Source organism: Mobula hypostoma, chromosome 6 (assembly GCF_963921235.1).
Source record: "Mobula hypostoma chromosome 6, sMobHyp1.1, whole genome shotgun sequence".
Taxonomy (NCBI): Eukaryota; Metazoa; Chordata; class Chondrichthyes; order Myliobatiformes; family Myliobatidae; genus Mobula; species Mobula hypostoma.
Window position 1 is genome coordinate 176,632,692 of NC_086102.1, and position 288,358 is coordinate 176,921,049.

The 288,358-nt window shown below is 42.4% G+C and overlaps 1 protein-coding gene across 4 annotated transcripts; it reads right to left on the reverse strand.

The window, feature by feature from the left end:
• Window positions 1-14,569: 14,569 nt before the first annotated feature.
• On the reverse strand, window positions 14,570-229,055 carry LOC134348631 (RNA-binding motif, single-stranded-interacting protein 1-like). 4 transcript variants are annotated; one of them, XM_063052318.1, is made up of 14 exons: window positions 228,828-229,055; window positions 147,117-147,289; window positions 110,189-110,247; window positions 96,366-96,457; window positions 54,570-54,727; window positions 49,560-49,639; window positions 37,522-37,628; window positions 35,874-35,917; window positions 35,623-35,716; window positions 34,753-34,803; window positions 30,008-30,118; window positions 28,956-29,036; window positions 28,406-28,493; window positions 14,570-17,027 (listed from the first exon to the last, which is right to left on the reverse strand). In XM_063052318.1, exons 1-13 carry the CDS (start codon window positions 228,891-228,893, stop codon window positions 28,413-28,415), a joined length of 1,197 nt encoding a protein of 398 aa, XP_062908388.1. In that variant the 5' UTR covers window positions 228,894-229,055; the 3' UTR covers window positions 14,570-17,027; window positions 28,406-28,412. The 4 variants fall into 4 exon arrangements, with proteins under 4 accessions (XP_062908388.1, XP_062908387.1, XP_062908390.1 ...); XM_063052317.1 differs by having other exon boundaries at window positions 37,513-37,628; XM_063052320.1 differs by having other exon boundaries at window positions 37,513-37,628; window positions 228,784-228,890.
• Between the last annotated feature and the right edge of the window lie 59,303 nt (window positions 229,056-288,358).

Genomic DNA, 288,358 nt, shown 5'->3' on the forward strand with positions numbered 1-288,358 from the left:
GTCTCCTTTGTCTACCCTGCTTGTAATTTCCTCAAAGAATTGCAGTAAGTTTGTCAGGCATGTTTTTCCTTTCAGGAAACCATGCTGGCTTTGGCCTATCTTGCCATGTGCCTCCAGGTACTCCATAAACTCATCCCTAATGATTGATTCCAACAACTTCCCAACCACTGATGTCAGGCTAACGGGTCTAATTACTTTCTGCTGCCTCCCACCCTTCTCAAATAGCCGAGTAACATTTGCAGTTTCCCAGTCATCCGTTACAATGCCAGAATCTATTGATTCTTGAAAGATCATCGTTAATGCCTCTGCAATCTCTCCAACTACTTCCTTCAGAACCCAAGGGTGCATTCCATCAGGTCCAGGAGATTTATCCACTCTCAGGCCACGAAGCTTCCTGAGCACCTTCTCAGTCATAATTTTCACTGCACAAACTTCACTCCCCTGACACACTTGAATGTCTGGTATACTGTAGACATCTTCCACTGTGAAGACTGATGCAAAATACACATTCAGTTCCTCTGCCATCTCTGCATCTCTCATTACAATATCTCCAGCATCATTTTGTATTGGTCCTATGTCTATCCTCGACTCTCTTTTACCCTTTATGTACTTAAGAAAGCTTATAGTATCTTCTTTGATATTAGTCACCAGCTTCCTCTCATAATTCATCTTTTCCTTCCAAATGACCTTCTTAGTTTCCTCCAGCAAGTTTTTAAAAGCTCCCCAATCCTCTATCTTCCCACTAGCTCTGGCTTCCTTGTATGCCCTCTCTTTTGCTTTTACTTTGGCTCTGACTTTACTTGTCAGCCACGGTAGTGCCCTTCTTCCCTTTGAAAATTTCTTCATATTTGGAATATACCTGTCTTGCACTTCCCTCCTTTTTCGCAGAAACTCCAGCCATTGCTGCTCTGCTGTCCTTCCTGCAAATGTCCCGTTCCAGTCAACCTTCACCAGTTGCCTTCTCATGCCATTGTAATTTCCTTTATTCCACTGAAATGACGACACATTCGATTTTAGTTTTTCTCTCTCAAATTTTAATGTGAACTCAATCATATTGTGATCACTGTTCCCTAAGGGTTCCTTAACCTTAAGCTCTCTTATCACCTCCACATCATTGCGCTACACCCAATCCAGCACAGCCGATCCCCTTGTGGGCTCAACAACAAGCTGTAAAAAGCCATCCCTTAGACATTTCTACAAATTCTCTCTCTTGAGGTCCAGTACTGACCTGGTTTTCCCAATCCACTTTCATGTTAAAATCCCCAACTAATAACATGACATTGCCTTTCTGACACACCTTTTCTATCTCCTGCTGTAATTTGTAATCCACATCCCGGCTGCTGTTTGGAGGCCTGTATACAACTGCTATTAGGGTCCTTTTATCCTTGCTATTTCTTAGCTCAGCCCATAGAGACTCTACACCTTCCAATCCTATGTCATCTCTTTCCAATGATTTAATATTATTTCTTATACACAGAGCCACACCACACCCTCTGCCTACTAACCTAACTTTCCAATACACCGTATATCCTTGGATGTTCAGCTCCTAATGGCAGCCATCCTTTAGCCAAGTTTCAGAGATGGCCACAACATCATATTCGCCCATCTGTAGCTGAATTTCAAGATTGTCCATTTTATTCCTTGTACTGCGTGCATTCAAATACAACACTTTCAGTCCAGTATTTGTTGCTTTCTGTTTTAACTGCACCACGCCTCTGTTGCCCTGTAACTCATCCCACTGCTGTGATTATGCCACATCTCCTGCCTGTTCTTTCTATAATCTCTGCTGCATGCTATTCTGTTCTCTTTCTGCTTTGTATTCAGTGTTTGTCATGTTTCTTATGGTAACTAGTAACATGAGTAGGGGGCGTGGTAAAAGCAAAGAGATTAAGTAACGTATTCTTGTTTATTTTGTGGCCGCTTGTAGTTTAGGACTGGTGGAGCTCATATCTTTTGCAGACCACTGAATAATACTTAGCTTACACTTGTGTACACTTAAATTCAGCACTTCAAGACTGCATGTTTTCTAATTGCTAATAAAGGATGAAGTAGAGGATTTATCACTTTGGAACAATCATTTTGTTGGAGCTGAGGGCATGTCAACCCCGTAGCAGTCACAGGCTTGGTTTTAGTTTGGTATCGCTGCTACATACGGGATTCATAAAGTAATCGTATATAATCCTTCTGATTGCAAACACTAATACAACAGTACCTCCTTGTGGATCTAAGCTATTTCTAATATTCAGTAATGATAAACTTGCAGTCATTTCATGAGTAAGACTCGCTGAATGATAACACTTTTCTGTTTGACAGCAAGTAGTAAAAAAATTATACATAGTACCTACTCTGTCATTCAAACATAAAATGCATAGAATAATAAAGTAGCAATCAGTTTATTCACACACAAATTAAGTTTTTTTCTGGGATTTTTTGACATCCTTATTCACAGGATTCATGAGCTAATCATATCTAATCCTTTTGATTCCAACAAACTAAGGTGAAATGTAATTAGAAAACAATTTAAGAGGTTATGGTCAGAAAATCAGGCAACACACACAAAATGCTGGAGGAACTCAGCAGGCCAGGGAGCACCTACAGAAAAAAGTAAACAGTCGACATTTCGGGCCGAGACCCTTCTTTGAGTGATAGGAGAAACCAGAAGAGGGAGAGGGAGTGAAGTAAAGAGCAGGGAAGTTGATTGGTGAAGAGATGAAAGGGAAATCTGACAGGAGAGGACAGAAGACTATGGAAGAAAGGGAAGGGGGAAGAACACCAAAGGGAGGTGATGGGCAGTTAAGGTGAGAAGGGAAACTAGAATAGGAAATGGTGAAGGAGAGTGGGTGGGGGGGTGGGCAATTACTGGAAGTTTAAGAAATCGATGTTCATGCCATCACACTGGAGGCTACCCCAGTTGGAATATAAGGTTTTGCTCCTCCAGCCTGAGTGTGGCCTCATCGTGGCAATAGAAGAGGCCGTGGACTGACATGTCGGAATGGGAATGGGAAAATTGGACATCTTCAATGACTTTGAGTAGTAATCCAATGCCATAAATATTCTAAAGATGTTGTCAATGAGAACAGCAATGGCTATACAGTTTTTTTTTAATATGATCTGAATTTGTGACCAGTTTATGCCTTCCAAAACATATATGTTCAATGTAGGAGTATGGGGGTAAATATGCTTGTACAGAGCGTAAATGAAGAGCCAGTTATCAATTCTTGATGCTGTTGGGTGAGGAATGAATGTTAGTTCATTTCTGGGTGGAAAATGATGCCATAGGTTCTTGTATGTTTACATAAAGACCAGAAGTGGCTTATCCTAACTATGTGGAACCACTCTTAAATCCTTTGAGATTTATTTCTTACTTTTCTGCCAGACTGGTATGATTTGCCCAGTGTTAGAATGGGCCCAGATGCACAGACCTCTGATGCAAATGTGAAGAGTGCTAAGTTGTTGTTAATCATAATACTTTAAGTTAAGTATCATAATGTGCTACAAGATATGCGGTTGGGTGGCTACCTTGCTGTTTCTTTAGCATATTTGTCTGTGTTTATATAAGGTCAAGTTGCTAGCTCGGTGCTCAACGCAGCACGGATGAAAAATGTGCAAGGAGCCGGCCGGATTCAAACCCAGGACCATTCGCCTCAACATTCGGTGCAGGTGCCACTACCCCACCGGCTGGTTTATGAGATTAATATAAACTCACTAATGTTGATGAAATATTACAAATGACAAAAATTACAGAAGAAATCACATCAACATTATTTTTAAATCAGCCTTTTAAATTGTTACAAATGCAGTATTATAGATTTAGATAGATGCTTTTTATAGCTGCTAAAATTAGAACATTATGTTTTTGGTTATCAGCTAAAGGCCTGAACAGATTAGATATGGCAAAGTTATTTCCCATGGTAGGGGAGTCTAGGACAAGAGGGCACAACTTCAGGATTGAAGGATGTCCATTTAGAACTGAGATGCGGAGAAATTACTTTAGTCAGAGGGTGGTAAATCTGTGGAATTTGTTGCCACGAGTGGCTGTGGAGGCCAGGTCATTGGGTGCATCTAAGGCAGAAATAGATAGGTTCTTGATTAGCCAGGGCATCAAAGGGTGTAGGAAGAAGGCAGGGGAGTGGGGATGACTGGAAGAGATGGATCAGCTCATGATTGAATGGCGGAACAGACTCAATGGGCCCAATGGCCCACTTCTGCTCCTATATCTTAAGGTCTTATGGTCTAAGGTGGGAAATGCTACTCAATCAAAGGAACTTTGAAACTATCTTGTGTGCAAACATGTTAAGATCATTTGAGCAGAAAGCAGTCTGGAATATTTGCAAACACGAGGAAATCTGCAGATGCTGGAAATTCAAGCAACACACACAAAATACTGGTGAACACAACAGGCCAGGCAGCATCTACAGGAAGAGGTACAGTGACATTTCGGGCCAAGACCCTTTGTCAGGACTAACTGAAAGAAGAAATAGTAAGAGATTTGAAAGAGGGAGGGGGAGGGGGAGATCCGAAATGATAGAAGACAGGAGAGGGAGGGATGGAGCTAAGAGCTGGGAAGTAGATTGGCTAAAGGGAAACAAACCTGGAGACACGGGAGAAAGAAAGGGGGAGGGTTCTATTTTAACTTCATCAGTCCACAGGACTTGTTTCCAAAATGCATCAGGCTTGTTTAGATGTTCCTTTGAACCTTTTGAATAGAACTTTTTGGCCGCAATGACCAAAGGTATGTTTGGAGGAAAAAGGGTGCAGAATTTCATGAAAAGAACTCCTCTTCAACTGTTAAGCATGGGGGTGGATCGATCATGCTTTGGGCTTGTGTTGCAGCCAGTGGTACAGGAAACATTTACTGGTAGAGGGAAGAATGAATTCAATTAAATACCAGCAAATTCTGGAAGCAAACATCACACCGTCTGTAAAAAAGCCGAAGATGAAAAGAGGATGACTTCTACAACAGGATAATGATCCTAAACACACCCCAAAATCCACAATGGGCTACCTCAAGAGGCGCAAGCTGAAGGTTTTGCCATGGCCCTCACAGTCCCCTGACCGAAACCTCATCGAGAATCTGTGGATAGACCTCAAAAGAGCAGTGCATGCAAGACAGCCCAAGTATCTCACAGAACTAGAAGCCTTTTGCAAGGAAGAATGGGCGAAAATCCCCCAAACAAGAATTGAAAGACTCTTAACTGGCTACAAAAAGCACTTACAAGCTGTGATACTTGCCAAAGAGGGTGTTACTAAGTACTGACCATGCAGGGTGCCCAAACTTTTGCTTCGGGCCCTTTTCCTTTTTGGTTATTTTGAAACCGTAAAAGATGGAAATATAAAAGTTTTCTTGCTTAAAATATTAAAGAAATGTGTCATCTTTAACTTTATGCCTTTTGGAATTCAGTTCATCTTTTACTCGCTTAGCTATTCACAGTAACAGAAATTTTGACCCGGGGTGCCCAAACTTTTGCATGTCACTGTATGTATACTGCCAAATGAGACAGCGTTTCTCCAGACCAGGATGTAAAGCACAGTAGTACACATCACTCACATATATCACATAATAGCTAAGAAAAGTAAGAGTTAAATCAACAAATGAATTACACATAGATAAGCAAAGCAAAGTGCATAAATTAACTATTGTAGGGTACAGCACAAACTATCCGGTGACAGTTTGGATGCAATGTGGCAGGGAATTCAGAAGCCTAAAGTCCTAAGGGAAGAAGTTGTATCCCATCCTGACTGTTCTTTTCTTTATGCATTGGAGAATGTGAAAGAGGATGCTGGATGGATGGGTGGGATCCTTAATAATACTTAGGGCCCCGTGAATGGTAGGGAGATCTTTCTGATCATTCTCTTTGTGGGAACTTACGGTCCAGTGCTCAGCTGCTCCCATACCAGGTGGAGATGCAGCTTGAATGGTGCTCCTGTTAAGATGGGGTGGCGGGGGGAAGGAGCTTCGCTTGATTCAATCTCCTCAGCAAGTGGAGGTGCTGCTGTGCCTTCTTATTCAGGGAGGACCAGGTGAGGTCATCCATGAGGTGAACCCACAGGAACTTGGTGCATCTTCTATGGAGGAGCCATGTATGAGCAGAGGGGTATTGTTCATCTGCACCTTCCTCATGTCTTCTATCAATTACTTGGTCTTCTCCACCTTCATACTTAGGATATTTGTCTCACACCAGTCCACCAGCCACTCCACTTTCCCTCTGTACTCCGACTCATCATCGTTGTTGATTAGACCAGCCTCTGTTGTGTCATCCACAAAGTCAATGAAAAGCTTTGAGCTGAATCTTGCGACACAATAATACGTCGCAGTGTGAACAGCAGCGGGCTGAGCACACAGCCCTGAGGAGCACTAGTGCTCAGCATAATCTCTGTTTCTCTTTCCACCAACGCTGAGTATTTCCAGAATTTTGTTTTATATTCAATCGGTGAGGTGTTCCTGAAATCTCACTTTATGGTTAGAATGCACTCATTGCAAGTTGGCCCAAGATACAAGGGTATGGCTGTTCGTAAACAAAAAATAACCTGCAGATGCTGGGGTCAAAGCAACACTCACAACACGCTGGAGGAACTCAGCAGGTCGGGCAGCTTCCATGGAAAAGACCAGTCGATGTTTCGGGCCGGAAACCTTCGTCAGAACTGTAGAGGGAAGGGGCAGAGGCCCTATAAAGAAGGTGAGGGGAGGGTGGGAAGGAGAAGGCTGGTAGGTTCCAGGTGAGATGTGGCTGTGGTAGCGGGTCTGGGTCAGGAACGGGAGTTTGGTAGACCCTCTCTCACCGCTCCCCGTCTGCGATCTCCGCCTCTCTCCAACTCTTCGACCAGATCCTGACCCAGACCGGCTACCACAGCCACATCTCACCTGAAACCTACCAGCCTTCTCCTTCCCATCCTCCCCCCACCTTCTTTATAGGGTCTCTGCCCCTTCCATCTACAGTCCTGACGAAGGGTTCCGGCCCAAAACATCGACCAATCTTTTCCACGGATGCTGCCCGACCTGCTGAGTTCCTCCAGCGTGTTGTGAGGGCATAGCTGTTACCAGTTTCAACCAAGGCAAACAAGCCAGTAGGGTTTGCATATAAATTTATGAGAAATTGACTTCAGATTTGGGTATCAAGTATCTTTTTGTAGCAAGTTTCTTTGACATTCTATCCACATTGCCTTGGCAGTTAATTGGCATGTGCACAGTAGTTAAATACTGGACTTAACCCAGAGGATTTAATTTAACAACACTTAATAATCTGAAATTAAACACAAGCAAACTGGCCATAAATAACAATGACCATAAAGCTACTAGATTGCCGTAAAATCCTGTCAGGTTCAGGGACGGACATCTGTCGGCATCTACCACATCTGACCCGTTAGTGACACCAGTACTACTGATGTAGTTGACTCTTAAAATGCTTTCTGAAATGGTCCAGCAAGCCACTCAGTGGACGAACAATTAGGTAATTGAGGTGAATCATAGAAGGGATGCCCAAATCCTAAAGAATGAATTATAAAAAACACCTTCACTTCTGGGAGTGAGCCCTGATACTCAATCTTGACCCTCCCTAATGCACTCATGCAACAATGTTTGGCATTCCTTCTGGTCATTACATTGTACTGGAGGAGCAACTGGAGTTGGAGAGTGAAACAATAATTAATAAAGAAACATCTCACCAATATCACTACTTCAAAGATAAAAAGTCACTGTATAAATTCATCCAGGATTTAAGGAGCAAAATGTTAACAGGTAAGTCTCCCAAGAAGCCATTGAGCCAATAATATGCGAACATGGAGACACGTTGCTACACCAGGTCGAGATCTGGTCAAACTACTCCTTTGTTCAAAGCTCCATTGGTGGACATCATCTGGATAGATCATGAAACCGTGTTTCTCATGTCCTCTACGTCTGCTTGTCATCTTGAATGTGATTCTGGAACTGTTGAAATCTGTGTTTTGCTGTTTGGCAATCATTTGGATGTTCCAGCGGTCCGCAGACGATTCTGGGAGGCAGAGTCAGCGTGAGAGAAACTCGTGGCTAGAAGGCTGTAGGATTGTACGGGAGCCAGTGTTTGACCCCCCCCCCCCTTTCGCTGATTATAGCTTTCATTGTTCATCAATTAAAGCAACGAGGGTGATTAAAACATCAAGGAGAGTGCAGAAGTTTGGAGATCATTTGGGTGCTCTAGCGCTCTGCAGTCACCGAGAGGATTCCGGGAGGGAAGGACAGCGTGTGCAAACCTTGAAGTGGGCAGGCTGCGGGATGGGGCACAAGCCGATGTTTGGCTCCATTTCCCCGATTAAAGCGACGAGGGAGATTGAAGCATCCAAGCAAATGGAGAGAGTGAGCACCGACAGCTTGCTTTTGTTCGGTTGCTCTGTACCGGAGAGAGGAGAGCCTGCCGCGGCGCTGGAGAGTGTTGTCCAGGTTTTTTCTGTGTTTTGGATGTGGACTTTGGATGATTGACTCTTTTTTTCAGTCTTATAGTTTTTATATTCTGTTTTTTTTCACCTGATCTTCTCTTTTTTTTTGAGCAGTGAGGGTTTTTTGGGAGACAATGTGCCTGATCCATTTTTGTTCTCTTTTTTTTTGCGTGGGAAAAGGGATTTGGGGGTCGATGTGCCTGATCTGTATTGTTAGTTTTTTTTGTTCAGGAGGAGGGATTTGGTTGTCGATGTGCCTGATTCATTTTGTTTGTTTTTTTTGTGTGGGTGGAAGGATTCGGGGGTTGATGTCCCCGTTCTGTTTTTGTTCGCTTTTTTTTTTGCGGGGAGGTGGGATTGGGGGGGGGGGCGTTGATGATCGTGCTGTCTTTTTCTTTCTTGGTTTCATGGCTACCTGGAGAACTGAAGAATTTCACAGTTGTATACTTTGATAATAAATGAATTTTTGAACACCGTAGTGAGCTTGCACACTTTGCATATGCAGAAACAGACCAAAATTACTTGACAGCAGGTCAGTAAGCTTGAAGTAATCAAACTTAGTACTGCAAACTAACATTTTGTTTTAACAGTGTTATGTCTTCTGGTTTGCAAAGTCTACCTAGTGCTCCATGGTTAATGCCCAAAACGCCTGAATAGCAGAAAACATCTCCTTCAGCGAGGCACACCAATGCACAAATGGTCAGTCTGAGATTCCTTAAGTACAAATCAAGCCTCTTTTCTGCTGAGATAGTTTTGGACACTCTGCAGAAATTACTTTTATTTGTTAATGCATTATAAAAGCGTATAGCATCATTCTGGCTGGAGGTCCGTGACCTGTGGTGTTCTGCAAAGATCGGTGCTGGGATCTCAGTTGTTTGTGATACCATATATATCAATGATTAGAATAGAATAGAACTTTCTCAGGTAAGGACATGTTCGGCACAGCTTTGTGGGCCAAAGGGCCTGTATTGTACTGTAGGTTTTCTACATTTCTATGTTTGTTGTCATTGCTCAAGTTGACGAGATTGCAGTGCTACTCAAGTCTGTGCAAAACAGATACTTACAATACCTCTGGTTTAGCTTTAAAAAAATCCCATATTTACATACTTGGATGAAAATATAGATGCATGGATTAGCAAGTCTGTGGATGACACCAAGATTTGTGGAGTTGTGGACAGTGTAAAGGACTATCAAAAGTACAGTGGGTTATAAATCAGTTCCAGATATGGGCAGTGAAGTGACAGATGGAGTTTAGTAAAGGCAAGTGTTAGAAGTTTCAAGGAACACACACAAAATGCTGGTGGAACGCAGCAGGCCAGGCAGCATCTATAGGAAGAGGAACAGTCGATGTTTCGGGCCGAGACCCTTCGTCAGGACTAACTGAAAGAAGAGATAGTAAGAGATTTGAAAGTGGGAGGGGGAGTGGGAGATCTGAAATGATAGCAGAAGACAGGAGGGGGAGGGATGGAGCTAAGAGCTGGAAAGTTGATTGGCAAAGGGGATACCAGGCTGGAGAAGGGAGACGATCGTGGGACGGGAGGCCTAGGGAGAAAGGAAGGGGGAGGGGAGCACCAGAGGAAGATATAGTGAAAGGGACAGAGGGAGAAAAAGGAGAGAGAAAGAAAGGGGGAAAAAAATAAAAATAATAATAAGGGATGGGTAAGAAGGGGAGGAGGGACATTAATGGAAGTTAGAGAAGTCAATGTTCATGCCATCAGGTTGGAGGCTACCCAGACAGAATACAAGGTGTTGTTCCTCCAACCTGAGTGTGGCTTCATCGTGACAGTAGAAGAGGCCATGGATGGACATATCAGAATGGGAATGGGACGTGGAATTAAAATGTGTGGCCACTGTGAGATCCTGCTTTCTCTGGCGGACAGAGCTTCCTGCACGCATGCTGAGCTCATTGACTTCATTAACTTTGCCTCCAACTTTCACCCTGCCCTCAGGTTTACCTGGTCCATTTCCAACACCTCCCTCCCCTTTCTTGATCTTTCTGTCTCTATCTCTGGACACAGCTTATCTACTGATGTCTACTATAAACCTATGGACTCTCACAGCTACCTGGACTATTCCTCTTCCCACCCTATCTCTTGAAAAAATGCCATCCCCTTCTTGCAATTCCTCCGTATCTGTCGCATCTGCTCTCAGGATGAGGCTTTTCATTCCAGGATGAAGGAGATGGCTTCCTTTTTTAAAGAAAGGGCCTTCCCTTCCTCCACTATCAACTCTGCTCTCAAACGCATCTCCCCCACTTCACGCACATCTGCTCTCACCCCATACTCCCGCCACCCCACTAGGAATAGGGTTCCCCTTGTCCTCACCTACCACCCCACCAGCCTCAGGGTCCAACATGTAACCGTCTGTAACTTCCGCCACCTCCAACGGGATCCCACCACCAAGCACATCTTTCCCTTCCCCCCCTTCTGTTTTTCGCAGGGATCGCTCCCTACGTGACTCCCTTGTCCATTCGTTTCCCCCCCCCCCACCATCCCTTCCCACCAATCTGCCTCCTGGTGTTTATCCTTGTAAGCGGAATAAATGCTGCACATGCCCTTACACTTCCTCCCTCACCACCATTCAGGGCCCAGACAGTCCTTCCAGGTGAGGCGACACTTCACCTGTGAGGCGGCTGGGGTGATATACTGCATCCGGTGCTCCTGGTGTGACCTTTTATATATTGGCGAGACCCGACGCAGACTGGGAGACCGTTTTGCTGAACACCTACGCTCTGTCCACCAGAGAAAGCAGTATCTCCCAGCGGCCACACATTTTAATTCCACATCCCATTCTCATTCTGATATGTCTATCCACGGCCTCCTCTACTGTCAAGATAAAGCCACACTCAGGCTGGAGGCACAACACCTTATATTCTGTCTGGGTAGCCTCCAAGCTGACGGCATGAACATTGATTTCTCTAACTTCCGTTAATGCCCCTCCTCCCCTTCTTACCCCATCCCTTATTTATTTATTATTTTTACCCTTTTTTTTCTCTCTCTGTCCCCCTCACAATTACACCTTTCCTGCTCTCCACCTTCCTCTGGTGCTCCCCTCCCCCTTTCTTTCTCCCTCGGCCTCCTGTCCCATGATCCTCTCCCTTCTCCAGCCTCGTATCCCTTTTGCCAATCAACTTAGCTCCATCCCTTCCCCCTCCTGTCTTCTCCTATCATTTCGGATCTCCCCCTCCTCCCCCTCCTACTTTCAAATCTTTTACTATCTCTTCTTTCAGTTAGCCCTGACGAAGGGTCCCGGCCCAAAACATCGACTGTACCTCTTCCTATAGACGCTGCCTGGCCTGCTGCGTTCCACCAGCATTTCGTGTGTGTTGCTTGAATTTCCAGCATCTGCAGATCTCCTCGTGTTTGTGTTGGAAGTTTCAGTTTGAGAGGTCAAATGAAAGAAGGGAGTATACAGTACAGTTAAAGGTAGATCTCTTAGGAGCAATTGAGATACTGAGGTATCCTGGGGTCCAGGTCCATAGTTCACTGTAAGTGGTTATGCAAGTGGATAAGATAGTAAAGAAGGTGTATGGCATGCTTCCCTTCATTTGTAAGGGAGCTATCTTTAAGGACCCTTAATCTTGTTATTTGATGTTCTCATCATTTATTGCTATTTACTTATATTTTCATTTGCATAGTTTGTCGTCTTCTGCACTCTAGTTGATCTTTCAGTGATCCTGTTATAGTTACTAATTTATAGATTTGCCGACCATGCCCACAGGAAAACAAATCTCAGGGTTGTATATGGTGACATATATGAACTTTGAGTAAAGAGGTCATCCTGAAGCTGCATAAAACTTCAGACTGTACTTGGAGATTGCATGCAACTCTAGTTGGCTTCTTATAGGAAGGATGTGGAGATGATGGAAAGTATGCAGAAGAGGTTTACCAAGATGCTGACTGGATGAGAGGTTATGAGCTATTTAGAATGATTGGGCAAACTTTAGTTGTTCTCCTCAGGGATTCAGAGGCTAAGGGGAGACCTATTAGAGGTTTTTAATATTACGAGAGGCATGGATAAGATAATCAGAATCTTATCACCAGGATACAAATGTCAAGCAGTAGAGGGCACGATTTTAATGTCAGAGAGGGAGATGAGTTTTTTTTAAACACGAAGTGTGGTAAAGTGCCTAGAATGGGCATCGAGGGTAATAGTGGAACAGAGAGTTTGGTGGAGTTTGAGGATTTCAAATAAACATATGAATGTGAAGGAATGGGGTACAAGGATGATACAGGAGAACATTCTGTATAAATTGGCATCGAGTTTGGCACATCAGATGTCCAACGGCCTATCCAGAGCTGTATTGGGCTTGTACCTGAATGTTCCTGAAGTGAGGAAATTCTGCCATTTTCAGTGGAGTAATGAAGTGCTCCCTTGAAGTCTGTGGGGAGATCGATGAGGATTATGACCTTGGACACTACAACTTTCATGATCCTTTCAAGTACTATAGGTACCACAATTCCAAAGTCAGAAATTGCTTTTATTTTTTGAAGGTGGCACATAGTCGTCCATTTGCCTCTGCCTGAAATCCTCATGCCCTGTGGATTCCTCGTCATATTCTCACTTACACCAATCTAAACTCTTCTTTGTGTTGCTATTTAGAAGTGGAATTGAAAGGGTATTGAAGTCCTCTGAGTCTATTATCCTCCTGCTCACTTTTGTCAAATTCAATAAACACAAAGATCTAGTATTGTCTTCCCCTTTGCTCCTTATTGTGGGGAATTTGCAGGATAGGATGGAATAAGTCAAATATTTGCCATCCAGAAATATTTAAATAGAGAGCTTCTATCACACTTCAACCCTGTGTGTTTGAGATGCTTTGGTGAGTCAGCAAATGTGTTGCAAAATTCATGCATTGGTAATCCTCCCTTGTTGAAGGCATTTATGTGGTGCAATATTTCTTCTTATTTACTAGCCTAAGCTTGATAATTTTCTTGTGTCAATGGAGCTGAGCGCAGCACTGAATATTGCAAACAGGTAGGTAGTATTGCAGCTATATAGGACCCTGGTCAGACCCCACTTGGAGTACTGTGCTCAATTCTGGTTGCCTCACTATAGGAAGGATGTGGAAACCATAGAAAGGCTGCAGAGGAGATTTACAAGGATGCTGCCTGGATTGGGGAGCATGGGGAGAATAGGTTGAGTGAACTTGGCCTTTTCTCCCTGGAGCGACAGAGGATGAGAGGTGACTTAGTAGAGGTGTACAAAATAATGAGAGGCATTGATCGTGTGGATAGTCAGAGGCTTTTCCCCAGGGCTGAACTGGCTAGCATGAGAGGGCGTAGTTTTAAGGTGCTTGGAAGTAGGTACAGAGGAGATGTCAGGGGTAGGTTTTTTGCGCAAAGAGTTGTGAGTGCTGGAATGGGCTACAGGCGGCTGCGGTGGAGGAGGAAATGATAAGAGACTCCTGGATGGCTACATGGAGCTTAGAAAAATAGAGGGCTATGGGTAAAGCCTAGGTAGTTCTAAGGTAGGGACATGTTCAGCACAGCTTTGTGGGCCGAAGGGCCTGTATTGTGCTGTAGGTTTTCTGTGTTTTCTATGATATGTGTTGACGGAGTTAAATCGGCTCAAGAAAATTTGAAAACCAAAGGTAAAATTGGGCTTCCTTTCCTCTCCATCCCACTTTTGTGGCTTCAACTTTACTCAGACTCCAAACATGAATTCTGACAAATTGTGCCAATGTTAAAGATGTGCTCAGTGACCTCACTAATTCAGGAAAAAAACTGTAATTAACTCTAAAACTGAGTAGTCTGAGGGAAACCAGAATGCATGCTTATGAGCATCCAGAACACTCCATGGTACTATTGTCAATCTCTCACATTATATTACTGTAATTGCAAATAAATTGTAGCGAAAACTGACCAGGTTAGACTTTTCTTTCATTTCTGACAATGACTCATCTGGGAGATTATTCATATTGTTTAATAAGTAACTACCTAAACACTGATATTATTATTGCTTAAACATCTTGTTGTCGATGTATGACAAATACTGTGGAGATGAAAGTGATTTTATGTTAAAGTATCACTAGTACTTTAGATTTGCATTGTCAGACTTTGCTAGGTAATGTCTTGTTGCATCCAAGCAAACACCCAGAGTTCAGCTAATAGTCAAAAATAATGACAAGTGAGAAGCAATCAGATTAATCCATCCATAAGATAATGTATTTTAAATTGGTCTTTTTTATTCAAAAGTTTTCCCAAAAGAAAATGCACAGAAATACTAAGGAACCATCTAATTTACAATTCAGTTATGTTTTCTTGGCTTAAACAACTTATTTTCGGAAACAAAACTACAGAACGAGTCATTTGGAACCGGACAAATAAGTTACCACTGGCAAGTTTGTGGCACGAGAAAAAAACTATAAAAAAAATTAATTCTCTTGATCATATAGACATCTCTATGAAAAATTTTCAAACAATCTGTACAAAAGGTCTTCATAAATTAAAATTCTTTATAATTTAATGGTTGTCTATAAGGTGAGGTTTTACGAACTGATTAATTCTTTATGTACAGAGGTGAATTTTTTTCCAAATCATATCCAGATAACAAGTATGGCACTTAACTCAGATACCAAAAGCAGCCAATTCCACACAGTTATAGACCTCTCAGATTTCTGTCTTAAACAATTCATAGCAACCTAGTAATTATCTGTAGCTCTGATTCTGGTAATCTCTCATCTAAGTCCATGGTAATGCTGCAAGTTGCCTAGATTTTGACACAGCAGATAAAATCTAAGGAGTACTGATCAAGTAATACCACAACTATTTTGCTTTTTAAAAGATTACATGTGTTGAAAATCTAAAAACTAGTTAAAAAATTTCCAAAGCAGCAAATATTTTGAAACTATGAAACGCACTGATGAGAACTTAATATATTGATATATTACAATAATTCTGAAAAACAATTAAAAATATGAAAATAAAACCTTAGCCCCTAACTCCTGAGCTAGAGTGATTTGGTCTATTGAGACAGGCAGGCCCAACACCTACACAAGCACACCAGAAAACTAAACCTTTTGAGGTAGATAACTGATCAAAAGCTGACCAGACAAATGCAAAGTCACTTGGAAGAGACCCATTTATTCTTAAATATATGTCATGAATAAGGAGAACCTTTCTTGACATATGTTATGCAATTGAGTCTAACCAGATGAACCTGCAAAAAGGTTCTCACAGATTTCATAGTTTCAAAATGATTCTTATTATATCTAGCACATGTAGTGAAGATGACTATGATGGAAATAAAAATTATATAAAGTGTGGCACTGCTTGGATCAAAACCTTCCTTCACTTTTTTTTGTGTCCCTATATTTAAAAAAAATGTAAATGCATGTAAAAAGGCACCTCAAATCGCAAAAACTGGTCCGGCACAAAATAACATAAAAAGTGTACTGAAGAAATTCTAAGCTGTGAGAACTTTTCTTCTCCATTTGTCTAGTTGCTAACTCAAAATTCTTTGGTAATGTTAAAAGTGCCAAGTATTCTTTTAAAAAATAAACTTAAGAGAGAGCTAGTACCCAAAGTTCTACTAATCTCTCAGTTAATTTTCTCATTCAGCTTTTTTTTTTGCTGTAATAATACATCATCAGCTACCTTACTCCTAACGTGTGAGAAATCATAAATCATTTAAGCTTTAGCATCTTTTAAAACTTGCTAAAGCAGAGTATAAAAGCAGTCATGACAAGCTCCCCAATGTATACCCTTCTGTCTACTCTAAGAACACTACATTGAAAGCCAAAGAATTATTTTTATTTTTTCTATATAGCAGAATTCTCAGTTCATTTTTATTATTCAATCAATTTATAACCCAACCACTTTAAAATTTAATCAAATACAAAAAAAACACACCCTTCTATCTAACATTTCTATTTAGCTAAGAAAAAAATATTAAAATCATCTACAATAAAAAGGTGTGATTCGCAATGAATCCAATTGAAAACATTAATGCTATAAAAATCTAATTACGCTGATTTACAAGTCATTGTTGAGCTACTCTCTATGACTAAGTAACTATATCTTTAAAAACACTTCAAACATCTAATGAAACAAGAGACTTAAGGCAGATTGCAGTTTGAAAATAAAAGAGGAAAATCCTAATGACATCATTCTACTTCCAATGAAGTAGACATTAACAACAAAAAAAGACTCAATAAAAAATGTCACTTCACAACACTCACACAGCAAGCGTAGGACATCAGTGGAAGATAACTGGTCATTCGTGATACTTCAGAAATTTCCTAGCTTATAATACAGAAATCATATCAGAAGTTGTTAGTCCATGAAGACCAATCTGACCTGCAACTTGAATAATAAATTTCACTCCGTCGATCAATGAATATATATGTTAAGGTCTGAGAGAAAAAAATCTTAAAAATAACCTTTCTTTTCTTACCAAAATAAACATATTTCCTTGAGGTTTATTTACCTCTTCATGAAGGCTAGCATTTATATCTGCTTGACAGAACTTATACCAAAATATTTGCTTCAGTTGATTTTATTACAAATATTTATTTCTTAGAATCTGTGCAAAAAAGTTCAGAATTGTTAAGGAACATTAGATTTGAAGCCATGATGGTTTCGGTCCTTGTATGTCCACTGCCCATCACTGCATATCTGAAACAGAAAAATATGAAGAAGCTTTTTACCATAAAGGACATTTTTCACATTCAATGTTCATCCATTTAAAGAAACTATGATTTTCTTTCTTAGTCATTTTTTCTTGGCTTTTCACTTCTCAGTGAGAGAAAATAAAAACTCACGTGCAGTGATAGGTGACTAATAACCATAAGATTTCTCTGAGCCTATGATATATTATTGTTATAAATGTGAATTTAATTGTGAGTGGCATATAGCAAGGTTTTGCAATTGTCCTTTAGTTAACTGACCAAAATAGCATAATTCCAGGAACAGTATCCACTCATACTGTGAGATCACATGTGAGGTGAGGCTTATAGCCATAGATTTATAACTCAGAGATGAAAATACAACTATTCAGTCATGACAGACCCTCTCTTTGAACATAGAACATAGAATAGTACAGCACATTACAGGCCCTTCGGCCCACAATGTTGTGCCGACCTTCAAACCCTGCCTCCCATATAACCCCCCACCTTATATTCCTCCATATCCTAGTAGCCTCCTAAATTTTACGAGTGTATCTTCCTCCACCACTGACTCAGGCAGTGCATTCCACGCACCAACCACTCTCTGAGTAAAAAACCTTCCTCTAATATCCCCCTTGAACTTCCCACCCCTTACCTTAAAGCCATGTCCTCTTGTACTGAGCAGTGGTGCCCTGGGGAAGAGGCGCTGGCTATCCACTCTATCGATACCTCTTATTATCTTGTACACCTCTATCATGTCTCCTCTCATCCTCCTTCTCTTCAAAGAGTAAAGCCCTAGCTCCCTTAATCTCTGATCATAATGCATACTCTCTAAACCAGGCAGCATCCTGGTAAATCTCCTCTGTACCCTTTCCAATGCTTCCACATCCTTCCTATAGTGAGGCGACCAGAACTGGACACAGTACTCCAAATGTGGCCTAACCAGAGTTTTATAGCTGCATGAATGCCCTCAGAGAGACTCCCAGATTAATGTGTGAACGTGCATCTCTGCTTGCATTGACTCTATTTAAATTCAGCACACATGATAGACTTATATCCAGCAAAAAAAGTTAGTCCTTTATTCACAAACAAGAGAGAATCTGCAGGTGCTGGAAATCCAAGCAACACACACAAAATGCTGGAGGAACTCAGCAGGCCGGGCAGCATCTGTGGGGAAAAAGTACAGTCGACATTTCGGGCTGAGACCCTCAGGCAGGACTGGAGAAAAAAAGATGAGGAAGGTTTACAAGGTGGGGTAAGGGAGAGGGAAACACAAATTGATAGGTGAAACTGGGAGGGGGGGGATTAAGGAAATAGTTGGGAAGTTGATTGGTGAAAGAGATACAGGGTTGGAGAAGGGGGAGTCTGATAGGTGGGGATAGAATGCCATAGAAGAAAGAAAAGGTGGGGGAGGGAGCACCAGAGGGTGGCAATGGGCAGGCAGGAGATGAGGTGAAAGAAGGAAAGGAGGATGGGGAATGGTGAAAGGGAAGGCAGAGGCCATTACCAGAAATTCGAGAAATCAATGTTCGTGCCATCAGGTTGAAGGCTACCCAGACAGAATACAAGGTCTTGTTCCTCTAACCTGAGTGTGGCCACCTCGTGACAGTGGAGGAGGCCATGGATTGACAAATCGGAATGGGAATGGTAAGTGGAATTAAAATGGATGGCCACTGGGAGAAGCGGAATCTAGACTGAAGGAAGGAGAGGAGATAACCAGTACAAAAAGTTGGAGGGAATGGAGTGGAGCAGGAGTTGGTAGGTGGACCCAGGGCAACCCTTTAGAACAGAGGTAAGGAGGAATTTTTTTAGCTAGAGAGTAGTATATCTGTGGAATGCTCTGCCAGAGACGGTGGTGGAAGCCAAGTCCGTGGGTATATTTAAGGCAGAAGTTGATTGTTTCTTGATTGGTCAGGGCATCAAAGGATATGGTGAGAAGGCAGGTGTTCGGGATTGAGAGGGACCCGGGATCAGCCATGATGGAATGGTGGAGCAGGCTTGATGGGCTGAATGGCCTAATTCTGCTCCTATCTCTTATGGCCTAACTCTTTGCTCTGTCTGTATTTGTACCCTGTCATTGGCTTGCCCAGTGTGTTATTGATAAGAACACGTGTACAGGTCAGTGTTATGACGGGGCGGCAGTGATGTCCGGGTACAATAACAGGGTACAAGAGAGGTTCAGGAAAGAGGTCCCGCAGGCATTATATATACACTGCCATGCTCACAGACTTAACCTTGTTTTAGTGGATGTTGTGAGCAATGTACAACAAGTGACTGAATTTTTTGAAACTGTGCAGCTGCTTTACAACTTCTTTTCATACTCTGTTGCCCACAATCTTTTCATGAAGAAACAGAGAGAACTGGAATCAACTGCACAGCCCATGGAGTTGAAGAAATTGTCAGATACATGCTGGGCATGGCAGTATACAGCTTTGTGGGCTATAATGAAATCACTCCCTGCCATTCTAGCTGCACTACAGGATATTATGGGTCAACCAAATGCACGAAGGAAAATGGAGCTGTAAATGGACTGATTGACGAGCAGTTTGCTTTACTTCTCACTCTGTTTGAGGATTTATTCCGAGTCACCAAGTTCATGTCAGACCAGCTACAATCTCCCAGTTTGGAGCTTTCACCTGCTGTGGACTTGGCTCAGTCCATTATCGATGCACTCTCAGCAAAATGGGGAGAGGAATCATGGAGTGAAATTCAGGCAAGAGCTAGGGACCTGTGCGACAAGGCCGGTATACAGAGCAGCCCACATGAAAGGAGACAGGCCCAGCCACACTGCCCCCTACATGATTTTGTTGTTGAGGCCCAAACAGAACGCACACCTGACACATCCTGTGATGACCTTTGCAAGCACTGTTTCTATCCGGTTATAGACAGACTTCTGACTGAAATGAAAAGACAGTTCTCAATTGAGACTGGGGGTATTCTGACTGGAAACTCAGCATTGAGTCCCAAACACAAGCTCTTCCTAGACAAGCATTGTCTTTGGCCAATGGCCCAATTCTATGGAGTGACTGAAGTGAACCTGACTGCGGAGCTACATCAGGTTCGGCGTCTGCTGGAAACAAAACAAAAGCAACGACAGACAGTGAATGATACAGTGGAATTTCTAGCTCTAATGAGACCCTACCGTGGTGCACTTATAGATTTATACAAACTAATCTGCATATCACTGACTCCGCCTGTGACATCTGCCTTATGCGAACAGAGTTTCTCAGACGCCTCAAAACCTACCTAAGGAATAGCAGTGGTGATGCTCGGAACAGCAACTTGGCCCTGTTGGCCATAAACAGTGGAGGACCAAGGCACTTGACATCCAGAAAATCATTTTTGATGCTTTTGCCACCAATCACAAGAACAGACGGATTGTGCTTCTCTGAAAACATCAACGGTGAGTGCGGTTGATTTTTAAAAATTTGGGCCTAGACAAATGCTGATTATAATTATTATTTTGTGGTGGATACCCCATAGTCCTTGTGTTTCCTGCAAATCCTAAAATATTACATTTACTGCTATTAAGCCTACTGGTTTTGCTTAGACTTCCAAGCGGTGATTCTGTTGATTTTTGTTTTAAATTCAGTAGCCGAATTAATTGAGGTATTGCACGGTTAGAGTACGATTTGTCCAACTCCTGGTAAAGCCTTGCCTCTGTTGTTTGCCTTATTTGACTTTAATAACGGTATATCTTTTGGCATTGTCTGTCTATGTAATGTGAGTAGCAGTGGACATTGTGAGTTAGTGTTGTGTTTTTCAGTTGAAAAGCACACATTTGGGAGAGGACTTCCGGGTCACCAAGAGTATGGCAGCGTAGGAAAAGGCCTCTCGACAAGAAAGAACGTAAACTGCCCCAAAGTTGAAATTAGACAAATATTTAGGATTGTATAACTATGTCAATAAAAGGGGCAAGGATGGAGTTTAAGTACAGGAATAAAAAGTCCGCTCAGAAGGCTGATAAATATAAAAAGATGCAGCAAGACGAGGGGCCTAGCTCCCCCACGGCTAGCCAGGACGGAGATAATGTGGAAGAATCGGTGAATCTGACTTTGATTCTCAGAGAGATTCGTGATTTCCAACAAGATATCAACAAACAGCTGGAAAATATTAAAGGAGAAATAGGAAAAACTAATCTGAGGTTAGATGAAGTCGAAACGAGGATCGTAGGGACTGAGGAGAGGCTGCAAAACGCAGAGGAAGTGATAGCAGAAATGCTAAAGCCACAAGAGCAGCTCCAGTGGAAGCTAATAGACCAAGAAGGCCGCTCAAGAAGGGAAAATGTGAGGATCTACGGAGTTCCCGAAGGAACTGAAGGTAAACCCAGACTGGTGATTCCCTTCGTGGAGAAGCTGCTTAGAGAGAACCTTGAAATACCAGACGCAAAAGACCTACAGATAGAAAGGGCCCACCACACGTTGGCACCACAACCCCCGGCAGGTGCCCAGCCCAGATTGATTTTAGTCAGATTTCTCAGTTACAGAACGAAGGAAGTGGTGCTTAAATGGGCATGGCAAAAGAAAGGCTTTATGTGGAACAACTGTAAAATCAGTTTAGACCACGATTTTGCACCGGGGATCCTTGCCAGACGGAAGCAATACGCAGAAACACAGAGGGTTCTGAAGGAAAACAACATCAGATTTCAGACCCTGTATCCAGCTCGGCTAAGAGTCTTTTACGATGAAGGGATAAAAATCTACGCTACAGTGGAAGAGGCAACGTTGGATCTAGCGGTATGGGTACTACCCATAAAAGTTATCACCTAACCGGAGTCATTACTGGAGAAGATTTGGCGGTAGACATGGCAACCAGTGCGGGGAGGACACTCCACTCGAACCAGAGTGTCAAGCTATAAGGAAAAGCTGCAAGTATTCCGACACAAACGTACAGAGAGTGTAGAATAATTGAGAAATGTCTGAAAAGAGTAAATCATACTTAAAGGTAAAATGAAAGCTGATAATTGAAAATAATCTAGACAGAATAACTTGAATGATAGCAGTGTGGTCGAGACATGAAAAGGAGAGAATTCTCTATAACTGTTCACACTGCGGAGGGCCCTCTAACACAGACTGGAGGTAGGGGTTATCCCTCTGAACTGAGGTGGGTCAGTGCTCAGGCCTCACTGTTGGAAGCCCGACAACATTTTCAAATGTTCTATGTTCAAAAATGCCAGGGGTTTGGTTTTATGTTCTGGTTTACTGTTGAGAAGGCATTGCTTATTGTTGGTTTAGAAAAGGAGCGTGTTTTTTTCTCTGTTAGAGAAAAATGCAAATTGAACTGGTAAAAATAATTTCCTATAATGTAACTGGGGTTTTGAATCCAATTAAGAGAAATAAGATTATGCTTAAATTGAAAAAAGAGCGGACACAGATAGCTTTCCTTCAGGAAACGCACGTGAGCCAATCCGGACATGCAAAATTAAAAAGAATGGGCTTTAAGCATGTATTTTATTCATCATATACATTGGGCCACAAAAGAGGAGTTGCTACTTTAATATCAAGTGCTCTTAATTATGAACATATTTCAGAGACTAAAGACAAGGATGAACGATTTGTAAAAGTTACAGGAAGAATAGAAGGTACTGAAATAACATTGCTGAATGTTTATGCTCCACCAGGTTGTGAATGGTCATTCTATGGACACATTTTTGATCTAAAGGTCAGCTCTCAAGGGGTAGTAATCTGCGGAGGGGATTTTAATATTAGGTTAAACCCTGCATTAGATTCTTCAAGAACAGTTATTCAGAATAAACCTCTGACTAGGAAAGAGAATTCATTGATGGACAAGCTGGGAATTATAGATGTGTGGAGGGAATTATACCCCACTAGTAAAGACTATACGCATTATCCTTTCCCTCATTCAGCTTATTCAAGGATAGACTATTTTTTATACTTAACATAGATAGATTCAGGATAAAAGAGTGTAATATTGCAACAATTGATCTGCCGGACCATAGTCCAGTCTCTATGTCTCTAATTCTGGAAAGGAAAATGTGGAAAACACTATGGAGGTTAAATTCACATATACTCAATAACCCGAAAGTAATGGAGAGATTAAGGGGAGAAATCAAAGAATACTTAGACCATAATGACACGGGAGAAACATCACCAGTAATCTTATGGGATACATTGAAAGCTGTACTGAGAGGAAAAATTATTTCCATTACTACTCACATGAAAAAATTCAATGCACAAAAATTAGCAGATCTTCAAGGAAAATTAAAACAACTTAAAGTTGTAGATAGCAACAAAATTAGTTCTAATTTAAAACAGGAAATTAAGGAAGTACAAAGTGAAATTGATAATATATATACATTGGAAACTCAAAGAAACTTTCTTTACCTGAGACAAGTAAGAGGTAAATCAGCTAGATTATTAGCATATAAATTATGAAAACAACAAGCAGACAATACAATTCATAAAATAAGGAATCCAAAAACAAAGCTTGTGGAGAATACAATAGGGAAAATTCAAGAGAGTTTTGAAACATATCATCGAGAGCTGTACTATCAACCCCGGGCCTCCAACGAGCCCTATAAAGACACTTTCCTGAATTCTTTAGATCTACCCAAGCTTACAGATTTACAAAATGAATGCCTATTAGAACCAGTAACTGCCAAAGAACTGAACGTGGCCACCTCTAGATTAAAGGCTGGAAAGTCTCCAGGCTCTGATGGGTTTACCTCAGAGTGGTACAAATCGCTTAAGTCACAGTTAGTTCCATTATTACTTAACACCTTTAATTGGATCTTACAGAGAGGAGAAATTCCACCTTCCTGGAGAGAGGCAATTATCTCAGTTATTCCTAAAGAGGGTAAAGATAAACTAGAATGTGGTAATTACCGGTCAATCAGTGTTATTAATTTTGACTACAAATTACTTACATCTATATTAGCTCGTAGACAGGAAAAGCTTCTACCTGGCCTCATCCACTTAGATCAGACTGGATTCATTCAGCAAAGACAAACTCAGGACAACATAAGGAGAACTTTACACATATTAGAACAGGTTATCAAGAATGGGACAGAGACAATGGTAGTAGGATTAGACACTGAGAAAGCTTTCGATTCAGTTAGTTGGGTATTCCTATACAGAGTGTTAGGAAGATTCGGCTTTCAAGAAAAACTTATTAAAGTAATCCAGACTTTATATGGCAGCCCCACAGCTTGAATTAAGATTAATGGGGACCTCTGTGACTCTTTTATTTTAGAGAGAGGAACTAGACAGGGATGCCCAATTTCTCCTCTCCTTTTTGCACTATACATTGAACCTCTTGCCCAACTAATAAGACAGAGCGAAATTTTAAAAGGTATCAAGGTGGGAGGGATTGAACAGAAGGTGGCACTATTCACAGATGGTGTTTTAGTCTATTTGAGTGAATCAGAAAAATAAATTATAGGATTGTTTACACTGTTGGATGAGTTCAGGAAAATATCAGGTTATGTCCTTAAATTATACAGCATCCAAAAAACTGCAGGATACATATGATTTAAGTGGGAAGCTAAATCATTAAAATATTTAGGAATAAACCTGCCGAAAGATCTTTCAACATTGTCATAGGTAAATTATGGGCCATTAATTTCAGAGATAAAAGCAGATATACATAGGTGGAATCTTATCCCCTTTTTAAGTTTAAATTCAAGGATAAATACCATAAAAATGAATATTCTCCCTCGGTTACTTTACCTTTTCCAGACATTACCTGTGGAGGTGGACGATAATCAATTCAGGGAATGGGACAAACGGATTCTCACTTTATCTGGCAAGGAAAGAAACCTAGAATCCGATTTAACACCTTACAGTTAGGAAAGGAAGGAGGAGGTATGGCACTTCCTTGTTTGAGAAATGATTTTTATGCTTCACAGATAACCCCTCTGTTATATTGGTGCAATAGGGAATATAAGGCTAGATGGAAGGAAATAGAATTTGGATTGATTGACAGTTTTCCTCTACTGGCCTCAATAGTGGACAAAGGATTGATGACCCAATTGGAAAAGATTAAAAATAGCTGGATAAATTTCACATGAAAAGTATGGCAGAAGGTGTCTAATTCATGTGGAATCAATAACATGTTAAAACTTTTCAGATGGTGTGTTTATGATACCGAATTTCTTCCCAGCAGAGGAGATAAAAGATTTGAACTGTGGATAAAGAAAGGTCTGACAGCCTACCTCTCATTCATACATAAAAGTGTATTACAAAGTTTTCAATTCCTGCAGGACCAACATGGCCTAGAACACAATTACTTTTTTAGGTACCTTCAAGTATGACATCATGTTAACCAGAGTTGTAGATATACCAACTTATCAACAGTAGAATTAGAATTTTTGAAAATTCTGAATTCGGCTTACAGTTCAATACCAAGTAAATCAATTTCTCGATTATATAATGCCCTCTCTCATGCCAAAAATGAAAACACATTGTACATTAAAGAGAAGTGGGAGAAAAAGCAGGGTTGGTACTTTCAGAGGAGGCTTGGGGGAAATTATGCAGCTTCCAGTGGTCTTCGACTAACTCTTCGATTTGGAGAGAACATAGTTGGAAAAATATTATAAGATACTTCAAGACCCCATACCAGGAAAAATATAAAGACACAAACTTGGCGTGTTGGAGAAGGTGTGGCTCCAAGGAGGCAAAGCATTTCCATATTTTTTGGAATTGCCCTAAATTAAGTTTATATTCGGAAGGTATTCACAGAACATTAGTTAAGGTATTTAAGACTCAGATACCTCTGAACTTTGAGACTCTCTACTTGGGGCATGTATTGTTTTTGAAACAGAAGGAAGAGATAAAGCTGCTGCGGGCCCTTTTAGCGGCAAGTAAGAAATCAATCACCAGAAAGTGGATAAATCCAACATCACCTACCTTAGAAGATTGGCATGAAATAATTTTGGAAATCTTTAAAATGGAAAAGATGACCTACTCTCTGAGAATTCAAAAGGAAAAATTTTATCAAATTTGGAATAAATGGATTGAATTTATAACCCCAGAGCGAGCAGACTTTAGATGACTCTCCTAATGGTTTATACTGTTTGTCTCACTAACATAGTAATAGTGTTAATGTAAGCACCCTCGGCTTGAATGTTTACTGTTCTTTTTTTCGGAAAATGTGGAATTAACACAAGTAAAGAAAAGATCTGGGGGAAATTTTGGACCAGAAAGAAATGGACCAGAAGAGATAGATGGAAATTAGTATTCATCCACTATTATTAATATTTTTTATAACAACTATCATCATTATTTAGTTTAATAGAGTGGAATTACAATTGCACATAAACATCTATTTGAGTGCCTAATTATTTTCTATATTATCTCAATGTGCACTTGTGAATGTACAAATTAATATAGATTTACTCACATAAAAAATGGAAAAGGTTATATATGTAAAAAAAAGTTTGTGTATTACTTGTGAATACCTTATCCAAATAAAATAAAATTAAAAAAAAAGAAAAGCACACATTTGATGCTGATTGCGGGATTGGTGCGTGATTCAATTTGTGCGCTGTGGGTCGGATGCTCTGTTGGTTTGTTTGTTTGTGCTCTGTGTAGCCTGGGTTGTCTCCAATGCTGTTGACACTGTCACAGTTCACTTCTATATTAGATCTATCAATTGCTGTTGCTTGTGAATCAACAGAGGCATTTATAGTAGGCACATAATGCTTGAAACTGACTTTGGAACGCCATGCGTCTGGCCTTGCTAATACATATTACCATACAGTACATCCCTCAGCATCATCACTGAATAATTCAGCCCCACTGTAGCGCCAGCAAGAAAAAATCTCTGGTGCCGCCAGTGGTTACATCCATCATCTACATGTAAACCTGCTGGCTCATCCTCAGTTCTATCATACTGGTTTCCATCACCCTGCCATATTAGTTTAAATCACTCCCAATAGCTCTAGTAAACCTGCCTGCAAGAATATTGGTCCCCTTCAGATTCAAGTGCAACCTGTTCCTTTTATACAGATCCTACCTGCCCCAGAAGAGGTCCCAATGATCCAGAATTCTGAATCCCTGCCCCAGCTCTAATTCTTCAGCCACACATTGAACTGCCACCTCATTTCATTTCTATCCTCACTGTCACGTGGCACAGGCAGCAATCCTGAGATTACTACCCTTGAGGTCCTGCTTCTCAGCTTCCTTCTTAACTCCCTGTATTCCTTTTTCAGGACCTCATCCCTTTTTCTACTTATGTCGTTGGTACCAATATGTACCACGACTTCTGGCTGCTCACCCTCTCACCTCAGAATATTCAGAAATGTGGACCCTGGCACCTGGGAGGCAAACTACCATCCACGTTTCTTCTTCACGTCCACAGAATCGCCTATCTGTCCCCCTGACTATAGTCACGAGACTATAATGTCACGTGATTTCTGACAATTTTGCTCCTGATGCACCTATTATTAGAATAGGATCTACTTATTGTGTTTGTGAATGAGTACATAAAGAAGACACAAGTTTTGAACTTTATCAATGACACTCAGGCCTCAAGGGGAAAAAAATAAGCAAAAGGGAAAAACCTTTATCCTGATTATTTAAATACAAATATCAGCCAGGGAAAAGATTATAAGAGCTTGAAGAGATTTGTACAACATTGGTTAGGCTGCAGTGGTAATACAGTGAGCAAGTCTGGAGTCCACATTATAGGATGGATGTGATTGCACTGGAGAGGGTGGAGAGGAGATTCACCAGGGTGCTGCTGGAAATGGGGCATTTCACTTATGAGAGACTGGATAAGATAAGTTTGATTTTTTTTGGTCTGGAGGAGATTGAAAGTAATTTTAATAGGCTAAATTATCAGGGGCATACACCGGGAAGATATTAGGAAACTTTTCCAGATAATATTGATGTTAAAAACTCGAGGACTTCGCTTAAGATGAGGGGGAAGGGGTATAGCGTGAACCTGAAGTAGAATTGTTTTGCACAAAGGGTGGCTGCAATCAGGACGACACTAAATAGGTGATGGAAGTGCGTTCAGTCGTTACGTTTAATAAACATCTAGAAGAGCACTTGAAATGGCATTCAAGGACAGGCCAAGTATTGGTGACGGCTGAGTAATGTTACTGGTTCAGCCTGCCAAATCTATTTGTCAATGATTTAGAGTACACAAATTCAGAGCGAGAGCTTTGTAAATGTGTGAAAACAAAATTCTGCTTTATTGGGCTGTTACCTTTACTAAATCATTCTAGAAAATAGAGATATTTTGAAGTGACTTTTATTTTGAAATGATAATTTTGAAATAAATTCTATTTATAATGATCTTGCCTTTAAATTGTGCTGTGGTTTAATAGAAAGCTGGTTGCTGCCATTCTTATCAATTTGACCCAAGAGAATCATTCATGTATGGGGAAAAAACATATTAACACATGCTATAATTGATGGCTACCTGAGGATTACTTGCTTTGCTGATAAGAATAGGGAGAGTGTTCAGATGATGAATCCACACTAACTTGCTGCTGCTGACAACTGGGTTCCTGTAGCAACAAAAGAAATTCAATGATTAATGCTGAAATCAAAAGCAGCAAACTATTGTGAACTCAAATGTTCTCATGGTCACCTGCAGCTTCTCACAAATAAATATCTATAGGGAGAAGTAATTGATTGCCAATAACTCATGAACTTCATTTCACAGGCATAATCATTTTATTGCATGAGCAGTTGTGGCAGAAAGAGAAGGCATTCTATAAGTCATACTTCTTAAATGTCCCTTTTCCATGCATATTGAATATTTCTGATATCGTCATCGGTTAAGCCACAACATACAGTAAGAATACTTTATTAAGCATATGCAATGTAAACATAATTAAAGTAATTATGTACATATTTCCACAGAAGAACTTTTATTATTTCCTTTGTAAAATTTCACTTTGTGCAGTTGAAAGTAAACAACATATCAGGTTATAGTTGATGGCTATACGATGTGTACATATACTCACCTCAATCGGAACAGTAGCTGTTGGCATGTGTGTGTACTGGGGAATATACGTTCCTTGAATAGCTGCAGCAGTAGGCATGTACTTAAACAAAAACAAAATATCTATACTGTATTAACAGTCTCTGGTGTCCATCATCTTACTGATTCTATTGCCTTGGCCATAGAATTGTACCAATAGTTGTACTTGTATGTCAGACACTAGCTTTCACTTTATTACGATACATAAAACAGACAGGGATGCTAAGATAATTTAACACATAAAAATCTCAATATTTGAAAACAGGAAACGTTATTTTGCTTGTAGAACAATCTAAGGTCACAGCTCCTAAAATATCTTCACATTTAAAAATAGATACTGTATACTGGCTTTGTACATTAAAATATTCAATACAACCATAACCCAGAGGCAGTAGATGGTCCATCAGGAAGATCTTGAAAAGCATAACTATACCAAGTATGAAAGTGAAAAAGGACTTAGATTTCAAGTTAAAGAAGGTAATGACTGTATTAGGATTAGAAATAAAATGAAGAGGACATTTATACCAAAAATGGAGTAACAATAAATGACTTACAGTACAGCATTTACAATGGAAACAATAGAATTAGATGAAGGAACTTATCTGTGAGAGGAGTTATCCTTGTAAATATTAGATGTTATAAATTCAGCTCAAACATCAGCAGAGCATTTTGTACATTGCCTAATTTTTCTCTGTACTGAAAAGAATATTTCGGGAATGAAAAAGGTGTCAACTTTCCACGCCTTGTGTTACCTATCTGCCAAGACAAACCTGCAGCCTTAGAATATGAGAGTGAAAGTGCAAGAGATATGAAATAATTGTCAGAACTTCTAAAGATGTGAAAGAGAGAAATGGAAAGGTAGGTGTTGGTACTTGTAAGGTCTTGCCGGGTTTACTCATGTTTTGCTTTTTCTCTGTTAATTTCTTAATCTTTTGGCAACCTTACAAATCTCTTCATTTCATCCAATACTGTCCTTAGTTTATAAGGTGAACTTCCATCAAGGATATTAATGACACTGTCTGGAACACCACATACCGTTCCTGTGTTATTTATTGAAAGATGACTCATTTGCTGTGTGAGTGGGCCCATCATTGATGTAGGCTGCATTGGCATAGGATGATCGATGGATGGAGACATCACTGCTCCCTAAATGAAAGGAGAAATCTATTAATTGAGGCATAAGGGTTTTCATAAATATAAAAGTATGATAGTAGTGACCAAACAAATACTCAATGTATTCTCAAATACTCATGCGCTGTATTCTTCTGTTCACTAGCAGAGTTAATGGCTCTGAAAGTTCAACTTGAGCACTGAGATGTCAGTGGAAAGTCTGTGCAAATAGTTCATTTTTGGGCCTTGTAATGAGGTATTAAATTTTTATTTGTTCTGTCATCGGTGACTGCTACCTGGAATTGAATACACATAACCAAAAAAACTTATGTGTCAACAAGGACACCATCTAGTGATGGCAGTAAATCTAAGACCATAAGATATAGGAGCAGACTAGGCCACTTAGCCCACTGAGCCTGATCCGCCATTTCATCATGGCTGATCCATTTTCCCTCTCAGCCCCAATCTCCTGCCTTCTCCCCGTATCCCTTCATGCCCTGAACAATCAAGAATCTATCAACCTCTGCCTTAAATATGCCGACGATTTGGCCTCCACAGCTGCTGTGGCAAAATATTCCACATTCACCACTTTCTGGCTAAAGAAATTCCTCCTCATCTCTGTTCAAAATGGACATCCCTCTATTCTGAGGCTGTGTCCTCTGGTCTTAGACTCCCCCACCATAGAAAACATTCTTTCCACTTCCATTCTATCAAGGCCTTTCGACATTCCATAGGTTTCAATGAGATTCACTCACTATTACTTAAACAAAGATCAGAAATGAAAGGTTTCGGCTGCAAATGAAACAAGTAGGTGGTGAACATTTCCTTTAACTTCTTTCAAGCACAGATATTTAATGCACAAACTGAATCAAAATTGGTGGATACGAAAGAGTCATAAAAGTATCATGCACTACGAGAGTAGTTAACATCCACTCCACTTGATAAAAAAAACTAAATCAACCTATTGAAGACGGTATTCTGCATTATTATTAACTCGTTCAAGGGACGTGGAGTTTGAAGGCTGAGGCAGAATTACTAGTTGCCCTTCAGAAGGTGGTGGTGAGCTGCCTTGTTGGAATCCTTGGGTGTGGGGTACCTAACATGTTGTTAGAGACAGTGTTCCAGGTTTGTGACCAAGCAACAGTGAAGGAATAGCTATACATTTCCAAGTCATGAAGTATCGCTTGGAGGGCAGCTTCCAGGTGGAATTATTCCTATGGGTTTGTTGTTTCTCTTCTTGTCCTTCAAGCTCAGGGGTTCCCAACCTTTTTTATGCTATGGACCAATACCATTAAGTAAGGGGTCCATAGATCACAGGCTGGGAATAACTGTGACCAGCTGCAAGAGGTTGTGGGTTTGAAAGGTGCTGTTGAAATAGTCTTTTGTATAAGTCTGATTCATTAAGAATTCCTATATTAAACAATATTGGAATTCTTTATTAATCAGTCCATCGAGCTATCAATGTTGAAAGCTCTTTTAATCAATTAATCAAGCTTTTGTATGTTGAAGGGCCCTGATAGAATGGAAGTGGAGAGGATGTTTCCTGTGGTGGGGAAGTCGCACAGCCTCAGAATACAGGAAAGTCACACAGCCTCAGAATACAGGAATGTCCATATTTAGAACGGAGATGAGGAGGAATTTCTTTAGCCAGAGAGTGGGGAATTTGTGGAATGCATTGCCACAGGTGGCTGTGGAGGCCAAATCACTGGGTATATTTAAGGCAGAGGTTGACTGATTCAGGGCATGAAGGGATACGGGGAGAAGGCAGGCAATGAGGGCTGAGATGGAAATGGATCCCTCTCATGATGAAATAGCAGAGCAGACTCGATGGGCCAAATGGCCTAATTCTGCTCCTATATCTTATGGTTTTATAGTCTCTTGGTCAATTAAGCTTCCTGCACCATAATTTGAATTAGAGTGTGCAGATTTAATAGACAGCATCTTCCATGATGAAGGTGGAAGGAGACGTTTATATCACAAGGTCAACTCAAGGGAGAACTACACTGTATAAACAACCTTTAAGTTCTCAGCTTTCAGTTACTAACAATAATGAGATCGCACTGATGACAAGCCAGTGGCTGTGAAGAGAAACAGCATGGAATAGGCCCTTCCAGACCTTCAAGCTGTGCCACCCAAACCCCCCCCCCCCGATTTAATATTGGCCTACTCATAGAACAATTTACAACAACAATTAACCTATAAGTCTTTGGACTGTGAGAGAAAACCAGAGCACCGGGAGGAAACGCATGCGGTCACGGACAGAACGTACAAACTCCTTACAGGCAGTGGCAAGAATTGAACTCAGGTCACTGGTACTGTGAAGTGTTGTGCTAACCACTATGCTACATTGGCACCCCTGTGCTACCACATTATAGTGTGGAGTACAAAATGAGCCGGAGCAGAAATACCAGTGAATATAATCTCCCTCTCCACCCCTCAGCAAAATGCTTGACACTGCTTTTAAGAGTTGCACGCAGTTGATGCTGCCATTGGTCGATACTAGCTCAGCCTCTTAATTTCAAGAGTCACAGACCATCATTAAAATGGTATGGGAAACCAAGTGTTCTTCCTCTATTTCAGTTAGTTAATGATTTAATCAGTTTAAAACATATTCAAATTACTTTATCTTAAACTTCTAAATGAATAATTTTGATGTATTTCCATTTTTTAAATGTAAATGACATAGGAGCAGAATGAGGCCATTCAGCCCATTGAGCCTGCTCCACCATTCCATCATGGCTGATCCCAGATCCCACTCAACACCAAACACCCACCTTCACACCATATCCTTTGATGCCCTGACCAATCAGGAAACTATCAATTTTTGCTTTAAATATACACAGACAGTACAGGCCTCCACAGATGTCTGTGGCAGACCATTCACAGATTCACTGCTCTCTGGCTAAAAACACCTCTCATTACCTCTGTTGTAAAGAGTTGCCCCTCAATTTTGAGGCTCTGCTCTCTAGTCCTGGACACCCCTACCATAGAAAACATCCTCCCCACATCCAATTTACCTAGTCCTTTCAATATTTGGTAGGTCCTGATGAGATCTCCTCACAATTTTCTAAATTCCAGTGAGTACAGGCCCAAAGCTGCCAAACACTCCTCACATGTTAACCCCTTCAGTCCTAGAATCATCCTCGTGAACCTCCTCTGGACTCATCAGAGACATTGGGAGACCACGCAGAAAAGGCCTCTTTAAAAGCCTGTGGCTGGGGCCTTAGTTTGCACACTGCTCAAAGTCTGTGATGTTTGTCTGTCACGCCCGATGACGACAGGAAACATGTGCGGGAGAGATTTTAAGGTGGATAAGCTCTTGTACTGAAGCAGATCCACTCCCTTGACCTCAGAAACCTGGAACCAGTGCTACGAACAAGCGTCACAAACTGGGGTCTTCTTGATTTCAGCGGATGACCATGACATCTTCTGTGCCTTGTCTTTCTTTTTAAATCTTTTTATTAATTTTCCAAAGTTATAAACAACATAACAATGTTGATACAGAGAGATTGGAATAATCTTATTGTTAGTAAGCATATACAGAAAAGATTTCAGATAATACAGGTATAATAGACTTCCAAACTCATGATGTAATATTTCATAGAGAAAAAAAAATAAAAAGAAGAAAAAATACAAAGAAAAACCCCAAAAAGAAACAAAAAAAAAGAACTAAATACTAAACCCAAAAAAGCAAACAAAACAAGGCTAGACCATTATCTTAAATCGAACACGTTCAATCATGTCGTCAACTCCGCTCCTCTATTCATATATTTTAAGTTAATAAGAAGGATTCGGAAAGGTCTAATTACATCTTCTGTGCCTTGTCACGCCCTTCGCTCTGCATGGAGCGTGGCAGAGCCACCTTCCTGGCCGTTGGATCTCACTGTAGATCTCATCTGCCCCGTTCACCAGAGCAGATCTCGCATGCTAGGACAGGCATATCCCTATCTCACCGGGGGGCGGGGGGGGGGATGAGTCCGCCAGCTACCCTCACCTGGTCTACCCTGCTTGTTGAAGCGGTGTACCGGGGTGTGGCTGCTGTTGCATGCAAAAAGCTACTTGGAGCCACAAGCAAGAGCAGGGCGTCTGGTGGGGATCAAAGGTGAGTGAGCTGCCCCTGAATGGGCATGACAAACTCCTTCACCAGAGGAGCTACCCCTTGATGGACATGCCATACCCATACAACGTCCAGTCACTATTCATAGGATGCCTCAATGTACAGTCATGTGGCTTGAGGGATGCCAATCAGTTGTATAAAGTCAAGTGGAATTGTAGTAATCTCATGGGAGGTAGATGGGAAGTACAGGTTGTTTTGCACCATTTGGCCCAATGTATATTTTATTTAAAAGAGCTTGTGATAGCAAACATGAATTGCACTCATCAGTTGTACAAAGTCACCACAATACGATCCCATCGATCAATGGGACGGTGGAGTTCTCCAACCATAAGCAAGGGCCAAGAATTCCACTTAGATATTGCCCACACGAAGAAGCCTCTCCCCTTCCCATCAGGGCAGACCGGCAAAGTAGAATGGTAACACTCCTGTAGGTGTTTAGAAATTGTTTCTACATGGAACTTGTTCATGCACAAGAACATTAGAAATGATATATCGGTCTAATTAGAATATTCTTCATTGTAAGATAAAAATGAAACTCTGAGACCAAACTTACAGCATGCTGCATTAGATAAGGTTGGTGAGGCATCCATGATGCATTCTGCACCTGCAATGAAATGTGGAGAGATCGAATTACATTATGGCAAAAGGCAAACACAGTATTCAGTCCTTGATAGAATTGTCATATGGTATGAGAATACATCATTAATGGGGATAAAAACAAAGCACATGCCTGACTGGGATTTGGGGAGCAAATTGCATTACTTTTATTGCAATCTGTATTCACGCTACAGACATCATCTCCTGATCTGCATGGCTCACAACATATTAGAATATCAATGAACCTTTAAAAAAAATAAAATACAAGTCTAAAGTAGCCCCTCAAAGACCCGGTGAGCTATATTGGCTGGAGTCAGGGATGTATACTTTGCTTCTTGGTAGGGTCACCCATGCCAAACAGGTCAAAGGGTAGAGGTCAGACTAAGAGTGGTCCATCGGTTCTCCAGGTTCGGGGTTTCCGTTCAGGGCTAACCACCCTGACTGGTCAAACAAAATTGTTACAGAAACAGCAATGAAGAGTCCTTCTACATCTGAGTGTGACGGTATTCCTGAGTCTCCACCTAGGACTTGTGTGACTGACAGTAGTGAAAACTGAGAGGAAGCTACTGACACAATGAAAGAAGCCACGAACACCGTCAGACATAGAGGGACTTCATCACTGCCTTAAATGGACAGTAGGTAAGTTGCCCCTCAAATAAAACTATTTGCATTTATATTTCTTATCTGAAGTAGCTGAAGGAAAACAACACAAAGATATCTAATTAAAGTTCAAGCAGATTTTAATCTTTCCAACCCGTACTGACGTCACACACATTCATAATCACAGTTTGTTTAAAAAAAATGATTTGTAAGTCTGAAAACCAACCTGATATGTCGAAACAGGAGATGCAATATATGGTGCAAGAGATGTCTGTGCAATCATTCTGTTTGCTGCAATACTATATGGTGCAGAATAAAATCTGAAAAGAGACAGACTGCCAAGATCAGCTGTACCAGGCAACATGGAGCAAAACACAAACGAATAATAGAACTTGTGGAAAACAAATTGTATACCCATCAAAAACTTATTAATATATTGTTTGAAAGGAGAAACAGAAAAGTGATTTTGATACTTACCCGTTTTGCATGGCAGCAGGATCATACGCAAGAGTCATGCCCGCCTGAAAAATTTAATTGGTCTCACCTTAAATAATATTTTCAATATGCCTGTAATAATCTGATATGACAAAAGTTAGCTGTTTCTAGTGCTTTAAGGCAACTATTGTCAATTTCGTTATTGCATTCAAACACTAAACAAAGCAACACACACAAAATGCTGGAGGAACTCAGCAAGTCAAGCAGCATTTATGGAAATGTATAGACAGTCGATGTTTCAGGCCAGGACCCTTCTTCAGGACTGGAAAGGAAAGGGAAGATGCCTAAATGAAGAAGTGGGGGAGGGGAAGGAGGCTAGCTAGAAGGTGATAGGTGAAGCCAGGCGGGTGGAAAAGGTCAAGGGGGGAAGAGGAAGGAATCTGATAGGAAAGGAGAGTAGACCTTAGGAGAAAGGGACAGGCAGTGGGGTGGACCCAGTGGGGGGGTGCTAGATAGGTGAGAAGAGGGAAGAGGTCTGAGTGGGGAATAGAAGAAGAGGGGAGGGGGTGGGCAATTTATTTTACCAGATGGAGAAATGGTGTGAGGTTGGAGGCTACCTAGACAGAACATACAATGTTGCTCCTCCACCCTAAGGGCGGCTTCATTTTGGCACAAGAGGCAACATATCAGAATGGGAATTGGAATTAAAGTGAATTAGTAATTAAGTCAGTTAGTAAACAAATTAGTTAAGCAGCTTAGTCTACATTTATAAAATGATTATTCCTATAAATTGGATAAAAATAATTCTTGTACATTATTTCAATTCATCTGATTCATGTCAGTACATTTTTCTGTTGTGGATAAGAAAAACACTGCTCTATTACTTAGCTACTGACTTTAAAAGTAGAAACTGTTGACTATTATCTTTAAGTTGATAGGCTTGTGAAGCAATTAAAAATGTTAAAGTTCAAAGTACATTTATTATTAAAGCATGTATACCATGCACAACATTGAGGTTCATTTTATTGCAGGCAGCCAGAAAACAAAGCAGAACAATAAAATTCACCAAAAAAAAACCCACACCATAGAGACAGTCAAGCATCCAATGTGCAAGAAAGAAGAAATTGTGCAGACAGTAAAAAAATGTAAACAAATACTAAACAGAACATGAACCGCAGAGTCCCGGAAAGTGAGTCCATAGCCACAGCCATGGAGCCAGTTCAGGGCAGCAGCCGGCCCAGGAACCCACTGGCTGCAGGCCACAGGTGCAGTGCCAGTTCAGGGCTGAGGCAAGTAAGTGAGAGCTGAACACCAGTTCGTCCTTTGCCCTCGGCCTCAACACTATCATGTTTCTAATCTAATGGTACTTAAATCGTCTGCATATCGGTTAAATTTTCCCTCTCAGTTCTGATGAATGGTTTTAGATCTGAAATGATAATTGTTTCTCTTTCCACAGGTACTGTCTGATTTGCTAAGTTTATCCAGCATGTTCTATTTTTATTGGCAATGTCAGTGTTGATTGAAACATGACTCCAGAAAGTATCTTTCCTAAGTGGTCAGTTTTATTTTTTAACTGATATCTTCTGTGAATTATATACACACATGTAACAATCTCTAATTTATGAATCTCGATGACAACATTAATTTCACAAGCTTATTTCAAGTTCATGGAAGGACTTACAAGTCTCACCTCTCCCTCTCGGTGCCATGCTCGGCCATTCTGCACGTACTTGTTTTGATTTTGCCGCTTTTTCTGACCGCCATCTGCAAACTTGCATAGTAATGGTTCTATGGGAGCTGTGAAGAGATAAAAAATCTACTTAAGGAAATTATTTATATATGTGTACATGATACATTTTAAAAATAGCGCAGGAGCACTGCAGTACATCCTGATTGCATTTCTTATGTCATATTTCAAATGTGACACCGAGTGGTTGGATGTTTTAGTTCCCGAGATGGCATGCAAACCGCTCAACTTCACGGTACACAAATCTCACTTGGTTATTAATGTACAAGGACTATTTTCAGCCTGACTCCAGGCTGCCAAGTGCTCAATTCTAGTGAGCTGATTAGAATAAAGAAGGCAAATGCAATGATCCCCTCAAAAGAAGGGTTTAAAAGTAGTAAATATCTTTCCGTTCCCTACCTCAGAAAAGATTTTGCAAGTTGATTGACAACAAATTAATCAAAATACTAGCACAGGAAAATGTGAAAGTTCCAAATATGACAAACTAAATTGGCACAATGCTAAAAAATGTAAGATTGTATTGTTATTATAGAATAATAATATTTTTCCTTCCACTGCAAATTCAAAACAATTTCAAAACAATTGAAACTATTTTGATCTTCGGCCTAGAGGGAACCAAACATAATTCTCCATCACCTTGACAGCCACTTACAATGTACTCTGCATCTGCATTTTTGACTGCGGTGGGTACAAAAGAGGAATGGAGGCATCCGCAGATTGCTTCTGACTGTGGTGTTAGAAAGGGATATTTCAGCCTGAACACCCTAAGTAAAACTGACCTCTAATCCGAACCCAGCCACCCCGTCTCCTCCTCCCACTTTTAGCAGCTTACCTCCTTTGTGTGCTCACTGCTCTTTCTCCCAGTTATGTTTTATTGTACTACACCCACACTTGCAAAACAAACGGTTCTTGTAGGATCCCAAGATCAGGACAAAGTCCTTCAGCATTTGTTCTACCACACCATGTCAAGTTCTGTAACATCTATTTACTCAACACTTGCATCGATTCAAACAAAGGCACTCTTGGTGATTTTATGTAGGAAAGAGAGCTGCCAGTGAACAAGGATTTGTCATGGTTTAATTGCCACCACAAAGACAGGCCATATTGAAAAGTCTGACTGGACAGAAGCCCTGCCTCGTCTGGTAATGATTAAGAAAGGCAGATTATGTCAGTAAGCCCTGAAGAAGAGTCTCAACCCAAAACATCGACTGTTTACTCTTTTCCATTGATGCTGCCTGACCTGCTGAGTTCCTCCGGCATTGGGAGTGTGATGCTTTGGATTTCCAGCATCTGCAGACTCTCTTGTGTTTGTGCCAATAATCCTTTCTTTACATATTCATAACAGCCTAGGAGACAGTCACTAGAAACAAATGAGTCCATGCTGGCTCCAAGAAAAGTACAGAAACATAGTGAGTAGGAACATGGGACCAGGAAACATTTTCCTTCCCCCTATTTCCCTGTATTGCCGCAAGTTTGTTCCTTTGCAGATTACCCACAGGAAAGGGTAATTAATTTACTATAACCATTTAAACTTCCCGCCTATCTCTGGGATGGGGAAGGAATCTAAAACACCTGGGAAGTATCACGGTCATGGAGAAAACATGCAAGTCCTCAGAGCAATCACTGGGGGTCAGGATGAACTCAGGTCCTAGCAGGTGATTGGTAGTAAAAAGTCAAAGATTCAAAGTACACTTGTTATCAAAATATGTACACAGAGCACATCTCTGAGATTTGTCCTTCTGCGGGCAGCCACGGAACAAAGAAACACCGTAGAAGCTGTTCAGAAAAACATCAAACACCCAACGTGCAAAGAAAGAACAAATTGCGCAAATGGCAAAAAGCAAGCGACAACACATAGAATATCAAACATCAAACCAGGTGTTCAGTTTCGTTCAGTTCAGTTCCGCGCCGCTAGCCCTCTGTAGACCGCAGAGCAAACCATTCTTCGCCGAAGCGTCCCAGACGGCCCTGATCAAACCGCACAAAATCAGCTGCTTAAAAAATAACGGGTGCCCACTTTCAGGGCTGCGGTGCTGATAACTCATTGACATACTAGCCGAACAAAGCTGGGGCTAGTACTGATCCTTGTGGTAACCCATTCTTCTGTTTTTCCCTAAATGTTTGTGCTCGTGCACAAAAGCATCCTGAACAACGAGTTGCAAAGAGAAGGATGCTTGATATTTTGGCCAACAAGCCCTTGTGTCACACCCTATCACACGCTGCGTTAAGAGGATGGGGTGGAGCAGGACGACGGTGGTTGCTGGAGGATAGGTAGAAACAGATAAGGAGATGGAGCCAGCTGAGGTTGGAAGGGCGGAGGTAAAGACAAAGGCTGGAATGTGATAAATGAAGATACAAGTGCTGCAGATACATTCTGATAAGACTAGTCTTTCTTCTTTTTTAAATTAAGTGCAATCGTGAACAATAGCAAGATCAGAAATGCAGATCAAGTCAACTAGTTCCCAAAGGGAACTCTGATAGGCCAATCAGATGGTTCACTGCTGCTCTTTATCTCCATCTGTCCATTCTCCCCCTCCTTATTTGTTTTTACCTTTCACCCAGCAGGCACTGTCTCCCAACTTTATTCCTCCACCTCTTCCACCTGGATCCATTTGCTTATCACCCCTCACCTGGTGCTGCCCATCACCTGCCAGCCTCTACCTCACCACTCCATCCCCTCACCTCACCACTCCAACCCCTCACCTCACCTGGTGCTGCCCATCACCTGCCAGCCTCTGCCTCACCACTCCATCCCCTCACCTCACCACTCCATCCCCTCACCTCACCTGGTGCTGCCCATCACCTGCCAGCTTCTACCTCACCACTCCAACCCCTCACCTCACCTGGTGCTGCCCATCACCTGCCAGCCTCTACCTCACCACTCCATCCCCTCACCTCACCTGGTGCTGCCCATCACCTGCCAGTCTCTGCCTCATCACTCCATCACACATCTTTATTGTGGCAAGCTCCCTTCTACACTCACAGTCTTTTTCAGGACTTGGACCCGAAATAACAGATGGAATGCATTGTGAAAAAATGTAAGGCTATTCATTTTGGCAGGAAAATGTTTGGACATGTTTTTAAATGGTGAGAGGCTGAAGGATGTTGATTCTCAGAGTGGGCAAAGACACCCTGTGCAAGAGTCACTGAAATTTAACATGCAAGTTCATTCGTTAGGTACTGTGTCGTATGACATGGGTGATCATGGTCTTTCCGTGACCATGACTGATCTTGGCAATATTTTTCTACAGGTGGCTTGCCATTGGCTTTTTCTGTGCAGTGTCTTCACAAGACGGGTGACGCAGCCATTATCAATACTCTTCAGAGATTGTCTGCCTGGTGTCCGCGGTCGGACAATCAGCACGCAATACGCACCAGTTGCTCAAAGGACTATCCACCACCTGCTCCCATGACTTCACATGACCATGATCATGGGGGGGGGGGCTAAGCAGGTGCTACACCTTGCCCAAGAGTGACCTGCACTGGCTCACGGAGGGAAGGAGTGATTCACACCTCCTTTGGTAGAGACATATCTCCACCCTGCCGCTCTAGCATGCAAGTGCAGGAAGCAATTAGATGAGTAAACACTATGTTCTTTATTGCAAGTGAATCTAAAAGAATAAAGATATCTTACTGCCATTGTATGGAGCTCTGGTGAGACCATGCATCTGTTTTTCAAAATCCTAACCCAACCTCAGGAAAGAAACAGCAAATAGGTGCAAAAAAAAGCTTCAATGTCCTAATCACACAGGTTTGAGAGTTCTCCCCCAAGATAGGGAGAGAAGTTAGGCAGACAGGGCCTATATTCTTTCACATTGAGAAGAATGAAAAGTAACTTCAAAATATATCCAAACATTTTTATGGGGTTTGATAGAGTAAACGTAGGATTGATGTTTCCTTTGGCTGTTGTCTCCGAAGAGTCACAAACTCGGCGTTAGGGGTCAGCCATTCAGCAGCAAGACACAAAGACATTTCTTCTCCTAGAGGGTAGTGATCTTTTAGAATTGCGTTCCCAAGAGGACTGTGGAGGTACAGTCACTGAGTTTATTCAAGACATAAATTGTAAGATTTTTGGATATAAAGGGATATTTAGGAAGTACAAGGATTATAAACCCAGAACATTCAGCATTTAAGTGAAAGAGCAAAAGGGTTCAAATGGCTTTCATCTGCTTCTTTTAATCATTTTATGAATTTTAAAAAAATACTAGTAAGGCTGTAAGTTAGACTGAGTGCTTATTTTTTTAAAGTCAACTATTTCCTCCAGTGTGCTAGCACAACCTTGAGGGTGCCTGAGGTACTTGAAGACCAAGACCCAAAGCTTGAGCAGCAATCAGTTATGTCCCACTTTATACACTAGAGATGTGGACACATTATAAGAACACTTCAAATCACCAGTGATACACTACCATTGCTATTTTGCAAAACCATCCAAGGTCATTTGCTTTTTCCAAACAACATTATCAGCATTAAAATTTTGATCATGTTCAACCAGCTTATGGGAAGGTTGTATCATCAGACCACAGACTCCCGAGACAAGCTATTTTTTCTGAGCTCTGTCATACTGAGCGGTTTCAGGAGCACAGATAATTAAGAAGTCCTCAAAGCCTCCTTGGCAAAATGTAACACTGACTTATTGGAAATCCAGATCCTAGAATATAAAAGGCCATCTTTATGTTCTCTCCACCCTCCTGGAGTATTTTATAGGGTGCATATCAAAGTAGTACAGTATGCAATTATTTTAAAAATTAGCAGCCAGAGTTAGAAAAAAAAGAGGAAAGCCATTACTGTGGAGAGAGAGAGAAACAGAATTAGAACCAGGTTTAATATCATTGGCATAATGTCATGAAATTTGTTAACTTTGCGGTAACTGTACAATGTAATACATGATAATAGAAGAAAAAATGTGAATTACAGTAAGCATATATATTAAATAGTTAAATTAAATAAGTAGTGCAAAAATGGAAATAAAAAAGTAGTGAGGTAGTGGGTTCAATGTCCATTCAGAAATTGAATGGCAGAGGGGAAGAAGCTGTTCCTGAATCGTTGAGTGTGTGCCTTTAGGTCTCTGTACCTCCTTCCTGATGGTAGCAATGAGATCAGGGCACATCCTGGGTGATGGGGGTCCTTAACGATGGACGCTGCCTTTCCGAGGCAACGCTCCTTGAAGATGTCCTGGAGGCTAGTGCTCACGCTGGAGCTGACTAATTTTACAACTCTCCGCAGCTTAATTTGATTCTGTGTCGTAGTTTCCCCCCATCCCATATCAGACAGTGATGCAGCCAGTTAGAATGCACTCCAAGGTATATCAGTAGAAAACTTTGAGTGTCTTTAGTGACATATCAAATCTCCTCAAACTCCTAATGAAATATAGCCACTGTTGTGCCTTCTTTGTAGCTGCATCAATAAACTGGGTCCAGGATAGATCTTCAGAGATATTGACACCCAATTCTTAAATTCAGTATTAAATCCCGAAGGATTTAGAGTACCCAGATTAAAGAAGAGGTGCTGTTCTGCAAGCTTCCACTGGGGCAAACTAGGAGGTCAGGGCAGAAAGTGCAGACTGGGAATAGGATGGAGAATTGCTATAAAGAGCAACTGGAAGCTCATGATCAGTCATGGTAACTCAACATAGGTATTCTGCAAAACAGTCACCCAGTCCGCAATACATTAAACGGGAAAAAAATTGCAAGTGAATTACAGCTTCACCTCAGTGTCCTCAAAAGATGGGAAGGGAAGAGACAAAATGACAATTGTTGCAACTTCCATTGTTGCATGGGAAGAAAATGGCCCAGGGTAGGATGTGCAAAATGCAGATATCTCTGCTCTAGGACAATTATAACAAATGACCAAAGTCACCTGCATCAATATCCTTTGCTGTTCAAGGTGGATTCTACAGATCATAATAAATGTCAATGTTGTAGGTTAGTTCTATGTTTACAACTGGCTAGGGACTTCTACACAGTGCTCCTCAGCAAGTCCAACAGGGCAACGTAAACCTCTGTATATTTTCAAACAGTCAGTCAGTGGGTGCCGTCCCAAATCTGGGGTTGGCGGCTATGCACCTCCATCTTCTTCGATCTTGCGCTCTTTTTCTGGCCTCAGTGTAACTCAACCCAGTCCATTGCCTCACATTATCATACCAAGTGGTTCGCTGCCTTCCTCTTTTCCTCTTTCCTTCTATCATCCCTTCCAATAACAATTTCTGCAGTCCACCACCTCTTAACAAGTGCCCGGCATATTCCAGCTTCCTCTTCTGCACATTCTTCAGCAACTCCTTTTCTCTCCTCACTCTCTTCAACACTTCCATATTACTGACCTTCATCACCCATCTAATTTTCTGCATTCTCCTTAAACACCACATTTCAAATGCCTCCAGTCGTCGTTGCGCTTCCTTGCATAAGGTCCACGATTCGACTCCATACAACAGACTGCTCCAGACGTAGCATTTCCGAATTCTACAACGCCGCCCAAAGTCCAACCTCTTGCCGCACAGCACGTCACTCAGGCTCCAGAACATTGCTCTTGCAATCTCAATTCTTCGTCTAATTTCTGTATCACATTTCCATCCTCTGTGACCATCCGTCCCAAGTACACAAACTTCTTGACTTGCTCTATGCCTACGCCGTTAATTTTGATACTGATTTTGGGGACTTCTTTCTTCCATGATATTACCATTATCTTCGTCTTTGTAGCATTTATTTTCATTCCAAATCGTTCACCTTCAGCATTTATCTATCTACTATTCTGAGTAACTCGTCCTCAGTCTCGGCTAACAACACTGAATCATCTGCATACCTCAAGTTGTTCACCGTCACTCCACCAATTTGGGCACCAGCTTCATTGTTCAACACCCTGAAGATTACCTCTGAGTAAATGTTAAATAATAAAGGGGAGATAATGCAGCCTTGGCGAACCTCTTTTTGGATCTCAACTTCTGGTGAATTCCCACCACTAGTTCTTATTGCTGCATTCTGATGCCAGTACAGACTCTCAATCAGTCGAACATCCTTCCCATCCAGCCCCAATGAGTTCAGGCAATTGACCAGCTGCTCATGATTGACTTGGGTCAAAAGCTTTTTCGTAATCCAGGAAGTACATGTAAATGTCTTCTTTTTTCTAGACCTCGTTCCACAATCATTCGCAAATTGAAAATCCCTTCACGGGTACCCTTACCCGGTATAAATCTGCTCTGGCGCTCATTAATTTCATTAAGAACTGTCCATTTTATTCTACTTAGAAGTATCAATAACAAGATCTTGTAGGCATGACTTATAAGACTTATAGTTCTGAAGTTTGAGCATTTCGTGCTCTTACTTTTCTTTGGGATCATGACAAACTCCGACACCACAAAATCTGTTGGCCACTTTCCTGTTGAGTAGATTGTATTGCAAAGCCTCGTGATCTCCTCAACCCCCGGGTCACCATTACATTTCGGCTGTAGTACCATCTACACCACAAGCTTTACCAGTTTTTAACTTTCCAATGGCTGCTTTTACTTCCGCTACCAAAATTTCCAGACCTTCCGTGTTCTTCTCACTCACTTTATCATTTTGAGCATTGTAGTACAATTCCCTAATGTATTCCATCCATCTACTTTCCACCTTGTCATTCTCAAAGAGTATGTTCCCGTCCTTGTCTTGAATAATGCCAGCCCTTGATTGTTTCTTGTTCCTGTTGGTCATCTCTGCAAACTCCCTGTGCAGATCCCTTGAATGATGCAACATGTCCATGGTCTCTATCTTTTCACACCATTTGATAAACCATTGTTCTTTAGCTTTTGCACATTCTGCTCTTTATTTTTTGGGCCAATTAGATGTGTCCTTCTTGTGCTTCCTTCTCTCTTCCATGAGCTTCAGAATGTGATCCGTCATCCAGGCTTGTTTAGCTACACACCTTCTTTTGGGGAGACATTCTTCAGCTGCCATTTGCATACAGTCCTTCAGGTTTGACCACATGTTATCTGGTGTCTGCTCCATGTCTTCTACTCTCAGTCCTTTAAACCTATTTTGTACCGCAGCAGAAAATCTTTCACTATACTTGCTCTTCTTCAGTAAGTCCATATCCAGCCTGGCTTTCTTGGTTGCAGCCTTAATCTTTGTCTTTAGTGCAATCTTCACCCTAACAACCACCGGGTTGTGATCCAAGCCTATATTGGCACCTGGATAAGTCTTGGCCATCCTAATACTTCTCCTGAAGCATTTCCTCACTGCAATATAGTCAATTTGTCTCCTTCCAGTATCCCCAGGCTTCTTCCAAGTGTATAATTTTCGTTTGGGTAATTTGAACCATGTGCTTGCTACCATCAGCTCATGCTGTTCACAAAATTGTATAAATCTTCCCCTTCTTTCATTTCTCTCATCTAAGCCAACTGACCAATGATATCCTTGTATTTCACATTGCCTGCTCTAGCATTCAGATCTCCCATAACGAAAATCACATCAGAGCGCTTTGCATTTTTGAAAGCAGATTCTACGTCCTGATAAAACCGTTCCACCTCTTCATCCTCATGCTCACCTGTTGGTGGATACACTTGGACCATCGTAACATCGAAAGGCTTTCCTTTTAATTTTACCATTATGACTCTATCAGCTATGGGCCAAAACCCATCCATTGCATTGTAGCTTTTCTTCTTCATAATAATTCCAACGCCACTGGCATGGCTCTCTCCTCCAGAGTATATCATCGCAAAATCATTCTTGTCAACTGTTCCAGCCTCTGTCCAACAGACTTCGCTTACTCGCATAATATCTAGCTTCATTTGAGATATTGCAAGAAATGCATTATCAAGCTTCCCTGCTTGATACATTGATCGAACATTCCATGTCCCTATCCATAAGATACTTCTCCTAGTTTTCAGTCTATCATTAGTCAGTGCCACACGTCCTTTCGGATTTGGTGTGCCACCTTCATTCCCAACAGACCTGCAATTCCCAAGGTCGTTATCTTCTTCCTTGTGGCTACCTACAGCAGAATCGCTCGCAAGGGGCCCAGGTTCATCTGCACAACGCATGTCTCTTCTAACTAAGTGCATAGCATACGATTCGTAAGAGGGAGCTACGTGGTGAGGCTTTAATCTCTTCCATGGAAGATGGCTGTTGGCTCACAAGGTGCTCATCCACCCTCTGTCAGGTCTTGTTTTTTCAGTCCTGCTGGGTGTCCTCACACCCTCCTCACCAGACTAAGTCCAGTGGGGGAGCCGGTTTAGTCACCGACCACTTGACCATGAACAGGTTGTACTGGATTATATGGTTACCAGTAGCAGGGATGTGACGGCTGTTCGCTTGCTCGGCTCCAAGGAGAGCTTCTGCGTCGATGGCGTCGGTGTTTTCGGTCAGTCATGCGCTGGGCACTCGCCTCCTGCTGAATCTCTCTGGTCGCCGCCTTATAAATAATAGCAATGTCTAAAAGCTACGAGGGTATGAAACTAAAGGTTCACTCTCGATCTCGTTGCCCTTTTTGGCGGTCACAGTGTTTCCCATCCTTCAGGAGAGTGGGCCGAGGCTCCATCGCTGAAGCTGGTGGGCGGGAGGCTGCTGCTGCGGCGGCGGCTGGTTCGGTTGCCCCCCCCCCCCCAGGCCATCACTCACTCACTCACACACAACTGTCCGCAAGGTGAAGCGGAGAGAGGAAAGAGTAACTCTGACTAATAAACCTGCCTGCTTGGCTAATACAGCAGGCTTATCAAAATCGATGGAGTAACTAGATTTAAATTAATAATATTTCAACGGTTGTAAGGTGTCTTCCACTCCTAAACAAAGAAGTTTAAATGTAATTTATTTTTCATTTTATGCAGGTTGTGAATTATTTTGATTTTCAGGAATATCTACAATAGGCTCTCAGCAGAAGATCAGAACAATGTTCGAACAAACAAAGAGCCCCGTGCAGTTGAAGAGTTGCCCCATAGTATTTTTTCTGTGCAAATTATCTAATTATGGATTGAAACAACACACACAAAATGCTGGAGGAACTCAGCAGGCCAGGTAACATCTAAAGGAAAGAGCACAGTTGACATTTCAGGCCAAGACCCTTCAGGACTGCTGAAGGGTCTTGGCCCGAAATGTCGACTGTACTCTTTTTCATAGATGCTGCCTGGCCTGCTGAGTTCCTCCAGCATTTTGTGTGTGTGTTGCTTGCATTTCCAGCATCTGCAGATTTTCTCTTGTTTGTGAATATGGATTGAATTAATTTGTCCTTTGTCAAATGTGTCAAAAGCAGAGCCCAACAGCATAAGCCACTCTATTCCACGTTCAATGAATACAACCTACAAGAGCCACGGATCTATTTTCTGATGAAAGGTTTTGACCCGAAACGTTGACTTTTTTTCCCATCCATAGATGCTGCCTGATCTGCTGAACTCCTCCAGCACATTGTACATATTGCTCTCGATTTTCAACATCTGATTTACCTTTTGTATCTATTTTCTGCCTGTCTGTATTGTATTTTGTGATGCATGTTTTTATTATGGGTTTCGGTAATTTGTCAGGTGGGGTTGGTCGTAGTAGAAGCAAACGAGTATAGTCATGTATTTATACTTTGTCCTTGTCAGTTTAGTTTAGCTGGAGAGGAAGAGAGCCAGGGAATTAATATTTTTTGTTTCCTTTGCTTATATCGCTTAAAATCACTAATTTCGGTTACTAATTCCGCTGGCTTTGCTAATATCACTATATTAGATCCTACATCTTTGCTGGTTTCATAATAAAGGATTGAACATACTTTTTTCGACTTGGATCTCAATTATTTGGAAGCATGTCACACCGTGTCAACTCCCTCACATCCGCTACACAAACTTCTGATTTTATAGCAGTTCCATTTTCGATAAAACCTTTTGCACTTGGTTATCATATACAATTGCTTCTCCGTTCTGTCTGCTTTACACAATTGTAGCTACTCTTAGTGAGGTAACTTTTATGATACTGAGACTGATTTTCTTCGTGACGTAACATTTTTTGATGGTGCATTTCACAGCAAATATTTGCAACTTAGTAAATCATTTAGAATTGTGAAATTGATTTTATGAGCAGTTTAGTTGATTATGTGAATTTACATGACAGGAAGAAGTTAATTAAATTTACAACAGGAGTGATGAAACAAGAAGTTCATATTTCTACAATGCACTCAATGAAATTTTCAAATTCAAGATACTGAGAAAATTAAGAATTTACTAAGAACAGCAGTGATTTGGAAGTAACTTTCCCATACACTAAATGAGCTGTTGAAACTAAAAATTTAATTGAACGATGCCAGATAACCAGTCTTTTTCAGTTCTGTTTCAAAGTCATTGACCTGTCAAGTCAAGTCAAGTTTATTGTCATTTAACCACATACATGTATACCGACAAACGAGACGACGTTTCTTTGGACCAAGGTGTAAAGCACGTAACACACATACAACACACAATAACTTAGGGAAGTAAGAATTAAATCCACAAACGAATTATACAAAGATAAACAGAGTAAAGTGCATAAATTAAATATGCTAGGGCACACTACAAATTACCCGGTGACCTGTAAGGTTCAGTCAAATTTTCTTCTCTACTGATGCTGCTTAATCTGCTGAGATTTCCAGTATTTTCTGTCATTGTTTGAATAACCTTCATTCAAGGCAGAATTATTTTCTACTTTAAGCTAGATAGTCCAAATTTAAATACATGAATATGGTCCAACACAATGAAGCTCTTCCTCTACACATATTTAAAATAAACACTAACACCTATTTGCTGTACAATTACGAATATCTATTATGGAAAGGTTCATGAATTATTTTTGTCAGTATAGTCAATTGGCCTTTGCAACTAATTTTCATTGTTCGGCAGGAGCAAAAGTGTATTTCTAAATAAACAGATTGTGACGTACCTAAATATTTGAAACATAATAAACCCACAGCACATTATGTTTTCTCAGAAGCAATCATATTTATTTTTCAAGTCGTTTGTTCTAAGAATTCACAGCTACATTAGTTTAGCAAAAGTCATCAAAACTCACCAGGGACACCAGGGATAGTCTTAATAAATTTTCCATTAAAATGTGCTATGACTGCTTCACACTTCTCTGTTGATTCCATCCTGGTAAAGGAAGAAAAAATAATGCCATTAAGTTCAAATACTGATGTAAATTTATCTAAAAATTAATTGGCTGCCATGTTTCAGTCTGGAAAATTAATGAGAGAATTTTTTTCCCTTTTAATTATATCTACACATTTTTTTAAAACTCAATGAGGCAGTCTGGAAAGAAACAGGTTTTCAGAGGAGAAAGGTTATAACGTTAGGTAGGAAGAAGAGGGTGAGACAATGTGCAGAACCTTTGTAACTTGTAAATTTTTACTTCTTGGACATTAACTGAGCGACACGAACAATCCTTGCTCATCTCTGAAATGATATTACTTGGTGTGATGTTTCCAGCTACTTAAAAGGGGGGACGGGACGGGGGAATCAGACGATAAACAGTGCAAAGTATTTTGAGACAAAATGGAGGGAGGGGAAAGGGATGTTGCAGTGGATAAGAAGGATGCAGCAGAAAATAAAAAAAAAAGTTGAGTACAAAATAAAGTACCTATGTGAAGTAGAAGTATTCTGCCTTCTAATCTGTTGATGACTAAGTGTGATCTTGGAATCATATACCATCCTATTCTCTAATATTGTACAGCATTATAAAGATCTGACATTTTCTAATCAAAATACAAGTGTGAGATCTTTGCAATACACGATTTAGTTTTTACCATATGTACCGATCAGAAATAAAGATGGTACAATCAGAAAAGTCCGTTTCATGACTTCAGAATCCTCAAATGAACTACTTCAAAGTTCCAGCAAGATGGTACCAGCGACCAATGGTGACACCTTGTAGCCAAAATTACGCTTCTTCTGCTAAATATAATTCTTTGTCTTCTTCTGAACTGCGATAGATTGCAACCTGTAATTTCCCTTGTAAGAACGTATTTTTGGACTGACTGAACAATATGGCGCTTCTGGGGGATTCAGTGTGGATGAGACTCTGGCCGATTCCTAATTGTGGAACATGAACCCACATTTGGCGCCATTGCAAGCATTGAGCAAGATTAAAATCATCGAGGACAAGGGGGGATACGAGCAGGTGCTCAGCGCTGCTTGCCTGCATTTGACCGATCTCTCTTGCCGCTGCCAATGTGCGGAAGGTGAGGAGTCTTGGGTCCTGTGCCGCCGGGTTCGGGAGTGGTAGCCATCGGGATTGCCTGAGTGTTGAACGCTCCGCAGCTGTGATCTCACTTTGGGGACCCTGCAGTTCATGTTCCAGGTGTTTTTTGTTTGTATTTCCTTTTACGACTTGCACAATTTGATTGGGGTGCTTCATCACTGAACTAACTCTGCAGCCGTGGCCTGCAGATGGGCACCTTCGGCACAGCTCTGAGGATTCACTTTTGGGGACAGACGCTGTGGTTAATGTTACTTATTTATTTTTCATTGCTTACATGATTTGTTAATTTTTTCACACATCAGGTGTTTGATGGTGTTGTGTGGGGATTTTCTTTAAACGGGTCCACGTATGGCGGTCTCTTACTCTCCTCTCCCAAGGGAAGGTCCCTGCGTTTGAGTGATCTCTCTCTTCCTCGATGTTGTCAGTGGATGGTGCCGGAGCAAGGTTTAATCACCACAGATTGTAGATATGGACTCTAATTCAGGTTTATGATGTGTTCTCGTTTCTAGCCTAGATTTGGTTGCTCTTTTTCATTACTATTTTTGGGTGATTTTTGAATCAGGTGGCCTGCAGATAGTGAACACTGAGCTGGACTGTACTGCAATATGTCTTTTGATGTTGTGTTTTATATTCTGTGTTTTCGCTCGATTTTTTGTTGTCATTTGTGCATGGGGGAGGAAGGGAAGGCTTAATGTTTGATTGTTTTTAGTGGCTTTGTTTCGTGACTGTGGGGAAGACGAATTTAAGGGCTGCATACATACTTTGATTATAAATGTACTTTGAATCTTTGTGTTTCTTTGTTCTGTGACTGTCTGCATTAAGACAGATCCCAAGGTTGTATACTGTATCAATTCTTTGAAAATAAATGTATTTACAACTTTTGAATTATTAATGTAACATTGACCATTGATGGCTGTTAACTGTATTCTAGATCAATGCAGTGTGAAAAATTGTCCAAGTTTCAACTAAAGATTCCAATAACAATCTCTCAGTTCGGTTCTCATTTGAGACATGGTTAAAAAAGTGTGAATAAACTCTTCTTCAGCAATAATTGAGCTCCACTTTCATCACATTTGAAAAGAAATGGCAAAGTGTTTGAAGTATGCACCAAAATAAAAACGTGGTTATAAAGTAACAAGGTGCATCTTATTTTAAATTATAATAATGGGATAACACAGGTGCCAGTTCAGTTAAAGAGAGAGATCACAGAATCCTGTGTAAAATAGTCCCTAAAGTACCAACTTGCAAAACTACATTTGTTTCACACAAAATGCTGGAGGAACTCAGCAGGCCAGGCAGCATCTTTGGAAAAAAGTACAGTTGACATTTCGGGCCGAGACCTTTCGGCAGGACTGGAGAAAAAACGATGAGGAGTAGATTTAAAAAGGTGTGGGGAGGGGCATTTTGTGTGTGTTGCTTGGCTTCCCAAAATCTGCAGATTTTCTCTTGTTTGTGATTTGTTTCTGTGCTCCACTCATATTCAATCTAAAAAGTGAAATGAAGAATATTTTTTTTCTTCGCCTGGTTTGGAAGTAACAAAATGGATCTCTAATGTTTATAAAATTGTTTCGGATTCCCAGCATTTGCAGTCTTTCTTGAGACATTGTAATATTTTTAACAAGATCTTCTTCTTGATTTCTATTTTGCTTTTTATTGTAAATGCTGATGCTCAACATTTAACAATAGAAGCAAAAAAAACCCAAAAGAAATTGGAAACTCTGAGGCAGGGTTTTGACTGAAAATGTTGATAGTTGCTTTTATCTTGCAAATGCTCCCTGCCCCATTCAGTTGCTTCTGCAACTGGATGTTACTTCTTCACAGATATAAATATCTTCTATCTTAAGGCCATCCAATTTTTGATCTATTCTGCAGACTGAAGATGCAGGATCTAATACGAATAATATGAAGATCTTACATCTTCAGTAATACCAATACATGGAAGCAAGACAAACACATTACTCTCATCTCTAGGAAAGTCCAGCAGAGATTGTTCCTTCCATGCCAGCTTAGGAAACTTAACACCTCAGACTGCATCCTGATGATTTTTGACTCAGCCATCACAGAGAGTGCTATGACCACCACTATCACTATCAGGTGGATTCAGAATTGGCTTGCCTGCAGAAGGCAGAGGGTGGTGGTGGAGGGAGTACATGCAGATTGGAGGATTGTGACTAGTGGTGTCCCACAAGGATCTGTTCTGGGACCTCTACTTTTCGTGATTTTTATTAACGACCTGGATGTGGGGGTAGAAGGGTGGGTTGGCAAGTTTGCAGACGACACAAAGGTTGGTGGTGTTGTAGATAGTGTAGAGGATTGTTGAAGATTGCAGAGAGACATTGATAGGATGCAGAAGTGGGCTGAGAAGTGGCAGATGGAATTCAACCCGGAGAAGTGTGAGGTGGTACACTTTGGAAGGACAAACTCCAAGGCAGAGTACAAAGTAAATGGCAGGATGGCAGGATACTTGGTAGTGTGGAGGAGTGGAGGGATCTGGGGATACATGTCCATAGATCCCTGAAAGTTGCCTCACAGGTGGATAGGGTAGTTAAGAAAGCTTATGGGGTGTTAGCTTTCATAAGTCAAGGGATAGAGTTTAAGAGTTGCGATGTAATAATGCAGCTCGATAAAACTCTGGTTAGGCCACACTTGGAGTAATGTGTCCAGTTCTGGTCGCCTCACTATAGGAAGGATGTGGAAGCATTGGAAAGGGTACAGAGGAGATTTACCAGGATGCTGCCTGGTTTAGAGAGTATGGATTATGATCAGAGATTAAGGGAGCCAGGGCTTTACTCTTTGGAGAGAAGGAGGATGAGAGGAGACATGATAGAGGTGTACAAGATAATAAGAGGAACAGATAGAGTGGATAGCCAGCGCCTCTTCCCCAGGACACCACTGCCCAATACAAGAGGACATGGCTTTAAGGTAAGGGGCGGGAAGTTCAAGGGGGATATTAGAGGAAGGTTTTTTACTCAGAGAGTGGTTGGTGCGTGGAATGCACTGCCTGAGTCAGTGGTGGAGGCAGATACACTATTGAAGTTTAAGAGACTACTGGGCAGGTATATGGAGGAATTTAAGGTGGGGGCTTATATGGGAAGTAGGGTTTGAGGGTCGGCACAACATTGTGGGCCGAAGGGCCTGTACTGTGCTGTACTATTCTATGTTCTATGTTCTATCACCATTTGGTTTCCCATTGCCTCCTCCCTCTCCAAGTCCAAGTTGTAGCAAGCGGTCCCCCCGGCAGAGATCACTGGTTGTCAGCTACTGATAGTAAAAGACCTGTTCATCACCGGAGCAAAGAGCTGAAAAAATTACAGCTGACTCCACCCACCCCAGTCATCACCTATTCACCAAGTTGCCATCAGGAAGATGCTACAAGGCCATCACCACCAGGACTGCACGTCATCTCTGAAGCCTCCTTCCTGAAGCTATCCAACTACTCAACAAAACTCACTCAGGTGTAATACTCTAACTGTCCCTGCATAACATCCATTACTGGTCTTTCCTGCTCTCCTTGTTCTGTTGATAATTATTGAGTCTGTTCATATGCTTACATTTAGTTAAGTTTGATCGTTCACGTTTGTGTATGTGACTGTTCCGCTAATTGTTGATTGCTCATGGCTGTTTGCACTGTTGTCCTGTAAATTGTCGGTTGCTATTGTGTTGTCTGTATTGTTCTGTGTTTTACGCTTAGCACTGAACCACAATCAATTCTGGTGTGTTTCACATACTGGCCATAAAGTGATTCTGATTCTGCATGCATTGGAATTTTAAACAAGCACCACAATACGTAGTAAGCTTTTAAAATCAGAACAGCTATAATACCTTGCAAAGCCTACTCCGCGACTTGTACCGTTAGAATCTCGCAATATTCGGGTGGAGATCACTTGTCCGTACGGCTTCAGCATATTCTCCAGTTCTTGTTCATCCATGGATGGTGGTAGATTGGAAATGTACAAGTTTGTGGGGTCCTGTTCCTGTTGCTGAAATAAAATTAGAATGAGTACTCTTGTTTTAAGAGATTAACAAATTTACATATTCTCAGTCCTCACAGTGGAATGACTTCCAGCCTAAAATGATCAATTATTTCAGCAACACACACAAAAAATGCAAAAATGCTGGTGAACGCAGCAGGCCAGGCAGCATCTATAGGAAGAGGTACGGTCGACGTTTCGGGCCGAGACCCTTCGTCAGGACTAACTGAAAGAAGAGATAGTAAGAGATTTGAAAGTGGGAGGGGGAGGGGGAGATCCAAAATGACAGGAGAAGACAGGAGGGGGAGGGATGGAGCCAAGAGCTGGACAGGTGATTGGCAAAAGGGATACGAGAGGATCATGGGATAGGAGGCCCAGGGTGAAAGAAAGGGGGAGGGGAGCCCAGAGGAGGGGCAAGGAGTTATAGTGAGAGGGACAGAGGGAGAAAAAAGACAGAGAGAGAGAGAGAGAGAGAGAGAGAGATAAATAAATAACGGATGGGGTACAAAGGGGAGGTGGGGAATTAACGGAAGTTAGAGAAGTCAATGTTCATGCCATCAGGTTGAAGGCTACCCAGATGGAATATAAGGTGTTGTTCCTCCAACCTGAGTGTGGCTTCATCTTACAGTAGAGGAGGTCGTGGATAGATATATCAGAATGGGAATGGGGCATGGAATTAAAATGTATGGCCACTGGGAGATCCTGCTTTCTCTGGTGGACAGAGCATAGGTGTTCAGTGAAACAGTCTCCCAGCCTGCGTCAGGTCTCACCAATATATAGAAGACCGCATTGGGAGCACCGAATGCAGTATATCACCCCAGCCGACTCACAGGTGAAGTGTTGCCTCACCTGGAAGGACCGTCTGGGGCCCTGAATGGTGGTGAGGGAGGAAGTGTAAGGGCATGTGTAGCACTTGTTCCGCTTACAAGGATAAGTGCCGGGAGGGAGATCAGTCGGGAGGGATGGGGGGGACGAATGGACAAGGGAGTCGCGTAGGGAGCGATCCCTGCGGAACGCGGGGGGGGGGAGGGAAAGATGTGCTTAGTGGTGGGATCCCGTTGGAGGTGGTGGAAGTTATGGAGAATTATACGTTGCACCCGGAGGCTGGTGGGGTGGTAGGTGAGGAGAAGAGGAACCCTATTCCTGGTGGAGTGGCGGGAGGATGGGGTGAGAGCAGATGTACGTGAAATGGGAGAGATGCGTTTGAGAGCAGAGTTGATGGTGGGGGAAGGGAAGCCCCTTTCTTTAAAAAAGGAAGACATCTCCCTCGTCCTAGAATGAAAAGCCTCATCCTGAGAGCAGATGCGGCGGAGACGGAGGAATTGCGAGAAGGGGATGGCGCTACAAAAATGGGTGTCGTGGTGGAGATATGTCTCTACGAAAGGAGGTGTAAGGTGCTCCTTCCCTCCACTTGCCTGCAGGTCACCCTTGGACAAGATGTAGCACCTGCTTAGCCACCTCTCTCCTCTGAACTAGGTCACGTGGAGCCATGGGAGCAGATGGTGGATGGTCGTATGAGCAGCGGGTGTATATCACAAACCCTGGTTATGATGCCACTGATGCCAAGCAGACAGTCTATGAGAAGTACTGATAATGGCCAGATAAAGAGACTGCCCAGAAGGCAATGGCAAGCCACTTCTGTAGAAAAACAAATTGCCCGGAACGATCGTGGTTATGGAAAGACCATGATTGCGCACATCGTAGGACACGGCATGTAACGATGCTGATGACATCCATCTTTATATCGATTGACTGGAAAGATCAGTGGGTGGAGTGAAATATAGAGTATCTTGATGGGACAATGAAACCAAAAGGTGACATTTATTAGGAAACACGTGGCTGTCATGGCTGAAGGACTATTCAATCTTTCTGGGAATAAATGAGTTGTGAATTAACTGGTCATTATTCATAATTGATTAATGAAAATAAAGTTCATGGCAGATTAACTAAGAACAATATTTTAACAGACATAAATACAAGTAACTGATCAATTTTACTATACCAAAGCACACCTTCCAATAATTTACAAAGTAATATTCTTCTCAGTTTTTAATATTCCATTAGGCAATGCCTTTGAGCTGGGAGGTGTTCACTTGATGGATAACTGAAGACATGACCATGCTCTTTTTTATCTTTGACTAAACCAAGCAGGGTCCAAAGGCAATATTATCAGGATTAGTGGAAGTTCTGCCCCATTAAAGTACAAAAGTAGAAATGCGTCAATCATGATCAAACTGTATGTTTGCATAAATAAACTGGCAGAGGCGTTTTAAGTTTTAGGAAACCATAACAATATACTTTATTGTCAACCAAGCACAGAACATAACACACGGTAAAAATCATCACATCATTACTTAAGACCAGCCTCTTAAAGTGAATTCCAACTCAATGTCGGTCATTGTGAATTAGCATATGTTTCCACCCCTTAAATTACTCTACAAAATCCTGTTAAACATTTGTAACATTTAGCATTTTTCTGACTATTAATTACCACTTTCTGAAATTTTGGAGAAGTCTTCCATCTTTAGTGTACGAATCAACAAAGCAATCTTCCTTTCTTTTACAGCCACAGTGACATGCAGCAGAGAAACAGGCCCTTCGGCCCATCAAACCCACACCGACTATCACTCATTTCCATCAATCCTACTGTAAGCCCGTATTTTATTCTCATCAAATCCTTGTAGATTCTCTACTCACCTACACCAAGGTTGTACCTGGTATTATGAAAACAGTCTTACACCAGATCAGCTTAGACATACTTCCATACCAATCAGTGATCAGCAGTGCTTTGGGATTATAGGCCAGACCCAGAGGAAAAAGAACACAGATTGGATATATTCCTCTCATATCAAGTATTATAAAATGTATAGAGTACTGTGCAAAAGTCTTAGGCAAATATAGATAACTAGGGTGCCTAAGACTTTTGCACAGTACTGTATTGTCAATGTGGAGCAGAGAGCAAGTTTGTAAATATGGCGGAAGCACAGGATGTTGGGAATGGTGAGGTGGAGTGCTGCGGGAGAGGTGTGGGGCACATGGCTGATAAGGAGTGCCAGGAGTAGGGGTTGGTGATGTGGATGCAGACATTCCCAGGCCTGAGACGTCAGGCAAGGTTATTTGATTCCAAATAACTGGTTTATTGATTATAGACTGTCTCTCTAGTGGTTCCCCTTTCCCTTCCCCTTTTCCCAACCACGATTCCCCTCTTTCCTGCCCCTTTCCTACTCTCAATCCACAATAGAGACCCATATCAGAATCAGCTTTGTCATCACTCACCTGTTGTGAAATTTGACTTTTTGCAGCAGCAGCCCATGTAGTGTATAAAATTACTGCAGTACTGTGCAAAAGTCTTAGGTACCCTAGCTATATACAGACATCCCACCTCTCCCAGAAGTTCCGGGAGCCTCCCGCATATTGATAGCGTCTTCCTGATGCCCGCAAATTATATACAATATCCTGGAAATCGATTTTTTTGAGAGTGAGCGAGAGAGAGAGCTCGAGAGAGAGCATGAGAGCGAAACAGAGCACGAGAGAGTGCGCACGAGAGAGAGAGAGCGTGCATACGCGCGCCATGGCAGAGTGTTCCAAAAAAAAATATAAAGCGTACTTCACCCCAGACTACACTAAAGTGTACCCTTGCCTAATAGGGGTAAAAAATAATGAGTGTTGCTCGCTGCACTGTTTGCAACAGTGACTTTTCTATTACCCATGGTGGGTTAAGACTGAGAGTTTAACAGGTATCATTCATTCATTAGCATAGTTAACGTTATTTAAACTAGCTGGCTAGCTGCTAAGGAGCTACTCTATTACAGACATCCCACCTCTCCCAGAAGTTCCAGGAGTCTCCCACAAATTGATGGTGCTACCTCCCTGAAATGAGTTTTTGCAGGGTGGGATGTCTGCATACATGTTCCTATGATGGAAAGAGCTCCTTACTACAAAACAAAACATTACAAGATTTTAAATATCTACAGTTCATTTCTTACTTTGATGGTGTGAAGTATTAAATCAGTTGAGAGTTTGTGGCAGCACTGATTGCTTTGCTAGTACCTTTAATAGGCTGGAAGTAGTTAAAAAGAAAGCAGGGTTCACACAAAGGACAACATGACTGTCATTAATGCTACTTTGAAGGCACAGTTGTGATCAGAGGCCTTTATCAACAGTGGTCTTTCAGTCATCATAATCTGAAAAAAAATTAGCAATACTTCCACGTGGAACATTTCCCAAAAATTCAGGGGAAAATGTCAGATAGACAAAGCATATGTCTGTGCACAGAAGTAGGTCAGCAAATCAACTTCCTGCTCTTTTAATCTGTATCATTGTGAAAACAATACTTTCACAGTCTCTGAGATGGAGTAGAATAAAAATAAATCAGATCAATTCCTTTTTTAAATGATGTAAAGATGCTTACAGTCCCTTTAGTTTCATGATCATAAAACAAATATTTTCAACTGTGTAATTTTTCTGGGTAGCTGGATGTCTAACGTGCATAGAAATTTTTTCCGATCTTTGAAACCTCTGCAAACTGGACAACTGAGACATCAACAAAAGCAAGCTTATTTCGTCTTCTTAGTATGGTGGTAAAATTTGAAAAAACAGTGCATAAAAGTCAAGGGAATGTTGCAGGGAAGTAAGCAAAAGGGGGGAATAAACGGTGGGACATTGACCAGCTGTCCTGTTCCATGTTTAAAAGCGGATTTCTGGGATTGTTCTGCTGGAGCTGGCATGGACCAAATGGGTGCAATAAACTCCCGTATTGTAAGAAAGAAGTTAGTTACAGATAATCTGGTTGTTCTTGTTATTTAGAGAGGGGGGAGAAGAGGGAGAGGCCTAACTGTTTGTTATTCTGTAGTGGCTTTGGGATGATAGCGGTTGTAGATATAACTATTGGGACCATGTATACCCACCCTGTTCATGTTCCACAGACTTTCAATTTTCGCTTTTAATTCAGCATATTTCTGTTGTTTTGCACTTACTGATTTCTGTATGCTGTGTGTGTTTGTAATGGTTGCAGGTATTAAGCAAGTTGTTCTTGCTTATTTATCCTGCATTATTATTTCTGGATGGTTATTATGGATTGTCCTATCTGTAGTAACAGATTAGTCGTAAGTAGGACTATGACTTTAAAACTGATTCAGGCTTGTATTTATGGTAAGGTATGGTTTCTTTTATGAGCTTCTATTTTAAAGCAAGATTTTGGTGAATGATGTTTGCCACTTGATTGTGCTTATATAAGTAATCAGGTTGAGTTAAACTGCTGCAGGACCTGTAATGTGTTGGATTGTTTCTGATTTCTCTTGGATTTTTCTTACTTAATTTCTTGAATTCATTGGTCTTTTATTATATATTTTAAATTTTTTTTTGTGTTAACTACTTGGTCCTGTATTGCCACAAGGAACCCTTCTCTGTCTGGGAAGAGGTCTCCAACTCTGAGCCAGGCATTCGATGCTTCCTTGTCAACATCTAGACTGCTCAGCTCATGGGAATGTCTTCCATGAAGGGTCACACTCTTTCATTAGTTTACTTTTTCTTCTACAGTGATAAAGTCTTCATTTTTTCTGGGTTGTGCTTTCATTTAAGTTTAGTGGTGTGTACATCTTATCAGAATTCTATATGCTTGTGCACTCCTGATTCCTGTTTTCATTGAGGAAAATATATTCTTAGAAGTTTTATCTAACTGTTGTGTAAATTTTTATGTCTGTTTTTCCTTTTCCTCCCTCTGCCCTAGATAGTGGTAATCTAAGTGCACTTGAGTGTTTTCTAAAATTTGTCATTTCAGTTCTTATTTTTCTTTGTAAATTTTCCAAATCAGTTTCAGACCAAGGTATTATGGCAAAAGAATAGTGAAAGGGCTTATTGCCTTTGTTATATTTTTACTGGAGCTCTGTTTGCCAGATTTTCTTAACCTTGCAGTAAATTCTGTTGAAAGTTTTCCCATTATTGGACTATGATCTATTTTCTTTGCTTATTGATATCCCAGAAACTTATAAGTTTCATATTGTATCCTGCTGTCGGTTTTGTAATCTATCAGCTCCATTGCCCCTTTCTTTATCTGCATTTGTCCAGCCCAAAGTTCATGTTTATATCTTTAGAAAACAGTTTTACCACTTGAATTAATTGCTTTATCTTTACTGATGAAGAAGCATATAATTTCAAATTGTCCATGTAGAGGAGGTGTACCAAGGTATAATTTATTTGGATATTTCTGATTTGATGCCCTATTTTCACCCCATTCAGTAAATTAGAGAGTGGGTTTATAACTAGACAAAACTATAGTGAGCTTAGAGAATTGCCCTGGCAAATGCCTCTGTTAGTTTTGATGATGGTGACAGTTTTTTTGGTTGTAATAAATAGGGTGTCTTTAAGTACGCCAATACTTCATCCAATGTTGAAGGAATTGCACAAGTATTGGGTGTAGCTTATATATATTAAGAACACTATTAGTCATGAGTGAAGGACAGAATCAAATGCTTTTTGGTAGTCAATATAACAACATGAAAGAGTTCTGCCTTTCCGTCGGGCTTGACTTAGAATTACAGAATCTATTACTAATTCTTCTTTACATCCTTTCTACACTTCTGTAAGTATGTTGTGGTTATCCAAGTGAATGGTAATTCATTGTGATATGCATGATGTTACAATTTTATGAGGAGCGATTGATAAGTTCGTGGCCTAAGGTAGCCGGAGTCAATTTTAGAAAACCTAGCACATTTATTTTTCCTGCATTTACACACTTAGTCCAGCGGTCGTGGAGCATACGGATCCCTTCTTTGTAGAAGTTGGCGTCATGACCTCCAGAAAGTGGTCCACAGCAGGGGGTGATTGATAAGTTTGTGGCCTAAGGTAGAAGGAGATGAGTTATTAACTTCAAGCTTTCTGCATTTTCAGTCAAAGTGTTGAACTGCATGTGCATGTAACAAGAGCCGTATAACTCATCTCCATCTACCTTTGGCCACAAACTTATCAATCACCCCTGCTGTGGACCACCTGGAGGTCCAAGACGCTCTTGTTACATGCACGTGCAGTTCAACTCTAAGTGATAATGCAGAAAATTTGAAGTTAATAACTCCTCTCCTTCTACATTAGGTCACGAAGTTATCAATCACTCCTGCTGTGGACCACTTCTACAAAGAAAGGATCCATATGCTCCACGGCCACTGGACTAAGTGTGTACATGTAGGAGGGGACTATATTAAAAAATAGATGTGCTAGGTTTTCTAAAATTGACTGCTTCTACCTTAGGCCACAAACTTATCAATCACCTCTCATATATATAGTTTGTAAAAAGAAATAGGATGATATTTTGATGATCATCTATGATTTCTGTTTTAGGGAAGAGATGTGTTTTACCTTCTGTCAAAAATTCAGGCACTTGTTCAGGATTTTTTTAAAAAATTGTTGATATGTATTAAGAGGTACAGATGAAGGCAAGTAAATTTTATACCAATATTTATGAATATTATCACTGCAGATATTTTTCCAGTTGTTGGTATTTTTTTATAACCTCTTTCAGCAAATCCATTTTAACTTCAGGTATTTGCATTTCTTCAATCGTGCGTGTGCATTCTTTTTCCTCCCTAATCCAGCTTGTTTCTTAATTGTGCATCACCCTGTTTGACCAGATATTAGATCAAAAGTTCATTATCTCTACGTTTGTTGGTGATTCTGCGCCAGGGAAGAATTGGCACATCAAATTTAGTTCAATGTCCAGCATAAACCTTTTTCATTGTTTCTGAACTGATAATTCTGTTTTCATGTATCTATGTAATCTGGCTTTGTATGCACCAAGCTTCTGTTTTAGTGTATCTATAAATTCTACAACGCTTTTGTTTGGTTGATCATATATCCTTAGCTTTTCTCTGAATTTTCTCGCTCGGGTTATCCATTTTATACTTCATTAGGTGACTATTTCTGCTCTCAAGGTTTCATTATTTTATTAAGGTTTTCTTCTTATTATTATTGTGTTCTTTATCTTTTGTGTTTTTTCTACTGCATAAAATTCAGAGTAACAATTATTTTGTTCTCCTTACACTTGTGTATAGGAAATGACATTAAACTATCTTCAAATTTTGTTTCCTTGAACTTGTTCTTACTAAATTTATACCATTAAGACTAGTAAATTCTAGTGTATATGACAATTGTAAATCATCACCAGTCAATTTTGGTTAAATATCGGCTGAGAATTGAGATTGTTCTAATTTTTTCTCTTTAACCCTAGCTTTCCAATTTGATTTTCCTTTTCTACCTTGTAATTCACTCTCCTATTGTTCAACATTTAACTGGGTAAGAGGAAGCACAATTCTCCCCACCCTGTTATGCTGTAGAATATTTCCAGCAGATCTGTGACAAAAAAATCTAATGACATAATTCTACTTAAATTAAAAACTTTATGTAGCAACATCCACTTTGCAATCATAGCCAACATGTTAATCATACAACATGTTAATTTACTAAAGGTTTGATGATGCTTAGGAAATAGTAATGGAAAGTTGCACGAGTTACAGATAATTTGCATTAGTCTTAAATACCGTAATGAACGCAAGGAAAATTAAACACAATCACCAGCGGATTTGTTTTCGGCAAATTAATGATGTTAAGCACTGTTAAATTACTGACTTAGATGGCTTGCATCCCAGAATCTTAAAACTGAATACACTGATTGTACACATTCTTAACCTCTGGAAAAGCTTTGGGAGACTGGAAAACTGTGAATTTGGCATCCTGTTCAATAAGGGAGAAAAACAAGAAGTGGGCAATGTAGGTGTTTCAGCTTAATGTCTCTTATTGGCAAAGAAAATAATCTTTTACTACGTTATAGCAGCGCATTTGGAAAACCATAATCGAATCCAGTGGAGTCAGTATTGCTTCAGGGAGGGGAAATCTTGCCAAATAAACTCATTAGACTTTTTTTGGGAAGCCTTGACCAGAAAAGATGGTGTAGGGAGGGAGGAATTGGTGGTAAAAGATTATATTTGTCAAATGTCATCTACAATCTAATGATATTCTAGGGTATGTTATAGTCAAGGAGGAGGCATTATTCAGGCTTCTCTAGAGCATTAAGTGGACAATTCCCCAGGGTCTGACCCAAGTAGAATTGGGAGAAGCAAGAGAGGGAATTGCTTGAGTTTTGACAAAAACCTTTGATTCCTCTTGAGTTGCAGGTGGAATACAAAAGAACTGGTAAATAGCTAACACCAGAGACAAACCAGGAAACTATATGCTGGTAACCCTTACACCAGTGGTAGGGAAGTTACTGGAGAAGATTCTCAGTAATAGGATTTACTTGTATCTGGGGAAAAAAAGACTTTTCAGGAATAGTCAGCATGGCTTTGTGCAGTGAAGCAGGTTGTCAAAGGATCTTCCAGGGTATATTGGTTGGAAGTGTGGGGAGGGAAACAGCAGATGGAGGAGTATAATCTGGGTAAGTATAAACTGTTTCCTCTTAGACCAGATGAAATGTAAGTGGAAAGCTTGCAGTAAATGACAGGACCCCAGGAATAATGATGTACGAAGGGATTGAAGGATGCAAGTCAATAGCTCCTTGAAAGAGGCAACACAAATAAATAGACTGATACTGTGTTGGCGCGTGGCCAAGTGGTTAGGGCGTTCGTCTAGTGATTTGAAGGTCGCTAGTTCGAGCCTCGGCTGAGGCAGCGTGAGTGTCCTTGAGCAAGGCACTTTACCACACATTGCCCTGCGGCGACACCGGTGCCAAGCTGTATGGGTCCTAATGCCCATCCCTTGGACAACATCGGTGTCGTGGAGAGGGGAGACTTGCAGAGTGGGCAATTGCTGGTCTTCCATACAACCTTGCCCAGGCCTTCACACTGGATACCTTCCAAGGCGCAAATCCATGGTCTCATGAGACTAACGGATGCCTATAAAAAGGCGGCAAATACTCTGCTTGAACCTGCCTTCATCAGGTGGGACCTTGAGTATAAAAGTCAGGAAGCCATGCTGCAACTGCATAGAACTTTAGCAGATCACATTTGGAGTAGTGTGTGCAGTTCTGGTCACCATATTTCAGAAAGGAATGTGGATGCTTTGGAGAGGGTGACACAAGACGTGGATGTTGTCCTGGATTAGATAGTTTTAGCTACAAGGAGAGGTTGGATAAACTTGGATTATTTTCCATGGAGCTTCAGAGGCTGAAGGGTGACTTGTTAGAAGTATACAGATCTTAAGCTCTTAACGTGTTGTTCTATGAGCAGCCTGTTTTTACCAGAGGAAGCAGCCAGAGCAGCAGGCAGACTTTCAACAGTTGCTTCTGATTGGCTAGGTATGTGGCAATTTCACCAATAAAAGGAAGGCAAGGTGAAGTAGAGCAGCCATTTTGGGGGTGGGATTTGACTCAAGAGATGCAGAAGAGGAGCAGGTAAATTTTCTATTTTTCTGTTAATCTGTGACCTTTGACTTAGTGTAGACAAAGTGACATGACTTAGTGTAGACAAAGTGACAGTCAGGGCAATGGAATGCTCTTCCTGCAAGATTTGGAAAGTCAGAAAACCTCATGGTCTCCTGCTCCTCATGGACTGTGTTCAGCAGCTAGAGTTGCAGATGGATGTTTCAAAAATCACCTAAAATGTTCTGGTCATCACAAGTGAGATACTCACAGCAAGGGTACAGCCTACAGATAGATGGATGACTACCAGGACAAGTGAAGGCAGTAGACAGACTGTGCAGAGTTCCTTTCCTCTGTGGCCACACTTCTCACCTTTGAATACTGTTGTGTTCGGGGCGGGGGTGGTGGGGGGGAGTGTGAGGGTGCGGCGGTAGGGAAGGGTGACTTTTCAGAGGCCAGCAACATAAGCTGGGTCAGTGGCGCTCTACCTGGTTTTGAGGCAAAGGAGAGAAGAATGAAGTCAGGCTGGATGACAGGAGACTTGTTAGCAAGAGGAGCAGAGAGGCATTTCTGTGGCCACAGAACTGTAGGATGGTGTGTTGCTTCCCTGGTGCCAGGGTCAAGAATATCTCAGTGGGTATGGGATCATCTAAGAGAAGAGAAGAAGAGTGGCCAGATTGTAGTCCGTATTGGTACTGATGATATAGGCAGGAGCAGGGATGAGGTCCTGCAAAGCTATTTTGGAGAGATAGGTTAAAGACGCAAAGCAAAGTTCAAAGTACAAAGTACACATATACAACCCAAGATTTATTTATTTGTCCAAGAAACTCAACAGAATCAATGAAAGACTGCACCCAACAGAATGAGCAAACAACTAATTTGCAAAGGACAACAAACTGCAAATATGAAAGAAAAAAATAACAATAAATAAGCAATGAATATCAAGAATATCAGATGAAGAGTCCCTGAAAGTGAGTTCATAGGTTGCGGGAGCAGTTCAGTGATGTGTTGGGTGAAGTTATCTCCTGGTTCAAAAGCCTCTTGGTTGAGGGGTAATAATGGTTCCTGAACCTGGTGGTGTGTGTCCTGTGGGTCTTCCTGATGGCAGCAGCAAGAAGAGATTATGGCCTGGGTAGTAGGGGTCCGTGCTGATAGATGCTGTTTTCCTGTGACAGCTCTCTATAGATGTGCTCAACAGTGGGGACAGCTTTACCTGTGATGGACTGGACTGTATCCACTGCTTTTTGTAGGATTTTCCATTCAAGGGCATTGGTGACCCGGGCTGTGAAGCCAGGGTCAATATACTCTCCACCATAGAGGTCTGACAAAGTTTTAGATGTCATAGCGAATTTTCGCAAACTCCTAAGGACGTAGAGGTATTGCTGTGCTTTCTTTGAAATTGCACTTGCGTGCTGTGCCTAGGACATATCCTCTGAATTGATAATACTGACCCCCTCCACCCCTGATCCTCCCCATTAGGACTGGCTCATAGACTTCTAGTTTCTTCCTTGTGATGTCAATGATCCACTCCTTGGTCTCGCTGACATTGAGTGAGAGGTTGCTATGGCACCACTCTGCCAGATTTTTACTCTCCCTCCTGCATGCTGATTCATCTCTACGTTTTCGGCCACAGCAGTGGTATCATCAGTAGCGTAGTCGTGTAGATACGGCACTGGAGCTGTGCTTGGCCTCCAGCATAATTCTAAAGAGTAGAGCAGGGGGCTAAGCACACAGCCTTGTGGTGCACCTGTGCTGATGGAGACTGTGGAATGTTGTTGTCAATCTGAACTGACTGGGGTCTGTAAGCGAGGAAATCAAGAATCCAATTTGGAGGTATTGAGGCCAAGGCCTTGAAGTTTATTGATTAGTTTTGTGGGGATGATGGTATTGAAGACAGAGCTGTAGTTGATAAAGAGCATCATGATGTATGCATCTTTGCTGTCCAGATGTTCCAGTGTTGAGTGAAGAGCCAGTGAGATGAATCTGCTGTGGCCCGTTGTGCTGGTAAGCTAATTGGAGTGGATCTGAGACAATTTGAAGCAGGACAACTTCAGGATTACTACCCATGCTACATGTTGAGGAACAGATATACAGTGCAGTTAAATATATTTAGCTGAGGAGTTAAAGGAAGGAATGCTTCAGATTTGTGGATCATTGGCCTCCCTTCCATTGCAGGTGGGACATGTACAAACAAGCTGGTTTGCACCTGAACTGGACGGGATTTGATATTCTCAATGGGCTGCTAGATAGTGCTACTCTTGAGTGTTTAGGATAGTGGCATGAGGGTGGTAACTACAGCAACAGCACAATAGTTGGTAGGATTGAGGGTAGAAGGAGTTTGGCAAGTAAGGTCAAAAAGGAGAGCAAGGAACAGACTAAATATGGTGGAACTGGTGGGCTGAAATGTTTGTGTCACTGCTAGGACAATTGAGGATGAACTTAAAAGCCTGGATCAGTACATGCAATTACAGAGTTCTCTCAACAGGGACGAGGAGGTATGGGCCAGGACTTGCAGTGAAAATTTGTTTTAAACCTTGGACTTGTTTAAACCACTTGGAGCGTGCAGTTCTAGTCACCCTATTTTATGAAGAATAGAGACTGCAGAGGCAGCTCACCAGGATGCTACCTGGATCAGAGGGGATGAGCTATGAAAAAGGTTGGAAGAACTTGGATTGTTCTTCCCGGTGCCAGACTGAGGGGAAATCGGATTTGAAGTGTTGAAAATTCAGGCATAGATGGGAATCTCTTCCCTTGGAAAAACCAGAAGATGTTCTTTTAAAGTTAGAGGAAGTTTATAGGTGATGTGAAGGGCAAATTCTTTTTCTGCAGGGGTTGTAGTAGAAACTGGCATTTTGGAGTCTGAGCTTTTAGATGCTAATAAATACAAAGGGAATTGAAGGACATGGATGACAGGGAAAGAGGACATTTACTCAGAAATGGTGTCAAGATTAGCAGAACACTGAGCTGAACGGCCTTTCCAGAGTTGCTCTGTTCCATTGCGAGCCATAGATAGGATAGATAGTCAGCTTCATTTCCCAAGGGTAGAACTGTCCAAAACTAGAAAACATGACTTAAGGTGAGAGGAAGAATGTTATAATGAGATTGGCATAGCATGTAATTTGCTTTGAGTGCTAATTGCCTAGGATATGCTGATCAGGGGAATGGTAGAAGCAGATATAAGAGAAAATATTGCAAAGGCAATTAGACACTGGAACAGGCAGGAAAGACCAGGTGCAGACATTGTGGGCTGAAGAGCTTGCTTCCTCTTCTTGGTACTCTTGAGTTCTGTGTAACATGAACAATTTTTAAGGGTCTTGAAAGAGCAATGACACCAAAATATCATAACTGAAGATCTTGCCACAAGAATCCAAAACCAGGAGAGCTTGATTCGAGAATAAGGGGTTACCTACTTATGACTGTGATAAGGAAGGTTTTTGAGTCTTAGTCTTTAGACCTCTGCTCACAATTTAAGGCTGAGATTGCTATGCCAATCTCATTATAACATTCCAGGGCCAGTCTATTGGCTCAGGGTGTTTGACCCTCCAAGGGGTGGAGTTGTAAAGTTTGATGGCCACAGGCAGGAATGATTTCCTATGACGCTCTGTGTTGCATCTCGGTGGAATGAGTCTCTGGCTGAATGTACTCCTGTGCCCAACCAGTTCATTATGTAGTGGATGGGAGACATTGTCCAAGATGGCTGCAACTTGGACAGCATCCTCTTTTCAGACACCACCGTCAGAGAGTCCAGTTCCATTCCCACAACATCACTGGCCTTACGAATGAGTTTGTTGATTCTGTTGGTGTCTGCTACCCTCAGCCTGCTGCCCCAGCACACAACAGCAAACATGTTATCACTGGCCACCACAGACTCATAGAACATCCTCAGCATCGTCCGGCAGATGTTAAAGGACCTCAGTCTCCTCGGAAAATAGAGATGGCTCTGACCCTTCTTGTAGACAGCCTCAGTGTTCTTTGACCAGTCCAGTTTATTGACAATTCGTATCCCCAGGTATTTGTAATCCTCCACCATGTCCACACTGACCCCCTGGATGGAAACAGGGGTCACCGGTACCTTAGCTCTCCTCAGGTCTACCACCAGCTCCTTAGTCTTTTTCACATTAAGCTGCAGATAATTCTGCTCACACCATGTGACAAAGTTTCCTACTGTAGCCCTGTACTCAGCCTCATCTCCCTTGCTGATGCATCCAACTATGGCAGAGTCATCAGAAAACATCTGAAGATGACAAGACTCTGTGCAGTAGTTGAAGTCCGAGGTGTAAGTGGTGAACAGAAAGGGAGACAAGACAGTCCCCTGTGGAGCCCCAGTGCTGCTGATCACTCTGTCTGACACACAGTGTTACAAGCACACGTACTGTGGTCTGCCAGTCAGGTAATCAAGAATCCATGATACCAGGAAAGCATCCACCTGCATCGCTGTCAGCTTCTCCCCCAGCAGAGCAGGGCGCATGGTGTTGAACGCACTGGAGAAGTCAAAAAACATGACCCTCACAGTGCTCGCTGGCTTGTCTAGGTGGGCGTAGACACGGTTCAGCAGGTAGACGATGGCATCCTCAACTCCCAGTCGGGGCTGGTAGGCGAACTGGAGGGGATCTAAGTGTGGCCTAACCATAGGCTGGAGCAGCTGCAGAACAAGTCTCTCCGGGGTCTTCACGATGTGGAAGGTCAATGCCACCGGTCTGTAGTCATTGAGGCCGCTGGGGCACGGCGTCTTTGGCACAGGGACGAGGCAGGACGTCTTCCACAGCACAGGAACCCTCCGGAGCCTCAGGCTCAGGTTGAATACATGGCGAAGTACTCCACATAGCTGAGGGGCACAGGCTTTGAGCACCCTGGTGCTGACACCATCCGGGCCTGCAGCCTTGCTTGGGTGGAGACGTTTCAACTGTTTTCTCACCTGTTCAGCTGTGAAGCCCACCATGGTGGTTTCGTGTATGACTTATGTGGAAAAAGCATAGTGAATGGGAAGTGTCAGACCCATCATGAGCCTACTGAATAACAGCTGATTGGTTCATTTCTATTCCTACTTATCACCATTTTATAGTGAGATGGGAGAAAGAACCTCCCATCAGGCCAATCTTCCTTTACTGTGAAAACTCCTACAACCAGCAAGAATTAGCACATAGCTCACATTCAAATGTGTCTCAGTGGACTTCTATCACCTTAAGGATAAAACTCTGGCACGCAACCAAGAGTGAGATAGTGATTTTCCTTTGCAACTTCAAGTGCTATGGTAAGGAAAGGAATCCTCTGGCAGGACATTCGTGACAAGTGAGGAGGTAAGAAAATTAAATACAGTGGAATCCTCTTGGCAAAATAATAGATCTCATTGCAAAAATTCTGATTTGAGCATTACCACCTATTAGATAATCCCATCATCCAAGCCAGAGGCTGTGAAGATTTCCACAATTTATGCTGTGATATGGACAGTTTAACCTGTGTAATGGTATCTCAGTCTGTCTAGCCCCAGGCTAATGGTGGCAAAACAAATCATACCCTGAGAAGAATACCATGGATAAGTTAAAGCATAAAATGCTTAAATGTGCAACATAACATGACTGAATGTGAAGTTATCCATTTTGGTTTTAAGCGTAAAGACTATTTAAATGACAGGTTACGAAAATATTGATGTGAAAATTGTTTCAAGGTGGTTTGTGTAAGTTAAATGGGCAAATGGATAATGTTAAATTATCCACAGAAACAAAGGTGGAGCAGTTATTTAAAAGATTAAGAATGCTGATGGACGACAGGGTGTGTGTGACCTTGCATACAAGTCACAAAGATTAGATTCAACTTTGTCATTGTGCTGAGTACAGATACAAAGCCAATGAAATGCAGTGAGCATCTGACCAGAAATGCAAAGAATAGCGTTATTTACAAAATAGTTGCGAATAAAAAGTGCTACAGTACACAAATATAAAAGTACTGAGACAGTACAATATGGGTGCAATACTGCTTAGCGCTGTGATGAGAGGTTTAGCAGTGTCACAGCCTCAGGGAAGAAGCTCTTCCTGTCCCTGCTGGTGTGGGAGCGGAGGCTCCTGTAGCGCCTACTGGATGGGACGAGAGTAAAAAGTCCATGGTTAGGGTGAGATGCATCCCTGATAATGCTTTTCGCCCTGCCCGGGCAGCATTTACGGTAGATGTTCTCAATGGTGGGCAATTGGGTACCGATAATCCGCTGGGCAGTTTTCACCACACGCTGGAGTGCTTTGCGGTCCGATACGGGACAATTGCCATACCACACTGAAATGCAGTTGGTACGTACGCTCTAAATGGTACAGCGGTAAAAGTCCGTCAGTATCCTGGGACAGAGGTGAGCTTTCTTCATGCTCTGCCGGAAATCAAAGTGCTGTTGCGCCTTTTTGATCAGGATGGAGTTCAGGAACCAGGTGAGATCCTCGGAAATGTGGACACCAAGGAATTTGGAGCTTGATACACGCTCCACTACAGCTCCGTTGATGTAGATGGGGACGTGAGTGTGACTCTTGGCATGCCTGAAGTCCACAATGATCTCCTTGGTCTTCTGGGCGTTAAGGGCCAGGTTGTTGTCAGCACACCACGCGGCCAGGTGCTGGACCTCGTCCCTGTAGGCCATCTCGTCATCCCTTCTGATCAGGCCATCCACTGCGGTGTCGTCTGCAAACTTGATTATGGAGTTAGATCCATGTACAGGAACGCAGTCATAGGTGAAAAGGGAGTACAGAAGAGAACTCAGCACACAGCCTTGAGGCACGCCGGTGTTCGGGGTGAGAGTGGAGGAGGAGAGGTTGTCTAACGTAACTGATTGGGGTCTGTTAATCAGAAAGTCCAAGGTCTAATTGCAGAGGGATGAGCTGGTACCAAGCTGGCGAAGTGCTTTGCGGTCCGATACAGGACAATTGCCATACCACACTGAGATGCAGTTGGTGAGTATGCTCTCAATGGTACAGCGGTAAAAGTCCGTCAGTATCCTGGGACAGAGGTGAGCTTTCCTGATGCTCCGCAGGAAATAAAGGCGCTGTTGCGAGGGGATCACGGTATTGAATGCCGAACTAAAGTCAATGAACAGCATTCTGACGTCAGAGTTGGGGCTGTCCAGGTGAGTCAGGGCAGAGTGAAGTGCCGTGGAGATGGCATCCTCTGTTGACCTGTTGGTGCAATAGGCAAATTGATGGGGGTCCAGGGTAGTGGCCAGACAGGAATTCAGGTGTGATGGAACCAGCCTCTCAAAGCACTTTGCAATGATGGGGGTGAGTGCAACTGGGCGGAAGTCATTCAGGTCCATGGCAGTGGTTTGCTTCGGCACTGGCACGATCGTGGGATTTTGAAGCTTGTGGGGACAACTGCCTGGGCCAGGGACAGATTAAAAATGTCTGTGAAGACCCCTGCCAACTGCCCTGCACAGATTCTGAGCACACAGCCAGGTATTCTATCCGGACCAGCTGCCTTCCGCAAACAGAGGTCAGCAAGTAATTAAGGCAGCAAAAGTTATGATAGCCTTAATTGCAAGATGCTTTAAAAACAGGGCCCTTGAGACTAGTACTGCTGCATATTTTGATCCACTTTTTTTTAAAAAAAGATCGAGTGCAACCAGATAAATTCTTAGGACGGGAGGAATGATAAAGGAAGATTGCAGTTTCTTAACTCCACCCACAAAGATTTGACACTCTCTGACCCTGTGTCACCTCTTTCTAAAGATGTAATTCCATCTCTCACCAACAGAGCCACACCACTGCCTATGCCTTCCAGCCTGTCCTTTTGATACAAAGTATATCCTTTGACGTTAAGCTCCCAACTATGACTATCTTTCAGCCATGACTCAGTGATGCCCACAACATCATACCAACCAATCTCCAATTGCACCACGAGTTTGTCCACCTTATTCCGAATGCTACGTGTATTTAAGTATAGTACCTTCAGTCCTGCATTCTTCGACCTTTTGAATTTTGCCTCTGTGGTACGATTTAAGCTCTTTGCTCTGTCTGCATTTGTGCCCAGTCATTGGCTTGTCCTTCCTTACAGTTATGTTACATCCATCATCTACTTGTAAACCTGCTGGCTCATCCTCAACTTAGTTCATTGGTTCCCATCCCCCTACTACATTAGTTTAAACGACTCCCAACAGGTCTAGTGAGCCTGCCTGCAAGAATATTGGTCCCCTTCCGATTCGAGTGCAACCTGACCCTTTTGTACAGGTCACACCTGCTCCAGAAGAGATCCCAATTATCCAGAAATCTGAATCCCTGCACCATGCTCCAATACTTCAGCCACACATTTATCTGCTACCTTATTCTGTTCCTATCCTCACTGTCACATGGCACAGGCAGCAATCCCAAGATTACTACCCTTGAGGTCCTGCTCATCAACTTCCTTCCTAACTCCCTGTATTCTGCTATCAGGACCTCTTCCATTTTTCATTGGACCCAATATGTACCAAGACTTCTGGCTACTCACCCTCCCTTTTAAGGATATTGTGGAAGCGATCAGAAACATCCCGGACCCTGGCACCTGGGAGGCAAACTTCCTTCTGTGTTTCTTTCCTGCGTCCACAGAATCACCTGTCTGACCCCCTAACTATAGGGCCCCCTATCACTGCTGCCTTCCTCTTCAGTTCCCTATCCTTCTGAGCCACAGGAGGGATTTCAGAGGGCATTCATTTTATTTGTGAGGCACAGTGCACGTCCTTCTGGCCTTCAGGCTGCGCCACCCAGCAATCCCCAACTTAATCCAAACTGAATTGAATGACCAGCTTAATTACTTCAAAAAAATTTTGTTGATTAAGAATAGCTATTTGTCACATGTATATCAAAACACTGAAATGTGTCATTTGCACCAACAGTCCAAGGATGTGCAGGAGACAGCCTGCAAGTGTAGTCCCATTTCCAGCGCCAAAGCATCACGAGTACAACTCTCTGATCCTAACCCACGTCCTTGGACAGTGGGAGGGAACTGGAACGCCCGGAGGAGACCTCGGCAGTCACGGGAAGAATGTTCAAACTCCTGGCAGCAGCAGTGAGAACTGAATCCAGGTCACAGATATTGTGGAGTGTACTAACCACTAAACTAACTTGTGGGACTCTTAACCACAGCTGGGGAGGCCAAGCTGTTCAACAAATAGATTTCCAGGCACACACACACACAAAAAAAATCAGATGTGAGGAAGAGAATATGGAAACAGTAAAATCATGAAGGAGTGTATCAGCCATATTTATCCGATATTTGGCCTTTTATGAAAACACCAATGCTTTTCAACAAAATCCTACAAAAGGTAATGGACTTGGCCCAGTACATCACAGGTAAAGCTGTCCCAACCAATGAGCACATCTACATGAAACCAAGGGAAAGCAGCATCCATCATCAGATCCCCTCCACCCAGGCCATGCTTCATCAGGTAGCAGGTACAAGAGCATCAGGACTCAGACCACCAGTTTCACGAACCATCAGACTCTTGAACAAAAGAGGCTAACTGCACTCGCTTGCCCATCCATTCGGATGTTCCCACAACCATATTTCTCACTTTAAGATCTCCATTTTGTTATTCCAAGGGCTCATTATTTATTGGCTTTTTATATTTGCATTTGCACATTGTTTTCTGTGCTCTAATTGACCTTTCATTGATCCTGTTACTATTTTAGAGACTTGCTGGATATATGCGCAGGAAAATGAATCTCCGGGTTGGCTGTGGTGACATATGTACTTGGAGAATAAAATTTACTTTGAACTTTTCAAAGGTTGGTTGGCCTACTCCTGCCTGTTTTAGTTTAAATGTTACTAAGAAAACCCATGTTGAAAATCACAATGATCCCGCAATGATTGCTTGTCCTAGATGGTGCTTCAGTCAAAGTAAAATTTATTATCAAACTACCACATACTGCCATGAAATTAATTTTCCTGCAGACATTTACAGAAAAATAAAGTACAACAGAATTTATGAAAAACTATAGATAAAGCCTGACAAACAACCAATGTGCAAACTCAGTCAAATGGAATCACATAGTGCCTGTGCTCCCCTCAAGTTCATATCAGAATCTATTAAGACTTCTCTGCTGGGAAAACTTGGACTAGTTTGAGAATGCAGATCAGGAACTGAGGAACTGTGAACTTGAGATGCCCTTGGACTTAAAGCTCTGTATTTCCCAAGAGAGAGAGAAAACTTTTCTATAGGCAGTTAAAGTGGGAGCTTCAAAAGAAAATGCATGACCTGAAAGACACTGTGGGTGTAATCAGCACAGGATTTTTTTTTAAGCAGTGGGGGCCAACTAGTCACATTGGACCCAGCCCATTGAGAATGTACAGGAAATTAAAAACAGAGGCAGCTAGAGCCTGCTGCAAGGAATATTTGTAAAAACTTCATGATTACGTCTGGTGTGCCTGTGACAATATTTCCCAGTCAACTATTAAGTTCAGCTCCCCAAATTGCAGTGTGAAATTATCTACTCTGAGAAGACCATAAGATACAAGAGCAGAAGTAGGACATCAGGCCCATCGTATCTGCTCTGCCCTTCAATCATGGGCTGATCCAATTCTTCCAGTCATCCCCACTCCCCTGCCTTCTCCCCATACCCTTTGGTGCCCTGGCTAATCATGAAGCTATCTGTCTCTGCCTTAAATGCACCCAATGACTTGGTCTCCACAGCCACTCGTGGCAACAAACTCCACAGATTTACCAGCCTCTGACTAAAGTCATTTCTCTGCATCTCAGTTCTAAAAGGACGTCCTTCAATCCTGAAGTTGTGCCCTCTTGTCCTGGACTCCCCTACCATGGGAAATACCTTTGTCGTATCTAATCTGTTCAGGCCTTTTAACATTCAGAATGTTTCTATGAGATCCCCCCGCCCCCCCATTCTCCTGAACTCCAGGGAATACAGCCCAACAGCTGCCAGACATTACTCATATGGTAACCCTTTCATTCCTGAAATCATTCTTGTGAATCTTCTCTGAACCCTCTCCAATGTCAGTATATCTCTTTTAAAATAAGGAACCCAAAACTGCACACAGTACTCCAAGTGTGGTCTCATGAGTGCCTAATAGAGCCACATCACATCCCTGCTCTTATATTCTATACCTCTAGAAATGAATGTCAACATTGCATTTGCCTTCTTCACAACATTTAGGGTATCTTGCACAAGGACTCCCAAGTCCTCTTGCATCTCTGCATTTTGAATTCTCTCCCCGTCTAAATAGTAGTCTACTTCTTCTAGCAAAGTGCATGACCATAAAGTTTCCAGCATTGTATTTCATTTGCCACTTCTTTGCCGATTCCCCTAAACTACCTAAGTCTCTCTGCAGGCTCTCTGTTTCCTCAAGAATCCCCGCTTCTCCACGTACCTTTGTATCATCAGCAAATTTAGACACATCCATTAATCCTATAGTCCAAATCATTGACATACATCATAAAAAGCAGAGGTCCCAACACCGACCCCTGTGGAACTCCACTGGTAACCGGCAGCCAGCCAGAATAGGATCCCTTTATTCCCTCTCTCTGTTTTCTGCTTATCAGCTAATGCTCCACCTACCTAGCAACTTCCTTGTAATTCCATGGGCTCTTATCTTGCTAAGCAGCCTCATGTGCAGCACCATGTCAAAGGCCTTCTGAAAATCCAAGTACACCACATCTACTGCATCTCCTTTGTCTACCCTACTTGTAATTTCCTCAAAAAATGGCATTAGGTTAGTCAGGCAGGATTTTCCTTTCAGGAAACCATGCTGCCTTTGGCCTTTCTTGTCATGTGCCTCCAGGTACTCCGTAATCTCATCTCTAACATTTGATTCCAAGAACTTCCCAAACACTGATGTCAGGCTAACAGGTCCCTAGTTTCCTTTCGGCTGCCTCCCACCCTTCTTAAAAGCGGAATAACATTTGGAATTTTCCAGTCATCCGGTACAGTGCCTGAATCTATCGATTCTTGAAAGATCATTGTTAATGCCTCTGCAATCTCTCCAGCTACTTCCTTCAGAACCAGAGGGTGCATTCCATCAGGTCCAGGAGATTTATCCACCCTCAGACCATTAAGCTTCCTGAGCACCTTCTCAGACATAATTTTCACTGCACATACTTAACTTCCCTGACACTCCTGAATGTCCTGTATACTGCAAAGACACATGCAAAATATGCATTCAGTTCCTCTACCATCTCTGTGACTATCATTACAATTACTCCAGCGTCATGTTCTATTGGTCCCATGGTCCATCCTCAACTCTCTTTTACTCTTTAAATACTTAAAAAAAAAAGCTTTTGGATTCTTCTTTGATATTAGTCACCAGCTTCCTCTCATAATTCATCTTTTCCTTCCTAATGACCTTCTTTGTTTCCTTCTGCACGTTTTTAAAAGCTTCCCAATTCTTTATCTTCCCACTAGCTTTGTATACCCTCTCTTTTGCTTTTACTTTGGCTCTTACTTCACTTGTCAGCTACAGTAGTGTCCTTCTTCCATTTGGAATTTTCTTATTTGGAATATATCTGTCTTGCACTTCCCTCATTTTTCACAGAAACTCTGCTGTCCTTCCTGCTAGTGCCTCTTTCCAATGAACCTTGGCCAGTTCCTCTCTCATGACATTGTAATTTCCTTTATTCCACTGAAATACCGACACATTGGAATTTAGTTTCTCCTTCTCAAATTTCAAAGTGAACTTGATCATATTGTGATCACTGTTCCCTAGGGGTTCCCTAACCTTAAGCTCTCTTATCATCTCCAGATCATTGCACAACACCCAATTCAGCACAGCCGATCCCCTAGTGGGCTCAACAACAAGCTGTTCTAAAAAGCCATCCCTTAGACATTCTACAAATTCTCTCTCTCTTGAGGTCCAGTACTGGCCTGGTTTTCCCAATCCACTTTCATGTTAAAACCCTCAATGATTATCATGACATTGCCCTTCTGACACGCCTTTTCTATCTCCTGCTGTAATTTGTAATCCACATCCCGGCTGCTGTTTGGAGGCCTGTATACAACTGCCATTAGGGTCCTTTTATCCTTCCCATTTCTTAACTCAACCCATAGAGACTCTATACCTTCCGATCCTATGTTATCCCTTTCTAAAGATTTAATATTATTTCTTATACACAGGACCACACCACTCCCTCTGCCTACTAACCTACCTTTCCAATACACCGTATATCCTTGGGACGTTCAGCTCCCAATGGCAGCCATTCTTTAGCCAAGTTTCAGAGATGGCCACAACGTCATACTTGTCAATATTTAGCTGAATTTCAAGATCGTCCATTTTATTTCTTATGCTGCGTGCATTCAAATATAAAATTTTCAGTCCAGTACTTGTAGCTTTCTGTTTTAATGCACCACACCTCTATTGCCCTGTAACTCATCCCACTGGCTGTGATTATGCCTCATCTCCTGCCTGTCCTTTCTATCATCTCTGTTGCACGCTATCTTTGATTTATTTCTGTTTTCCTCTTCTTCAGCCCTATCACTCCGGTTCCCATCCCCCTGCCAAATCAGTTTAAACACTCCCGAACAGCTCTATTAAACCTGCCTGCGGGGATATTGGACCCTTTTGGGTTCAGATGTAAGCAGTCCTTTTTGCTCAGGTCATACCTCCCCCAGAAGAGGCCCCAATGATCCAGGAATCTGAAGCCCTGCCCTCTACACCAGTCTCTCAGCCACACATTAATACGCCTGATCATGCTATTCTTGCACTCGTTAGCATGTAGCACAGGCAGCAATCCCGAGATTACTACCCTGGAGGTCCTGCTTTTCAAGCTTCCAACCCAACTCCCTGAATTCTCTCTTCAGGACCTCCTCCTTTTTTCTACCTATGTCATTGGTACCAACGTGTATCAAGACTACTAGCTATTCACTCTCTCCCTTCAGAATACTCTACACCCGATCTGAGACATTCTGTACCCTGGCACCTGGGAGGCAACACACCATGAGGGTATCTCTGTCAGGCTGACAGAACCTCCTGTCTGTTCCCCTCATAATGGAATCCCCTTTAACTACCGCATTCCTCATCTTCTTCTTTCCCTTCTGCACCACAGAACCAGGCTCAGTGCTAGAGACCCGATCGCCGTGGTCGTCCTCTGTCAGGTCACCCCCCTCAACAGCATCCAAAACGAGATAATGATTACTGAGGGGGTTGGTCACAGGGGTGCTCTCTACTATCAGAGCTCTTCCAGCCCCTTCCCTGACAGTCACCCACTTATCTAACTCCTGCAGCCTCAAGGTGACTAACTCCTTGGAGCTCCTATCTATCTCCTGCTCACTCTCCCTAATAAGCTGTAGGTCATCAAGCCACAGTTCCAGATCCCTAACACGGTCTCTCAGGAGCTGCATCCCGGTGCACCCGTCACAGATGTGGCCATCTAGGAGACTGGAAGATTCCCAGGATTCTCATATCTGACACCCACAGCAAAGCACTCACCCTACAGACATGCTGTCTATTCCTCAAAAAAAATGCAAGGGAAAAAAAAACAAAGTCCACTTACTCACTTACCTCGCCGAAGCCCGAATGAGCCAAAGCCCTACTACTCTGCCTCAGACTGCTGCGTTGATGACCACTCCACTAGGTAGCGTCTCCCTCTTATGCCTGAACCTTCCTGTTCTCTAACTCATGATTGGTGCTCCGGTCATAGCCGAGTTCCCACGAAGCCTTTCCCTTTTAAATTTCACTCCCGGACCTGTGTGCCACCTCCTCTCTCAGAGCTCTCCAACTCATGATCGGTGCGCCAAGAAGAATGGGCAATGTCCTCATGTGTCAACTTCAAGAGAAGCTTGGAAGCAGCATGAGAGATTGTGCAATACAAGGAACTTTGTGTCATCGAAAGCCTTTGACTCCATCATTGGAGATGTATTGAAGCATCGGTCTCAAACTTGGCTGCCCACGGAAATGAGGCTCCATCTATTACATATTATAAGTGTGCAAGACGTGGTCTTAACCATTAGAAAGTTAACTATTTAGGTGCAACGTTTCCCTTCTCAGACCTATGCAAGTGGCAAAGTCCACATTCTCTAAGGAAAAATACTACTATCTGTAACTTGATTGCAAGACATAATTACACTGATCTCTATGGTAACCTCCAATTATTTACTTGTGGAATTCTCAGGAATGTAAACTGCCAGTTTGCAAAACTTATTCTGTAAATTTAGATGCAACAAATCTTACACAAGTGTGGCAAAGACCAGCAAAACTTGCTGCATTTCTCAGTGACAGCGATGACTCATCATACATTTTAAAGCTGATCCTTAAGTAATGATGGCATATTATTATGTAAACTGATAATTTACTTTTCTGCCATAATACAGGAAGGTTGGCAAGGTGGAACTTGTCTTGATCAAAGTGATCAAAACACTGCAGGCTTTTTTGACCAGACTGAATTATCAATGTGAAGCTGGACTTGAGTCCAAAGGTTACTGGTGAAAAGCAGCTGCAATTTCCTGGCTTGCTTTCTATCCTTGAGTCCAGTAAATGAACTGGAACTGATGGAAATTTCCCCAACGCTTAAATAGACCCAATTTTATTAAGGGAGAATGGCTTCAAAGGGCCAAAATAAGCCCAAGTTACGTGAACCTTTTTGGATTACAAGGACTACAAAAGGTTCTACCTCTGCAAACACTCCCCATTTTGGATCAGAATTATTTGGATGGCAAGTTCAAATTATGGATGTGGGAAAGTTTGTTTTGACATGGGTAGCAGCAAGCATGGAGACTCACCACTGGTAGCATTCTATCCCATGAGTGGAATTTAACGAGTAGGCTATTTTGGCCTTGCTCTGCCACTTGATACCATTTTCCATGTTAGTACCCTTTCCCTCTTTATTCCCAAATCCCTTTGACAGAAGTATCTGCACCTTCAATATCTAATAATTTGGCCTTTACTGTCTTCTGCAGTAGAGAATTCCACAATTTCCCATCCTTGGGATTAAAAATTCCTCCCAAAGTTGGTTCTACAAAGCATACCAGGTATCCTGAGTCGTGGTTCTGAAACTTTCAACCAGAAACATCTTCCCTAGAGTTGAAGGGAGTTGAGTAATGGGAATTGGTTTATTATTGTCACGTATTGAGGTTCAGTGAAAAGCTCATCTTGCATATTGTTCATGAAGTTCAATTTAATCCAGTGTACTGGTATAAAAGAAAACAGACAACACAAAAAAACTGCTCCAGAGTGCAGTGCAGGAGACAATAAGATGCAAGGTCATAACAAGGTAGGTTGTAAGGTCATCTTATTTACCGGGGAAGCATTGAATCATCTTATGACATGACTGTGTATAAAACTGAGACCTACCCAAGGTAGATAGCTAGTGCATGTTTTCCTATGGTAGGAGTGTCTAAAATTAGGCTAAAGGTCAGAGGGTGGTTTAAAAGGGTAACTTTTCCACTGTAGCTGTTGTTTGAGACGAGCTGGTGGAGACGAGACTAACTTCTGGGGCATTTAGATAGGTACTTGACTGAGAAATGTAGACAATCAATCTTGGGTGCCTAAGACTTTTGTAGTACTGTAGTAATTTTATGTATTGTACTATACTGCTATCACAAAAACAAATTTTGTGACATCAGTGATGATAAACCTGATTCTGATATGGGTCTGTCTTGTGGGCTTAGAGTGGGAAGAGGGCAGGGTGAGAGGAATCATGTTTGGGAAAAGGAGAATGGAGTGAGTGGGATGTACCAGACAGATATCCTGTAATCAGTAAACCAATTGTTTGGAATCAAATGATCTACCTGGTGTTTCAGGGCTGGGTGTGTCTGCCCATGTCCTACACCCACTCCACCCACCATTCCCAACATCCTTTGCTCTTGCCAGATTTACAAACTTGCTCTCTGCTCCCCATTGACAAGTACCGTACTGTATAAAAGTCTTGGAGCACGCTAGCTATACATATGCCCAAGACTTTTGCACAGTATTGTACTTGAATGAGAAAGGTAACAGGAGATAGAATTAAGGTAAGTATGATTAGTACAGAGGTATAACGGTGGGCCACAGGGTCTGAAAGTGCTGTACAACTGTTTGTGCTGTTCAAATCTTTATCAAATTGACCCCACCTCTCCTTGTACCTCAGTCATGCTATCTGAGCAACAGGTCAGGTAAACCCCTATTACATGCCCTCATGGCAAGGACCTCCTTCCTTGGAAAAAGGAAGCAAAACTTACACAAGTTCAGAAGGGCCTCACCAAGATATCCTTGCTGCTGTACTCAATCTTGTAGGCTAATATACCAGCTGCCTTCCTAAATGCTTAACGTACCTCATGGCACAATAGAGTACATGATAGCTAAGCATCTTCTCAGTTCATCAATGTGCAAAATCCACAATTTCCTTCTCTGCACTTTGGTTAGATTAATCTATGTGTACATTGAAGTTATCCCATGATTGTTCCCATTCCGCATGCCTTAAATTCCCTGTTAATCCCATTCTGCTCCATCACCAAGTCAAATGTAATGATAAATTTCCAAACTTTTCTTCTCCCCTACCCCCTCCATTTTCATGGTGGAAAAGACCCATTTGTTGCATCCTCAAGATTATACAGGAGAAAAGATTTATTTATTAGCTACCTGTAATTACCTTCTAGAATTACATAATGGCCTTCTAGATCATTTGAGGACCACTGACAGTCAATTGTTTATTTTTGGCGTGTGAGTCTGCGCCTGTGCATCTGTGTGTGAGCATGCGTGCGTCCGTGATGATGTCTTTTTCATGGCTTTTACAAGGCACAAAACGAGAGGGAGACAGTGTGGCGCACCATTCCTCATACAGACACTTCGCAGTATTTTTCCCCTTTTTATATTACAAGGTCGAGTTGTGATCTTGACACTCAACCCGGCACGGATGGAAAGCGTACTTGGGGGCAGACCTGACTGGCTTCGAACCCGGGAACCTCCGCTCACGGGTCCGGCGCCGATGTCGTTGTGCCACCAGCCGGCCCCTGACAGTCAACTGTATTCAGGCAGCTATTCTACTGCCCTAAAGTTCCTAGCTGCATGCTCCTGGCGATGTTTATTCCAGCTCTGTCCCAAGCTAGAGCTTGCCTCCAATAATTTAATGCAACATAGATAGTTCAGAACAGTGAATATGTTATGCTCATAGATGGCTTTCTTGGCCACTGGAAAAACCAGCCTATGCTAACAAGCTGTGTAATTGGAAGTTTAGCAGTGCCCTTGACAATGCCAATATTTCAATAACACGTGGTAAAAAAGTTTAATTTTTCTCCCAGAATAAAAAATCTAGTACAAATAAATCTGAATACTAAAACAAATGGTAAGCTGCACTTTTCTGTTGGTAGTGGATTTTGCCGTATTTGTACCAAATGCAACCTGGTGAATGCTCAGGTTCAACTTTATTCACCATGTACATTTATTTGTGCAGTGAAGTTGCTGTGGCATGACATATACGAGCCATGTATCTATTTTCAGTTTGTGTTCTAAGTTTATTATGAGTAATTTGTCATGTGGGTTGGGGTGTGGTAGAAGCAAAGAGTATAGTTACGTATTCATGCTTTATCTTTAGTTCAGTTTGGTCTTGGTTAGAACCAGAGGCAGCTGGAGTGATTTTTTTTGTTGACTGCCTAAGAACGCTAATGTTTAAATAGGCTAAAATCACCAACATGCAAGTTTGAGTACGCTCTGACCACAGATTTTGTTTTGTAATAGACTAATAAAACTAAAACTCACAAGTTTGTTTTTGCTGCTTTCCTAATAAAGGATTGAATGTGCGTACTTCTACTTAAAACTAAATTATTTGTGGAGCACGTCATACTGTGTCAACGCCCCCAGTGCTGAACAGTCTTGGTTTGTTTTCAAGTAACTGCTACATGACATGCAACAAAAAAATTCAACGATTTATTATAAGTTAGGTTAAAGTACAGATACAGGAAAAAAAATGTGCATGAATACCAGCACATACTTCCAACGTAAACAGCATTAGAAGAAGTGGTTTAAAGTGCTTAGAGTGCATTACAGTGATTGAGGTAATAAATAGAGGGTGGCTAACTAGAATGGCTGATCAGGTTAACTACCGGGGGTAATATGTTGTGGCGTTTGTTTTAATAACCCTATAGTGCTTTCCAGAAGAGATTTTTTTGAAAAGGCAATCTGCTGGGTGGGTAGCAGCTGCAGTGTTTTTTTTCCTGCCTGTTTCTTTGTCCTGGTCACGTACAAGTCCTGCACCAATGGTAGATGGCAGTCAATGACTTTTACGGCTGACCTGACAACGGCCTCGTGAGGAAGAACGCAGCAAAATGAAATCCTTATGTGGATCAGCCGCTGTTGAGGAATCCACATTGAAATATAGTGGCACTCAGCAACAAGACAAAGTTTTTGCCTGCTTGAGCCCATGCCAGTGCTGGAAACCTGGAGCTCAAAGAAATTGGGAGAGAAGTCACTTTTGTTGCACTGGTTTAGGAACCCACGACTGTGATTCTTGAAACACCAAGGAGAAGTGGGATAAGGATGACGACTCTGGGCAATGAAAATGAGAAGAGGTCTTGCTGAAATTATAATGAACATGAGCAGGGCTGTGTAGAGTACATTGTGGAAACTACCAGCTAACGTTGGGTGGTTCTTTGGAAGAAAAGACAGGGTTTATTGAATGAGACTTGGATAGGGTTGGCAGGAAGGATCTGCTTCCTTTAATAGGCAGGACAATAACAAAGTGACAGACATTAGACAAATTGCAGAGAAAAGAATTCTCTTCAAACGAGAGGGGTAGGGGCTCTGTAAATGGCTACAGAAAGAATGGTATAGGCTAAAACTCTCTCAATCTATCAGCACATGGATAAGAACTTGAACAGTAGAAATCTATACAACTATGAACCAAGAACTGACAAGTGGGACTGAATTGGATAATTCATTTTTGGCATTCATAGACAATTGCTAAGTGGATTCTTTCTGTGCCAAAATTTTCTTTTTTTCCATTACTTGCCTTCAAGGACGTTAATAAACTGGATATTTGTACCACTCTGGTAAATTTTATGATCCCACTTGCCAACAGAACCTTGGCATTCTTCATTGTCATCTAAACTTAAATTTCCCAGCCATCATATAGAATTTAAAGGTCTATAGAGGAACTACAATAGTCTTTTACAATCCAGCTTGCTTATGGTTTTAACTTTGGGTTTATTGACAGAGCAGATCAAGTAACAGTGAGTACAGAAATTTGTAAGCAACATCTGTGCAAATATTGGGCTAATCCACTTCTTTTAAGTTCACTTTAGACAATTTGCAAGCAACTGCAATGCCAAGTCGAGGAGCAGAAACACTTTTCCACATTTCAGCAATAAGAGAACAGTTCCCTTGTCCAAAGTTTCTGCACAAACCGATTAGTTTTGTATCAGGCATAAAAATAACTTCCTGAAAACTATTACCAGGGAACCAATTCACCACCTTGGAATTTGAAGCAGCTGTGTTTTCCAGAGGAGCACTTTGCTTTGCTTGATCAATGCCTATACCATGACAAGTAGTAACTTATGAATGGAGAATTTTCAGTAACTCCCATCACTGGTGACCCCAAGCAACTCATTTTTGGTGAAGACATTAGCTACACAGTTGAAGCTGATCAATACAGCAAGACCAATGAGAAATGACACTTTGCCCATAGCCTGACGAAAGCAGTTAAGGTGGGAAGGCTCTGCAGCAAAAGGATGTAACACGCTCATGCTATAAGGTTTCACTGCTAATGTAATGGTTCCTCTGTAGCAGCAATGTTTGGGTTAATGCTAGAGATAACGGGGCTTTGGAAAGTGGGGCTGTTCAATGAGAGGAATGTTGTTCTTTCTTGGGGGCCTGGAAGAGGGATTTTCGCAGTCTTTTGTTGGTGAGAGAGGAAGAAGGAAGACGCGTGTGGAGAGAGCTGGTAGACCACTGGACAGAGTGGACCAGGAGCGAGGGTCCGAAGGTCGGCGACGCTTGGAGGTCAATGGTTGATGAATGGCCATATCAGTTAGCTCCAAAGCACACTGTTGACTTTTTCCTTAAAATGGGCCTTTTTTCTTTTTGTTTTCTTTAGTAACTCTATATTCAGATTAAGATTTATAAAGTTCAATCATTTAATTGCATACGGTGTACTGACTGGTATCTTGCAGTGCAGATTTGTAACCGGGCAACACATCACGCAGCAGCCACACAAATGAGATTTCTCAGTTTGTCTGGGCCAGAAGCTGTCTTCCCCTAGGCGAACACGTGCTGGCTGAGCCTGAGAGTTACACGTAGATGACACACCACAGATTCGTCTGGTCTAGACAATTTGGGTTAGTTTATTTATAACCGGGGGGAAAAAAAAAACAATATTTCTTATCAAATTCTCAAGCAGAGAATGATCAATAACCAGTGTTTCACAGCATCTGCCTTCTGTTGATGAGCAGGGCAGATGAAAACTAAGGGCAGAGTGTTGCCATGAACAAACGTTATGGATCAAAAAGGCTTATACAAGTTAGAAGACAAGGTTCTGCTCAGGAGGTATTCAACACACAAATGTACCATGATTCTGTGGTGAGTACTACTGGACATCATGATAAATAGACATTTATCAGGGGGCACTACCAGCAGGTAATGCCATGAACCAGAAGCCTTCCTGCTGAGAATAAAGAAAACCAAACGTTTGGAAATATTCAGGCAATATATATGGAGAGCCTTAGCATTTCTAGCATTTTTGGTTTTAATTTCAGATTTTCTGTATGTGCAGATTTGTTTGTTTTGGGTTTTTGGAAGTTCAAGCTGGTTTTCAGAGTTAAACTATCCACTGCTCTTCATGCTGCAGTAACCCATTAATGAGCATTAATATAAGGATATCAATTATGTGCCACCTTTATACAAATCTTGACTCAAGCAAACGACACTCAGCAGATGTGTATCCTTCCTTCAAACGTCTCTTTATACAATATCCACTTCTGATTTAGGAGCTCTACAGCTGACCAATGACACCAGTTTGGACTTGCTAAAAAATACTATGACAATTATTGATGGCTCATGAACTTTCCACTTACTGTATTTCTAATAAATTTCTTACTAGAAGTTCTTAGTCTTGAAGCAAGCATACTATGAAGTTCAAATTAGAACAGCATTTGTAGGAACAATTAAGTTCTAAATGGAAGGGCTGGTGTTCCACAGGCAAGTGACAGAAATAAAATTAAGAATATTCATTCTTCCAACTTGTTTGCTTTCTGGAAACCTACTGAAATAAGCACATATGATATTTGAAGAATTCAGAAATTACTGAACATCGGTGACACAATGGCTCATGCTACTCGCTCACAGCTCCTATCCCTTGAATGCTCTGTGTGTAATTTGCATTTTCTCCCTCTGTTCTTATGGACCGCCTCCAGATGCATGGGTTTCTTTCCACATCCTAAATTCCTACTGATTCACAAGTTAATTGTTAGTTACCACAAGTCAAACCCAAGGTATGATTTTATATGCATGTGCTTGTCTACATCAACAGTGTTGAGATTGATGGGCTGAGAGCTTCACGTTCCAAGGAGTGAACTTCAATATCCTGTACTGATCAAATCAGTGGTATCACAGCCAAGAAAGATCACCATCAACTCGGCTTTCAGAGGAAGTAAAAGAAAATTTTCAGAGGAAGTAAAAGAAAATTGGCATGTCCCTGTTAACCAATACCAAGGTTATTGATGCACCATAGAAAGCATCATATACAGATGCATCACTGCAGTTTATGGTCAGGTGCAAAGCAACTGCCATATCAAGCTGAGTTGTGGACACAGCTCAGCACATCAGCCTTCCCTCTGTGGACTCGGTTTATGCTTGCTACCTCAGTAAAGCAGCCAGCATAATCAAATATCCTACACGCACCAGAAATCCTCTTATCTCTTCTCCCATTGGGCAGAAGATACAAAAGCCTGAAGTATCTATCAGCAGTCTCAAGGACCGCTTCTATCCTACTGTTACCAGGTACTTGTATGATCTCTAGACCTCAAAATGCATCTCACTATGATTTTGCACTTCATTATTTACCTGCACTTCACCTTCAGGGTCAATTTTAACTTTACTCTGCGTTATTTTTAACTTGCTCTACCTCAGTGCACTAATGATTTGATCTGTATGATCAGTATACAAGTGCTTCTCTGTATCTTGGCACATGTGACAATAAATGAACAACAAGTTGGAGAGAATGGTTGAACCTGGGGAGTGTTGTGGAACAGAGGGCCCTGGGAGTTCATGTACACGGTGTGCTGATAGCATCGTCACAGGGAGACAAAATGGTGAGCAAGGCATTTGGTATGCTGGCCTTGGTCAGAGCATGGAGTCTGTCTGTCTGTCTAGGTACCATATCCGATGCGGACTTTGGTGACCATGGTTTTCCATATAGATCTATGCTTCATTTTTTGGATGACTTCCATTTCCTTGATATGTGGCCACCTGGCTAGGCTTTTGATGTACATAAGCCAAGGTCTTCCTTTAGGTTTGCTCCCCTCAGTCTTTCCAGAGAGTATGAGTTTTTCTAGTTCATCTTTCCGCATGATGTGTCCAAGGAATCTGAGTTGTCTTTCTCTTATTGTTGGTATGAGTGATCGTACTGCTTGGGCTCTTCTGAGAACTTCTTCATTTGATGTGTGTGTGGTCCATGATATTTTTAACATTCTCCTGTAGAACCATAATTCAGCTGCTTCTAGTCTCTTTTCCATTGCTGGAGAAATGGTCCAGCATTCACTTCCAGAAGTCAGGAAAGAATAAATGTAGCACTGCAGTATTCTGTTTTTAGTGTGCGTGCTCATCTTTCTGTCTGTTAATATGGTCTTCATTATTTGGAAAGCTTCTTTCGCCATTGCTATTCTGTACTTGATGTCTGTGTCGTACCTGCCATTACTTGTTATTGTCCAGTGTTTTCCACAAAGCCGCATTGTTCTTTACTGATTTCTGGTTTTATACAGCATCATGCTCTCATCATGATTACTCTGAGAATAATTTTTGCCACGTGGCTCATCAGACTTATTGTACGATGTAACTCACATTTACATGAAGTATAGGAGATTAATAATAAAAACGTTGGTGAGCTCACACTTGGAGTACTGCATACAGATCTGATCAGCCTTTTTATAGAAAAGACATTAAAATGGTCAGAGGAGCCTGTTTTAATGTTGTATTACTACGTCCGGGTGGGTTGTACAAGAGTCGGGGTGGAATGCACGGCAGGTGAGTAGGTTATGAGAAATGTAGACAGTGATAGGATTGCACTGAAGAGCTAGTACAGACTTGATGGTTACCAAAGGTATGGTAGTGCCCTAAAATATTTCAATTACTGGTTGGACTGCAACTCAATCTATTAGGTAGCAAATTACTGTTTGATCATGTATATCAGATGACCTCACAAAATAAGGTCAACCAAGTGGTGGGGGGGAGGGGGGCTAGTATCCGTGGAGAGGAGCACAAACTTGATGCTTCACATCAAATATCTTTCATAAGACCTGAGAAGAGTTAACTAAAAAATACTGGTTCTCTATTCTCCCCTTTTTCTCTGCAAAGGTACCACAGTCTGCAGAGAGATACAGATAGGTTAAGTGAATGGGCAAGGGTCTGGCGGATGGAATACAATGTTGGTAAACGCGAGGTCATCCATTTTGGAAGGGAAAATGGAAAAGCAGATTATTATTTAAATGGTAAAAGATTGCAGCATGCTGCTGTGCAGAGGGACTTGGGAGTGCTTGTTCATGAATCACAAAAGGTTGGTTTGCAGGTGCAGCAGGCTATCAAGAAGGCAAATGGGATGTTGGCTTTCATTGCTAGAGGGATTGAATTTAAGAGCAGGGAAGTCATGCTGCAATTGTACAGGGTACTGGTGAGGCCGCTCCTGGAGTACTGCGTGCAGTCTGGTCTCCTTACTTGAGGAAGGATATACTGGCATTGGAGACGGTGCAGAGGAGGTTCACCAGGTTGATTCCAGAGATGAGAGGTTAGACTATGAGGAGAGATTGAGTAGCTTGGCACTGTATTCGCTGGAATTCAGAAGGATGAGAGGAGATCTTATAGAAACATATAAAATTATGAAAGGAATAGATAAGATAGAGCTAGGAAAGTTGTTTCAACTGGCAGGTGAGACTAGAACTAGGGGACATAGCCTCAGGATTTGGGGGAATAGATATCGGACAGAGATAAGGAACTGCTTTTCACAGAGAGTGGTGAATCTGTTGAATTCTCTGCCCAATGAATCAGTGGAGGCTACTTCAGTAAATATATTTAAGACAAGGTTGATCGATTTTTGCATAGTAGGGGAATTAAGGGTTATGGGGAAAAGGCAGATAGGTGGAGATGAGTCCATGGCCAGATCAGCCATGATCTTATTGAATGGCAGAGCAGGCTCGACGGGTCAGATGGCCAATTCCTGCTTCTACTTATATTCTTATGTCCTTGTATGTCATTGCGGCAGATCACATAATAAATGCACTCCTTACACATGCATTTGCACAAACATTGTGCTGAGAGTACATACTTCGATATCTTCCCTGGTACATTCTCAATGGATCCTGAATGGGGCTGATGCACCCTAGTTGTGTTTATGGCACCTTTCCTGTCATACACAGGGGAATATTCCATTTCTTTAGTAATGGGGATGTGTAAATGCGTATGTTTGTATACGGTAGATATTTGTTTATTTTAACAGCTACATAGTGGGGTGCATCATATTCTAGTTCATGTGTAGTCTGTTAACTTAGCTAATTAAAGATAACATATCTGAATGCTGAATAAAAAGGAGAACGATTGGGGCTGCCAGGACAAGGGTAAGTATAGAACTATTGTTTTCTGGTAGATATCTTGTAAATATTAGCAGTTTTCTTTTCACTATTTGCTGATTTTTAAGTTTGTTTTTTTTTGACACACCTGATAAACACCCTTGAACTAAAGTGACTACCCCCATGTTTCCTTTGGTCATAACACTCCTATCTGACAGTTATTCACTCCCTCCTGCCTTTCCAGCAATCACATACATTGATGGATGTTCTTAGTTTCCTGTTCCTCCTTTTTCTGCAGTTTATTTTCTTTGGGTCTGGTAAAAAGATCATGGCATGAAACTTCAAGTCTGTTTCTCTCCTTACAAATTCTCTTACCCAAGTTATTTTGAGTGATGGGATAAACTGACAACTCAAATCTGTGCATTTACTGAGCAAAGGAGATGCATCCATGTATACAACACTCTATAATGTCCAGTATCTCTCTCTGCCATAATCATCAAACCCTGGGATCAATGGAGGAGTGCAGAAGAGCACTAGGCATCCCCAAAAATAATAATATGCTTACCACGTGAAGCTGCAATGCACAACCACATTTGTGCTAAACAGCATGATAGATGCAGAGCTAAGCTCTCAAAATAAATGAATTTAAACAAAGTTGATTGTGAATGATAAAGGACAATTTATTTACTAAGGGAAGAGGTAGCCCTAAGAACATAAAATAGTGCAGCACATTACAGGCCCTTCGGCCCACAATGTTGTGCCGACCCTCAAACCCTGCCTCCCATATAACCCCCCCCCACCTTAAATTCCTCCATATACCTGTCTAGTAGTCTCTTAAACTTCACTAGTGTATCTGCCTCCACCACTGACTCAGGCAGTGTATTCCACGCACCAACCACTCTCTGAGTAAAAAACCTTCCTCTAATATCCCCCTTGAACTTCCCACCCCTTACCTTAAAGCCATGTCCTCTTGTATTGAGCAGTGGTGCCCTGCGGAAGAGGTGCTGGCTATCCACTATCTATTCCTCTTATTATCTTGTACACCTCTATCATGTCTCCTCTCATCCTCCTTCTCTCCAAAGAGTAAAGCCCTGGCTCCCTTAATCTCTGATCATAATCCATACCCTCTAAACCAGGCAGCATCCTGGTAAATCTCCTCTGTACCCTTTCCAATGCTTCCACATCCTTCCTATAGTGAGGCGACCAGAACTGGACACAATACTCCAAGTGTGGCCTAACCAGAGTTTTATAGAGCTGCATCATTACATCGCGACTCTTAAACTCCATCCCTCGATTTATGAAAGCCAACACCCCATAAGCTTTCTTAACTACCCTATCTACCTGTGAGGCAACTTTCAGGGATCTGTGGACATGTACCCCTAGATCCCTCTGCTCCTCCACACTACCAAGTATCCTGCTATTTACTTTGTACTCTGCCTTGGAGTTTGTCCTTCCAAAGTGTACCACCTCACACTTCACTGGGTTGAACTCTATCTGCTACTTCTCAGCCCACTTCTGCATCCTATCAATGTCTCTCTGCAATCTTTGACAATCCTCTACACTATCTACAACACCACCAACCTTTGTGTCGTCTGCAAACTTGCCAACCCACCCTTCTACCCCCACATCCAGGACATTAATAAAAATCACAAAAAGAAGAGGCCTCAGAACAGATCCATGTGGGACACCACTAGTCACAACCCTCCAATCTGAATGTACTCCCTCCACCATGACCCTCTGCCTTCTGCAGGCAAGCCAATTCTGAATCCACCTGGCCAAACTTCCCTGGATCCCATGCCTTCTGACTTTCTGAATAAGCCTACTGTGTGGAACTTAGTCAAATGCCTTACTAAAATCCATGTAGATCACATCCACTGCACTACCCTCATCTATATGCCTGGTCACCTCCTGAAAGAACTCTATCAGGTTTGTTAGACACGATCTGCCCTTCATAAAGCCATGCTGACTGTCCCTGATCAGACCATGATTCCCTAAATGCCCACAGATCCTATGTCTAAGAATCTTTTCCAACAGCTTTCCCACCACAGATGTAAGGCTTACTGGTCTATAATTCCCAGACTATCCCTACTACCTTTTTTGAACAAGGGGACAACATTCGCCTCCCTCCAATTCTCCGGTACCATTCCCATGGACAACGAGGACATAAAGATCCTAGCCAGAGGCTCAGCAATCTCTTCCCTCACCTCGTGGAGCAGCCGGGGAATATTCCGTCAGGCCCCGGGGACTTAGCCGTCCTTATGTTTTTTAGCAACTCCAACACCTCCTCTGCCTTAATATCAGCATGCTCCAGAACATCATCAAGTTCCCTCTCATTGGTGAATACCGAAGAGAAGTATTCATTGAGGACCTCGCTCACTTCCACAGCCTCCAGGCACATCTTCCCACCTTTATCTCTAATCGGTCCTACCTTCACTCCTGTCATCCTTTTGTTCTTCACATCATTGAAGAATACCTTGGGGTTTTCCTTTATCCTACTCGCCAAGGCCTTCTCATGTCCCCTTCTTGCTCTTCTCAGCCCCTTCTTAAGCTCCTTTCTTGCTACCCTATATTCCTCAATAGACCCATCTGATCCTTGCTTCCTAAACCCCATGTATGCTGCCTTCTTCCACCTGACTAGATTTTCCACCTTACTTGTCACCCAAGGTTCCTTCACCCTACCATTCTTTATCTTCCTTACCGGGACAAACTTATCCCTAACATCCTACAAGAGATCTCTAAACATCGACCACATGCTTATCTCTATCCTCAATGACGCCCAGCACATGAGTGGTAAAGGTAAGACTGAAGTCATTGCAAAGAAGTCCAGCCAAAAGTGTCTAACAGATGATCCATTTCAACCACATCCTAAAGACGTACCATCAACTACAGTCTTGGTTCTTGTGCTCCCCCAATCACTCACCGGGTTCCAGTGCACCTTTTTCTATTCACCAGGGGTATGGTTTCCACTCCTCCCATGCTCTGTTCCATTGGGGCTTTCATTCCTAGATTCCCTTCCATCTACTGAGCTTCTTGTTCCTGAGCTCCCTTTCTACTCAGGTCCCTGGTTCTCAGATTCCCTATAAACTCAAAAGTCTTCTTGTTTGCTGTGCACCCATCTCCGGGTGCACTGAAATTTTATGTAACATCTTTACAAAAAATGAATTAGAAGTCTGTTGGACTACTAATAAGATTTAATGCTCAAAATGTATTAGTCCAGCATTGGCAAAGTCCCATGTGCCCTAGATTGATAGAGATTTTCTGTAGGACTCTAATCCAAGGATAGAAGATTAATGGAGCCACCATACAAAGTAATATTCTATTTTATTAGAAAGCTACCAGAAAAATAAATCTGACCAACTGACCATATCAACTGAATCCTAAAAGACAATTACTAAGTGCCTATCACCACTTGCTAATGCACCACTAAAAATCAAATACTGGTGACTTGAACTACATCCCTCACCAACTGTGACATGCTCACTTCTCATAACTCATCAGGAAAGGAGAGTCAGGAGACTGAAAATGCACATTTAGTGTTTTAGGAATAGCTTTTACCCCTTCTGTCATCAGATTTCTGGTTGAATGAACACTCTCACTATTTCTTGTTTACACTATTTTTAATCACAACTTGCAGTAATGTTTGTATTGCACTGTACTGCTCCCATCAAGCAACAAGCTTCAGCCCGTGAGAGTGATGATAACCCCAATTCTGATATGGAAGTGTTGTGGACTGAAAGTGGGAGAGGGGTACAAATTCAACTGGGCATGGTTGGGAAAAGGGAAGGGAGCATGAAGCATCAGAGAGACATTCTATGACGATGGTTAGGTTGAGTTGCTCTGCTCCATATTGACAAATACAGTACTGCACAAGAGTCTTAGGCATTGAGCTATATGTGTGAAGACTTTTGCATAGTACTGTAGGTCCATGATAATAAACATATTTCTGATCCAAAGTCTTCAAACATTCAAAAATCCACCAATCTCCATATTAAATTGCCTGAGTGACTGAATGCTAAGAGATTTGCATATTTCTGCAATATCATCCCTTTTTATATGAAGTATAGGTCTAGTGTGGTTAATCTTGTCACCAGACAAATCCTGTATTGAAGGAATCAATCTAATAATCCCTCTTTAGCAAGTACAGCCTTTCCTCAAGTAGCATAAGGAAGGCAGTCCACAACCTTCCAGATTGTGGATCTCATGAGAAAATTGAACTAAGGCATCTCTGCACTTGTACTCAAATCCCTTGCCATGTGAAGGCCAACATAACTTTTCTTCCCCATTGGTTCTGTACTAAACATGTTACTTGCATTGATCTAGATTGAAGATCCTGCAATGGTCCACTTAACAGTAGCATATTTTCATGTACCAAATTTTTTTTTTAAAAACTCCATTTCTATATTTTTCAAAGTGCATGACCTCATTTTCCCCCTCACATAATATTCCACCTACAATGTTCTTACTTATTCAGACAATCTATCTATAACTCTTTGAAGCTTCAAAGCATTCACTTCACATTGAAGACGTCCATCCAGCCTGATCACAACAAATTAGCACGTAGTACACTTGGTTCCTCATCTACATCAACAATTTTGTGAACGGTTGAGTAAACAACACCCATCCTTGCAGCACATGACTGGCCACAGTATCCCAACTTAAACATGAACTTCTTGTACCTACACTTGAATTTCTGTCCATTAATACAAAATCCGTCCCAGTACTATAATTTTGTTTAAAAACTTTGTAGTACATCTTCTAACCTAATATATTCTTAACGTTGAAAAATGTTTCTCCTCATCTTCTGTATTCCCCTTACTTCTCCGTGGGTTGTCACCTTGTCGTGGTGGAGAAGCTTGTGTGGTCCTGTGATCCCAAGAGCAATGCCATCTGGAGCTATGCTCCTGGCAGGGTCATCCATGGCGGTAAGGTCGAGGGTGAGGTCCCTGACAAAGAACAATCCAACCAAGTCATCAATGGTGGAACAGGTGGACAAAGTTACTTCAAACTCAATGGCTGTGAAGGTGGATGAAGGCTGCAACAAATCCATCAGCTCCAATCGTCGTGGTTTCCATGCCATTAGAACCAGTCAGTTGATTTGTGAAGTACCGTGTGCTTCTTGGAGTGCAACATCAAGTACACGTTAACCAAATACACGCACGGGCATCTTCGCTCTGTGGGCCACTTCTTCAGAACGAAGACAACCATCCTCGATCTCGAGGGATAGCCACGATGACTTATCAATTTTATTATTTACAATTAAAATTTTCAAAAGGGTTTCCCTTTCAAGTATTCATATCAAATTTGACTAAATTTTTAAATTCAATTTTTTGAATAATGGAAACATTCCTAACAAATCTTAGCATTCAGAAAACATTTCCAAAAACATTAGGGATCACAACTGAAACAGATTTTATACATGTCAGGAGTAACACAGAACAAACAAAATACATGCTTTTTTTGTTTGATAGAATTTTTTAAAATTGCATTAAGGCTGACTTTAAATGAGAAAATATTACAAAAATGGTTGAAACAAAACTTCATTATAAAATTTAATAACAGTATGCTGATGGTAATAATGTAAACATTATAATTTTATAACTTGTGTGATCTCTAGCTTTAAAATATGAAGGGGTTCAATTAGTAATCATATCCATTTTAATTTTGAAGTTGTTACCTTTGCCATCTGGGCTTGGACACCATTGCCTTTTAAGGCAGCCACTGCCTTCTGAGCTGCAGCTGGACTGTCAAAATCCACAAATCCATAGCCTGAAATTCAACAGAGCACAATTATCACTTTATCCAATCTACGCAAGTTTTCTTAAAATTACGTGATAAATTAATTGAAGAGAAGGACCTCCAAGGTGGTAATCTCTGGCTTACTCCCTGTACCGGGAACAATGGAAAATCCTGGGAACTATAGACTGCAGGGTCTCACGTTAGTTGTATAGAAATTACTGGAGGAAATTTTAAGGAATAGGATGCATGAGCATTTGGAAACTCATGGCCCAATAAGAAGAGCCAGCATGGCTTTGTGCACAGCAGATCATACCTTATCAACTCGATTGAGTTTTTCGACAAAATTACAAGAGCGCTTGATGAGGGTAGGGCAGTGGATATTGTCCACATGGATTTCAGTAAGGTGTTTGACAAAGTCCCTCATGGGAGGCTAATCTGGAAGGTTAAGATGCGTGGGATCCGCAGTGAGTTGGCTGGTTGGATTCAGAACTGGCTTATGAATGGAAGACGGAGGGCAGTGGTGGAAGGATCTTATTTGAGCTGGAGGTCTCCAATTAGTGGAGTTCTACAGGACCTCTGCTGTTTGTGATGTATAAAAATGACCTGGATGAAAATATAGATGGGTTGGTTTGTAAATTTGTGGATGACACCAAGATTGGTGGAGCTGTGGATCGTGTAGAAAACGGGCAAAGATTACCACACAATATAGATGAGTTGCAGACACGGGCTGAGAAATAGCAGATGAAGTTTAACCAAGTAAATGTGAGGTATTGCACCTCAATAAGGCAAATGCCAGGAGACCGTACACTGTTATGTGTAGGGTCCTTAACAGTGTTGCTGAGCAGAGATCTTGGGATCCAAGTTCATAGCTCTTGAAAGTGACTACACAGGTCGATAAGGTGGTTAAGGTGGCTTATGGAATGCTTTTGCCTTATTGAGACATTGAGTTCAAAAGTCAGGAGGTTATGTTGCAACTTTATAAAACACTGGTTAGGCCACGTCTGGAGTATCCACAACTCAGTTCTGATTGCTCCACAACAGGAAGGATGTTGAGGCTTTGGAGCCGTTTAACGGGATGCTGCCTGGTGTAGGGGGCATGCGCCATCACAAGGGGGTGTATAAACCAGGCTGCTTTTCTCTGGAGCGTCAGAGGCTGAGGGGAGATCTGATAGAGGGGTACAAGATTATGAGGGGCATCGATAGAGCGGACAGAGCATCGGTTTCTCATGGTTGAACCGTCTAATATCAGAGGGCATACATTGAAGTTGAGAAGGGATAGGTTCAAGGGGGATGTGAGGGGCAAGTTTTACTCAAAGTCATGGATACCTGGAATGCACAGCCTGGTATGGTGATAGAGGCAAATATATTAGAGGCTTTTAAGAGATGCTTGGATAGGTACATGGATGCAAGGAAGAATGAGGGATATGGACATGGTGTAAGCATGAGGGATTAGTGTTTGGGTGCTTTTGATCTGCTTTTTAGCTGGTTCCGCACAACACTGTGGACTGAATGGCTTGTTCCTGTGCTGTACACTTCAGAGTCCATGTTTAAATATACACTATTATCTCAAACATTAAATTTAATAAAGCAGTCAAATAAATTGATGGTCCTCTGACCTAAATCATACTCAATTTTAATAGAAAAGGAGAACACTAGGGATAGCTTTGCTTAATGGATTCCAGCCATGTTCCATCATCAACTGTTATATTATTACTGTCCTATTATACTGATATCAAAGATAACAGGGAATTACTTCAGATACACATCTCTATTTGATCAGCCACATTGAACACAATATGGTTTACTCATCTATGTTAGTTAAATTTCAAAACGTTAATGAAATGTTAAATTTTTAAAAAGCACCAATTCCTCTAATAAGATTTGTCATTGAACCATTGGGGGAAGCAGGATTTTCGATGGGACCAACTTCTCTCCTAACACGTCAACAACTTTCCATCAATTACCAAGTCCAAGTCAGGAGCATAACGGAATATTCTTCACTTATCTCTGCAACTACAGGACAATTAACTCAAGAATCATGACAATCCAAGGCAAAGCAGCTCTGTTGTTTGGCACCCAATTTACTATCTCAATTTATGCCATGGACCAATACCATTAAGCAAGGGGTCTATGGATCTCTATTTGGGAACCCCTGCAGCTTTCAACTAGCCAGCTCTTTGGAAGTGCCTTCACTCATTTCAAGGTAGAAGTGCAGCAGTGTTCAAGCAGTGGAAAGTTTTCTACCAGATGCCTATTGATTTCAGTTTTACTATGGCTCCTGTTGGCACAAAAATCAAAAACAGTCCTGACTTCAAGACTGTAACACCACCTCTGGAATTCCGACTACTTTTGGACCGAGACTGTGATGCCGGAGTGGACCTTGAAAACCAAGATGGGAAAATCCATTCCACAGTCAACATTTGGCAATAATTAACAAGAACGGAATAATCTGATTTTTGCAAACAAGACATCTGTTTACAATTTCCCTCATTGTCTATTAGATTGCAGTGTTATAACTACTGTATATAGGAATAGCATGATTAGAGGGGCAGATAATTCTAGGTAAAATTCTAGGGATGGTATCATGTTCCACAGCCTCTACTGTATCCGTTTTCCTTAGACATTTCTTGATATCGAAGTTCAAAGTACATTAATTATCAAAGTATATATGCCATATACAGCCTTGGGATTTGTCTTTCTACAAGCAGCCAAAAAAACAAATGAAACCTAATAGAACCCATTAAAAAAAAAGACCGTCAAACATCCAATGTGCAGGGGTAAAAAAAAGCAAATTGTGCAAATAATAAATGTAAAGCAAATAGCATTCAGAATTGAAGTTCCTGAAAGTGAGTCCCAGACTTCCCACCTCTCCCGGAAGTTCCAGGAGTCTCCCACATATTAACAGTGGCTGCCTGATGCCCGCAAATTATATACAATATCACGGAAATCAATTTTTTGAGAGCGAGCGAGTGAGAGAAAGCAAGAGAGAGCACGAGAGCGACCAAGAGAGAGAGAGCGAGAGAGAAAGCAAGCGAGAACGTGAGAGTGACCACGAGAGAGAGAGCGCAAGAGCGCACCATGGCAGAGTGTTCCAAAAAAAATATAAAATGTACGTCACCCCAGACTACCCTAAAGTGTACCCCTGCCTAATAGGGGTCAAAAATAATGACAGTGTTGCTCGCTGTGCTGTTTGCAACAGTGACTTTTCTATTGCCCATGGTGGGTTAAGACTGTAAAAGACATGCTGAGGTGAGTTTAACAGGTGTCATTCATTCATTAACATAGCTAACGTTATTTAAATTAGCTGGCTAGCTGCTCAGGAGCTACTCTATTGTAGACATCCCACCTCTCCCGGAAGTTCCGGGAGTCTCCTGCAAATTGATGGTGCTACCTCTCTGAAATGAGTTTTTGCAGGGTGGGACGTCTGGAGTCCACAGACACAAAGCTAGAGAGCCAGACGATTCAGCAGCCTGTTACTTGCAGGCCACAGCCTTAGTTCCACACAGAAACAAGTAAACCTTTCAGAAAAGTGAGCTGAACTGGCCCATCCATCTTCTCCAGCCCCAACACCCTGACCTTTTCAATCTGGCCAAGTGCTTAAATCATCCAAACATTGGGTCATTCCTCACTCACAGACTCGAGCCCTGCCACTTCAATATGCTTTTGGCCCTGGGCCTGGCTGCCTTGATTTGGCCCCAAGATTACCTTTCTAATTTGGCCTGGTGATTAAATTGATCAAGCCTCAGGTCTTTCCCTTGATCTCTGGTCCTGGCTCCACCTTAACTTCACTTTGACTTGGTTCTGCCACATCAAATCGCCTCCAAGTCTGCTCCTGCAATGCCAAACATTGGCTCATTTCCCGCTCTCATGCCCAGGCCAAGCCACCTCGACTGGGCCCATACATAGCACGCCATAACCATCATGCACCTTCAAGACTTCAGTGTACACCACAATAACGCCAGGTTCAAAAGCTCAACTCCAAGAGGGAGGTTACAGGCAATTGATTGAGTGACCGTTTACCCAAAGAAGTGTGACTAATAAAGTAGTTAATAGTTTGTTTGTTTTGTTTGCTGCTGGCAAGTAGTTCCACCAGCATCACCTTAAACCAGAAGGTTTAAGATGGTAAATCAAATTGGCTGGGTACCTGCTTCTGTGATGGTGGGATCTCAGGAGAAATGCAAGATGGGTCATCAGCTGCAGTTGAACATGGTTGTAAACATTTCAACCTGCTCATTAGTGCTTGCATGTTGCCTCCCGGTCAATGAGGATGGGAATAATCAGAGCCATCCCCCTATGTTAGCCATCACTCACCATTGGTGTGACAGAAATGCAGAGCTTCAATCTGATCAGATGGTTGCAAAACTGCTTAGCTAGCGTGTGTGTGCGCGTGTGTTTGTGTTTGTTTAAAATCTTTAAGAATGCAGGTCTTGCAGCTTCATTAGGCTGGAATCACATTTGTAGGTGTGCCTGATGACGTTCTCAGCATGCCATTCTGCAGTCTCCACTGAATCAATGTTGATCCCCTTTGTCAGTCATTGTTGATTGAGGGATGTGCAAAACCATCAGATGACACACTGGGGTGGTATACAGTTCAACCGCTGTTGATGGTTCTTGGCTCCTCAAGGATGCCCAGCTTTTGAGTTGCTAAATCTGATCCTCATCTATCCTACTTAGCATGGAAGGACCCCTGTGTTAAAGGAGGCCTTTGCCCGCATATGACCCATGTGGTTATCACTTCTATGAATGTTATCAGGGGCAGTTACATCTGTAGATGGGTGAGGACACTGTCAACTGTATTCTTTCTCTTAAGTTGGTTCATCTGCTGCAGACACAAGTCTGGCAGTCAAATGCTTCACGACACATACATCTCGGAAAGCACTACCAACCTTCCCTCACTGATGACCACTGAAGTCCCTGACCTGGAATACCTCCAGCACTACCAGTGTTATTCAATACGGAGAAAGACTGATTCATCAACCGAGGAAAGGGCAGTAGGTTCCCCTGTCCGTGTTTGATTTGATGCCATCAGACTCCAATCTGATTGTTGCTTGATTAGCTGCTCATATACTTCTCCCAGCTGAGATTCCGGTCCTCATGAAGTGATGACATATGCAGATGATACTAAGATAGGTGGCGTTGTGGATAATGAAGTAGGTTTTCAAAGTTGCACAGGGATTTAGGCCAGTTAGAAGAGTGGGCTAAAAGATGGCAGATGGAGTTTAATACTGAAAAATGTGAGGTGCTACATTTTGGTAGGACTAATCAAAATAGGACATACATGGTAAATGGTAGGGCAGTGAAGAATGGTGTAGAACAGAGGGATCAGGGAATAATGGTGCATAGTTCCCTGAAGATGGAATCTCATGTGGATAGGGTGGTGAAGAAAGCTTTTGGTATGCTGGCCTTTATTAATCAGAGCATTGAATATAGGAGTTGGGATGTAATGTTGAAATTGTATAAGGCATTGGTAAGACCAAATTTGGAGTATTGTGTACAGTTCTGGTCACCGAATTATAGGAAAGATGTCAATAAAATTGAGAGAGTACAGAGGAGATTTACTAAAATGTTGCCTGGGTTTCATCTCCTAAGTTACAGAGAAAGGTTGAACAAGTTAGGTCTTCATTCTTTGGCGTGTAGAAGGTTGAGGGGGGACTTGATAGAGGTGTTTAAAATTATGAGGGGGATGGATAGAGTTGACGTTGATAGGCTTTTTCCATTGAGAGTGGAGGAGATTCAAACAAGAGGACATGAGTTGAGAGTTAAAGGGCAAAAGTTTAGGGGTAACATGAGGGGGAACTTCTTTACTCAGAAAGTGGTAGCTGTGTGGAACGAGCTTCCAGCAGAAGTGGTTGAGGCAGGTTCTATGTTGTCATTTAAAGTTAAATTGGATAGATATATGGACAGGAAAGGGATGGAGGGTTATGGGCTGAGTGCAGGTCGGTGGGACTAGGTGAGAGTAAGAGTTTGGCACAGACTAGAAGGGCTGAGATGGCCTGTTTCCGTGCTGTAATTGTTATATGGTTTTATGGTTATAGCACTGTCAGCTCCGCTGGGAACAACTTTGCCATATCAGATGTTAGCGCTTAGGTCAATCAATACCAGTGGTTTGTTCAAACTGCTTTCCTGAAGAGTGGCTTTCTCTCTTTCACAGTGAACAGAGACTTTAGCCATACCTCATTTACAAATGGAATAAGCAGTTTGACTGCCATATCTAAGTGGATAATATCTATTTTTGCAATGTTTGGTAGTATTTAGATGAACACTTGAAACACTTTGGAACAGAAGGCCATGCACAGAAAACTGGAAAATAAGATTAGAATAGAGATAGCTATTTCATTGTTGAGACGATGAACAAAATCACTGAAGCTGTGCCAAACAAGCAGGAATCATACTTGAGACAATCTTGGAAGATGCCTGCCTGACCCAATATTACATGACATTTTTAAATGCTAAAGATCAAAAGTAACAGCAGGACAATGCTATAGCTGCAATGTATCCATAATGCTTCCTTTGAATTACATACAACTTTCACACACTTCCAGCTTCACACCCACACTCCAGACACCCAAAATGCATTTAGTCCCCACTGTCTCTGGGCTGCATTCATGCAGGCATCTCAGGTTAATGGAGTTTTTCTTTGTTTGCAGTCGACCCCAGCCTGCAGCTCCAAGAACATCATTTTTCTGGGCTCAAAATCAATCTAACATTCAGGTCTGAAGACCGTTTGCTGTTGAAATTAATATTTGCTATATACCATAACCCCAGCAACAGTCATGATCAAGGTGGTCCACAGAGCCTGTTTGTATGCCACATGACAGTCAGCACAGATCTGATTGCTCAGTGGTTTCCCTGCTGTATTATATGATCAATCTTGTGTTCTGCTGTTTGGAGATTATGTGGAATTTGGACTACAGACTCTTTTTTTCTCCCCCAGTCGTATAGTTTTTATATTCTGTGTTTTTTTGCCCAGTCTTCTAGTTCTTTTGAGTGGGGAGGGGTGGTCAATGTGCCTGATCCTCTTTGTTTGTCATTTTTGTGCAGGACAAGGGACCGTTGGGGGTGGGGGGGTGGTGAATGATGTGTCTGATCCGTTTTGTTTGTTTTTTTTGTGCTAGAGGAGGGAGTTTGTTTTTTTTGGTGCTGGAGGAGGGACCGTGGGGGGGGGGGTAATGATGTGCCTGATCTGTTTTGTTTGTTTTTTTTTGTGTGGGAGGAGGGATTTGGGGGACAATGTCCCTGATCAGTTATGTTTATTTTTTGTGAGGAGGGATTCGGAGATTGATGTGCCTGTTCCATTCTTGTTTGTTTTTTTTCGCAGGAGAGCAGGATTTACGGGTACACGCATTCTTGTTTGTTTTTTTTGCAGGAGAGCAGGATTTACGGGTACACGCATTCTTGTTTTTTTTTTGCAGGAGAGCAGGATTTACGGGTTCACGATTGTGCTGCTTTTCTTTTCTTTCTTAGTTTCGCGGTTATCCAGAGAATTAAAGAATTTCAGAGTTGTATACCTTTGATTTCATGTTGATCTATTCAGTTTGAACTTTCATTTTACAAAGAATATGCTTATATTAAAATTACTTAAATTATGTTAAGTTAACAACAGGAATTCTGCAGATGCTGGAAATTCAAGCAACATACATCAAAGTTGCTGGTGAACGCAGCAGGCCAGGCAGCATCTATAGGAAGAGGCGCAGTCGACGTTTCAGGCCGAGACCCTTCGTCAGGACTAACTGAAGGAAGAGTGAGTAAGGGATTTGAAAGCTGGAGGGGGAGGGGGAGATGCAAAATGATAGGAGAAGACAGGATGGGGAGGGATGGAGCCGAGAGCTGGACAGGTGATAGGCAGAAGGGGATACGAGAGGATCATGGGACAGGAGGTCCGGGAAGAAAGACGGGGGGGGGGGTGACCCAGAGGATGGGCAAGAGGTATATTCAGAGGGACAGAGGGAGAAAAAGGAGAGTGAGAGAAAGAATGTGTGCATTAAAAAGAGTAACAGATGGGGTACAAGGGGGAGGTGGGGCCTAGCGGAAGTTAGAGAAGTCAATGTTCATGCCATCAGGTTGGAGGCTACCCAGACGGAATATAAGGTGTTGTTCCTCCAACCTGAGTGTGGCTTCATCTTTACAGTAGAGGAGGCCGTGGATAGACATGTCAGAATGGGAATGGGATGTGGAATTAAAATGTGTGGCCACTGGGAGATCCTGCTTTCTCTGGCGGACAGAGCGTAGATGTTCAGCAAAGCGGTCTCCCAGTCTGCGTCGGGTCTCACCAATATATAAAAGGCCACATCGGGAGCACCGGACACAGTATATCACCCCAGTCGACTCACAGGTGAAGTGATGCCTCACCTGGAAGGACTGTTTGGGGCCCTGAATGGTGGTAAGGGAGGAAGTGTAAGGGCATGTGTAGCACTTGTTCCGCTTACACGGATAAGTGCCAGGAGGGAGATCAGTGGGGAGGGATGGGGGGGACGAATGGACAAGGGCCTCCCCACTGATCTCCCTCCTGGCACTTATCCGTGTAAGCGGAACAAGTGCTACACATGCCCTTACACTTCCTCCCTTACCACCATTCAGGGCCCCAAACAGTCCTTCCAGGTGAGGCATCACTTCACCTGTGAGTCGACTGGGGTGATATACTGCGTCCGGTGCTCCCGATGTGGCCTTTTATATATTGGTGAGACCCGACGCAGACTGGGAGACCGCTTTGCTGAACATCTACGCTCTGTCCGCCAGAGAAAGCAGGATCTCCCAGTGGCCACACATTTTAATTCCACATCCCATTCCCATTCTGACATGTCTATCCACGGCCTCCTCTACTGTAAAGATGAAGCCACACTCAGGTTGGAGGAACAACACCTTATATTCCGTCTGGGTAGCCTCCAACCTGATGGCATGAACATTGACTTCTCTAACTTCCGCTAGGCCCCACCTCCCCCTCGTACCCCATCTGTTACTCTTTTTAATGCACACATTCTTTCTCTCACTCTCCTTTTTCTCCCTCTGTCCCTCTGAATATACCTCTTGCCCATCCTCTGGGTCACCCCCCCCCGTCTTTCTTCCCGGACCTCCTGTCCCATGATCCTCTCGTATCCCCTTCTGCCTATCACCTGTCCAGCTCTCGGCTCCATCCCTCCCCATCCTGTCTTCTCCTATCATTTTGCATCTTCCCCTCCCCCTCCAGCTTTCAAATCCCTTACTCACTCTTCCTTCAGTTAGTCCTGACGAAGGGTCTCGGCCTGAAACGTCGACTGCGCCTCTTCCTATAGATGCTGCCTGGCCTGCTGCGTTCACCAGCAACTTTGATGTATGTTGTATGTTAAGTTAAGCCATGTTAACTGTTGCAAGTTTGAACTGTTTGAGTGACCTACATAGCAGAGAATTTGTGAACTTATTTAACAATTTTACTAGAATTCTGCAAGTTTAGATAGACATACTTTTTTAAAAAAATGCACAAGGTCTGAGCGGAAAGTTGTAGAATTGATTTAAAACCATATTACCATTCCAATGTGTGTGCTTAAATACATCAAAATTGTGTGCAACACCTTCAATGTTCACACTGCATTGAGATTTGCCGTTTCTAACAAGAGGATTTTCAACCTCCGTGCAAGTTCAGAGATAATTCAAAAGGCACAAGCCTGAAGTAGTATAACCACAGACCACAAAGTGAGAGTTTAATGATGACTGATTCTGAAATTGTGTTTTAAAGTTTACTATAACAGTTGTGAAAACACAATACAAAAGTTTAATCACACACAAAATGTTGGAGGAACTCAGCAGGCCGGACAGCATCTATAGAAAAAAGTATCATCGACATTTCAGGTTGAGACCTTAAGGCAGGACTGGCCTGAAACACCATCTGTACTTTCTTCCATAGACATTGTCTGGTCAGCTGAGTTCCTCCAGCATCTTGTGTGTGTTGCTTGGATTTCCAGCATCTGAAGATTTTCTCTTGTTTGTGATACAAAGGTTAATAATACATTTACATACCTATCTATTAATCCTCACTGGGAGTGACAGATAAATGAGCACCTTGGTTCGAAATGTATGCATGACAGTAACAAAAATACTCCTGTAGCAATATGAAAATTGCTATAAATATAAAAACTTACTAAACGTAACCTAGGAGGGTTTAAAAATGGGGTTGCTAATGAAAGGATCCACTTTCTGATGCAGGCTTCCACCTGTTCTGCCAAAAGCTGAGGACCACTTGCAGATCCAGTAGAAATTAGCCTTGCACATGCGATGCTGCACACAACACACTTTATTGCTAAGTCAGTGGGAAGCACGGCTGAGCCTGTTTAACAGCAACGCCTCATTCCAATTGATCCACAGCATCAGGCGCAACCTAACCTGTGGTGAGCCCGGATCCACTGCTGTCCTCAATCTTTTAAACCCTGGTCACTTCTCTCCAGCCCTACCTGGATCGATCCTTTGTCCAGTTTGACCCATCACATGACTATCGCCTTGGGCACTACAGGCTCAGGTCTGCAGACAATACCCCGGTCACCTAGCACCCTGCCACCCTTCCCCCGCACATCACACATTTGATCCCAACAATTGTTCCTTCTGCAGTCTGGCCGACATTTTGGGATTCTTACTGCACCAACCACCTGGAAAGTAAAGTTTATTAGACATCCCTTACAAATACTGAAATACACGACACACATAAAAGTTGCTGGTGAACGCAGCAGGCCAGGCAGCATCTCTAGGAAGAGGTGCAGTCGACATTTCGGGCCGAGACCCTTCGTCAAGACTAACTGAAAGAAGAGCTAATAAGGGATTTGAAAGTGGGAGGGGCAGATCCGAAATGATAGGAGAAGACAGGGGGAGGGATGGAGCCAAGAGCTGGACAGTTGATTGGCAAAAGGGATATGAGAGGATCATGGGACAGGAGGCCCAAGGAGAAAGAAAAGGGGGTGGGAACCCAGAGGATGGGCAAGAGGTATAGTGAGAGGAACAGAGGGAGTAAAAGGAGACAGAAAAAAAGAATGTGTATATATAAACACATATATATATATAACGGATGGTGTACGAGGGGGAGGTGGTGCATTAGCGGAAGTTTGAGAAGTCAATGTTCATGCCATCAGGTTGGGGGCTACCCAGACAGAATATAAGGTGTTGTTCCTCCAACCTGAGTGTGGCTTCATCTTTACAGTAGAGGAGGCCGTGGATAGACATGTCAGAATGGGAATGGGATGTGGAATTAAAATGTGTGGCCACTGGGAGATCCTGCTTTCTCTGGCGGACAGAACGTAGGTGTTCAGCAAAACGATCTCCCAGTCTGCGTCGCGTCTCGCCAATATATAGAAGGCCACATCGGGAGCACCGGACGCAGTATATCACCCCAGCTGACTCACAGGTGAAGTGTCGCCTCACCTGGAAGGACTGTCTGGGGCCCTGAATGGTGGTGAGGGAGGAAGTGTAAGGGCACGTGTAGCAATTGTTCCGCTTACAAGGATAAGTGCCAGGAGGGAGATCGGTGGGGAGGGATGGGGGGGGGGACGAATGGACAAGGGAGTCGCGTAGGAAGCGATCCCTGTGGAAAGCGGGGGGTGGGGGGGAGGGAAAGAAAGATGTGCTTAGTGGTGGGATCCCGTTGGAGGTGGCGGAAGTTACGTAGAATAATATGTTGGACCCAGAGGCTGGTGGGGTGGTAGGTGAGGTCCAGGGAACCCTATTCCTAGTGGGGTGGTGGGAGGATGGAGTGAGAGCAGATGTACGTGAAATGGGGGAGATGTGTTTGAGAGCAGAGTTATGGTGGAGGAAGGGAAGCCCCTTTCTTTAAAAAAGGAGGATATCTCCCTCGTCCTGGAATGAAAAGCCTCATCCTGAGAGCAGATGCGACAGAGACGGAGGAATTGTGAGAAGGGGATGGCATTTTTGCAAGAGACAGGGTGAGAAGAGGAATAGTCCAGATAGCTGTGAGAGTCCGTAGGCTTATAGTAGACAGAAATACGCAGGAGCTTCTGATCTCCCAACCTAATTTCATGTTTTGTCTTCATGTGAAGCTGTGTCCTGGGTGCATGATCACATTGGTGGACTTGGATAACTAAAATCTGAACTAATTTGTGCAATGAAAAGTTCATTTTCAGATTTTCTGAACATCAACTACATTTGCCTAGAGCAATGGTCACAGCAACACTAAATCTTTCACCTCCCAGTAATCAAAGGACTTCATTCTCACAAAATACCACATACTTGCCCTTTGATGTATCATCTGTTGTCTCAATTTACTCTGAAGACACAATCTCCATACATTTTGCTTCTGTAGAAAGTTGGAGGACTCTTAGTGGACAGATCTTACTAATGTCAATTTCTACTTTAATCGGTGACGCTTCACATGTGATGCGGCAGGGAGTTCAGAAGCCTCATGGCCTGAGGAATATTGCTCCCTCTCCAGCAATTTGGTAATTTAGGCAGATTTGGGTTTTAACGCAATTTCTTTTTAAACAATCTATTTAAACAGAGCATATGCTAAAGCAAGGAACAGGATAGTAATATGATCTGTATGTTTTACGTTTTGCATGAAGTGACCGCTGTGATAATACTCACTCCCTGACTTTCTAAAAATAGAAGTGCTAAAGGTGAGACAAAAGATTTATCAACATCTACAGGGAAAGTTTCAAGAATAATTGGCTCTGGAATAGAGATGATTGAAATACTACCAGATAAGTGTCAGCAAGATTATGAAAATATCTGACAGGCTAGATAACAGAGACATTTATATGTAAGGTTGACTAGAACTTGGAACACTAAGTACAGTACGCGTTAAGTCCAGGAGAAACCTCTTCACCTGGAAAATGTCCATCTTACCACCATAATGAGCAGCTTAGGTAAATAACATTAATGTCTTCAAGTGAATGCTATTTATCAGAAAAAGGGATACAATATTGATGACAATAGATGAAGGAGGGATCAGAGATTCAATGTGATGCATAATTATGCAACAGTTGAAGCTTAACCCATAAAATCCTGTATTTTATAAATACTTCTTGTTTATCTGCACCCCTGAAATTGTGCCATCACGTCCACTTCAATTCTCCTCATTCTTCCAGTCAAAGTGAATTATAACACTTCTGCATTAAATGTTAACAGCCATATAAATTTTTTTGTGATTTAACTATATACGTAACTACCACCAAACGAGACGTTTCTCCACACAGCACACATATAACACACAATAACTTAAAAAAGTAAGAATAAAATCTACAGATGAATTGCACATAAATAAAGTGCTTAAATTAAATATTGTCGGGTACAGAACAAAATAATCAGTGACCACTTCACAAATGCGATGCGGCAGGGAGTTCAGAAGCCGAATGGCCTGAGAGAAGAAACTGTTTCCATCCTGACCGTTCTTGTCTTTGTGCATTGGAGTCTCCTGCCTAATGGCAGAAAGTCAAAGGGGATGCTGGATGGATATGTCTGGTTATTTTACTAATTTATGTCCTGACGTTCATTCTTATTTACCACATTTAAATTTAGTCTTGCCTTATCTGCAACCTTCGGGTAATAGAGTGACTAAAATATAATAAAATTTTATATTATCCTGAAAAGTGACACAGCACAACCTGAAAACAGGGTCTTCAATGTAACCAGAAATAATGCATGAAGGTACAAGAAAATTATTATTCTGAAGGTAGGTTGGTATCTACCTTAAAGAACACGACACAGGACAGAGAGCGGTGAACATCTAGAAAGCAGCTGACACAATGAATTCCTGTCTCCAAATTAGTAATGCAGCAAACATTAACATACCTTTACATTTATTAGTTGTCTTGTCCAAAATGGCTTTTGTTGATACTATTTTGCCGTACCTAAAACAGAAAACAAAATGTATAGTATAAACAACACAGCTGTATCGTATAGAGAAATCCTTGAATAGGTCAGGCACCAGCCAGGGTATTATAATCAATTCTGCATGATCAATAACATTAATTAGAACACAGAATAGCACAGCAAAGTACAGGCCCTTTGGCCAACAATGTGTGCAGACTCTTTAACCTGCTCACCAGATCGATCAAACCCTCCCCTCCTACATACCAATCCATTTTTCTTTCATCCATTGTCTAGCTAAGAACTTCCCGAATGTCCCTCATGCGTCTGATTCTGCCCCCACTCCTGGAAGCACTACCCTTGCACCCACCACTCTGCGTTGTTTAAAAAAAAGAAAAATTGACCTCTGATAACCCCCACACACTTTCCTCCAATCACCCTAAAATTTTACCCTCTCATATTAGCCATTTCCATTGTGCAAAAAAAAATCATTGGCTGACAACTCTTATGTATGCCTTTTACAGACATCCTACCCTGAAAAAACTCATTTCAGGGAGGTAGCACCATCAATTTGCGGGAGACTTCGGGGAGAAGTGGGATGTCTGCAATAGAGTAGCTCCTTAGCAGCCGGACAGCTAGTTTAAATAACATTAACTATGCTAATGAGCAAATGACACCTGTTAAACTCACCTCAACATGTCTTTTACAGTCTTAACCCACCATGGGCAATAGAAAAGTCACTGTTGCAAACAGTGCAGCGAGCAACACTGTCATTATTTTGACCCCTATTAGGTAGGGGTACACTTTAGTGTAGTCTGGGGTGACGTACATTTTATTTTTTTTTGGAACACTCTGCAATGGCGTTCTCGCGTTCTCTCATTCGTTCTCTCTCTCTCTCTCGGTCGCTCGCACGCTCTCAAGCGCTCTTGCTTGCTTTCTCTCTCGCTCTCTCTTGTGGTCGCTCTCGTGCTCTCTCTTGCTTTTTTCTCGCTCGCTCTCAAAAAAAATTGATTTCCATGATATTATATGTAAATTGCTGGCATCAGGGAGCCACTATTAATATGCGGGAGACTCCCGGAAGTTCCGGGGGAGGTGGGATGTCTGCTCTCATCATTTTGCACACCTTTCATCCTCCTTTGCTCCATAGAGAAAAGGCCTAGCTTGATCAGCCTATCCTCATAAAATATGCTCTCTAATCCAGGCAGCATCCTGATAAATCTCTACACCCGCTCTAAATCTGTTCTATAATGAGGAGACCAGAACTGATCACAATACTCCAACTGTGGCCTAACCAGAGTTTTATAAAGCTTCAATCTATCTTTTTGCTCTTAATTTCTTAATTTTATCTATTTATTCTAAATTTCTCTGCCACTTTCTTGTTTCCAACTACAGTTTCCCCTGCCTGCCTGAAAGACACCCAAATTAACTTGTTAATCTTTTCCTTTGCCCCACAACTATTGAAGTTTCGACTGTACAATCTTTTTGTTGGTTTCCTTATTCCTCCCATTCTGTTTTCCCTTGCCATATCCTTGTAACCTTCCTTCGCAGAATTCACTTTCACAATCTGCTAGCTTCCAGTTCATATCAGCAGCTGTATAAAGACAAGAAAATCTGCAGATGCTAGAAGTTCAAAGCCACACACACAAAATGCTGGAGGAACTCAGCAGGTCAGGTAGCATCTATAGAAATGAGCAAACAGTTGAGGTTTTAGGCCAAGACCCTTCCTCAGGACTGGTAACGAAGTCAAGTCAAGTCACGTTTTACTGTCATTTCAACCATAACTGCTGGTGCAGAACATAATAAAAATGAGACATTTTCCAGGACCATGGTGCTACATGAAACAATACAAAAACTATACTGAACTATGTAAGAAAGAACACAAAAACTACACTAGCCTACAGACCTATCCAGGACTGCATAAAGTGCACAAAACAGTGCAGGCACTACAATAATAAACAAGACAATAGGCACAGTAGAGGGTATAGTTGGTCAGTGTCAAGCCAGGCTCTGGGTATTGAGGAGTCTAATGGCTTGGGGGAAGAAACTGTTTGGTTGTGAGAGCCCGAATGCTTCGGTGCCTTTTGCCAGATGGCAGGAGGGAGAAGAGTTTGTATGAGGGGTGCGTGGGGTCCTTCATAACGCTGTTTGCTTTGCGGATGCAGCATGTGGTGTAAATGTCTGTGATGGCGGGAAGAGAGACCCCGATGATCTTCTCAGCCGACCTCACTAACCGCTGTAGGGTCTTGCGATCCGAGGTAGTACAATTTCCGAACCAGGCCGTGATGCAGCTGCTCAGGATGCTCTCAATACAAGGGGGAAATGCCAGAATAAAGAGGTGAGGGGAGGGGAGGAGAAGGAGGCTAGCTGAAAGGTGACGGGTGAAGTCAGGTGAGTGGGAAAGGTAAATGGCTGGAGAGGAAGGAATCTGAAAGGAGAGGAGAGTGGACCATGGGAGAACAGGAAGAAGGGGACCCAGGAGGTGACAGACAACTGTATAAGCTTTTTCATTTGATCTAATGTTAATTTTAACTTTCCTGTTTTTCCATGTATTGCACATTTCTAGTTAGAAAGTCTCTTTCCCGATCCTAAGGAAAGTACTCAAGTGATCTTGAGATTTGTTTTCTGTACATGTCAAACAAGATTCAAAGACTAATAGTAACTTGGTAGACTGGGTCATATCTCGTTTGGCCTAAAGAAGGCAAGTAGTGCAAGGAGAAAAAAATAATCACTAAATAAATTTATGCTAAATAACTGACATGCATTTTTATCTTCCAAAAAAAATGCACAAGAACATGAACTTATAGCTTTAACATGCTTTAAAAAAATGCCATACATCTCCTTCTCCAGTCATTCATCAACAACTCTACAGTTAGCACTGTTTCTACGCTCAAGTCTGTGGGCGTCATTATTTCACAGGACCCCACTAACAGAAAGGCTCAGCAGAAAATGAACTTCTTGCAGCAGCCGGTAAAAATTCCATTTTACTAGTGCAATTCTACACTGCCATCACGGACAGCAACCTCACATCAGCCATTACTATCTGGTTTGGTGTTAAGTGTCCTCTCTCGGTACACAAAAAAGTGCAGCAAACTGTCAGATCAACAGAAAAGCTTACTGGCTGCAGTTGTCCATCACTGCAGGCCATGTACACACCCAGGACAAAGAAGTGGGCAGGAAAAAAGATTCACTGTGGATACTACCCACCCTACAAACAGCTTTTGCAAAAGCTCCCTTCCAGAAAGCACTACTGAGCTCTTAAAATAAAAACCATGCCATCTTTAAAGTTTCTTCCCCCAGGCAGTTAATCTGATCAACCATGCTAGTAGACACTTTAAACCACTTCTGATAGTGCTGTTTATATTCTAAATACATGCTGGCATTTACGTATGTATGCACATTTTATTCCAGATCTGCCCTTTAACCCCTAACTATTTTATGTAATTATTTATAATTGTTGAATGTTATTTTTGTTACATGTCACATCTTGACCAACACACAACATATTCCTGATAAATGCAAACGTATATCGTGAATAAAGATGATTCTTGATATGATGTAATACATGCAAGCCACCACACAGGGGAGGATTCAGACAAAAATTGATACTGAACAAACAGGAAACATGAGGATAACTGAGAAACTGCTTGGTGAAAGGGAAATGGTGCCTTAACATTAGAAAATTAGCCATAGGATGTCACAAAAGCGCACCAAGGACAGAAATTGAATGCAAGCTGAAGACGTGACACTACAAGTGGCTGAAAGATTGTTCAGTGGGCTATATTTTAAGAAATGTCCCCGTGAAGAGCAAAAGCAAGTGAGATCTCAGGGAGGAGTTGCAGAGCTAAGGGTTGAGCTGGATTGAATTCCTTTTATTTATTATCGAACTGCACTGCCCAGCAATCCCCCGATTTAACCCCACCTAATCACAGGACAATTTACAATGACCAATTGACCTGCCAACTGGCAAGTCTTTGGACTGTGGGAGGAAACTGCAGCACCCGGAGGAAACCCATGCAGTCACGGGGGGGGGGGGGGAATGTACAAACTCCCTACATGCAGTGGCGGGAACACTGCCAGAGCAAAGAAAATGTGGAACGTAAAGGAGTTAAGATTTGAATTATTGTTTAGGATTAGCACGAGGTCCAAAGAGAGACAAGGAAAAGGCCACTGTAGGATTTAAACACATAGTTAAGAATATTTAAATTGGGATTAGATTAGGCCAAAATAAACTGAGGCAAGCCAATAAAAGTAACATCACAGTAGTGGAAGTAGGTGATCTTTGTGAAGAGGAAGATATTAGCAACACAACCAGAATGAAAGAGAATGATGTCTTTGACTATGATGCAGACAGATTGTGAAGGAAGAGGAAGTACAAGGCATCACAGTAACAATCACAAGTTTCTCCCTGCACCTTGGGCAGCAACTTTGCAATTCCTTTTGCGTTTTGTCTGTTTTATGAGGCTGACTGCTGGCTCGATGCTCAGCCCAGCACAAATGGAAGGTATGCAAGGGGCTGGTCAGATTCGAACCCTGGACCTTGCCAGGTACAATGCACAGCAGTGATAATCAGAAGGTGCCATTTGTTACTCTCAGTAGTGTCATACCAGTGTTGTGACAGTGAATTAACCATTGGGACACTTTCAAATTTAGATGTACAGGAAATACAAATGACTTGGGAGGCAACAGATTATTAAAATGGAAGGATGGTGTTTTTTGTAAATCTGTAAAGACATAGCAGACAGTGTCCTCCCACCTCCCAGGAGAGAGAATTTTTAAAAGTTGGAGACCAGTATTAGAGAAGTGAGAACCATTTATAATATCAAATAACCGTGGTAGATGTGGGAGGAAACATGAGTCCTCAGGTCAAGGAAGTTGAGATCAGTAATTTAAGAAAAGGCTACAAATGAAGAAAAAATTTAAATTATGAATTGTAATTACAATAAACCTTAGCTTGCTAGGCAAATAGAAAGGGCAAAGGGATAAGCTCCTGTTAAGCCAAATCAAAATCCTGCATGCGTCAGCAGCCTTTGGCAAACTTGTGCCTTTTCTCAGCAAAATTTCTGTATTTCTGGTGTTAATCACCATTACATAACAAGATCATCATTAGAAAAAGTTTGTCTGCAGTGATATATTTTTTTAAACCACACTGGTCTAAAACATCATCTTCAATCAAGTGCTGTACTTCTGGGATTGCTTTTAACACGTTAAACCAAGGCCTTGACTGTGAAACCAACCGAATGTAAAAAAAATATCTAAGCACTCATTTCAAGTGAAACAGGCAAGTTATCACCAGCCACCAGTTTCCTGAGAACTTTACGTCTCCACCCCCTTCTTTCCATTAATTTGCTTTTAATAATGGTATCACTATTAAACTGCTACTCCTGGGACATTCCACACGACTTCCTGGTGAAGACCTTCTGTGTTCTTTCTAATACCATCACATCCCAACAGTAGTGCAGTGACACAATACTCCAAGAGCAGCCTAACTACTATGTTGTACAGCTGCAATGTGACACCCCAACTCTTCGGCAGGCGTGCCAAATGACTTCTTCACAATTCTAGCCTCCCGTGTCACCATTTTTCAGGAACAATGAACTACAGGTCCTGCTGTACATCAAAACTCCTAAGGTCCATATGATTTACTGTACATGCCTGGCTTGTATTTCATGTCCTAAAATGCATTAGCTCACACTTTGGAATTGGCCTATTATTGTCACATGTGCTGAAATACAGCGAAAACATTGTCTTGCATCGTGTTCATACAGGCTAATTCCACCCCCCCCCCACCCGCCACCCCGTGCATGAGGTAGTACATAGTAAAACAATAACAGGACACAGAATAAAGTATAACAGCTACAAAGAAAGAATTTGATTTGATATCACCAGCATATGTCATGAAATTTGTTGTCTTTGTGGCAGCATAACATTGCAATACATAATAATAGAAAAAATGTCAATTACAGTAAATATATATTAAATAAGTAGTGTAACAATAGAAATAAAAATAGTGAGGTAGCGTTCATGGGTTCAATGTCCTTCCAGAAAAATCGGATGGCAGAGGGGATGAAGCTTTTCTTGAACCATTGCATGTGTGCCTTCGTTTCCGTACCTCCTTCCTGATGGTAGCAATGAGAACAAGGTATGACCTGGGTGATGGAGGGAGGGGTCCTTAATGATGGATGTCGCCTTTTTGAGGCATCCCTCCTTCAAGATGCCCTGGATACTATGGAGGCTAGTGCCCGTGATGGAGCTGACTGAGTTTACAATTCTCTGCAGCACATTTCGATCCTGTGCAGTAGCACATCCACCCCACCCCGCCACTCCCCATACCAGACGGTGCTGCAGCCGGTTAGAATGCTCTGTAGAAACTTGCGAGTGTCTTTGTTGACATTCCAAATCTCCTCAAACTCCTGGTGAAATATAGTCACTGCTCTGCCTTCTTTGTAGCTGCACCAACATGTTGGGTCCAGAATAGAGCGGAGATATTGACACCCAGGAATTTGAAACTGCTCACCCTTTCCACTTGCAGTGGAAGTAGACGGCACGGTGCAAGATCATAACGAGGTAGATTGTGAGGTTAATGTTACCGTACTAGGGAATTGTTCAATATCCTATAACAGTGGAGTAGAAGCTGTCCTTGATCCTGGTGGTTTCTGCTTTCAGGTTTTTTTTTATTGTGAGCCTATGGTAGAGGGGAGAAGAGAGAACGTCCAGGTGGGTGAGGTCTTTGAATATGTTGGCTGCTTTAATGAGAGTAAGAAATGTCGACACAGTCCATAGAAGGGAGGTTGGTTCCTGTGATGTGCAGAACTGTCTAAAACTCTGTAGTTTCCTGCAGACAGGTACAGAGCAGTTATCATATCAAGGCTTTTCGTCAGAAATATGAGTTGACCATATATTTGCTTTACAGTGTCATGCAACTCATGATCTTAAACAAGAGGACCACTGCAGAACCAACTCAGTGGAGCCCAGCACCCAACAAGCCACCGTTACCTTAGCACATTTTTCCATTTATTTCTGCGACAGCATCGCACCTTACCACCACACTTCCTGTGGGAGCAAAGCTCTTCCTTGCGACAAATGGGAAGCTTCTCGTTTGGAGTTTACACTCAAGAACCAGTCTCAGTGGTTGAACAGACGCGTGCTAACAGGGCTTGCATTTGTGCACACTCAGGAGGCCAAGCACCATCACCAATGATGTCTCGTTGATTCCATGTGTTTGCACCATCAGATTCGTAAAATGTACACTGTTTTTCAAGCTCCATTCCTCAAAGAGATTACCAGACAAATACAAGATTTGAGGAAATGTTTGAAGGCCCCATAGAGGAAGCAATATGAAAAGATCCCCACTGACTTCAGGTAATCTATGGTCCATAACCATTTACCACAAAACCATGTGGGAAGATATTGGGGTCTTTGAGTCCAGGTTTCAGAAGTCCTATATAAACAGTACAAATTCATGATCTCCAACTCCAAAGTCACTAGAACTCATCTGTGGAAGTATACGTGGTCCCACGAACCTCGTTATTTACCTCAACAATCCACAACACCAAAGTGGGAGCAAGTCATCCTTAATTGTGAAGGGGTGTCTACAGCCTCAGAAAAAGGGACATTCAATAAAATGCAGAGACTTGATTTGAAAAGCAAAATGAACTTTAGGTCATTAGGTTCAGGTGGTCATGGTTAATCATTTAACATTTGCTTCTAAAATGGTCCAATTTAATTCCTAATAACGTTAAAAAATAATTCACAATGGGCATCAATCGATGAAACGAAAAGTAATGGGATTTTACTGCATGAATTATTAATGAAGAGCATAAAAGGAATCAGAGGATGAAAACAGGAATTATCAATCTGAAGTTGGCAGCCATATAAGATTGACAAATAAGAGAAAATCCGCAGATGCTGGAAATCCGAGAAACACACACAAACATGCTGGAAGAACTCAGCAGGCCAGGCAGCATCTATGGAAAGGAGTAAACAGTCAATGTTTTGGGCTGAGACCCTTAGGCAGGACCTGATGAGTCATGACGAAGGGTCTCGGACCAAAATGTTGACTGTTGACTCTTTTCCATAGATGTTGCCTGGCCTGCTGAGTTCCTCCAGCACTTCGTGCTTGTAGCCATAAAAGATTAGTTGCTTCACAAGCGAGATACTTGTATGTAGAATATACAGAAGTTCATTTGAGCAGCAAGCTCGGAAACAGTGATCCTGAAGTAATAAAGAAAAATTTTCACCTGAACAGAAATACCACTGAAGATGTTAGTCCTAGAATAAAGCATTTAGCACTAAGGCACTTGTGTAATCATTAACTTCAGGAATATTCAAGCATCCTGCAATAGTGTTCAGATACAGCAACTAAAAATAATTTCAAACTGTGGGTAAATTCTGCTGTATACTATCAACACTGGCCTCCTGAGCCAAGGTCTATTTGAAGACACAAGAGCCCACAGATGCTGGAAATCTGGAGCAAAAAAAAAACAAACTGCTCAAACAATTAAGTGGGTCAAGCTGAATCTGTGAAGGCAAAGGGATGAATAGTGCTATTTGTCCAGCTAAACAGAAACTTCATGAAATTCAGTGCAAAGCATTCTCAGCATGAAATTCCTTCCTTGTTACAGTATTGTCAGATGCCTTATCCCAAGATTCTGAAACATGCCTTTGATACTATTACAGTATCAGAGATTGTTTTCTCTTCCCTGCATATAGAAATTTACATTATGTCTGTTTAAGGGGCATATGACAGAACTGTGATAATGCATGAAATCATGTTTTCACATTAATTTAATCAACATTTATCTAATATGCATTTAAATATGATGAGATTATATGGCCTCACTGTATGATTTTCATTTCTGCTACATCTCAAATTATCAGACACTGAATGGCCAATGAGGGAGTAGTCTCAGAAATTTTTTTTTAAAAAGGAATAAAGGCACTTTCCAGAAGGTTTAAAGAACTAGACTGAATACCAAAGCAGAAACAAAATTCAGAAGATGCAGCAACTCTGATGAAATATCATGATCTTATATTAACTTTCTGTGCCATACCTTATCAAATATTTCTCACATTTTGTACCTCAGAGGACATCGTCTTTTCTGTAATAGTACTTCAAATGCCATTACAAGAGCAACACACAATGTGCTGGAGGAGCTCAGCAGGTCAGGCAGCATCTAAGGATGTGACATTTCAGGCTGAAATCCCTCATCAGGATTTACAAGATGACATTTTGTGCCTTCATTTTTACCATTGATTTCAAACTCTCGCTGCTCATTGCACAAATTTCATCCTCAACTTTGTAAGAAAAAAATTATTTTATTGTATCCAGAATACACCAATCGATCATGAGAAACTTTCCAGTTGATATTCCTTGGCTTAGTAGTTGCACATGGCCCCACTTAATGTGTGATAATGGTGACAAAGAGGGTAACTGATCCTTTCTGTAACATAGAAATAGTGGAAATCAATCACATTATTTCTGCTCAGTCTGATACCAGATAACTCTTTGCTTCCGTTTCAATCATTCTTTTTCCTCCTCATTCCTTCTTTGACACTTCCCACAACCTGAGAGCTGACATTAAGCAGTAATTGCTCCCAGCTTTAGCTCGCTTGGGGAATGGTGCTCAAAGATTTAGGCAAAAGCATGAGCTTGCATCCGTTTGCATTTGTGGATGGGGACCATCAGCACGCACTTAGAGTAGGGTTATGACCCGAGTGCTTCCACGTTTGTGTACAGGTGTGGCACCCTATCTAGTAGAGGCTGGGCTCCAGTTTCATTACCGAATCAAGGTCTTGACCAGTTAGATGCGTGGGAATATTGTTGTGCGATGGTCAACACGTTCAAAAACTGGACCTACATCTATCTGCTATAGTACAAGCAAATCACTATTTGTCTTCTTTTGCACATTGGTTTCTTGGCTGTCTTTGTTAATGTAAGGTTTTTCATAAATTCTATTGGATTTCTTTATTTTCCTGTAAATGCCTGCAAGAAAATAAATCTCAAGATAGATGTACTTTGATATTAAATTCATATCGACTTTGAAGTACAGGTTATGTAGCCCTCATCTGAAATGCTTGGGGCTGGAAGTGTTTCGGATTTCGGAATATATATTAAGATAGCTTGGGGTCGCCATCATTTCCGACTCCAGAATTAATGTGCTACCGGTAAGCAATCTTTATCTTACACTTGTTCATCACACACGTGCCTAACAGTAAAAATGATTAAATACCATTAATATATTGAAAATATAATGTGTGCAGGGTAACAAAAGTCACATATCAACATTGGGAGTATACCTGAATCAGCTGTTGAACTACAGCAGGGTTTCAGTCTCCATCCGTGATTCCGTGTTTTGATTAAAAGGTTTCAGTCCACTATAGCTGCATTTTACATTTTTTAGGTTTTATGTAAGGTATAAAGACAATCAGATTTGTTGGCTAGAATGTTCTGGTGTTATATTTTCATCAATGACAATCTTCACAAACACAAAGAATTTCTCTGTGGCTTCGGGGTCAGCAGACACTATCTTCAAAAAAAAGTTTTTAAATCTTTAACAATTTAAAATAGTTCAAACTTAATTGTCACTCAACCATACATGAAAACAGCAAAATAAACAGCAGTCAAGGTCCAACACACGGTACCAACAGTTATACACAGCACAAGGCACATATAGCATACAAGATATCAGTAAAATATAGTCACACACAAAAAACAAGTCCAAGACTCGTGAGTCTGTGAATGTTGCAGAAACTGGCAAACAAAATATATCTCGTCTTCTGCTGAGTGAACACTACAGCTCAGCACTGACTCCAGCTCAGACGCTGTGTCACGCCGCCTCTGCTGGAGTGCACCGACACTTGACGCCTCTCTCCTGGGCAGTTATTAACAGGCGACACCACGGCTTGAGGCCTGGTCCTCCCCTACGACTAAAGCCGAGCAGCTCCACTGCCTTCTGCCAATAAGTCAGTGAATTTAAATTAAAAATTTAATGCTGTGCCTTTTCTTAAATTTCTGCAACCAGTCTGCAGGATGTTCACAATTACCTTCAATTTTCAGTTCATCGTGATGGATTTTCCTTTGTTTCATGACCAGCATACCATTAAACAGCATATGTTCACTCCAGTGCTGATGAATCCTCTCTTTCAATACACGATCGAGATCTTCATTTTTCACTTTATGCAGTGTTTTTCTAATTTTCATTCACTTCTGTTCCTTACACGTCAGAGTTCACTTCTCAGAACGGTCTGTGATGCAGAGACCCGCACGTTGCCTAGAAACCTTCCTAGTGCCTTGTGGAACTTTCCATTTGAAATGTCATTAGACCATAAGATATAGGAGCAGAATTAGGCCACTTGGCCCATCAAGACTGCCCTGCCATTTCATCATGGTTGATCCATTTTTTCTCTTAGCCCCAATCTCCTGCCTTCTTCCCAAATCCCTTCATAACCTGATTAATCAAGAATCTATCAACCTCTGCCTTAAATATACATAAAGATTTGACTTTTGCATTTGCCTGCCTCAACACAGACTCAACCTGCAAATTAACCTATAGGGAATCCTGCACAAGGAATCCTTTAAGTTCCTCAGCATACACATCACCGAGGATCTCATGTGGTCTGTACATACTGGCTGTGTGGTGAAAAAAATCACAACAGTGCCTCTTTCACCTCAGATGGTTGGAGGTAGTTTGGCATGAGTCCCCAAATCCCAAGTACTTTCTACAGGGGCACAATTGAGAGCATCCTAACTGGCTGCATCACTGCCTGGTATGGGAACTGCATCTCCCTTAATCGCAGGACTCTGCAGAGAGTGGTGCAGACAGCCCAGCGCATCTGTAGATGTGAACTTCCCACTATTCAGTACATTTACAAAGATAGCTGTGTAAAAAGGGCCCGAAGGATCATTGAGGTACCAGAGTCACTCCAACCACAAACTGTTCCAGCTGGTACCATCCAGGAAACAGTACCACAGCATTAAAGCCAAAACCTACAGGCTCCAGGACAGCTTCTTCCACCAGGCATCAGACTGATTAATTCATGCTGATATAATAGTATTTATGTTATATTGACTGTCCTGTTGTACCTACTATTTATTATAAATTACTATAAATTGCACATTAGACGTAGACGTAACAAAGATTTTTACTCAGGTATGTGAAGGATGTAAGTAATAAAGTCAAGTCAAAGTCAATTCAGGCACAAAATATTTAAAACAAAAAGCCAATTAAAAATACGCCTTTCACATACATCAATTCAGCATGAAAGCTCTTGGAATAACGTTGAAGTAATCCATGTTAGTGTAAAGGGTTGTTTGTACCATACTGAATTATTCCAAGCATACATGACTACCAATTTGAAACGTACAGTGTCCTCAGTCAAGCATCAGCCACTTCAGGTGAAGAATTTGCCATACCCCCTATCCTCGTTATATGCGTCTTCAGACAATGCGGATTCACAGTTATGCGAGGAACCTATTTCTACCAACGTCTCGTTGTATGCATCCAAAACTCACAGTTATGCGAGGAGCACTGCCTTCCCGCCAATACAAGTCAGGTGCGCGCGCCTCACAATCTCTCTCCCGCCGCTCTCGCATTGGTTTTGGCAATGTGTGGATGCGCAATCTTAAACTTCTGTTGGTTTTACCTATGGTGCAGTGATTTGCACTTGAAATATTTAACTATGCCCCCTAAGCATCCGATGTCATGTCCTGAGCAGTCAGCCGAGCAGCAGAGAACCACTTTAACTCTTGAAAAAAAGTTGGAAATTATAAACAGCGTGGCATCAGCTGAAGGTAACACAACTCTGGGACGCTACTTCCAGGACGGAATCTTGCCCTTAAAATTCTTTTGTTGCTTGACAATGCGCCAGCCCATCCTAAACATTTGGACAGCATTCATCCTAACATAAGTGAGTTTCCTGCCACCTAACACAACATCGCTGATTCAACCACTCAACTGGTGTAATCCATACTCAAGGTGTACGTTTTTTTTACCACAAACTATCTCTCAGATGCTGCAAGCAATAGACGATTTTGAAAATCCCATGAGTTTACCAACGATGAGGGAATGGTGGAAGTTGGAACACTTGGCACAAATGGCAACGGACATGGACCCACGTTTAGAACGGAGTCAGCATTTCAGTTGTTCCCTGCCGTCAACCCTTCATCGCTACAAGCAAATTCAAAACAAAATGCTGCCAAGCAAATAACCCTCACCACTTTATTCAAATCGGTAACACCTTCTGCTGCCGGCAGTTCTAAGAGTTATGTGAGTCTTCCTTCACCCCTTGCTGTGCTTGATATTATCTGATGACCACAACCATCCACTTTATCCATGTAAAGCTGCCCGACACCACAACAACCACTCATCTCCCGGAGCGAACACACCTGCCACTGTTGGTGAGTACTGTACACCAGAGGATGTTAATTTTCTACGATTTATTACATTGAATATTACCTTAAGTTGATGAAATATAATACAAATGTTGTCTTGTAGTACTGCTTTTGTTTCGTATTTGTATGAAAATGTGAATAAGTTACAGATAAAACATATTTAGGAAGCCCTCTAGAACGCATCCCTATTTCCTCCATTTAAATAATTATTCACATTATGCAATTTCACCTTATACGTCAACTTCAAGGAACGTATCCCCCGCATATAACGAGGATAGAGTATATATTTTTTTTAAAAAACAACAAAATTACTTCCATTAGGGCGAGTATTACTACAGATAATTGTAACCTCTATGGCCAACCTTGTAAGAGGATGGCAACTATGTCAAAATTTACAAGTATTTCCGATGTATAACTCTCAAGATTGCAACAAAGAATAAGCCACATTTCTGATGTACAATTCTAAGATTGTAACAAAGAGTAAACCATCAACTTTCTGTCTTGACCCTGTCCCTACCATACTTTTTAAGGACTCTTTTAATAGTGTTTTTAATTCTGTTAGAAAACATCCCTTGAAACTGGAGTTTTTCCAGATGCCTTCAAAACTGCAGCTGTCAAACATCTACTTAAAAAAGCCAAACCTTGAGAGTGAGGTACTAACTAACTACAGACCTCATAAAATCTTCCCTTCTTGGGCAAGATTCTTGAGAAAGTTATTTTCAGTCAACTCAATAACATTTTGAATGAGAACAATATTCTAGAAAAGTTTCAGTCAGGTTTTAGAGCAAACCACAGCACAGAGACAGCCCTTACCAAAATTGTCAGTGACCTTAGGCTCAGCAATAATGCCAACAGTGTCTCAGTTCTAATTCTCCTAGATCTAAGCACTGCATTTAACACAAATGACCAAAACATTTTTTAGATTGCCTTGAGAACTCAGCTGGCCTCTCTCGGAGCACTCTTCAATAGTTTTGCTTATAAATCTTAGAGAATTGCATTTGTCCATCCTGGAGACCATTTTTCGAAGAGTTACGATGCAACTTTTGGTGTCGCTCAGGGAAGCTGCCTAGGTCCCCCACTCTTCTCCTTTTACATGCTCCCCTTGGGAGACATCATTTGACAGCATAAACTTGATTTCCACTGTTATACAGATGATACACAATTGCATATCTCAGCTGAGCCTGATGATGATAACACCTCATTTTCTCTGACTTCTGGTATGTCTGCAATAAACAAATGATTGAGCAAGAATTTCCTGAAACTAAATGAAAGCAAAACTGAAATACCTTTTTAGTTGGTAGCAAAGCCAAAAGAGATACATTTATTGTAAACGGAAGCTTAGCTCCCCTTGTGAAATCAGAAGTAATAGGGCTGGGTATTATCTTTGATTCAGAATTTTAAAATCCCACATAAAGGAAGTAACCAGAGAATCATTTATGCACTTAAGAAATATGGCAAAGGTATGTTCATTTCTATCACATCATGACTCTGTAAAACTAAATGACGCCTTTACATTGAATAGATTCGATTACTGCAACACACTTTTTCCTGGCTTTCCAAAACAATCTATTGACAAACCTTAACTGATTCAGAACACCACTGCTAGACTTTTAACTAAAACCAGGATGTGGGAGCATATCACTGCCATCCTAACTACTCTGCACGGCTTCCTGTATCTTTTAGGAATTGATTTTAAAGTTCCCTTACTAGAATTTAAAGTTCTCAATGTTCTGGGACCAGAGTACAGCACAGAATTACTTTCGTTTTATAATCTTCTTCAGCTGGTCTCTTAAATTTAGACAACCTCCCTCAAGGATATTAGCTCTTTTATAAACTATGCTCAATATGGGACGCAATCTCAGTTCACATTTTTAAATGCCAGCTCAAAACCTATTTAATTTTGCTTTTAACTAACATCATCATCTTTTATTTTTTATATTTGCACTTTATCCTATGGTAAAGCACTTTGAGCTCAAAGTCAAAGTAAATTTTATGATCAGAGTACCTGTATGGCACCACACACAACCCTGAGATTCCCTTTCCTGTGGGCATATTCAGTAAACCTATAGAATAGTAACTATAACAGGATCAATGAATGATCAAGTGGAGCATAGAAGACAACAAACAGTGTAAATATGAATATAAATAAATAGCAATGAAAAAGCAAGAACATGAGATAAAGACTCCTTAAAGTGAAATCACTGGTTGTGGGAACATCTCAATAGATTAGTGTAGTTATCCCTCCCCCCCCCCCCAAAGGGACTGATGGTTATGGGGGAGATCATTGTGGACTTCAGGCATGCCAGGAGTCACACTTACGTCCCCACCTATATCAACGGAACTGTAGTGAAGCGTGGATCAGGCTTCAAATTCCTTGGTGTCCACATTTCCAAGGATCTCACCTAGTCCCTGAACTCCTCCATCCTGATCAAAAAGGCGCAACAGTGCCTTTATTTCCTGCAGAGCATCAAGAAAGCTCACCTCTGTCCCAGGATACTGATGGACTTTTAACGCTGTACCCTTGAGAGCGTACTCACCAACTGCATCTCAGTGTGGTATGGCAATTGTCCCGTATCGGACCGCAAAGCACTCCAGCAGGTGGTGAAAACTGCCCAGCGGATTATTGGCACCCAATTGCCCACCATTGAGAACATCTACCATAAACGCTGCCTGGGCAGGGCGACAAGCATTATCAAGGATGCATCTCACCCTAATCATGGACTTTTTACTCTCCTCCCATCCAGTAGGTGCTACAGGAGCCTCCGCTCTCGCACCAGCAGACACAGGAAGAACTTCTTCCCTGAGGCTGTGACACTGCTGAACCTCACATCACAGCGCTAAGCAGTATTGCATCCATATTGTACTGTCTCAGTACTTTTATATTTGTGTGCTGTAGCACTTTTTATTTATTCGCAGTTATTTCGTAAATAACACTATTCTTTGCATTTCTGGTCAGATGCTAAATGCATTTCATTGGGTTTGTATCTGTACTCGGCACAAGGGTCTTGGCCTGAAACATCGACTGCACCTCTTCCTACAGATGCTGCCTGGCCTGCTGCATTCACCAGCAACTTTGATGTGTGTTGCTTGAATTTCCAGCATCTGCAGAATTCCTGTTGTAGAACATTTATACCACAAGTATACCATAAGACATACGGACTAATTCTACTCATTCAGCCCATCGAATCTGCTCCGCCATTTCATCATGGCTGATCCATTTCCCTCTTAACCCATATCTCTTCACAGCCTGACTAATCAAGAACCAATCAACCTCTGCCTTAAGTACACCAAATGACCTGGCCTCCACAGCTGCTTGTGGCAACAGACTCCACAGATTCACCACCCTCTGGCTAAAGAAATCCCGCCTCATCTCTGTTCTAAATGGACGTCCCTCTAGTCTAAAGTTGTGCCCTCTGGTCTTAGACTCCCACACCAAAGGACTATCAGAATCCATCACGGCTATCTCCCTCATTTCATTAACTCTGACACATGACAGGCATTGCCGCATACAATAGCGCTGTTACAAAGAAAACTATGACTTCACCACTTCTCTTGTAAACTATACCATTAACTTCCTCAAGGACAAATTTCACTGTCTCTCATTCTGGGAATATACTATAACATACATCTAAAAGGTTTTTATTTAACATTTGGAACACCAATAATATGAAGCCAGTCGCAGAGGTGAGAAACATCAGTGCAGACGATAAGATATATGAGCAGAATTTGGCCATTTGGCGCATCGAGTCTGCTCTGCCATTTCACATTGGTTGATCCATTTCCCTCTCAGCCCCAGTCTCCTGCTTCTCCCCATATCCCTTCATGCCCTGACTAATCAAGAATCAATCAACCTCTGCCTTAAATATACCCAATGACTTGGCCTCCTCAGCCACCTGTGGCAATGAAGGCCACATACTCACCATCCTCTGGCAAAGAATTTCCTTCTCATTTCTGTTCTAAAAGGAAGCCTCTCTAATGAGGCCAAGCCCTCTGGTCTTAGACTCTCCCACCATCGGAGAGACTACACCCACTCTATCAAGGCCTTTCAACATCTGATAGGTTTCAATGAGAACCCCGCCCCTCCATTCTTCTGAATTCCAGTGAGTACAGGCCCAGAGACATCAAACGCTCCCCCTATGACGAGCCTTTCAAACCCGTACTCATTTTCGTGAACCTCCTCCGAATCCACTCCAATGTCAGCACATCATTCCTTAGATAGGGGCCTAAAACTCCTCACTTCAAGTGAGGCCTTATAAAATCTCAACATTAGGTCATTGCTTTTGTATTCTAGTCCTCTCGAAATGAATGCTAACATTGCATGTGCCTTCCTCACCACTGACTCAAACTGCAAATTAAACTCCCAAGTCCCTCTGCACCTCTGACTTTTTAAATTTTCTTTCGATGTAGAAAATAGTCTACCCTTGTATTTCTTCTACCGAAGTGCATGACCATACACTTCCCAACACTGTACTCCATCTGCCACTTCTTTGTGATCTGGAGTGGGGGTTCCTAACCTGGGGCCCATGAACTCCCTTGCTTAATGGCATTGGTACATGGCATGAAAAAATGTTGGGAGCTCCTGATCTGGAGGAATTAAATTATAAATTAAGGAAGCAGATGACATAAAAGAGAATCCAATGAGGAAGATTCAAACTGACAAAGTAAATCTCAGGGACAAGATCACATGATGTGCCATAGTACAGAGGTGTGTATGAAAAACAGTCCCAAGATTCTTGCTTCCAATAGTCATAAAGAGATGGCCTCTTTTCTCCAGCTTGATGGGGCACTGAGCCCGAAAGGATCCCACTCATTTGGAAATTCCTCACTTCAACCAGAAATGTCATTTTTTTTTTTAAAAACCTTTTTGGATCCAGGTATAACCATACAGGTTTCTGCCCAAGTATGTTGGTCCCTGCACTGCTGTAATTGGGCACAAGCGCATTTGAGGAACGGAAGGAAACATTAGAATCAGAATCAGGTTTAATATCTCTGACATATGTCTTGAAATTTGGTAACTTAGCAGCAGCAGTGGAAAGCAATATATAATAATATAGAAAAAAATCAATTAAGTATATACAAGTATATTAAATATTTAAATTACAAATAGTGCAGAAACAGAACTAACAAACAATAATGAGGTAGTGTTCAAGGGTTCAATGTCCATTTAGGAATCGGGTGACAGAGGGGAAGAAACTGCTCCTGATTCGCTGAGTGTGTACCCTCAGGCTTCAAAAATCACATGAAGTCAATGTAAAATCTTAATCCTTAACAGGATTAGTGCTATTACTTGATGGATAGGTACTAATGTTGATGCACTGTTCCAATCTTCATGCACTGAGTTGTCACAGTCATAGTCATACTTTATTGATCGCAGGAGAAATTGGTTTTCGTTACAGTTGCACCATAAATAAATAGTAATAAAACCATAAATAGTTAAACAGTAATATGTAAATTATGCCAGGAAATAAGTCCAGGACCAGCCTATTGGCTCAGGATGTCTGACCCTCCAAGGGAGGAGTTGTAAAGTTTGATGGCCACAGGCAGGAATGACTTCCTATGATGCTCTGTGTTGCATCTCGGTAGAATGAGTCTCTGGCTGAATGTACTCCTGTGCCCACCCAGTACATTATGTAGTGGATGGGAGACATTGACCAAGATGGCATGCAACTTGGACAGCATCCTCTTTTCAGACACCACCATCAGAGAGTCCAGTTCCATCCCCACAACATCACTGGCCTTACGAATGAGTTTGTTGATTCTGTTGGTGTCTGCTACCCTCAGCCTGCTGCCCCAGCACACAACAGCAAACATGATCACACTGGCCACCACAGACTCGTAGAACATCCTCAGCATCGTCCTGCAGATGTTAAAGGACCCTGAGCTTGCTTGTGTTGTCCACTGGTACAGTTGGAAAAGGTTGAAATATCTTAATACAGTAAATGGACAACTAAGAAGCCAAACAGAGAGAAAGCACCAAGCTTTCTCCCCCTCACAACTAAGCCATGGTAACAATATGCTGCAGATGCTGGCATCTGGAGCTACAAACTTCAGCTGGGTGGGGGGGTGGGGGTGGGGTTGGCAAAAGAGTTGTTGATATCTCGGGTCAAAATCCTGCATCCCAATGGTCATGATCCTGACACAAAACTCTGACCAGAAATATCAATATTTCTTCAATTTCTTTCCCCGCCCCCGGCCCTCCCCCACCCCCGCCACATATGGACCCGCTGCTCTCCTCCAGCAGACTGTAGCTCCGAATGACCATGGTTAATTGTTTGAGAAAGCAGATCAATGTCCCCTACTCTGAACACTTCCACTTTGTTTCTTTCCCTCCAAAAGCCAGGTGCACCTTTAAATTAATAAACTGAAGAATTGCTCAACTTATTTCCCCATACATATTTCACAAACTAATTATTAACAAAGTTCCAATGTGGATACACAAGTTAGCAAATCAATAGAACAAAATGAAAACTGTTTCAAAGGTCAGTAATATGGGAACAGCTGACTTTACTTTTGTGAAAACTGTTGCACTGAGCAAGTACTATTTTTATGCAGATTATTCTACACCACACTTCCTAATTCTATATGATTCTGACGTGCGAGTTTTAAAAGGAAATGCTATGAGAAACTGTTGTAAGCCTTTAATATTTCAAAATATGGCAAGATCCTTTAGCCAGAAGACGCTGAATCTGTGGAATTCATTGGGTACATTTCAAAATCTGGTTTAATATCACCAGCATGTGTCATGAAATTTGTGGTTATTAAATCCGATTTAAAACAGAGATTGGTAGGTTCATGATTAGCAAGGGTGTCAAAATTTACAGTGAGGAGGCAGGAGAAAGGGATTGCAAAGGAAATTAAATCAGCTATGATCAACTGGCAGAACAGACTCGATGGGCCAAATGGCCCAATTCTGCTCTTGTATCTTATGCTCTTAACTCAGTTTTGCATGGAAAATTATTAAGAATATGCCTTAATATCAGGATATTCGCAACGTCAGGCAACAGTTGGTTCATGTTCAAACCTTTCAGTCTATGAACATGGAAATGATGTCATATCTGTGGAAAGAGAAACACTTACAGATTCTTGTTGAACACCCTTAATCAGAACTGGGGAAGCGAAAAACAAATCAGAAACTATGAACTTCAAAGTTCATTTATTATCAAAGTATGTATACAATCTTGAATTTTGTCACCGTACAGGCAGCCATGAAACAAAGAAGACCAAAAGAACCATAAAAAAAGTCAAAACACCCAATGTGCAGAGAGAGAGAGAGAGAGATAGAGAAAAAAAAATCAAATGATGCAAATAATGAAAATTCAGAACTAAAGTCCATGAAAGGGAGTCTGTCCACAGATCCTGGGTTCAGTGCAGAGCAGAGCAAACGTCATGGAGCAAGGAGCTGGAGTGGCCCGTCCCTCACCTCAGTTCAGCTGTAACTGACATTTCCAACTCGTCCCGGTGCTTAAATCATCGTCCAAGCACCAGGTTCTGTAGCTACGATACACTCTGGGGCCTGGATCTTGCTGGCTCAATTCAACCTGTGCTAGACCTTTCCAATTTGGAAGGAAAAGGAAGGATTTGGCCCGGCACTTAAAACAATTGAACCTTGGGACTTCCTTCGCTCTCGGGAACAGGCCTGCTGCCTCAGTTCTGCTGTAACGAATTGACCTTCAAGTCCAAAGGGAAGTTCCAATCTATTTCTTTGTGGTGATCATTTACCAGAGGAAAAAAGTGTGACTAACAACGTATTCAGTTGTTTTCTCTGTTTCATTGGCCACCAGCAAGTAGCCACTGAGCTTTACTTGCATCATATTAAACCAGGAGTTCAAAGACAAATCGCAGGTTTGAATACTGCATACCTACTTTTGAAACACATGTACTTTGAAGCTGTCAATGTTATCCGATTGGTAGGTTAATCAGATGCAAATTCAACAATTCAGCTCTTTGACCTGAAATGTTAAAAATATTCACTTTTTACAATTGCTCTTTGAATTGCGATGTGCTCAGCACTTTTGGTTCTCATTTCAGATTTCCAGCAGCTGCTCTTTTAATTTTCCAGCCAAGCTTCAGTTATACTTTTTTTCCAAAACAGACATTTTAACGAAACGGAAGAAAAGAAGGGAGATAAAACAAAAGAATAATAAACCAACTGAATCATTCAACGGTGCAAATGAACAGGGCACAGATAAATTTTAATATCTCTCCTTTGGAAGCCATTTTAAACTGTTAAATATTGTACACATACAATCTTTCATATCCTCATTTATTATGAATGAAGGAGGTGCCATGACCTTACGAGGCATCTCAGCACACACCCTATTTTTGACAGCAACAGGAGCACAATTCATTTAATGAGCAATAGAATATAACGCACACTGGGCTGAAAATTCTACCATGCACCTCTGAAAAGACACTCACTCTTACAGCAGCAAGAACATGTAAAACATTCAAATGAATATACATTAAAACTAGGGCTCAAATATATTTGTGAACTTTTGCAGAAGAAAGATTCTGTCATGTCTTAATATTTAATTCTGTTGGGAAAATGTTACTGTTATGTTTTGTAACTTCAAAACATTAAACTAATTCAAAGGAAGACTCAGAAGTCCGAAATGTGAGTCTAACTTTGGCTTACTTTCAGCAAGGCATGAATGTATCATGTGGTACTGTGATGACATATGTAATTCCTGTATTTATATAACCCATAATAAAACAAAACATACTGTTACTCATCTGTGTTAAGCATTCTTTAATCAATTTACAATACTAGCTCCATCAGTACACACACTGTGGACACAAAATTCTGCTAGCCTGCAGATCACCCTTGGGCAAGGTGTAGCATCTGCTCAGCTCCCCTGGATCAGGGTCATGTGAAGCCATGGGAGCAGGTGGTGGATGGTCATATGAGCAGCTGGTGCACATCACAAGCCCTGGTTACGCAACCACTGACGCCAGGCAGACAATCTCTAAAGAGTATTGATAATGGCTGGGGTCCCCTGTCTTGTAAAGACACTGCCAAGAAGTCAGCAATGACCAACGACTTCTGTCAAAAAATTTACCAAGAACAATCACAGTCACTGGAAAAACCATGCTCACCCATGTCATATGACATGAATGAATGAATATGCCTGAACATAGTGGGAACAAGATTTTTAGTGTCACAAATAAACATTGCAGATCTAATTCTCCATACAAGGTTAAAATGTTGTTCCCCGTTACACAAGGATGTACCTTTTTTAACAAAAAAGTGAGAAGGCATTTTGCAATGAAAATCCAGTTATAGAATTGCAATCCCCAATTCCAAGTAGGTCTTCTCTACCGGCGAGTTGTTCAATAGTGGTGGAACTGGACTTGTTATGTACTGTGTTGCAGCCTGCATCAGGCTGTCAGGGAAGGCAGCTTCACAGGCTGTGTGCAGAGCACAGTCCAATGGGACAGCGCAGGAGATCATCCTGAATGTTTTTGTTGCAATTTCAAGACCTTGTTTGACAATGGGTAATGTAGAATACTGCCAGAATGATTCACGGGTTCATTAGAGAGAGTGATGGTGGGGAAGCTACGTTGTCTTGGTCGTTGCACGGACAAGGCCCACACACCTCGGAGCTGTGTGTTGCGGCTGCTGGGAAAGAATTCGCCGGAGCTGGCTGTGTGCCACTGGATTCTGTAGTGGGTTGGTGTCTTGCTCTTTCCCATTAGTGCTAATCTCCAGTGTTCGCCTGGTAGAAGACAAGCTGGGCTACTTTCATCTGCAGCCGCATAAAGTGAGGAACCGCTGCGGGCTTGTTCTTGCAGAAGCGTGGCTCCAGGACAATTTCCATGACACTCAGGGACATGGGCTATATTATTATTAATTTTTATTAAACTCTGGTTTTCTGCTATCATAATTATATGTGCTGTGTGACAGTTGGTACCTTAGCCCCAGAAGAACGCTCTTTCATTTGGCTGTATTCATGTATGGTTGAATGACAAATAAACCTGAACTTGAACAGAAGGCATGATGCTTTCCCAGTTAGATCCCTCATCATTCTGATTCGTGAATCAAGCTTATTCTATTTGCTTGATCATAAAGGACTACCAGAAGAAATGTACAACGTGTGAGATAATTGATCCTCAGTTGGAAAGATAATTCTTCACATGCAAAAGCAGGAAATCTTAAAGGTTAATTATCTTAACAAAGCAACATAAAAGGGTAAACTTAATCAAAGATAATTAAGTTACAACAAAGATGCATACCTGAAATTGCTGCATAACTTTATCTTAAACTTCAGCTCGTAAATCTTTGAACAAAGTGGCAGTACTTGGAAGCTCTTTTTGTAATTTGTAATTGTGTTAACAAATACAATAGTGGCAAATTGATTAATGTTTCATTTTCATACCTTATATACAATTCCCATTCTTGACTAGAAGCTAACCTTGTTATTTTGTATTTAAACATAATTAACTTCAAACTTTCTAAGCATCACATAGCCTCAGCTGATCCCTTAAAGCAACTTGAAGTGCATTTTTCATTGCTGTACCCAATTTACAGTGGCACGCAGAAGTTTGGGCACCCCTGGTCAAAATTCCTGTTACTGTGAATAGCAAAGCGAGTAAAAGATGACCTGATTTCCAAAAGGCATAAAGTTAAAGATGACACATTTCTTTAATATTTTAAGCAAGATTACTTTTTTTTATTTCCATCTTTTACAGTTTCAAAATAACAAAAAAGGAAAAGGGCCCAAAGCAAAAGTTTGGGCACCCTGCGTGGTCAGTACTTAGTAACACCTCCTTTGGCAAGTATCACAGCTTGTAAACTCTTTCTGCTGCCAGCTAAGAGTCTTTCTTGTTTGGGGTATTTTTGCCCATTCTTCCTTGCAAAAGGCTTCTAGTTCTGTGAGATTCTTGGGTCGTCTTGTATGCACTGCTCTTTTGAGGTCTCTCCACAGATTTTCGATGATGTTTATGTCAGGGGACTGTGAGGGCCATGGCAAAACCTTCAGCTTGCGCCTCTTGAGGTAGTTCATTGTGGATTTTGAGGTGTGTTTAGAATCATTATCCTCTTTTCATCTTCAGCTTTTTTCTTTAAACAGACAGTGTGATGTTTGCTTCCAGAATTTGCTGGTATTTAATTGAATTCATTCTTCCCTCTACCAGTGAAATGTTCCCCGTGCCACTGGCTGCAACACAAGCCCAAAGCATGATCGATCCACCCCCGTGCTTAACAGTTGGAGAGGTGTTCTTTTCATGAAATTCTGCACCCTTTTTACTCCAAACATACCTTTGCTCATTGCTGCCAAGAAGTTATATTTTAACTTCATCAGTCCACAGGATTTGTTTCCAAAATGAATCAGGCTTGTTTAGATGTTCCTTTGCAAACTTTGATGCTGAATTTTGTGGTGAGGACACAGGAAAGGTTTTCTTCTGATGACTCTTCCATGAAGGTCATATTTGTGCAGGTGTCGCTGCACATTAGAACAGTGCACCGCCATTCCAGAGTCTGCTAAATCTTCCTGAAGGTCTTTTGCAGTCAAACGAGGGTTTTGATTTGCCTTTCTAGCAATCCTACGAGCAGTTCTCTTGCTAAGTTTTCTTGGTCTTCCAGATCTCAACTTGACCGCCACCGTTCCTGTTAACTGCCATTTCTTAATTAAATTACGAATTGAGGAAATGGCTACCTGAAAACACTTTGTTATCTTCTTACAGCCTTCTCTTGCTTCATGGGCATCATTTATTTTAGTTTTCAGAGTGCTAGGCTGCTGCTTAGAGGAGCCCATGGCTGCTGATTGTTGGGACAAGGTTAGAGGAGTCAGGGTATTTATAAAGCTTTGAAATTTGCATCACCTGGCCTTTCCCAACGATGACTGTGAACAAGCCATAGCCCGAACAAACTAATTAAGGTCTGAGACCTTGGTAAAAGTTACCTGACAGCTCAAATCTCTTGGGGTGCCCAAACCTTTGCATGGTGCTCCTTTCCTTTTTTTCCACCACTCTAAAACTGTACAAAAAAAATAATACACTAATCTTGCTTAACATGTTGAAAAGAATGTTTCATCTTTAATTTTATGACTTTTGGAGATCAGTTCATCTTCTACTCACTTAACTATTCACAGTAACAGAAATTTTGACCAGGGTGCCCAAGCTCTTGCATGCCACTAACTGAGAACATGGGCATAAGAATAAACACATACTGCAAAATACGTTGTAATTAACCATTAAACAAATTAAATGATTCAGAATATATTTTACAAAGCAGGATTGGAAATGGTTTTAAATTGGGGTTGCTCAGCCACTGCAGAGTTTCTGAGCAGTCCCGATTTAAAACAATTTCCAATGCAGCCTTGTAAAATATATTTTTAATCTTTTAATTTGCAGCTCGACATTGATCCTGTTTAATGCAGTGTCACGCATCCAACTGGCTACCACCCCGTGAATTACTTTGTAAACTCACGGATGTCTTTCCTGAAAAAGTTCACATTTCATTCTCATCCACAATGAAGTAAATTGTTCATTTAAATATTTTTTCAGACAGGTCCACAAATTGGAACCAAAAAAAAGTGTGTGGCTGCATCACTTACACTTCAATGTATTGTTTCAAAACAAACACTATTTGAAATTCATTTTTTTGTTAACATTAATCTGAAAATGATCTGAACAAACAGCACATTAAAAAAAAATCTGGTGGGTCAGCTGTGGCCATGTTTGAAATCTATTTTGGCTACTAAGCTGATCTCATCAATATGGTATTAAGGGTGTTAAAACTGGTTTCAAAGTCAGTGAGTGTTGGAACAAAAAGAAGCCCCACATCTTTTCTGAATGTTATTTGGCAAACAAACACTGTTGACAAATCAATTGTGTATCATAAAGGTTAATTATTCTTCACACTGAGTTCTACATTTTCTTTCCTACAGTTCACTACAACATTGCATCATACAGTAAATATATAAGAAATACTTTCATTCAGCAAGCGTCCTTTCACTGAACAAGACATGTCAATTACTTAGCCACTTCTTCAAAACATTACAGGCACTCCTTTGTCCTTTTAGTTAAATATGGGGCCTGGCTCAAATATCTGAAAGACCAATTCAGATTACATGGGTGGCACAGTGGTATAGTGGTTAGCATGATGCTTTACAGTACAGGTGAAGGTTCAATTCCCACCGCTGCCTGTAAGGAGTTTGTATGCTCTTCCCGTGACCATGTGGGTTTCCTCCAGGTGCTCCCATTTCCTCCCACAGCCAAAGACAAACTGGTTGACAGGTTAATTGGTCATTGTAAATTGTCCCACGATTAGGTTAGGATTGCTGGGATGTGTGGCTTGAAGGGCCAACTTCACACTGTATCTCAATATAATTTTTTAAAAAATCTCAGTTAAAAGTACATTTATTATTGAAGAATTTATACTATATACAAACGAGATCCCTTACAACAGCGGTCCCCAACCACCGGGCCGAAAGCATATGCTACCGGGCCGCAAGGAAACGATATGATTTGGTGATAGGAGTCAGCTGCACCTTTCCTCATTCCCTGTCGCACCCAGTGTTGAGCTTGAACACATGCGAGGTCATTACCCGCGCGTCATCCGTGTCAGCGTGGGAAGGAGATCAACTCCCAGCTTGCAAATGACGGCAGGCTGAAAAGTTTGTTTGACATCTCTGCCGGCATTCCGGATCAAAGTCAAGGCTGAATATCCTGAGATAGCTACGGAAGCACTGAAAACGTTGCTTCCATTTCCAACATATCTCTGCAATGAATGCAACGAAAACTAAATTGCAGAATAGACTGGACATAAGGAACCCCCTTCGAGTATTGCTGTCTCCCATCACCCCTCGATAGGACTGTCTTGTTGCAGGGAAACAAGTATTCAGCCCAGGGTTCCCACTGATTCAGCGATATTGGTGCGTTGCAATGATTTTATATGTTCATACGGGGAAAATATGCACTGTGTGTTTAATATCCAAACATTACTTAAAATGTTACGATGCTATTGACTTATATAACAATACAACAATTACAGCACGGAAACAGGCGATCTCGGGCCTTCTAGTCTGTGCCGAACTCACCTCGTCCCGCCGACCTGCGCTCAGCCCACAACCCTCCATTCCTTTCCTGTCCATATACCCATCCAATTTTTCTTTAAATGACAATATCAAACCTGCCTCTACCACTTCTACTGGAAGTTCGTTCAACACTTACTTCAAGCTCCCCTGTCCTCCCCTGGTAACTGACTTATCACTATATTCATGCGAGGAAAATATGCGCTGTCTGTTTAATATTAAATTCGTTAGAGAAACCCTTTTAGAAACGAAATTGAGTGTATTAGCCACTTAGCACCTATATTCCGGTCGTGACTAACACCTCCCCCCCCCCAACAGAATCGCCAACAACGATTTGTGGGAAAAAAATCGGCACGTACACGCATGTGCGCTGGTGCCCATGCAAGGCTTCATGGTAATTTTAACGCAAACAACAGGAAAGTTAGTCCTGACGAAGGGTCTCGGCCTGAAACGTCGACTGCACCTCTTCCTACAGATGCTGCCTGGCCTGCTGCGTTCACCAGCAACTTTGATGTGCGTTGCTTCATGGTCATTGTAGTCTTTCTCAGGGTAAACACAACATATTTGACTGCTACTCTTGTCTGTCGGCAACCCTATCCCCCCCCCGCCACCCCAGTCAGCCGGTCCGCAAGAATATTGTCAATATTAAACCGGTCCGCAGTGCAAAAAAGGTTGGGGACCCCTGCCTTACAAGCAGACACAAAGCTAAGAAATGCAATAGAACCCATTAAAATGAAGTCTGTCAAACACCCACTGTGCAGAGAAAAAGAAACACAAATTGTGCAAACAATAAAATAAGCAAATAGCTTTCAGAACTGAAGTTCCACAGCCCCAAAGCCAGTCACAGTCGATTCAGGAACCTGCTACTTGCGGGCCACAGCCTCAGTTCAGCACAGAGAGGAGTGAACCTCACCTGGCAGCAAGCTGAACCCTGCCTCTGGCCCTGACACCCTGACCTTTTCAATCTGGTGCTTAAATTGTGAATATGCCAAAAACATTACAGAGTAGTGTTGGTTATTCATTAATTTTTGCTGATCAAAAGCACTCAGAAAACAAAACTCTTTCTCCCCCAACCGCAATGGCACTGGTAATATGTAAAAGTAATGTTTAATTAAATAATCTAAGACTCACTAATTTCATCCATAACATACACCTACAGCGGATTTCCACAATTCAAAATGCTATACTTTTACAAAACCTCGAGCCCCAGAAGTATTTAAACTTGACTTTGCTAAACTAAGTTTGACTGTTCTATCATAAAATCAATTTGCAGGTAATGTTTTAAACACTAGGGTGGCTGTTTGTTTGTTAGAGCCAACAAGGCAGGTCCAAATTTCATTGGGTTTCTCACATCTTTCACTAAAGAATTGGCTCGATTCCTGATGTCAGAAACCCGCCAGAATTGTACCAGATTTCTCGTCCTTCTCGAAATACACACCATTTGAAAGCAAGTGAATTTGCACCTACCCTTAAAAAGATAACCATCCAGACATGGAGCTGAGTTTGTCTTTGACAAGAACTTTCAATTCTAAAGCACATTAAAGACTTGGAGACCAGTACAAACAATAAATACGTTTGTAGATTATACCAACTACTGCTGACTCAGGTTAAGCAAGCAGCCTAGATCTGAACAGAATGCATAACAAAACATGTCCCTTTTCAGTAGACTGAATGTAATCCAATTTTGCTGGAGGATCTTACTTCAGGTGGGGCAGGCAGAAACTGATATAACATCATACTGCAGGATATCTTAACGCAGAGCATCAGTTGCAATTTACTGCTCTGGGGAAATACCTGGAAGAAAATAATAACATTGCTTTGTTTCCAGTCTTAATGATCTATTTCAGGACAACATAGATAAAATGCTGGAGGAACTCAGCAGGCCAGGCAGCATCTATGCAAAAGAGTAAAGAGTCAATGTTTCGGGCCGAGACACTTCATCAGATGAGAAGTCAGAGTAAGAAGGTGGAGGGAGGGAAGGAAGAAGTACAAGGTGGCCGGTGATAGGTGAAATCGGGAAGGGGAGAGGGTGAAGTAAAGAGATCCGAGGTCGATTGGTGAAAGAGATAAAGAACTGGAGAAGGGGGAATATGCTAGGAAAGTGTAGAAGACCATGGAAGCCCTAGCAACCCCGCAATCCAGATTAACCCTGACCTAATCATGGAAGAATTTACAATGACTAATCCAGCAAGTCTTTGGATTGTGGGAGGAAACTGAAGCACCCAAGGAAAACCCAAGCATTCCACAGGGAATACGTACAGAGACCCTATACACAGCAGCGTCGGAAATGAACTCCAGAATTCACTGAGCCGTAATACCATCGCACTAATGCTACGTGCCTATTTATTATGTTTGTATATGCAGAGTTGGTCTATTTTTGCACACTGGTTGTTTGCCAGTCTTTGCGTGTAGTTTTCCATTGGTTGTATGGTATGGTATAAACCCACCAAATGTTGAAAGGCCTCGACAGAATAGATGTGGAGAGGATGTTTCCTATGGTGGGAGAGTCTAGGACCAGAAGAGACAGCCACAGAATAAAGGGGCATCCTCCTAGAATATAGCTGAGGAGGAATTTCTTCAGTCAGAGAGTGGTCAATGTGTGGAATTCATTGCCACAGCTGGCTGGGGAGGCCAAGTCTTGGTTTAACTTTAAGGCAGAGGTCGATTGATTCCTGATTGGTCAGGGCATGAAGGGATACGGGGAGAAGGCAGGAGACCGGGGCTGAGAGGGAAGTGGATCAGCCATGATGAAATGGCAGAGCAGACTCGATGGGCCAAATGGCCTAATTCTGCTCCTGTATCCCATGGCCTTAAGGAATGCCTACAAGAAAATGAATCTCAAGGTCGTACATGGTTGCTTAAGTACTTAGATAATAAATTTAATATGAACTTTGATACCTACGACCCTCTGAGGAAAAGTTACCCCTTGGGCCCCTTTTAAATCTTTCCACTTTCATCTTAAATCTGTGTTTTGTACTCTCCTACCCTAGCAAAGACACTGTGACTGTACAGCTTTTCTATGCCCCTCCTGATTTTACACATCTCCATTAAGATCACCCCTCAGCCTCTCACTCTCCAGGAATTAAAAAAAAGCCCCAGCCAGTTCAATCCCTCCCGTCCCAGTAACATTGCTGTGAATCTTTTTGGCACTCTGTTCAACTGAATCGCATCCTTCCATTAGTTAGGCATCCAGCACTGCCCTCCAACCCCTTCAGCTTTCCAGGTTTCTGCTAACTGCTTCTCTTCTCCCAGCCTCTCCACCCCCGCCCCCCCCCTCAAATTATCTGTCACAATTCTAGACAGCAACAATATTAATTACAGGCATATTGTCCTTCAGATCAGATGCTAAATTGAAATAATTTAGCTCAAATCCTTCATGTCAGGCAGGATTAAATCATCCATCTTGCCTTCTCACATCTTGTTATGTAATATTTGCTCACATGCCATAAATTCTCTGCGTTTCCATTTACAAAATATGGGTGGAACTGGTGCTAATGAAGCCAAATATTTAAAAGCTAGGAGAGTGTCAGTCTCAAAAAAAACTTTAACTATGCCATTTCCATGCCAATAAAATGCTCTTGTCTGAACTTGTGTTATTTTTTTTTTAAATGTCTTTCCTCTCAAGGCAAAAGATAAGGGCTGAGAGGAAAAAGGATCAGCCATGATGAAATAGCAGAGGAGACTCGATGGGCCAAATGGCCCAGTTCTCCTCCTATATCTTGTTTGGTGCTGCAATTTTCTTCCTCGACAGATTCTGACAATTCCCTCTTCATGTCCTGATCTACATATTTCCTGAACTTCATCCATCCCTCAATGTAGAGGGAGCATCTAAAACGTGTAAATGTACAAGAATGGTTTTAAATAAACCTGTGAGAAATGGACAATGCAAGAGGAGAGAATAGGAAAGCAATGTCAAGGCTAAAATGGTATCAACTATGACCCTACTGAATGGTGAGGCAAACTCGAGGCGGTGACTCGTCGACTCCTGCTCCCACTTATGAGAGCACGAGTTGCTTGAAATGGAAGGCAAAGGCATAAAGATAGGGGTAAAAGCATTTGTGATATTGGCTAAACCATCCCCAGAATACTTCAAGGAGATCAATGTCAGAGATATTGCACGGCCTACGGGTTTCCAACTAAGGAAAATGCAGCCGGAGGGGAGGGGAGGGGAGCAGAGCTCAGCCCTCTCTGGTGGACAGTCGTTGCAGTAGGACATCTCACGAGGAGTACAACAAAATTGTTCATCAATTACAAAAGGTACAGATGGCATGGGTCTCATTCACAGAAAAGTGCAAACAGACACAAGAACTGGGGTTATTCTGATTTGATCTGGGCAATAGTGCTGCTGGGTCAGTGAAGAAAGCGGCCCAAGGCAAAGAGACGGTCCCGTACGTTGAAGGTGGAACTATCTCAAGCAGATCGGCGGCTTCAGGTTCACACTGACTATGAAAAAGTTCTGTACGAAGCCCGAGAGCAGAGCCAGATGAAGGGAAAAGGAGCAGAGGGCAAAGAAATTGATGTGCTCGCCAAATAAAAGAGAAAATAGAAAAAAGTGTGGTAAACATTCGCAGTGCTAAATAGATTCAGTTCTAAATGCCAGTTACTTCCCTGGCAACTCTACAAAGCTAAACCAAACTGTTCTCAACTTGGTGACATATTTCAATTAACTTTTTTGCTCTCTTATCTATCCCATGATCCAACTTCATTCAAACATAACTCTGTTACCTTCAGTTCACTCCTCATAAATCTCCCTCTTACTTTCATTAGCCCAAGTTCATCCAAAACTCTGCTGTCCAAACAGATAAAGGTTGAAGGGTTTCAGTCTAAAACATAGACTGTTTATTCTCTGCTTGATCCGCTAAGCGCGCAAGGTTACAAAGAACCTGATTTTGCCTGAAGAATACCAGGGGAAGATATTAGAACTTGTGAAAAGGTACCAGTGTTCTTTCAAAACTTTGTTTCCTCCAGGAATTCTGGAGTAGCATGTTCCAGTGAGGAAGAGAGACAAGGATGCACGTCATTAACATGAGAAATTCCACAGATACAGGAAATCCAAATCTACACAGAAAATGCTGGAGGCACTCAACAGGTCAGGCAGCATCGATGTAAATGAATAAACAGTCAACATTCCAGCCAAGACCCTTTATCGGGACTGGAAAAAGAAGAAAAGGGCAGGGAAAGGGGAAGAAGGGCAGAGGTGATAGGTGAAGCCAGGTGGGTAGGAAAGGTAAAGGGCTGGAGGGGAAGTAATCTGAAAGGAGAGGAGGATGGATCCTAGGAAAAAGGGAAGGAGGGGACACAGGGGGAGGTGATAGACAGACGAGAAGAGGCAAGAGGCCAGAAGAAATAAGGAGGGGGAAGGGGAAAAAAAACTTTTTAACAGAAGGAGAAAATAGCATTCATGCCATTAGGTTGTAGACTACCCAGAGGGAATACAAGGTGTTGCTCCTCCACCCTGAGGGTGGCCTCATCATGGCACAAGAGGAGGCCAGGAATCAACACGTCAGAATGGGAATGGGAGATGGAGTGGGGACGTTCAACGAAGGATGGCAAGTGGTACATTCTAATGAGAAATAAAAATACTGGGACCTTGGATGATGAGAGATGTTGCAAATTTAGATAAAAGAAAATCAATGCAGCTGCCAGGTTTAGGAAGATGAAATCAGGTCGGCCCCGTGAGGTGTTATAGAAGGCATGAAAGAACTCAAACAGGGAATCAAGGGGACCAAATGGCAATGACGTGTGTTTGGCGAGTAGGATTAAGTAATACATGCATTAAAAATAAGAGGGTAACTCAATCACGTACAAAGGAAGGAATTTATGCTTGGAGCCAAAGGAAATGCCCAATGTGTATTGTGCATGGATATTCACCAAGGAGGACATGGAAGATACTAAGATCAGTGCAGGGCAAGCTAATATTCTAGGACATGTTAATATTGAGAAGGAGAAGGAGACGGTGTCACACTCCTTGAAGAACATTAACAGCTCAGGGCCTGATGACATCTACCCTAGGTTAAAGCAAGGAGATGGCTAGGGTACTGACATAGGTCTCTGTATTCCCTAGCTAAAAGATGGGCTTTGTCACATGAACATTAAAACAGAGTAAATGTGTCCTTTGCGTCAACAACCAATACAATCCGAGGTGGTGCTGGGGGCAGCTCGCAGGTGTCACCACACTTCCAGTGCCAACATGACATGCCCACAACTTATAGTCTTTGGAATGTGGGAGCATCTGGAGGAAACCCACAGGGTCACAGGGAGAACGTACAAACTCCTTACAGAAACTGGAGAGAATTAAACTCTGTCTGCTGGCGCTGCAAAACATTATGCTAACCTCTGTACCAATTGGGCTGTCGAGAACTGAAGAGAAGCCAATATTGTCCTTTTGTTTAAGAGCAACATTGGGGATGGTCCAACAAATCATAGGCTGGTGAGTCTTAACTCACTGGTAGGGAAGCTAGTGGACAGCATTCTAAAGTGAGGGGCGCAAGGGGAAAGTTTAAAGGAGGAATGTGAGGCAAGACCCTGTCCCTACCCCAGCAACACAGAATGCTAAGCAATTAGAATGTACATAATTCTCTGTAACTTCCACCATCTCCAGTAGGATCCCACCACCAAGCACACCTTTCCCTTCCCACCCTCCACTTTCTGCTTTCCGCAGGGATCACTCCCTACGAGGCTCCCTTGACCAGTCATCCCTCCCCACTGATCTCCCTTCTGGCAATTATTCTTGCAAGCGGAACAGCTGCTACACGTGGCCTTATGCCTCCTCCCTCACTACCATTCAGGGCCCCAAACAATCCTTCCAGGTGAGGTGACACTTCACCTGTGAGTCTGTTGGAGTCATCTATTGTATCTGGTGGTCTCTCTGTGGCCTCTTCTATATCAGTGAGACCCAACGTAGACTGGGAGACCACTTCACCACGCGCCTATGCTCTGTCCACCAGAAAAAGCAGGATTTCTCAGTAGCCACCCATTTTAATTTCACTTCCCATTCCAATATGTCCATCCATGGCCTCCTCTACTGTTGTGATGAAGCCACAATCAGGTCAAGAGGAGCAACATCTTATATTCCACCTGGGTAGATGGCATGAACACCAAACTCTCCAACTTCCAGTGATGCCACCTTTCTCCTTCTCCATTCCCCATCCCCTTTTCCCTTTCTCACCTCATCTCCTTGCCTGCCCATTGCCTCCCTCTGGTGGTCCTCCCCTTTTTCTTTCTTCCATGGCCTTCTGTCCTCTCCTATTTGATTTCCCCCTTCTCCAGCCCCGTATCTCTTTCACCAATCAACTTCCCAGCTCTTTACTTCACCACTCCCCCTCCTAGTTTCACCAAACACCTCATATTTCTTCCTCCCCCTCTTCTGACTCCTCATCTTTTTTTCCCTCCAGTCCAGCTGAAGGGTCTTGGCCCGAAGCGTCCACTGTACACTTTTCCAAAGATGCAGCCTGGCCCGCTGAGTTCCTCCAGCATTTTGTGTGTGTTGCGTGGTGAATGGGAAGCAGATTACGAATACAGATACAATGATACTGATTAAGAGGCATATGAACATGCAGGAATGGAAGGATATGGATCATGGATGGGCAGAGGGAATTAATTTAATTTAATATCTGGATCAACAGAGACATGACAGGCCCAAGAACCTGTTTCTTTGCTGTAATGCTCAGAGTCCCATGATGAGTCCAAGGGGTCACAGTTTGAGGATAAAGGCGAAGACTGAAATTAGGAAAAACTTCTTCACACAGAGCGTGGTGAATCTGTGGAATTCTCTGCCACAGGAAACAGTTGAGGCCAGTTCACTGGCTATATTTTAAGAGGGAGTTAGATATGGCCCTTGTGGCTAGGGGGATCAGAGGGTATGGAGGGAAGGCTGGTGCAGGGTTCTGAGTTGGATGATCAGCCATGATCATAATAAATGGCGGTGCAGGCTTGAAGGTCCGAATGGCCTACTCCTGCACCTATTTTCTATGTTTTCTTAAAACCCAAACACTTCTACTAAACTATTGATCACCTGCTCAACTTTCCCAATCTTCAGCTCAGGGATTTGAGAAATTTGTTTTATAATCTCCACATTGAATTTGTGGGTGGTGGGGTGGAGATACCAAGACAATAGTGATCACTGTGACATTAACAGTCTCTAGCAAAGTGGCCCATGCACAGCATTAGTGTAGTTGAACGATGTGGCAAAGATGGCAATTCCACTGCCCACATCTCAATACTTATTTAAGTGCAGATATCTCATTCACTGCTTCTTACTGTGTTTCATAAAAAGGAATTGCTTCCTAAACACCATGGATGAAGTTGGCCTCTAAGAGTCCTTCTCTCCACCCCTCTATCTTTTTCATAGCGGTTTCTCCTCTCAATTTTACTTCTTATTTCATTCTAATAATATATTGGGTGACGTGGTGTCGATATCTCTCTGCCAAAGGAGGTGTAAGGCACTCTTTCCCTCCGTTAGCCTGCAGGTCATCCTTGGGCAAGGTCTAGTACTTGCTTAGCGCTACGTGTGAGCAGCAGGTACATATCATAAGTCTTGGTATGTGACCACTGACGCCAGGCAGCCAATCTCTAAAGAGTATTGACAATGGCTGGGGTCATCCATCTTGGAAAGACACTGCCCAGTGAAAGGCAATGACAAACCACTTGTGTAGGAAAAAAAATTGCCATGAACAATCATGGTCATGAGACCTTGATCACCCATGTCAATACAACATGGCACACAATGACGATGATGGTGATATTGAATTTAAGATACAAATTTGTCCATGGACATACAATGTGTTTAAGGATTAAATTTTCCTTGCAATGTAACAGACCTCTTAAGGGCATATTATTATTTTGTAATGCTTAAGCCAATTAAATCAAATTATTCAATATCGACAGTGTATGTCAAGATGCACGAAAGCTACACAACAATGCAAAGTAAACACAATCAAAATGCAAAGCGAGTCCCAAAGCAGTATTTATCATCTGTCTGCAAAATGAACCCAGATGCTCGTGTCCAAATTAGTTCTAGTTCACCCTCCCTCACAAAATGATACAGACAAAATAAGCTTTATTTGTTACATGTACAGTACTGTGCAAAAGTCATATATCGCTAGGGTGCCCAAAACAATTGCACAGTCCTGTAATAACTTTATGTATTGCACCATATTACTGCTGCAAAAAACACAAATTTCATAACTTATCTAAGTGATGATAAACCTGATTCTGATATGCCTCTCTTGTGGACTGAGAGTGGGAAGGGGGCAGGGAAAGGGGAATCACAGTTGGGAAAAGGGGAAGGGAGAGGGAGAAGGGAGGGAGCAGGAAGCACCAGAGAAACATTCTGTAATGATCAATAAGCAATTTGTTTGGAATCATTTGACCCTGCCTGGTGTCTCAGTACCTACGCCAGCCCCTGTTTAACATGCAATAAAACATTATCAGCCGTGCAATAATGAATGGAATTAAATGGTTGAGGTAGGATTCCAACAATACTTACGGCTGGCAGAGCTTGACCAGATCTTGGTCAGTGGTGCCTGGTGGCAGTCCTCTGATGTAAAGGTTTGTCTTACTAAGCTGTTCCCACCCTGCATTATTGCTGCTACTGTTATTGTTGCTGTTCGTGAGGGGACTGGGTGGAGCCATTGGATGTGACGTGGGTGCACAGGGAGTCTGCAAAGAGAAAAAAATATATTTTACCTCAAACTTCAATTTACCTATTTATTAAAATCAACAGGCAAATGACATATTTCTTATACTACCAACATATTTGTATGAAGATTCTCAACACTTCATGCAAAGTTTTCATCAATATACAAAAATCCTATATCATATATCCACTGCTGCTAAAATTGAAGTGCATTAATTAAGGGAATACTAAACACCAGAGATTCTGCATATGCTAGAAATCTCCTGCAACACACACACAGTGCTAGAGGAACTCAGCAAGTCAGACAGCATCTATGCGGGGCATTACACAGTTAAAGTTTCAGGCCAAATCCCTGACCGGAACTGTTATGGAATGCAACTTTAAGCCTCCAAGTTTGGTTTGTGATTCAGATGATAGTGTTCAATGCCTTAAAATTCACTTGCACCAAACATAAAATTTACCTCTCCCCCTCCACCCTGCATTACTCCCATTCAGTTCAAAAGTTCTCCAAAACGCTGGTGAGGCTGCACTTGGAGTATCATGTTCATCTTTGGTCATCCTCCTTAGGAAAGATGTTATTAAACCGGAAAAAGTGCAGAAAATATTTGCAAAGATGTTGCCTGGACTTGAGGGGCTGAGTTACAGGGAGAGGTTAGACAGGCTTGCATGTTTGCTTTGGAGCATAGGGAACTGGGAAGTGATCTTATAGATGAGTATTAAATCATGAAGGGCATTGATAGGGTGAATGCACTCAGTCTTTGTCACAGCTTCGGAAGTCATGATCTAGAGGGTAGAGGTTAAGGGTGAGAGGGGAAACCTTCTGTAGGAAATTGAAGGGCAACCGTTCTCTTACACAAAGGATGGTGTCCTTTTGGAATGAGCTGCCATAGGAAGTGGTTAAGGCAGGTGAAATAACAGTTGGTCATGTTACTTGGAATGGAAAGGTTTCGAATGGGATCAGCTTGCATGGGGCACCTTGGGCAGCATAATGCCCCAACCGCCAATTCTGTGCTGTGTAACTATGACTCTCAAAACTCATTCTCAATTGCACATGTAAAATGGCATTTGTTGGCTAAGTTAGATAGCTCCAGAATTAATGAGAGCAACATACCGATTTCCTACTTTCGGTTCATTGTTATAAATTCCACATCAAACTAGCACCGACTACTTTAGTGCCGGCAAGTCGTAGCATCAGTTCAACCTCACTCTCATCTCCTCAAGTTCACCTCTACCTTACAAAGTGTGTGCACATTGGGAAGATCTGGCTCCTTATTTTGAGACATGTGTAATGCCCTAGGAAAGGTTTCACTGTTAAAGTAATGGTTTCCCTGCAGCAGCAGTGTTTAGGTTATGACTAGAGATAACGGGGGTTTTGGAATGTGCAGCATCCAATGAGGGGAGGTTCTTCTTTATTGTGTGCCTTGAGTGAGAGATTTGTGGGTTTTTGGTTGCTGGAAGACGGAGAGAGAGGATGTCAGAATGGAGAGGTTGTAGTCTGTAGGCCTGAGTGGACTTAGAATGGGGTCAAGAGTCAACAACGCCCAGGAAAAAAGTAAATAAATAAATCGATGGAGGACTAATGGACAGGAAACTGTGAGCTCCAACGTGCACATTAGGCTGTTTCATTAAAATGGGCCCTTTTCTTTTTGTTTTCTTTACTAATCTCTAGTTAAACTAAGAATTATAAAGCTAAATCGTTTAATTGCATATGATGCACTGTCTGGTATTTCTTGGTATTGATTTGTAATGGAAGAATACATCACGCAGCATCCACACCAACAAGATTTCACCAGTTTGGCGGGGGCAGTGACTGCCTCCCCCTAGACTAACACAGCCGCTGAACCTGGGCGTTACAGATGCTTATACACACACACACACCACTCTTTTGCGTGAAGTTGCCATTGGACCTCCAGACATGCTGAGAAGATATTCAGAAAGGGAAGTTTGAGATAAACTGCAACAGTCAATTCCCAGAGACTTGGTTCAGCACATGATGATGCTTAGTGAATGAATCTTCAATCTTACTGCACAAAGCACCACATTTCCATCACACAGCTAACAACATTCTTTTGGCTTTTAACAGATCAACAGAAAAGTATAGGAGCAGAATTAGGCCATTTGGCCCATCGAGTCTGCTCCGCCATTCCTGTCAATGTGAAAACAAATTTCTACAAATTGGTCTAAATTTATTACAATTATTAAACACTAAATAATTGATCGCATAAGCATTCACCCCCTTCAAGTCAGTATTTAGTAGCTGCATCTTTGGTAGCAATTACAGCCTTGAGTCTGTGTGGATAGGTCTCTATCAGCTTTGCAAATCTGGAGACTGCAATTTTCCCCCAATTTTCTTTGCAAAACTGTTCATGCTCTGTCAGTTTGCATGGGGATCATGAGTGAACAGTCCATTTCAAGTCCAGCCCCAAATTCTCAACTGGATTCTGACTTGGCCAGTCCAGGACATTAACTTTGTTGTTTTTAAGCCATTCCTGTGTAGTTTTGGCTTTCCACTTCGGGTTATTGCCTTGCTGGAAAACAAATCTTTTCCCAAGTTGCAGTTCTCTCGCTGACTACATCAGGCTTTCCTCCAGGATTTTGCTGCATCCATTTTACTCTCAATCTTCACAAGCCTTCCAGGGCCTGCTACAGTGAAGCATCCCCACAGCATGATGCAGCCACCGCCATGCTTCACGGTAGGGATGGTGTGCTTTTGATGATGTGTGGTGTTTGGCGTATGCCAAACATAGCATTTAGTCTGATGGCCAAAAAGCTCAGTTTTGGTTTCATCAGACCACAGTGCCTTCTTGCGGCTGACTTCAAAGTATCCCATGTGCCTTATGGCAATCTCGAGCTGAGAGTTCATGTGAGTTTCCACCACCCCCTCCCCCTCAACAGCGGCTTTCTCTTTGCCAGTCTCCCATAACGCAGTGACTAGTGAATCCACTGAGTCAATATTGTTGTATGCATAGTCTTTCCCATCTCAGACACTGAAGTTTGTAGCTCTTCCAGAGTTGTCATAGGTCTCTTAGTGGCTTCCCTCACTAGTCCCTTTCTTGCATGGTCACTCAGTCTTTGGGGACAACGTATTCTAGGCAGATTTACAACTGTGCCATATTCTTTCCATTTCTTAAATGATTGACTTAACTGTACACTAAAGGTAATGCAGTGACTTGGAAATTTTCTTGAATCTATCTTTTGGTGCTTTTCAATAACCTTTTTACAAGTTGCTTGGAGGGTTCTTTTGTCTTCATTGTGTACTTTTTGCCAGGATACTGACTCACCAGCAGTTGGGCCTTCCAGATACAGGTGTATTTTTACTGCAATCAATTGAAACACCTTGACTGCTCACAGTGATCCCCATTTAACTATTTTGTGGTCTCTAAAACTAATTGGCTGTTCCAGTGATGATTTGGTATGTTATATTGGGGGGGGGCGGGATGTAGTGAATAATTCTTCAATCAATTATTTTGGGTTTTATATTTGTAATTAATTTAGATCACTTTGTAGAGATCTCTCTTCACTTTGACATGAAAGTCTTTTTCTGTTGATCAGTGCCAAAAAACCTAAACTAAATCCACTGTAATTCAATATTGTAAAACAATAAAATATGAAATCCTCCCAGGAGGGGTGAATACTTTTTATAAGCACTGTAATTACATTGTAATTCACTGATGTTATTATGTCTTGCATTGCTGCAGCAAAAACACATTTCAGGACATATGCCCATGACATTAAACCCGATTCTGATTCAAAATCATTATATGCCATGTCATATGACATAGGGAATCATGGTCTCATAACCATGATTGTTCTTGGCATTTATTCCACAGAATTGGTTTGCCATTGCTTTCTTCAGAGCAGTGGCTTTACAAGACGGATGACCCCAGCCATTATCAATACCCTTCAGAGATTGTCTGCCTGGTGATCGCCAAACCAGGACTTGTGATGGGCAGCAACTGCTCTTGCAGCCATCCACCACTTGCTCCCATGGCTTCCTGTGACCCTGATCAGGGTGGGGGGAGGGAGGTGCTAAGCACACCGCCCAAGGGTGACCCGCAGCCTAGCAGAGGGAAGGAGCACCTTGCACCTTCTTTGGTAGGGACGTATATCCACCTTGTCAGATGTGTACACGTGGAGTTGAGCTTATCTTTATCTGTTCTTGTAAACACTACCTCACTATTCCATTCACTTTATTCATTACTGTAGCTCATCGTAATTTGTTTTGCCTTACACTGTAGCGCTGCTGCAAAACAACACATTTCACAACATGTCAGTGATTCTTCAAGACAAAAACTGCATGAACAATGGATGAATGGACATGATGTGTCACAGGATGTGGGTAGAAAAGCTTCAGAGGATTTCAGACGTACAGAGAGTAAAATGGAGGGAAGCTGACGGTAAGTGTTTTGCAGTTGTGCAATCTAAAAGTTGTGAAGTCATGGATGTGGTCTTCAAATTCAAGTTCAAGATCAGTATCCTTTACCCATTCACATGTAATATGGCTAAACAAAACGTCAATCCTCTGTGGCCAAGGTGCAAAACACAGTACATATGCTCACACACAGCAGATATAGTTACATTCCAGCGTACACAGTCACAAAATAATACTATCACCAGTCTCTGAGTGGCATGGCCTAAAGATTAATGGTGCATGGAATGCTGGTTTGGAGCCACATTTCTGTAAAAATCAGTATGCAGCAGTACATCATCTCATTCCACGTCAGTAGCCTTTAACTGAGGACGGATTTGAGTGTGCTGCCACACTTCTCCCGCACTGCTTTCAACATATCCACCCCGGGGTTGTTGTAACAGGTGAGGACTTGGTCCATACAATAAGCTGAAGCTAAATAGGTCCTTTGCTACTGGTTTCGCTAATGGTCAGGACTTACAGTATTTTGTTTTATTTAATGGCAAACAGAGTCTTGTGATCATAAAACAAACACTTGTACCATCTGTTAAACCCGGACAGGGTAGGGTGAAGTTGGCCACCATCTTACCGGAAGGATAATTGGACAGCTGAGGCAGGGCCCAAACTGGGACATGTCGCAAAGTCTAAGTTACATACAATATATTAGATCAGATAAGTTGTACACCGTCAAGTTCTGATCAAATTTAACATCAAGGCTATAAATAGCTTGGTTCAATTTTTTTACCATTTGCCACACAGAGGGATGAAAGTGGTTGCTAGGAAACAAAGGTTCTCATAGGTACTGCATACAGGTCACAGTAATGGCTAGTTCAGATTCATTTATTTATCATAAGTACACACAGTGGCCACTTTATTAGGTACCTTCTGAACTTAAAAAATTGGCCGCTAAGTGTATGTTTGTTGTCTTCTGCTGCCATAGCCCAACCACTTCAAGGTTTGACACGTTGTGCATTCAGCAATGTTCTTCTGCACACCACTATTGTAGTGCGTGGCAATGCTACCGTCCTGTCAGCTTGAACCAGTCTAACCATTCTCTTCTGACCCCTCTCATTAACAAGGTGCTTTTGCCCACAGAATTCCCACTCACAGGACATTTTTTTTTCTTTTTCACACCATTCTCTGGAAATTCTAGAGACTGTTGTGCGTGAAAATTCCAGGAGATCAGGAGCTTCTGAGCTGTTCCAACCACTCCATCTGGCACCAACAACAATCATTAAATGGTCACAGTTACTTAGATCACATTTCTTCCCCATTCTGATATTGAATCTGAACAAGTGAACCTCTTCATCATGTCTGCATTCTTTTATACATCGAGTTGCTGCCACATGATTAGCTGATTAGATCTGTGCATTAATGAACAGGTGGAGCGAAAGTGGCCACTGAGAGTACATTGAGAGGGCACTGAGTGTACAGGGAAATGCACTGATTGATTGTATTCACACCCAACACAAACCCAAGGATATGACAGGGGGGTGACGTACGTTTTATAGTTTATACTCTGCCACTGACTTTTTTTGGAACTCTCTTGCTCTCTGTCTCGCTCGTGGTCATTCTCTCTCTCGAGCTTGCTTTCCTACTCTTGCTCTTGCTCTCACTTGCTTTCTCGCTCTCACTCGCGTTCACTCTCTCGCGCTTGCTTTCTCGCTCTTACTTTCTCGCTCTCTCTCGCGCACACACACGGTTGCTTTCCTCACTCTCGTGCTCTCTCTCATGGTCTCTCACGCGCTTGCTTCCTCGCTCTTGCTCTCTCTCATGGTCGCTCTCACTCACGCTCGCTCTCTTGCGCTTGCTTTCTTGCTCCTCGCTCACTCTCACTCGTGCTCACTCTCTTGTTCTTGCGCTCGCTCTCTCGCGCGCTCTCAAAAAAAAAAATCAATTTCCGGGACATTGTATATAATTTGCGGGCATCAGGGAACCGCTATTAATATGCGGGAGACTCCCGGAACTTCCGGGAGAGGTGGGATGTCTGCCCTGGGGATTTGTCCTCAGCACCTACTGACTCAACCACCAGAGAGTGCTGTGGACCTTCACCTGTGGAGTGTTGCCACCTGGGCTCCGACCACCAGTTTCTGACCCTGTCCTCAAATTCCCCCGATCCCCTGACAGTTTTGTACAGAGCACCTTCTCGAGAAAAGTGATGAAAGGAATCTGATAAGCTGCACATGGATAATCTGTCTGGATTTTGCCTGTAATGGAGGTCAGATGCCAGCATACTGTGCCCAGGAGTGGTTCATGGTGATGCATTGCTGAGGAGTATTAATATGCTTTTATTCTGGCACTTTACCGAAATGAGTTTGTGGAACTTCATTAAAAGCTAAAGCAGAGTGGTTTGGGTTTTAATATAATCAAAATAAATGTTTTTGATTTGGTCCAAGTGTCTTTTAGAATCATAGAAAAGCACAGCACAGAAACAGGCCCTATGACCTATCTTGTCATTGCCAAAATGTTTAAACTGCCTAGTCCCATTGACATGCACCCAGACTATAGTCCTCCATAACTGTCCCATCCATATACCTATCTAAACTTCTCTTAAATGTTGAAATCAAAATCACATCCGCCATTTGTGCTGGTAGCTCGTTCCACACTCTCACCACCCTCTGGGTGTGGAACTTCAGGTTGTCAACTTTTATTTGTTTTCTAGTGGTATGCATTTCAACTCAAAGTGTTCCAAGATATGGAGTCAGTGAATAGGCCACCTGGGTCAAAGGTCATAATTGTGAAGACAAGTTCTACTGTGGAAAGATTAAACTAAAAAGGTAGGATTTGATCAGAATTTGTAATAGCATAAGGTTATAAAGGTGACGGAAATCAAGTCTAGGTCATTGATTAAAAGCAGCATACACCAAGGTGGACCAAGAGTGAACCTTGAAAGTGAATAGGATTTACATTTTGGTGCTTTCCAAAACAAAAATATTTGCACTAATGCACCTGATTAGATGATAGTCTTCGTATGGATGAGTTGCAAAATAGAAAAGCATGTTCAATGAAGCTTGTTTATAAACTCCAAAATTAGCTTTGATATTGCTGTGATAGTGATGTACAAATTCCGACCAGAGAAACTTGGTCAAAGGGCATTTATAAGGAAAGACATCCCAATTTGCGTAGTCCGGAGGAAGCAATTCTGAGAGGCTAGACTTGAAAACACGAGTATAGAGATGAAATAGATGGAGAATAAGGGTAATATAAGAAATGCAAAAAGGTGTGAAAGTATTTTTCTTGCATTTTCTTTTGATATAGAAGATGGCCCTTCGATCCATTAAGTCAATGCCAGCTTTCAGAGTATAAAATCATTTCTCCGCATTTCCTTGTAGTCCATTTCCTCACATGCTCATCAATAACCCATGTTCCCACCTTCCTGATTCTCCAACTACCCTTCTGTAAAAGAGACAACTTAATCAACATACCAATCAAGTCTTTGCTATTTGGGAGAAAAGCAGAGCATTCAGAGGAAAACCATGTGGTTACAGGAATTCTGGGCTGCCATCATGGAGGGATCTCTTTAGCCAGAGGGTGGCGAATCTGTGGAATCTGTTGCCACAGGCAGTATGGAGGCCAAGTCACTGGGTATATTTAAGGTTGATGTTGACAGACTCTTGGTTAGTTAGGATCTGAGGGGTTATGGGGAGAAGGCAGGAGATTGGGACTGACAGGGAAATCTATCCATATGTGACATTTAAGTTTCATAGTTCCAACAAATTAGAAAAGCTCTTTTACATTCACTGCGCATTCGGGGCTATGAGCCAATGAGCTTTTCTGCCGGTTATCGGCATGAACATGAAAAAAAAATCAGGGAGACTTTGGAAGAGAATGCAAGTTTAAAATTGCACTAGTAATCCAATATTTGGAATTACACATCAATATGAACATTTTTGTCATATTTAAATCATTGGCTCAGTTTGATCATGTGTCATATTTGGCTTCAATTTGGGAATTCTTCATTATGAGATAAACATTTTCTCAAAGCTGTCACCAAATAATTGATCAAGCCTGTTAAATATGACATTGCTCCCATCTTTAGCTTCTACCTCACGGCTTCATTGCAGATGTTCACTTGTGGCAAGACCACCATCTTTCAAGGAAACATTCTACAACACTGCCCTGGCAACGGTGCTAATGGCACAAAATTCGTGTAGCCTCGTCCTGTGAAAGACAAGGTAGTCTGTTAATAGTGTGTAATGCTTTTTTGGGTGATGTGGCTTTTGTAGTTGAATAACCTTGAAAGCTACGAGATGGAGGAGTGAGACTTCAAGTCACGGTAATGCACTAGGCTAAGGTGGAGAATATGAAGCTTAGCTTGCAATTCTAATTGAATCTGCTTTTAGGTATGTACGGGTGGAGATACATCTCTACCAAAGGAGGTGGAAGCCACTTGTTTCCTCCACTATCCTGTAGGTCACCCTTGGGTAAGGTGTAGCACCTGCTTAGCTTCCCCCCACCCCCGATCAGGGTCACATGAAGCCATAGGAGCAGGTGATGGATATCACAAGTCCTGACTATGCGACCACTGATGCCAGGCAGACAATCTCTGAAGAGTATTGATAATGGCTGGGGTCACCCATCTTGTAAAGACACTGCCCAGAAGCTGGTAATGGCAAACCGCTTCTGTAGAAAAATTTGCCAGGAACAATCGTGGTTGTGTACAGCATGATCACCCATGTAATTATGACACGGCAGATAAAGAAGATGACATTAAGACACCAAAACATACGGTGAAATGCATCAGATCAATGGGGGTAGCCCACAAGTTTTGCAATGCTTCTTACATCAACATAGCATGCCCACCACTTTAATAACCAATCCCACCCAAGCAGCTTTAGAGTGACAGCTCTCAGTCTCTGCCCATTTGCTGGGAGTAGAAATACAGCCAAGTGATCAGACTTGCCCAAGAGTGGGCATGGGTTGGCATGGCAGGTATCCTCAAAGGAGGAGTAGCAGTGATCAAGTGTGTTGGCTCCCCTCTGATTCCACATATGACGTGTTGCTGGTGCAGTGCCTTGAAAAAGTATTTAGCCCTCACACATATTTTCACATTTCACTGTCTCATTTTCTAAATTGAAATGAAGTCAGTTTTGTGAGCTAATCGTCAAAAGATTGTGAATCATAATAAATCACAATTTACTGAAAACTAAAGAACAAAATTGTGAGGCTGAAGTAGTATTCATCCCCTTCGTAATTACTATGCTAACTTTCCTCGGATACAATACTGTATATTACCTTGCCAACTCACCAAGTTTGTTGATGTAGGAAACTGGAGGATCACCTGTCTTCAATGAATTCATAAGAATAAATACTCCCTCTCTCTTTAAGGTCAAACAGTATGGCAGATTTTCATCAGACCAAACCAAAACGAAGGCAGAAGAGCATTCAAGAAAAGTCAGGGAGATGATAATAGAGAAGCACAAATCTGGGGAAGGATACAAGATTATCTCAAAGGCACTGAGCATACCTTGGAGCTCACAGCAGTCCATCTGGAAAAAGTGGGAAACATATGAAAGCACAGCCACACTGCCTAGGTCAAGCCACTCCTCTGAACTCGGTTGCCAGAGAAGAATGGCACTTGTAAGAGAGGTTACTGTGATGGTAACAGTCACTGAGTGAGCTGCAGGTGTCAGTGGCTGTAACTGGAGATGAAGTTCATGACTCCATAATCTCCAAGGCCTCGTACAGAAAGGGTACTTATGGAAGAGTGGGAAGGAAGAACCACTAGCTTAAAGAAAAGAGTATATTCTTGCTCATAAAGACTTTGCAAAGCGTCACTTAGAGGATACCGTAAAGATGTGGAAGAAGGTCTTATGGTCAGATGACATAAAAGTGGAACCTTTTGGCCTCCATACAAAGCAGTATGTGTGGCATAAATCTAATACTGTGCATCGTCCACGTAACATTATCTGAGAGAGGTGGTTCAACCAAGTATTGAGCAAAGGGAGACATACTTTTGAACTACTGTCATTTCAGTTTTTGAATTTTTATTTTTTCATTTGGGCTCTACTGTGCAAGAGCATACGATTCACAAATAAAAATTTGTAGTTAACTTGATCGAAATCCATAGTTGTAATGAAATGTTGACTGTTTACTCTTCTCCATGGATGCTGCCTGACCTGCTGAGTTCCTCCACCATTTTGTGTGCGTTGCTTTGCATTTCCAGTATTTGCAGATTTTCTCCTGTTTGTAATCACCAGATCAAAACTAATCAATAAACAGCAGTCACTATTGGATGCTGCAATGACTTGCATTTATCATGTTGGCTAGAATAAGTCAAGTCCATATTGCAGCAATGCCAGTTCTCGAAGGCAGTTGCTCCACGTTGAACCATGAGCAACTCCTGGCTGCAGCAGAAGGCAAGGATTCCCGGCACTACAATGGGGGGAGCAGTAGTTTACGCCAGGTTCCCAGCAGAATAAAGGGCAGAGGATTTGCACCAGCTTCCCTGTACAACCACTGTCAGTCATGCAACACAGCTCCCTCCATATAATGCTGATAAAAACAGCCTTTTCTGTCGATTCCATACATACTTTCATTCCTCGGAATACAGCTAAAGTATCGGTGTACAATTACAAAGCTTCATTGTTCTTGGTCCATCTTTGAAGATCAAAACACCATTCTTTCCACAACTTTCTTGTAAATTATAAAATATCATAACCATGGTAGTTTACCATTTCCTTCCCCATGTATTCAGGGAAAAAAATCAAGACAGTTTTTTTTTTAATTCACAGAAACAATATTCTAAGAGTAGTCTCATCTGAATTTTATGGAGCTGTTATGTTACTTCGAGGGTCTTGAACTCAATCCCTGTCTAATAAAGGCCAACCCGCTTAACCATCCTATCTACTTGCACAGCAGCTTTCAGGAATCTGGCAACTTGGACCCCAAAATCCTCCTGTTCCTCCGTACTTTTAAGAATTCTGCCATTAACCTTGCGCTCTGCCTTTAAGTTTGACCTTCCAAAGTGAATCACTTCACATGTTTCCAGACCGAACTCCACTGCCTCTTCTCAGCCCAGCTCTGCATCCAATGTCTCACTCACTGTAACCTATGACAACCTACTACATTATCCACATCACCACCAACCTTCGCGTCATCTATAAGCTTACTAATCCACCCTTCCACCTCATTATTGTCATATATATCTTTCCACTCTTCCCCCCCCTCCAACCCCACCTCCCCAATCAGCCTCCTTCACTCCAGGGAAACAGTCCCAAACTTTTGTTAACCTCATGAAAGCCTTCGACACTGTCTGCCGACAAGGCCTGTGGAGGATCATGTCAAAGTTCAGCTGCCCCGCCAAATTCATTCAGGTGTTAAACCAGTTCCATGATGGCGTGATGGCCAGAGTGCTGGACGGCGGAGAATCCTCTGAGGCGTTCCCAGTCACCAATGGCGTCAAACAGGGCTGTGTGCTCGCACCCACACTGTTCAGCATGATGTTTTCTGCCATGCTGAATGATATCTTCCAGGACAGTGATGCTGGAATCAGCCTCAAGTACAGAGTGGATGGGAAGCTCTTCAACCGGAGGAGACCAAAGTGAAGGAGACTGTCTGAGAGACTTCCTCTTTGCCGATGACTGCACCCTGTATGCTGGCTCGGAGCCAGAGATGCAAGTCAATATGAACAAATTCTCCACGGCTTGTGACAATTTTGGACTCACCATCAACATCAAAAAGACCAAAGTCATGCACCAGCCTGCTCTTCATGCACCGTACACAGAACCGAAAATCACAATCGAAGGACAGAAACTACAGGCAGTTGACCAGTTTACTTACCTTGGCAGCACCCTCTCCCGAGCAGTGACTATTGATACAGAAGTTAACTGCAGAATAGCAAAGGCAAGTTCTGCTTTCGGTAGACTGCACTCTACTGTATGGGAACATCGAGGAATCAGTCCAGCAACAAAACTGAAGGTCTACAGAGCCGTGGTTTACACTACCCTCCCGTGTGTCTGTGAAACGTGGATAGTGTATCGAAGGCATGCAAGACAGCTCAACCATTTCCACATGACTTGTCTTCACAGAATATCAGGCATCAGATGGCAAGACAAAGTACCAGACACTGAAGTTCTCTCCAGAGCAAGTCTACCATCAGTCCACACACTGCTGATGAGAGCACAGACCCGGTGGGCAGGTCATGTCATCCGCATGCCGGACGAGTGCATACCCAAGCAGCTCCTTTTTGGGGAACTCTCAGCTGGAAGACGCTCGCATGGAGGGCAGAAGAAACATTACAAAGACACACTAAAAGGCCTCCCTGAAGTCATTTGACATAGACACGACCTCCTGGGAAACGCTGGCACAAAACCGTTCTACCTGGCACGGTCTCATCCACAAGGGCTGTCAAGCTTGCGAAGCAAGGCGCGTTGCTGAAGCACAACATAAGCGCGAGCTGCACAAGTCCAGATCCACCAGCGCAACAACTGCAGTGCCTACACAGGTCTGCCCAACGTGTGCCAGGACATTCCGTGCCAGAATTGGCCTGACCAGTCATCTTCAGACACACCGCATCCAGTCTCAAAGTGACTAATGGTGTCGAGGTCTTCATCGACGATGGACAAACCATACCCAATTTTTATAACTCAAGCCCTCAAGTCACAGGAACGTCCCTGTGAATCCTTTATGCACCTTTTCTCACTTAATCGTCTTTCGTAATAGTATGGTGACCAGAACTGCACACAATAATCCAGGTGTAGTCCTATTAATGTCCCACATAGCTGTAATATGACGTTCCAACTCTTGCACTCCATGTTGGCTGGTGGCACAGTGAGATCAGCGCCGGGCTCGAGAACAGAGGTTCCAGAGTTCGATCCGGTGACAGGCCGCCCCCGTGCGCGCTCTCCATCCACACCGGGTTGATGTTGAGCTCGCAACTCGGCCTCATAAAATATACTGCGAAATGTCTGTGCCAGGAGTGGTGCCCCACACAGCCTTTCGAACTGCGCTTTGTAAGGCATGAAAACATCCAACGCTGGCCTCTCAGGTCTGAGTCGACGTCATCATCATCACCCCTTCTGTGATGGCAAGTGTGGACATGTTTTCTTCACCATGTCTACTTGTGTTGCCACAATTACAGGGAACAATATACCAGTATACCTAGGGGTCTCTCTGTTCCACAACACTCCCCAGGGCCCTTTGTTCACTATGTATAGTGACTTCTTCACAATTTCTGAATTAACTATTTTCCCAGTTGATCTTGATCCTCTTGTAACTTTCGACAACCATCTCCTCTGACCAGGACTATTTGGAGTAATTCCTTCTATCCAGAAGCTGTCTGACAGAGTGAATTTCTCCAAAAGGTTTACGTTTCAGATCCCAGCATCTGCTGTCTCGTGTCACCAATTTGGTTTCATTCACACATCTATTCATCAAGTCATCTATGTTCTCATCCAAATGGTTAGTATTCAAAACAAACAACAGGAAATTTAACACCGATAGTCATCAGCCTCCATTTGTATGGCAAGGAGGTATTAAAGTACTGAGACCCTATGTGCCAGATGCAATGGCTACCATCCAACTGAGAAATTGAACCCACAATTCACTGTGATAGGTATTCACTGTCCTAGGCAAGGCGGCCTTTTTATTGGCCAAGTTCAGCTTTCTGGCATAGTAATGGTGAGTTAAAATTTCAACTTGTATTCTCTGTTTACCTTTTTATTCATAGCCATACTTTATTGATCCCGGGGGAAATTGGTTTTCATTACAGTTGCACCATAAATAATAAATAGTAATAAAACCATAAACAGTTAAATAGTAATATGTAAATTATGCCAGGGAATAAGTCCAGGACCAGCCTATTGGCTCAGGGTGTCTGAACCTCCAAGGGAGGAGTTGTAAAGTTTGATGGCCACAGGTGGGAATGACTTCTTATGACGCTCTGTGTTGCATTGTGGTGGAATGAGTCTCTGGCTGAATGTACTCCTCTTGTCGTAATCTAGAGTCAGTCTTCAGTTTTCAATGTAAATGGCATACAGTAATTAGTCTGAAGTTGAAAATACAGCTTTGCTAACAAACACAGTCTACAGAGCCACAGATCTGATGGTCCCATAACACCTAGTCGAACTGCTGAAGAGGTACAGTACAAGACAACGGGTTCTTTACTTGGGCTTGTTTCGAACTAGACGATGCTGTCTAAGTTGTTTAGCTCAGCGGTCCCCAACCACCGGGCCACAAAGCATGTGCTACCGGGCTGCGAGGAAACAATATAATTTGGCGATACCAGTCAGCTACATCTTTCCTCATTCCCTGTCACACACTGTTGAATTTGAACGCACACGTCATCTGGAAGAAGATCAAGTCCTCGAGCTTGCAACTGATGGTGGGCTGAAAAGTATGTTTGACATAACATCTCTGCTGGCATTCCAGATCAAAGTCAAGGCTAAATATCCTGAGATAGCCATGAAAGCACTGAAAACATTGCTTCCATTTCCAACATATCTGCGAAGCGGGCTTTTCTTCAATGAATGCAACGAAAACTAAATTGCGGAATAGACTGGACATAAGGAACCCCCTTCGAGTATCGCTGTCTCCCATCACCCCTTGATAGGACCATGTTGTTGCAGGAAAGCAAGCCCAGGGCTCCCACTGATTTAGCGATATTGGTGTGTTGCAATGATTTTATCTGTTCATACTAGGAAAATATGTGCTGTGTGTTTAATATCCAAACATTACTTAAAATGTATTGACTTGTAAGTAAAATGCTATTGACTTGTAAGTGACTTATAATTGACTTATCACTATATTCATGCGCTGTTACATAAAACCTAAAATAACAACATATAGTAAAAGCAGGAATGATATGATAAATACACAGCCTATATAAAGTAGAAATAATATGTACAGTATAGTTTCACTGAACAGAATCACCAATTTATAGAAAAAAAATCAGCATGTACACACATGCGCATATAAGTGCCCGCTCAAGGCTTCATGGTCATGGTAGTCTTTCTTGGGGTAAACACAACATATTTGACTGCTACTTTTCTCCATTGGCAACCCTCCCCTCCCTCCCCCCGATCGGCTGGTCCGCAAGAATATTGTCAATATTAAACCGGTCCGCGGTGCAAAAAAGGTTGGGGACCCCTGGTTTAGTTCAAGGAACCTTGCAAACCAGATGGATCCTATCACTAAGCATATCAAATACCTTAAGTGTTAATAGCTGGACTGTTTGTTTACCCATGAAGTCAGCTTCTTTGTGGGTACCTCAGACCTCCCAAGTCCAGAAGCTTTTAGATTAGGGGTTCTCAAAGTGGACTTATTAGAAATGGGCCAGGAACATCAAGCATGGCAGAAACACAGGGTGAATTAGAATTCACTCCACTGCCTTTGATTTCCATGATGGACAAATAGTTTGCAGGCATTTTTTTTATATATAAAGTTTGTAGAATTGTAGTTGTTTTGGAAATCCTTTGTGTTTTAGAAATGGTTCAAAATTTGTAAGTTTTTAATGAAATAGAAACCCTCCATGAGTTTCTAAGAATGTTGTTTGAATGTAAATGGGTATCACTGAAAATGAATGAATTGTGTTTAAACTACTTTGTTAGATGTGAGGTTCATCTCTTTGGTAGGGAGGGGTTCACATGTGAAGGATCTGGCAGAAAAACTCACTGTGGAGGAGTAACAGGGAATTGAATTAATCTTTGAAGATTGGATAGTTAAAAGTAAATATCTCCTTTAGTGAGAGTACCTGTGGCTATTTATATTTGAATGGGCTTAAGGTCTTCGTTTGAGTTCAGAACTTTGTGGTGGCAAACACGATACCGTCACATCAGAAACAGCCTCAAATGTGTCTTGAAGTCTGTTTTTATCTGCAACAGACTGGGCTTTTTCAGGCCCAGATGTACAAAAGAAACTTGACAACCAGCAACTGGCACACATTTGACAACATTTAACTTGATTACACAATTTGGCAGCCTTTGCTTATGCACATCAAACCCCAAAGAATCCAAAACAAATTTATCGGTCTGTACCTATATGGAGCATCCATTCACATGCATTGCTTGACTCGAGATTAAATTCCTTTGCCATGCACGCACAAAACAAAAAAATCATCTGGCATGAGAGAACATCTATGGAATTCCACACTTCTTTGCATTTATGAAATCAATATTTTCCTCAAGCATTTTTAACAATGGGCTTTTATTTTGGTACTTGACCAAATTATTACAAAGAAAACTGGCACTGACGCTTGCATTACTAAAAACTTATAAAAAGACTATCTGCAATGCAGTAAAAAAAAACTGGCTAAACAGAATCTGTGGAGGGAATGGGATATTCAATGGTTCAGTTTGACCTCAGTAATAGCATTTGTAGAACCAAGTTTAAGAATTTACAGAAAACTGAACCTTACCCATAGAAGTCAATTCTTAAGAATGCACATATTTATAGGGATAGAAAGACAACTACTCCAGATTGAAATGACAATATATTCCACAGGCAATAACTGCTTAAATTGGTAAAGAATTCAATACTGTTATGATCAATGGTGGATCTTACCACCCTTGCAGCAATGAACCACAAATAACTTTCAAGTTTCTTCATGTGCATCTGTTTCTTGTTAAACTGATGTGCACAGAAGTCAGTGACAATTGTTAACTTTCTAATCTGTGCCTGGTCAGGGTTGAGTACTCAACCAATCAGCATAATTAAAATGGTGATTCACATCATCGGAACTGTTGCTTTATTGTTCCTGACCTTTGAGGTGCCAATTTACAATAGACACTTTTCACTCATCTCTGCTGATTCATGTTGACTTGGTTCCCAAATTCCACATGACTATTTTTTTTACAATACTTCATGGACTTGCTTCCTCCTATCTCTATGCCAATCTCCAGCTCCATATCCTGTTCTAAATTCTTAGCACATAGTGTCATGATTGGCAAAGTTGCATTGGGTTCTCAAGTTTGAGCCAAGAGATACTGTTGCAGCTATATAGGACCCTGGTCAGACCCCACTTGGAGTACTGTGCTCAGTTCTGGTCACCTCACTACAGGAAGGATGTGGAAACCATAGAAAGGGTGAAGAGGAGATTTACAAGGATGTTGCCTGGATTGGGGAGCACGCCTTATGAGAAAAGGTTGAGCGAACTCGGCCTTTTCTCCTTGGATTGACGGAGGATGAGAAGTGACCTGATAGAGGTGTATAAGATAATGAGAGGCATTGATCATGTGGATAGTCAGAGGCTTTTTCCCCAGGGCTGAAATGGCTAGCACGAGAGGGCATAGTTTTAAGGTGCTTGGAAGTGGGTACAGAGGAGATGTCAGGGGTAAGTTTTGTTTTTTTAAAAACACAGAGAGTAGTGAGTGCGTGGGATGGGCTGCTGGCAGTGGTGGAGACAGAAACGATAGGGACTTTTAAGAGACTCCTGGATAGGTACTTGGAGCTTAGGAAAATAGAGGGCTATGGGTAAGTCTAGGTAGTTCTAAGGTAAGGGCATGTTCGGCACAGCTTTATGGGCCAAAGGGCCTGTATTGTGCTGTAGGTTTTCTATGTTTCAATGGGAAAAAGCAAAGAGATGGCCAGATTGTACAATGAGGTAAAATATGAGTTTAATCTCATTTGTACATCTGTGACCTGTGAACCAGAATGACCATCTTTGGCCTCAGGGATGATGATGCAATGAAGGCAGGGAACTTTAACTGCCTGCCAAGATCGACTTTCAGTTGCCGGTCAGATGCTGTGGTGAGCAAGCTTGCTGGTAATCTGGGCTGAGGCTGTGTTTGGTCTCCACTTTTGCCAAAAGCTATGGGCTTTCTGGGTTGGCAGATCTACCTATTGCTGTTAGTGGCCAAGGAAATACTTTCAGCCAGTCTTCAGCACCTGGACATTGTGCTAACAGTAGTGGCCTTCTCCCAGAGGTTTTCAATCACAGGCATGCCAATAAAAAGTTTATCAACCCAAAATACAAACACTTTCACACCCAAGTATACACACACTTTCTAATTATGCTAGAGTATTGCTGAGTTTTCACTGTAGGTTTCAATCTGATTTTGAATTTGACGAGAACTAGCGGTAAGCACAATCACTGACATCTGAGTCCATTACCAAGAAAGTACTGGGAAAAAAAAACATGAAAATACCACAAGACCATAAGATATAGGAGCAGAAGTAGGCCATTTGGCCCATCGAGTCTGTTCCGCCATTCAATCATGGGCTGATCCAATTCTTCCAGTCATCCCCACTCCCCTGCCTTCTCCCCATACCCTTTGATGCCCTGGCTAATCAAGAACCCATCTATCTTTGCCTTAAATGAACCCAATGACTTGGCCTCTGCAGCTGTTCGTGGCTACAAGTTCCACAGATTTACCGCCCTCTGACTACAGTAATGTAAAAAAAATGGCAGATGAAGGAGGTTATGAGTTCCTTTCGCTCATAAATCCACAGGAAAGTATCCTTCACAAACATGGGGAAAATCTGCAGATGCTGGAAATCCAAAGTAACACACACAAAATGCTGGAGGAACTCAGCAGACCAGGCAGCGTGTATGGAAAAGAGTAAACAGTCGACAGTTCAGGCCAAGACCCTTCATCGGAACTGGAAAGAAAGGGGAGAAGTCAGAATAAAGTGGTGGACAGATGGGAGGAAGTAGTGCAAAGTGGCAGGTGATAGGTGAAACGGTGGGGGGGATGGGGGTAAAGAGTTGAAAAGTTGATTGGTGAAAGAGAATGGGCTGGAGAAGGGGGAAAACAGGACAGAAAACCATGGAAGAAAGGGAAAGGGGGAGGAGGGCCAGAGGGATGGAGAAGAGGAGAAAATGTGAGAGGGAAAAAGTGGGGGATGGCGAAGGACAAAAGGGGGAAAGTGGGACAATTACCGGAAGTTCCAAAAAAAAAATCGATGTTCATGCCATCAGGTTGGAGGTTACAAGATGTTGCTCCTCCACAGAGGGTGGCCTCATCATGGCAGTAGAGTAGGCTGTGGATTGACATAATGGAATAGGAATAGGAAGCGGAATTTAAGTGGGTGGCCACCGGGAATTGGAATGAGAGTCATGACAATGATCCAAAAAAAAAAGAGCAAGCTTTACGAAGTGCTTTATTCCAATGCAAAGTCTAAAGATTCTCATCTCAACATGTTCTTCCATCTTTTTTTCATGACACCAGCAAATGTGGATACATTACATTCTGCCCCCTCCTCTAGATCATTAATATACATGGCAAATAATTGAGTCAGGAACAGATCTCTAGGGTACATCATTAGTTACATACTTCCAAGCTACAGAAAAAAAAAGACCCAATATTTCGTGCTTTTTGTGTGACAATCCAGGTCAACACACTTCTTCCAATTCCTTGAGTTCTTAACTTGAGGTATCTTGCCAAATGCCTTTTGGAAATCTGATTTTTTTTTGATCCACGGAGGACGAGGTGACTTAGAAGTTTATAAAATCATGAGGGGTATGGATAAGATGGACTTTCACAGTCTTCCCCCATCCCCACTCAACGAGTTGGGGAATCCACACATAGACAGCACAGACACGAGGAAATCAGCAGATGCTGGAAATTCAAGCAACACACACAAAATGCTGGTGGAATGCAGCAGGCCAGGCAGCATCCATAGGAAGAAGTACAGTCGACGTTTCGGGCCAAGACCCTTCATCAGGACTAACAGAGAGAAGAGATAGTAAGAGATTTGAAAGTGGGGGGGGGGAAGGGGGAGATCCGAAATGATAGGAGAAGACAGGAAGGGGAGGGATGGGGCTAAGAGCCGGAAAGTTGATTGGCAAAAGAAACACAAGGCTGGAGAAGGGAGAGGATCATGGGACAGGAGGCCTAAGGAGAAAGAAAGGGGGAGGGGAGCATCAGAGGAAGATGGAGAGCAGGCAAGGAGTTATTGTGAGAGGGACAGAGAGAGAGAAAAAAAGGGGGAAAATAATTAATCAATAAATAAGGGATGGGGTAAGAAGGGGAGGAGAGGCATTAATGGAAGTTAGAGAAATCAATGTTCATGCCATCAGGTTGGAGGCTACCCAGACGGAATACAAGGTGTTGTTCCTCCAACCTGAGCGTGGCTTCATCTTGACAGTAGAGGAGGCCATGGATTGACATATCAGAATGAGAATGAGACGTGGAATTAAAACGTGTGGCCACTGGGAGATCCTGCTTTCTCTGGCGAACAGAGCATAGGTGTTCCGTGAAACGGTCTCCCAGTCTCCGTCGGGTCTCGACAATGTATAGAAGGACACACTGGGAGCACCGGATGCAGTATATCACCCCAGCCGACCCACAGATGAAGTGTCGCCTCACCTGGAAGGACTGTCTGGGGCCCTGAATGGTGGTGAGGGAGGAGGTGTAAGGGCATGTGTAGCACTTGTTCCACTTACAAGGATAAGTGCCAGGAGGAAGATTGGTGGGAAGGAATGGGGGATGGGGGAGGCAAATGAACAAGGGAGTCGCATAGGAAGCAATCCCTGCAGAAAGTGGGGGGGGGTTGGGGGGAGAAAGAGGGAAAGATCTGCTTGTTGGTGGGATCCCATTGGAGGTGGTGGAAGTTACAGAGAATTATATATTGGACCCAGAGGCTGCTGGGGTGGTAGGTGAGGACGAGAGGAACCCTATCCCTAGTGGGGTGGCGGGAGGATGGGGTGAGAGCAGATGCGCATGAAAGCCCCTTTCTTTAAAAAAGGACATCTCCCTCGTCCTGGAATGAAAAGCCTCATCCTGAGAGCAGATGCGGCAGAGACGGAGGAATTGCGAGAAGGGGATGGCATTTTTGCAAGAGACAGGGTGAGAAAAGGAATAGTCCAAGTAGCTGTGAGAGTCCGTAGGCTTATAGTAGACATTGGTAGATAAGCTGTCTCCAGAGATAGAGACAGAAAGATCAAGAAAGGGGAGGGAGGTATCAGAAATGGGCCTGGTAAATTTGAGGGCAGGGTGAAAGTTGGAGGCAAAGTTAATGAAGTTAACGGGCTCAGCATGCATGCAGGAAGCAGCGCCAATGCAGTCGTTGATGTAGCAAAGGAAAATGGGGGACGGATACCAGTACAGGCTTGGAACATGGACTGTTCCACAAAGCCAACAAAAAGGCAGGCATAGCTGGGACCCATACAGGTGCCCATGGGTATACCTTTAGTTTGGAGGAAGTGGGAGGAGCCAAAGGAGAAATTATTAAGAGTAAGACAGCACAGATACATGATAGGAGGGGCGAGATTTACTAGAGACATGAGAGGTAACCTCTTTACACAGAGGGTAGTGAGCATGCAAAATGAACTGCCGGAGGAAGTGACTGAGGCAGGGAGAATTGCAACATTTAAGAGACAACTGGATAGGAACACGGAGGGGAAGAGTCATGTAGACTGCCTTACTCCATGACTATGATTTGGTTTGATCATATCAGCCTTTCCTACATGATCTGCCATTCCTTCGATTATAGCCTCTCGCTAAGAATAATAGTGAAAGTAACTTGCCTATAGTTTTCCACCTTTTGTCTTTCTCCCTTCTTGAATAACATTAGTTGTTTTTCAATCCACTGATACCCTCTTAGAATTCAAAGTTCAAAGTAAATTTATCAAAGTACATATATGTCTCCATATACAACCCTGAGATTCGTTGGGAAATGCAATGGAATTTAAAAAATTTCTACTAATGGGCGCACTATCTCTGCAGCCATTTCCGTTAAAACCCCTAGACACAGATCATCTGGATCCTGAAAACATGCCTGACTTTCATTTTGTCAGTTATTCCTGATATTTTGTCCCTTATGGTTCAGATTTTTTACAAGATGTCCCACACAATTTGAGACTAATAAATAACCTCATGACAATGGATTATGACATCCATGCTAACGACAGATACAAAAATTAATTCAACCCATCTGCCATTTCCCTCTTTCGTGATATTAATTCCCCAGCCTCATTCTTGGGAAATGCCATACTAAGCTTAGCCGTGATTGGCCTTTCTATACACCTACAAAAACTTTGACTATTTGCTTTGGTATTATGAGCAAGGTTTCTCACAAAATCAGTTTTCCCCCTTCTATTTTATTTTTCCCCTCGGTGGGTTCCTGAAAATTCCCAGTCCTCAGATCTACCACTACCCCTTGCAACTTTGTATGGCCTACTTTTTGATATAACATGATCTTTGACTTCATTTGTTCACTATAGATTGTTCCTCCTTTTAAATAAGAATCAATTCATCTTCGGACTCAAAATTTATCGCATGTACATCAAAACATACAGTGAAATACATCATTTGTGTTAACAACTGACATATCTAGGGATGTGTTTGTGGTGACCTGCAAGTATCACCACACATTCCAGCATGAACGTAGCATGCCTGCAATGCTCAGCAGAACACAAGCAACAAAACAGCAGCAGCAAAACAAACTCCTTTACTGCCCCTCACCCACCCACATGGACAACCCTCCACATCCCAGCACAGGTCTCCAGGCCTTCATTCTCTGCTTTCCAGGCTTCGGCCATCGGTCTTCAAATCCCAATCGACCTTTCATCTTCAGTATCCATCCCTGCACTAGCAGATGACGAGGCCCAGAGCGCCAGGCTTGAATTTTGTGCATGCCAAGTTGGCCAGCCCTCAATCCTGCTCAAATGACATCTGATCCCAGGACTGACTCGGGACAGCCCAACATCCACGGATGTCTTTCATCAAATTTCTTGCGAACATTATGAATATCCATTTAATTATCTGCCATTGCTCATCAATGACATACCTCTTACATTACTTACCCAGCCAACAACAGACAACTTGGGCATCATAGCCCTGTAATTACATTCATTTAAATTCAATTCACTGCTATTCACCTTCAAACTGTACTTGCGAGGGACGGGCTGGTTCAGCTCACGGCTCAGCGAGGTTTACTCGTCTCTGCACTGAACCGATGCTGGGGCTTGGACTCACAAAATACATACCTAATGCAGGCAAACGTGATCACTATTAAATTTCTCACTGGCCATATTATCTTGTTCAACTGGTTGAAATGCAGATTTAGTTCGTTTGGAAACACAATGAACACTCAAGTCCAAACTGCATAAAGTTCAGATCAGAAGTTAACTTCTTGGCAGATGAAGAACAAATTTATATATAGCTCATTCTGGTTGTTCAAAATAAAAACAATAAAACAAATAAAATCAAGGAAACAAAATAACCATTTTAACTAAATCTCCGTTTTTTGATGTCAATTTGCTCAAAAGCTAAATGCCTCTTTCAAGTTATCCATTACAGAGTTTGGTAGGCTGCCATGCAGAATTTGAGCAAATTACAATACCCAAGTGTACAACTCACACAAGTTTAAACAAGTTCAGAAATACTTCTGTCTTTGACTAATGAAGGAATGTGTTTAGTCAATCAAATACAGATTGCTTTGTCCTAACAGTATCATGACTTTGATTTTTTTTCGATCTTTTACAGTACTGTGCAAGTCTTAGGCACATATATATCGTGAGGGTGCCTGAGACTTTTGCACAGTACTGTAGAAATTTCATGTATTGCACTGTACTGCTGCCACCAAAAAAATTTCTATGACATATGCAAGTAAATATAAACCTCATTCTGATATGGGTCTCTATTGTGGACTGAGAGTGCGAAGAGGGTCAGGGAAAGGGGAATCATGGTTGAGAAAAGGGGAAGAGATCTCTGAGGATCTAACCTGGACCCAACATATTGATGTAGTTATAAAGGCGGCAAGACAGCAGCTATACTTCATTGGGAGTTTGAAGAGATTTGGCGTGCCAACAAATACACTCAAAAACTTCTATAGATGTACCATGGAGAGCATTCTGACAGGCTACATCACTGTCTGGTATGGGGCGGGGGTGGGGGGGGGGGTACTGTACAGGACCAAAAGTAGCTGCAGAGGTTGTAAATCTAGTCAGCTCCATCTTGGGTACTAGCCTACAAAGTACCCAGGACATCTTCAGTGGTATCTCAGAAAGGCAGCCTCTATTATTAAGGACCTCCAGCACCCAGGGCATGCCCTTTTCTCACTGTTACCATCAGTTAGGAGGTACAGAAGCCTGAAGGCACACACACTCAGCGATTCAGGAACAGCTTCATCCCCTCTGCCATCCGATTCCTAAATGGACATTGAACCCTTGGACACTATCTCACTTTTTAAAAAATATATACAGTATTCCTTTTTTTGCACACTTTTTAATTTAATCTATGTATACTGTAATTGAATTATTATATTATTTTTCCCCTCTCTTCTATATTATGTATTGAACTGCTGCTGCTGTTAACAAATTTCACATCACATGCCAGTGATAATAACCCTGATTCTGAGAGGGGAGGGAGTGGGAAGCACCAAAAAGACATTTTGTCATGATCAATAAACCAATTGGTTGAATTCAAAGGACCTTGCCAGATGTCTGAGGTCTGAGGTCTGGGCGTGTCTGCACACACACCAACCCCAACTCTGGCCTTCCCTCTCCATCTGTCCCACACCCCTGCCACGGCACTCCACCCTCACCATTCCCTACATCCTCACCTCCCGCCACATTTGCAGACTTGCTCTCTATTCCATGTTGATAAATACAGTTCCATGCAAAAGTCTTAGGCACCCCAGCTATATACATGGCTCCAAGACTTATGCACCAAACATACACAAAATAGTCAAAATTTTAATTACATTGAAAATTCTCTCATGCACTGAAAGTGGCATTAAAATGTATTTCAAAGACGGGGTAGGTAACAGAAGCTTCAACTTTTGGTTGTTTATAAACAGCAGTAATTAATCATCTGGTTGATCAATGTGGCTGCAAACATTATCAATGCAACCTCAGAGGTTTAAATGCAGACAAAAGGAATCTCCAAGTGGAATGCCGATGAATGTCCAGGGTTTCATGTCAAATTGGTGCCCACATATTGACTGCTTCCCTTGTCATTTAAGTACTGAAAGCCTGTTTGTTTTCCTGAATCTGTCAGCCCATTCAACCCTTTCAGTCTATAGACTAAGCATGTAAGAAGAAGCATCTTATCAGCCTGCTCCAGACTAGGCGGGTTAGTCACATCCGCAAAGAAATTACACAGCCCTTCCAATTGTAGGCCTCGCCCACAAAGCTTTACTCATTCTCAATGCAAACACCCCATGCTATTGTGCCAGCAAACGCACCAATACAGAAGAGACAAGAGCCATGTGTTTTAACTGTAACCAATTTTAAAAGATTAAAATGATAAATCATGGGCAATTGAAGTTTTTACCCATTATGAAATAACAGAAATGTGCCCCCAAAATCTGTAATTTCTAAACTTGTAATGAAAAACACGGCCCTTTTTTCCCTTAAAATATCAGTTTTATATACAAAAATAAAATTGAAATTCATACTAATTAGTTGATCGGAATGTCAACTTGCATCAAAAGAAATTAAAACAGGTTTTGTTTAAACAATAGTTAAATTAAACCAATAGTTGTATATTCAGAATGAACCCAGCTGAATTTCCCAATCCATTTTCTGTTACCAAAATTGTGTATTTCCACTGTAATTTGCCTCACTTGCGCATACAATGGAAGAATAACATGTACTCAAGTGAAAATCAAGTATTGATAATCACCATCACAAGTGGCTTCATGAAGTTAGTATCTATTGCAAATTCATCCACACTACTGCATCTCAACATCTTAAGCAACAGATCTTCTACAGATTTCTCCCAAATGCACTTTAAGAAGAAAAACTACATTTCTGAAGTGACAGTAGCATATAGGTTCAGCATTATCATCGATACAGCCAAACATGTAATCAATGGAATTTCAGAATACAGATCCTAAAATCTTAATTACAATGCAATTTTATGATTGGTGGTTGATATTTCTCAGTTAAACTGTTCCAAGATGCTAAACTAAGTTAATAAATCAATAGTAAATAATTTTACCTACAAGTGAATGATGCACATAAAATAGCTTTCTAACTGTTAGATTAAATAATTATTCATTTCATATACTTCAGAGCTATGGTTTTAATCTCACAACATGGCATAACCATTTAACATGCACTTGAACAAATACTTATTCATCCCAACTTTAAATCCCAACTTAAAAAAGGAGAAAACTATTAAATAAGAACATTCATCGGCTATAAAAAGCTTATATCTTTATGCAAAAGTTAAAATAAATAGAAAAAAATAGTAGGTTCAAAATGACAGGATATTTCATTTCGTTACCAAAGCACAACTCGCTTTCTCACAAAGGGAACCATTTAAAAAAATCTCCCAGCCTGTAAATAGGCCATAATGAAATTGAAAGTTTCAAAAAGCTTTTTTAAACAATAAAAACTGGGACGTAAAAACGATGCTGTATGTTTAATATGTTAGCTTGATACATTTAAACTGCCATTTTATCTCTGGAATTTTTTTTGTTCCAAGATAAACCATGTAGTGTGCGCCAAATTATATTTCCTTTTCCTCAGCTCATTTCCACTGTGTACGTAAAATATTTACATTGTGCGCAACAAATGTTACAAAGCTCACAGAAATGAACTCTTTCCCCTTCTACTAAAAATATTTTCCACCTATTATCATTGGCCGAAATGGAAGCTTTGTTGCCCTGTGACCAAAGGGTTAATAGAAAAGAGGCATTTCACAGCAATGCATATCTCGTGCTTTTGCGTGTATTCATCCTTGAGGTTAGGAGTCACTGATGATTAAAATACAATCTAGCCTTTAATTTCGTTCGATGCCAGAGTCTGGTCTTTGTATGCGGTACCCTGTACGTTGTTGATTTTTGAATTGGAAATAGCAGAGCCGCCAAGTCCAATGTAACAGCAATTTACACTTGGATTACCAGTTACGACAGAACTCCATTTATTTGCGTGTCTCTATGAAGCAGCAATTATTTATCTTTTGTTAAAAATCTAAATAAAGTCTATTTTCTAAATATGAAGGTTTAAAGCCCACCTGTTTGAGAGATGCATTTCTTACGGGGTTACTTGGAAAAATCATTCCTTAAAATATAATAATATTCCAAATGTGTCAGGTAACAATCAGCGGCAGTACTCCCCTTATCCAAACTGTTCCTGCTACACGATAACTTCTACCATTTGAAGTATTACAGCCAGTGGCGGTGGGGGAAACTCTCTCAGTTCTTGTGACGAGCGCGTGCGGTCCTTTAGTTACTCGTTGCCTGTTAAATCAACACAGCCAAATTTTTTTAACAGTGTAACGAAGTTTCAAATGCAACTTCAGCGGCTCGGCCAGTTCGTCCCTCATTGATCGAGTTTATGGCTCCCTGCAGCAACGATCCCACCTACTGCGGACGCGTCCATTACAAGTTTAGACAGCGGGACGTCACAGTACCAAGCTAAATCGCAAACACGTTAGCTCTGCGCAACTTGTCCAACCCACGGTCATTTCCCCTTTGTTCAATTGAAGTGTAATAAAAAAACTGACCTTCATCGGTATATTTTAACGTAGCTTCCCATACGTGGCTTTGAATATAGAACCAAACGCCTTTCAATAAAATGGTTGGTTCCGACATAAATGCTTCGCATTCCAAACGCTAACCATCAAATCTTCCTGTGCAGCGCCGGCGAGAGTTATCGCATCGCATCACGCAGGCAGTCTCCTCTCGTAAACGGGATTGCAGGTAGAGAGCCACCGTTGATTAAAAAGTCAACTAACACAAACATACCAGGCATTTATTGACCGGCACATAGCGAAAGGAGCAACCCGTGAATCATGAACACAAAAGTAATGCCCGAAAGTGCGCAGTTTGGATAGAAATTGGCAATAAAATATGTGATTGATTCTAATTATTTTTTTTAGACAACTGAACTTAATCAGAATCGTACTGGTGAGGCCAAATACGCACATCTCTGTCTCCGCAGTCTCACAGACTGCTGTACGTTATCACAAAATTTATTTTGGAGTTAACATGTTAAATAAATATTGATGTTGCAGTGGAGTTAATTGTCACAGAATGACAGAGGAACAAAGTAATTCAGAAAGAATTACTGTCCTTGGCCTTCTCCACTGTCAAGGTGAAGCCGAACACAAACTGGAGCACTGTTCCACTTGGGAGGCCTACAACCCAAAGGCATGTAGAATTTTCCAATTTCAGGTAACCCACATTCCCTGTCCTCTTTTCCCAGTCTTAGCAGCTTACCTAGGTTTTCAGTTCATCTGTCCATCACCCACACACCTATCCATCTGGATTTCTTCTCCCATCCAGTCCATCTGCCCTTCATTCCTCCCTTATCTTGTACCACTTATTGCCTGGCAACCCCTGTCTCAACCTTATCCCCTCACTGCCCCTAGATCCATCTGCCCATGTTTTTTTTATAGCTTTCTGCCTTTCATTCACAATCTCACCTGGTCCCTCAACACCAGCTCCATAGCAAAGAAAGCCCAGCAGCATCTCTACTTTCTGCGAAGGCTGAGAAAAGTCCATCTCCCACCCCCCCCATCCTCACCACATTCTACAGAGGTTGGACTGAGAGCATCCTGAGCAGCTGCATCACTGCCTGGTTCAGAAATTGCACCATCTCAGATCACAAGACCCTGTAGTGGATAGTGAGGTCAGCTGAGAAGATCATCGGGGTCTCTCTTCCCGCCATTACAGACATTTACACCACACGCTGTATCCGTAAAGCTAACAGCATTATGAAGGACCCCACGCACCCCTCATACAAACTCTTCTCCCTCCTGCCATCTGGCAAAAGGCACCGAAGCATTCGGGCTCTCACGACCAGACTGTGTAACAGTTTCTTCCCCCAAGCCATCAGACTCCTCAACACCCAGAGCCTGGACTGACACCAACCTACTGCCCTCTACTGTGCCTACTGTCTTGTTTATTATTTATTATTATTTATTGTAATGCCTGCACTGTTTTGTGCACTTTATGCAGTCCTACATAGGTCTGTAGTCTAGTGTAGTTTTTGTGTTTTTTCTTAGGTAGTTCAGTGTAGTTTTTGTATTGTTTCATGTAGCACCATGGTCCTGGAAAACATTGTCTCATTTTTACTATGTTCTGTACCAGCAGTTATGGTTGAAATGACAATAAAAAGTGATTTAACTGGACTTGAACTGTTTCGACACTTCCTTCATCACCTGGCTCTTAATGCCCATTATTCTCCACTTCCCCCCAATTGAGTTGAATTGAATTGACTTTATTTTTTACATCCTTCATGAGGAGTAAAAATCTTTACATTATGTCTCCATCTAAATGTGCAATGTGCAATCATGGTAATTTATAACAAATAGAACAGTCAACGTAATATAGAGTACACTCAAATCTGTGTGAGTTTATCAGTCTGATGGCCTGGTGGAAGAAGCTGTCCCGGAGCCTGTTGGTCCTGTCTTTTATGCTGCGGTACCGCTTCCTGGATGGTAGTGGCTGGACTAGATTGTGGTTGGCATGTCTTGGGTCCCCAATAATCCTAAGGGCCCTTTTTACACACCTGTCTTTCTAAATGTCCTGAATCGTGGGAAGTTCACTACAGATGCGCTGGGCTGTCCGCACCACTCTCTGTGATTAATGGAGGTACTGTTCCCATACCAGGCAGTGATGCAGCCAGTCAGGATGCTCTCAATTGTACCCCTGTGGAACATACTTAGGATTTGAGGGCCCATACCAAACTTCCTCAACCGTCTGAGGTTAAAGTGGTGCTGTTGTGCCTATTTCACCACACAGCTGGTGTGTACAGACCACATGAGGTCCTCGGCAATGTGGACGCAGATCCATTGATGTCAATAGGGGTTAGTTTGTCTGCATTCCTCCTGTAATCCACAACCAGCTCTTTTGTTTTTGTGACATTGAGGGAGAGGTTATTTTCTTGACACCATTGTGTCAGAGAGATGACTTCTTCCCTGTAGGCCACCTCGTTATTGTTTGAGATTAGGCCAATCAATGTAGTGTTGTCGGCAAATTTAATTAGCAGATTGTAGCTGTGGGTGGCGACCCTGTCATGGGTATGCAGTTCCCACATTCACCTGCATCCCATTCCAACTGTTACTGAACAGCTCTCATCTCACTTCTCCCTCTCACCTCCTTGTTTTGATTATCTTCCCTGTACACACTCAATCCTGGTAGAGGGTCATGACCTGAAACTTGAAATATTCTCTTGCCCCTATAAATGCCACTTGACATGCTGAGTTCTTCCTGTGGTTATTTCTTTTACTCAAAGATATAAAATCATAAGATAAAATCACAAAATTAGGCCATTTGGCCCATCGAGTCTGCTCTGCCATTTCATCATGGCTGATCCATTTTCCCTCTAAGCTCCAGACTCCTGCCCTCTTCACATATGTTTTCAAGCCCTGAATAATCAAGAATTTATCAATCTCTGCCTTAAATATACCCAATGACTTGGCCTCCATAGTGGCCTGTGGCAAGGAATTCCACAGATTCACCACTTTCTAGCTAAAAAAAAAAATTCTCTCCTCAACTCCATTCTAAAATAATTTCCCTCTATTGTGAGCCTCCCTCTGTGTTCGGGCTCCCTCCCACCATAGGAAACATCCTTTCCACATGCACTCTATCGAGACCTTTCAACATTCGATGAGGTCACTCGCCATTCTTCTGAACTGCAGTGAGTGGAGGCCTGGAGCCATCCTATGCTCCTCATATAATAAGCCTTTCAATCCTAGAATCATTTTCATGAACCTTCTTTGAACCCTCTCCTCATTTGTATGAGTTTACAAATAATACAGTACACTTGTCTCTCAAGTGATAATCCAAAGATATTCGGAAAGCAAAAATAAGATTTTAGAACAAAAATCACCTGATAAGAAAAGCATAAAACATTCTGTGTCAATACGCTTCAATGGAAATAAGTACAAATTCCCCCTAGGAATATAGAATACGCTACTACTTTTGATATTAAAGTGCAATATATGATGATATATACTTATTATGTACCTTCTCATTGCTACATTGGGGAGGAGGCACAGAACCCTAAAGGTACACATACAACGATTCAGGAACAGCTTCTTCCCCTCTGCCATCTGATTTCTGAATGGATTTGAACCCATGAACACTACCTCTCTACTTCTTGTCCTTTTTTTTTGCACTACTTATTTAATTTAACTTTTTTAATATTTGCAGTATATATTACTTTAATATACAGTTTTTTTTTACTATGTATTGCAATGTACTGCTAAATAACAACAAATTCCACAGCATATGCCGGTGATATTAAACCTGATTCTTATGCTGCTGTAAGATTTTCATTGCACCTCAGCACACATCTACTTGAGTACATGACAACAAACTTGACTTTGACTTTGCACTCCAGGACTGTGATTCAAAGTTTATTGCTGCTGGATATTGGAATTAAAGGGTCACATTCCAATTTCTCATAACTCTAGCGCGATCGCAGTTTGTAAAATTTGGCATAATTTTCACAGTCGAATAAACAAACTTTTCTTTTGAGGCAAGTTTGACAATTAGTTTTTTAAAATCCAGATAATTATGATTCCTTACGAGTTTGCGTGACATCTAAAACTTTGACAATTCTATAGATGTGTAATGGAGAGTATATTGACTGGCTGCATCACAGCCTGGTATGAAAACATGAATGCCTTTGAATGGAAAATCCGACTGAAAGTAGTGGATACGACCCAGTCCATCATGGGTAAAGCCCTCCCCTCCATTGAGCACATCTACTGTACGTGGAGCGATGTCGCAGGAAATCAGCAACCATTGTCAGGAACCCCCACCACCCAGGACGTGCTCTCTTCTCACTGCTGCCATTTGGAAGAAGGTACTGGAGCCTCAGGACTCACAACACCAGGCTCAGGAACAGTTACTACCCCTCAACCATTGAGCTTTTGAGTGAAAAGGGGTAACAACACTCAACTTCACTTGCTCCATCATTGAGAAGTTCCCACAACCTATGGACTCGCTTCAAGGATTCTTTATCTCATGTTCTTCATATCTATCGCTTATTTATTTTATTATCATTTCTTTCTTTTTGTATTTGCACAGATTGCACGCTGGTTGAATACCCAAGATGGTGCAGTGTTTCATTGATTCTATAATAGTTATTATTCTATTATGGATTTATTGAGTATGCTGGCGAGGAAATAAATCTTAGGGTTGTATATTATGAAGGTTATGTGAGGGTCATGTTTTTTGACTTCTCCAGTGCGTTCAACACCATCCGCCCTGCTCTGCTGGGGGAGAAGCTGACAGCGATGCAGGTGGATGCCTTCCTGTTGTCATGGAATCTTGATAACCTGACTGGCAGACCACAGTACGTGTGCTTGCAACACTGTGTGTCTGACAGAGTGATCATCAGCACTGGGGCTCCACAGGGGACTGTCTTGTCTCCCTTTCTCTTCACCATTTGCATCTCGGACTTCAACTACTGCGCAGAGCCTTGTCATCTTCAGAAGTTTTCTGATGACTCTGCCATAATTGGATGCATCAGCAAGGGAGATGAGGCTGAGTACAGGGCTACAGTAGGAAACTTTGTCACATGGTGTGAGCAGAATTATCTGCAGCTTAATGTGAAAAAGACTAAGGAGCTGGTGGTAGACCTGAGGAGAGCTAAGGTACCGGTGAACCCTGTTTCCATCCAGGGGGTCAGTGTGGACATGGTGGAGGATTACAAATACCTGGGGATACGAATTGACAATAAACTGGACTGGTCAAAGAACACTGAGGCTGTCTACAAGAAGGGTCAGAGCCATCTCTATTTCCTGAGGAGACTGAGGTCCTTTAACATCTGCCGGACCATGCTGAGGATATTCTGCGTGTCTGTGGTGGCCAGTGCTATCATGTTTGCTGTTGTGTGCTGGGACAGCAGGCTAAGGGTAGCAGACACCAACAGAATAACAAACTCATTCATAAGGCCAGTGATGTTGTAGGGATGGAACTGGACTCTCTGACGGTGGTGTCTGAAAAGAGGATGCTGTCCAAGTTGCATGCCATCTTGGACAATGTCTCCCATCCACTACATAATGTACTGGCTGGGCACAGGAGTACATTCAGCCGGAGACTCATTCCACCGAGATGCAACACAGAGCGTCATAGGAAATCATTCCTGCCTGTGGCCATCAAACCTTACAACTCCTCCCTTGGAGGGTCAGACACCCTGAGCCAATAGGCTGGTCCTAGACTTATTTCCTGGTATAATTTACATATTACTATTTAACTATGGTTTTATTACTATTTATTATTTATGGTGCAACTGTAATGAAAACCAATTTCCCCTGGGATCAATAAAGTATGACTATGACTAAATATATGTGCTTTGATAATAAATTTACTTTGAACTTTTGAACTTTGAGCTATTTCATTCTGGGATATCAAACCATGGTATGGCCCTGAAGAATGCTACTGAACCCAGGAACCCAGGAGTGCGAGTATCCAATTCACTGAAAGCAGTGGTGAAGAATGTGACTGGTATGAGTTAGGAGTTGGACACTGAATGCCCAGGAGCCTGCCCTAAAATTAGTCAGCTCCATCATGGGTACTATCCCCAGAAAGCCGGCATCCATTATTAAGTACCCGCATCATCCTGGATGTGCCCTCTTCTCACTGTTACCATCAGGAAGGAGGTACAGGAGCCTGAAGACACCCACTCAGCGATTCAAGAACAGCGTCTTCCCCTCTGCCATCCGGTTCTTAAATTGACATTGAACCCGTGAACACCACCTCACTTCTATTATTTCTGTTTTCGCACTCTTTTTAATTTAACAAATCAATACACATATATATTTACTGGTAATGTATTTATTTAGTTATTCTACATTTATTATGTATTGCGTTGTACTGCTGCCAGTAACTTAACAAATTTCACAATACATGCCGGTGATACATGCGGTCAGATCTGATCACAAAGTAGTGTCAATGCAAGTGAGACTGAGCCTGCGGCAACCCAAAGCCACAGGTCCCAAGGAGAAGGTAGACTAGAAGACATTCTCCTCACAACCTATTCTTCAAGCCCAGTACACAGTGGGGGTGAGAAATCGCTTCTGCCCACTGGAAAGGGAGGAGGAAGAGACGGCCACTGACCGCAATCAACGTCTCATAGACACACACACAGATGCAACAAGGGGTTTGCCTACTGTGAAGCGAATCAAGAAGAGCCGGATCTCGAGACATCCTGACGTCGTGGCAGCAAGAAGTGTGGTCAAGGCTTGTCATGCCGAACTTAGAAGGAGCGAAACAGAACAGCAAAGAGACAAGTTCAAGACAGCAAAGACGAATCTCTTTGCCACCTACGACCGACTGAAGGAAGAGGAACTAGCTGAGAGGATTAGGGAGGTAGAGGCTGCGAATGAAGACAAGCAGCATGGAGAAACATGGCGCCCAGTCAATGAGATCAATAGACGGAAGGAGTCCCCATCAGATCAAATAAGTGGTAAAACAGCAGAGGACCGTGTCCAGACATGGTTTACCCACTTTGAGAACCTGCTGGGAAGCCCTCCAATGATCACGTTAGAAGAAGCGGACATACCCACGATACTAACGCAAGTTGACATCGATGACGGCCCATTCACCATAGAGGAACTGAAGAAGGCCAAATATGCACTCAAACAGGGCAGGAGCACTGGACCAGATGGGATACCACCCAGGTGTCCTGAAGAACTGCGACCTGGACGACATCTTGCTGGACATATGTAATACAGTATTGATGAAAGGCAACAAACCAGAACAGTGGTCACTCTCAAACATCATCCTAGACCCCGAGTCTGGATCCCTCACGAAGACAGATAACTACCGCGGTATCAGCTTGACCTGCATCTTAGCAAAGCTATACAATTGGATGATCTTGAACAGGATTCGCACCGCCATTGACCCTAAGCTAAGATTCAATCAGAATGGTTTTTGGCAGAAGCACACAACAGTAATGCAAATACTTGCTCTCCGTAGGATCATCAAGGAAGTCAAGAACAACCTACCAGCCATGCTTACTTACATCAATTTTCATAAAGCTTTTGACTCCATTCACCGAGGTAAAATGCTGAAGATCCTGAAAGCTTACGGAGCGTCAAACCGTTTACTGAGAGCAATAGAGTCCAGCTATACCAAAACCATGGCAAAAGTTGTATCACCAGACGGAGAAACAGCAGTGTTCGAGCTCCTAGCTGGTGTGCTGCAAGGAGACACTCTGGCACCTTACATCTTTAAAATTGTCCTTGATTACACTCTGTGTCAAGCTACCAAAGATCATGACAAGCTTGGTTTTACCATAAAACCAGGATGAACCAAAAAGGGTCAGACCAGTTCTGCTCTCAGATCTCGATTTTGCAGATGACATAGTCCTGCTCTCTGACCAGATGGAGGAAGCACAGCAGCTACTGACAAAAGTGGAAATTGAGTGCAATAAAGTTGGACTTCACCTAAACGCTAAAAAGACAGAGGACATGGCGTTTAAGTGCGACAAAGGTACTCTCAAGACCGTGAAGAATGATACCATTAAGAAAGTCTTTGACTTCAAGTACCTCGGGTCAAGAATGATGAGTTCAGAGAAGGACATAAAGATACGGAAGGCGCTGGCGTGGAGGGCTGTGAATGACATGAAGGAAATCTGGAAGTCGAACCTGACCAGAGGGCTTAAAAAGAGGATTTTCATAGCAGTCATAGAGTCCATTCTCACGTACGGATGCGAGACGTGGACACTCACCAAGACTACGCGAAAGCCCCAAGATGGTTGCTGTACACAAAATGCTCTGGATGGCTCTTGACATGAGTTGGCAACGGCACATGACGAACGTTGAGCTCTATGACGACCTAACGATGCTCACCACTAAAATCGAGGTGAGAAGACTACAACTAGCGGGGCACTGTCTACGCCACCCCGAGCTACCTGCCAGCCTAGTCATCATATGGGAGCCCAAGCGTGGGAGGATGAACCCTGGGTGCCCTCCCAAGACTATGGTCAACACACTCCTAGAAGACAGCAGCGCAGCTAATGTAGATGAACTGAACACACTGATGAGGGAGAGGGAGATGTGGAGTGTCCGTCATTGTGCCCGATGCTGGTCCCTAGGCCTGAGTCGGCGTAGTAGTAGTAGTAGTAGTAGTAGTAGTAGTAGTAGCCGGTGATACTAAACCTGATTTTGATTGTGTGTAGTAGGGAGGAAAGGTGCTTGTTTTGTTGCTTGTTGTGTTCTGCTTTGTCTTTCGAGCACATGAGCAGGCTATGTTGGCACTGGAATGTGTACTGACACTCGTGGCTGCCCCCAGCGCACCCTTGCCTTGCGTTGGTTGTGAACACAGCATTTCACTGTAAGTTTCACTGTTACGTGAAAAATAAATTAATCTGAATCTGATGCAGCTACATAAGATATTGGTGAGACTGCAAATGGAGTATTGTGTAGTTTTGGTCACCTTATTATGAGAATGATGTGATTAATCTAGAAAGAGTGCAGAAAGGATTCAACAGAATGTAATCTAGGCTTGGAAACCTGAGGTTGCAGGGACAGGCAGCATAGGCGGGGACTTTATTCCCTGGAATGTCGAAGAATAAGGGATGACCCTATGAAGGTATATGAGATCGTGAACGGCATAGACAGGGTGAAAGCCCCAAGTCTTTTCCCCAGAGAGTGGGTGCTAAAATCAAGAGGGCATATAGGTTGAAGATCAGAGACAAGAGATTAAAAAGGGATATTAGGGACATCATCTTCATGCAAAGAGTAATGTGTATTTGGAATGAGCTACTGGAAATCGTGGTTGAGGTGGGCACCTTTAAAACATTAAAACCATCTCAATAAGTCCATGGATAGGAGGGGTTGATAGGATAAGGGCCAAGTGTGGGCTGGTGGCACTAGCTCACAGGACAATATAGTCAGCATGGACGGTCTGAGCCAAAGGAACTGCTTCCAAGTTTTATGACTCTAAGTTACATATTCTTTCACTTCTCTTTGATTCTGATGGTCTTTGTTTTCCTCCCTTAAGCTGGAACACAGCAACATATTTGAGGCTTTATTTACTTTTATCTAAAGTAGTACACTCAAAATGCTGGAGGAACTCAGAAGGTCAGGTAGCATCGACGGAAATGAACAAACAGTTGACGTTTCAGATCAAGACCCTTCTTCAGTTTTCATCGCCAGTCCTGAAGAAGGGTCTCGGCCCCAAATATCAACTGTTTAATTATTTCCATGGATGATGCCTGGCCTGCTGAGTTTCTCCAGCATTTTGTGTGCACTGCTTTACATTCCCAACATCTGCAGACTTTCCATATTTGTACTTTTACCTGAACTGTGCCAGATTAAAGCACTGTATAGTGTTGTGATTTTAACTGATGAAAACAGCCCAATGTTAATACCCTGTGCTTACATTTCCTTATTTTAATATTACTCTTTCCATTTACAGTGGCAATCCAAGAGCAAAAAATGTATAAAATTCAAAACTTCACTTCAATATTATTATCCTTGTTTTTCACTGAGACAGTGACTATATTTTCATGATTTATATTTTAAAAGCATAGGGAAATCATATTTTAGTTGTAAACCTTTACAAATGTATCTGCTGTTTCTTTTATTCTTCTGTCATCATGTGCCAATGAACTGCTCGTGGATTTGGAGGAATACCTTGAGAAAAGGCTGGTTATGTTAGGTTTGTATCCATGAGACTTTTATGGTTATCCACTAGACAGAGGAGTCAAAGGGAACTAGATCAAAACATATGGTCTTGACAGGGTAGGTGTGGAGAGGATGTTTCCTCTTGTGAGATAATGTAGAACTGAAATTAGTGTTTAAAAATAAGTTATCACAAACTTCACATGGGGATGAGGTGACTTTTTTTCTCTCTGAAGGTTGTGAGCCCAGTACTCTTCTTCAGTGAGGGTAGGAGGAAGAATTACCATCCCTAGTAATGAAAATACATTTGTGAAATGAAAGGACAATAAATGGCTGTGGTTAAAAGCTACCCAAGTTCAAAATAAATTTGTTACCAAAGTGCATTTATTTTCTTGCCGAGACATTCTGCAAAACAAAGAACTATAATAGAATTAATAAAAAACTACAACCAACGTGCAAAAGACAACAAACTGCAAATACAAAAGAAAAATAAAATATAATAGTAAGTAAATAAGCAATACATATCGCAAGCGTGAGATGAAGCATCCTGAAAGTGAGAGCATAAGTTACAGGAACAATTCAGGAGCAGTTCAACAGGGAAGTGAAGTTGAGTAGGTTATCCTCACTGGTTCAAGAGTGTGATGGTCATTATTATGTCCAAGTTTTCAGGTAAGCATATTATATCATAGAACATAGAACATAGAAATCTACAGCATATTACAGGCACTTTGGCCCACAATGTTGTGCCGACCATGTAACCTACTCTAGAAACTGCCTAGAATTTCCCTTTCAAATATAACTTTCATGTTTAACATCATTTGAAAGTTTCCCTGTGATCTCGAAGGTGAATCAACCATTCAGTTGCCATTCCCTCTCCGAATCAAAAGTATAGTCGATGTTTCAGGCCAAAACCCTTTTGAAGGGCCCTGCTGAAGGGTCTCGGCCTGAAACGTCAACTGTTTACTTTTTTCCATAGATGCTGCCCGGTCTGCTGATTTCTTCCAGCATTTTGTGTGTGTTGCTCAGATTTCCAGCATCTGCAGATTTTCTCTTGTTTGTCATTTATAACCTTGTATTTTATTTAACAACAAAATGAATTTACAACCATATTTATCATCGGGTAACATTCTCTGACTCTGCCTCTTCTCTCACTCATCCACAGTACTGTCAAAACACTGAGTCATCATTTTGTCATTGATGGATAACCAGCCTTCTGTCTTCTAACTTAACTAAGTCAGAGCTCATCCAAAACTCTACTGCAGTATCCTAACTCCACCCATTTTTAAGCAACACACATCAAAGTTGCTGGTGAGGCCAGGCAGCATCTCTAGGAAGAGGTACAGTCGACGTTTCGGGCCGAGACCCTTCTGTCCTGACGAAGGGTCTCAGCCCAAAACGTCGACTGTACCTCTTCCTAGAGATGCTGCCTGGCCTGCTGCGTTCACCAGCAACTTTGATGTGTGTTGCCTGAATTTCCAGCATCTGCAGAATTCCTCGTGTCAACCCATTTTTACTCAATCTTGATCCCTGTGCCTGTTGACCTACATTGGCTAAGATTTCATTTGATCCTGTTTTAAAATTCTTATATTCAAATCACATCTAGGTCCTGAATTTTCCTGATTCTTCACTCTCCTTCATCCATCCAACGCAGCCCAAAGACGTACTGGGAAGGATAACTGGTCATTGTACGTCATCCCGTGATTTGGTTGGTTTTGTCAGGGGTAGCTGCAGTGGCCTGGCTCAAAGGGCCAGAGGCTTTATCGCTAAATAAATAAATAAATTAGCTCTCTACACTCTCAGTTGCAGCCTCTCTTGTGCATTGTTGACTTTTGTCTGTTTTACGATTAGTTACAATCTTTAAATTGTTGTAATGCTAAACTGTTGAATCACTTCACTTTATCATTAGTTTGAAATGATTAAAACATTCCCCTTTAAGCCAGGTTTGGGTTATCTGTCCAAATATTATCCTTTGGGCTTGGTGTTAATTTGCTCCTATCACTGGCATTCCTTTTTTGTTTGCCCCCTCCCTCTTCATATCTAAACAAAAGACCCATTTTCTAAATGTTCCATTTAAGTCATCAATTAAATGTTACGTTTCACTCTCCACAAATGCTGACTGATGTGCAGAGTTTTTAATCTGTATTTTCATTTCTTATATATTAGTTATTGATCAAATTTGTTTTCACAGAAAACAAAGACCAGTACAGCACAGGAACAGGCTCTTAAGCCTATAGTGCTGTGCCAAACTAATAAGTAGTCAAATGCCCCACTAAACTGATCCCTCTGCTCACACAATGTCCATAAACTTCCATTTCTTGCGCATTGATGTGCCTGTCTAAGAGCCTTTTTAATCCCTCTATCGTATTTGCCTCCACCCTCCCTCCAGCAGCATATTCCAAGTGCCCTCCACTCTCAAAGTAAAACAAACTTTCCCCACACATAACAAAATGCTGGAGGAACTCAGCAGGCCAGGCAACAGCCATGGAAAAGAGTAAACAGTCGGCGTTCCGGACCGAGACTCTTAATTGGGACTGGAAAAAAAGATGAGATGACGAGATGAGATGAAGTTTACCATTTTTTTTTCCAATCCCAAATCAAGGTTCTCAGCCTGAAATGCCGACAGCTGTTTACTCTTTTCCATAAATGCTGCCTGGCTTGCTGAGTTCCTCCAGCATTTTGTGTGTGTTGCTTAGGTTTCCAGCATCTGCAGATTTTCTCATCTTTCCCCACACACCTAATATTCTATTATTTTATATTGCTAGCATTATTTTGTGACTATATGTGCTGTTGTGTGAAAATATGTACTGTGTTTTGCACATTGGCCCCAGAGGAACAGTGTTTCATTTAGCTGTATCTATGTATGGTTGAATGACAATAGACTTGAATTTGAACTTGAACTCTATGTTAGACATTTCAAACCTGGGAAAAAAATACTGACTGTCTGCACTATCGATACCTCCCATAATTTTATAAGACTCTATGAAATCCCCCCTCTGCCTCCGCTGCTCCCGAGAAAACAATCCAAGTTTGTCTAATGTCTCTTTATAGAAACATAGAAAACCTACAGCACAATACAGGCCCTTTGGCCCACAAAGCTGTGCCGAACGTGTCCTTACCTTAGAAATTTCGGTGCGCATGCGTCGGTCGTGCATGCAGCCGGTTACAGTTGCTCCGTAATTTCTTACTTTTAAACTTTTTAACTTAGTTATTTGTTGTACTTCTTTTTCACACGATAACACGTTGAAGCTGCACCCTCTCTAACATGCTGGTGGAGAGAGTTTTACTTGTTTTTGTAGCACTGGAATTAGTTACTTTCAGACACGTCTCATTAGCGGGGCAGCAGGATGGCCGCATTGTGTATTCCAGGGACCAATTGATTGCGCTCATGCCCGCTGGTTTATCGAACAGAGCAGCGGACATCCCGGCTGAAATCTGGAGGAAAACACACAGAGGATGCAGAGGGGGATCAAAAAGGCAAGGGAAGAGGACCGGGTCGAGACAACAGAGGCTTATGGAGAAGAGAAGTTATAAGCCGTGTCTCCCCTCTCTCATCATGGGAAATGTGAGATCACTGGGAAATAAAATCGACGAACTGACGGCGCTTGTCAGGAGTCAGAGAACATTTCGGGAGAGCAGTGTCATGTGCTTCGCTGAGACGTGGCTACACGAGGACATACCCGATCAAAGCGTTTCCATAGAGGGCTTCCAGACCGTTCGAGCTGACCGGAATTGCACTGAGAGCGGTAAGCGCAAAGGAGGGGGGCTGGTGGTTCTGGTAAATAACAGATGGTGCAATCCTGGGCACATTACGATCAAGGAACGTGTTTGTAGCCCGGATATTGAACTTTTTGCTGTTGGACTCCGGCCATATTATTTGCCAAGGGAAATCTCGCATGCAATTGTGGTTGTTGTGTACATCCCTCCCTCTGCCAACCCGACGTTGGCGTGTAACATCATTTACACCGTCATAGCCAGATTACAAACCCAGCACCCGAGTGCCCTCATTACCATCTTGGGTGACTTCAACCAGGTTACCATGGCTAGAACTCTGCCCAACTTCACGCAGTATGTGAGCTGTACAACCAGAGGGGAGAGGACTCTGGATTTGATGTACGCTAACGTTAAGGATGCATACAGCTCCTCTCCCCTCCCCCCACTGGGAAGGTCAGATCACAACCTGGTGCATCTAAAACCCTACTACGTGCCCCTGGTGAAGAGTAAACCTGCAACCTCGAGGACAGTGAGGACATGGTCGGAGGAGGCTTATGAGGTGCTCCAGGGTTGTTTTGAGGTGACAGACTGGCAGGCACTCTGTGAGCCACATGGAGAGGATATTGATGGGCTCACAGAGTGCATCACTGATTACATTAACTTCTGTGTGGACTGCAATCTTCCGACAAGAACTGTCCTTTGTTATTCAAATAACAAGCCATAGGTGACAAAGGACATTAAGGACATCCTGAATGCTAACAAGAGGGCGTTTAGAGATGGAAATAGGGAGGAGCTGAGGGCAATACAGAGGACCTGAAAGCCAGGATCAGGGAGGCTAAAGACAGGTACAGGAGGAAGCTTGAGTGGAAACTCCAGCAGAACAACATGAGAGGGGTCTGGAGGGGGATGAGGACCATCACTGGGTTTCGGCAAACTAGCAACAGAGGAGCTGAAGGAAGTGTGGACAGGGCCAATGAACTTAACCCGTTCTTTAACAGATTTGACATTGTGACCCCTGCCCATCCCCCACATGAGCCATCTGTTGTCGGCCCCCAACCAACATATATTCCACTCTCCCCTCCTACCCCTCCTCACAGTCCCCCACCCTGCTCTCATGACTATACCCCTCCCCCACACAAAACCACCACGGTGGGCTTCACGGCTGAACAGGTGAGAAGACAGCTGAAACGTCTCAACCCAAGCAAGGCTGCAGGACCGGATGGTGTCAGTACCAGGGTGCTCAAAGCCTGTGCCCCTCAGCTATGTGGAGTACTTCACCATGTATTCAACATGAGCCTGAGGCTCCGGAGGGTTCCTGTGCTGTGGAAGACGTCCTGCCTTGATCCTGTGCCGAAGACGCCGCACTCCAGCAGCCTCAATGACTACAGACCGGTGGCATTGACCTTCCACATCATGAAGACCCTGGAGGGACTTGTTCTGGAGCTGCTCCGGCCTATGGTTAGGCCACACTTAGATCCCCTCCAGTTCGCCTACCAGCCCCGACTAGGAGTTGAGGATGCCATCGTCTACCTGCTGAACCGTGTCTACGCCCACCTGGACAAGCCAGCGAGCACTGTGAGGGTCATGTTTTTTGACTTCTCCAGTGCGTTCAACACCATCCGCCCTGCTGTGCTGGGGGAGAAGCTGACAGTGATGCAGGTGGATGTTTCCCTGGTATCATGGATTCTTGATTACCTGACTAGCAGACCACAGTACGTGTGCTTGCAACACTGTGTGTCTGACAGAGTGATCAACAGCACTGGGGCTCCACAGGGGACTGTCTTGTCTCCCTTTCTCTTCACCATTTACACCTCGGACTTCAACTACTGCACAGAGTCTTGTCATCTTCAGAAGTTTTCGGAAGACTCTGCCATAATTGGATGCATCAGCAAGGGAGATGAGGCTGAGTACAGGGCTACAGTAGGAAACTTTGTCACATGGTGTGAGCAGAATTATCTGCAGCTTAATGTGAAAAAGACTAAGGAGCTGGTGGTAGACCTGAGGAGAGCTAAGGTACCGGTGAACCCTGTTTCCATCCAGGGGGTCAGTGTGGACATGGTGGAGGATTACAAATACCTGGGGATACGAATTGACAATAAACTGGACTGGTCAAAGAACACTGAGGCTGTCTACAAGAAGGGTCAGAGCCATCTCTATTTCCTGAGGAGACTGAGGTCCTTTAACATCTGCCGGACCATGCTGAGGATGTTCTGCGTGTCTGTGGTGGCCAGTGCTATCATGTTTGCTGTTGTGTGCTGGGACAGCAGGCTAAGGGTAGCAGACACCAACAGAATAACAAACTCATTCATAAGGCCAGTGATGTTGTGGGGATGGAACTGGACTCTCTGACGGTGGTGTCTGAAAAGAGGATGCTGTCCAAGTTGCATGCCATCTTGGACAATGTCTCCCATCCACTACATAATGTACTGGCTGGGCACAGGAGTACATTCAGCCGGAGACTCATTCCACCGAGATGCAACACAGAGCGTCATAGGAAATCATTCCTGCCTGTGGCCATCAAACCTTACAACTCCTCCCTTGGAGGGTCAGACACCCTGAGCCAATAGGCTGGTCCTAGACTTATTTCCTGGTATAATTTACATATTACTATTTAACTATGGTTTTATTACTATTTATTATTTATGGTGCAACTGTAATGAAAACCAATTTCCCCTGGGATCAATAAAGTATGACTATGACTAAATATATGTGCTTTGATAATAAATTTACTTTGAACTTTTGAACTTTGAGCTATTTCATTCTGGGATATCAAACCATGGTATGGCCCTGAAGAATGCTACTGAACGCAGGAACCCAGGAGTGCGAGTATCCAATTCACTGAAAGCAGTGGTGAAGAATGTGACTGGTATGAGTTAGGAGTTGGACACTGAATGCCCAGGAGCCTGCCCTAAAATTAGTCAGCTCCATCATGGGTACTATCCCCAGAAAGCCGGCATCCATTATTAAGTACCCGCATCATCCTGGATGTGCCCTCTTCTCACTGTTACCATCAGGAAGGAGGTACAGGAGCCTGAAGACACCCACTCAGCGATTCAAGAACAGCGTCTTCCCCTCTGCCATCCGGTTCTTAAATTGACATTGAACCCGTGAACACCACCTCACTTCTATTATTTCTGTTTTCGCACTCTTTTTAATTTAACAAATCAATACACATATATATTTACTGGTAATGTATTTATTTAGTTATTCTACATTTATTATGTATTGCGTTGTACTGCTGCCAGTAACTTAACAAATTTCACAATACATGCCGGTGATACATGCGGTCAGATCTGATCACAGAGTAGTGTCAATGCAAGTGAGACTGAGCCTGCGGCAACCCAAAGCCACAGGTCCCAAGGGATTTCCCTGGGATCAATAGAGTACGACTATGACTAATTACATAGGGTTACCTATAGCCCTCTATGTTTCTAAGCCCCACGTACATACCCAGGGGTCTCTTAAATGATCCTATCGTATCCGACTCCGCCACCGTCGCTGGCAGCCCATTCCACGCACTCACCAGTCTCTGTGTAAAAAACTTACCCCTGACATCTCCTCTGTACCTGCTTCCAAGCACGTTAAAACTGTGCCCTCTCGTGCTAGCCATCTCAGCCCTGGGAAAAAGCCTCTTACTATCCACACCATCAATGCCTCTCATCATCTTATACACTGGCTAAATAGCACATGCACATTTAGCCAGTGAGTAGCGAAGCTATGGAATGCCCTGCTGCAGACTGCAGTGGAGCCCAAGTCTGTGGGTATACTTAAGGCGGAAGTTGATCATTTCCAGATGGGTCAGGGCGTCAAAGGATATGGCGAGAAGGCAGGTGTAAGGGGTTGAGTGGGATAAGGGATCAGCATGATGAAATGGTGGAGCAGACTTGATGGGCTGAATGGCCTGATTCTGCTCCTATGTCTAATGGTCTTATGTCCTCTAATCCAGGTAGCATCCTGGTAAAAGATCTCCAAAGCCTTGATATCTTTCCTGTAATGGAGCAACCAGACCTGAATACTCCAGATGTAGCCTAACTGCAGTTTTATAAAGCTGCTACACATCTTGCCGACTCTTGAACTCAATTCTACAACTAATAAAGGCAAGCATGTCATATGCCTTCTTTACCACCTTGACTCATCTGCTCATTTGAGAGCAGACTCATTTGCAAGGCATGTGCTCGGAGTGTGATGGAATTCTTATCACCTGCCTGAATGTGTGCTCAACGCCATTTCAGATGAGTTTTTCCACTCTATTGATATGCTATAAAATGCTTCAAACATTGAATAGGCTCTCACATACTCCAGGTGAATACTGGAGTACACTACTGGATAGCAATGGTGAACCAGTTCTTGGCCTGCAGCAATTCTTTTGCTGAAGTCAGTCTAATTGTGTTATTGGCGACGGAGTTCCGAGACTTGGATCTCAAGCTGAAGGAAAAGCCAACTAAAGATATCGTAAGTCTCCAAACCTGCTGCCCTTGACGTCATTAGTGATACAGGCTGCAAGTCTGGGAGATGTTATCTGAATAATCTAAACCAGGAACTGTTGTCATTTTTATAAATGGTATACATTGCAGTCACAGTGTGCAGTGGAAAAGGAAATGGATGTTTAAGGTATTGGATGGTGTGAGTATCAAATGAACTGCTTTTTTTCTGAGAAGTGTTGAGTAAATGGCCGGTATTCCATCACACGTTGAATGCAGACATCCCACCTCTCCCGGAAGTTCCGGGAGTCTCCCGCGTATTAATAGCGCTCCCTGATGCCCGCAAATTATATAAAATGTCCCGGAAATCAATTTTTTTGAGAGAGAAAGTGAGCGAGAGGGAGAGAGAGAGCGACCACGAGAGAGAGAGAGAGAGAGCACACGAGGGAGCGCGTGCGCGAGAGAGAGAGCGAGCGACCACGAGAGAGAGAGAGTGCGCCATGGCAGAGTGTTCCAAAATAAGAAAATATAAAACGTACGTCACCCCAAACTACCCTAAAGTGTACCCCTGCCTAATAGGGGTCAAAAATAATGACAGTGTTGCTCGCTGCACTGTTTGCAACAGTGACTTTTCTATTGCCCATGGTGGGTCAAGACTGTAAAACACATGTTGAGGTGAGTTTAACAGGTGTCATTCGTTCATTAGCAGAGCTAACGTTATTTAAACTAGCTGGCTAGCTGCTAAGGAGCTACTCTATTGGAGACATCCCACCTCTCCCGGAAGTTCCAGGAGTCTCCCGCAAATTGATGGTGCTACCTCCCTGAAATGAGTTTTTGCAGGGTGGGATGTCTGTGAATGTGCAAGTTCTATACGGTGGAAATACTTCTGGGAGTCACCCATTGGAAGATACCCAGCCTCTGAACTATTTTTAGATCTGTAGAATTAATGAGGCTGACCTGGTTAAGTTGCCAATCATTTTTTTTTGTAGATGGTTCCCAAAGATGGTGGTTTGCACACCAATTGTTTGTGAGCGGCTTGATCAAACCAATGTGATGACTGACAGGTCGAGAGATGCCTGATAGGAAGGAAGGTGATGTAGTCTATGAGTTTTCTGTTTGCCATGGATACTAGGCCTCTATTTACTCCTCAGGATTTCTTAATGTCTTCTCGGCATTGAGCAGTTATGGTTTAGAGTTCCCCAGGAGTCAATGGAGATGTTGCATTTTTTTTTCCCCAAGGAGATTTTGAGAAAATCCTTAAATCTTTTCCTCCAGCCATCTGGTAATTTCTTCATGTGACAATATTTGGAAGAAATGTGCAGGCCTTAGGCTTCTTTTCATGGGGTGCATTAGCAAAGAGTCTCACGATTATTAGTAATGATCTGACTTCTATGGCTTGTATTGGACATACAAAAGACAAGGCTTGCCTAAGAGACAAGAGACCATAATTAGGGTGTCAAAAGATGGTGATGCTGGCCTAGGCAAGGAAGCAGATTAATTTTACTGATTAATTATATCTCTCCTATGCTCTGAGGTGTCTACTGTTGGTCTTAATTTCATACAGTAAAGCAGAATTGACTCTGCTGAGAATACCATTAGCTTTGTGCTAGGGTAGAGGCCTTGATCTTCAATCAGTCTTTCATCTTGTATCATGTATTTTATCATGTATCATGTATTGCATTGTACTGCTGCAGCAAAGTTAACAAAGTTCACGACAAATGCCAGTCATATTACACCTGATTTTGATTCTGGTCCCAGCCTTGCCAAAAGCTGTGTTGTCATGCTGAAAGCAACAGGCAATTTCAACATTGACATCTGAGACATAGCTCCCCAAATGTAGGAGGCGACCTAGGTTTTCAAAGGTACAGTATGTCATGGACCTTTATTATAAGAGATCAGTGCTGAACAATGATGATAGGTTGATACAGGACCTTTGTTTTAGGGAAGCGTAGAGTAATATTCATCTGGCCAGGCAGCATCTATGGTCCAAGACCCTTTATCAGTCTTGAAGAAGCATCTCAGCCCAAAATATCGACTGTTTACTCATTTCCATCGATGTTGCCTGACCTGCTGAGTTCCTCCAGTATTTTGTGTGTGTTGCTCTGGATTTCCAACGTCTGCAGGTTTTCTCTTGTTGGTGATTTTCATCTTCTCATTTGGTTCTGTGCACAAATTGACAATGACTGGCACTTGCTTGCCGAGAGCCATAGATAACCATTATCTGCACACTGCAGCTTAACAATCAACATTAGGATGACTTTATTTCTAAAGCAGGAATGTTGTATTTTGAACAGTTACCCCTTAGTCCCAAATTTTGTGGGAAGAGGCAAGTGCAACATTGCAGTGAGTACGATTGGTGAGGATCGTGGGTTTCAAACACTTGATAAATTTCTGCAGGGAGTCAAATTTTAGGAGGTTGACGAAAGTCATGCATAGTTGCTGATGCTGCTCCCTATGTTTCACTTGGAGCTGCTGCACAATAAAGATCATATCTTCAGTGTGTCCAAATGGATGTAACCTATTCTGCAGCATCTGATGCATCTCTCTGGCGGCTGAAAGGAGGGAGCAATACTCCTTCCGTGAACTATGGCATTCCTAAAGTAGAGTGGGTCAAGGGCTTCCCAAAGCAAGAAAAGAACACAGGGATCTGTTCCCTATAGATTATATACCATGGAGGTTCTCAATGTGGATATTTTGAAGGAAGGCAAATAGGAGACTGCAGAATATTGGATAGTTTGGGAATTATTAATTTGACTTCTTGTGAAATGGGATATACAGTGTGTAAAAGGTCTTACCTATGGAAATAGTAAGGTATGCAGTTATTCTCTCAAGTTACTGCATTTTGCCCACTCTTTTCCTGGAAGAACAATCTCTACACTAAGGAACATTAATATTGATATTTGTGTCGAACTGACTCATTTAATTCTGAAAAAATAGATCTGTAAATGAGAAAGTTTTGATGTTAGTTTGCCTAAACCCAACGTCTGAAATAAAATTACCCAAACATTAAATGATCTATATATCATACAATGTTTATTGTGGGAATTGAAATAAAGAAGAATAAAGGCAGTTGAGATATATAAAACACCAAAATTACTCCATAGTGGCAGGAGTTCTGGAATCAGGAAAAGGCAGCTGAGGTAAAGTGTTTAAGAATTGTGTTGTAATCCAATTGGTCCATATCAACCAGTGAGAAAGAAACATCAATGGAAGACGAAGAGTCAAAAGCTCTGGCTCACCAGGAACAAGACAAATTGGATTATTAATTATCAATCCCCTGAAAAGCCAGATCGCTTAGGAATTTAAAAAAAACTTTTCTTTGAATTCATGTTAGCAAAAACCTGCAGTAAGTTCACCTAATAGATTATAAATCAAAATAGACTAAAAATTTCCAGAAGTCCCATCAAAGTCAACTCAATGGGATGCTGCAGTTTTAAAGCAGGCTGTAAGCCAAGAAGAAATCCTGAACAATCTGTTTATACAAACTCAAAAATCCTCTCTCTGAAGACAGCAGTGTTCATATTATCAAAGACTTAGAGTGACAAAGAGATACCAGTATGTCAAGCTCTGTTCACAAAGGAATGTGGTAAACTATCACAATCATCACTTCTGGGAGACTTATTCATCAACTTTATGAATGGTTATAAACTGGAATATTATCCATATCAAAAGCATTTTTGTTGTGCTAAAGATTGAACATAAAACATTTCTATATCGCATGGTTAAGGTCTTTAGCAGGCAGATTGCTTAGTACAATCAAAGGGAATATTGTGTTAATCAAACAGTTGCAGGTGTAAATGAGGAACATTAAAAAAATTGACAAATTGCTGATAGCTACAAATAGAATTTCCATTCAGCATCATCACTGGGATAAGTTCTTTTCAAAGAAAGCATCAATGGTTGAAATAGTGAGCAATATTTAAAGCTGAAGGATAACTTGAAAGAATTTAGAAAATGCTGGGTTTTTACTAACTAAGTGACAGTTGCAGACAAGACCTAGTCATAGTTACAGATAAGGGTTAAAACTCCAAGTATTCAAGTACGAAGATCATGTTAGTGTACAACAGTTTCCAATATTTTAAATCATATAATCATACATTGTTTCGCATATTTCACATATCATTTTCTATTTTATTTTTGAAGATGTATTAATATTTCATCTGTAGTGCTATTTGGTCTTGATAAGCCTTTTATGAAATTCTGGGTGCCAAGCTCTGTGAGCCTTGGCTAGTTTTGCCTTAAAAGACAGGTTCAGCTGAATTCAGAGGATAGGTATCAGAGAGGTTGTTGAGGGGGATTCTGATGATTAACCAACCCCCCCTGCCATGTAGTCGACAGCAAAGAGATATCGTTACTGCTGTTGTTACTACAGTGGAAATTGTCTCTGTTCTTTAAGACGGTCGCAATTATGGCATCTCTAGCAGATCCTCCTCTTTCCCTGTGTGGGCATTGAGGTTGTGGTTCTGTGACCTCAGTGCCTCACTTCAGCAGGGTGTCAACTCAGAATCAGAATCAAGTTCAATATCACTGACATATGTCCTGAAATTTGTTGTTTTGTGGCAGCAGTACAGTGCAATGCATAAAGTAAATATATATATTACAATAAGAAACTGATTATATATATATACAATTAAGTATATATAATTAAGTATATATGAGTTCGAGCCCCAGCCGAGGGAACGTGTTGTGTCCTTGAGCAAGGCACTTAATCACACATTGCTCTGCGACGACACCGGTGCCAAGCTGTATGGGTCCTAATGCTCTTCCCTTGGACAACATCGGTGTCGTGGAGAGGGGAGACTTGCAGCATGGGCAACTGCTGGTCTTCCATACGACCTTGCCCAGGCCTGCGCCCTGGAGAGTGAAGACTTTCCAGACGCAGATCCATGGTCTCGCAAGACTAATGGATGCTTTTACTTTATACAAATTATAATAAGTAGTACAAACAACGAGCAAAAAAAAAATGGAGGTAAGTGTTTATGGGTTGGTTCATTGACCGTTCTGAAATCTGATGGTGGAGGGGAAGCTGTCCCTAAAATGTTGTTAGTATGCCTTCAGGATCCTGTATCTGCTCCCTGATGGTAGCAATGAGAAGAAGGCATGTCCTCGGTGATGAGGGTCCTTAGCTGCCTTTTTGAGGCATTTTCTTTGGAAGGTGTCCTCGGTGCTGGGGAGGCTAGTGCCCATGATGGAGCTGCCTGAGCTTTCAACCTTCTGCAACTTTTTCCAATCCTGTGCAGAGGCCTCTCCATACCAGATGGTTGCTGCAACCTGTTAGAATATTTTCCACAGCACATCTGTAGAAATTTGCTCTAGCCTTTGGAGTCTTTTTGGTGATGGGGGTCTCTTCCCAGGAGTTTAGTGTTTCTTAGTTGCTATGTGCTTTTCAACTTTTTGTTGGTCAGGGATGGCAGCAGTGGTAACACACTGACCATTGATAGGAGCAAACCTGGTGATGATCACGCCACCATGATGATTTTTATAATTTTAATATATAATTAGTTTCTTATTGTAAAATATAGTTACTTTATGTATTACACTGTGCTGCTGCCACAAAACCACAAATTTCAGGACAAGTGTCAGTGATATTAAACTCAATGATGATCATGGTGGCTAATTAAATGCTTTGTTGTTGAAAATAGCTGTTTCCTGCCACTTGTATAGCACGAGGCTCCTAGCCACTAATCAGCCCAGGCATGTATGTTGTTTAGATCTGGCTGAAATCAAGAATGAACGTCTTATTTTCTGCAGAGCTGGAAGTGGAGTTGATTATGCATTCATCAGTGAACTTTCCCGTCGTGATGTAAGGAAGGGGAGGGAACGTTGACTCAGACCATGTGTCGGGCATTTTCATGCTTTACACGGCGCAGATTGGAAGTTTATGTGGGGCGCCACTCCTCGCACAGACTAGAGCAATGTGTGATTAAGTGCCTTGCTCAAGGGCACAAACACACTGCCACAGCTGAGGCTCGAACTAGCGACCTTGAGATAACTAGCCAAACGCCTTAACCACTTGGCCACGTGCCCACTGGATGTAAGGAAGGTCATAGGCAAAGCACCAAATGTGGCTAGTCCTAGTCTACAGCCAAGCGGGATCTTCTGCACAATTTCCTGGGGTTAAGATGATTGATCTCCAAAATCCCAATGATCTTTCTTTGTATAAAATATACTGTGATGGAGTACTTTCTTAAGCACTATTATTAGTTTTATCCGGCCTCCATTGTGTTGCACTTGTTTAAAAATTGCTTTAATCAAGTACAATTGCTTTCAAATCACCTCTGCACTTCAGTACTATGAAGATGTCTGGAGATGAACAGATTTTAGCAAAACCCATACTAAGCACCAGTCATCAGGTTATTTGGAAATAAATTCCACCTACTGCTAATGACAACAGCACATTCCATCACTTGCTAACGACTGTGATTGCTGGGGGGTTAATTAGTTCATTGGACTCATGCTGTTTTCTGTGGTTAGGTCAAACTCACATTATCAGGTAGATGCCTATATTGTAACTGTTCTGAAACTATTTGGCTAGATGCAACTGATTCTGAAACACATCCTATAAAATTCTAGAAAGTTAAGGCACAAAAAAAAGGTTATATAGCGCATTCTGTCCACATCAATTAAAAATTGTTACTTGGGCTAATTGCAATCCCACATTTTGGTCTGCGTTCTTTGAAGCACAGAACTTAAAAGTGTTCATTCAAAAACTTTTTAAAAATGTAATCACAAGCAAGGGAAAATCTGCAGATGCTGGAAGTCCAAGCAGCACAATTTTGTGTGTCCAGTATTTTGTATGTGTATGTTTTTTTAATGCAATGTGAATTTCCAATCTGCCAGTATTGACAGCAATGAGCTCATAAAAGTTACCACTCAATGGATGACATAATTCTTCCTCTTACTTCTAATCATTCCAGCAATAATCTTAACTTGATTATCCAGTCATTAACCTCTCTGCCAAGGCAGATAGGTCTTTTTTGTTCACCTTATCTCAGTCCTTCAAACTATATATTTACCAGAATCCTTTGTTCCAAAAAAGTCCCTGGCATAGTAAATCTGTCCTCATGAAGCCAACTTTCTGGCCATTGACAACATTCAATGTATTATATCTTTCCAGAGTCATAGAGAATATTTCAAATGTGCCCGGATTTCTGCTCAACGCATTTCTAGAATGATACTCTTGCTCTTAAATTCTACTTTCATTAAGGCAGCTATCCTCCGTCTTCTGAAGATACTGTATCAGATGTTTCAGAGGCTTGCTTTGGCCATGCACTGAAGATTCCAGCGCTTCTTATATCCTGACAATTATCATTATTCCCTTGGGTGGTTTGCCCTCCTAAAATGCATTAGCTCACACTTCAGACTGAATTGAATTTGTCCCTTTTCACACCAAATAACCGTTAGCATTTTCCTTTAGCTTAAAACCTGCTCCATCACAGCCTACCACACCACTGACTTTAATGTGGAAAATGTTCAGAATCTCAGAACCTTTATGCATATCCAGATCATTAACATATCCCCAAAAAATAATGGATCTAGTATTGTAGAACTCCTACTGCATTCTGCCTTACAGTTCATAACCATTGTACATTACCCTTTCAATATCCCACTGAGCTAATTTTTAATTCAAATTACCACCTTGAAAAGAATTTTAATTTGCTAATTATGCTGCCATGTAGGACATTTCTAAATTAAGTTCCCGACAATATCAAATTTGGCCCTCCTTGTAATCGCTACAAAAGAAAATTCATGAAACTCACTCAGCAAATCCACATTGACTGTCTTTAATTAACCTGTGCCTCTTCAAATTTTAATTTCTGCCATTCCTCACTATTTTTTCAATAGCTGTAGCTCTACCAATGTTACACTGACTGGTCTGTAGTTGTCAGATTTTTAAACAATAGTAAGTATGGTACTCTGCAAAAGTCTTAGGCACATATATTTTAAAAATCTGTAAAGCGAAGGTGCTTTCAAAACTAATGAAATGAGAAGTTTCTCATCAAAAAATTTACTTTAAAGAGCAGTAAACAGTAAAATACTAAATCAAAGCAATATTTGGTGTGACTGCCCTTTGTCTTTAAAATGACACCATTTCTCTCAGATACACTGCTGTGCAGTTTCATAAGAAAATTGGCTGATAGGTTGTTTCAAGCATCTTGGAGAACTTGTCACAGTTTTTCTGCAGTTTGGTTATCTTATTTGCTTCTTTCTCCTCAGCTAATCCTAGACAGCCTGGATGATGTTGAGATCAGGGCTCTATGGAGGCCATATTATCTGAAGCCATATAAAAATCTAAGGTGCCCAAGATTTTTGCACAGTACTGCACATCAGCAGCCTTCCAGATTTCTGCCACTCCAAGTTGAGACAAAACACTGGAAAATGATAGAAGAAATGATTGTATGTGCTCCCCTTCTCCCCTTGTCCTCAGGCCTACAATTGCCAGTTTTGTTCAGACCAGATCACTGAAGTAGCACAATCAGCAGAGTTACTCAGCAATCATAGAAGTATTGATCTCATCTGACCCATATATCAATCCCTCCTGTCCTGCATGGTGAGTAGGAACGTGGAAAGAGATGTGGGAAAAGCAGAGAAAAGTGTGGGGAGGTAAAGTAAAAGGGGAGGAGAAATGTGAATAGTGGAGAACAGAGGTGACAGCCACACAGGAACAGGTCCTCCAGTGCAAAATATTATGCCGAACTAATTGAACTAGTCTTTAAGAACCAAACTCGTCCATAAGACCCTAAGACATAGGAGCAGAATTAGCCTATTCAGCCTATCAAGTCTCTGCCATTCCATCAAGTCTGATTTATTATCCCTGTCAACCTTCTTCCCATGACCTTTGACGCCATTATAATCAAGCACCCCCATCAACCTCTGCTTTAAATACACCTAATGACTCGACCTCCACAGCTGTCCATGGCCTTGAATTGCACAGATTCACTACTCTCTGCCTAAAGAAATATCTCCTCATCTCTGTTCTAAGTGGACATCCCTTTATTCTGTAGCTGTGTCCTCTGGTCTTATACTCTAACATTCTCTCCACATCCACTCTATCTAGGCCTTTCAATATTCAATAGGCTTCAATGAGAACCTCCTCATTCTTCTAAACTCTGGCAAGTACAGACACAGAACAATCAAACACTCCTCATACGTTAATTCTTTCATTCCCAGAATCATACACATGAACCTCCTGTGGACCTTCTCCAATGCGAGCACATCCTTTCCTAGATAAGGGGCCCAAAACTGCTCACAATACTCGAAGTGCGATCTGACAATGCCTTATAAAGCCTCACCAATATATCCTTGCATTTTATTCTAGTCCTCTTGAAATGAATGTTAACATTGCATTTGCCTTCCTTACCACTGACTCAACCTGCAAGTTAACATTTAAGAAATACTGCATAAGGACTCCCAAGTCCCTTCATACCTCTAATTTCAGAAATTTCTCCCCGTTTAGAAAATAATCCATGCCTTTATTCCTTCTACCAAAGTGCATGATCATACACTTCCCGACACTATATTCCATTTGCCACTTCTCTGCCCATTCTCCTAATCTAAGTCATTCTGCAGACTCCCTGCTTCCTTATCACAACCTGCCCCTCCACCTATCTTCGTATCATCTGAAAACTTGGCCTTAAAGCCATCACTTCCAAAATCCAAATCATTGACATATAACGTGAAAAGAAATGATCCCAACACCAATACCTGCAGAGAACACTGGTCACCGACAGTCAACGTTCTGGCTATGTGTCCAAATGCTTCCATTCTATGAATATTCATGTACCTACTTAAACACATCTATCATAATTTTTTTTTAGATTATGAGGACACGCAGTCCTCTTTTATTGTCATTTAGTAATGCATGCATTAAGAAATGATACAATATTCCACCAATATTGGAATAATCCTGATTACACACCAATCAGGATGTATGAAAAGTGTTTGGGAATTGAAGAGTCATGTCATTGGAATAGTGCAAGAGTCAAAGTGTGCACATTAGAACAAGTCCTCATAGAGGGATCAGAAGTGGAGAGAGTGAGCAGTTTCAAGCTCTTGGGTATCAAGATCTCTGAGGATCTAACCTGGTCCCAACATATCAATGCAACTATAAAGAAGGCAAGACTGCGGCTATATTTCATTAGGAGTTTAATGAGATTTGTTTTGTCACCTAAGACACTCAAAAACTTCTACAGATGTGCCATGGAGAGCGTACTAACAGGCTGGTATGAGGTGCTACTGCAAAGGATCAAAAGAAGCTACAGAGAATTGTAAAATTAGTCAGCTCCATCTTGGGTGCTAGCCTCTGTAGTATCCAAGACATCTTCAAGGAGCGGTGCCTCAGAAAGGTGGCATCCATCATTAAGGTCCCCCATCACCCAGGACATGCCCTCTTCTCAATATTACCTTCACGAAGGATGTACAGAAGCCCGAGGCACACACTTAGTGATTCAGGAACAGCTTCTTCCCTTCTGCCATCCATTGAACCCATGAGCACTACCTCACTGTTATTATCTCTGTTTTTGCACTATTTTCAATTTAACTATTTAATAAACATATATATAGTTACTGTAATTGATTTACTTACTTATTTTTTCTCTCTATTATCATGTATTGCATTGAACTGCTGCCGCTAAATTAACAGATTTCACGACATTTGCCAGTGATATTAAGCCTAATTCTGATTCTGAATTCAGCAGCAACGTTATGGATTCCTGAGGAGAGTTTGGAGCTCTGTTGGAGATGGTGCCAGAGATCAAAAGATAAATAACATACCTACCAATCAGGTTCAAAATCCATCTTCCCATTGTGAAGACCTTATTGTTCTGGAAGTAAACACTAATTGTGTTTTCCCAAGCAATTTGGTTCTAGTTCCTTTGAAATACTTCAAAGGAACATAAGGGTGACTTGCACTTAAAAGTGCCCTGTTGAATTTCCATTTCGATACATAATATCGTAAATGATTTTTACTACCTTTCAGTCCAGGAAAATTTTGTTTTGAATTCCATAATGCTAAAAAGCAGTATGAGAAGTGGTGGTGTGAAAAAAACACAGGTGGGTAAGTGGTGATCAAAGAGCACAAAAGATGGTATGTCAGTCCAGTTGAGAGTCACTAGGACCTCAACTGGTTTGCACCCTGTGTGGAGGCTACTGTTCCATCAGGCCAGGTATGAGAAGGAATGAAATAACCCTAGTTTTGGGCCATCAGAGTGGAAAGCTACCATCCTTACCTCCTGGCTTTGCTGAGAAATGTTGACTGACGGCAGAGGGAGGAAATCAAAGTTCAAAATTCAAAGTACATTTATTATCAAAGTATGTATACATTATACAACCTTGAGATTTGTCTCCTAACAGGAAGCCACAAAACAAGGTAACCCAAAAGAATCCATATATAAAATGAAGACTGTTGAATACCCAATGTGCAGAGAATTAAACCACATCAGGCCCATCGAAAAGGAACGAATTAAACAAAGAAGACTGTCGAGCACCCAAAGTGTAGAGAAAGAAAAACATCGTGTAAACAATAAGCACAAGCAAATACTGTAGCATTTTGGACTGAAGTCTACCAGGAGAGTCCCATAGTTCAACATGGTTCATCAGAGAGCCAAGTTGTGGAGCAGTGATCTAAACCAGCCTGTCCCTCACCTCGGGCACTGACACCCTGACCTTTTCAATCTGGCCTGGCACCTGAATCTCCATCCAAGCATTGGGTTCAGTTGCTTCAAAAAGCTCTGGGGCCTGGACACTGCTGCCCCGATTCAGCCTTAACTGACATCTCCGATTTGGCATGGCGCTTAAAACAATCAAAACTCAGGACTTCCTCACTCTCAGTGTCAGGTCTACCGCCTTGCCTTGCCTTGCCTCAGTTCTGCCACATCGAATTGCCTGTAAGTCCAAAGGGAGGTTACAGACTATAACTTGCGATGATCGTTTGCCAGAAAAAGTGTGACTAACAAAGGATTTAGTTGTTTTCCTTGTTTTGTTAGCCACCAGCCAGAAGTTGCTGAGGTTCAGTAGAGTCATCTTAAACTGGAAGGTTTAAAAGGATTTGCAAAATCTCGAGGAATAATGTGTTATCTAAAAGTAGAATGGGTGCTGTTGGAAGTCTAAAATAAAAACAGAAAATGCTGGAGAAACCTAGCAGGTTAGGGCATGTCTGTGGAAAGAGAAACGGTTAACATTTCAGATTAGAGACCCTTCATTAGAGCTGTGAAAGGGAGAAAACAAGCTAGTTGAAATAGCTGAGATTGTAAGGGCAATGGATGGAACAAAGGGAATTTCTACGAAAGAGCAAAATAATGTAGCTTTTATTGTTTGGCACTTTCATCAGAACTGAAGCTGGACACATCCAACAACAGGTAGCAAAATTTAACAAGTAGATCCTTGCCTTTCACACATCACTGAGTTAATAATTATTAATTACTTTGAACATTGTGATGCTTGATGTTTTGTGCCACAAATTCATTTTGACATGCATTTTCCAAGCATTCAGGACCAAGATAGTGTTTTACCAAGTCTGAGGATCAGTGCTGTCTGCCAATGTACATTCCAGTTAATAATCCACATGATGAGACTGCATAATCCAAGATCTATGATTCCCACATGATAATGTAACAATAATCAACTGTAATGAAGATTTAAACTCAGTGACCCTTTTATTTTCAATGTTTTCTTCACCGAACACGTAGTATTTCCCATTTTCTGCCACTGTTTGTGATCTATATAAATGACTGCATGAAAACATGCAAGGATGGTTCAGTAAATTCACAGAGAATACAAGGATTAGTGGCATTGTGGATAGTGTAGAAGACTGGCAAAGGATTATACCAGGATATAGATCAGTTGCAGAGAGGGGTAGAGAAATGGCAGAATGGCAAGTGTTAAGTGTGAACAGTTAATGGCAGGACCCTACTTTGATGTACAAAGGAATCTTGGGGGTCCAGGTGTGTAACATTGTGAAAGTGGCCGTATAAGCTGATAGGTTAATAAAGAAGGCGTGTGCAATGCTTGTGTTTATTAGACAAGGCATTGAGTTCAAAAGTCAGGAAACTGTATTGCAACTTTATAAAACTCTGGTTGCCCCATCATAGGAAGGATGTGGAGACTTTGGAGAAGATGCAGAAGAGGTTTAACAGGATGTTGCTTGAAGGATTAGAAAGCATGTGCTGAAAGAAAAGATTAGACAAACTTGGGTGTTTTCTCTGGAGTAGTCAAGATGAGAGAGTCCTGATAGAAGTTTATAAGATTATGAGAGATATAGAGAGCATAGAAAGCCAATATCTGTTTCTTAGGATTGGAGTGCCTCATACGAGATGGCGTGCATTTAAGGAGAGAGGGGTTAAATTCAAAGGAGGTGCGTGAGGCATTTTATTTTATACACTAATAAGTAGTGGGTGTGTGGAATGCACTGCCAATGGTAGTAGTGGAGGTAATCTTGATACCCAAGAGTTGAAACTGCTCACTCTCTCCACTTCTGATCCCTTTATGAGGACTTGTTCTAATGCGCACACTTTGACTCTTGCACTATTCCAATGACATGACTCTCCAATTCCCAAGCTCTTTTTACACATCCTCTGATCCCCTGATACCCAGATCCTGATTCCATCCCATTCCTAATGCCCTGGTCTTGAAAACACTAATTCCTGACCATGCAATACAGCAAGGTATACAACAGAAATCTTTCTCATCTGCCATGTAGCGCAATGCTACCCCAGATCATTGGCGCTCCCTGCTGTCTCATCTCCAATTCTTGACCTTGATTCCTGAAATATAAACATAACTCCAGAGAGTCCCTTCGGGTCCAACAAAGTAAATACCTTTGTTTGAAGCTCCTGTGTCCTGTAGCTCGCATTTTAAGTCAAACTTAACAGATTTATGTTATTTATTGTGAAAAGGATCTCGTGCTTTCCCAGGGTGTATGATGAATAAGCTCTTCTTGGGCTTCCAGCCAGTTACAGGTATTGATTTTAACTGGTGTATTTAACTGGTGACAAACCCTGCCATCTTCGCCAGGGATGATGTCTTGGCACGTCTAGTCCTGTCGTCCATCCTACCTGAATGGTTACTCCTCAGCCAATCAGGTTTCTGCTGACCGATCTTGTTTACAATCTAATTTACTTATTTATTTAGAAATACAACACGGAACAGGCCCTTCTGGCCCAACGAGCTGCACGCACCTACTTAACACAAGTCTAATCACAGAACAATCTATAATGACCAATTAACCTACTTACCAGTACGTCTTTGGACTGTGAGAGGACACTGGAGCACCTAGAGAAAACCCACACAGTTGTGGACAGAATGTACAAAGTCCTTTCACAGGGCGCTGGAATTGAGCTCTGAACGGCCCGTGCTGCAATAGCATTGTGCTAACCACTACGCTACTGTGGCGCCCTATGAATATCTAACCTCCATCCAATCCCACCAGCAAAGAGAGGCCAAACTGGTTCAGTTCTCAAGATCCACCAAACCCATCCTTGGACCCAACTCCTATGTGACACATTTTCAACTCAGCCTTTGATACCCTGCTGCGTACTCCATCCCGTGCACCAATAAAAATTACACCATGAATTTGAAATATTAAAAGCATAAAAATTGTTAACAATAAGTACAAGGTTTGCTTTTCTATAATTTAAAGTTTTCTCAAGAAAAGAATATGCCAACTGTTTTTGCAAATTACCTGAATGAACAAAAAGTCATTATTATTTTTCTGTGATGTTTTAATTGATTTTATTTATTTATTGAGATTTATTTTACTTTTTTATGCATTGACATACAGCGCAGAAAAGGCCCTTCTGCCCTTTCAATCCTCGCCACCCTGCAACCCCCTAATTTAATCCTTGCCTAATCACGGGACAATTTACAATGACCAACTAACCAACCTTCCAGTAACCTCTTTGGACTGTGGGAGGAAACTGGAGCACCTGGATGAAACCCATGCAGTCACGGGGGGAACGTACATCAGCAGGAATTGAACCTGGTTTGCCTGTACTATAAAAGTGTTATGTTAACCACTACACTACTGCGCTGCTGTCTCATTTTGTTTCTCCTCTGTGACTCAGCTCCAACAGTTTGAAATTCATCCCGCAATTCTGAAGGGCCATTTTGTAGACCACTGCTGTGGCCTCATTTGGAGCATTGTGAGTAGTTTTGTCCCCTTGTCTTAGAAAGGATGTACTGAAGCTGGAGAGGGTTCAAATAAAGTTCACAAAAATGATTCCAGGATTGAGCAGCTTGTGATCTGAAGAGTGTTTGCTGGCTCTGAGCCTGTACTCACTGGAATTCAGAAGAGTGAGGGGTGACCTAATTGAAAGTTATCGAATGGTGAAAGGCCTTGATAGAGTGGATGTGGAGAGGATGTTTCCTATGGTGGGAGAGTCTAAGACCTCAGAATAAAGTATTGCACTTTTAGAACAGAGATGAGGAGGAAATTCTTTAGCCATAGAATGGCAAAACCACAGGAGGCTGTGGAGGCCAAGTCTTTATGTATATTTAAGACAGAGGTTGATAGATTATTGATTGGTCAGGGCATGAAGGGATACAGGGATAAGGCAGGAGACTGGGGCTGAGAGTAAAAAATGGATCAGTCATGATGAAATGGCGGAGCAGACTTGATGGGCCAAAATGGCCTAATTCTACTCCAATATTTTATGGTCTTATAATCTTATTTTCATACCAATGCTGTCATTGATAGACACATCTGCAATAGGTGAATTGGGTAATATGAGACCAAGTCGTTTTATTGTTCACACATATTTTATAATCTTTGTGGCAACCGTTTCCCTCAGGATATGACTAAGTCAGTCAGTAGTTGTGATGTTGAGCCAGTCCCGGTGACAAATGTTGAAATCCCAATCTAAAGCGTATTGTGTATTGCTGGTCTCAGTACTTCATGCCAAGTGTTTTTTGCCTGGTTAAGATACTGATTCATCATGCTAATGCAGCAGATCTTTGTACTCTCATTCATTTTGTCTCACCCTTCCTGAGTACGGCAATTCTAGGTTTCCCATAATGCCAGCAAATACATAGCAAACTGTGACTTGGTTACACTTTCAGTTTCCCTCCCCTCCCTGTGGTCAAAATTATAGCACTTACTTACATTTAAGTTCTTTTTCTTAACAATTTACTAGTAACACGGGATAAGCAAATGTAAAAAATGTTGTCTAGCGCTCAGAATTGAATAGCACTATCGTAAAGGCATGATGTTGGAGCAGAGCATAGTGGGCCAAAAAAAAGCCTGCTCAGTCATAGAACGTTATGCTAAAGCATAATGGGTAAATTGTGATAGTTTCAACTTGTAAATACTTAGCATCAATGCCTCCATGGAATCAAAGCAAAGTCATAAGACTTTCTTAAAGAATGGCCTTTTTCATACACGCAATTAGCTAGTTTATACTTGAGAGGCAGCCAATGAAGAATTGTGCAGCGAGTCACGAAAGGAAATGAAAGTAGAAAGCTTTTTAATGCAAGTTTCTGGATAATTGATGATAAATATGATTCTGTGAGCATAACCACGTCAGGGCGCTGTCTAACTCTTCCAATTTAGACACCAGTCCCCAGGTGTTCATGAGAGGGTTTTTTCACTGCCAGCTGGGCCCATAGCTATCTTGGGGTTGCTAAATCTGATACTATTCTTAGAATCATACAAAAAGAGCCAAATAGAGCTGTTTGTTATGTGCCAGCTCCACCCAGGGTCATCACATCAGACTCACTCCTCTGTCCCTGCAGCACAGATCTACAAATTATTGTGCCTCAAAAATCTGACACATCACACACTATCTATTGCAGGCACTGGGGACATCTACTCTGCAAGACCAGGGTCAATTCCCACTGCTGCCTGTAAGGGTTTTGTATGTTCTCCCTGTGACCCCTGCGGTTTCTTCCCACATTCCAAAGATGTACCAGTTGGTAGGTTAATTGGTCATTTTAAATTGTCCCATGATTAGGCTAGGATTAAATCGGGGGATTTCTGGGTGCCGTGGCTCGAAGGGCCTATTGCCCGCAGTATCTCAATAAATAAATTAGCTGAAGCAGCACACAAAATAATGCTTGAAGCAAATAGCATGAGTGGCAAACAGCAAGAGGCTCTAGCATGTCACCATTAGCAAGGCAGGACCTCTTTCCTATTAACACACACAAAATGCTGGAGGAACTCAGCAGGCCAGGCAGCATCTGCGGAAAAAAGGACAGTTGACATTTCAGGCTGAGACCCTTCAGCAGGACTGGAGGGAAAAAAGGATGAGGAGTAGAGTTAAAAGGTGGGGGGAGGGGAAGAAGAAATACAAAGTGATAGGTGAAAGTGGGAGGGGTTGGGGTGAAGTAAAGGGCGGGGAAGTTGATCGGTGAAAGAGATACGGGGCTGGAGAAGGAGGAATCTAATAGGAGGCCATGGAGGAAAGGAAAGGGGGCAGGAGCACCAGAGGGGGGTGTTGGGCTGGCAAGGTGAGAGACGGAAAAGGGGATGGGGAATGGTGAAGGAGAGGGGGGTGGGGGGGCATTTACTGGAAGTTCGAGAAATTGATGTTCACCCCATCAGGCTGGAGGCTACCCAGACAGAATATAGGTGTTGTTTCTCCGACCTGAGTGTGGCCTCATCGTGACAGTAGAGGAGGCCGTGGATAGACATATCTGAATGAGAATGGGAAGTGGAATTAAAATGGGTGGCCACTGGGAGATCCTGCTTTTTCTGGCAAATGGAGTGCAGGTGCTTGGTAAAGCAGTCTCCCAATCTACTTCGGGTCTACCAATATACAGGGGGCCACACCAGGAGCACAGGACACAGTATATGACCCCAAAAGACTCATGGGTGAAGTGTCGCCTCTCCTGGAACGATTGTTTGGGGCCCAGAATGGGAATGAGGGAGGAGGTGTTGGAGCACGTGTAGCACTTGCTCTGCTTGCCAGGAGGGAGATCAGTGGGGAGGGATGAACGAACCAGAGAGTCGGGAAGGGAGTGATTCCTGCGGAAAGCAGGAAGTTGGTGGGGGGAAGATGTGACTGATGGTGGGATCCCATTGGAGATGGCGGAAGTTGCGGAGAATTATGTGCTGGATGCGAAGGTTGGTGGGGTGATAGGTGAGGACCAGAGGAACCCGATCCCTGGTTGGGTGGCGGGATTCTTTCCTATTCTTTCCTGGGACCAATATTATCAAGTAACTGTATAGACAATAAAATTGCTTTTGAGATTCCCATTCCCATTTCCTTCTCTCACCTTATTTCCTTACCTGCCCATCACCTCCCTCTGGTGCTCCACCCCCTTCACTTTCTTCCATGGCCTTCTCCACTTTTCTACCAGATTCCCCCTTCCCTTGCCCTTTACCTCTTTTACCAATCAACTTCCCAGCTTTTTACTTTATCCCCCTCCCTCTCTCAATTTCACCTATCTTCTACCACCTTGTACTTCTTCCTCCCATCCCCCCACCTTCTTGCTCTGACTTCTCATCTCCTTTTTCCAGTCCTGATGAAGAGTCTCGGCCCAAAACAATAACTGTTTACCTTTTTCCATAGATGCTGCCTGAGCTGCTAAGTTCCTCCAGCATTTTGTGTGTGTTGCTTTCTAAGTACATTGATTTTATTTGAGAATGCACTCAAGATCCTGCTAGGTTATGGAAGCAAATATATAGAAGAGCAGGTTAAATCAGCACTGTTTGTGGATTGGAGTCTGTAGTTAATGTTATGATATGTTTCCGGTTTCTGGTCACTTCTTTTTTGGTGTTAACTTAGTGCAATTTTTATCGGGGTGGACTGATTGTGGCACAAAGTTAATGAACGACACCTAGTAAATTGAACTGAATTGAGATTAACTGAATATGCGTGGGCTGGTTTGATAATTTGTGGTTTGGTGTTTTATATTTTATATTTTTCACTTTTTTTGCCCTTTGCATGACTTGTTCCTTTTTTTTGCCCATTGGGGGTTTGATGTTTTTCTTTGAGTGGGTTCCATGGTTTTACTTTCTTTGTTTCATGGCTATCTGTGGGAAGATGAATCTCAGGGTTGTTTTCTGTATACACACTTTGAAGATAAATGCACTTTGAATCTTTGAAATTCTGGTTGCAGTGATGTACAGTAGTTTTGCTATCATGTAATCCACCAGAAAATCTGGTCCTCTGGCAGTGGAATCATTTTAGGGACATCTCAAACAAACTTGTGGATTTTACTTTTGGAATTTCGTAACTGGTATAGTGGGCATTTTGACAACTAACATCGACAAGATTGCCCGTCCAAGCTAATACAAAATCTTGTTACAGATTTTCCATTCCATAGACCATATTTTGTTTTCAGCTTCCGTGTAAATCCCTTTAGGTTTAGAAGCAAGCAGAGGGAGTTGATATTGAAGCAGGGAGCTGTTTATGGGGAGTTACTGTATCCATCATACACTGAAAACTAATGTAAACAGCAGTAAAGTTCAAGTTGTTACTGAAACATGAGATTTGATTTCCACAGCTGCAAGAGCTACATCATGAAATTACAAAGAGACATTTAGGTCATCACAGTGTCAGTTACTAGGTTGATTGCTCCATAGGAAAGAACTTAATTAGAGAACAAATGATTCAACTGCCAGGATGAGAAGGAAAAGAAACATTGGGACAGAAAAACAATAATTGATGTCAGCTCAGTCAGTTAAATTAATATTTGTGTGGAACAACAAAATGATATCTCAAAATGCTGCTGGCAGCTATGAGTGAAATATAATTCTTTAATTTGTCTAATAAGGAGCATATTGTAGTATCATATGTAAAGTATAGCTATCACTATTTGATTTCATTTCCATTTTCCCCATTGTTGAAACAAGCATTTCCTACATATAGTATCTGGCAGCAATAGCCCCAATCATATTGGAATTCAAGGGAAAACAGCTCTGTAACAACACTCAAAAGTTCTGTACCAGGCAATGTTTACCCCCTTGGACATTATCTGTTTAGTTAAACTTCTTGTTCAGCTTCCAAGTTGTCAGCATGTTTATCTGTCACTCAGTTCTTAAGGAACCAAAATTACCTCCAATTAAACATGGGGAGGACCAATTACACTTTCTGCCTCAACAAAGATACAATTTTCTCAACCTTCTCCTCAGCCAATATCTCCATCTTAACCTGTCTAGTTGCAACCTTGTTATCTGAATTAACTTTCAACTATTGCTAGAATTCAAAATAAATTTATTATCAAAGTACATATATGTCACCATATACATTCCTGAGATTACTCAGTAAATTCAAGAAACACAATAGAATAAATGAAAGACACACCCAACTGGACGGAAAAACAACTTGTGTGCAAAGGCCACAGACTGCAAATACGAAAGCAAAAAAATATATAAATAGTGAGGAATTAAAAGTTGTTGACCCTCTCCACCTCCGATCCCCTGATGAGGACTGGCTCATGGTCCACTGGTTTCCTCCTTCTGAAGTCAATAATTAGCTCCTTGGTCTTCCTGACATTGAGTGAGAAGTTGCTGTTGTGACACCACTCAGCCAGATTTTCAGACACCCTTCTATATTCTGATTCATCACCGGCTTTGATTCAGGCAACAACAGTGGTGTCATTTGCAAACTTAAATATGGCATTGGAGCTCTGCATCACCTCATAGTCATTAGTGTAAAGTGAGTAGAGTAGGGGCCTAAGCACACAGCCTTGTGGTGCACCTGTGCTGAGGGAGATCGTGGAGAAGATGTTGTTGCCGAGTTAAATTGACTGGGGTCTGCAAATGGGGAAATCAAGGATCCAAGGAAGCTTATTGAGTAGTTTTGAGGGGACGATAGTGCTGAATGCCAAGCTGTGGTCAATAAAGAGCACCCTAATATATGCATCTTTGCTGTACAGATATTCCAGGGTTGAGTGAAATGGCGTCTGCTGTGGACCTGTTGTGCTGGTAGGCAAATCGGAATGGATCCAAGTTGCTTCTCAGGCAGGAGTTGATATATTTCATCACCAACCTCTCAAAATACTTCATCACGATAGTCATTGCGGCAGGTTACCACGTTCTTGAACATCACGGCACTGGAATTAGAGAAGCCTGCTTGAAGTAAGTGGGTACTTCTGACTGCCGAAGTGAGAGGTTAAGGATATCGGTGAGCACTCCAGCCAGTTGATCAACACAGGTCTTTAGTACTTAGCCAGGTATCCGATCTTGGCCGGATCCTTGGGTTCACCTGCAGGAAGAATGCTCCCATGTCAGCGACAGAGACTGAAATCACAGTGCTGTTGGGGGCTGTAGAAGTTCATTTAGGTTTCTCCATTTTTTGATGGTCAAAATGAGCATAGAAGGCATTGAGCTCATCTGGAAGTGAAGCCTCGTTGTCAGTTATATCACTTGGTTTCACTTAGTAAGAGGTAATAGCATTCAACCCCTGTCAAAGCTGTTGAGTCTCCTCCAGTGACATATTTAGACCAGAATTGTCCCTTCACACATGAGGTGGCTTTTCCTGAGATTGTGCCTGGACTTCTTGTACCCTACTTGGTTGCCAGACCTAAATGCCACTGATCTGGCTCTCATCACATTGTGGATCTCATGGTTCATCCTGGGTTTCGGGCTGGGGAAGACTCTGAATGATTTAGAGGGTTCACACTCATTCACAACTGCTTTAGTAAAGCCTTCGACAGCCATTTTGTATTCATTTACACCCTCTCATGAGTCCTTGAACACAGCCCAGTCCACTGACTCGAAGCAATCCCACAGCCATTTCTCTGCCTCCCGTGGCCATCTCTTTGTTGTTCTTAATCTCTGGAGCTTTACTCTTTAGCCTCTGCCTGTATGCAGGAAGGAGAAGGAAAGCCAAGTGATCAGATTTCAGAAATTTAGTCTAGGCGTGGAACATTAGTCATTCCTAATTGTAGTGCAGCAATAGTTGGGTATGTTTGGACACTTGGTGCTGCAGGTTATATGCTGATGATAGTTGGGCAGAGATTTCTTCAAACAATCTTTGATTGAAATCTCCGACTATGACTTGGAATGCGTTGAGCTGGGCAGTTTCTTGTTTGGTGATAGCAGCATTCAATATCTCAAGTGCCTCGTTAACATGGGCTTTTGGCGGTGTCTCATCTGCGGTCAGGCTCATGGGGGAACGCTTCTGGCCAATAGAATAATCAGTACTTAATCGTTAGATGTTTCAGGTCAGGGGAACAACAGTGCGACAAGACCAAGAATGTTGTGTCTGAGCACCACTGATGAATTTATCACAAAACACAGACCCCCCCCCCCCGCCACCCCAACCTGCATTTTGCTTTCTCTGAATCAGCAGTGTGGTCCATCCTATGTATCAAAAGCCCTCGTGTCTGATCACCGAATCTAGCGCGTTTGGAGTGAAACATAGAACACAGCAATTTCTCATTTCCCTCTGATACAGCAATCTTGCCTTAGGTTCTCAGTCTTGCTCTCCAGTGACTGTACTTTCATAGACCATAGAACATAGAAATCTACAGCACATTACAGGCCATTCGGCCCACAATGTTGTGCCGACCATGTAACCCACTCTAGAAACTGTCTAGAATTACCCTACCGCGTAGCCCTCTATTTTTCTTAGCTCCATGTACCTATCTAAGAGTCACGTAAAAGACCTTATTATAACCGCCTCCATCAGCATCTCTGGCAGTGCATTCCACACACCCACCATGCTCTGTGTGAAAAACTTATCCCTGACATCCCCTCTGTACCTACTTTCAAGCACTTTAAAACTATGCCTCCTCAAGTTAGCCATTTCAGCCCTGGGAAAAAGCCTCCAGCTATCCATATGAATAATGCCTCATCTTTTGCTAACAGGGTGCTGGGTAGAAGAACTTTTATTTCTTAGCATTTCAGCCTGTCTTGGAGTCCATCACTCCTCCCTCTTTTCCGGCTCGGGTGATGTACCCTCATCCAATTAAAGGTGCCCTACCTGCGGCTTGAGTGTTAAGCCTGCTGAGTCCTTCAGAAGATCGTAAAATCATTAGTTCATTAAGATGATTCAAAAGTACATTGCTTTGTAAATAACACTATTCTTTGCATTTCTAGTCAGATGCTAAATGCATTTCATTGGCTTTGTATCAGTACTCGGCACAATGATAAAGTTGAATCTAATCTAATCAGTTTTGCTCATTGATCTTTTACCATAAATATATTGATGTCACAAACTGTTGGATTGTTTATTTCAAAAATGAACAGTGATGTCAATGTTGCGTCTGAGGCTCACCAAATATGGCGCCCAATATCTTACTTCCTCAGTCCTTGAATTAAAAACATACCTTTTGAAAGCAACAAAGAATGGAAACAGAATCAAATTAAGTACGGAGGCAGAAGACAATAGAGTGGATTAGGAATGATAGGAAAAACAGAAAAAAATGACAAATATTGAAAGCAATAAGCAGAATAGAAGTTCATTGCCATCGAAGAATTGTGTTTGTGAATCATCATATTGAGTATCAGTATTTAAAGTGTGCAAAAATAAAATGGGAAGCGGATTTCCACAAAGATCGATGCTGACATCATATTTTTCAATATTTAGATCTACAATCTGAGCTAGTCCATAAAGTCTTTATGGACTATTCATAAGCTACTGGAGTTATCTTCCAGATCATGGGTGTCTACATAGGCCTCCAATGTTGAATTTCATGGCAGGGCCATAAATGATGATATTGTCAGGATACAACATTAATTTCTAGCTCTAAATAGCTGCAGCAAGTTTAATTATTGATGAGGAAATGGTCCAGTAATTTGCAGGTAAAATGGTGTCACTCTTTTATTCTATAAATGATTAGATTTTTCTTAAATTATTAATAGAGAGCAACCTTAGTAGATTTTTCCAGCAGTACAACTTCCCAGCAAATTATCTTTCACCTTCAAGCCAGAAGCAACACAAAGTTTTTCGCAAGTGTTTTTCAGTATTTAAAGAGCCTGTAATTTTATGACCTCACAGAGCTGAATCTAAATTCAAAAAGCAATAATGTGTTATTATCATGAGAGAATCTACAGATGCTGGAAATCCAAAGCAACGCACACAAGGTGCTGGAGGAACTCAGCAGGTCAGGCAGCATCTATGGAAAGGAATAAACAGTCTAAGTTTTGGGCCGAGACCCTTCATCAGGACTGGAAAGGAAGGGGGAAGATGCGAGAATAAAAAGTGCGGCAAGGGGAAGGAGGCCAGCTAGATGGTGATAAGTGAAGCCAGGTGGGCTGGAGAAGAAGGAATCTGATAGGAAAGGAGAGTACACTATAGGAGAAAGGAAAGTACTACATTATTTTCAATAAAATATCAAAAGAAAGGTAAAATACATTAAAAGATAAAATGGATTGAAGTCAGATCTGCATGAGTTTGGATTCATCTGATCAACATGTTGCAAACGTATTGGAACTCTTGATTGTTATTTGATTAAATATAATCACTAAGCAAATACTTTGGTGCATTTATGGGCAGATATACCTATTAAATGCTCCCAACACTCCCATTATAGAACTGAACAAGAGAATAAGAATAACAAACTTGAAAATCAGGAAAGAGGCCTCTTTTAAAAAAAAAGCAGCGTCCCTTCATGCTGGAATGCAAAACCAACTAAAATGTAATGAAGCATGTCACGGAACAACAAACTTTTTATTTTTTATTTATTGAGATCAGACCCTCTGGCACTTTGAGCTGAGCTGCCCAGTAACCTCCAACTTAACCCTACCCTAATCACAGGATAATTAACAATGACGAATTAACCTACCAACCAGTACATTTTTGTACTGTGCAAGGAAACCAGAGCACTTGGAGGACACCCACGTGGTCACAGGGAGAACATACAAAATACTCTTCAACAACTGCTGAGGCAAACAAAGTAATAATTGTGAAATGGATCTGTTTTGGTTTTGCAAACAAGCATACTCTTTTCTGGATATTTGCTGTTAAAATAAAAAGTGGCTCCTTCATTCGCTGTCAAGCCATAATGTGGATTAAAAAAGTGATAAAAATGTTGCTTTAAACTTGTTTTTAACTGACTTATGCAAACTTTACATATTCTGTTAGATTCTAAACATCAGGTTGAATTGAGATCTGTGAAAAGAAATCTCACTTGAGGCTGATCATATAAGCTAAGTGTCAGCAATAGACCACTTGGAAAACAGTGATCATCTCATTATAAGATTTAGCAATTAATGGAGAAAGGTAAAGGGCAATCTCGAGTACAAGCTCTTAATTGGAAAGGCCTAATTTTAATGGAAATGAAAGGGAGTTTGGCAAGGGTGAATGGAACCAAAGATTGGTAGACCAGTAACAGACCTCTCGAGAGTTGGTTCAAGTATAGGCTAGATAATTCCCACAAGGAGTTAAGATACAGGAACCAAAAACAGAGCTCCCTTGACGACGAAGTAGATAGAGCAGATGATGAAACAAAATGCTGGATAATGCATGTCAGGTGAATAAGTGAACTGGAAACCAGTTTGAATATAAAGAGCTGAGAGGAGTGGTGAGGGGTGGATTTCAACCCTTCACTGCTACAGGCAGAAGTTCTCGCTTGCTTCAAAAAGGTAACAATTATACCAGTGCCTAAGTAGAATAATGTGAGCTGTCTTAATGACTATCACCCGGTAGCACTCATATTGACAGTGACGAAATGCTTTGAGAGGTTGGTCATGACCAGACTGAACTCCTGCCTCAGCAAGGACCTGGACCCACTGCAACTTTGCCTATCGCCACAATAGGTCAACAGCAGACGCAATCTCAATGGCTCTTCAACGTGGTCTTTGGATCCTCGACTTCCTAACTGGAAGACCACAATCTGTATGGATAATATCTCCTCCTCGCTGATGATCAACACTGGCGCACCCCAGAGGTGTGTGCTTAGCCCACTGCTCTACTCTGTCTATGCCCATGATTGTATGGCTAGGCATAGCTCAAATACCATCTATAAATCTGATGATGATACAACCATTGTGGTAGAATCTCAGATGGTGACGAGAGGGTTTACAGGAGCAAGGTATACCAACTGTGGAGTGGTGTAGCAACAACCTGACACTCAACGTTAGTAAGACGAAAGGGCTGATTGTGGGCTTCAGGATGGGTAAGATGAAGGAACACATACCAATCCTCATAGAGGGATCAGACGTGGAGAGAGTGAGCAGCTTTAAGTTCCTGGGTGTCAAGATCTCTGAGGATTTAACCTGGTCCCACCATATTGATGCAGTTATAAAGAAGGCAAGACAGCGACTGTACTTCATTAGGAGTTTGAAGCGATTTGGTATGTCAACAAATACACTTAAAAACTTTTATAGATGTACCATGGAGAGCAATCTGACAGGCTGCATCAATGTCTGGCATGGGAGGAGGGGGAGGGCTACTGCACAGGACTGAAAGAAGCTGCAGAGGGTTGTAAATCTAGTCAGCTCCATCTTGGGCACTAGCCTACAAAGTACCCAGGACATCTTTAAGGAGCGGTGTCTCAGAAAGGCAGCATCCATTATTAAGCACCTCTAGCAGGCAGGGCATGCCCATTTCTCACTGTTACCATCAGGTATGAGGTATAGAAGCCTGAAGGCACTCAGCGATTCAGGAACAGCTTCTTCCCCTCCGCCATCCGATTCCTAAATGGACATGAAACCCGTCAACACTACCTCACTTTTTAAATATATATTATTTCTGTTTTTGTATGATTTTTAATACATTCAATATATGTATACTGTAATTGATTGATTTTTTCTTCTATATAATGTATTGCATTGAACTGCTGCTGCTAAGTTAACAAATTTCACGATAATAAACCTGATTCTAATTCTGAAGTAAGACAGGTAAAAGAGGACTATCTGAATCTCATGACATTTAACATAAAAACAATGCAGATGTTTTCTGGAGGCATGCAAATAGTAAGGAGAATATTGATAAATAGAAAGTAGGATCAGGACTGGCAATGTTTGAGGTAACTAGGCCACCTGCACTGGATGACATGCAGGCTGGGTTGGTGAGGGAAGTGGGAATGGGTATTGAAGAGCTAACCATAGTCTTCTAATTTTCCTTTTGTTCAGATGACTGGAAAATGACAAACGTGTTAATCTGATTCAAAAGCGAGTTTAAAGGTCACTCAGCTTCGCTTGCCTGTTTACTGAAATGTTCCCACAACCTGTGGACTCACTTTCAAGGACTCTTCTTTTCTTGCTCTCGATATTTATTGCTAATTTGTTTACTATTATTTTTATTATTTCTTTTTGTATTTGCACAGTTTGTTATCTTTTGCACACTGGTTGTTATTCTATAGATTTATTGAGTATGCCCACAAGAAAATGAATCTCAGGGTTGTGGATGGTGATATATAGGTACTTTGATAACGAATCTACTTTGAGCTTTGTACTTTGAAGAATATGTCTGGCAATTATAGCCCATTCATAGAATCATAGATTCATAGAAAAATACATCAAAATATCAGCTTTTAAAATTTCCTATCCATTCAATTATTCAATGTTGGCATTTCTTGTGAATCGATAATTGCTCTTGGGAAGGTTCTGGTGATCAATCTTCTTAACGTAAACAGTCTTCGTGTATTCTCCGTCATCAAGAAACTTGGACCAGACACTGCTGAATAAGAAGAAAATGCAGTGTTTCCAAATAATTATATGAAAAATAACAAAGGTGAAATGAAAAAAAAATTGTCTACAGCATTTTGCTGAATAGAATGGAAATCCAGCAAAGATCAAAGAATTGTAAATCACTTCCAAGTCAGTTTGATCCATCATTTGTCTACTGGCCCTATGGAATTTGGTGTTGGAGTTCAAAGCTTTAGGAGATACATCTGGGGTATCTTAAGCAAGCACTTTTAGATAGCGTATGTCTCCTGCTGCTCGGGCAGCATTGGCCTGCATGGTGTAGAGGCTCTTTGTACTATTTTGTGGCTGTGTTTATGCAAGCAAATGGAGCATTCCATCCTACTTCAGACAGTGCCTTGGTAAAGGAAAGACCTTGGGTTATCAGGAGACAAGTCACTCACCATAAGTGACCAACTATTAGCCTGTTCTTATAGATAGTGTTCTAGTACTTATGTGGTTGGTCAGTGGTGACCATTGCTTCCCCAGGGATATGAAATGTGGGGGTCTCAGACACTGAGTAATGATAATGCCACTAACCGTTAAAGGTACGTAATTATATTCTATTTTGTTCGAGGTAATAACAGACCATAATATGGCCACAAAACAGATCATATCTAAATTTTGTCTGAGCTCTGGCTCATGCAGAACACAGGCAAGAGAAGTTTTATTTTTTAGTGTCTTAACCTAGATTGTGGCAAGGCTTTTAGAAAGTTGAAAATTTTGAAATTAAAAAAAGAGAACCAGCTCAACCATGCTTAATTAACTTCATGGAAGCCATTGATAAAATAACAGACAAGACTGATAGAAGAAACACAGTATATATCATCAATGTTATGCTAAGATAAGGAATGCTTTCTGTTCTATGCCCAGAACGTATTTTGGGAAATCTGATCACCTGGCAGTCCTTCTCCTACCTGCGTACAGCCAGAGGCTAAAGAGGAAAGCTCCAGGTATTAGGACAACAAAGAGGTGGTTGTTGGAGGCAAAGTGCCAGCTATGGATTGCTTCAGTTTGGTAGGTTGGTCCCTGTTAGTGGATCAGAATGAATACACCACAGTGTCAGCGTGTATCCCCACAAAATCACTCAGAGTCTTCCCCAACCAGAAGCCCTGAATGAACCACGAGATTCTCAAGCAACACAGGCGACAACAGGACTTCATTTCCAGGTGAGCTCAATCCCTTCAATGCTTGCTTTGACCGTCACAACATGGAGGGATCATCATGAATTCCCACAGAATCTGATGATCCAGTCTCTGAGGCTGACGTGTGAACTTCCTTCAGGAGGATGAACCCACGAAAAGCATCCAGCCCAGACAGGGTACCTGGCCAAATACTTAAGAATTATGCTGATCAACTGACTGTGGTGTTCACTTAGATATTTAACCTTCTGCTTCGGCAGCCTGAGGTATCCACCTGCTTCAAGCAGACATCACTTATTCCAGTGCCTAAAAAGAATGTGGCAACCTGCCTCAAAGACTGTCGCCCAGTAGCACTTAAATCCACGGTGATGCAGTGGATATGGCCCAGTACATCACGGGTAAAGCCCTCTCCACCATTGAGTGCATCTACATACAAGGGGTATGGTGACATTTCAGTAGAAAGAAAATTTGAAGCTCACTCTCTCAATCAACAAGATGGGAAAATGTTTACATGGAACAATTTACAATCTCACGATTAGATCTAAAACCGCTTCATACTTATACAGCACAGAACCATAAATCCCAATGAAATATAACATTGTATAATCTGTTTTCGGTAGTTTTGGTTGAGGGATATATTCAGGATATACAGGAATATTTTCCTTTCCGCACCAATCCCAACCTCACCATCAAACCTGCAGACAAAGGGTGCTGTTGTAGTGTGGCAGACTGTCTTCTACCTTGCTGAGGCCAGGTGGCAGCTCTCAGACGTCTCCTCTTACTGATCCCTTGAAGAGGACCCCACTCAGGACAATCAGAAAATTGTCTCCGACACCATCACCAACCTTATCAACTCTGGAGATCTCCCAACCACTGCCACCAAACTCAAAGTTCCCCTACCCTGCACAGCTCATACCTACCTCCAATCCAAGGTCCATAAACCCAGCTGTCCAGGTAGGCCATTGTTTCTACCTGCTCCTGTCCCACTGAACTTGTGACTGCATACACTGACTCCATTTTAACCACTTGGTTCAATCCATTCTCACCTATATCCGCAACAATTCACATGCTCTCGATCTCCTAAAAAACTTTTAATTCCCTGGCTCTGATTGCCTCATTTTCACCATGGATGTCCAGTCCCTATACACTTCTATCTCCCATCAAGAAGGCCTCAAAGCTCTCTGCTTTCTTATTGTCAACAGACCCGACCAGTTCCCTTCCAGCATTACCCTCCTCCATCTGGTGGAATTGGTCCTCACAACGATTTCTCCTTTGGCTCCTCCTACTTTCTCCAAACTCTATAGCCATGAGTAAGTGCATGGGCCCAGCCATACCTGCCTTTTCATTGGCCATGTTCCATGCCTTTCCTGGTAATGCTCCCCAACTCTTCTGTGCTGCACTGATGACTGCATGGGTGCTGCTTCATGCACCCATGCTGAGCTCATCAATTTCAGCAACTTTGCCTCCAACTTCCCACCCTGCCCTTAAATTCACTCAGTCCATTTCTGACACTGATCTCCCCTTCCTCAATATCTCTGTCTCCATCACTAGAGACAAAATGTCTACCAATATCTTGTTTAAACACATGATTCTCATGGTTATCTTGACTATACCTCTTCCCACCTTATCTCCTGTAAAAATGCCATTCCCTTTTCTTAGTTCCTTCATCTCCATTGTATCTGTTCTCAGGATGAGGCTTTTCTTTCCAGACATCAGAGATATCCTCCTTCTCCAAACTACAGGGTTTCCCTTCCTCCAACGTTGATGCTACTCTCAGCCACCTCTCCTCCATTTCTCGGACATCCACGCTCACCCCGTCTTCCTGCTGCCTTAACAGGGTTTGAGTTCCTCTTGCCCTCACTTACATGAACCTCTGCATCCAACACATCATTCTCCACAACTTTTGCCATCTTCAATGGAACCCTGCCACCAAACACATCTTTACCTCTCCCTACTTTCCACCTTCCGCAGGGATCACTCTCTCCATGATTCCCTTGTCCTCCTGGCACTTCTCACTGCAAACAGCAGAAGTGCTACACCTGCCCATACACCTCCTCCCTCACCTCCATTCAGGGCCCCAAACAGTCCTTCCAGGTGAGGCAACACTCCACATGTTGGGGTTACCCACTGTGACTCATGCTCCCAGGGTGGTCTCCACTACACCGGTGAGTCCCGACTTAGATTCAGCTGAAGGGCCTCAGAACGAAACGCCAACTGCATAGATGCTGCCTGGCCCATTGAATTCTCCAGTACTTTGTGTGTGTTACTTGGATTTCCAGCATCTGCAGATTTTCTCTTGTTCTAGATTGCGGGGGCTGCTTTATTGAGCAGCTTAGCTCCATCTGCAAAATGCAGGATTTCCCAGTGGCCAACCATTTCGATTTCTATCCCCGTTCGCATTCTGACATACCAGTCCCTGGCCTCCTCTTCTGCGATGATGAGTCCATTCTCAGGTTGGAGGAGCAACACCTCATATTCCATCTAAGTAGCCTCCAAACTGATGGCATGAACATCAATTTCTCCAACTTCTGGATTTTCTTCCTTCCTCTTTCCTTTTCTTTATGTCCCCACCCTGGCCCCTTACCTCTTTTCCTCACCCACCTATCAGATCCCCCTGATGCTCCTCCTCTTTGCCCTTCTCCCATGATCTAATCTCCTCTCCTATCAGATTCTTACTTCATCCATCCTCCCCACCCACCAGGTTTCACCAATCACCCTCCAGCTTGTCCTCATTCTCCTCCCCCCTCCCCCCACCTTCTTATTCTGGCTTCTTCCCCTTCCTCTCCAGCCCTGATGAAGGGTCTTGACCTGAGACATCAACTGCTTATTCATTTCAATAGATGCCGTCTGAACTGCTGAGTTCTGCCAGCATTTTGTGTGTGTTTCTCTGGATTTTCAGCATCAGCAGGATCTCTTGTGTTAATATTTTTCTGAAAACAGCAATGGAAACTTATATATTTTAAAAAAAACATTAATTCTGTTTCTCTTTCCATCTTCCTTGCCCGTTAAGAGTTCGCAACATTTTTTAAAAATTTGAGACAACCAGAATTTGCAATTTTTTGATTTTTCATGGAATCCACTTAATCAATTTGAGATCACCTTGTTTCAATACTCATACAAAGGATAATACTTCTGATAATCAGCATTTTTTTTTACCAAGTCCTAAGGATGGCACTAACATGTAATCTTAAAGTTACGTAATGTCATGTAATGTTCTGGAGAACACACACCAATCTGTTTTGAGGGGTCAGCTGTGGAAAGGGTAAGCAGCTTCTAGTTTCTGGACATCAACATCACAGAAGATCAATCCTAAGCACAAGAAACTGATCTATTGTGGAGAAGGCACAGTGGTGGCTGTACTTTGTCCAGAGTTTGAGAAGATTTCGTATAGATTTACAGATTTTCTGTAGATGTGTAGCACCAACGACTCTTACAGATCATAGGCGTGTACAGAGGTCCCAGTGCACAGGATTGTGAGAGTCTGTAAAGGGTTTTGGACTCAGCCACCCCCATCATAGCATAGTACTCCCCATCACAGAGGACATCTTGAAGAGATGGTGCCTGAAGAAGCTGGCATCCTTCACTAAGGACCCTTGCGTTCAGGACGTGGCCTCTTCTCTTTACTGCCGTCTGGGAGGAAGTACAGGATTCTGAGGGCTCATTGATTTACAAACACCTTCTTCGCCTTCACCATCAGATTTCTGTTCCAGTCCATGAACACATGAACACTACCTTGCTATTCATCTTTTGTACTATTTATTTATTTTTGTAATTTGTGGATTTTTATGTCTCAGGCAGAAGGTACAAAAAGTCTGAAAGGATGTACCACCAGTCTCAAGGACAGCCTCTGTCTCACTGATAACAGACTCTTCAACAGACCTCTTGTGCAACAAGATGGACTCTTGGCCTTGCCTTGTAATGATCTTCATTGTTCACCTGCACTGTACTTTTTCATTAGATTTTACACTTTATTCTGCATTGTTAATATTTTCCCTTATTCTAACTCAATGCACTGTATGAACAGTATGCAAGACAAGCTTTTCACTGTATCTTGGTACATGTGACAACAATAGGCCAATCCCAATAGGTCAGTGATAATAAATCTGACTGATGATAACAAAGGAAGAGACTTTTGGATAAAATGCTGCATGGGATGATAGAACGTCCATATGACAGTCAAATTCAAGCTTTGTTAGCTTGAATTTGACAAACTATAAGTTCCATATGTGGGACCAGGTGAAAACTAATGCTCCAAAATAATTTTTGATTTCAGTTTTGGAGATAATAATTTAAGGACTTCTGGCATCTTGTGAAGAAAGGGATTCATATAAAATTCTTCCTTTTTAAAAAAATAATATTACAAAGGATGAGAAATGAAGACACCAGTAATTGAGATATATTGAGCTATTGAGATACCAGAAAGTAATCTCTCCAATTACTGGAATTTCACAAAACAAAAATTACATTCTACATGATATCCTTTTTTTTATAATAGTTGAAGTGACAAGAGCATCCAAATCCAGAACGAAATTGACACACATCTGAATACTTAAACCTCTCCTTGGCTACTACATAAAATTGAGTTAGACAGTCACAATATTGTTGTCACATTACATCCAGAGATGAACTGTTGACTGTAAATCCTACTAAAATTAAGATTACCCATTTCCCTCTCCTAACTGCCAGCTAAATCTGCTCCTTCTTCAGCTCTGCAGCCACTGTAGCCCACAATTGCATCTTTGCAGCTTCTCGTTGCTGCCATCAGGAAGAAGGTACGGGAGCCTCAGGACTCACATCACCAGGTTCAGGATCAGTTACTACCCCTCATACATCAGGCTGTTGAACCAAACTTCTCTCAACTTTACGCCCTACCATTGAAATGTTCCCACAAGCTATGGATACAATACTTACTGCTTATTATTTATTATTATTATTATTTCTTTCTTTTTGTATTTGCACAGATTGTTGTCTTTTGCTCACTGATTGAACACTCAGAGTTTGTGTGGTCTTTCATTGGTTCTGTTATGGTTTTTTTCTGTTATGAAGTTATGGAGTGTGCCAGTAAACAAATAAACCTCAGGTGACATATATGTACTTTGATAATAAATTTACTTTGAATATTGTTACAACTAGACTTGCCTATTCCAATACAGCCCTGTCTTTCCACCTTCAATGAACCTTAAATATAACTCTGTTAAGCAACACACTTAAAAGTTGCTGGTGAACGCAGCAGGCCAGGCAGCATCTCTAGGAAGAGGTACAGTCGACGTTGTCTGTTTCTGAACCCATCACGCATCATCCCTATGCTTACAGAGTTACATGGGCTATTTGGCAAGCTTTTGGCTCACTGTTACAATGTTCCTGCTTTTTTTTTCAAATTTCTTTATGGATATATCCTTATTTTTCTAGACATTGTCTGCTTCAGCCTTCTGGGTTACCTGCATTTTTTTCCCCAATTCTTGGCCTCGCAACAATCCTTCACTTTCGGAGATAAGACTATCTTCATCTACAATCACGATGCCTTATGATCTCAAATGAAGGTCCTGAAGAGTCCCTTCTTTTCCAGTCTTGAAACCCTGCTTTTCGAGCATCTACCCTTCTGCTTGTTTTAGTGACCTACAGTTAAGTGCTGTCTGACGACACCCCTCTGTAAAGTGCTTTGGGATGTGTCACTATATGAAAGGCATGAGATAAATACACGGCATTGATGATTGTTTAGAATATTACAGTCACTCCAATCTGACCTGTGCTCATTCCCCATTCTCACACAGCTGTGAGCTGAAGAGAATGGCTTGGAACAATGTGCCTATTCTGCAACTTGTCAACTCTGCATTGCTTTTTGTAACATTGAGGGCTAGCAGACAATTTCAGATTTCTCCCAGTGCAAACAAGCACTAGATTGACTCAGTTATTCATTTATTAATGTATTCCTTTAGATAAACTATTTTTTTCTATTATTATGTATTGCATTGTACTGCTGCCGCAAGGACAACAAATTTCACAACGTATACCAGTGATATTAAATCTGATTCTGACAATGTCAACAGTTAAATGTTTAGGCAGGACCAACATAACCATCAATATTGGTTTCCTCTAAAATTCAGTGATAAATGTTTTCACAAGTTCATGAATATTCTTGGCAACATGGAATTTTGTATCTTGGGAGAAACAATTGAGATAAACAAGGATTAATTGCCATTTAAATGAAAAATGTAAATTGCAATAGAGCAGACATAAATAAACTGCAAACATTCAGTTAAATGTTTCAGAATCAGAAATGCACTTTTTAATTTTCCTGTTCTAAACTCTTCCAATTCACCAGATGGCTTGAAAACATTAGCATCGCTGTTTTGCTGAATTTAAACTAAAATGGAACTGCTAACTTCTTCCAGAAGGTATCGCCACCACCTCAGCAAGTTCAAGAAAGGATGACTTTGTAAAGCAATAATTTTAGTTTAACTTTACAAATAGAGAATCTAAAATAAAGTTATCTGCCCACTCTGAATTTAAAATAAGTTATCACATTCTACAGTTAACACATCCACAACAAAAAATCCGCCCATAACTGCAAATTAAATGTATTAAGCAAAAAGCGGAAGAATTTCAGAATTCTAACTACTTTTAAATTATCTACCTTTCCTAATGGCTGACATGATCCACAAAATATTACACATTAGAGCAGGAAAGTAAGCATAAATTTATAAGCAGAGTTGTGAAAAGATGTTGGCCTGGTTACTGTTCTAAGAATTCCGCTGCTGGGAACATGACAAGACTTCCTTTGATGACTGTACTGAGCTCTTGCAACTTCCTTCTCAGTCATTTCCTTAATTTGAAACAAAATCCTCGGTTCAAAGAAATATTTGCTTTGTTTTTCAAGATGGATTGTTAAAACACTGACTCACCAATCCACTAAACAGCAGAACTAAAGGAAAAGCCTTTGAATTACCTTCTTAGTCTGCTGTACACGGTGAGGGCGAGGGCCAAATCCCATCTGTGGCACAGACAGCAGCATCTTTACAGGCTTTGGTGTCACACAATCAAGTCGCACAAGGGAGATTATGTTGCACAGGAAGCAAGGCTCAAACGGTGAATCTACAAGTCAGCCAATTTGTGGGGGAACACCACATAACTCACTGCTGTGCACAGAACGTCACTGGCAGTTTGGTAGGCCTGAGTTTTGGGAGGAGTCTGAAAACCACAGGGCAGAGGGAGGAGAGGCAAACTGAGCTCATACTGATGAATGAATGGTATTCTGCCTCAGGCAGAACCAAGCAAACTGCTTCTACAGAAGCGATACAAAAAAATCATTGGTATTTTTCTTGCTAAAAGCAGCTAAGAACAATTTGATTGTATTGAACCTTTTAGCAGGAAAATTTGAAAGCATAAACTACAATCCGATCAGTACAAGACTAACAAACAGTGGTTATGCAATAAAACTGTATCTCTGTAAATGAAATAAACGGGTAACAGATTTAGGATACAGTTTACTAACACTGGAAAAGTTAATATTCCAGAATATATTTGGACACCTGCTGCATTCCTAAAATGAACAATATATTTATAGTGAGTAAGATGCGGAGATACGAAACGTAGCAAGAAGCAGACTTCTGGAGGAACTCAGCAGTAAGAGCTGTGGAAGCAAAGGGCTGGTCAATGATTCGAGCGAGGAGGTTGAGGAGAGAAGGGAGGAGGTGAGGGGGAGGAAGAGGTGTGGGAGATGGGGAGGTATGGTTGGGAAGGAAGGGGAGTGTGGAGAAGGGAGGGGCAGGGAAAGAGGGGAAGCAGTGGGGAGGAGGGAGTGGGAGAGGGGAGGGATGAGTGGAGGGGAATAGAGAGGAGAATGGGTGGGGGAAGGAGAGGGAGAGGAGAGAAGGGGAGGACCTACTGTTGCCTGTAAATGGTTTGTACATTTTACCCATGATCGTGTAAGTTTCCTCCGAGTGCTCCGGTTTCGTCCCATTGTCCAAAGACATACCAGTTGGTGGGTTAATTGGTCATTGTGAATTCTCCTGTGATCAGGCTAGGGTTAAATCAGGGTTGCTAGGTGACGTGGCTTGAAAGGTCAGAAAAGGCCTATTCTGTGCTGGATCTCAATAAATAAAGAGTGGTTGGAGTAATGAAGAAATTGGAAATATTTGATGGAGGGAATAAGACTCCCAGCAGATTGAGTGTGTGGGTGATAGGCAGGCCAAGGGGTACAATACTGGGTGATGGAGTGCTGGGCATGGTAATGTTGGAAAAAGAAGGATGAGGCAACCTAGGAGAAAGAGGCAGAAAGGATCACAGGGGTTGTGTGTTACTTGAAAATAGAGAACTCGTACCATTGGGTTGAGGACTTTGAATCTTTAAAATATGAGATGTTGTTAATACAATAGATTCTGGCTAATTGAGTCATTGGTTAATTGGGGCTGCTGCGTATTTGGGACAACTCTTAAAGAACAAAAAATAATCGAGAAAATAGCTGAGGTTCCCTTCATTTGTATGGGACACTTTGCCATTTAATTGGGGCAGGAGACTGTTGCCTAACAGTTTCTAACTAGCATCAGTCCTGTGCACTAATGTGGCTGTTAGACACCACCCTGTGCTTAGTGCGAAGAGTTTTAAAAATAGCATCAGTTGCATGTGCTTGTATTCAAAAGCAGTGATTTTTGTCACTGATGGTTCGCGAGAAGTAAGCAGTAAAACAATTCAGAATTGTTTTGCTCACTGTGGTTTCAAGCATTCAGGCTTGGAGATGCCAGAAACAGCCGGGAGAGAAAATGAATTGATTTCACTAGCTCAATAAGTTAAGAACAATGAAGAATTTGAAAGTAGCAACAATCATCTTGAATGTTGCAATGAAAATGAAGATTTGGAGGATGCAGTTGTTGAAAACATTGTATAAAGGCAGTCCCTTATCTGTACTGGGTGACTGCACTGATTTTGTTGACTTGCAGGTAGTGTGTGGCAGCATACAGGTACACTGGATGACAGGCAGGTCGCGAGGGCAGGGGAGAGCAAAGAGAAGAGGTAATGGGGCCAGAGAGATAAGGGGAAACAAGAGATGAGTGGCTACTGAAAATTAGAGGAGTTGATGTTGATGCTATCAGGTTTGAGACTACAGAGATGGAAAATGAGATGTTGCTCCTTCAGTCTGCATCTAGCCCCAGCATAGCAATGGAGGAGGCTGTTGACAGACACATCAGTGTGGGAATACAAAATAGACTTAAAGTAGTCGGCCACCAGGCGACCCTGGCTTCTATGGCAACCAGGGTGAAGGTGCTCAACAAAGCAGTTCCCCAGTCTGCACTGGGCTTCAGTCACATAGGGAAAGCTCCACCAGGAGCAATCGATGCCAATACTAATGCTGATGGATTTGCGTGTGAAGTAATTCACACAAGATGCTGGAGGAACTCAGCAGGTCAGGCAATATCTATGGAAATTGAATAAACAGTCGATGTTTTGGGTCAAGACCCTTCCAAGGATGGAAAGGAAAGGGGAGGAGGCCAGAATAAAAAGGGAGGATAGCTAGAAGGGGAAAGGACAAGCCATGTGGGTAGGAAAGATAAAGGGCTCGAAAAGAAGGAATCTGATAGGAGAGGAGAGTGGACCATAGAAAAAAGGGAAGGAGGAGGGGACCCAGGAGGAGGTGACAGGCAAGTGAGAAGAGGTAAGTGGCCAGAGTGGGGAATAGAAGAAGAGAGGAGAAGGAGGGAAACTTTTTTACTAGAAAGAGAAATCAATATTCATGCCATCAGGAAGTGTAGCCTTACCCAAAAGGACTCTTAGGGCCCCAAATGGTGGTAACTGGGGTGTTGTAGGGGCAGGAGTAACACATAGGGCTGCGGCAGGGGAAAATACCGAGAGGGAAGTCAGTGGGGAGGAACAAGCAGACAAGGTAATCATGAGGAGAATGATCCCTGTGTAAAGTGGAGAGAGGAGGGAAGGGGAAGATGCGTCTGGTGGTGGGATCCTGTTGGAGATGGTGGAATTTGCTCAGTATGATATTTTGGATACAGGAGGCTTGTAGGGTGGTAGGTAAGGAGAAGGAAACCCTAAGGCGCTAATCTATTCTCTCATTTCCTCTGCCTCTTCTCATGTTGTGATTTTCCTCTCCGGGGTTCTGAGATGTCCTCATATTCTGGTACCCCTCCACTGTAATCAATGCAGCCCTCAATAGCATCTGGTGCTCTCAAATGCAAAACTAACTAAATTTGATTGGTAAGGAGTTTAAATTCATAATACAACAATTGCCCAAGAACTTGAATACATATTTTTTATCACAAACAAGAGAAAATCTGCAGATGCTGGAAATCCAAGCAACACACACAAAATGCTGGAGGAGCTCAGCAGGCCAGGCAGCGTCTATGGAAAAGAGTAAACAGTCAAATTTATGGGCTGAGACCCTTCATCAGGACTGGAAAAAAAGTTGAGAAGTCAGAGTAAGAAAGTGGGATGGGGGGAAGAAGAAACAGTAGGTGATAGGTGAAACCGGGGTGGGGGGTGTGGGGAAGGGAGGAAGTAAAGAGCTGGGAAGTTGATTGGTGGAAGAGATTCAGGGCTAGAGAAAGGGAAACCTGACAGGAGAGGACAGAAGACCATGGAAGGAAGGAAAGGAGGAAGAGAACCAAAGGGAGGTGATAAGAAGATAAGGAGAGATGGTGAGAGAGGAAAATAGGAATAATGGTGATTGGTGAAGGGGGGCATTACTGGAAGTTAGAGAAGTCAATGTTCATGCCATTGGGTTGGAGGCTACCCAGACGGAATATAAGGTGTTACTCCTCCAACCTGAGTGCGGCCTCATCGTGACAGTCAAGAAGACCATGGACTGACATGTCGGAATGGGAATGAAAAGTGGAATTAAGATGGATGCCCATTGGGAGATCCTGCTTTTTCTGGCAGGGAGAGCGTGGGTGCTTAGCAAAGCGGACTCCCAATCTGCGTCGGGTCTCACCGATGTACAGGAGGCCACACTGGGAGCACCAGATACAGTATATGACCCCAACAGGCTCACAGGTGAAGTGCCGCCTCACCTGGAAGGACTGTTTGGGGCCCTGAATGGTGGTGAGAGAGGAGGTGTAGGGGTAGGTCTAGCACTTGTTCCACTTGCAAGGATAAGTGCCAGGAGGGAGATTGGTGGAGAGGGATGAATGGACAAGGGAGTGGCATAGGGAGCGATTTCTGCGGAAAGCAGAAAGCGGGAGGGAGGGAAAGATGTGCTTGGCGGTGCAATTTCACTGGAGATGAGATAGATATTTTTATCCACTAGATTCCAAAAGCATTCAAAGTGAACTGTTCTGGTAAGTATTTTACAGAAATGTATATGAGACTGAAATTTTGCATTGACTCATCTGTGTGTAGATCAGAATTTGATCAGGCATGCTGTGCTGGGCTGGGTACTGATATCATGCACCAACTTCAAAAAGCAGCCGTGCATCTCAAATTCTTTTACTTTTATCTGTTCCCTTTCTCTCAACACCCTTGCCCTGCAGAAGTGACTTAATTTGAATTTAACCGGTTTAAAGATTTCTGACAGCAGCTACTCCATTTCCACTGCTCTTTGTGTGAAAAAGTGTTTCCTGCACTTAGTTTTAAGACTCCCACCGGTGCCTGTAAAGAGTTTGTACGTTCTCCCCCTGACAACGTGGGTTTCCTTCGGGTGCTCCAGATTCCTCCTGCAGTCCAAGGATGTACCAGTTGTTCAGGTCAATTGTTGATCATAAATTGTCCCGTGATTAGGCTGGGGTTAAATCAGGGGATTGCTGGGTGACGTGGCTGGAAGGGACAGAAGGGCCTATCCCGCGGTGTAGCTCAATAAATAAACTATAAACTTAGCTTCATCCAGAATAACAAGGCAAAGCAAACAGTTTCCTTAATCATTTTAAAATCTTCGTTCATTCACAACCAACAATCTTAACTCCAAGGGAATAGGAAGTGTCTCATAATAAGACCATAAGACAAAGGAGCAGAAGTCGGCCATTTGGCCCATCGAGTCTGCTCCGCCATTTTATCATGAGCTGATCCATTCTCCCATTTAGTCCCACTCCCCCACCTTCTCACCATAACCTTTGATGCCCTGGCTACTCAGATACCTATCAATTTCTGCCTTAAATACACCCAATGACTTGGCCTCCACTGCCGCCCGTGGCAACAAATTCCATAGATTCACCACCCTCTGGCTAAAAAAGTTTCTTTGCATCTCTGTTCTGAATTGTCGCCCTTCAATCCTTAAGTCATGCCTTCTCGTACTAGACTCCCCCATCATGGGAAACAACTTTGCCACATCCACTCTGTCCATGCCTTTCAACATTCGAAATGTTTCTATGAGGTCTCCCCTCATTCTTCTAAACTCCAAGGAATACAGTCCAAGAGCAGACAAACATTCCTCATATGTTAACTCTCTCATTCCCTGAATCATTCTAGTGAATCTTCTCTGTACCCTCTCCAACGTCAGCACATCCTTTCTTAAATAAGGAGACCAAAACTGCCCACAGTACTCCAAGTGAGGTCTCACCAGCGCCTTATAGAGCCTCAACATCACATCCCTGCTCCTATACTCTATTCCTCTAGAAATGAATGCCAACATTGCATTCGCCTTCTTCACCACTGACTCAACCTGGAGGTTAACCTTAAAGGTATCCTGTACGAGGACTCCCAAGTCCCGTTGCATATTAGAACTTTGAATTCTCTCCTCATTTAAATAATAGTCTGCCCGTTTATTTCTTCTGCCAAAGTGCATAACCATACACTTTCCAACATTGTATTTCATTTGCCACTTCTTTGCCCATTCTTCCAATCTATCCAAGTCTCTCTGCAGACTCTCTGTTTCCTCAGCACTACCGGCCCCTCCACCTATCTTCGTATCATCAGCAAACTTAGCCACAAAGCCATCTATTCCATAATCCATAATCTCTGAAATGTTTGGGAAATTATACGTTGGAAAAGTTATGGAGATACAGCACAAAATAGGCTCTCCCAGCCCTTCAAGCTACACTGCCCAGCAAACCCCGCCCCCCCCCCAGTTTAATCCTAGCCCCTAGCCTAATCACAGGACAGCTTACAATGACCGATGTAATCTACCAAACAGTATGCTTTTGAACTTTGGGGGGGCGGGGGGGGGGGAACTGAAGCACCCGGACTGTGGGCGGAAACTGGAGCACTCGGAGGAAACCCACACGGTCACAGGGGGATCATACAAAATCCTTTCGGGCAATGGCGGGAATTGAACCCGGGTCACCTGTACTGTATAGTGTTGTGGTGGCCACTGCACTGCTGTGCTGCCCTACTGAACTGATAAGATAGTGAGGAGGCCTCACCTCATAAAATCAAAATCATTAAGGGCAGAACATACCGTATCTGTGGCACAGGTAAACATTAACAACGCAGGGTACTGAATGAATCAGGAAATTGGAGACATATTTAGCAAGCGTAATAGAATAATCACAGGTGGCTTTACAGTGGACAAGCTAAATTAGTAGTAATTGTGTGGAGAACAAATTCATGGCATGCATAGAAGAATGTTGAGAAAAAAGAGGTAACAGGTCATTTTGCATCTTGAATTATGAAACGAAAAAGCGTTTCCGTAGATTGAAAGACAGCACTTCTACTCTCTAAGAACAGAAAGAGACAATGAGAAACTATAGATTAGCTTACCTGACATTAACAGGTAACATGTTTTAACGTTAGACTTCAGTATCATTTCCCAGAAATTATAGAGTTCGATAAGATTATGTGGGTAGGTTACATCCATTTTCTATTCCCTTGGGTATAGAATAGTAGTTGTGAGAAATAACTCTGAAAATATGTAGCTCGAGTGGTTGATGGTTGGGTTGAATTGTTCCTCGATCTTGGCAATCCATTTGCAAATGTTTCATTGCCATACGAGGAGACATCATCGGTGCACTGTTCACTTGTGGTGCGCCCTCCGAACGCTCGGCCTTTACGTACTTATCAATCAGTTGATTGGCCGTCATTACGGAAACTCAATTGTGATGTAGGGCGGGGGTCTCGTCACTGATTGGTTTGCCTGGTGAACTCCGTTCTTTGAGGTCTAGGATTTTGCCCATATCGGCTTATAAATAGGATCGAGCTTTACATGTCAGTTTACAGAATTATTTGCAGAAAACCACACTTCTAGGAATTCTCTGGCATGCCGCATGTTTGCCTGCATCATAACTTTCACTGATGCCCAGTCGAATTTGTGCCCTTCCCGATCTTCATGGTTGGTTGTGAATTAATGAAGCTGTTAAAATGATTATTGAAAATACTGGGGTCTCTTATGATGAATGTGGATGTCAAGCAGTTATAAAATGATAATAGAAATTACTAACAGGCTTGGATAAAATCAACAAGAATCAAGGAAATCAAGTCTGACATATGTTTTTGAGATTTTGATTGTGGTTCTTCCATTGCCAATAGTGTTGATGCTGTCTATCAATGAACCAGACAGATCACTTCTGCTCATGCTGAGGAGACTCAGTTCCATGCCAGGCCGTGTTAAGATAATTGCTTGAAGTCACCTGTGCAAGGCTATTATATCTTCTATTAAGTATTAGCAATTTTCCACCAACCCAGCTAACACTGTGTAAGAAAATTAGGACAGCAAAAGCAAGCAAATAGCAAGCTTTAAAGAAATCATGTGAATGATTTCTGACTTTGGATGGTATTTGAGTTGGTTTGATCAACAAGTTTGCTTGGAATGTGTAGCTTTTTGTTTTGGCATTGTGTTCAAGTAATTTACAAGCATTAATACTAGAAGAATGAGGGGGATCTCATTGAAGTCTATCAACTGCTGAAAGTCTGAGATAGAGAGGATGTGGAGATGATGTTTCCTATGGTAGGGGAGTCTACGATCAGAGGGAACAACCTCAGAATAGAGGGACGTCCATTTAGAACAGAGAGGAGGAGGAATTTCTTTAGCCAGAGGGTGGTCAATCTGTGAAATTTGGTGCCACAGTCAGCTGTGGAGACCAGATCATTGAGTGTATTTGAAGCGGAGGTTGATAGATTCTTGATAAATCAAGGTGTGAAAGGTTACGGGGAGGAGATTGGGGTTGAGAAAATGGTGGACTGGACTTGATGGACCGAATGACTTAATTCTGCTCCAATGTGAAAGCTGATCCAGGAACTATGAAGTTCTGAGAAAATGGAATTGTGTTTATTGATAGTATAATCTGACAAGTGATCATGGATAGCCCAGCCTACAAGAGATTATTCATCATTCTTTTTTAAATCTAGTTGTCACTTTGTTTGATTTGTTATGAGGGGCTCAAACGAATGTAGTGTACATTAAAATGAAGGTATCAATCCTCTTGATGATGTTCTGGGCAGCATTCTTCATGAAGTATCATGTATCGTCTAACAGTTTGGAAGTGAGATTCTTCCAAGTGCTTAATATGGCGTCCGCGTGGTGTCCACACTCTGGCACAAGCTCGCTCAAAGGCACCTTGAACCATGGCAAGCCTGGATTCCTCAAGATGCCTTCTGCACCAATATACTTTCTGCTCTCTGAGAAGCGAGCGTGAGATCTAGAACATAGAACACAGAACAAAGAATATAGAACAGAGCAGCATAGGATCAGACACTGTGGCTCTCGTTGTGCCAAACTATTTAAAATGGTGATGCCTGTTGAAATTGATTTCTTCTGCCTGCACATGGTCCATACCTGTCCATTCTCTGCAAATCCTTATGCCATTTTAAGAGCTTCGAAAGGGCCTCTATTGTATCTGCCTCCACAACCACCCCAACAGCACATTCCAGGCATCCACCATTCTCTCTGTCCCACACGTCCCTATGGACTTCCCCGTCTTGCCATATATGCCTCCCATAATTTTATAAACTTAGGCTGGGTCACCTTTCAGCCTCTGCTGGTCCAGAGTTAACCAACCTCTCCTAATAGGACATGGCTTCTAATCTAGGCTTATCCTGGTAAACATCTTCTAAACCCTCTCTTATAGACTCCACATGTTTCTTATAAGGGGGTGACCAGAACTGAATGCAATATTCCAGATACTTGTTACATACACCTGTTAGGGTGCATTCTCCAGTTACCTTATAAGGTAACCGTAGCCTTCAGCCAGGAGCAGATGTCATCAAGTGGTTCCCAACCTTCACAGAGTGTTTCGACCCTTAACCACGACACTCTTCAGTTGGTGGGCTGGCAGTGGTGGCCAAATCACTGCCCATCTGCTCCTGGCTTCCAGCTCTCCTCCTCTCACCTACTCCAAATCCAACAAGAGGCTCGTTCTGCCTCTTCCCCCATCCTACGAGCTGCTTGTTTTTTGTTCCTTTTGTCCAGGCCCAGATCTGACAACAACCGCCATGCTGATTTGGCTGGGAAACCTCTGCAGCCGATCTCCACAGGGAACAACCTGAGCTTTGGTTGTTTGGTCATGAAAGGCCTGGCTCCCTCTTTGATGAAGGTGATGGCCTTCCTCAAATCTGTCCCAGCCGTCCTCAAATCTGTCCCAACCGTCCTCTTCTTGTATCTCTCCCGCTCTAGTGTGTCAGCAAGAGCCAGAAGCACCTTATCATGGCGCCACCTATACCGTCCTTGAGTTAGAGCTGTTTTACGCCCGGACAGTATATGAGCCAGTGTCCCCTTTTGACCACAGAGCTTAAGTTCGGTCCTCTCTCATCCCCCATGTGTACAGGTGTAATGGCGAAGGAAGGGTGTCATACACGGATCGCAAGAGGAAGGAAATACGGAATGGCTCCAGTCTCCATAACTCTGCCCATGAGATCTTGCGCTTAGGCAGATCCCATTTTGTCCAGGCACCCTGGGACCCTTGTTCCACTGCCCTTGACATCTGCTTCTCTTCCTCACAGATCCGTACTTCTGCCTGTACCATGTCTCGCCTGTTGCTTATGCTTACGTTTCCCCATTTCTGGAAGTGAACTGAGCCGAGGCCTTGCCGCCCGACGCAGGGGTTGCTGATGATATCTCGCAGCTTCAGAGAACACACTGCCTCCTCCACAGCTGCGTTGGCTGCCCACTTGCGCCCAGATCTGGTTGTAACGCCTGCTTGCTTTACCAAGACGTCACTGGAATCTCTCAAGCTTAATAAGGCTCTGCATTTTGCCACCTTGAATTCCTCCACAACAGATGACAGGGCAAGCTGCAGTTGCCCAGAACAAATGTAGAGGTCCACTGAAGAAAAGCTTGGGGGAACTCCCAACCATCTCCGCAGGTGCTTGTTGGTTTTCCTCTTGATGCCCTCTACGGCAGTCATGGGGAACTCATAAAGTGAGAAGAGCCAGAGAAGCCTGGGCAGAATGCCGTATTGGTACAGCCAGGTCTTGAATTTACCGGGAAGTCCGGATTTGTCAATCTTCTTCAATCATTCGTCTGTCTGCTTCACAGCATTGGTGACACTGGCCCCATCTGTCAGTGACACATCAAACCACTTCCCAAGCATTTTATCAGGTTATCTTCGATGGAAGGGATGACCTCACCCTAAACCTGGAGGCTAAACTTGCTAGTAACTTTGCCCTTTCTGATCACCATGTACCTGGACCTCTTGGCCTTGAAGGACGTCCTTGCCCAAGAGGCTACATTACCCAAGGTTTCCAATATCCATCTTGCTTGGACATGTGACACAGTTGTTATAGTGATGTCGTCCATGAACCCTCATAGAGCCGGCTGAACAATGCCCAACTCCAGCGTCGGGCCGTGGGTTACATCTTCTGCTGCTGATAATAGGAGGTTCATTCCCATAATAAATAGGATGGGGGAGATGGTGCACCCTGTTGGAATCCCCTTCTGGAGGTCCTGCCAACTAGTTGTGAAATGGGCTGCTGTAAATCTGAGTTTGAATTCTCCTAGGTAGCTAGTGATTATGTCTCGAATAGCCACTGGGATGTAGTAGTGGTCGAGTCCTTCTAGGATGAGGTCATGTGGAATAGACCCGTAGAAGATCATGTGGAATAGACCCGTAGACGTTCGCGAGGTCTAACCAGACAACTGTTAGGTCGCCTTGTTTCTGCTTGGCCTCACGGATCAGATGGCTAATCATTGAGGTGTGTTCCAGACACTCCAAAAAGCCTGGAATACCGCCTTTCTGGATGGATGTGTTGATATAGCGGTTCTGCGTCATGTAAGAAGTCAGCCTTCTTGTGAGCACAGAAAAGAAAATCTTACATTCCACAACCAGGAGAGAAATTGTACTAAACTGGGCAATTGTGGAAAAAACCTCTTCCTTTGGAATAAAGCATCCCTCTGCCAATTTCCAACTTGATGGAATAGTACCTTTGGCCCATATCTTTCTCATGACATTCCACAGCCTCCGAAGAAGTTTTGGGCATTTCTTATACACCTTATAAGGTATGCCGCTTGGGCCTGGGGAAGCTGATGCTTTAGCTTTCCGGAAGATGTCCTGGATTTCCTGCCATGTAGGCTCCTTCACATTCAGCTCAATTTATGGATTTTCCGGTCTACGCACAGCCCGATTGGTTCCTAGTCCCTGACCCCTCCATGAGTCGCTGTGTGTCTCCCGCAGGAAGGAACTCCTCTACCTCTGGCTCTGAGCTGGATAGTATACCAGATTTTTGTTTGCCGAGAAGAGTCCTGGTGAAGCTGAATAGATCTCTCACAAACTGCAATCGTCTTTTCTCTTTCTTCCTTCTTTGCTGTCGTAGATGTTCCGCCCTCTGGAGTTTGCACAGCTTTTCCCACAGCATACCAGTTAAGTCCTTGATACCTTCTTTTTCAGCCGGTGTGCTGGTTTTAAACCTCTTGTTGAGCACCTTTAATTCGCCTCTCTAGCAACGAATCTCCGTTTCCCTCCTACCTGGTTGCCGCGGTAACTCGGGCTGGCTTCTCCGCTCCATTGGGCCAAATCATTCCTTAGCTAGATTGTATGCTATGGCTATGAGTGAGTTGATCCTTCTGTGTACTGGACCTGCTAAGGCAACTTCCAGGATGCCGTCTAGATCATCATCGAACTGCATCCAGGCGACGTTGTCTGACGGTCTAGGCCATTTGATCCTGTCTTTCCTTGACGAATGGATTGGGGTAGCCGAAGAGGAACTCACTAGGTCTGTTGTTTGGTGCTGAGGCGACTCAAATGTGGAGAGATCTTCAGCTCTGTGGGGTGCTTCCCGGCTGGAGTTCTCCTTCGTCTCACCGGACACTAAGTCCGTGCGCTGCACTTGGGTCACCATCGATCCACATCTAGACCTGCTCTGGTGTATCTTGAGCCCTCTGTTGTTTTTGCAGACTTTCCCACAATGGCACCTTACTGTGAATTCCTCTCCGGTCAGTGTTGTTTGCTTTAGCTTCCTCGTAGTCGTGTTTCCTGTCCTGGCTGTTGCCGGTACGACCGTGCTGTTGGGTCTCTCATCCTCCCCCCCTCTCGGGAGACTCTGGGGGTATTGCTCTTTGTGTTCAATCGTAGCTTGAGTGGTGCCCTCTTGCGAGTGCTGCCCGCAAGGTTGGTAGCCTTGTGAGCCCGTGCCAGTCTTTCCTGGAGGGCAGCTGCCTCTCCAGCGTCACCAACCTTCCTCGGTTGCCATCCAGTCTTTTCTGGAAGCCACTGGTACAAACCAGAGATTACTTGTTACATACACCTGTTAGGGTGCATTCTCCAGTTAACTTATAAAGTAACCGTAGCCTTCAGCCAGGAGCAGATGTCATCAGGTGGTTCCCAACCTTCACCGAGTGTTTTGACCCTTAACCACGACACTCTTCAGTTTGTGGGCCGGCAGTGGTGGCCAAATCACTGCCCATCTGCTCCTGGCTTCCAGCTCCCCTCCTCTCGCCTACTCCAAATCCAGCAAGAGGCTCATTCTGTTCCCGTAGTAGAGCGAGCATCCTTCACCATCGAAAGCCCCCAACCTGCCCTCAGCCCCATACAGTAATGGGATGTTGCAGGTATCTTCATCCGCTGTCTGGGCGCAGCCCAAAACTGAGACAATCATGATCACTGTAACATTAATAGCCTCGAGCAAAGTGGTCCATACATAGCATTAGTGTGATTGAACTATGTGGCACAGGTGGCAATTCTACTGCCCACATTTCAATACTTGCTTTAGTGCAGATCTCTCCCTGAGTTTCATAAAAAGGAATTGTTTCCTCAACACTAGGGATGAATATAGCCTCTTACTAACAGTCCTTCTCTCCACCCCTCTATCTTTTTCATAGCTTTTTCTCCTCTCAATTATATTTTTATTTCATCCTTTATAACATATTGAGTGGCGGAGTGGAGATACGTCTCAACCAAAGGAGGTGTAAGGCGCTCCTTCCCTCCAGTAGCCTGCAGCTACCCTTGGGCAAGGCTCCCAATCAGGGTCATGCAAAGCCATGGGAGCAGCTGGTGCATATCACAAATCCTGGTTATGCGACCACTGGCGCTGGCAGACAATCTCTGAAGAGTATTAATAATGGCTGGTGTCTTTGTCTTGTAAAGACACTACCCAGAAGAAGGCAAAGGTAAACCACTTCCGTCAAAATATTTGCCAACAGCAATCATGGTCATGGAATGACCAGGATTGCCCATGCGATAAGACATGGCACATAATGATGATGTCATACGACATGGCACATAATATATCGAGGTCCTTCTCTACATTCATTCTGCCATCTAATCAATAGAGTTCCATAAAATTAACCAATGCCATTCACGTTTCCACATTTAACAATGAACCAGTGAGGCATCTGAGAGCACCTCACAGAAAATGCTGGAGGAACTCAGCAGGTCAGGCAGCATCCATGGAAATAAATCGTCGATGTTTCAGGCTGAGACCTTTCTTCAGGATTAAGAAGGAAGTGGGGGAGGGAAGGATAAAAATTTGGGGGGAGGGGAAGGAGTATAGCTAGAACATGATAAGTGAAGCCGGGTGGGGTGGAAAGATAAAGGGCTGGAGAAGAAGGAATCTGAAAGGAGAGGAGAGTGGACCACAGGAGAAAGGGAAGGAAGAGGAGACTCAGGGGGGAAGTAATAGGTGGGTGAGAAGAGGTTAAAGGTTAGAGTGGGGAAGAGGGGAAGAGGGTAGGTGGGGATATTTTTTTACCAGAATGAGAAATTGATGCTCATGCCATCAGCCTGGAGGCTACCCAAACAGCATATAAGCAGTTGGGTGGCTTCATCTTGGCACAAGAGGAGGCTATGGCCCGACATGTTGGAATGAGAATGGAAATCAGAATTAAAATATAACTTTTACACAGGACCCAGCCCCAGTGCATCCAGACAAGCAGATTCCTAGACTGTGGTTCCTAAACAATTATCTTTTTTGATTATTTTTTTTAATGTCATAGTACGTTCCAAAATGTATGCCTGCATAAACAAATATCTAGGAGCAACGTAATTGTAGAAGCTTTATTATCAAAGGCACTTCCTTCAGCTACTGGCATACCACTTGCAGCACATGTCATTGAGCATCAAGTCTAAATGCTGCTTTGATGGGAAATTTCACGCATAACTATTTCCCATGAAGTGCTCTAGGAGAATCACGTGCATTCCGGGAAATTCCCAGGTAACTAGGGAATTCTGTCAAACTGAACTGTGGCTAGCAAAATCATCCCTACGCTCCACTCCTATGCCATAGAGTCATTCCAGAAAGGAGAATTACAAAAATGTTAATAGCATGGCAGGCCATTTGGCCCATCATTTTGGTGTCAGCCTATGGAAGAAAAAATTTTCACTTTCCTTCTCCTACCCTAAAGCCCTATAAATGTTTTGTTTTTAAGCACTTATCCAATTCCCTTGTGAGCATCATGGTTGAATCAGCCTCCATTACTGCACTGGCACGGCTTTCCAGTTTCGAATCTATTTCAGTTAAATCAGTTCTGATCTATTTCAGTCAATCACCTTCATTCTGGCCTTGATTAATTTTTTAAATGGCACATACAGCCAAGAGGTGGCATCATTCATTAAGGACTCCCCTGGCCACCACCCAGGCATGCCCTCTTCTCATTGCTACCATCAGGGAGGAGGTACAGGAGCCTGAAGGTGCACACTAATGATTCAGGAACACTTAACAATTCTTCCCCACTGCCATCAGATTTCTGGATGGTCACGATCTCGCTGCCAAATAACCCAATAAAAAAAGACCAAAAGTCACTAGGTAGAGAAAGAGAGAGAAAAAATACCCATCATTTAAACAATAGAAACAAGCCAATAGCATCCCAAGCCAGACTGAGTCTCAGATCCACTCCCAGAATAGCTAGAGTAGGCCCCAAGCCTCAGCCCCTAGTTTTCAAACCACGGGACAGCAACGCACAGCAGCTGAATCAGTTCACAGAGACGCAGATGCTGGAAATCCAAGCAACACACACAAAATTCAGGAGGAGCTCAGCAGGCCAGGCAGCATCTATGGAAAAGAGTAAATAGTCGACGTTTCGGGGTTGAGCACCTTGATCAGGACTGGAGCAAAAAAAGATGAGAAGTTAGATCAAGAAGGTGGGGGGAGGGGAGGAAGAAGTACAAGGTGGTAGGTGATAGGTGAAACCAGGAGAAGAGGAGGGGTGAAGTAAAGGGCTGGAAAGCTGATTAGTGAAAGAGATAAAGGGCTGGAGAAGAGGAAATCAGATAGGAGACAACAGAAGGCCACGGAAGAAAGGAAAGAGGGAGGAGCACCAGAGGGAGGTGATGGGCTGGTAAGGAGATAAGGTGAGAGAGGGAAATGGGAAAGGGAATGCTGAGGAGGAGGGGCAGTTACCGGAGGTTCGAGAAATCGATGTTCATGCCATCAAGTTGGAGGCCACCCAGACAGAATATAAGGTGTTTCTCCCTCAACCTGAGTGTGGCCCCATCACGGCAGTAGAGGAGGCCATGGACTGACACATCAGAATGGGAATGGGAAGTAGAAATGAACTGAGTGGCCTCCAGGAGATCCCACTTTTTCTGGTGGACAGAACATAGGTGCTTGTCAAAGCAGTCTTCTAATCTATACGGGTCTCACCGATAAACAGGAGGTCACATCAGGAGCACTGAATACAGTAGATCAGGGGTCCCCAACCTTTTTTGCACTGCGGACCAGTTTGATATTGACAATATTCTTGCGGACCGGCCAACCCAGGGGTTGGGGGTGGGGGGGGGGTGTTCAAGTAGGGTTAAACTCACCTCAACATGTCTTTTACAGTTAGGGTTGCCAACTTTCTCACTCCCAAATAAGGGACAAAAGTAACAGTCAAATCCCAGGACACTTTACCCCAGGAAAGACTACCATGACCATGAAGCCTTGCGCGGGCACCTGTATGTGCGTGCACGTAGGTGCCGATTTCCCCCCCACAAATCAGTTTTGCCTTCATCTTCCCAACTGCACTATACATACATTATTTCTACTTTATATAGGCTGTGTATTTATCATATCATTCCCGCTTTTACTATATGTTAGTGTTATTTATTTTTGGTTTTATGTGTTTTTGGTATGATTTGTTAGGTGTTTTTTTGGGTCTGGGAACGCTCAAAAATTTTTCCCATATAAATTAATGGTAATTGCTTCACTTCACGCCATTTCGGCACGAAAGGTTTCATAGGAACGCTCTACCTTAGCGGGGGAAATACAGGACAAACCAATTCAGCCCAATATACGATGTCCCGGCAAGTACGGGACAGTTGGTGACCCTTTGTTCAAGTTCAACAGTGCGTGACAGGGAATGAGGAAAGGTGCAGCTGACTCATATCGTTTCCTCATGGCCCGGTAGCACATGCTTTGCGGCCCGGTACCGGTCCGCGGCCCGGTGGTTGGGGACCGCTGCAGTAGATGACCCCAACAGACTCACAGGTGAAGGACTGTTTGGAGCTCTGAATGGTAGTGATGGAGGAGGTATAGGGGCAGGTATGATGGCACTTGTTCCACTGGCAAGTATAGATAGATTAGGAGATAGATTAGTAGGGAGGGATGAATGGATGAATGGACAACTGAGTTGTTTAGGGAGTGATTCCTGCGAGAGGAGGAGGGAAAGATGTGCTTGGTAGTGGGATCCCGTTGGAGTTGGTGGAAATTGCAGAGAATTATGTGCTGGATGTGGAGGCTACTGGAGTGGTAGATAAGGTCAAGAGAAGCCCTCTCCCTGGTGGGGTGGCAGGAGGATGGGGTGATGGCAGAGGTGTGCAAAATGGCAGAACTCCAGGTGATGGCAGTGTTGATTCCAGAGGAAGGAACACACCTTTCTTTGAAGAAGGGGTATATCTCATTGGTTCTGGAATGAAAAGCCTCATCCTGAGAGCAGATGGGACGGAGATAGAGGAACTTGGAGAAGGAGAAGGCATTTTTACCAGTGACAGTGTGGGAAGAGATATAGTCCAGGTAGCCCTGAGAATCAGTGCGTTTGTAAATGCTATCAGTAGATAAACTGTCTTCAGAGGTAGAGACAGAGAGATCGAGGAAGGAGAGAGAGGGGTCAGAAATGGACTAGGTAAATTTGATGCTAGGGTGGATGTTGGAGGCAAAGTTGATGAAGTTGACTAGCTGAGAAGGGTTGCAAGAAGCAGCCCCACTGCATTGGAAAAGTTGGGCTATGTTACTGGTGTAGGCTTAGATCATAGACTGTTTCACATAGCTGAAAAAAAGGCAGGCATAGCTAGGACCCACGCGTGGTTTAGGGGAAGTGGGAGAAACCAAAGGAGAAATTATTGAGAGTGAGGACCAGTTCTGCCAGATGGAGGAGAGTGGTGGTGGAGGGGAACCGGTTGGGTCTGTATCTAGAAAGCAGAGGACAGCTTTAAGGCCCTCATGATGGTGGATGGAGGTGTATAGGGACTGGACGCCTATGAAGAAAGTGAGACGATCAGGGCCAGGGAACTTGAAGTCATTGAAAAGATCCAGAGCATGTGAAGTATCAAGGATGTAGGTAGGAAGGGGCTGAGCCGAGGGGGATAAAACAGATTTGAGGAATCCAGATATAAATTCTTTGAAATTATACTCATTTAGAATTGAAAGTTTTACAACTGCTCTAAATCCAATCCACAGCTCTCATTTGTCTAATGCCTCTGATTGTCTGACTTACTTTTTAACTTATCAATGATTCAGTCCTGATGAGGGGTCTCAGCCAAAGTGTTTGTTCATTTCCATAGATGCTGCTTGACCTGCTGAGTTCCTCCAGCATTTTGTGTGCTTTGCTCTGGATTTCCAGCATGTGCAGAATCTCTTCTATCCACAATTTTTCTGATAGCGTCCACAATATCCTGAAAAGGGAGGGTGAGCAACCAGAGATCATGGTACATATTGGTACCAATGGCGTAGGTTTAAAAGGGAGGAGGTCCTGAAAACAGACTACATGGAGTTAGGAAGGAAGCTGAGAAGCAGGACCTCAAGGGTAGTAATCTCGGGATTGCTGCCTCTGCCACGCGACAGTGAGGATAGGAATAGAATGAGGTGGCAGTTAAATGTGTGGCTGAAGAATTGGAGCAGAAAGCAGGGATTCAGATTTCTGGATAATTGGGACCTCTTCTGGGGCAGGTGTGACCTTTACAAAAAGGACATGTTGCACTTGAATCCAACGGGGACCAATATCTTGCGGGCAGTTTTAAAGGAGCTGTTGCGGGTGGTTTAAACTGATATGTCAGGGGGATGAGAACCAGTATTCTAGAACTGAGGATGAGCCAGCAGGTTTACAAGTAGCTGATGGGTGTAACATGAATGTAAGGAAGGACAAGCTAATGATTGGGTACAAATGCAGACAGAGCAAAGAGTTAAATTGTACCATGGAGACAAAATTCAAAAAAGCGAAGAAAGCAGGACTGAAGGTGCTGTATTTAAATGCGCGTAGCACTCGGAATAAGGTTGATGAACTCGTGGTGCAATTAAAAATTGGTCGGTATGACATTGTGGGCATCACTGAGTCGTGCCTGAAAGAAGGATGCTTAACATTAAAGGATATACCTTATAGCAAAAGGACAGGCAGAAATGCATAGGCGGTGGTGTGGCTCTGAAGGTAAGAAATGGAATTACATCTTTAGAAAGAGCTGGCATGAGGTCAGAGAATATTGAATCTTTGGGATGGAGTTAAGAAACTTCAAGGGTAAAAAGCCATTATGGAAATCATATTTAGGCCTCCAAACAGCAGCCAAGATGTGGGGTTGAGATTGCAAAGGGAGCTGGAAAAGGCATGTAAGTAGGGCAAGGCCACAATTGTAATGTGGGACTTCAATATACAAGGGGATTGGGAAAATCAGGTTGGTGTCAGACTGCAAAAGAGGGAATTTGTTGAATGCCTACGAGATAGCATTTTAGAGCAGCTTGTGCTTGAGCCTACTCGGGGAAAGGCATCTTAGATTGGGTGTTGTGGAATAACCCAGATCTTATTAGGGAGCTTAACGTAAAGGAGCCCTTATGAGACAGTGATCATAATATGATTGAATTCATACTGCAATTTGAGAGGGAGAAGCATAAGTCACATGTATCTATATCGCAATGGAATAAGGAGAATTACAGAAGCATGAGAGAGGAGCTTGCCCAGGTGGATTGGAGAGGGATAACGGTGGGGATGATGACAGAGCAGAGATGGCTGAAGTTTCTAGGAATAGTTCACAAGGTGTAGGATAGATATATCCCACAGATGAAGAAGTTCTCAAATGGCAGAGCTAGGCAACCATGGCTGACAAGGGAGGTTAAGTATTGCATAAAAGCCAAAGAATGGGCCTGTAAGGTAGCAAAAGTGAGTGGGAAGTTGGATGATTGGGAAGCTTTTAAAATCTAACAAAAAGCAACAAACAAAGCCAAAAGAAGGAAAAAGGTGAAATATGAGGGCAAACTAGTCAATAATATAAAGCAGAATAATGGAAGTGTTTCAGTTATAGAAAGAGAAAAGGGTAGGGGAGAGTTGATATTGGACCGCTAGAAAATTATGCTGGTGAGGTAGTAATGGGGGGCAAAGAGATGGCAGATGAACTTGATGTGTACTTTGCATCTTTCTTCACTGTGAAGACACTAGCAATATGCCAGAGGTCCGTGAGTGTCAGGGAGTAGGAGTGAGTGCCGTTGCTATTCCAAAGGAAAAAGTGCTAGAAAACTCAAAGGTCTTAAGGTGGATAAGTCACCTGGACCAGATGGACTACATCCCAGCGTCCTGAGAGAGGTTGCTGAAGAGGTAGTAGATGCATTGGTAATGATCTTTCAAGAATCACTTGATTCTGGCATGGTCCCAGATGACTGGAAGTTTGCAAATGTTACTCCACTCATTAATAAGGGAGGAAGGCAAAAGAAAGGAAATTATAGGCCAGTTAGCCTAACCTCAGTGGTTGGGAATGTGTTAGAGTCTATTATTAAAGATGAGGTTTCGGGGTACTTGGAGACTAATGATAAAACAAGTCAAAGTCAGTATGGTTTCTGTAAAGGGAAATCTTTCCTGACAAATCTGTTAGAGTTCTTCGAGGAATTAACAAGCAGGGTGGACAAAGGAGAGCCAGTGGATGTCACTTACTTGGATATTCAAAAGACATTTGGGAAGGTGTGACACATAGGGCTGCTTAACAAGATAAAATTCTATAGTATGAGAGGAAAGATACTGGCATGGATAGAGGAGTGGTCGACAGGCAGGAGGCAGTGGTTGGGAATAAAAGGGGACTTTTCTGCTTGGCTGCCAGTGACTAGTGGTACTCCTCAGGGGCTAGTGTTGGGATCACTACTTTTCACATTGTTTGACAATGATTTAGATAATGGAATTGACGGCTTTGCAGCAAAGTCTGCGGATGATATGAGGATAAGTGGAGGGGTAGCTAGTGCTGAGGAAGCAATGTTATTGCAATAGGATTTAAACAAATTGGAAAAATAGGCAAAAAATGCCAGATAGAATACAGTTTTGGGAAATGTATGATAATGCTTTTTGGTTAAAGGATCAATAATGCAAACAATTATCTAAATTGGGAGAAGGTTCAAACATCAGTGGTACAGAGGGTCTTAGGAGTCCTTGTGCAAGATTCCCAGAAGATTAATTTACAGGTTATGGTAAGGAAGGCACATGCAATGTTGGCATTTATTTCAAGGGGAATAGAATATAAAAACAAGGAGATAATGTTGAGGCTTTATAAGACACTAGTCAGGCTGCACTTGGAGTATTGTCAACAGTTTTGGACCCCATATCTCAGAAATGATGTGTTGTCATTGGAGAGAGTCCAGAGGAGGTTCGTGAGGATGAATCCAGGAGTGAAGGGGTTTAACATATGAGGAGCATTTGGCAGCTTTGGGTCTGTGGAATTTAGAAGAAATCAACCAAATGTTGAAAGGACTAGATAAGGTGGATGTGCGAGGACATTTCCTATGGTGGGGGTATCCAGAACTAGAAGGTGCAGCCTCAAAATTGCGGACAACCTTTTAGAACAGAGGTAAAGAGGAACTTTTTTAGCCAGAGAGCAGTGAATCTGTGGAATGCTCTGCCACAGACTGCAGTGGAGGCCAAGTCCATGAGAATATTTAAAGTGGAAGTTGATAGTTTCCTGATTGGTCAGGGTGTCAAATGATATGGTGAGAAGTCAGGTGTATGGGATTGAGTGGGATCTGGGATTAGCCATGATGGAATGGCGGAGCAGACTCAATGGGCTGAATGGCCTAATTCCGCTCCAGTGTCTTATGGTCTTAATGATTCAGAAGACCTAGTCTTACGTAGACAAATTAACCCAGCCATCCAATGATAATTTCAAACATATTATTCATTGCTTTACTTGGCCATTAGTTTTCAGAACTTATTCTTTAGATATTCAACAATCAATAGAATTGTCTTGCTTCTGCATCTTAATTTCCAGGGAAATGAGTTCTCCTTCAGCAGTCTACAAATCCAATACTTTCCCAGAACCAAGAACTTTCCGAAGTTACAGATAATAGTCATGACCAAGTGAAAACAAAAGGCTACCTGTTGAATTAGTCTGCTTCACGACAAAGTGCTGAATAAGTTACTTGCAGTAAAGATTTGTTTATTTATTTATTTATTGAGATATGGCACGGAATAGACTCTTCCGGCCCTTCGAGCTGTGCTACCTAGCAACTCCCAATTTAACTCTTGTCTAATCATGGGACAATTTACAATGGCCAATTAACCTACCAACTGGTATGTCTTTGGACTGTGGGTGGAAACTGGAGCACATGGAGTACACCCACTCGGTCACAGGGAGCAGTTACAAACTCCATACAGACAATAGCGGGAATTGAACCCAGGTCATTGGTACTGTAACGCATTGTGCTAACCACTATGCTAATGTGCCGCCCTAGAAAGTCCACTTACTAACTCACTCCCGTGAGAATGGCTGTGCCTTCAATTTCTTGTTATAAGTTTTTTAATACATTTTTAGTTACAGGTTGCATGTGTTTACTGACACATCCAGGATTAACTGTTCAATCTGAATTGACATTTGTGATAAACTGCCCTCAAAAGGTCCGGCATTAAAAACTTGGTACATGAGTGATTTTTTAATTAGAGTAACTCTTTTGTCCCTGTGGTAGATTTTCAAAAAAACATAGTTTTTGCAGAAGCAAGTCCTATAGTTTTAAAAGTTAGGTAATAGTAACTCTAAACTTTTTTCACTATGTATCTTAAATAATATTTTCTTAATTTTTAAGCGAGTTAAAACCTTGAATATGCCAGAATTTCACTATTCTGAGTTTGCCCCCTACCCAGGCTCTGTAACTTTGCCTTCAAAATAAAGTAATAGTAAGTATAAAATTCATGAAACTTTTATTTTGTATTGTCTCACAAGAAATTTGAAAATAGATGTCAAGTTCATGTGGTTACTTTTTATGCAAGTGGTATATTTTTTATACAAAGAACTACCGTCCCCACAACTTGAATTGAATTGAATTGACTTTATTACTTACATCCTTCATATACATGAGAAGTAAAAATCTTTATATTATGTCTCCGTCTAAATGTGCAATGTACAATTTATAGTAATTTATAATAACTGGTATGTACAACAGGACAGTTAATATAACATGGAAATACAGTTCTGTCAGCATGAATTAATCAGTCTAATGGCCTGGTGGAAGAAGCTGTCCCGGAGCCTGTTGGTCCTGGCTTTTATGCTGCGGTACCATTTCTTGGATGGTAGCAGCTGGAACAGTTTGTGGTTGGGGTGACGGGTCCCCAGTGATCCTTCGGGCCCTTTTTACACACCTGTCTTTGTAAATGTCCTGAATAGTGGGAAGTTCACACCTACAGATGCGCTGGGCTGTCCACACCACTCTCTGCAGAGTCCTGCGATTGTACAGTTCCCATACCAGGCAGTGATGCAGCCAGTCAGGATGCTCTCGTTTGTGCCCCTGTAGAACATTCTTGGGATTTGGGGGCCCATACCAAACTTCTTCAACAATCTGAGGTGAAAGAGGCACTGTTGTGCCTTTTTCACCACACAGCCGGTATGTACAGACCATGTGAGATCCTCGGTGATGTTTATGTCAAGGAACCCTCTCAACCCCAGATCCATTGATGTCAGGAGGGACTAGCCCGTCATTACCATGACACAACACATTTTAGAGACTAATCTGTTGCAAGGGGGCGCTGGTAGCAGACCCAAATGCAAGACACAGACACTGAAGTACTAGGAACTGGGCAATGAGTTTATCAAGGAAGCAAGGGAAGTCGGGAAGCAGAGATTGATCAGAGGGTAATCCGGGAGAGAGCAAAGCAGAAGCAGGAAGAAGCATAGCTGGATATGGACACAGGCGCTGGACTAGACTGGGACTCAGGGGCTGGGCTAGGAGTTGGACTTGGAACACGGGACCCGAATGTGAAACCTTGAACTAGGAACCTGGACAAGGACTCTGAACCTGAGACTGGACAGGGCCTCGGAACTTGGGTCTCATCTGAGACTCAGAACCTGGGTCTTGACTCAGACTCGGGACAAGGATCGGACTTGACACTCGACTGGGACTGGGAACACAAAGCCTTGACTTGCACTGGACTCGGCTCTTGACTCTTGGACTGGACACAGGACACGAAACACTGAGCTGGGGCTTCTCCTTGGGTACAGGATGTTGAGCTGGGACTCCTCTTAGACACGGAATACAGAGTCAGGACCCCTCCTTGGGTACAGGACATAGGGCCGGGACTCTTTCTATACACAGAACACTGAACACAAAGAAACAGTTCGCCACTCAAGGTAGCAGCAGATGGCCGGACCTACCTAGCGAAAGCAAGGACACAAAGAGACAGTTCCAAACAATGATAGACTGTACCCTATCTTGACGCAACAAGGGTCCAGCCTCTGGCGGGTTACTTGATGGGGATTCTGACGAAGTACCAGACGAGGTAACTCACGGGGTTCCGACAGGATTCTGATGGTACTGACGGGGAACTGCTGAGATGACTTGCCAAGGAGACTTGCCGAGGTGACTGACGAAGGTTACTGACGCCAAGCTTCCGATGACGATCCAGCAAAGAGCCGTTGTAACCCAGAGCCTTTTATGTAGCCAGCCCCAAATGAGAATCAGGCGCCTCAATCAAGGCGCCCAACGGAACTCAGGAAAAACTGAATAACCGGAGCACGGAATCCACTGACCGGACCGTGAACCGGAATGCGGACTTCACGGTTCACAGACCGGACTGTGATAGAATCAAGTTTTTTCAAATTTTATCACTTGCTTATGTGGTTGCTATGGAAATGAGAAGTGACAGGGGAGCATGCGACAGAAGAATGACATTTTGATGACCAGGAATGTGAGTAATTTAAAGATTTATACCTTCTAATCTGAGAGTATGTTTATTACCTATCATTACCAAATGAGTTACAGTTTGAGTGTTTTAACTGAGAAATAAATAACTTCACTCTATTTCTGTATATATAAATTATATTTATAAGCTAGCTATCCAGTTAAGCTAGGAAGTGCCAAACTTAGCCAACTTTTTCTTTAAAAGGGGAGAGATGTCATTACCATCACACAACTGGCAGTGAAGTTGTCAAGATGGTCCCAAAATCATCAGCAGATTGATCAAAAAAATACAGAGATGCAATTAAAGAAGACTTAGTGAAATATCAGCAGTACCTTGAAAGAGAAAGAGAGATTAAAAAAAGGGAGACAGGGAAACTTAAGATCATCTCACAAAGCATGAATGGAGACTGAAGAAATGACAGTGGAGTTAGTTGAAGAAACAAAATGTCTGATTAAAAAAAGACAGCCAGAACAACGTTCAATAGCAGAGAATGCCCTGCTAGAATCTCCAGTAGAACAGAATGACTTCATCCTCCTAAGGCTTCACCTTTCCATTCTGACATGTCTAACACACACTGTGAAACTTCTCATCAGAGAGGCTGGAAAAAAGTGAGAGCAAACAGAGCTAAAGTATATTTATTAAAATAAATTTATTAAAGGGCATGGTTTTTATATTCAGATTCACTTTGAAATCTTTGTCATTTCATTTTAAGTTAACTTCAGTATTTTGATCGTGTGATGGTAATGACACTCATCCGTGAAAACTCTGCAAGAACGTCTTAAAATATAAAATTTCTCTGAAAGGTTGATGAACGGCAAGATCTTCTTTTCATTCCAAAGCCTAAAATAAAGTTTATAACATGAACAAAGTTTCAAGAAATTTCATTTTTCATAATTTCAAGTAGTCAGAAGTGTACCTAATTGAAGAATCATCCAGACACTTCAGGCACGATGCACTAGTGAAGGAGAGGTTCAATGCTCAGGGAAGTGGATGTGGTGTCAACCAAGCAAACGAATTTGTTCTGGATGTTGACGTGTATTTTGACTGTTTTTTAAGCTTCTCTTAATGAGAAAAGAGCAAAGTATTCCATCACATTTTTGAATCATGCCACTGGAAATTCTTGAGGAGTGAGGAATTAAGTAACTCACAGCAGAGAACCCAGTTCTGATCTTGCATTTAGTTACAGTATTTTCTGATTGGTCCCCATCTCCATCGAGGATATTGAAATTTTAGAGACAATGATGTCATTAAATATCAAGGGCAGGTGGCCAAATTCTGTTGCTGGAGATGGTTATTGTCTGATATTTGTGTGACTCAACTTTATGGCTCATGCAGGCTTCAATTATACCAGTGCAGAAGAAGACCCACCTCAATGACTATCGTCCAGTAGCATTTACATCCATAGTGATGAAGTGTTTTTAGAGATTGGTGATGAAACATATCAACTCCTGACTGAGAAGCAGCTTAAATCCACTCCAATGTGCCTACCAAAGCAATAGTTCATTATCTTTTGCACACTGTTTGAACATCTGATTTGGTGTGGTCTTTCATTGATTCTATTATGGTTATTATTCTATAGATTTATTGAGTATGCCCACAAGAAAATGAATCTCTGTGTTGCAGATGGTGATATATATGTACTTTGATAATAAATTTACTTTGAACTTTGATGTAGGAATGGATTGTTTCATTTTCTTACAGTTGTAAATATGATTGACATCATCAGCCAATGATGATCCACTCACAGTATGATGGAAGGACACCACTGGTAAAGCAGCTAAGGCTGCCCCAAGGGAGTACTGCTAACGTGATTGACCTGCAATGATCCTAAATGGCCTTTTTCAAAGCATTACTCAGTCAATGGAGGACTCACCCCTTGTTCCCTCTTCCCTCTGTTTTCACGTTGCTTTGTAGTGCTCTGTTGATCAACTGTCAAAGGCAATCATCTCGTCACCGGAATCCAACTCGGCTCTTTATGTTCCCAGATGAAGGGTTCAGCAGATAAAACTTGGCCAAATGACACAAAGCTGATGTGACTCCATTATACCTTTAGGGTTTGCATCAGCAAACCTTTGTTTTTGCAAAGATTTCCTTTGTGACTTTAATGTAATACAACATTTGCACCACCAGATGAAATACAAGCTGCAAGCATCCCAGTGAGATGCTGTACATGATAAAGGTGGCCACTGCAGCCCTCCATTGCCATTATGCCTCACATGCATTTTTGTGCAACCATTAACTGGTTTGGATTAACAGTGCAGCCAAAAGTTTGAGGAAGAGGATGCAGCATTCTTCTGTGTTGTTGGTACCATAAAGTCAAATCAATTGGATTGAGGTTAGAGCAGCATTTTGGAATAATATTTACACAGTGATGGAAGACTTGGAAATACTGAGAAAAGCACTGTTCTGTGAGTATGGTTACAATGGGCATTTGCTTAACGTCTTTGGGACTGGTTTTAGAGATATGGAGCTATACTGCATGGAAACAGGCCACTCAGCCCAACTGGTCCATACCGACCAAAATGTCCCATCCAAGTTGTCCCGTTGTTGTGACATGAACAAAGTCAGTGGTCCCCAACCTCCGGGCCGCGGACTGATACATTGCCGCGAAGAGTGCAGCGGTGCAGCGGTAGTCGGAACGCACCCAGCACTTCTTGAAGAAAAAAGCCGAAATAAACAAGCTAATTAATTAGGTGCCGCCTGGCATGTAAATGTCGGCCCAGATCAGAGGCAATTGCCGATTGCGACGAATTGGAGACCTCAAAATTAGGTTTCAGTATTTGCACCATTTTAGAGAACGCTGACTAGAGTTAGGGTCTTCCACTGAGTACATGCGCAAAGCCTCAGTGACAGCAAGTGTACCAAGGTGAGTGGGGGTGGGGGGAATCATGAAGAAAAGGCGAAGCGTAAAGCTTAGGAGGAAGAGAAGGGAAAATGGGAGGGAGCTGCCTTACCATTATGAATATCCACTTGAGATATGTAGAAGAACCAGTACAGATTATTATGACATAAGAGTATGTCATCATTTTTGCCTCCCACAATTAGAACAGCCTTCTTTTTATCTGACGCAGATATGAGCCACATTCCACTATACTAGCTGAAGCCTCGAACATATTCTTTAAAGTATAGTTTGCTTGAGCACAAAACTTAGCTCTCCCTTTGGATTTGTAATCTCAGTGGCCATCTTACAAAGATAAACCAAAACATGACAAGAATGTACTGACGTATTATATACATCCCTGTGATGTCAATCAACCATGAGCCATTTTAATTTGGCTGCTTAGGAGGTCATATTCTAGCCATACTGCACCTGTTATTCATATAATCACTCACCAATATTAGTTTCTGGCATTAGTCAGGCTTGTGACTGTCAATTAAATGTGATATTTAGAGTCTTTTGAAGTCAATCAACTAATAGATATGTTAGAAGAGTCAATTTCACAAATAACATGGTGAATCATGAGACATCATCTTGTGGTGCTCTCAGTTCTCTGTGACAATAATAGCCTTGCACAAGGATAATGGAAATACTTATGTTTTCAGATGTAGAATAAATAACCTCAATAACTCTGGTCTTCTGTTTCAGTATTTTGATTTGAATGCTTTCACTTGAAAGGTGGCCACTAAGGTTTCATTGTTTTAGGACAGGAAAATGTTGTGCCCATTAAAGCTGACCTCTCAGTGGTGTGAAGTCACAGTCAGTATTGAAATCTGTACTGTAGCATATTGTTGGGTGGCGGGGTGGAGATACGTCTCTACCACAGGAGGTGTAAGGCACTCCTTTCCTACACCACCCTTGGGTGAGGTGTAGCGCCTCCTTAGGCTCCACCTCCCCCCACCCCTGATCAGGGTCACGTGAAGCCATAGGAGCAAGTGGTAGACGTTCGTGTGGGCAGCTGGTGCACACAAGCCCTGGTTATGCAACCACTAACGCCAGGCAGACAATCTCTGAAGAGTATTGATAATGGCTGGGGTCGCCCATCTTGTAAAGACACTGCCCAGAGGGAGGAAATGGCAAACCACTTCTGCAGAAAAAATTATCAAGAACAATCACGATCATATTAAGACCATGATCGCCGAGTCTTCTCTGCAGTGCAGTGATGGGCAATGGCATCAACTCAGATGATGCCAACAGGTTCATTAAATTGATAGGAATGGCTGGCTCTGTTATAGGAGTCAAACTGGACACACTGGAGGCTGTGGTAGAACAAAGAACCCTATGGGAAATCCTGGTAATTCTGGACAATGTTTCTCACCCTCTGCATGCCACCTTGGCTGAACAGAGGAGCACTTTTAGTAATAGACTAAGACAACTGCACTGCTCCAAAGAGCGCTGTATGAGGTCATTCTTACCTTCGGCCATTAGGCTCTATAATGAGTCAACCAGCTCATAAGTTTGTGGAACTTATTTTTTATTCTTTCTACTTCTCTTCTAATATTTATATCTGTGCACTTGCAAGGCTACTGTGACTCTGTAATTTCCTTTGGGATCAATAAGTATCTCTCTATATCTACCTGTCTAGATGACACAGCACTTAGCAAACCGATGTAACATATTGAAAGTGAACCTGTCTTGATAACTCATGGACCATTGGTTCTGATATTTTTCGCTTTCTAACTATACTGTACTGATGGTGAGGTTCTGAAAATGTATGAACGCAATTACATGTATACTATCTTCAGAATGGTGTATCATAGAAACATAGAAACATAGAAAATAGGTGCAGGAGTAGGCCATTCGGCCCTTCGAGCCTGCACCGCCATTTATTATGATCATGGCTGATCATCCAACTCAGAACCCTGCACCAGCCTTCCCTCCATACCCTCTGATCCCCCTAGCCACAAGGGCCATATCTAACTCCCTCTTAAATATAGCCAATGAACTGGCCTCAACTGTTTCCTGTGGCAGAGAATTCCACAGCTTCACCACTCTCTGTGTGAAGAAGTTTTTCCTAATCTCGATCCTAAAAGGCTTCCGCTTTATCCTCAAACTGTGACCCCTCGTTCTGGACTTCCCCAACATCGGGAACAATCTTCCTGCATCTAGCCTGTTCAATCCCTTTAGGATTTTATACGTTTCAATCAGATCCCCCCTTCAATCTTCTAAATTCCAACGAGTACAAGCCCAGTTCATCCAGTCTTTCTTCACATGAAAGTCCTGCCATCCCAGGAATCAATCTGGTGAACCTTCTTTGTACTCCCTCTATGGCAAGGATGTCTTTCCTCAGATTAGGGGACCAAAACTGCACACAATACTCCAGGTGTGGTCTCACCAAGGCCTTGTACAACTGCAGTAGTACCTCCCTGCTCCTGTACTCGAATCCTCTCGCTATAAATGCCAGCATACCATTCGCCTTTTTCACCGCCTGCTGTACCTGCATGCCCACTTTCAATGACTGGTGTATAATGACACCCAGGTCTCATTGCACCTCCCCTTTTCCTAATCGGCCACCATTCAGATAATAATCTGTTTTCCTATTTTTGCCACCAAAGTGGATAACTTCACATTTATCCACATTAAATTGCATCTGCCATGAATTTGCCCACTCACCCAACCTATCCAAGACACTCTGCATCCTCTTAGCATCCTCCTCACAGCTAACACTGCCACCCAGCTTCGTGTCATCTGCAAACTTGGAGATGCTGCATTTAATTCCCTCATCCAAGTCATTAATATATATTGTAAACAACTGGGGTCCCAGCACTGAGCCTTGCGGTACCCCACTAGTCACTGCCTGCCATTCTGAAAAGGTCCCATTTATTCCCACTCTTTGCTTCCTGTCTGCTAACTAATTCTGTATCCACACCAATACCTTACCCCCAATACCGTGCACTTTAAGTTTGCACACTAATCTCCTGTGTGGGACCTTGTCAAAAGCCTTTTGAAAATCCAAATATACCACATCCACTGGTTCTCCCCTATCCACTCTACTAGTTACATCCTCAAAAAATTCTATGAGATTCGTCAGACATGATTTTCCTTTCACAAATCCATGCTGACTTTGTCCGATCATTTCACTGCTTTCCAAATGTGCTGTTATCACATCTTTGATAACTGACTCCAGCAGTTTCCCCACCACCGACGTTAGGCTAACTGGTCTATAATTCCCCGGTTTCTCTCTCCCTCCTTTTTTAAAAAGTGGGGTTACATTAGCCACCCTCCAATCCTCAGGAACTAGTCCAGAATCTAACGAGTTTTTTAAAATTATCACTAATGCATCCACTATTTCTTGGGCTACTTCCTTACGCACTCTGGGATGCAGACCATCTGGCCCTGGGGATTTATCTGCCTTTAATCCCTTCAATTTACCTAACACCACTTCCCTACTAACATGTATTTCACTCAGTTCCTCCATCTCACTGGACCCTCTGTCCCCTACTATTTCTGGAAGATTATTTATGTCCTCTTTAGTGAAGACAGAACCAAAGTAATTATTCAATTGGTCTGCCATGTCCTTGCTCCCCATAATCAATTCACCTGTTTCTGTCTGTAGGGGACCTACATTTGTCTTTACCAGTCTTTTCCTTTTTACATATCTATAAAAGCTTTTACAGTCAATTTTTATGTTCCCTGCCAGTTTTCTCTCATAATCTTTTTTCCTCTTCCTAATTAAGCCCTTTGTCCTCCTCTGCTGAACTCTGAATTTCTCCCAGTCCTCAGGTGAGCCACTTTTTCTGGCTAATTTGTATGCTTCTTCTTTGGAATTGATACTATCCCTAATTTCCCTTGTCAGCCACGGGTGCACTACCTTCCTTGATTTATTCTTTTGCCAAACTGGGATGAACAATTGTTGTAGTTCATCCATGCAATCTTTAAATGCTTGCCATTGCATATCCACCGTCAATCCTTTAAGTGTCATTTGCCTGTCTATCTTAGCTAGTTCACGTCTCATACCTTCAAAGTTACCCCTCTTTAAGTTCAGAACCTTTGTTTCTGAATTAACTATGTCACTCTCCATCTTAATGAAGAATTCCACCATATTATGGTCACTCTTACCCAAGGGGCCTCTCACGACAAGATTGCTAATTAACCTTTCCTCATTGCTCAAAACCCAGTCCCGAATAGCCTGCTCTCTCGTTGGTTCCTCGACATGTTGGTTCAAAAAACCATCCCGCATACATTCCAAGAAATCCTCTTCCTCAGCACCTTTACCAATTTGGTTCACCCAATCTACATGTAGATTGAAGTCACCCATTATAACTGCTGTTCCTTTATTGCACACATTTCTATTTTCCTGTTTAATACCATCTCTGACCTCACTACTACTGTTAGGTGGCCTGTACACAACTCCCACCAGCGTTTTCTGCCCCTTAGTGTTATGCAGCTCTACCCATATCGATTCCACATCTTCCCAGTTTATGTCCTTCCTTTCTATTGCGTTAATCTCCTCTTTAACTAGCAACGCCACGCCACCTCCTTTTCTTTCATGTCTATCCCTCCTGAATATTGAATATCCCTGAACGTTGAGCTCCCATCCTTGGTCACCCTGGAGCCATGTCTCTGTGATCCCAACTATATCATAATCATTAATAACAATCTGCACTTTCAATTCATCCACCTTGTTATGAATGCTCCTTGCATTGACACACAAAGCCTTCAGGCGCTCTTTTATAACTCTCTTAGCCCTTATACAATTATGTTGAAAAGTGGCCCTTTTTAATGCTTGCCCTGGATTTGTCGGCCTGCCACTTTTACTTTTCTCCTCACTACTTTTTGCTTCTACCCTCACTTTACACCCCTTTGTCTCTCTGCACTCGTTCCCATCCCCCTGTTGTGAACTTCAGATAACTTATTTTGGTAATGTTGCACCATCTATGGTTATGTTCCTATATTGTTACAAATTTGCAACCTTGAGAGATGAAATGTTCTGTATCTACCAGAGAGAGAGAGCCAGGGTCTGGAGATGTTCATGCCTAAATTCTTATGGGTTAGTAATTTTTTCCTGTGCAAGTGCAGACTATTTTATATTCTGTCATCATTGGTCACTGTGCAGACAACAGCAATAGTGCTACCTTTAGATAGGTCTTTCCCTTATACTATGATGAAAACAAATGATTTAGCCCTTAAGATGGAACAAGCTTCATCTTTTTCCTTAATGTGGGGGCATCATTAGGTGCTTGACTCGGTGGTAGGGCAAAGCTACGTAATGCATTCAGTATCTCCATTTAACATTTCCGCTGAATGCTCTGCCTTTTTTCCCCCTTTCATGCCCAAGTTCAACTAAAAGTGATTTAATTCCACACAAAGCAAATGAAAGCAAATATTTTCTTTGCCAAAAGTATTATTTTTTTGAAGCCTAAAGCTTTTATCATTGCACTAGATCTTTAACAATTTGACCACTTGGTTCTGATTATTCCCCTGTGGCCATTACATGGTTTTGCCCATTCTAGAAGGCAGCCTCCTTTCCAAAATGGGCAAAGCATGTATTTATGATGATCTCCTGTCTTGAGAGAGCTGGCAGCATGAAGTCCCGGCAGCCTGGAAAGCTGTCTGTGTGGTACTGAAGCCTGACAGATAGGAAAATGAGAATACATTCTCATTTCATGATTGAGAACAAACCTTTAAGTAACTGTAGTGCCAGTGGGTTACTCAAAGGATCGGGAAGACATTGGCCTGCAGATTGCTCTTCAGTTGTGACAGCTCCACAACTCACCATCTCATGGAGAACAGCTATCCAGTCAAATACAGATGTACCCTGGAGAGAATTCTAACTGGCTGCATCACCAACTGGAATGGGGGTGGGGGGGGTGGCATCCACTGTACAGGATCGAAAGATGCTGTAGAAAGTTGTGAACTTATTCTTTTCTATCATGGGCACTAGCCAGGACATCCAGGACATCTTCAAGGAGCGATGTCTCAAAAAGGCAGCATCATCATTAAGGCCCCCATTACCTAGGACATGCCCTCTTCTCATTGCTACCATCAGGGAGGAGGTACAAGAGCCTGAAGGCACACGCTCAGTGATTCAGGAACAGCTTCTTCCTCCCTGCCATCTGATTTCTGAATGGACACTGAACCCATGGACACTATCATACTTCTTTTTTACACTACTTAATTTAATATAACTATTTTATACATATTCTGTAATTCACAGGGTTTTATTATGATGTATTGCATTGTACTGCTGCTGTAAAGTTAACAAAATTCACGGCATATTCTGGTGATATTGAACCTGATTTTGATTCTGAAATGCCTCCCCTCATGTTGAATAGCAACTCTATTGCTACTGAAGAGCAGTCTGATCACTGTGTTTTACTTCCTGCTCAGTTAACATGAGCAAAATTCAGAAGGACTTGTTCTGAGAATTTAAGGAGGCAGAAACATTTTGAATGGCCTCAACCATTGCCTCCTTGAAAGCCACCAGAATGTTGACAGTATACATCAACTAAAATTAGCCGACCGGTGATGTAGTGGTATCAGTACTGGACTTCGAAGTGAATGCTCCCAAGTTCGAATCTGTCCAGCTCCTTGCGTGCTTTCCACCCGTGCTAGTTTGAGTGTCAAGCCTAAAAAGACAGTCAGGTGCTATGAAAATAGCAGAAATGCTGCCCAACGTTCCACAAGGCATGCACGGGAACAATAATATCAACGAAAGAAACTCCTGAATTCATTGGTGGATTAGATAGATTTCTTTGTGCTCGTGATTATTTTGTGCATTCAGTTGATGTGTCAAGCATCTCACGTGGAATCCTCTCGACTCTTGTCCCTCTTGTAGTCCTCGGCAGATTCCACTAGAACAATGTCGGGCTGTAGAGTTACCCGACCGGGGGGTCTTGTGAATTGTGCCCCTCAAATCAATGTTCTGTCATGTCTCTATCTGAGTACTTGCTCAACGGAGTGGAGTAGGCTTTTTTCGGATGAGTGTGCATAAATAAGGCAAGAATCTGTGACTACACTGTGCACAGTTCTTCTAAGGGTAATAGTAACGCAGCGTATCGTTACTGCGGGGCCCGAGTCTGAGTGCGGGAGACCTCCTGGTGTTTGGCTGGCCAGCCAGACTGAAAAAGCAGGGTACTGGGACCAAAAAATAAGACAAAAAATAAGAAACATCTTGGGAATCAAAGTTGGCGGTGAAAACATCAATAATTTCAGATATGCAGATGACACTGTGTTAATTGCAAGTACGGAGGAAGAACTACAAAACTTAATTGATATAGTTGTTGAAGAAAGTGCAAAAATGGGTCTATCTATCAATCACAAAAAGACAGAATGTATGGTGATATCCAAAAAGAAGGAGAACCCTACCTGCAGACTGAAAATAAACGGGGAAGACATAAAACAAGTAGAGAACTTTTGCTACTTAGGAAGCTGGGTGACATCAGATGGCAGGTGCGACTTGGACATCAAAGGAAGAACAGGGATGGCAAAGGACACCTTTACAGGAATGAAGAGTATACTTACCAATACTAAACTAGCCATGACAACCCGCCTCAGAGTACTGAAATGTTACGTTTATCCAGTTATGTTATATGGATCAGAATGTTGGACAATATCTAGTAACATGAGGAAACGAATTGTAGCAGCAGAGATGTGGTTTTTGAGGAGGATGCAAAGAATATCATGGACAAAACGAATATCTAACGAGGATGTCATGAACAAAGCAAGCACAAAAAGAGAAATAATGTATGAGATCATGAAAAGGCAACGTAACTTCATTGGACATGTGATTAGAAAAGAGGGGTTAGAATGCACGGTAATTATGGGAAAGATTGAAGGGAAGAAAGCAAAAGGAAGGCAAAGACAAATGATGATGGAGACAGCAGCCAGAGAACTGGAAATGAATACAAATGAATTGATCCACTTGACCTGAAACAGGAGTGTGTGGGCCATGGCAGTCAAAGCTCAAACTGGGTATGGCACCTGACGATGATGATGACTGGGACTAGAGGTAATGGTCAGGCTGATTCCACTCACTCCTCCACGATGTTTACTTCTCTCTCTGTGGTGCTGAGAGCGTGAGACAGCATCGTGTCTGGAAGCTTCATGGCGATATGCCCCACTGTGTGATGAACTGAGACCGAGGCTATGGGCCTACCCTGGCTGCCCTGGGCTCTGGGTCTATGGAGCCAATTTGGTGCAGAATGCTGTTGTATGTTTTTCATTGTTTGCATGATTTGTGTTTTTTCCCTCTTTTTCTCTGTACATTGGGTGTTGGTCTTTTTTTTAAATTGGGTTATTTTGGGTTTTTTGCTGTGTGGCTGCCTGTAAGCAGACAAATCTCAGGTTTGTGTAATTTAGGCATTCTTTGATAATAAATGTTCTAATCTGTAGATATCTAAAAAAGTGAGATCTGGGTAAGTTATATTTATTAGAGAGTTGATCAAAAGACATAAAACAGTTATCCAAGAATAAATCGCGAAAAGATATTATACCTTTGGTTTTCCACTCAAAATAAGCTTGATCCATCGTGGAAGGTTGAAAAAGAAAATTTGATATAATGGGACTTGCTAGAATAAATTGATTAAACCCAAAAAATCTTCGGAATTGAAGCCATATACATAAAGTATGCTTAACTATTGGGTTATTCATTTGTTTATATGATTTAAAAGAAGTAAAAGGAAGTAAAGTTCCTAAAACCGAACCCAAGGAAAACCCTTGTAATGAATTAGATTCAAGATTTACCCAATGAGGGTTTAAAGATGCGTCCAAATCTTGTAACCAAAATTTTAAATATCGAATATTAATTGCCCAATAATAGAATCTAAAATTCAGGAGGGCGAGCCCCCCCTCCTTTTTAGATTTCTGTAGATACCTTTTACCTAACCTAGGATTTTTATTCTGCCAAATATATGAGGAAATTTTTGAATCTACGTTATCAAAAAAAGATTTTGGGATAAAAATTGGAACCGATTGGAATATATACAAAAATTTGGGCAAAATGATCATCTTAATAGCATTAATCCGACCAATCAAAGACAAAGAGATTGGGGACCATTTGGTAAATAAAAATTTAATCTGATCAATTAAAGGTAAAAAATTAGCTTTAAATAAATCTTTATATTTTTTCGTAATTGTTATCCCTAAATATATAAATGAATCAGTAACCAATTTAAATGGTAAACGTCCATAAATAGGTACATGCTTATTTAAAGGGAATAATTCACTCTTACTAAGATTCAATTTGTAACCAGAGAAGTTACTAAATTGAGCTAACAGATCTAGGATAGCAGGAATTGACTTCTCCGGGTTAGAGATGTACTGTTGTTGGAGGGGAATGGAGTCGTCGACACTAAGGTTTTCTTCTTTTCCATTTTTAAGTTGTTAGTTTTGCCCAAGTCTTTTAGTTTAGTTGATTAATTTTGTTTCTCTTTGGGGATGGGGTTTTTTTTTTGTTTTGTTTTTTTTTTCTTTTTCATGTTTTTTTTCCAGTTTTTTTTTTGCTTTGTATTATCTGTGGTTAGTTCTACATGTTTGGGAGCTTTGTTAATTTACACTACTTGGTTTTGCAATTACTTTTTTTCAGTGCAACAATATATCTCCTATTATTTGTATTATTGCTATGTTTTGTTTCTGTATTTTGAAATTAATAAAAAGATTGAAAAAGAAAGATAATAAATGTTCTTTGAATGCTTGAATTCTTGAAGTAAACATTTCAGAATGAGAAAACACTTCAAAAGTCAGAGGGTTATGTCGAACAACACACATAAAAGTTGCTGGTGAACACAGCAGGCCAGGCAGCATCTCTTGGAAGAGGTACAGTCGAGGTTTCGGGCCGAGACCCTAGTCCTGATGAAGGGTCTGGGCCCGAAATGTCGACTGTACCTCTTCCTAGGGATGCTGCCTGGCCTCCTGCGTTCACCAGCAACTTTGATGTGTGTTGCTTGAATTTCCAGCATCTGCAGAATTCCTGTTGTTTGGGTTATGTTGAATAAACATTTAGAAATTGCATACCAGTGAGATTCCAAGACTGCCTTCCCATCTGTGTGATTTGGAGCTTGTCTTCTCCAATCCCCATAAAAGCCTACTTTTCTAGTATGGGAAGTTTTGCAGTCTGAGAGGGTCACTCTTCTGTCTAGTATGACAAGCAGTGAATACAGTACATGCAACTTTAGCCTGCAAGACAAAAGAGAAAAATAAGATTAATTTGGATTAATTGCCCTGTTGATGAATGTGTGTGTCATTGTCTGGCAGGCAGAGAGTACAGGGGAAGAAGATGGGAGAGAAAGATGGTCATTATCCAGCTGCAAATGAGAGGAGAAAATTAAAATGGTGCCTGAGTGGTCATAGTGTTGATCTAAAGATAGTACACCACAAGAAGAAGGCAGAATGTTGAGTTCTTACACATGAAGCATTTTTCTATATAGCCCCACGTTTCAGGACATGTCATTCCTTGCATCGGACGTCCATGTCACTTGCTGCTACGTGCATTTACCTAGCGCCACGAGCTTTTTCCTATGAGGCTCCATGTTGTGAGGTGTGTTGCTCCTTGTGGAGATCTCCCATGGAATCACTTGCCAAAGATACCTGGCTCTTCCTGGTGCAAACATATGCTGGAGGTTCAGGTAGTAAAAGGGTGCCCTGAAAACCCTGAGTGTATGTGCACTCCTGCCTTTACTTGCTGCTGCTTTGCCTTCTTGTAATTTGCACCATTTTACACAGCACCTCATCATTCTCAAAGTGCTATTCCACTCTCAGGATTTTGCCAGCGAACGAACATGTCCCCTCATATCTTTCGTTTAACTCATTCACAGCGCCAGCCAATATTTTAGCTGCCTTCAACCATGTCACTGATGACCAGAGAATCAATCCCCATAGCACATCACTTGTTACAAGGCAAAACATGAGCCACTGGGGGAGCTTTGTTCCAGATATCAATATCTGTAATCTCTTTGTGTCTTTTAGTGTAGATAAAAGTAGATTAAATAGAGGTGCTCATGGATATAAAATGAAACGGTAATGGAGTGAAGCGAAGAAGTAAGCTCACTCCATGAGCGCCTCCTGGAGAGTCCCCCTTTGTGTCTTCATCACCTGTAACATTTGCTTTTTACAGTTGTTCAGCCAGTTTCCTAACCACACCAATACATAACCATGTATGAACTCACACTTCTCTGTAATAAGCTTTGATGGGACCAGCCAATTTAAATAATTCAGCACAGATTAGATGGGCCAAAGGGCCTGTTTCTGTGTTGTACTTTTCTATGACTCTATAACTATCTTATTAAATGCCTTCTAGAAATCCAAATATAGTATATCCATTGGTTCAGCTTTAGCCGTGACACATTATTTCTCCAAGGAACCCCCCAAGAAAAGTCAAATATGATTTCCGTTTCAAAAGTACAAGTTGAATTTTCCTGTTCACCTTGTATTTTTCAAAGTGTCTATTGAATATTATCCCTATGACAAATGTCAGAATCAGAATCAGAATCAGGTTTATTATCACTGGCATGTGTCGTGAATTTGTTAACTTAGCAGCAGCAGTTCAATGCAAAACATAATATAGAAGAGAGAACAAATAATAATAAATAAATAAATTACAGTATACTGAGATTTAAAATTGTGCAAAAAACAGAAATAATATATATAAAAAAGTGAGGCAGTGCTCAAGGTCCATTTAGGAATCGGATGGCAGAAGGGAAGAAGCTGTTCCTGGTTTGTTGAGTGAGTACTAACTGGCCTGCAGATTTCTGCTTTTTGTCTTCTTCCCTTTACAAATTAATGAGTTCCAATTAAATAGAACCTTCCCCTAATATTATTAAATTAAAACTGACATATCAGCTACGAATTAGGTTGTGGACCAGATCTTCAACGGATATATCACTTTTCAGGACATAAAAAGAGACAAGCATTTCTGAGCATGTGTCACTGAGAAAAAGTACTTTATTTTTGGTAGTAGTAGTGATATTCCTTTGCTTTTAGATTAATCGTAACTTGTTTTTCTTTCTATGTTGCTACCTCAATCTCGAGTACCTACTTTCCATTTTTAAGGTTAAAGTGCTGGAAGTTGAAAATAAATTGTGGCTAGCCCAGTCATTTACAGAAAAAAAAGGAAGTTTAAAGTGGCATTTAATGAGATGTATCTTGACCTTGAGGAAAGTGAGTTATGGCATTATCACTTGACTGTAGATAGGTTCAGTTAGGACCAAGGACAGAAAATAAACCCTTTATTTTGTTAAGTGGTTTAGTGACTTGACACTCCAGAAGGTAACACCTATGTATCAAATAAAGATCGAGACAGACCCTACTTTAATATTTGTGGTTAAGGTCATGCAAATGCTGACTGTTACTAATCTCACACAAAAATTGAGTTGATAATAGGCTGGTTATTCAAAGTTATCAGCATTCTAACTCAGAAACCATCACTCAATTCAATTCAGTCAATTCAACAGAAGTTTAATTGCCATTCAACCATACATGAATACTCGTGAATACAGCCAAACGAGACACCATTTCTCAGGGGTCAAGGTGCAAAACACAATACCAACAGTCACACACAGCACAAAGCGCGCATAGTACACATGAGACAGAAAGATACAGCCACTCAATAATAGTGTCCAAACTCAAGCAAACCAACGCAGCCAAAATCTGCAGATGACCACTGCAGAGTTTGTCTTCTGCCAAGCAAACACTAGGGGGCAGCACCAACTCCAGCCTGGACACCGCACCACAGCACCTAGTGGAGAACACCAGCTCTGACGCCTTTCTCTCGGTGGGGCAACGCAGCAGCTTGAGGCCTAGTCCTTGTACACACAAGATAGGAAACACAACTAGGGTATCAGTAATACAATCACACAAAATATATATGTGGTCCAGACCCTGAGTCCATTGGTCTGCGGAGTGAACACTGGGGCTAGACAGCACTCAATACTTGCTAATATTAATATAGTAATCCATTGAATGCCTTTGTTATTTGCTTTTTCACAAATTGTTATATTTTCCTCTGCAAATTCCATATAAGTTATTACATAATAATATTACCTGTTTAGATTTAGGGACCTGTCTCAGAAGTACTCAGGAGTGTCAGCAAGCAGAAGAGAGTGTAGTTGCTATTACCGAGGAGAATGTGCTTGGGAAGCTGTAAGGTCTGAAGGTTGATAAACTCAGTTGGTCAAGATGGATTGCACCCCAGGGTTCTGAAAGAGTTAGCTGAAGAGGTTGTGGAAGCGTTGGTGGTGATATTTCAAGAATCACTAGATTCTGGAATGGTTTCAGAGAAATGGGAAAATTGCAAATGTTACTCCAATCTTTTAGAAGGGAGGGAGGCAGAAGACAGGAAATTATAGCCTGACCTCAGTGTGAAAAGATGTTGGAGTCCATTTTTAAGGATGCGGGTACTTGGAGGCACATGATAAAATAGGCAGAAGTCAGCATGGTTTCCTTAAGAGGATATCTTGCCTGACAAATCTGTTGGAATTCTCTGAGAAAATAGAAGGCGGGATAGACAAAGGGATGTTGTTTTCTTGGATTTTCAGAAGGCCTTTGAAAAGATGCTGCACATGAGGCTGCTAAACGAGCTATGAGCCCATGGTATTATAGGAAAGATACTAGTATGGATTGAAGATCGGCTGACAAGCAGGAGGCAAAGAGTATCATTTCTGGTTGGCTGCCAGTGACTAGTGGTGTTCCTCGGGGGTTGGTCTTAGGCCTGCACCTTTTCACATTATATGCCAAGGTTTGGATGATGGAATTGATGGTTTTGTAACCAGGTTTCTGGACAACACAAAGGTCGGTGGAAGGGTCTGCTGTGTTGAGGAAGCAGGGATTCTGCAGAATGACTTTGACAGATTAGGAAGATGGCAAGGAAGGCAAATACAATGTTAGCCTTCATTTTGCGACGACTAGAAGATAAAAGCAAGAATGTAATGCTGAAGCTTTATAGGGCATAGGAGTATTGTGAACAGTTTCCCCCCTTTATTCTAAGAAAAGATGTGCTATCATTGGAAAGAGTTCAGAAGGGGTTCACAATAATGATCCCGGGAACGGAAGAATTAATTTATGAGGAACATTTGATGGTTCTGGAACTGTACTTGCTTGAGTTTAGAAGAATGAGACGAGATCTCATTGAAACCAATTGAATACTGAAAGGCCCAGACAGAGGGAACATGGAGAAGATGCGTTCTTTAGTGGTGGAGTCTAAGATCAAAGGGCACAGCCTCAGAATCGACCGATGTCCCTTTAGAATACAGATGAGGAAGAATTGCTTTAGCCAGAGGGTGGTGAAACTGTGGAATTCATTGCCATGGGTGACTCTGGAGGCCAAGTCATTGGGTATATGTAAAGGGAGGTTGATAGGTTCTAGAGTAGGAAGGGGATCCAAAGTTATGGGGAGAAGGCAGAAGAATGGGGTTGAGAGGGATAATTAATTAGCCACAATGGAATGGTGGAGCAGACTCGATGGACTAATTGTGCTCTTATGTCTCATGATCTTACTCAACCCACTTAGAACATTTGTGGATAGAAAATACAGAGCAATGTTGCAGGTTGATGACCAGTGTTTGATTTGACCAATTTTTATCTTAACAACAAATCCGAAGTCCATTTTATTTTTATTCAGAGCAAAATCTCAGTCACTGAAGAATCTGTAAACTGATGTGACAAATTACAGTTGAGACAATTTTGGCAAGGAGAATGGTGAGAAACTTTTCTACATTTCGGCAGTAACCCAGCGCAGGCCCGTATGACACAAAGGTAGTCTGGAAAATGAGTTTATTATTGAACCACATACTGAGGTACTGTGAAAAGCTTGTTGTGCATACCACTCATACAGATCAATTCATTACAACAGTGAAGAGCAGTGCAGGTAGTCGGTAAGGTGCCTGTGCTGAATAGGTGAGAAATTGCAATGTGTGCAATTGAATAAGCCTTACACGTGTAAAAGTTCACAACAGATATTCCCTTGTGGAGGAAAAAGACAGACAGCAGATCGGAGTTTAGGAGAGGGGTGGGTGGTGAAGTTAAGGGAGAGCAGTCTGGATTAGGGAGGATCCGGCCTGAAAAAAAAGTTTCTGTACACATTAGAGAAAGGCAGCATTGAGGCATAGGAGGTCATGAAAGGATGTGGGTTGGGGTAGTAAAAGAAGATGGGATTTGGTGCCACGGTGACACAGCGGTTAGTGTGACGATTACAGATCGGGCTGCTGGAGCTTGGAGTTCAGTTCTGGCGTTTTCTGTAAGTGAGTTTTTACATTCCTTCCCCTATGTGCATGGTTTCCTCCGGGTGCTGCAGTTTGATCTCACAGTCCAAAGATTTGTCTGTTAGTAGGTTAAGTTTCTTCAGATACGTAAAGTGTAAAAGAGAGGCAAGAGTGCATATAGGACCACAGGAAAACAGTGCGAGGGAGGGGGGACAAGGAAATGGCGGGTGCACTGATTAAGTATTTTGCATCTGTCTTCATTGTGGAAGGCACTAGCAGTATGGTGGAAGTTCCAGGTGTCAGGGGTCATGAAGTGTGTGAAATTATCATAACCAGATGGAAGGTTCTTGGGAAAGGGAAAGGTTGAAGGAAGTTAAGTCACCTGGACCAGATGGTGTACACCCCAGGGTTCTGAAAGAGTGGCTGAAAAGATTGTTGAAGCATTAGTAATGATCTTTCAAGAATCACTAGATTCTGGAATGGTTCTGGAAAACTGGAAAATTGCAAATGTCACTTCGCTCTTCAAGAAGGGAGAGAAGGCAGAAGAAAAAATTATAGGCAGTTAGTCTGACCTCAGTGGTTGGGAAAATGTTGGAGTCGATAGTTAAGGATGTGGTTTCGGGGTACTTGGAGGCGCATGATACAATAGGCCATAGTCAGCATGGTTTCCTCATGGGAAAGTCTTGCCTGACAATCTGTTGGAACTCATTGAAGAAATAACAAGCAGGATAGTCAAAGGAGAATCAGTTGATGTTGTGTACTTGGATTTTCAGAAGGTCTTTGACAAGGTGCCACACATGAGGCTGCTTAACAAGCTACGAGCCCGTGGTATTACAGGAAAGATTCTAGCCTGGATCAAGCAGTGGCTGATTGACAGGAGGAAAAGAGTGGGAATAACTGGATCCTTTTCTGGTTGGCTGCCGGTGACTAGTGGTGTTCCACAGGGGTCTGTGTTGGGACCACTTCTTGTTGCATTATATGATTTGGACGATGAAATTGATGGCTTTATTGCAAAGTTTGCAGATGATACGAAGATAGGTGGAGAGGCAGGTAGTTTTGAGGAAATAGGCTGCAGAAGGACTTGAGATTAGGAGAATGAGCAAAGAAGTGGCAGATGGAATACAGTGTCGGCAAGTGTATGGCCATGCACTTTGGTAGAAGTAATGAAACGATTGACTATTTTCTAAATGGTGAGGAAAATACAGAAGTCAAAGGGATTTGGGAGTCATTGTGCAGGATTCTCTAAAGGTTAATTTGCAGGTTGAGTCTGTAGTTAGGAAGGCAAATGCAATGCTAGCATTCATTTCAAGAGGACTAGAATATAAAAGCAAGGTTGTAATGTTGAGACCTTATTAAGCACTGGCGAGGGCTCACTTGGAGTATTGTGAGCACTTCCAGATCCCCTATCTTAGAAAGGATGTGCTGAAACTGGAGAGTTCAAAGAAGGTTCACAAAAATGATTCCAGGATGAAACAGCTTGTTCCATGAGGACCGTTTAATGGTTCTGGGCCTGTTTTCACTGGATTTCAGAAAAAAGGGTGACCTCATTGAAACCTATTGAATGGTGAAAGGCCTTTATAGAATGGATGTTGAGAGGTTGTTTCCTGCGATGGGAGTGTCTAAGACCAGTGAACACTGCCTCAGAATAGAAGCCATCCTTTTAGAATGGAGATGAGGAGAAATTTCTTTAGCCTGAGAGTAGTGAATCTGTGGAACTCATTGCCACAGGCAGCTGTGTAAGCCTAGTCTTTGTGTATATTTAAACAGAGGGTGATAGATTCTTGATTGGTTAGGGCAGGGGTCCCCAACCTTTTTTTGCAACACAGACCAGTTTAATATTGACAATATTCTTGCGGACCGGTGGACTGGGGGGGGGGTTGTTCAGGTAGGTTTAAACTCACCTCAACATGTCTTTTACAGTTAGGGTTGCCAGCTTTCTCACTCCCAAATAAGGGACAAAAGTAGCAGTCAAATCACGGGGCACTTTACCCCAGGAAAGACTATGATGACCGTGAAGCCTTGCGCGGGCACCTGTGTGTGCATGCGTGGCTTGCGCATATGTGAGTGCGCGTGCGCGTACGTGCTGATTTTTTTCCCACAAATCAGTTTTGCCTTCATCTTCCAGACTATACCGTACATACATTATATAGGCTGTGTATTTATCATATCATTCCTGCTTTTACTATATGTTAGTGTTATTTATTTTCGGTTTTATGTGTTATTTGATATGATTTGTTAGGTTATTTTTGGGGTCTGGGAACGCTCAAAAATTTTTCCCATATAAATTAATGTAATTGCTTCTTCGCTTCACGCCATTTCGGCATGAAAGATTCCATAGGAACGCTCTACCTTAGCGGGGGAAATGTGGGACAAGGGCGGTCCCGTATGGATAAAACCAATTTAGCCCAACATACGGGATGTCCTGGCAAATACGGGACAGTTAGCAACCCTATGTTCAAGTTCAACAGTGTGTGACAGGGAACGAGGAAAGGTGCAGCTGACTCATATTGTTTCCTCACGGCCCGGTAGCACATGCTTTGCGGCCCAGTGGTTGGGGACAGCTGGGTTAGGGCATGAAGCGATATGGGGGGAGGCAGGAGATTGGGGCTGAGAGGAAAAATGGATCAGTCATGATGAAATGGCAGAGCAGACTCGATGGGCCAAGTAGCCTAATTCTGCTCTTATATCTTAAGGTCTTATGGTTGTCCTGTGATTAGGCTGTGATTAAATTGGTGGATTGCTGGGTAGCAGAGCTTGAAAGGCCAGAAGGGCCTGTTCGATGTTATATGTCTGAACAAACGAATAAGTAAATAAAACCTGTAATCACCTGGTGACTGGGACACAGGAGTTTGATGTTTTCAGAGGCCAAAGAGATTCCAGAGATGCTTGAAATCATGAACAACACAAACATAATGCTGGAGGAACCTAGCACAAGTCAGGATCCTCTAAGGTGAAGAATGAACAGTCGGTGTTTCAAACGTGTTCAATGACACTAATATCCGTATGTGGGGTATAGGAAATAAGGGGCCCACTCACAATATTGGTGCTTTGTGCAGAGTGCCAGATAAAATAGTTCCATCTATTGCTGGAGATGACCCCCACTTTCCAGATAATACTTGCTTCAGTGTCGGTATGCCTCTGCTTTCATGGCTAAGGACTGAAATGCAGTAAAGAATTTTGCTCAAGTGACACGTCAAGGCAAGTTGTTGCTGTGCACCTTGGCAGTCTCCGTGAATATGCAGGTCACTTGGAGGGCTGGAATGCTTGCCATCCACACCCAAAAGATCCAACAGAGTTTTGTTATCATATTTTTGTGAAACGAAACACTGCACCACACAGAACTATTCCTGCTCCCATACGTTTTACCAGGCACAAAATATAAAATAAAAATGGCAAAATCTCTGAATGGTGAAGCCTCGTTCAAGGATATCGTCCCAGCATAATCACTTTCTCAACAAACACACAAATTATTCTTTTTCCTGATGTCCTAAATGATGAACCTGCACTCGGGTTTTACTCTCATATTCATTGAATACAACATTGAGTTTCTCCCCGCGATTATGGAGGTTCTGCCTTTTTTTTGCTTCAGCCAACAGGTTTATTAGAGTGTCGAATGTACAGTACAGTACAGGCCCTTCGGCCCATGACGTTGTGCTGACCTGTTAACCTACCCTAAGATCAGTCTAACCCTTTCTGCCCACAAAGCCCTCCATTTTTCTCACATCCATGTATCTATCTAAGATTGGCTTAAATGTCCTGGCGAGGATTAAATTCAGAAATCCAAAAATACCATAGAAATCTTGAAATATGCTTTCCTTCACAAAGGATAAAATTAAAGCTCTGTTATATCATTAGAAAATTTTAAAAAACAAATTTGAAAAATCTGCTTCGGGTTGTGGTCAATGAAGTCAGTAGTGCAAAACACTAGTCCTGAAGAAGGGTCTCGGCCTGAAACGTCGAATGTCTACTCTTATCCATAGCTGCTGAGTTCCTCCAGCATTTTCTGTATGTTGCTTTGGATAGTCAGCATCCGAAGATTTTCTTTTTGTTTTTGCAGTTTGTTTAGACATCCTTGCCATAGAGGGAGTACAAAGAAGGTTCACCAGATTGATTCCTGGGATGGCAGGACTTTCATATGATGAAAGACTGGATCGACTAGGCTTATACTCTCTGGAATTTAGAAGATTGAGGGGGGATCTTATTGAAACGTATAAAATCCTAAAGGGATTGAACAGGCTAGATGCAGGAAGATTGTTCCCGATGTTGGGGAAGTCCAGAACGAGGGGTCACAGTTTAAGGATAAAGGGGAAGCCTTTGAGGACCGAGATGAGGAAAAACTTCTTCACACAGAGAGTGGTGAATCTGTGGAATTCTCTGCCACAGGAAACAGTTGAGGCCAGTTCATTGGCTATATTTAAGAGGGAGTTAGATATGGCCCTTGTGGCTAAAGGGATCGGGGGTATGGAGGGAAGGCTGGTACAGGGTTCTGAGTTGGATGATCAGCCATAATCATACTGAATGGCGGTGCAGGCTTGAAGGGCCGAATGGCCTACTCCTGCACCTATTTTGTATGTCTCTATGTTTAGACCATAAGACCCTAACATACAGGAGCAGAATTCGGCCATTCGGCCCATCGAGTCTGCTCCACGATTGCATCATGGCTGATTTATTATTCCTCTCAACCCATTCTCCTGCCTTCTCAATGTAACCTTTGATGCTCTGACTAATCAAGAACTTATCAACCTCCTCAGCTGTCACTGCAGATTCACTGCTCTCTGGCTAAAGAAATTCCTTCTCACTTTTGTTCTAAAGGAGCATCCTTATATTCTGACTCCCCCACTGGAGGCAAAAATCCTCTCCACATCCACTCTATCTAGGCCTTTTTTACAACACTCTGTTCTCTTCAAACTTCCTGGTGCCACAGTCAAAGGAGCCTCCGAGTGGGTACACGACATTCTGAAAGAGATAAGTCAGCAACAGAGATTCTGGTCCACATTGGTAATGACAATGCAGGCAGGAAGAGGGATGAAGTCCTGCATAGGGAATTTAGAAAGTTATGCTGAACATTACAAATCAGACCTCTATGCTTTGCACAGTTCTCATCCCATACTGTAAGTATTTTGATTCCTTAAGGCCAAGGGTGGTAGTGGGGACAAGCTCCCACTATCATTGTCGTGTCCCTCAAATAGCCTCTGACAACCAAGTCCAGCTCCTGGCCTTCATTTGTGGCTTATCTACTAATCCTGAGGGAACTGTTTCTACTGACAGGAGAAGGGGCAAAGGCGGGTTACCACTTGGTGAGACCACACCTGGAGTATTGTGTGCAGTTTTGGTCCCCTAATCTGAGGAAAAACATTCTTGCCATAGAGGGAGTACAAAGACGGTTCACCAGATTGATTCCTGGGATTGCAGGACTTTCATATGATGAAAGACTGGATCGACTAGGCTTATACTCGTTGGAATTTAGAAGATTGAGGGGGGATCTTATTGAAACGTATAAAATTCTAAAGGGATTGGACAGGCTAGATGCAGGAAGATTGTTCCCGATGTTGGGGAAGTCCAGAACGAGGGGTCACAGTTTAAGGATAAAGGGGAAGCCTTTTAGGACCGAGATGAGGAAAAACTTCTTCACACAGAGAGTGGTGAATCTGTGGAATTCTCTGCCACAGGAAACAGTTTGGGCCAGTTCATTGGCTATATTTATGAGGGAGTTAGATATGGCCTTTGTGGCTAAAGGGATCAGGTGGTATGGAGAGAAGGCAGGTACAGGGTTCTGAGTTGGATGATCAGCCATGATCATACTGAATGGCGGTGCAGGCTCAAAGGGCCAAATGGCCTACTCCTGCACCTATTTTCTATGTTTCTATGTTACTGGTGCCTTAAAACCAGTCGCTTCAGACAGATGGGGCTCATCAGCCGTGGTTGGCAACTCAGCTAGGAGAAGGAAAACTCTGATCTCAAACCTCCACTGTCTTGTGGTTATACCCACTGATGGGGTAGGCTTTGGAAATAAACTCTGAGGGAAAAATCTGGAACTGGAGTCCCTAAGGCAGTCCTATGTTGAGTTCAACGCTGACTGACAACTCCTGCTATGCTGCTGATGCCAAAATGTGTTGATCCCTGTGTTCCTTTGAGTTCATCAGCTGTGTGGGGAGGGGGAGCTTGCTACATGGGCAACAGCTTGCTCTCCAAATCGTACTGCCCAGGCTTGTGTATCTAGGCAACTAGGACGCAAAATCCATGGTCGACCATGACCAATGGAAGCCTCACTGTAAGAAGAATGCAGATGTATTAGAAAAGATGCCAAATGTATGTATTATAATTGAACAGAGGTTAGTTATTGAACAAGTCTATAGAAATCAAGCTTCAGAAAATACATGTTTTAGCAGCAAAATTTGCAAAAGTCTGAGGCACATACTATATGCACAGTCAGCTCGCCTAGAAGTTTGCTGATAAACAAAGAGGTGACCAGAGGTCACCAAAGTGGTCACCAACAGGAGTGTTTAATGCCAAAAGTGGTTCAATATCCCATAATGTGAAAGAAGAGTGAATGCAGTGGCATCCTGATATTTACAATACTGTGCAAAAGTCTTAGGCACATATACATGGCTAGGGTGCCGAAGACTTTTCCACAGTACTGTAGTAATTTGATGTATGGCGCTGTATTCCTACCATACAAAATCAAATTTCATGACAAATGTGAGTGATGATAAACCTGATTCTGATATGGGTCTCTATTGTGGACTGAGAGTGGGAAGGAGGCAAAGAGAGGGTAATAATTGTTGGGAAAAGGGGGAAGGGAGAGGGGAGGGAGCGGGAAGCACCGGAGAGACATTCTGTAATGATCAATAAACCAATTGTTTGGAATCAAATGACCTTGCTGGTGCCTCAGGGTGGGTGTGTATGCACCCATGACACGGTCCTGTCTCCCTCTACCACCTGTCCCACACTCCACCCTCAGCACTCTGCACATTCTCTGCTCCCAGCAGAGGCAGCACGGTAGCATAGTGGTTCGCACAACACTTTACAGTACCAGCAACCCGGGTTCAATCCCTGCAGCTGCCTGTCAGGGAACTTGTGCGTTCTCCCTGTGACTGCATGGGTTTCCTGGTGTTCTGCTTTCCTCCTACAGTCCAAAGATAACATAGAAACATAGAAAATAGGTGCAGGAGTCGGCCATTCGGCCCTTCGAGCCTGCACTGCCATTTATTATGATCATGGCTGATCATCCAACTCAGAACCCCGCCCCAGCCTTCCCTCCATACCCCCTGAACCCCGTAGCCACAAGGGCCATATCTAACTCCCTCTTAAATATAGCCAATGAACTGGCCTCAACAGTTTGCTGTGGCAGAGAATTCCACATATTCACCACTCTCTGTGTGAAGAAGTTTTTCCTAATCTCGGTCCTAAAAGGCTTCCCCTCTATTCTCAAACTGTGACCCCTCGTTCTGGACTTCCCCAACATCGGGAACAATCTTCCTGCATCTAGCCTGTCCAATCCCTTTAGGATTTTATACGTTTCAATCAGATCCCCCCTCAATCTTCTAAATTCCAACGAGTACAAGCCCAGTTCATCCAGTCTTTCTTCATATGAAAGTCCTGCCATCCCAGGAATCAATCTGGTGAACCTTCTTTGTACTCCCTCTAAGGCAAGGATGTCTTTCCTCAGATTAGGGGACCAAAACTGCACACAATACTCCAGGTGTGGTCTCACCAAGGCCTTGTACAACTGCAGTAGTACCTCCCTGCTCCTGTACTCGAATCCTCTCGCTATAAATGCCAGCATACCATTCGCCTTTTTCACCGCCTGCTGTAGGGGTTAGTGGGTTAATTGGTCGTTAGACCACAACATTGTAAGATATAGGAGCAGAAGTAGGCTATTCAGCCTATCGAGGCTGCTTCACCATTCCATCCTGGATCCCACTCAACCCCATACACCTTCCTTCTCATCATATCCTTTGATGCCTTGACAAATCAGGAAATGATCAACCTCTGCCTTAAATATACCCAAGGACTTGGCCTCCACCACAATCTGCGGCAGAGCATTCCACAGATTCACTACTTTCTGGCTAAAAAAATTCCTCTTTACCTCTGTTCTAAAAGATCACCCCTCAATTCTGAGGCTGTGCCCTCTAGTTCTGGATACCCTCACCAGAGGAAACATCCTCTCCACATCCACCTTATCTACTCCTTCCAACATTTGGTAGGTTTCGAAGAGATCCCATGCATTTTTTGAAAGTCCAGTGAGTACAGGCCCAAAGCTGCCAAACGCTCCTCATATGTTAATCCCTTCATTTCCGGAATCATTCTCATGAACCTCCTCTGAACTCTCTCCAATGACAACACATCCTTTCTGAGATATGGGCGCAAAACTGTCGACAATACACCAAGTGCGGCCTGACTAGTGTCGTCAGGACTAACTGAAGGAAGAGCTAGTAAGAGATTTGAAAGTGGGAGGGGGAGGGGGAGATACGAAATGATAGGAGAAGACAGGAGGGGGAGGGATAGAGCCGAGAGCTGGACAGATGATTGGCAAAAGGGATACGAGAGGATCATGGGACAGGAGGCCAAGGGAGAAAGAAAAGGGGAGGAGGGAAGCCCAGAGGATGGGCAAGGGGTATAGTGAGAGGGACAGAGGGAGAAAAAGGAGAGAGAGAGAAAAAAAGAATGTGTGTATATAAATAAATAACGGATGGGGTACGAGGGGGAGGTGGGGCATTATTGGAAGTTTGAGAAGTCAATGTTCATGCCATCAGGTTCGAGGCTACCCAGACGGAATATAAGATGTTGTTCCTCCAACCTGAGTGTGGCTTCATCTTCACTGTAGAGGAGGCCGTGGATAGACATATCAGAATGGGAATGGGATGTGGAATTAAAATGTGTGGCCACCGGGAGATCCTGCTTTCTCTGGCGGACAGAGCATAGGTGTTCAGCGAAATGATCTCCCAGTCTGCATTGGGTCTCGCCAATATGTAGAAGGCCACATCGGGAGCACCAGACGCAGTATATCACCCCAGCCGACTCACAGGTGAAGTGTCGACTCACCTGGAAAGACTGTCTGGGGCCCTGAATGGTGGTAAGGGAGGAAGTGTACGGGCTTGTTCCGCTTACAAGGATAAGTGCCAGGAGGGAGATCAGTGGGGAGGGATGCGGGGGGGGGGGGGAACGAATGGACAAGGGAGTCGCGTAGGGAGCGATCCCTGTGGAAAGCGGGGGGGGGGGAGGGAAAGATGTGCTTAGTAGTGGGATCCTGTTGGAGGTGGCGGAAGTTACGGAGAATAATATGTTGGACCCGGAGGCTGGTGGCTGGTAGGTGAGGACCAGGGGAACCCTATTCCTAGTGGGGTGGCGGGAGGATGGAGTGAGAGCAGATGTACGTGAAATGGGGGAGATGCATTTGAGAGCAGAGTTGACGGTGGAGGAAGGGAAAATGGTTTCTTTAAAAAAGGAGGACATCTCCCTCATCCTGGAATGAAAATCCTCATCCTGAGAGCCGATGCGGCGGAGAGCAGATGTGTCGTTCACCAGCAACTTTTATGTGCGTTGCTTGAAATTCCAGCATCTGCAGATTTCCTCGTGTTTGCGGTTAAAAAAACCGGTGAAGTTCAGAATCAGTTCAGCTATGTTTAAATTGAATTGAAGAGACAAGGGGCCTGACTAGCCTACTCTGTTTCAACATTTCTCTTAGTACTGAAAGCAATTCAGATGTACTTATACAAACACGAGGAATTCTGCAGATGTTGGAAATTCAAGCAACACACATCAAAGTTGCTGGTGAACGCAGCAGGCCAGGCAGGGTCCTGACGAAGGGTCTCGGCCCGAAACGTCGACTGTACCTCTTCTGAGAGATGCTGCCTGGCCTGCTGCGCTCACCAGCAACTTTGATGTGTGTTGCAGATGTAGTTACAGCTTGGTTTGTTCTAGAGGCATCAGGGGTTACCACCTGATAATGGACGTTGCTCCTGTGGAGACAGGCATTTGTGTTACTGTTCTAAAACCACAGGAAACCAGTATTATGCAATGTCTTACACTAAGTTTTAATAGTAAGGTTCAGAGTAATTATTCTTGTGTGTAACCATTTACAGAGCAGTTTAATGATGAACCTCACTATTAACTTCAACTGAACTTGTACAGTATATACAGGTCAACAACCCTGCTCAATAATCATGCAGGACAAAATTTCATGGTACAAATTGCAGTTGAAGAATTTTATTCTTTTTAAGCTTGTGTAGCAATTGTCTAAGACCATTTACCAAATAGTTAAAGATTGATAACTATTTTTGAGCTAGTTTGTGGATACATTATAATCTGCTTACATAGTCATGAGTTTGTGAAGTTCCTGTTACCTCACCACTCCTCACTTCTCAACTTCACTCAGCCCCCGCATTGAAATGTTCCCACAACCTATGGACACACTTTCGGACTCTTCATCTCATGTTCTTCTATTTATTTCTTATTTATTTATTATTATGATTTCTTTCTTCTGCTATTTGTGCAGTTTGTGGTCTTTTACACACTGGTTGAGCCCCCAAGATGGTGCGGTCTTTCATTGTTTCTATTATGGTTTTTATTCTATTGTGGATTTATTGAGTATGCCCACTAGAATATGAACCTCAGGGTTGTATGTGGTGACACATAAGTACTTAGAGAATAAATTTATTTTGAACTTTGAACTCTCTGACATAATCTCCTCCTGGCTTGACTTGACAACAACACGCTTTTCTGATCAATATGCCAGTTGTCCACTGGCAGCAGTGAGCGAGAGGGCGACCAGACGCACGCAGGCGGATGGCACTGAACACCCGCTCACTTTCGGCTTTCATCCTCAGTGATTTTAATCTTGCTTGGTGCGTTAATTGACAAATAATGAAGCCTATCATGGGCTCACGCTCCACCATTTGGCCACATACTCCATTCTCAACCACGTCAAATTCCCCTGAAGACAACAGAAGCGCCGGATATCTCAGTTGTCTCACGTTATCAAAATGTAAATTGCAGGCTCCAACTGCACACAGATTAGTAGTAGAAGTATATTTAAGAGAAGGAGGAGAAGTTGTTTCATGAACTGTCTGCAGGACATCGCCTTCAGTCTTGTTGGTCACTGGCACCATCTTGCCATCATTGGTCACAGTATAAAATAATGGGAACTTGTCATAAATATACAGCAATAATAATGAGGGATTTCAATATATAGACTCAGAATATCAGATGGCTTAACATTGACTATACGAGCAATTCATGGAGTATTTTAGGTTATCTTCTTAGATCATTATAAAACCATCCAGAGAGTAGATTCGACTACACTTCCTATTGTGTAATGAAACAGAATTAATTAATTGCCTCGTAATCAATGTGCCTTAAGGTTACAACAAACAAAACGTGAATGAACATGAACGTTGACTGTACTCTTTTCCACAGATGCTGCTTGGCCTTCTGGGTTCCTCCAGCATTTTGTGTGTGTTGCTTGGCACCTTCAGATTTTCTCTTGTTTATGAATGAATTTCGTTTTCGGTGTTGAAAAGTGAAAACTCAATTCAAATCTAGAATTTTAAATTTAAATAAAGGCATATTCTGAGGACATGAAAGCTCAGCTTGCTGAAGTAAAATGGCAAATAAGATTAGGGTTCAGTTGAGCAAGATGCAGTGGCAGTCATTTTAAGAAGTCATTCAAAGTCGGCAGGAAAAATACATTCCAATGAGATAAAGAAATTCCGAGTGGGGTGGGACGAATCCTACCAACTGAACTGAACTAAAAATAAATGAAAGATAATATTAAACTGCAAGTAAGAGTATATAATCACGCAGGCAGGCAGTAGCACAGAAGTTTGGAAAAGAGCAAACAATGACTGAGTAACAAATGAGAAAATGTAAAATGAAAATGTGAAATTAAATTAGCTACAAAGTTCAAAACAAACAGTAAAAAGTTTCTGAAGCATATTGCAAGAATACATCAATAAAACATGCGAGAGTCGTTTTATGTGCTTAACAAAAGCCGTGGCCATTTACTTCTGTTATGAACAAAACCACTGCCTTACAATGATGTCATTATGTCAGACTTGGTGGGCTGGTTTTAAGTGATCTACAGAAATACATTCAGGTTTACCCCTCCTATTTACAGTAAAGGTCAGTTCACTCTATTCCAAAATGCAGAACGGGCCATCGTAAAGGGGCTTAAGGGGATGTTGATGTGCATCATGACAGACTAACAACAAATGAGGAAGAATGCAGGTCATTTGGAACCTAAGAGTGCTGTATGTTATGATGGAAGACAGGAATAGGTGTAAAAGAATTGAATTTACTGAGGATGGCAAAATCACCCAGCACCCATAGCTGCTGTCCGTACACCAACTCTGCCGTGGATGACTGCAGGTCCTCTTTTGGAGGTGTTATGAGTTCCACAGGAGATGATCGTACCAACACTCGTACATCAGGGAGACCCTCAGAACAGCCTTTAAGTAACAGTGAAATGGCTCACAGAGGCCATTGGACTGTGGGTGATATGCCATGGTGTGATGTAACTTAACACTGAGGTTCTGGGACATTGCAGCCCAGAGGTCTGACTTGAACTGGGGACCGCAGTTGGATTATGTCAGGTGGGCTGCCAAACCCAAGTGACCCAGGTGCTGATGAATGTCCGAGCCACGTCCACAGTCACCACCGATGCTAGGGCGACAACCTCTGGCCACCTTGTCGTCAAATGCTCTGATCATGTCCACTGGCTACTCAAGCTTGTGATTAGGGGCACTGCCTTTAAAGACACTATATAAGTTCAGCAGCTTGTGGAATGAAATGGTGATAGAGATTCACCATACCTTAAATCCCTTGCAGTCACGAGGAAATCTGCAGATGCTGGAATTTCAAGCCACACAGATAAAAATTGCTGGTGAACACAGCAGGCCAGGCAGCATCTATAGGAAGAGGTACAGTCCGTGTTTCGGGCTGAGACCCTTCGTCAGGACTAACTGAAAGAAGAGATAGTAAGAGATTTGAAAGTGGGAGGGGGAGGGGGAGATCCGAAAGAAATCCTTGCAGTGCTTTGGTAGTGTGGGAGAGTGGAAAGTCCATAATAGTGGCAACTTTTGATGGTCGCACCTTCTGCAGAGATGTGATGGCTGAGAAATTCAGTAACTGACCAAGTCAATAGCAGACAACCCAAGCTGGCATTTAGCGGGGTTAATAATCAGCCATGTTGGCTGGAGTACTTGAAAACGTGTGCAGGGATGTGATGAGTGTTCGGTTTTGGATGTGTTGGCGAGAAGTATGTCATCCAGATAAACAAAAAGAAAATCTGAACCTTTTAACACAGTCTATTGGTTGCTGGAAAGTCAGTGCTGTATTTTTCAGTCCAAGTGGCATGTACAGAAACTCAAGTAGGCCAAACGGGATTATAACAGCAGTTTTGGGAATGTCTTCAACACACACAGGCATCTGATCGTAGCCCTTGACTAAGTCCACTTTAGTAAAATCATCTTTCCAGCAAAAACATGCTGAAAAGTCCAGAATATGTGGGACCAGGTAATGATCGGGGCGGGTGGCCTCAATAAGGCATCAGTGTTCGCCACATGGTCAGCAAACACCATCGGACTTAGGAACCATATGGAGAGGCGAAGCCTACAGGTTATTCACTGCAAAGTCTTTTCACGTTGGCAAACTCAGGATTCGCGCTGGCCAGCTTTTCTGAGTCCCGTCTTGGCACACGGGAGCCAGTTATGGAAATGAGGTGTTTGATCCCATGCCTTTTGACTGTAGCGAAAAATCTGGGCTTTTTGCGTCCACAAGCCAGCAGTTCTTAGTATCTACTAACAGTCCTTGGGCATACAGGAAATCTGCACCGAGCAGAGGTTTAGCAACTTTAGCCAAGAGAAAGTCCTATGTGTAGCATCGTCCGCTCGAGCAGAACATCACGCGTCGTATCCCATAAGTCCAGATTCTGTTGCCATTGGCGGCCTCCAGTGAGGGTACATTGCTCTCTGCCTGATAGTCAATGGACACTTACTTGAGCACCTGTGACGCACAGGAAGTGTTGTCCTGAAAGGGTGTCTGTAATGAACAGTAGACCCATGGTAGCTAGAACCCATGATGTTCACAAACCTCTGATGTCGTGATGTGCTGGCACTGTCAAAGCTGCATGGCGGTTGACACCTCTCCACGGTTGTGCGTGATAAAATCATAGGCCCGTTGTTGTCTAGCTCGGAGCCGCGGGTGTGTGTCTCCTGGAGGTTCTGCTGATAGGGCTTATTGAGAGGGAACAATGCTCCTCTGCCCGGCTGAGGGTAGACTATCAGCCATTTTAGAAAAGTCCTGACGAAGGGTCTCGGCCTGAAACGTCGACTGCACCTCTTCCTAGAGATGCTGCCTGGCCTGCTGAGTTCACCAGCAACTTTTATGTGTGTTGCAGCCATTTTAGAAAGTTCCCTATAGTCCTTCACAGGTATATTAGTGAGGGAGGTGCGAACTTGATCAGGCATTTGTTGTATAAAGAGTTCTTTTAAAATAAAATGAGGATGGTGATTTCACAGGAGAGACAGCATGTGGTCCATTAGTTCTAGTGTCACCTAGGCTTGGTAAGGAGAGCAACAGTTTAGCATGCTAAAACTCAGATTAGATTAGATTATGAGAACACTTAGTCCTCGTTTCCTTTCATTTAGAAATGCATACATGCATTAAGAAATGATACAATGTTTCTCCAGAGTGATATCACAGAAAAACAGGACAAACCAAAGACTAACACTGACAGAACCACATAATTATAACATATAGTTACAGCAGTGCAAAGCAATACCATAATTTGATAAAGAGCAGACCATAGGCACGGTTAAAAAAAGTCTCAAGGTCCCAAGTCGATTGACTCCCGAGTCCCTGATAGCAGGCGGCAAAGGGAGAAACTCCCTGCCATAAACCTCCAGGCACCGACAACTGCCGATGCATTGGAAGCACCTGATAGCAGCTGACACTGAGTCTGTCCGTCCGAAAACTTCAAGCCTCCGACCAGCCCCTCCGATACAGCCTCCCGAGCGCCATCCTCTGCCGAGTGCCTTCGACCTCTCCCCAGCCGCCGAAACAAGCAAAGCCGAGGATTCGGGGCTTTCTCCGGAGATTCCGGACCACACAGTAACAGCGGCAGCGAAGCGGGCATTTCAGAAGTTTCTCCAGATGTTCCTCCGTACTCTCACATCAGTCTCCATCAAATCAGAATTGTGCACGGTCCCCTACTTGACAAATCACAGATATCACCAGTGAAGTTTCCACGCGCGCTGCGTCGCGCCACCATCTTCTTCTCCTCCTCCTGTTTTGATAGTCCAAAAATCTGTAATAGGTGAGTTTTCAGAGTGACATACTTATGCACGTGGGTCTTCTAACAGACCCATCCCTCTGGCTGCAGTGGAACAATCAAGCAATGCCATGTCATAGCAAAATTTTGTATTGTCCTCAGTGATTCCTCACTGTGCGAACTGGGCTTCCACCTGAGCAAACTACGTGGTAACATGCTGCCCTCAAAACTCCGGCAACACCATAGCAACTGTGTTGATTGACATGTCATTGAGTAACTCTGGGATCATCCAAGAGCGTCGGGGTCACCAATGTAGGATTCTGTCAATAAAACATGCAGTTGTCTTACACTGACACCATTACATCAAACACTATCTCTTAAAGTGAACACAACAACTCAATGACAGTGTTTGCAAATTATGTAGAACAGTTATGAACAATATGTGTCATCTGTCACCTATTATTATCCTACAATATCGTCTGGTGAGAGGTCGCAGAGCTCTGAGATAAAGAGGTATTTGAGTATGCTACGCAATGATTCTGAAAAGGTAGGTCAAGCAAGGAAGTAATTAGTAAAGCTAACAGAGTGCTCCAAGTTATTGTTAAAAGAGCTGGCAAGAGTTAACAATGTTAAGATGGTCCTGTAGATAGGGAGAATGGACAATTAATAATTGTCGACGTGGAGATGGCAGATAAACTAAAAAAAATTTGCATTAAGCATTATGAAAGTCATGCTCTCTTGCAGTATGGTGAGCTTGTATCAACTTGAAGCTTAATACTGTCAAGACAGTGGAAATGAGAATTGACTTCTGCCAACAATCTTCTACTTGTCCCTTGGAAATTAATGGTCAGGCTGTGTCCGTGGGTGTAGTGTTCTTAATATTACAGTAATATTTGAATAATATTGTAAATATATTGTACGACTAAGCATTTTCTGTTGCTTACATAATTAATTCTGGGTTATATGTAGAAGTATGTGAATGGCATACGTCATCACGCCACCACGTCATAAGTGTGAGCCTCACTGAACTGAAAACTAAGTGTATACATTCTCTTCAACCCCCATGCTTTTTTTTCAATCAGTTTCTGGAGTTACAAAAGATTACAGTGCGACAAAGAGGTTTGAACCTGAGGTGGCTACCTGCCTGTTGAAGCACAGCACAGTTTCTTCTTCAGAAGAGGAGAGAGGGAGACATTTGAGTTTTAAGAAAAAGCACAGCACTTTTTTATTTTGCAAGTGGAGAAATACGGTCAGGTTAAAAATAAGCATACCTTATGACAATAGGTAGAGTGAACCCGGCCTTTTCTCCTTGGAGCGATGGAGGATGAGAGGTGACCTGCTAGAGGTGCATAAGATAATGAGAGGCATTGGTCGTGTGGATAGTCAGAGGCTTTTTCCCAGGGCTGAAATGGCTAACACGAGAGGGCACAGTTTTAAGGTGCTTGGATGTAGGTGCCTGTGACTGTGGTGGAGGCGGATATGATAGGGTCTTTCAAGAGACTCCTGGATAGGTACATGGAGGTTAGAAAAATGGAGGGCTATGGGTAACCCTAGGTAATTTCTAAAGTAAGTA

Bases quoted from the DNA above. Each gene is read 5' to 3' on its own strand.
- LOC134348631 (XM_063052317.1), bottom strand. From the start codon at position 228,893: ATGCTGCTGTCTGTGCCACAGATGGGATTTGGCCCTCGCCCTCACCGT. The intron at 147,290-228,827 runs GTAATTCAAAGG...TTCTCTTTGCAG, and splicing joins GTGTACAGCAGACTAAGAAG to ACTCCCTGTGCACCCACGTC. The intron at 49,640-54,569 runs GTATTATAGCTG...TTCCTTTACCAG, and splicing joins CGCGGAGTAGGCTTTGCAAG to GATGGAATCAACAGAGAAGT.